The sequence below is a fragment of the Tachypleus tridentatus genome, chromosome 5 (genome assembly GCF_004210375.1).
Source record: "Tachypleus tridentatus isolate NWPU-2018 chromosome 5, ASM421037v1, whole genome shotgun sequence".
Classification (NCBI taxonomy): domain Eukaryota; kingdom Metazoa; phylum Arthropoda; class Merostomata; order Xiphosura; family Limulidae; genus Tachypleus; species Tachypleus tridentatus.
In genome coordinates, this window is record NC_134829.1 from 19,565,531 (window position 1) to 19,809,323 (window position 243,793).

Below are 243,793 nucleotides of genomic sequence, written 5' to 3' on the forward strand. Positions count from 1 at the left end.
GAGATAGGCCTGTAATATTCAAGTACACTGGTGTCCAAAAACTAAGTTATAAGCAATCCGCTATGAACGGTAAATTCGGAAATATTATTACAGACGAAAATAAACTAGGACAGTAAAGAACTGAAAGAAATACAAAATGATGAATTTCAGATAATATTATTTACTAATACTCTAATTATTACAAGAACTGAACTAGCCGGCGTTAGAGTTCTGACTTGTGACTTACTGATCTATAGGCTGCGACAGAACTGGTTTACTTGTGTACAGGACGGAGGCTATAATCAAAATAATGGCATATTGCACAGTTAAAATAGATCAAAAGTGCACTACCTTTTAATCATAGACTACTTATATCAAAGATTAGTGTTGTCATTTATAAACCAAACCTTGAAACGAGAACAGTTTTGTTTAAGTTAAGCAAAACACAGAAATATAGTAAATAAAGCGTAGCCTTAAAATCAATTACCTTTATCGGAATATAATAATACTACATTTTTAGCATGTGCGGCCAAGTGTTTAATGTACCACATTGTAAATCTTAAGTTGATTTTCCTTTACCACCAACAGAAGTAGAATAATCCATACTTTGGAGCCGTGTGTGTATCATAAAAGTGACGGTCAAAATCCCACTCTTTGGTTAAAATAGCTTTATTATTTTAAGTACTGAGTGTGCAAAAATTCCATGAACAAGTTATTTTATGTATTGTACTTTTAAACCATATTAAAACTATAATTTATTATTATCACGCTTCGCCAGAAAAAGGCGTTCACACCATAACACTTGTTAGTCCAATAAACGACTTATATAAATAACTTTACGACCATAACTGTGTTTATTCTATGACAGCCGGCCTGCTGAAATCTGGTATTGAGCGAAACGCTATTATATTAACATCTATCTACTCTTCTCGGGAGAAATTCTAAAGAACCAAAAAACGATTGAGCTACTTAAAAGTACAATAAACTAATATTATTGTCTTATGACAACTATAAACATTTAAGGCATTATCGCAGCTTTACAAACTTTCCAAATCCTCTTTAAGAAAAAGCCAACTGACTAAAGCAAAAAAAAAAAGAAAACCTACATGAAAATTTAGAAAATATTATCATAATACGTTTAAACAAAGATATATTATTTACCAACTATAAGGGGGTGAAACTGGAACGTCTTTCAACCGAAACAAATCCTCACTAACTTGATACCTGAATTGTTTTTCTAACCAGGAATTTAGTAGCTTCCACTTTGAATAAATTCTCAATGATTAGAACCGTAACATACTACATCCATATTATTGATTAGAACCGTAACATGCTACATCCATATTATTGATTAGAACCGTAACATGCCACATCCATATTATTGATTAGAACCGTAACATGCTACATCCATATTATTGATTAGAACCGTAACATACTACATCCATATTATTGATTAGAACCGTAACATGCCACATCCATATTATTGATTAGAACCGTAACATGCTACATCCATATTATTGATTAGAACCGTAATATACTACATCCATAATGCAAAAAGTTTTGAAGACTATGATGACAAAATTCAGGCTATCCTAAAACATATTTTTTGACCAAAACAAAAACTCGAAGAAGTAAGAGGGATATCAGGTCGAGTTGATCAATAACATTTGGCATATTTTTCCACAAAATCAAATTAAAACCATTTTAGAGATTAAAAGTGTATAGTATTGATTTCTCCAACTCTACTTTTCTAATTTTTTCACAAATATGCAAGACTCTTTTGTTCAAATGCATCAGTAGCAAACATTCAAAATAACAAATGATTACGTTTTTACGTTTTCTTAAAAATATATATTAAATCTAAGTCACAATTAATAGCAGTTATAATTAAATATTAACATAAAATATTTTAGATGTACAAGTACAATGGATTTCCTATGTTTATATATCAGATTTAGGTTTGAATGATTGTCATGCTTTTTGTAAAGTGTCTCAAATCTTGCACGAATAGAATTATCAAACGTACACGCAATCATATTAAACTCCTAATCATTCGTATTTTTGACCATATTTCGGGAATACAATAATCAAAGCCATAGGCACAAATAGTGTGAACGATTTGACGCTTTACATCAATATAAAATCCTCTTTCCATCTTCCATGAACTGTATTCTTAGCTAATAAAATACGTCCATGTCTTCGGGAATACTGTCACGAAAACAGTCTTTATTTATTTTAATACATTATTGACTTTACAAGAACCAGAAGAGTTAGCTTGTTCTTCTCTGACGACTTTATAATTTTCCTTGTAAGTTGTATGTAAAAATACCAAACAAGTACAATAAAGATATAAAGTATTGCAAATATGAGTCATTTTAGGATACACGTAAAAAATAGATTTTGTACAATTGTTATCTTTCAAATAAATTGCACATAATTAATTCAACTTTGCAATAAAATTAATAATTTTGTTTGAGTTTACTTATTGTTTAAGTATATTTTAGTACAAGTTGCAGCTCTTATAGTAAGAGTTTTGTATAGAACGGGTACGACGTTTCGAAACATTGTACCTGTTCTGAATACAAATATTTTTGTAAAAGCTGAAAGTTATAATAAAATATTTCTAATAAAATGTATAATCTGAAAACAAGTAATCATTCATATCTGTAATGCAAATTTTGTTTTTTTGGATTTTCGTAACATATGATTTTGCTCATGATATTTTAATCTATAACCTATATGATTAGAAATTTTATTATGAAATGTCAATAACATCGTTAGACACTGGCACACAGTGCCTGTGCCTCCAATTCATAGGTGATGTATAGAAACATCAGAATAGAAAACCATGATTGATATCACATTGAAACGTTGAAAATTTCCTTACCTAAGGTCCCAAGGCCGATTCTTCTCAGCACCTAGCGACGTCTCTGAACTTATCTAAAAATCCAACACTATTGATACACATGGATACAGTATTACACTAATGTAATCCTCTAACACTCTTAGTGTCAATAAGATCCATGACTGACATTGTACAAACTACTTTGTATCGTGCTATTTTAATGTCGACACAAAATGTTAAACTTATTTTTATGAAATCGTTCAGAAAAGCTTGTATTATTACAGTGCAGGTATTTTGTTCACCATTTTATAAGTAAAACTTCGTCTAAAACTTGTTACATGTACTGTGACTCTAAAAAGTAAGCTTATAGTCTATTTTGGTAGGAAAGATTTACTAGACTTTAATATAAAGTAAGCAGATGGTTTGTTCTTGATCTCCAATATTGAATGCAGAATTTTCACTTTAACTCAAAAACCTACTTATAAAAGTTACACTCAATATTTTTGTTATGCACAATACAAACAAATAATTCATTTTATTGAAAGCAGAGTACTAAACAAATTGCGATATTCGACTTCATCACCTCTAACAATAATATTATCTAGTTATATTACGTTATGTTGATGTATTTGTTTGGAATTTCACGCATAGCTACACAAGAGCTATATGCGATAGCCGTCCCTAATTTAGCAATGTAGGACTAGAGGGAAGGTGGCTAGTTATCAACCATGCACCACCAACTCTTGGGTTACTCTTTTACAAACAAATAGGGAGATTTATTGTCACATTACAACGTCCTCACGGCTGAATGGGCTAACATGTTTAGTGTGAGTGGAATTCGAACCTGCGACCCTCAGATTACGACTCGAGCATCTTAACCACGTGGCCATTTGTTGCTCGCTCCTTTTAGTTTCAATTAATCAGAATGTTTACACATATGTTTTTTAAACTCAAATAATACCAAATTTAGTCTATACCTGTTCTCTGTCTGATACTTCTTCAAATTACGTCAGTATAATGTATTATAATTATAGCTGTAGAACACCATACTTAAAAAAATTAAAGCCTATGTTTTTGTTCTGAAATTTTTCATTAAAGGTGTTGTAACTTAACAATTAACATATAAATCATTTACTATAAAATTTAGTTCAGATAACTAAGATTTACTGCCCATAACTTACGACTTAAATGTATTTTAGCACGTGAGCCCTACTGATGATAAAAAAATTTAAGGTGACACTAAAAAAATACTTTTTAATTTAAATTATGTAAGATAAAATACCCTAAAGTTGGACTAATCTCTATTAATTACAAAAAAAAAATCGATATCACACTCTGCAGTTACAACTTTACCTAGCAAGACATCACTTGAAGGTATCTTGAGCAACGCATTCCTAGTTAGAGCCATTTACGAAGACACAAAGTAAAACTCATCATATGACTGTGTTTCTCAAAGCTGCTGGTGTGGGTATTAACACTTTTACTAATAAAGCAGAGTCCTTCTTAGGTCATCTTCAGGTTAATACTCATACCAGCTGTCCTGAGATACATTTTTACTTCAAGTGGGTTTTTCGTCATCACGAATTACTTCATCATATCATTACTTACTTAATAATCTATCAGAAAATTACATGCTCGTCAAATAGAAAGAATATTTGCTCAAGTTATTCTATAATGTGGTTTCACTATACAACAATGTCCTTGTTCAAATCTACAGTTTTTGTTCTTCACTTGAAATCAAAGTAAAATTTTTTTTTCTGTTTTTTAATGAAGTCTCTATAAATTCAAGAAGTAATAAAATGTATGCCAGTTTTACAAAATTGCTTGCATGTAAGTGCTGTTATAATGGCTTTCTGGTTATTTCTGGATAAAGTGCTATTAAGGCAAACAATTTTGGAAGAACATTTTAATTTTTAGTTCTGTATGTGACACTTTAAACTTCAAAGCTTCGTGTTTTGAAATATTTTGTCAGATATCTTGAAACTAAGTTAATATATTAAAATAGCTAATCATAAAAGGTCGTTAATTTAGGCAACACCTCATTAAAGCATTAAAGATTAGATCTTTCTCACGGAGGATATTATAATGGGGCAAATAGTAGATCTGTCGAAGCTGATTCTAAAACTAAGCACATTGTTTTGTAACTGTAGCCAAATACATCAACAACAACATTGTAAGAAACACTAGTGTATACCAATTACTTGAAACTAACCAATATACAGATATGCCTGTTCATGCACAGTTAAATTGACTTAGAAAATATGATGCCACCTACATGAACTAGTTACTTGTCATTAGTTATTAAATATTAATTGCTTGATCGAGTACTAGTTAAATCGAATACAATCTGTATTTCTGATGTTTTCAACCACTAAACGTGTGGTTGAAATAGTATGAGCAATTATAACCAAAACTTCTGTACGTTAATTTCGTGACTATTTTGTAAATATAATTTGGGCATCACCACTATACGCTAGAAATGAAATATTTTCTGTGACGAAGCCAAATAAAAATATTTACCACGTATTTGTTACTTATCAATCACTCCTGTTTTAAATAATCAGTCTCAGTTATTGAAAATTATTTTTTTTAAGTTTCACATGATTTGGTGTTATTTTGAAAACGAATATCCAGAAAGGGTTATATGACATTGAGAAGAATGAGGTTGTATAAAATACGCAATTATATATTAAACATCCGAGTTCGATTACATTATCTTTCAAAATTTCAATAAGATTAATTCTGAGAATTTAATTTCACGAAAATTATGCATATCGAATAAATAGTGCTTAGTGGGTGTCATCAGAAGAAGCTGTATTTCTTTCACACATTGTGCACTCAAAGATTGCAAGTTAAAATCAACCAATAACTCAGAGATGTAGGCTTCATATAAGTTATAAAAAATTTAGAATAATCAAATTAATTCTTTAGAGCATTATTAAATGCTGGATAATGAGATTTTCTAGAGTTTAAGGTCTACGGTGACAGTAATTGTCCGTATCCTATTTACATTTTAGATGTATTTCTATTATACCTTATGAACGGCTTTATACTCAATATGATCTATCATCTTAAGAACTAGTAATTATCAGGTTGAAACTTATGTTGTTCATTAAACCTGAAAATCTGTGATAAATCGTAAACTCGTTTTGTTAAGAAAGCAAGTAGTGAGTAAATAATTCTGTATCATTTCCTGAGTATTCTTTTTTGTTAGTTGTATTGTAGTTTTTCCTGTAATTGCAAAAACACTTCTTAAAAATATATTTTATTTTATATTTTTGTATATGGATGAAATCGTAAAATGAATAAACAAATTGTTCTATATGTTTTTTACATTTAATTGTTACATTCTGGTAGACTTGACCAGCCCTAAAAATATGAACATTACCATAAAACAGTGGAAAAGTTTTAATAATTCATTTATTTGTTCAAATATCTTCATCAAGTTTCCTTGACCTTTGTAAGGCAAGAAAAACAAACAGAGCAAATGATCTTAAAAGTGCTAAGTTCAATTTGTTCTTTGTATCAAAAATATTAAGATACAGTAAGCGATTTTAAACTGATGTTAACTTGAATGATATCAAAGTTACTAATAAAAATTACATCATTGGCTCAGTGATAAGTTTACGATATCAGTGTTGGGCAGAAAATACGTAACCTTTTCTGTATTTTGTGCTTAACAAGAACCACACCAGTAAACTTATTTATAAGTTATTACAAATGTACAATATTTCTTATTCTCTTTCTGTTTATTAAATTAGAAACTTAATTTTATTCGCTTCCTCATTGTAAAATAAAAACTTTCGACATTTAGTACGTTAGCTAAATAGTGTCTTTTTATTTTATAGTAAGGATGAAAAGTAACAGTTGTGTCTTCTAAATTAATTCTAAACAGTTGTTCAGGCAAAGAAAATACGAACATTTATAAAGATAGAAAGCCTAAATTCTTATTGGCTTCTTTCACAATCAGTGTATTGTGGTCATTAAAAGTCAGCTTTGGCATAAAATGCATTCCTAAAACTTTAACTAGATTTATTTTGTAATATTATTATTTAACATGGAATAGGCCCAGCATGGCCAAGTGGTTAAGACGCTCAACTCGTAATCTAAGGGTCGTGGGTTCGAATTCCTATCACACAAAACATGCTCGCTGTTTCAGGCATGGTGGCGTTATAAAGTAACGTTCAATCCAACTATTCGTTGGTAAAAGAGTAACCCAAGAGTTGGCGGTGGGTGGTGATGACTAGCTGCTGTCCCTTTAGTCTGACACGGCTATATTATGAACGGCTAGGGCAGATAGCCCTCGTGTAGCTTTGCGCGAAATTCAAAGACAAACAAAACATGTAATGTATGTATAATATAAATACGAAAGACCACCAGTAATTATTAAACACTTGGAATTTAGCACAGAATCATACAAAAAAAAGTCTAAATTAGAACCTGGATGTACGTCCGATTTAACAATATATTTACAAGAGTGAGGACTGTAAAAAACATCAGTTTGTAACTTATGAGAAGGAATAAACTTAAGCAAAGCTGACGAAAACACAAAATTATATATACTTTTAGTTCTAATATAATGTCATGATCTACTTTTTAAAATAGTTTTTTTATAAATACATCTAAAAACAATACGTTGATATCCCTCATACCTGATAGCTGAAATACATTGTATAAAAGTCGTAGATTAAGTAGAAACCTCATCAATAGCAATTGAAACGTATGATGTAAAACTAGTTAACAGCAGGCCCCTCACTAGTAATGCTTGTTGATACGTTTTTGTGTAAAACTGGTTACAATAAAACCCTCATAAATAGTAAATGAAACACATTGTATAAAATAGGCATAATTTTCTGCTGAAAGTTTGAAATGAATCAATGAACACAACTAAAGATATGATGTATAATAAATGTTAAAATATTTTAATAGGACATAGCAATATTGCGATTAACCCATAATTATTAATGGTATTTTGTTAGCAGATTTATGAAATACCGTAATTTATGTGTGTTTTAAAATTTGGGGAAATATAGTGTAAAAAATATTTAACATACAGACATTTACTGTATATTAGAACACACCTTCAATATGTCTAGGGAAATACAATAAGGGCTTTCGTTGATCTTTAGGCCCGGCATGGCCGGGTGGTTAAGGCACTCGAATCGTAATCCCAGGGTTGCGGGTTCGAATCCCCGTTATAATGTTACGGTCACTCCCACTATTCGTTGGTAAAAGAGTAGCCTAAGAGTTGGCGGTGAGTGTTGATGACTAGCTGCCTTCCCTCTAGTATTACACTGCTATATTAGGAACGACTAGCGCAGATAGCCCTCGTGTAGCTTTGAGCGAAATTCAAAACAAATCATTGATCGCAATATTTGAAGATTAACATTTCGTTATGTCCAAGCTACTCGAATTATCAAACATTATTATCCGGCTCTTCTAAAAGAAATGGAATAAGAAAGTGGAGAAATTAATTGAAACTGACAAAAAAATGTGTAACAGTTAAGGTAGAGTGGAATAATATATTAACCTGAAGCAAAAGAACAGAAAAAGATGCAATTATATTGACAGCATAAAATAGTGCCTTATAAAACATGTTTGATACGTAATTGAAATCTGGATCTAATTCGTAAAAATGCACTGTAGTTGGGTTTGCTTGGTAACAATATAAAACATCTTATTAAACCATCTACTAAAACAAGGTACTCTTTGCAAGCGCTAACACAAAGATCGCCTAAATCAAAAGATTAAATGTCAACTATTGAACTTACCCTGATAGATACAAAAAAGCACAATTTTTCTAAAGAAACAAAACTTGTTTGTTTTCGAATTTTGCGCAAAACTACTCGAGGGCTATCTGCACTACCCGTCCCTAATTTAGCAGTGTAGGATTAGATGGAAGGCGGCTAGTCAGCACCATCCACAGTCAACTCTTGCACTACTCTTTTCCAGCTAATAGTGTTTTGGACTGTAACATTATAATGCCCCGACGGCTGGAAAGACAAGCACGTTTGGTGTGACGGGGATTCGAACTCGCGGCCTTCATATTACGAGGCAAGTGCCTTAACCACCTGTCTATGTCGGGCAGACACAAAACATCTCTTTAGTGAGAAACAAAATTTTAAACAATACCTTTCTTTACATGCTATTCTTAATATACTCACATCACAATATTAATGTGTATTTTGTTATTGCAAATTCACATTGGGTTATCTGCTGTGTCAATCGAGAGGGAACCGAATCCATGATTTTATCATCATATATCCGAAGATATATGAAACCAATTGAATGTATTATACTTAGAACTAAAGTGAATAGTTTTTAACTTTTATTCTTCACTTGGATGTGTCTTTGATAAATAACTAATAACATGAGTAACCTCATTATCAGTCTTTTCAGGAAGTTATTTTATAACCTTCTAAACACAGTACTGAATAGTAAGTACTTATTTACAAATAACGTGCTTCGGTTTTCTGTTTGTTTGTCGTTTAAGCATTATAAGACGACAGTCTTACTGCTTAGTTACCAGAAATCGCATAAATATATAATGACTTTTTTGAGAATATCGCAAAAAATGTGGTGCAAATTAACTCACATAAAACATATTTATCTTCGTTTTGTTTTCACTTTAACATGCTATCCTTACTCACCGTAAACGACCTCGCATGGTCAGGTGGTTAAGGCACTCCACTCGTAATTTGAGGGCCACTGGTTAGAATCCCCATCTCACCAAACATGCTCGCCCTTTCAGCCGTGGGGGTGTTATAAAGTGACGGTCAATCCCACTATTCCTTGGTAAAAGAGTAGCTCAAGAGATGGCGGTAGGTGGTGATGACTAGTTGCCTTCCCTCTAGTCTTATGCTGCTAAATTAGGGATAAACTGAACCAAAACTTGCAGACACATCAAGATTTCTGCCCCTTATTGTTAAGCTGTCAAACAAGACAAACTGGAATTCCATGACATGATAGCAACAAAGTTAAAAATACGTCCATTTGTTTTTTAATGTGTTTTTTTTTCAAATACAAACAGTTAGCTCATAGCTCCGTCATCTCTTGGCCAATTTGAAATCTAATTACAGAGTTGGTTTCAAAAGATCAAACCCGTATTTCACTACGCCTATGGTCTCATAGATTATCTCTCTCCAATCTAGCTTAAAAGAATTTCAATTTGTGGGTAGACTAGTAGAGATCATTCTGAGTAATAAAATCGAATCCAGGATACGCTCAACGCAGAAAAAGAAAAAATGGCCTCATATATTAATGTAATCCTACCCAAAAGAATTTCAAGTGCCGTAGCTGTTGAGGATTTCCTCCTATTATTACTTATATCAAATGACGAACGTTCTCTACAATGTTAGTTGCTTTTTTAGAAAGGGCAACATGTTTTAAAATACGCTGTTTGAAAAGTTTATTTTTTAATAAAAGGTACAAATACTGCAATTTATATACTAATAATAAAATATCCGAGGGAAAAGAACAACATATGTGATAGCGAATTTGCCAGCCTGCGGCTCAGCGGAAAGATTCAAGACTTACAACGCTACAAGTCAGTTTTCAATGCCCGTTGTGAGCACAGCACAATTTTCTGTCCATTGTGTAGCCTTGCACGTAAGGAGAAACAAAAAAATTGCGTATTTACGTCTTTCTTCAAAGGTTTGATGTTCTTTAAAGAAATAGTTTTACTCACTCTTACGTTTATTTTGTTTATACATTTCATATTTGTTTGCTTTCGATTTACAACAATGGCTGTGTAGTAAATCTCTGGATTCTGGAGTTGGCGAGGCAGGTTCAAATTCGTCAAATGCCACAAAACATTCTACGCATTTTAACCTGCAAATGCATCATATAAGTGACAGTTAATCTCCCATCGTGAGTGGTCTTTTTAAGTACTGCTGAATGGTTACCTTCCCTATAATCAGTAGCTCAAAATCAAGGACTACAACAGGTAGCGAGGGTAGTTTACCACCAATACAAATGACAAATTTCCAGTGTAATACGCGCAAAAGGTCCGTCATGAGGATGAAATCTCGAGCTCTAGTGTTACAAGTCCTCAAGGTCTGGCATGGTCAAGTGGTTGTAGCGCTCGACTGGTAATCTGAAGGCCGCGGGCTCGAATCCCCGTCACACCAAACATGCTCGCCCTTTCAGCCGTGGGGGCGTTATTACTTTATGGTCCCTCCCACTATTAGTTGGAAAAGAGTAGCCCAAGAGTTGGTAATGAGTGGTGATGACTAGCCGCCTTCCATCTAATGCTACACTGCTAAATTAGGGACGGTTAGCGCAGATAGCCCTCGTGTAGCTTTGCGCGAAAATTCAAAAACAAACAAATAAGTTCCCAGTTTACCAATGCTCCACCGAAAGTATTGCTATGCGCCAATACATCTCAGCCAGATCTAAAGTGTGTGAACGGATTGACAACTTGTTCAGAAATGTAAAATATTAGGTTGTAGCTTCAAAAGTCAGTAATATAAACATTTCATTTGCTAAGAACTCACAAGAAAACAAGAGAAATCCTTTTCTTTAACATACTGATCTAAATATGATTTAAATAGTAGTTAGAAGATTAAAAAATCACATTTCTTTGTTTACTTTTTAAATCAGTAACTTGTTTGTTTGTTTTTGAATTTCGCACAAAGCTACTTGAGGGCTATCTGTGTTCGCCATCCCTAATTTAGCAGTGTAACACTAGAGGGAAGACAGCTAGTCATCACCCCCCACAGCCAACTCTTGGGCTATTCTTTTACCAACGAATAGTGGGATTGACCGTCACATTATTTATAATGTCCCCACGGCTGAAAGGACGAGCATGTTTCGTGCGACCGGAATTTGAACCCACAACTCTCAGATTACGAGTCGAACGCTTTAACCCACCTGGCCATGCCGGGCCGAAATGAACAGATAGCCCGATATTCAAGTAAGGCAACGCAAGGGATTGTTTGCACCAAGATTCTTTAGTTTTGAGATAAGTGACGAGAACAAACACCTAGTCAACGCAGCTGACCACTTCTTTTAACAACTTTCATTATTTAGTGGGAATGTAACTGCGACTCTTATAACGCACCCACAGCCGTATAATGCAGAACGCGAATGGGATTTTGTTAACAGGGCGTGAACAATGGGCTCTTGATTTCACATTCTGTCACATTAATCATTTGGTTACAACTGTGTCATATCGATATGGAATAAAAATATTTTAATAAGTCCGATGTGGTCTTTAGTTGTGAATAATCCCACGTTTAGTTATCTAATTGAGCTCTAGGCACAGTTTTAGATTTCGTGTGGAAGTTAATGCCTTCATTAACAGCGCCTACTTTTTTAGTTAGTTAATTATCACCATTAGATTCCATTTAGGAACATAGGGCCGCAATCGCTTGCGAATTCTTTAACAGGTATTTAAGTGAGTAGGTTGTTAGCCCACTGCACCGAGCCGTTCCTAATTTAGCAGTGTAAGACTAGAGGGAAGGCAGCTAGTCATCACCACCCACCGCCAACTCTTGAGCTACTCTTTTACCAACGAATAGTGGGATTGATCGTAACATTATAATGCCCCCACGGCTGGGAGGACGATCATATTTGGCGCGACGCGGGCGCAAACACGAGACCCTCGAATTACGAGTCGCACGCCTTACGCGCTTGGCCATGCCAGGCCTACTTTTTTATTTAATGGGAACAAAAAATATACTGGAACGTTCTCTGAAGATACGGACTCATGTAATCAGTTTAAGATATTTGTAAAAATTACTTTTAAAAAAACAACATGGCGCACGACGTAGTTTAGAAAATCCGTGCAACTCAAGTGTTTTTCTTCAAATGAATAATTCTATTACGAAAAGAAAATAGCGGCAAACCTAAAGAGGCACATCAACAAATAAGCGTGCCCATTGGGTAGGAGCAAAGAAGTGTATTAAGTTCTGTTTACACTACTCTAGTATCTATCCATAGCTGGTATCCTATACAATTAGCATTTTATTACACTGTTATTGTGACAGTTTTCGCAGTAGTGTTCTCGAAGTTATTGCTTGCCACTTAAAGAAAGAATTCCTGTTCAATCTCAGTTATCACATTCTTGCTGTGTGCACGAACCAGGAAAAGAACGATTTCACGCGTTACGAGTTGTTAAGAGTTACGTATATTTAGCTAAGAAGATTGTGAGACTGGGATTTGGTAGCTCACGGTCTTCACGATTCTTCACCGTTTTTGTAAACTTAAAGTACTGTCAAAAAAATTGAGAAAAGCTATAGACGATAGGTAAAAATATAATTTCCCATCTACTGTAAGAAGAACATAAACGAAAATCCCAGATAAAGGTAAACTGTTATTAGATTCGTTTAAAAAAAGAAAACAATATCTAAGTTACAAAAGGTCTGTATGTGCGTGTGTTGTGCTATAGCAAGCCACTTGGGCTATCTGGTGAACCCCCCGAGGGGAATCGAACCCCTGATTTTAGCACTGTAAGTCCGTAGACGGTTACAAGAGGAAAAAAACAAATACAAGTGCTGTTATATAGAGACAGAACAATATTTTCTTATATATAATTAGAAGAAATGAAATAATTAAGAAAATAATTGTGTTTGCTCCATAAGGCATGTAATATTCCATATTTAAAAACACCATTGTTTAAACGTATTACACTGTCTATTTTGTACGTGCATGGTTATGTTAATTATAATTACACTGACACAAAAACAATAGCTTAAGAAATTAGGAAAAAATATCCACTTAGTTTGGCGTTAACTTAATGGAAGAGATAAAGTGGTCATATGTTTTATCGTAAAATTTCAAACAAGAAACCTAACAATAGCCTCAATTCATAATAGTTTCATAAATAAAATTAATCTTTACCTCTTTCAGTTGGATAACGATACACTCAATTGCTCTGTTATTGATGTCTGTAGACTATAAATGATAATTAAGCTAAACTTTTATTGCAAGAAAAGATATAAATCAGTAATTTATTTCATAACTATTTTCTTTTAGAATAGCTCATACACATTTCAATAACGTTTAAATATTTTTTTCATCGTAAAAAGTAATTTCAATATTTTGGTATTAAATTAAATTTCTGAACATATAAATAAAACTACTGACATAAAATATTATTTTTCTTTATTTTTCCTAGAAAGTAAATCATTCAAGTGTCTTTATTTCAGTTTATTATGTGTTTGTGTGTTTTCTTTTAGCAAAGCCACAAAGGTTATCTGCTCAGCCCACCGAGGGGAATCGAACCCCTGATTTTAGCGTTGTAAGTCCGGAGACATTCAGTTTATTATTACTATTATTTTATCTACTAAAATGTTACTTGTAGGACATGTGAAACACAGAAACTGTTTAGAAAAAGGTAAAAATGAGTAACATATTGAGGATTTATTAATAATATTTATAGTTTTGGGGCTCAAAATGCTGATTTCAACTAGAAACTGAATTATCTTCAATGGAACTCTAATTACACTATATTAATTTTTTGTAAGCTAATTAATTTCATTAGCAATCATTCCGTGTATAAATGCTTCCCTTTTTAGGTTTTCTTCCGCTAAAATCAGGGGTTCTATTCCCCTCGAGGGACTCAGCAGATTGCCTAATGTGGCTTTGCTATAAGAGAAACACACAATTCTTAATTTTTGTTACAAATCGAGGTGGCACAAACATGTTCAACAAAGGTTTTTCTCAATCTTCAGTTCTTGTTTACTGATTAGATAGATAAGACTGTTTACGTTTAAATATAGAACGAGTGTTAAATTTAATTATTTTTAGAAGCGATAGCTTAGATCACGTTTATTTAAGTCACTGTTTACAAATCATGTAATGTATAGTTTAATTTTTGTGAATTTGACGATTGTTGCATAATTGCGCCATATTACCAGAACCTTCTAAGTTTCTCTCCTGTTTTAATTATTATTGCCTCACAATATATTGTATTGTGTGAAACTTTCTAAGCCTATTAAGGATATAAATACGCTTCAAGAACATAGTTTGAGTTAGTTAGGTATATTGTTAAGTACATCTAGACCGCGTGATTATAAGATTAGCAATAAAAAGCGTATAGTGGTGATTTTAACGTGACGTCGCAGACTGTTTTGTAATAATAGAACTGGTTTGTTTGTTTGTTTTGAATTTCGCAAAAATCTACACGAGGGCTATCTGTGCTAGCCGTCCCTAATTTAGCAGTGTAAGACTAGAGGGAAGGCAGATAGTCATCACCACCCACAGCCAACTCTTGGGCTACTCTTTTACCAACGAATAGTGGAATTGACCGTACATTATAACGCCCCCACGGCTGAAAGGGCGAGTATGTTTAGCGCGACGGAAATGCGAACCCGCGACCCTCAGATTACGAGTCGCACGCCTTAACACGCTTGGCTATGCCGGGTCGGGCCTAATAAAACTGGAAGAATACCTCTTTTTTAGTTATATTCTGTTCTAAAGTACCTGAACCAACCTTTGTGAAGTTTGTAGGAAAAGAGGTAGTTATTTAAATCTCTGGATATAACCGTAATTACTAACAGTATAACAAACATTTGTACATAAGCTTTACTTGTATTGATACATTATTTTTTTAAAGTGAACTGTGTGTTGTATCTTTACTGTTGAAATTTATCGCCAATGAGGTTTGGAGACCTACTGTAAACAATCCGGCCCATGCGTAAAACCGTATTATTGTGGAATTTTGATGTTAATTTTGTTTTATATTTTTCAGAACACGGTTCTTAAATTTCAAAAGTAGTCAAAATTACGATTTGAGTATTAAGACATTTACCCATATATATACCGCTATCCATGTTCTACAAATAATTCATTTGTCCTTCCCTCTCTATATTTCGCCCTCCAGTGGCACAGCGGCATTTCTACTCACACCGCTAAAACCCGGGTTTCGATATCCGTGGTGGGGCAGAGCACAGATAGCTTATTGTGTAGCTTTCTTCTTAATTCTAAATAAACAAACAATCCTCTCTATATACCAAACAACTTAAAAAAATCACGCTTATCTTAATTTTTCTTTGCTTTTGCAAGCGCAATCAATTTATTATATCACGATCTTTGGATGTATAAAAATAGCATAATGTATATCTTCGTTTTAAATTATTTTGAGAAGATCTCAACTTTAATGTGATCTTTGTTCTGTCTGTAATAATTAGTTTGTATATATTAAATGTAATAATCGATTTATGAAGCGATGATTGTTTGTTTTTAATTTCGCACAAAGCTACTCGAGGGCTATCTATGCTAGCCGTCCCTAATTTAGTAGTGTAAGACTAGAGGGAAGGCAGCTAGTCATCACCACCCACCGCCAACTCTTGGGCTACTCTTTTATCAACGAATAGTGGGAACGCCCCCATGGCTGAGAGGGCGAGCATGTTTGGCGCGACGGGGATGCGAACCCGCGAGCTTCAGATAACGAGTCTCACGCCTTATGAAGCGAAAATCTTCACTTAATCAAGAAACATAAGATGATATGTATCATCTTAAATACCACTAAACTGTCTTACTCCCTTTATTTTTCATAGAATCAAAACAACAACTTACAAATGATAAATCAAGATTAATAGCTTTTTGAACTCCCTGTCGCTAACAAACACTTCATTGTTAACAAATGTTTATTCCGTAGACTTGATTTCATCTTGGTTAGCGCTCTGCTCTGTCATTATTGGCAATCTTGACTGGATAGCTGTCCTAACGAGTTCACTACACAATGTTTGTAGATTGAACTTTTTCGTGATATTTTACGGATCGTGTGTGAATTTCTCGGACACGTAACATATTTGACCTCGAAACAAAATTTATCCGTGGATTGAAAACGGATTTTGACTGTTTTCTAGATATTTTAATAGACAACATTTCTTGAGATGTTTAAATCACATAGGAAACTTCCAACTCGACAGTATACATGCTTTGAAAGTTTTGTCCAGTCATAAGCTAAACCCGCCTACTAAATAAAGCTCACACATTTTGTTTACTTAATTATCTTTAACTTCTTACACGATTTTTTGAAAATCAAAAGTCAATCGAAATGTATATCTTTATGCCAAAATTAGATTTGTTTTCATCCAAAAGGCGGCATTCCAACGTCACTTCTTTCATTAAACTATGTGTATTAAAGGATACATGGAAACTGCGCTCAGAAGTGGACAAAAACAAAATATATCATATACCACTACTACTATCCAAGTTTGTTTTGTTTGTTTTTTTGGAATTTCGCACAAAGCTACTCAAGGGCTATCTGTGCTAGCCGTCCCTAATTTAGCAGTGTAAGACTAGAGGGAAGGCAGCTAGTCATCACCACCCACCGCCAACTCTTGGGCTACTCTTTTACCAACGAAAAATTTGATTGACCGTCACATTATAACGCCCCCACGGCTGGGAGGGCGAGCATGTTTAGCGCGACGCGGGCGCGAATACTATCCAAGCCAATAATTTTTTTTTTTTATTGTACCATTAAGTTGTGACTACATAGAATTACTAATAAAAGAAAATATTATAGTTAATTAAACAGGATCTTTAGAACTTTTACAGATTTTTGTTCTAGTTTACTTTACTTTTGTTTATTACTTTTATAAATATTGTAACATCTCTCATGTTAATTTTGTTTCTAATCTTGATTTATTGCATATTTCAATCTTGAAAAAAATTATGAAGATAGAACATAAACACAAAACCATGCTTTTATAGCAGTGTTACTCTTGGTTATTTTTATTAGTAAGAACTTGGTTGCTAACTTACATTATCATAAAATAATTGAATTTCAACTAAATTTCGGAAACGAAATATATTGTTTACTGTTAAGTGGTGCTGAAAATACAATGAATTTCTTTAATTGTTCCAAAGTCAGCAACTAAAGGTTAAAGTTTACGGCATTTAAAGGTTTTCTTTTTTTTTAATTTCGCGCACAGCTACTCAAGAACTATCTGCGCCAGCCGTCCCTAATTTAGCAGTGTAAGACTAGAGGGAAAGTAGCTAGTCATCACCACCCACCGCCAACTCTTGGGCTACTCTTTTACCAACTAATAGTGGGATTGACCATTACATTATAACGCCCTTACGGCTAAAAGGGCGAGCATGTTTGGTACGACCGAGATTCGAACCCCGCAACCCTGGAATTACGAGTCGGGCCTAATGGTTTTTTACAAATATTTCGGTTCAACATTTTCAGAATTAAAAAAAAAAAACTCGTACTTTATGTTGGAAATCTATCGAAACAGTTTCTTCAACTTTGTTTCGGTTGCCTTTGTAGAACATCACGATTTATGAGAACATTGACACTTTCTGTACTAACTTTGTTCTTCTAGATATTGCTGCCCTTCGTGACTACAGCCAAGATCTCTTGAAATCAGTCCTAAAGTTTTGAATCATTGAGTAAGAAAGAAATGACTCATCCAAGGAGACATTAAACTCCTTTGTATTCTTTATAGGAGAAAAGAAAACTTCATGGTAGCCTTAAGGCAAATAATGTTTCTGATGTGCAGAGGGAAAAACCAGTCGGGCTGAGTTGATTATCTGCCCAAAAGAACAAACTCTGATAAACATTTACTTAATGGAAAACTGATGGCCTTGATGTGTGTACATTAGCAAGTACGTTTTGTTAAGAACAATGTATAAAAAAAATAACAAACTTTATTTTATAAAATGGTATTGAACAGCAAGAACATTTACCAAATTACTTGGCAACTATTTACATATTTCTTTTTTTTTTCGATTTTTGTCTTATGTCTCCATACCTTTGTTATCGTGAAAATACAACTTTAAAACCTGTAGGCTAGTTTTTTTATACAAATTCTTTTTTAAAGAACTTCATGTGTTAAAAAATATTTCGTAATGATACATAAACTCACTTTCTTAAATCTCTTATCATATCTTCTCAAGCACGACAGTGGAAACGAATTGGAATACTTAAGAAGGCAGCTGTTTAAACTGTATAAATGATAGAATTAAATCTTGTGATAAACAGAACTGTTGGTTTTCTTTTCAACTTATAAACTGATGAGAGTGAGAAGAAATTTGTGCACAAAGAGTAATGGAATTAAGAAACAGATATCACCAAAATTAGTTTGTAAAATGCTGGACACATAAAACGCCTGAGAAAGTTGCAATAAGAGCAAAGGTTCTAATAAAAACGTAAAGATGAACTGCGTGACACGTTATGTGTATATATATGAACTGCGTGACACGTTATGTGTATATATATGAACTGCGTGACACGTTATGTGTATATATAAATAAATTTGGTTTCTAGACAAAACTGGTTTGTATTAATTACAGTCTTTCCCTTCAATAGACAACATCAAACTAAAAAATTAAATAAAAGCGAATCACTGATTAAGGTATTACTTTTTATCTGCGTTCTTGGATTTTATAATTGTTTCTAATTGTTTGCAAATATACATAATTCCACACAGGAAGAGAAAGATGGCGAACTTTGTAGTTCCTTAACAGTACAAAAATTCAAGCAGATACAGCAGTGAAACAGTTTTATTATAACAAATTTACAAGATAATGCAATGTGCTGAACGACCACCACGTTACCATACTGATTATTTTACAATTATATTACAAAAAAGAACATCGTGTGACCAGAAACACCCAGGTGCAAGTTATTTCAACAAAAAACACGAACAAAGAAAAATAAAATATCACTGGTTGTTGAAGACCCGATGTTTTGATGATTTTCGTATTCTCCCTGTAACATACAAATTTTAGTAAAAAACCTGTTGGTTTATGTTGTAAAGGTACCTTTTTTTTAAAATAGCTAGCTCAAAAACAACTTTACTAAATACCTGAGTTGCCTTTTATTATCAAATTTGAGGAAATATGGTCACACACTCGAAACATTCCTGACCGTCTAAAAACACAGAAAACTTATGAACACTGGACCTTTGTACTGGTAAATGGTAATTAGAAATCAAATTACGAAGGTAACAATGACAACTGTTTATTCAATCCTTAGCTATTCACATATCTTTACTTTAAAACACCCCCATTTGTGTTACATCACAAAATACATTGAAATATTTTAATACTGTAATCGAGTTTAAACTCTCTTGTCACTTCAATTAGCGTAAAACACAATCACGTTTTAGATATAGCTATTGTATAGACTTTACTTTTATATTACTATTGGTTATCTACTTTGTTTTCCGATAAGACTTAGTTACAGTCATTAAATGTCATCTTAAACTATGAAGTGCATTAGTATTTTAAAATGTAATTCACTGACTGGTCACTTTAATCATCTTTCAGTAATCGTGACATTTGACTAAACTTGTACTTGTTCCCATGTTGTGTGAAAATGTACAATAATAACAAAAAGAAAGTTATATTACCGTGGAAATTACATTATCATGAAGACAATACATAGTTTGCAAAATGACTAATTATAATGTAAGCTCATGATAATGTTTCTTTTGTCATTTACTAAATTATAAATGTGAAACATTGACCTTTACGAAATATTTACTGACTGTTAACTAGTCATTCTTAATGCAAAGATGACTTTGGTATCCAGTGTACATACATTACGCCTACCTTTACAATTTCTGAAATTTGCTATGGATTACACGGTCAGATGCTGCAGTTAAAACCTAGTTTAAAGCTCCTATGTTTTCAAATTTTAGACACACAGTGATTCAGCAATACACCATCGAATTAAGTTTAAAAATAACTTCCTTTTGTTTTATACACTTAAAACCTTTACCACTGGCTATTTTACTGTGAATTTCTTTTAGAATGCAAATATAAACGTTTGATAGATCGCACCCATAAATTTACAAGGCAACGTTCATTACAACAGGTCGTTACACTGTCCATCAAAGTACTTTTATCATACGTGGCGCAAGTTTGACAAATTGACCATTGATTCTAGTGGATTATTTGCTGATACCTCTTATTTTACTATAGTACCCAGTGAAATGTCAACTCCACGGACAAAGAAGTCGCTCTTTTCTATCAATGAACCGAGTATTCACCAAAACATTTTTTAACATAACTCACACATGGACGTTTTGGTTTGAAACTTTGAACTGCGTAAAGGAATATATGGGTTAACAAATAACGCTGTACACTATAACTATACATAGAAAACGTATTTGTAGTAAGTTACATTTTCTACGAATAAATGTTGAGTTTTAAAATGTTATCCAACATATTCGTAACGACAAGTATGTTTTTCTTTTACATTCACAGGTAAAAGTAGCTAGAAATTTACACTGCTTCTCAATGGTGTTATCTTGTTAAAATGTAGTTGATGTTATCGCATAAAAAGGATCGCTCACACTTAGTAGCTACTGCTAATGCTTTTTAATAAATTAGCTGACAGACTTACAAGGCACTGTTTAGCCTCAGTATTGTAAAGTAACGATGATACCTAAGGTTATTAAATCCTCGAAAATGCAATTCATATGAGTTTTAAAGTACTGAACTTAGAAATTTCAACTATCGCTAAACTTACACCATAGTGATATCACCTCATATGTATGAAAACAAATATCGTTTTTTCAACTAGCCCATCCTAATGACTAGTCGACAGTGAGCAGATCTACTACCAACTGACCCCCGAAACGTTTGTTTACTAAAATACTATAATCAAAAAAACAAAATAATCATTAGATTCATTGATAGGAGTATTATTAACATTAATAGTATATATCCCCACTAGGTTCATTGTTATAAAATACAAATTAGCGAATACGAATTATTTTTATTTTCTTCTTTTAAACAATGGTTCATTGCTTGTACATGATTTTGTTGGATTTGGATTTCATACAATTTAAATGAATTCTGCATTATAAAAAAAACAGGTAAAACAACTGCAATGATCCATGAGAGTGAAATCTTTTTTGAAAAAAATAAAAACAGAAGAAAGGCCAGAGTAAAAATAATCAAATTTGGCTTTTTTTAATACGTATATCCAAATCAGCATTTTTAATTGCATGTTTGCATGTATTTATCTGTAACGAACTTGTTGCTTTTGGGTTTGTACGTTTAGTTTCAATGAACATAAATGTTTTCTCTCAAGTAAAAACTAGATTAAAAACAGACACTACACATGCGTACAGCTAATATATATTTGTTCGTAAAATAACTTATCTGGAAATTTTTCGTGCACTTTAACACTGAGAACACAGCACTCAAAAATCAACGTAAATGAGACTCGAGTGTTTGTAAACACTGATATTTGTTATTTTTAACCGAAATTAAAAGCAATCATTGCGATAACAGTTAAAAGACAAAAAAATCTACGGTTATCAAAGTCTATCGTTTGAATACATCTAAATAATTACTATATTTTTAGCTATATATATTACATTGTGTGGTAAATTTAAAAACATTCAGAATAAATTTACTAACCCAGAAAATCAAGATGTTTACTGATCAGGTGATATTCGTTAAAGTTTTATGTACATACGATATGGTAACCAACTTTATTAAATATGGTCCTTGACATGGTGTTCGGATAAACTTTACTCTCGCAACCATCATTGATTTCCATGCATTAAAGAACGTTCTTTGAGATATACTATAAAACTATAATGCGTGCGTAACTGAAATACGTAGTAACTTTGTATCGAGTATTAGGTCAATCTAAATAATAATGTAGTGCATACCGTTAAAACACTTTGACTTTTTACAACGCAAATGTATCGTATTAATCATTAGCAAATAATTCACTGTCGCAGTGTGAAGTTATGACTGTAATGTGTAGAGAGCATGATAACTATCTTTTTATGATATCATTATTTTGTCATGATTTGGTTTTTATGATATTATTTTGTTATTATTTTATTTTTATGATATTATTTTGTCATGATTTGGTTTTTATGATATTATTATTTTGTCGTGATTTTATTTTTATTATATATTATTTTGTCATGATTTTATTTTTATTATATTATTTTGTCATGATTTGCAAGTTTGATTTTGTTTAAATACGTCTACTTCTAATTAAAACTGCAGAAAGCATTTCAGGTCTTAGAGGTAACAAAATCTCAATAACATAACGGGTTATAAGCAAAATGGTCTAATAAATATATAAGTATAAATCATAACAGACTATTTAAAAAACGTTTTCTATTAATTGTTTAAAACATTCTGTAAATCAGTCTTCAGACAAAGCTTCGTTTTAAAACTTATAACGTATTTATCTGCACCAATAACTAAGAGGAAGAGCAGATTTTCATGGACTTCTTAGCAATATGGAAGTTAAGATTAAATAAATTTATAAATACACATATTAAGACTAATAAATTAATTATATATTTATATTCATGTCAGTCTCATTTAAAATGTATTTTAAAAACAAACATTTAACATTTTTCGAAGAGTTATTTCTTCCAAGAGTAACTAGATAAATCAGTTTTTAACTGTACGTGGGACATTTCAAAATTGGCCATCTTTTTATTTGAGGATCAATCTCATATAAAGCCAACTCTTTCCAAAAGTTATGCTTTCTAACTTCTGACGTCATCAGAGTTTTTAAATATTTTTCTAAAAGCCAGGACTATTAATGTTGATACTGAACGTCTCATCAGCGACGACCACGAGCGGATAATAAAAATGAAAATAACTTTTTCTCATTTCACTTGAACAACGTAGCTGTGGCAGTTCTGTCAATATGTTTTTATTCTTAAACAGAAAACAAGAAAACACCAACACCATGACAACTTAAACGCACCATCTACAGTACATCAGCACAGGCTGTCATGAGGAAACTTAGCATTACCGTTTCGTTTGACGCCACTTCCTTCATCAGCAGCATGTACGCTTACAGCATGTGAAATGGACACCACGGTCATGCCTTTAGTCCGTTCACTGTCCTCGATGTGTTCGAATCCAGGACTGTTTCTTGCTGAGCCAATAGAATTATAGGTATTTGTGCTACAAGGCGTTTGGTTAGCTAATTCCAAGTCGCCTTGTAATTCTGCGACAGAGATCTCTCGGTAATGAGCAGTTCCCATTGGCGTAGGTTGAAGAGAATAGACTAATACACCAGTAAGAAACAGGAAAAATGACAGCACGTATAACCAGTGAAACTAGACAAAAGGAATATATATATGTATTAATTTCTAATGCCAATTTAAACCTAAGTATATATAATTTTAAACTGATAATAAGTGCTTCAAAAGAAAAAGTACTTCGAAACTCCAGATTTGATGTTTCTTGATAAATTTTCAAAGTTACTAAATAACTTAAAATTATTATAACAGAATTGCAAGTATCTATTCTTAATGTTCGTTAAAGGAACAAAACGTCTAGTTCTTATAAATCAAATAATAAAAAACACAGCTTTTGTTCTCTGCTGAATGATACTAGCCAGAGTTATGTAAGAATTAAATAATATATACATTAAAAGGACACAAACACTTAAATACACTAATGTTGTTTAGAACATAAACGATTTACTTATTTTATGTAATTTTGATTAGAAAACAGACGAATGGTTGGTATTATAATGCAATCACAAAGACTTTGTTCAAACTTTAAAATAGTTGTTTCAAATTCTCAACACCAAAAGGAAGGTAGAATATAAACAGTAAATATAAAAAAATGTAACTTCAATTTTGACGTCACAGAGAACACCAATGCCTAACAATTAACAAACCATTTAGACTAAAGCAGTTTACAATGTTATCTCTAACACGTAATTGTCCAATGTATGACTACTCTTTGTCCTACAAATCAGTTACCTCATCATTGAACGCGAAAACCACTGTTGTTTGTTTGATTTTGAATTTCACACAAAGCTACACAAGGGCTATCTGCGTTGAAAAAAGTAAGTATACTACTTGACTACATTTTTCAATCTGAGATACAAGGAAATGTAACTTACACTTTTTGATTAGAAATCAAAAACATTTTATTTTCAGCATTTGTTCTGTATCTATATTTTCAATAATTTACGTTATAATTTCAATTTTCAGGTATATAAAGGTATATAACAGTTCATAAATTATATTCACATTTACGATAGTTTTCATGGGTTTTTAACCCAATTTTAGTAAAGAAGTTAATTCCATGTTACATTTGGGTCTAACGTAAAAATAATTACCTGGTCTAAGATATTTCCTGTCATAAAACTTCATTTATTATAAACTAGAATATTCAAAAAAATACCCGAACCTATTGATTTAGATATCTTTATGCTTGTCTAAAGCCGTAAGAAAATATGTTTTCTTCACGTTTTGTCACTTAAACAGAAAAGGACTGGCAACATTGCTCAAGGGATTTCTTATTGATCATAATTTATGTTCACAAAATCCACACAGGTACAAGAAATATTTACCAGGAGAAAGAATCGATACTCAACTAAATAAATTCAATAAAGAAAAGGTAGTAGAAGAAAAACTTATTGTTTTCCGCGGTGATCTATGATATATCAACAAATTCTTTATTCTTGGATGTCATGGATTCAATAACTTTGACGTATATAAATTGGATTGAATATTTTTCCTTGTGGTAATGAATTGATTTTCTACATTGAATCCAAATACAAAGTTAGATATTTGAAGATTTAAAGTACATTTCGTGAAAATTAGTTTTCTCATAAATTGATGTCAAACTCATTGAAGTGCTTATCACAAGAACTTGTTGTCAAAGGAATGATAAACAGTCACAGTCTTAAATCAATGTATAACATTGCTAATGTTACTTGATAGTATCGTGGAAGAATAACTTATTCTGATAAAGGATCCTTAATCTGATTATCAAGCCACACGAAAAACTAAGGTAAGGTAAAACTCGAGAAGGACTTTCTGCCTTTAAAAGAGAGGGGGACGGTGTATTAGTGATTTTCTTTCTGTTGGTGAAATTACTTTTGAAATATATTTCAAATTTTATTTTCTAAAAACGCAGATTAACTGAAAAAAACATTGATTGAAATATACTCTTTCCATAGAATGAATTTAAAAAGGGGAAAAATAATCAGAGAATAGTCAGTAAAGCAGGTATTTCACTTCGTACGAAATATCTTGAAATAATTCGTATTACATACTTTCAAAATTTTGAGGTTGCACAAAGCTTTGTAAGTACAATATTACTGTCTTTGACCTGATTATAAAATATATAATCCATCGAGAAACGTAACTCAAATCTAAGGCATTGTTTTCATAAATTTCTATTTTATGACATCATATTCCCTTTCATTCAAGAATTTCTGGAAATAACTTAAAACAAAAACAATTTAAAGGAGCTAAACAGAATTAATTGCAGTCAGCAAATTAACAATAAGAATAAATTTGTAGCAAAAATCAATTGTTTTATATTTGCATTTGGAAAGATAAATGCATCAGGGAATACGGAATTATTGACCAACGCAGACTGAAAATCAAGAGAAGTGTGAGACACCTTCTGGTATAATATCATATCTCCTCATAGAAGGAATACAACAAATCATTCTTTCTGCACGTGAGATCAAGTTTCATGTTTATAAATAACCTTTGTTGGAACAGGTTTCCAAAAAAACAATTTTTTCTTCTTTTTTTAAATCCAGAAAATAAATAAAAATGAATATAAAACAGGTCTTTAACATGTTAATAGTTCAAGTACAAAATTTATCTTATAGTAAAAATGGCAACAAGAACGGCAAAATATGAGTAATTCACGTTGTTGTTGTTGTTTTGAATTAAGCACAAAGCTACACAATGGGCTATCTGTGCTCTGCCCACCACAGGTTTCGATATCCGGTTTTTAGCGTTGTAAGTCCGCTGACATATACTGCTGAGCTACTGGGGTGTAATTCACGATAAATTACAAAAACATTTGAAAATTGTTTGGAATCTCGCGCAAAGCACGAGGGTTATCTAAATCAGCCTTCCTTAATTTAGCAGTGTAATATTAGAGGGAAGGCAGCTAGTCATCACCATCGAAAGCCAACTCTTCGGCTACTCTTTTACCAACGAACAGTGGGAGTGACCGTGACATATAATGCTCCCACAAGCACGTTTGGTGGAACGGGGATTCGAAACGGCAGCTATCAGATTGCCACTCAAGCGCCTTCGTCTTCTGGTCATGCCTGACATACTGGAAGTAGGACATATTTAAAAACTATTTTCATAGAAAATTGTTAGCAACACACCATGTAACTCATTTTAACTTCTAGTGTAGACGTACGTATTCCTGTATACTGATGTCTCACCTGATTATTAAAAATGTAGCTTCCTATGAGAAGGCTATAAAAATCAGCTGTTAGTATGGACAGATTGACAGCAGTGGCACTGGCGTTCTTCAACATTATCGGCAGGGCGACGTAGAGGAGAAATAGGCACATAGTATACCCCAACAGGAAGGAAACTGTAATAGAATTACAACATATGTAATATATTATTATTAGTTGTTTTTGGTTTATAATTAAGTGATATAATGGTCAGTTTTATAATCATTACTCCTGTATGATTGAAGTCAAGACAAATATAAATTTCATATACTCTGCAGGATATGTAGTTAGCTAAAAATTTCAGTAATTTTTTACATGCAACAGTGATTTTTTTTAACAATAGTTTAGCTCATGGTATTAACAGATTAGTAGGAATAGGCTATTATCTAAAAGAACGATTTTATAACAAGCAGTAATGTTTGGAATGTCTAGCATCCATAAACTCCTAAAGGCTATATCAGTGACGCACATTTTTACTAATAAAGCAGAGTGCAACGTTTTGACCTTCTAAGAAGGATGTTCTCTACTTTATTAATAAAGTAGTTTGATACCCATATCAGCCATCCTCAGATACATTTTTACTCGTCGTCACGAGTGACGTACATATAACTCAGTTATAACATTCATATATAGATTAAAAAAATCCCTTGTTCAACTTTGAAGTTAAATACATTTTCTTATAGTTAGAATGACGTACATACTTCCTAATCGGTCAGTTGTATAAAACAAGATCTGTTCAGAACAAAATAGAGTTACATTAACTAACACTGAAGGATTTTAAAAATATCATGTACGAAAGACGATATATATTCAAACATAGAAGAATAAAATGTGTGTTTGAACGTTGTCTACATAATGGTTATAATGCAATATTAGCATATTACGATCTATAACGCACTCCATTGTTCTGTTATATTCATTTTTAAGTGGGGACATTTCTTGTCTAGTTCTCTCACACAAGACAAGAGATGATCCGTTTCTGGAGGTTTAAATGCATTATAGAGCACAAATACAAATTGTCGTATAAGCTTTTGGCATACCAGTCATAAGGTATCCCAGTGTTATTTATTTGAAAACCGTAGGTTAATTTTTGTTTCGGATTATAAAGATTTATTATGAAACGTTAGTGATGGCCTGTTATGGCATAATGTTTGGATCAAAGAGGATGGCGGTAATTTATTGGATACAGACATGAAGTAACATTGTTGTGGTTTGGGGAAAATTCAGCCATAGAGAATTATGATGATTTGTTAAGGTGTCAGCATGAATCTTAAAAACGATTATTAATCCTTCGTGAATATTTGGTTTTAAATGATTTGGATTATTAAAATTACGACAAAAGATATTGCAGAGATTCACTTACAACGATACCGGTTTCTTACTGTAGTACAATCATTAAGTATAAAGATTCGGTGCTGGTTTTTAATCGGAATCCAGCAGGTTAAGAAAATGTCCTGAATACGTTACTGATGGAAAAAATAAATACATAAATGTTATTTCTCTTTATTATATTCTGGCATGTACAAATAGTAAGATGACGTAGTTGCAAATAAGCTTTGCAACATTTTTAAAATATTGATCAATTTTGTATAAATTATTGATGAATATTTTCTTAACGAAATATTTCTTATTTTCTCACATCTATTCAGTTTATTTAAATTTTATGAAGTGCAATGAAAGAGCGCCATCATCCAAATAATTTATAAGTTTCAGTCTAATGGAAGAAACGATAAGTATCTAAGTTTAAAAGCATCCAAACCCTTTTTTCTTCTGAAGGAGGAGTCGAACGAATAATAAAATATAGAAAAGCCTCAGGTAAACATCTACAAAGAAGGATGGTGAAATTCTAAGAATTTCAATACCAAATCGATCTAAAACATCGAAGTAGTGCAAAGTGTGTATGGAGTTCGAATAAGCAACAAAACTTTTCGAAGGCGGTTACAAGAAAGTGGTATTGATAGAAAAAGTTGTAGCTTGGAAGGTGGTTAACGTTTTACAGATTCAAAAACAGAAATGAAATTCAAAGAATGAGCGAGACAGTGTGCCATAATCTGAAGAAAATAGATTTATTTTTGGAAAACAGTATAGAGACGTGACAATGAGTACTGGAATCAAGGGTATGTATGTGAAACAGTATCACTGAAGCCAAACTTTAATGCTGTGGTAAAGTTCACGCACTGAAGGTATGAAAAAACATCGTAAGAATTACAAATATGAATGTGAAACTACTAAATACAACAACTTTGGGTCCGTTACACGATATTCGATAAACAGTAAGAACTGAGTTGATCTTGGCTTGGATTTTCATCATAATAACAACTCGAAAGCACAAAGTTTTGCTAAAAGAAGAAGAGGTATTAGGAGTAAAAATAAATATTTGGTGAAATAGAATAATTCAACAAAGAAAAGTCAATTATTTTGGCCAGCTTAAGACATAACTGTTAGATGGTAAGTCAAACATAATAGGAAATACTACGTGATGATATGAAAACACCAGCAGCAACACCCATATCTCATTAATTACTTTATATAGGGGAAGTTAGAAGAACACCTATTAAATACAATCTTGGCCCAGATGTTTGCATATGTTCTGTATTGATGCTAGTGTCTGCATTAGTGGAGTGGTTATTGTGGTGACAGAAAGATAAAGCATGATCAGACAAACATATAGAAGTTGTTATTCTGGTTTGCATGAGTCGTTTTAAGTATTTGTTTCTTAAAACACACACATCTGTTTTGTATAAAAAGTTTTGCTTTTAATATAATCATTTTTTAGAACAGATCAACGTTTTGATCAGACAATTTCTCTGTACTCGGTTTAGAGTCACAACTTGTCACGTACCAGAAGTTATAAGGCGTTAAATTGTTTGACTGTCCAGAAATGGTGTGAAATAAAGGGACATTGCTAGAACAGTAAGGTAACCAAAGTGTACTGTATTCAGAATCATAAAACGTATTAGGACTACAAAAACGTTATTTCGAAAATAAACTGCCAGATATGACCATGTTTTGATTAGATTCACACTTTAAAACTGAATGAAGTATTGCAAAATCTTACGACAGGAATAGCATAAACACATTCATTCCAGAGTATTCAGAATAACAATCAATAAGAGATGACCAAGCAAGGTTATTTTGCAAGAAGAACTTTCTGCAAACCAATATTAACCAGAATTCGCCATCATCACCATGTTACTTTGACAAGACGACATGCCAGCTTATAGTTAGGACACTTGTGACATGCCATCTTTTCATATGAATTCTGTTTGCGGCTTGTTAAACCTGATGATAGGATTCGTGTTTGTCGTTTACCGGGATAACAGATGAGACTAAGACTATATTTCCCAAAACGAACACACAGGAGATGGTGTTGTACATGTTCGGAGAGCTGTTCATTATGATGGACAAACTACCCCTTACATTCACCACAGAAAATTCAATGGCACCTCTTACAAACATCTCATTTAAACATCATTTCTGCTCTTGTATCTGAGTTTCAAGTTGGAATAAAATCACAGACGATTACATCCGTTACCTCATCGATAACATATCTTGTCACCTTGCAGAAGTTATTAGAGTACAAGAATGACCAACCAAGTATTAGGTTACAGATGCTATTTAAAATAATTCTATGTTAAATTTTGTAATTATATATATTTTGGTAAGGTTATATTGCGTTAGGTAAAATGGTGAAATACATATTTTTGTGCAGGTGCCTGATAAAATTGTTCATGATGACCCTAGAACACGTGTAATTATACAAATTTCATACGTATATGTTTAATATAACATGTATTTCTGAGTTTTACAACACAAAGTATATTTGTACGCTAACTTAATAATTACTATTTTATTAACAACAAAATTTGAAAACATTTAGGAAAAGATTGCATATGTTATGTTTGCGCAGATAGTCATGTTGCTTTGCGCTACAAAACTCCAATTAACCAATTATTTTTATGGTATTTTTTCAATGGAACTATTAAAAGTGAATAGTTCGTTCACTATTTACATACGACATTCAAATCAAAATTACACTTTTCTTTTTCAACATTTCTTAAAACCTTGATCGCTGAAACTTAAGACTTTTAACCAGTTTTCTAGTTTGTGAAGTATTAATTCTGTCAGCTTTGTGATGGCTTGCTGTAACATGTAGACTAACAATAATATATTTTACGCACGGAGTTCTGTTTTAGGAAATCATAGAAGATAATGATGGCTTATAGAAGAGCCCAGTAAAGATTGATTGTACTGTGGGGGCTCAGTCTGTAAGGTTCATGACGTGAAAATGCTTCGGCAGGTCCACAGGAATATAAAGTGAAATAAATTGCGAAAAACATACATCAAGATTCGGGTAGACAAGACTAAACATTGGAAAAGATATGAAATTAGTTGTCAAATTGTTCTGACTAACATTGAAACTAGAATGGAGAGATTTATAGCTTATAAACAGTCTCATTAGCCATATATCACATAAAATCCCCTCAGTAAGCTTCATGCAGACATAAATTTATGAATGTATAGTAAAGATAATTAAAAGTATGCAAAATTCTTTATTTAAAATCTTCTGAATTTATTTTTACAACGTGGTTTACACCTATCTACATGGTGTGTACTGTATCAAATACTGTATGAGACTATACATTCCTTCGTTAAAGTCCATACATTTTTACCGAGTTTGCCAGTCCGTGACGAATGCAAATACTGGTATGTTGACATATTATTATACGTTTTTATCCCTTGTTTTCACCAGGAAGTTCTATTAATTGTAGAGGATATGACAGTCCATTAGAGCATAAAATATTATGATAGTAACTGTTCAGGGATAATAGAGAGAACATTAGGATTTGTTTTAAGACGGTGACGAAATTTCGCGATGCTTCAGTAGGTTCATTACAGAACATTAAGATGTTTTTAGTTAATAAAGTATAGATAAAGAAACATTATATTTCGTGGCAATTCAGAAACAAGGAATTATTGAGGTTTGTTAAAATAATTACGTGAGGTTCAACCGCAGAGGGTTGAAAGATAAATTATACAAATATTGTCATTCTGGTTGAAGGAAAAATGTTTAGCTAATGTTTCAATTTCAATAAGTGTCAAGAGAAACCTACCTGTGGTAAAAATGTATCTCAATGGGGATATAAAATAAGTTAGTCTGGGGTACTGAATGTATATTAACGGAGGTTAAAAGAGGCCTATCTTGGGATACTGATTGAAAATTAATAGATATCATTTAAGACTTGACATGAGATACTGACTGTGCTTTAATGGTGATCAAGAGAGGCTTGACATAAGATAATAGTTGTACATTAATGGTATAAAGAGAAACCTATTATGGGATACTGACTATACATACATAAATGAAATTCGATAGAGACCTAACCTCAGGTAATGACTGTACATTAATGAGGGTCAAAAGAGACCTAAACCGGACTACTGACCACAAATTAATCAGGCCAAAAACACATAACATAAAGTAGTAATTGTACGCTATTGAGGTAAAGAGAAGCCTGACATGGAGTATTGACTGTACATAGATAGGGATCATAGAGAATCGTGAAAATAAATAAATGTGTATATAAAGATTTTACGTTTATTTTCAGCACAAAGCTACAAGAGCTGCCTCTTCTGTTCCTATTGTATATCGAACCTCACTACTTAGTGTTCTAAGCCCCCAAAATTATCACTGAGCCACCATGAAGCACGTTTAAAAAGAGTTATTGTGTTGCCTAAGGAACAGACATGGGACCTGTACATGACGACGCATAATGACCAGTTTCGGGAATGGTAAGAAAACACAAAGTTAACAAACTGTAAGAAGCTCGTATATAATGAACAATAACTTTCATAAAAAAAAAACAAGGAGGTAAAAGAGTCATGTAAAATAAAAAAAAAGTTTATCAACACATAAAACAAATCGAGGGAATATGATTTGAGACATAATATGAAATGAATGAGAAACCTGTCAACCTGCACGATGTAAGCATATCTCAACCATGAATGACTTACTGCAGTTTTGAGCAAATTCCGAACCTATCGGGACAGTTCATTCAATCACAGAAAAAGTAAAATATCTCTCTTAAAACAGATATATATTTCTCGATATCCAAATGGTAAATTTCTTATTCCAGCTCAAAGTTAAAAAGAACGCTACTTTTCGATAACTTAGAATTAGTGTCAGTGTAAAATATTTTCATAAATTTATAAATAATATTGTCATAAATCGACCTACCGATATAAAAAAAAAATCTATACTGAATAAATACACTTAGAATCTCTATAAGCATTAAGCAATCGCTGTACGATGAAAGTAAGTTTTAGGTTAACCAAAATGAAATTGTACGAAGGCTGTTCAAAAAATACGCGGACTGACGTCATAAAACAAAATGTACTTTATTTAGAAGTTACAGGTCTGGGACCCCTTCAAAGTACTCTCCTCCCCAACGCACACACTTATCCCAACGGTGTTTCCACTTGTTGAAACAGTCCTGGTACGCTTCTTTTGTAATGTCCTCCAGCTCCTTCGTCGCATTTGCCTTAATCTCGGGAATCGTCTCAAATCTTCTTCCTTTCAAGGGTCTTTTGAGTTTGGGGAACAAGAAAAAATCGCAAGGAGCAAGGTCAGGTGAGTAGGGGGGGTGGGGAAGAACAGTGATCGAGTGTTTGGCCAAAAACCCACGAGTACTGAGGCACACATTTCGCAGCAACGCGGTGCATCTTCAATTTTTCGGTCAAAATCTCGTAACAAGATCCAACTGATATCCCACACTCTTCAGCAAGCTTCTTGACAGTCAGACGTCGATTTGCTTGTACCAGGGTGTTGATTATGTCGACGTGTGGGTCGTCAGTTGACGTGGAAGGACGTCCAGGACGCTCATCATCTTCAATGGACTATCGACCATCCTTAAAACGTTCATGCCACTTGCAACATGCCGTACGCTTCATTGCTGTGTTAAGCATAGCAAAAATTTCAGTCGCAGATTTTCCAAGTTTAACACAAAATTTCACAGCAAGTCGTTGCTCCTTCAGGTCATTCATTCTGAAATCCGCCAAACGAAAAAATCGCACTTCACTTAAAACCGTGTAGCTAATACACAAATGAAGGTATCTGCAATCGGGAAATGGCGTCGTAATCAGCTGATCTGTTCAAACCTAGCGACACCAAGCGGATTCCCCTGGAACCAACTGGAGCCGCGCAATTCAAACAGTCCGCGTATTTTTTGAACAGTCCTCGTATGTTGCAAATGCAGCTATTTTAAGAGTGTTTGTATGTTTATTTGTTATTGAATTTCGCTACTTGAGGGCTGTTTGCGCTAACAGTCCCTAATTTTGAAGCCATAGATTAAAGGCCAGTTCGTGGACTATTTCTTAACTTTTAATAGTGGGATTGTCAGTTACCTGATAGTGCCCTTACTACTGAAAAGATAAGCATGTTTTTGGTGACGGGATTAGAACCCGCATTTCGCAGATTCCAATTCTAGTCTCCTGACCACCAGGACATGCCAAGTCATAATTGTTTGTCAATGAATATTGACTTGCACTTAGATCACAAACAACAGTTTGGAAGCCAAAATCACTCAGAAGTAATGAAGAGCTGTGGTAGTGATTTACAAATATAATGTGAAATGTGTGAAGAAACTGATTATACATCACGGTGACTGCAATGTAACAAGGACCGAACGAACAAATCGGTCACTAAAAGTGATTTACAAATATAATGTGAAATGTGTGAAGAAACTGATTATACATCACGGTGACTGCAATGTAACAAGGACCGAACGAACAAATCGGTCACTAAAAGTGATTTACAAATATAATGTGAAATGTGTGAAGAAACTGATTATACATCACGGTGACTGCAATGTAACAAGGACCGAACGAACAAATCGGTCACTAAAAGTGATTTACAAACAGACTGAAACTATAACTAAATAAATTAAGAGACAGAGGTGGTGTAACAAATAACATATCATACAACTTATGACGACAATTAATAATACCACAGTTAGAATGTTCAGTAGTAAAAGATAGTGAACATTTGTTTTTCACGTGTTAATTCTGAATTAACAAATGTTTAAAGGTGACTAAACGTTGGTCTACGGATTTTTTAAACTAAAATTAACTTTAAACCTTTGCATGATTTGTATATTGATGTGTAATATAATTTATTGATACTTGTTTTCACTGTCATACCTTTTACAGTGATAAAAGTAATATCTACAGTATTGTTTGTTTATTTTGTTCTTGAAATTTGCGCAAAGCTGCACGAGGACTATCTGCGCTAGCAGTCCCTAATTTAGCAGTATAAGAAAAAAGGGAAGACAGCTAGTTATCACCACCAATCGCTAACTCTTTGGCTACTCTTTTACCCACGAATGGTGGGATTGATTGTCACATTATAACGCCCCTACGGCTGAAAGGGTGAGCATGTTTGGTGTGAAGGGATTCGAACTCGCGACCCTCAGATTACGAGTCGAACGCTTTAACCCACCTGGCCATGCCGAATCTCTACAGTATTGAATATGTTCTTGAAGCTTCGTTTGCTGATGTATTTCACGTGTGGATTATACGTGGCTATCTATTTTTTTTCTGAGAACCACGCCTTCATTTGCGTAGTTAACTAGAAGTTTAACCAAAAAGTTGTGTTTAATTCACTGGAAGACATGATGAAAATTATGAGTTGCATTTGTTATCATGAGCCAAATATAAGTATCATCGACTGCACGATATGACAACTAGCAGCTGAAGAAAAACTGTAGTATCATCTATGCCAAAAGGGCCACAGTCATGCACGTGATCATATTCACGAGATCATTTGCGTTTAGTCGTTGCCTGGGAGACAATTACTTCAAGCATTTTCAAGATGCTTAAATTAAACCTGCTTTTTTATCACCCAAGTGAAGAATGAAAATATATATAATTTACATAGATAGTAAGTCACCAACTTGGCCAAAGACAAATCACAAACCACGAGCTTTGAATAACTCATTTGCATAGATAGTAGATAGTAACTCAGGTGCCTCGTTACTGATCAGAGGTTTCGTTACCTCGAATCAAGTTTAAACGATTTATTTAAGTTTATTGATTATATATTTTATTGCTTAGGAATTTCAATTATATCTTCAATAATTTCAAGTACAATAATTATGTGGTAAATATAGAAAAGAGTAATGCTATTTTCTTTGTAATAGAAATGTTATGTATGATGTAAGAGAAAGTCTACAAAACAAATATCACAGTTTGTTCATTGTTTCTTACCTTCTCTCCACTCTTCCCAGTTTATCACAGCTAATTCCGCTCTTTCTAAAATAGCTCTGTATTAATAAATAAATAAGATATAAAATTAATCGATATGCTCAAGCCCTCTTCAAAGATTTCCATACCAGCTAGAAATGTCAGTTACTAGCGGTTTAAACGTTACGAAATTTGTTACATACGATGAAACTTTAAGAAGGCTGCGTAAAAATTATAAACAAACAAAATTGAAGTTATATTTTATAAAACATTATTTTTAGTATTGTTTGTCGTAATTTTAACATTTTTGAAATATCTTGTAAGAAATAAACATCAGGTTATAATTAACCAACGCTACTTATTGGTTGTTCTTAAAATAAAAGAACTGCATTCATATTACATAGAAAAGTTGTTCTTGCCGTGTTTTTGTTATACCAGATGTGCTCGCAACCTGAAGATTGTATCGTGGCAAAAACAAAACAATAGCGTCTAACGTTTCGTACGTGTCACTTCCTTAAATTGGATAATGTGAAAACTGGGTGAGCTAAGACTGATCCTAAGCAAGAAACTGCGATAGCGTTTTTCACCTCAACTCATAATATTCACGCAATTGTTGAAAATGGGTTTTATAAAACACGCTTACAAGTAATCTTCGTTTCATCGCGGTTTTCATTTCTCAAAGAGCTGTCAAAGATATTTTGATTGCAGGAAAACAGGCATTTTTACACTGACGCAAATATTAATGACATTTATCAAAGGCGTTTTTTCTTGACATCTGTTTCAATTTAAATCACACTAAATTATAAAAAATAAAAGCACTGTTATTACAAGACTATTATTGTATGAATATGGTAAAGCAATAATAGTGGTATTTATTTTACGTACCCTCTAAGGTGCAATATTAAGTTTCCAGTTAATACAACTTGCTTGTGTAATAGAAAAAAAGTCATAATAAAAATCAAATTTACAAATGTTGAAATAAAACGTAAATAACAAAACAATATTTAATTTATTGAAACAGGATTTGGATTGAAATGTTGTTAAATGTTACAACCATACTTACAACTGTATTCCATTTAGAACACTACCAAAAAGTCCTAACATCCCAAGGAATTCTACCCTGTTATAAGTCTTGATGATGAATTCTTCTGCAACATTAGACACTCCATAGAGGGCAGCACCAGTAAGACATAGCATGTCTCCCAAAAATCTGTTATTAGCTGAAAGTTGAAAATAACAGAAATACACTATATAATGTTTTCCAAGTATAACGAAATTAAAGAATCTAGCAAAACTATTAATGTGAGTTAACCCACTCTTAAGCAATATAGCTGTTTAACTCGAGGCGTCACAGTTATGTAAGTGCTTCTTTCCTCAGTAATGATTCATGTATTCATTTAATATAATATTATATTTAGGGACAAGAAGGGACCTATTGGTTCACCTCGGCTGTACTATCCTCTAAACTAAACCAAACCAAATATATTAAATAAATTTAAAAAAAATCAAAACCTTATCATTCATACACTTACCAAGTTTTTTTTAATCTCGCTTAAATTTGCTACCTCTACAACATCGGAAGACAACCCATTGTAGTGACCAACCACCCTTTTTTAAAAGATAAACTGTCTTTGCCGAATATGACTCCTGTCTTGCCAAAATATATATTTTGTTCCCTAGTCTTACTATTCTTGCTGTTAAGTATGAAAAGAATGATGCATCAACTCCACCAATTTCATTTACAATATTCAACATATTAATCAGATCCCCTTTAACTATTATCTTTTTTTTTAAGAAAACAGTATGAGAGATATTACCCTCCATCTTACGCACCTTTCTAGTAACTATTCTCTAAACCCTTTCGAACAAATTAATGTCCTTCCTGTGGTAAAGAGCTCAAGACTGAATACAATATTCCAAATGTGACCTAACCAGTGGTCTATGCAATGAAAGTATAATATTTTTAGATTTGTATTCAATATTGTAGTAGGTACAAACTAAAATCCTATTTGTCATACCATTAGCAACACCACATTTCTTGAACGGATTGTTACATCAACACCCCTTGCTTTCATGACACTGTTAAGGTTATTCACTTTCATATTATAAATATAATTTAAATTATGGCTATTCACAAGTATTATTTTGCGTTTGTTATAATCAACACCCACCTCACTAAATGATCTAAATCCTTTTGTAAAGCAGTAGCATCCTATTCACAGCTGTAGAAACAACACCCAATACCTTAATATCATCAGTAGTTCTTCTATCCAATTTGCTAACTTATCCCCATTCCTATAATAATATTTTTTTACAAGTCCTTTATGTATTACTTTATTTATTGCTTTCTGAAAACCCAAATACACCACATTTACACCTTCACGACCTTCTTCATAAGCAGTAAACTTTTCATAAAATATCAAAAGATTTGTAAGGCTAGATTTTTCCTTAGTAAAATGATGTTGACAATCCAAAAAAATTAAAACTTTGTTGAATGACTTTCCAAAGAATATTTTACGAAATATTCCAAACCTTTTCCCAAAACTAATGTAAAATTAATAGGTCTTTTATTGCTGGGACAATTTTTATTACTTCCCTTCAAAAGAGAAATATTTTAGGTAACCTCCAATCCTTTAACACCTGCTTACTATATAAGAAGTTAAAAAATATAGTAACAAGTGAGTCATATACCCAATCCTCCTTCAAAACCTTTGATAAAATATTATCTGGCCCGGAGGACTTATCCTTATTTAACATTTCCATTCTTAACAGGATCAGAATTAATGAAATCATCTCGTTCGGTTTTGTTTCCATTGAACAATTTTTCAAGATGAATAATACTGTTAAAGTCTTCATTAGTAAAAACTGAAGAAAAATCAGAATTTAATAACCCAGTAACTTTATAATAATTATATACAAACCTCCCTTTGTCATTCTTCAAGGGTCCTACCCCATCGTAACCTTTTGTTTACCATTAATGTATTTAAAGAAATCTCCTTATACCCTTTTTACTTGCAGCTACCGTTTTATTTCTATAAGGTGTATAATCTGTATATTTTTGAACAAATGAAACTGCTGAATACTTAATATATAGTTCATTATTATATTACAACATAAGTGAAGTGATCAGTGAGATGGTAAAAGTGAGCAAACAGAACATTTAAACCAATATGATGCCGTTGTACTTTGTATATGATAGTTTTCATTGATTAATATTTCTGTTATTACGAGCTGTTTTATATGCGATAAATCGATAAAGACAACTTTTCCTTGAACCATTTTTGGTAAAGTTTGATCAATATTAACAATTAGTTTAACATCTTTTGTTTTAAAACACTTTAGGTACAAGTTTGCTAAAAGCTGTTTTGTTTAGGACAGCTTTAATTAAAGAAAAGTTGTTAACGTTTTATTATATTCAACTTAAATAACAACCTGTTAAAACATTTTATTCCAGCCTATTGTAAATAAAGCTTTATCAATGTCTTAACTTACATGTAGTCAACTTCAGATAAAGTTTTTTTTGACTTTTTGTTTAAATGAAGTTTATTAAATTATTTATTCTGTCTCACTTTAATTAACACTCGTGTGACAACACTTGTTTTGGTCCATTTCAAATAAAGTTTGTTGTGCGTATCCCCTCACTATCCCCCACAGTCAATAAACTTTTATTTGGGCCCACATTACATAAATCCAAATCGTTTTTCAAAATCGTTCTTTTGGTTTTTATTATCTATGTGTGTGTGTGTGTACAAGCTTCGATCAACGTCTCTTGTTTTCGATCATATCGGATAATGTTTAGTCAATACTTAAGTTTTTAAATTAGCAAAATATTACTAACAAGTGCAGGAATTTTTTAGAATCAGGCAAAACCAGAGTGTAGCTGAAACAACTGGCGGGGAAAGACATTTTGCATAACCACTCTATTACCAGGTACTGTTTTAGGAAGTATCACCTAAACTTAGAAATCCATATTCTACTTCCTGAATAAGTGAATGCATGATACTGGTATGGTACATGTCTTCTATGGTACGGTTACAGTCAATGTAACATTAGCTTTTCCAGATATCACTTTCTGTCACGAATCATGTAACAACTGAGTGGGCATTTGTTTACCTGGTGATAAGAAACGAAACTACTTTTACGAAATACGATGGTGTTCAAGAACGTTCAACTAAACATTGTCTAAACGCAATTTATACTTTACTTACATTTAAACTAAACCTAAATTGGAAGTCCCATTACGAAGTGGACCTAAAAATGATTGAATTTTTAGATGCTACTGGCTAGACGAGCGTACCTTCAACTACAGCTTTGGAAGAGTCCTCCAGAAGCACAGAGTGCGGATTTACAGTGCTAGAAACCAGGTTTCGATACCGTGGTAGGCAGAGCACTGAAAGCCCTTAATGTGTAACTTTGTATTTAATAGCAAACAACAACAGCTTTGGTACAATTTTAATTTATAGCAAAGTTACTGAAAACATTTTTAATGTTGAACTGTTGACCTGATGGAAAGCAATTGGACAGAAGCACGCACGGCTGGAAGAGTAAAAACGTTCGGGATCGAGTTTCGATCTTTGGACCTACAGATTACGAGAAGAGATCAATAACCACCACGCCCTGATAAACCAGTAACAATTACTACAGCATAATTTTGACAAGAAAATTTCTGAAAAATATATTTTCATTTCAATCGTTTTAAGCTTTGCATTGTAGAATGAAATATTAATAAGTTTTATTTTCACTTCATTAAAAATATCGTAATTCACGCAAAAGTTTAAAATTAAACAAGAACCATGTAAAATGTAACTATTATCACCATGAATCACCATGTGTTAAAGAGTTTCTTAACTTTTTGAAAATTTATTGAAATTGCGATCTTGAACTATACTTACAATGGTCATATTTTCACAGAAACAAGATGTTTGCGATTTCCTTTCAATAATTGCTTTTAATCAATGAGTAATACATATTCACAATTGTACATTGAACTACTAAAGAGGAGAACCCATGCACCAAAATAGGAGAGAGAGTAATTCATGAAATCCTTAACGTTTCCTCACAAGGTCGTATTTTATAAGAACGATCTTCGACGACAGAAAAGAGTGATGTGTAGCAGCGGTTGATAACCATCGTTTCACGGGCGAAATATTTAAAATATCTCTCTTTATACATGCACATCTATGAGGGTTAAGGTGGGTGATTGTGTATCGTAAAATTCCTGATCATTCAATTGCAAAATGGCATATAAGTAGTTTTCAACTGGAAAACTATGTCAGTTTTTCGAACAAGGAAATTTGCAGACGGTGTGTCCAGGAAAACAAAACACCTAAGAAAGGTACTGCACTTAACCAAATAAACTGAGCAAATGTCTTTACCTTGTAAAGAAACATTAACAAGGCTCTTTCCGCATACTGTTAAGCAAAAGACAAGTCACAGAAAACTGTACGAAAGATGCTTTGCCTGCGAAACAGAGAGGAACTCATGTAACAACGGACGGAGCTTGGTGTATTTAAAGGTCTGTGACACGGAACAATATATTTGTTGCCGTTAAGTACGTAAAGAAACATTGTCATCAAGGTTTATTATGTAATATCGGATTTAAATTTCATAAATTGCACAGTTATTGTATAGCAAAGGTGCAAAGAAGATATGGCTACATCTTGATATAACATAAAGTCTCATCGTTAATACATAACATCATTCCTACAAGGTATGTAAAATTAATTTCGTGATCGTGTTATCTCTCGTCGCCAGCGTGTACCGTATTTCCCGGCGTCGAATACGCTATATTTTGCCCACACAAAATCTAAAAAATTTACACTGCGTCTTCTAGCCCGAAGGTTACGCTGCTTCTAGACCTAAACCTAAGCCTAGTGGATGGGTTTTGATACCAGACAGTAATCCAAGCCCATCTACATGGCTCAGAATTAAATGTATAAGTTATTTAGTATTAAATAATAAAATAAATAAACAAGATAATCATAAATAATCACTAAATTCATTGGCACTTTTGCAATAGAGTTAGGTAAAAAAAGTCGATGGTCTCATTTGCCTGTTTTCCATCAAATAATGACATTTTTAATCACTTCAAACGATCTTGATAGTAAGAAAATATTACAAGAACATAAAAAAGTAAAAATTCGGAAACGCTACAGGATAACGGTAAAATATCGTAAGTTTGTTTTGGTACCGTTCAGACCATTCTGTTCCGTTGTTGTGTAACGATTTCAAACACAGACCTGTTCTCAGTGGTAGTTCTCTGTAACAGCTGAGATGAATCAATTTTTTTAACACAGCTCATATTATGCCTTCTACACAAAATAAAGGCACTCCGAGAATAGGCTTGCAATGACGTTATTAACGATAATAATATATTCCAGTGGTAATATAAGGAACACACTTTCAAAGGTAGATATGATAAGCACATAGCTCACAAAAAATGACAAGTGGGCAAGAGGATTTATGTGCAGTAACTCACTGAATAATCTGAAAAAAATGTTTATCTTTTGTCTTCAAAATTTAACTAATCAAAATGGGGTTACGTCTTCGACGCTAGTAAATACGGTATGTAAATCACCTGATTGCGCACCCATACACTCTGTGCAAAACTTCGATGTAGGTTGGAGACTATGACCATATTGTTAGCACTATGGTCTAAACTATACATCGCTCTGTGTCCCAGAAACATGGTATAATTAAAACTACAGTGTCAGTCAACAGTTCATCATTATGGCTACGTACTGAGCACATTATATCATGCAGAGAATATTTCCAAAGGCAGTATCGCCTTGTACTTCGTTCTTGAGAAGTGAGATTGACTTTTATAAAACATACAGTGTTGCAGGACATTCTAAAAGAATAACAAAATTAAACTAACAACGTAAAATCTGTTTTAAAAGTTTCAGGTCCAGATTTAAGATAAACCTAATGAAAACGCCTAAAGAAATATATGCGATCTTATTCCTTGAACTTATTAATCCTATTTAAATTGCTTCACAAAATATGCGACCTTATTCGTTAAATCTATCAACAGTTTCCTAAATGCTATTTAAAGTATTTAAGAAATAAATGTGACCTTTCTCCTTAAACCTGGCCAGTTAGTTAAGGCGCTCGACTCGTAATCCAAGGGTCGCGAGTTCGAATCCCCGTCACACCAAACATGCTCGCCCTTTCAGCCGTGGGAGCTTTATAATGTTACGGTCAATCTCACTATTTGTTAGTAAAAGAGTAGCCCAAGAGTTGGCGATGAATGGTGATGACTAGCTGCCTTTCTTCTAGTCTTACACTGTTAAATTAGGGACTGCTAGCGCAGATAACCCTCGTATAGCTTTAAGCGAAATTCAAAACAAACCAAATCTATCAACAGTTTCCTTAATGCTATTAAAAGTGTTTCAAGAAATATATGCGACTTTATTCCTTAAACCTATTAAAAATACGTTTTTCAAGCATATTTTTTAGAATACATGCTAATAAAATATTCTTCTTGATAACTGCTTAAAGGGTTGACGTTACATCTTAACTGCGTGTATTGCCCATCTCTTTGGAATTAGCCCACCCCCGCTAGTACAGCGATGAGTCTACGGATTTACAACGCTAAAATCAGGGGTTCGATTCCCCTCGGTGGGCTCAGCAGATAACCCGATGTAGCTTTGCTATAAGAAAACACACACACACGTTTGGATTTTTTTTTCTGTCAGATTGTCTTGAAGTTCATAATGCGCTAGCGATGCTTAATTAAATATTTTTATCGATTCCCAATTAAAGTTTATAACTTTTTCAAAGAGATTTGTTAGAGTTATAATACCAGTCGCTGTGTTAAGTTTTAAAAAAGTTAATTTTAATTAAAAATTAAAACCAAGTATATTAAATGAAAAACAGTATAAAATGACATATTTTTTACTAGTAAATAACTTGGAGCACATTTATAGATATTACTGTTAGTAAACCTTTTATTTCTGTATTCTTCGTCTTTAATTCTTAGATTATTAATTTACTGTAAATACTTTTTATGATATTAATGCTAGAATTACACAACACTTATATAATTGTTAAAACTATTTTGTGCTGTTTCTAAATTACTTTTGTACTCTGGAAAATAAAAAAATCTAATGTTCCATGAAGCCTTTAAATCTGCTGTTCGCGTATTCTGACAATGCATTCAAGTAAAAACACAGAACTAAAACTAAAAAAATAACATCATGTGAACAGAATATTTTTGTCTTTAATAAGAAATAAAATACTATAAAAAATCAAATATCTGTATATATACGTTCATGTTTAAATAACTTGTTTAACAAAAACACTGAAAATGTAAAACTTATGAAATGAGTACAAGTACTTCTATGAAAGGTTTTGTGACTAAGATCATAATCTAAATTGTAGATTATTTGAAATCTCTAACTACATTACTGCTTCATTTTTAGGTTTACAACAACTTTTTTTTTCTACTACACATATGTTTAAACAACTAAACTAAAACCTACCATACTGGGAATTTTTCTCTTCTTCCAGATCAGCCCAAACGAGACACCCTACTCCGAGTACAGCGACACCTACTCCTAAAATATGGACAATTTTATAACGGACCTTCAGAAATATCCATGACAGGGCCAACACCATGGGAATAGTAAAGCAGTCGAGAAGCTAAAAAAAGTCCCGGTCAAAGTTGAGCAATTTATTTTAAAACTATACATGTTTTCATACAAACGCAAGAAAACAATATATTACCTCATAAATACAATATAACAAAATGTATACATTTCAATATATCATAATGTGCCGAGAGAAGAGATAAACTCTCTAGTAGTAAGCCAATCTATTCTCCAATAATTTATATTTAAAGGATGACTTTTTTTTGGTGTATAGTAAAATATAATGGAGTTAAATAGTTTATACTTCTGCAATTTTGCTTGTGTTTACTGCGCAACATACTAGTCTAGTTTTTAGTTCTAACCCTTTTACTGTAGCTTGGTAGATTATTTCAATCCTGAACTAAATTCACCAAGGCATCTGTATCTTAAACATAAAATAAACATAAATCTACATCCTGGTATTTATATTATCTACTGTAGCGACGCTACATATTTACATCTAGAACTTCGTTTTTTCAATCATTTTAGTTTAATCTCAATTATTTACTTTAGAATCTTAGCTGTTGAAATTATTTGCTTTTAATTCTCTTCCTCTGATCTATTTGATAAAAGAGTAGTTCAACAGTTGGTGGTGGGTGATGATGACTATTTGCCTTCCCTCTAGTCTTTCACTGCTAAATTAGTGACGGGAAGCGCAGATAACCATCCTGTAGCTATGCGCGAAATTCAGACCAAACCTGACCTATTTGAATTTTAGCAGGTTTTATTCATGCGTATGTTAATCTTAGCTTAAGATTTACGCCTCAGTTCTAGCCTTTTAGATTTGTTGTACCTTAACCTCAGTCTGTGAAATTACCTGTTTTATTTCTGTAACGTACTAAATTATTCATAACCTTAACTTATCTACTATTTGTACATTTAACCACAGGATCAATACATTTCGCATAAAACAAGAAGTGTTTTGTTTTGTATTTATAATATGTTAAAAATATATAACAATGCACATTATCATAAAAAAAACTTACCCTTTTAATATGCTAGAACTAAAATGAATGTAGTTATAAATCCTAAAATCTCAATAGCTACATTTTTTTCCGTGTAAACGTTTGTGTCATTATATAAGTAATTTGAACGTTCTTGGAATTATATTTTGATTAGTAATTTCTCCGAGTTTAGATGAAAAATAAGACCTGACATGGCCAGGTAGTTAAAGCGCTCGACTTGTAGTCTGAGGGTCGCGGGTTCGAGTCCCCATCACACCAAACATCCCGCCCTTTCAGCCGTTGGGACGTTACAATGTTACGATCAATCCCACTATTCGTTGTTAAAGAGTAGCCCAAGAGTTGGCAGTGGGTGGTGATAACTACCTGCCTTCCCTTTAGTCTTACACTTTTAAATTAGGAACGGCTAGCACAGATAACCCTCGTGTAGCTCTGCACAGAATTCAAAAAACAAAACGTGTAAACTAAATAAATAAATATCACGGACTGAATCATAATGATAACAGAAGACATCGCGTCATAACACACAATCACATATCCCTAATGTCAACATTTTTATTTTTAATGAAACATATGTTGCAGATATGATTGTATAAATAATATATTATTCAGTCTCTTGACAAGAATGTTTCATCACAACAATAATTTTACCAGTTTTTTTAACCTTATTCCTTTAAATTCTGTCTATTTTCCAGTAACTGTTTTTCCATTGTTGCTTCAGGTGTAATTTCTCTTCCCGTTCCTTTACCAAATGTTTTCACCATTTGTTCTTCCGACAGGCAGTAAACGCATTCTGTCTAAGATGACGAACAGTTGTCGATAGCTAAAGAACATATTTGCAGTGCTGTTGTAACAAACTGGATTAATTTTCTATCACCGTCTGTTATGAAAATTAACTAAAAAGAACCAATCTAAGACGTCGTATCGATCTCATCTAGAATACACTCACTTTTCCATTTACAATAATTCAAAGCCTGGCCTCACTAATGTTACTGACAAATTTTATGTTATAATCTTTTTCTCAAGTTCTCCTTTATTACAGACCTCTGAATTGCAGAAAGAATTATAACTAATAAGTTACGCACAAAATTATTTGTGGAAAGCCATCAGAAATGTAGTTTGTAGTCATCTAATTATTTTTCAAATTTGCGTTTACTCATGTGAAAGTTGGTGCTTTTGGTTTTTCTCCACGAAAGTCGTTTTCAAAGTAAACCTTTCTTTTGCGATTTTGTTCATTAAAATTCATATTCCCATTACACATAAAAATATTCTGTGGTACAAGATTCCAAACCCATTTTGTTAATGAAAGTGAGTAATGAAGTGGTTTCCTACAAGATAATGACACTTCGACATTACCGTTTTGTTCTCTTGAGCACCTGCTGCCTTTTGAAGTGCTTAGATAATAAAAATTCCAGACAAATCTTATGAATATTACACTCACTCAATGGAAGATATGATTTTCTTCTGCTCAAATGTAATTTCCGATTTAAAAGCCAACGCTCGAGGCACTTGACAGCTTTTTTTTTATATATATAGAGAGAGAGAGTTAGTAGGGAGAATCTTTTCATCTACATCATTGTTATAAAATCATTGAGTTCCTGCTTAAACAGTCACTCTCAATGACAAATAAAAATTCACATATTACCCTATTAATACTCCAAGCACCCTTTCTTCAATGTTTTGCTTGAACAGCAGCAATAATTGAGAATTATTAGTAAGAGACTCGTACAGATTAGTAAATGTGACCTAATTACACCGTTTTAAACAAATAGTGTTAAAACAAAAGTTGCAAATAGAATAATGTTCATTTCAATGTAACTACTTAGAGCCTAAACGCATAAACTAGTAGCTTCTTTTGGAGTTATCACTACAGCACGAAGTGATACTGAATATCAAAATAAATATTGAACTGCCCAGTGTTTGTTTGTTTTTTTTAATTTCGCGCAAAGCTACAAGAAGGCATTCTGCGTTAATCATCTTAATTTAGCAGTGTAAGACTAGAGGGAAAGCTACTCTTTTACCAAGAAATACTGAGATTGACCGTCATGTTATAACGCCCCCACTGCTGAAATAACGAGCATGTTTGGTATGACGGGGATTCGAATCCTTCATTTCGAGTCGAGCGTCCTACCGAACTATGTCGGGCCAAATTGCCTAGTGAAAAATCAAGTAATGTTTCATGTAACTAATACATAACTAATAGTAGGTAACATCTGGCAGTTATAATATAAGATGTATCGTGTGGTAAGAATTAGACAATAGCACTAAATTAGTTTTTATTATCCTATGTGGCATAGGAATTGACGAGAAGTATGCATTAGTAATGTGAATGTTGTATATTCAAAACGAGTAAAATAAGCATAGTTAGTTTTAAAAATATGAAAATTCGATAAATCATGGTAACGTTGAAAACCTCATTGTTTAAATAATCATCTACTTTACATGCAAATCGATCCATATTATGTGCTAGTGACAATTTACGATTGTGTTCAGTCTCGTGCGACACCCTGTATCATGAATGAAGGCTGTCACTGATCTCTGAAAACTTTCGAATGCAATTGATCTAAAACCAATATCACGGTGGGTTGCTGGTGAGTTTCTTGGAAAATCCTTCAAACCTCCACTTTAGGTCACACTAAACGTGGACACTTTGTCGGTGTGACGTCTCTAAGATACCATAAAGCGTTTGTCACTGGAAGAACAGTAAAATACGTTTACTTTAAAGCTTTCTGAGACTTTCTGTATGATCTGCATGAGTCTCCAGTCATCCGTTCCAAAATGGTCAAAAGCATTCAGAAGGCTACGTCTAGCGTGCCAGAAAACTTTCCTCCACAGCCGAGAAGCTGAAGACTGGTATGAATCAGTTTCATCAAAATTCAACATAAGTGACAGTTTCAACCTTCATTTATTTTACTGTAAATACGTATGACAATCTTGTTACTTGATGGATTCGACGGAATTAGTAATGAAGAACAACACAGTTGAGAAAACACAAGTGTCAGCGTATATTTAGAAATGACAAGTGCCGGTGACAAATAAAAAGCACGCAAACTATTAATATTGTTTCGGTTGTCTATGTTAAATGTATTAATGATTTTCTTACTTCTATATTTTCAGATCTATTGTAATATTTAGGATATTAAACAAATTATATGTCATAAATGCATATATTCACTGTAAAATACCATGACTGTCACAGATATCTTTGTAAAACAGGTATCAAAATTGTTTTAGTTGTGTATGTTAAACCGTTAAAATTTGTTCTAGATATACAAGATACATGTAAGATACCGTATGATTGCTTTAGTTGTATATTTAATTTATCCTTAACCATATTTGTTTAAGTTGTACATGATAAACTGTCTAGAAGCTAGGAAAATGCATTGAGGAAAATCAAGTAAAACAAAATATCAGGTATCATGACTGTCCTAATCGAGGCAGTTCACATGGGGTACACGTTGCACATGCATAAACACTTATATATATATTATACCAGCACATGTAAGTACATCAGAGGAATAAAAATAAAAAGCATCATACCAAAATGACCGGGTCTGTATCCATACAGCCCTTATTTGTTACCCTTGACCCAGTTTTATATGTGTTTTCTTCTGGAGCTATGTTTCACCCTTTGTATATGTTCAATTTTGAGAAACTTCATTGTTATTCCACATGATTACGTTTTTATAAGTTACTCTTTGAAACCTCGACTTTTCCGTTGATACATTATTATACCAGTTGTTTATATTAACTGGTTTGGTACCAAAACTGTCAATTTCCGTGACTCTTTTCAATTGTAAATTTTAAACTAGTAAAAACATGATTATCCCAGTTGTGTTTCTCATCCGTCAGGTGGAAAGACCTAGCATAGAATCACGAGCAGTACGATTAAAATATATCGCCGAAAATGCTTGCCAGCCATTTCAGGTTGTTATAATCTCATTAAATCTTACAATTCGTTATATAAGTGCGGGCCAAGAGTTCGCAGTGTGCATTGTTCAGTAAATACCTTAATTCTAGTCTATCACTATAAAATAAGGAACAGCTAGCTCAGATAGCCCTCGAGTAGTTCGTCTGGAAGTTCAACAAAAGTAAACAATCGGATGTAAATATTGTCTATATGTGTAAAGGCTCAACTAGTTACTTATTTTGCCATGAATTTTTCATTAATATATCGATCTATCCACTGTTAAATACTATTATTTGCCTAATTATGCACGCTAAATCATCACAGGTAGTATCACTGTTACAGAGATATATAAACCGTGACGTATCACAACAGGTCTCACAAGTATATATAATAAACTGTATAAAGCTGTTATTGCTCAAATTACACATGTTCAACATTCTGAGTCCTGGATTGCCAATTAGGTATATCGTTTAGGTTAAAATATAAGCTATCACACATTATAATAATCTATATTATATTTACATCTTTAGTTACTAACTTGTATCATATCTGCATGTAATAAATTTACAGGTATAACATTGGTCGTAGTTCTATATTTTATTCTATATATAACTGTAATTTAATTGTTACAGACAGGATGTTACATTTTCAAGTTAAAATGTCATGTTGCATGATTATTCATTTTGCTTGTATTTGACTGTTAGAAGCCATGTAAGTTTAAATGTAAATCTCTATAATAATGATCGTTCCAGATTAGTATCTTCACATGTCTTCTACAAGTACTATCCCAGTTATTTAGATTAAACTGTTTGGTCTCATGGTTGTCCTGGTATGTATGCATAATTGTTGGTCACCATGACTGCTTCAGTTCTTTACACTAATCTTTCTACAGTACGTTTGACTTAGTATGATTTCGACTTCTAGTAGTCCTGATTACGCGAAGGTTCAGTACGTTACATTAAAATTATTTTGAATATGGACATTAACAAGACAAGAGACAACCAAAGCCGATATCAGTCGCGATGGAATGAATTGTATAACAACTATATTTCAGCATTACTTGTTGTGTTATGGGTAGTGTGACGCCATCAGAAAATGATCAGCTTTGGTAAATTATGTAACAGCCATTGCAGCTGCAAACTATTAATTCGTTTACAAATATTCAGGTGGGGGATTTAGAATTTCCAAGATGAGGATATTCTTTGCACGTAATGAGACTGGAAAAATAGCTTGGGATACTAGTACCATTCTAAAGAAACCTGATGCAAGTTGTATTCCAGCCGTGGTAAGTAAGTGTGACGATTCGTAACAGGTAAAAGAAAGTCTACAAACATAAAGATCTACACGTACTTCGAACAACAGTAAGAATATTCATCTGGAAATGTGGCATTAGTCATGCGTAACGCAATTTGCGTCCACTATATAACTGTTCAACGATTGCATACATGAATCAGTAACATATTAAAACAGGTATCCTTATTAGTTCGTACGAGGATATAATATTCAAATCATTCATTTCAGCGCCCACTAATTTCTGTAAGGTTGCTATGTTGAAATGAGCATCGTAAACCTTAGTCCTTCTTTCTATACTAGAAGAATTTTGGAAACCTTTCGTAATGGAAACTAACTGCAGAGCTGTCGAGAAAATCCACTTGTAGAGAAAAATATATATGTAGAAACGGTTCGTTTAGGTTGAGAATTTTTGTTGGTTTTTTTTTTACGTAGAGGAGCGAACAACGTTTCGGCCATTTTCGGTCATCGTCAGGTTCAGTTACCTCTTCCTTTCTTTGTGAACCTGACGATGACCGAAAATGGTCGAAACGTTGTTCACTCCTCTACGTAAAAAAAAAAAAAAAAATATCAACCCAAACGAGCTGTTTTTACATACATATTTAACTGCAGAGCTATAGTCAAAACGTATGGCCATCAGATACAATACGACCAGATGTGGTTACACTGAATTTAGCTACGTGGTGGGTCTTCAGTGTAGTTTTAATGTAACATATTAAACCCCGTGTGAGTTAAGCTGTCTGAAGCCATTATTAACTAAGTTATAATGTTTCAATCTTATTTTCCAATTTCTTACTCCTGAAACTGTCAGGTAACCATAATGGTCTCATTTGATTATGTTAGCGGAATCTATAATTTTCCAGCTATATATTTAAAAGTTATACTTTTTATATACACAAAGAGTTGTGTTAAAATATGTTGTGTCATAATATAGCTGATACAATTTATTGCTTTAATTTGTTTGATTTTTTGCGTAGGAAAAGTTTGGGACAGTATCAGGCTACATAAAACGTGATGTGTTTGCTAATTAGCCGAAATACAGGCAAGTTCCAAAGTTGTACAGTTTGACTTATATTTATATATCGCTACAATAGGAATCTTTATTTATTTCCCCGCTGGTACAGGGGTAAGTTTAAAGATTTACAACGCTAAAATCAGCGGTTCGATTCCCCTCGGTGGGCTCACATATAGCGAAGTATGGTTTTGCTTTAAGAAACACACACATACATAATCTATTTAAAGATGTTGAAGCAATAATTATCGAAATATTTCAGAATTCGTTCATTCTAATTTTTGGATTGATAACCAATTGTTTGGCATGAAAAACACAATTTTGTATTGTCAATGGCTGTTTGTTACTTTTAATTTTGAAAAATAGCCAAAGAGATTTTATCCTACAGAACAGTGCATTTCACGAAAATTGTCTTTAACTACAAAGTGTTTCTTTATATCTTTTGTTATCAGCTATATCTGAACAGAATAATAAAATCGTTGTCACTGAAATTGTTTACTTTTTCTCCAAAGTATGATTTTGATTTCTTTATTTAACCAGCTACTATAAACACTACTGAAAAAACATCTGTTTTAAACAATGATGTTCTTAAGTAGCAATAATTTTTCATTGAAACAGATAAGCAGTGAATTTATGTAAGATACTTATCATATGATCAATTTTGATGAGTTTGGACATCCTACACTATATAAAGGATTGTATATGAAAGAGATCGTAAACCAATTTGGAGCCCGGCATGGCCAGGTGGATTAAAGTGTTCGACTCACGAATCCGAGGGTCACGGGTTCGAATCCCCGTCGCACCAAATATGCTCGCCCTTTCAGCCGTGGGGGCGTTATAATGTGTAGGTCAATCCCACTATTCATTGGTAAAAGAGTAGCTCAAGAGTTGGCGATGGGTGGTGATGACTAGTTGCCTTTCTCTCTAGTCTTACACTGCGCAGATAGACCTCGAGTAGCTTTGATCGAAATTAAAAAACGAACAAACAAGCTAATTTGGCTTACTTAGTTGTATTTTAACTGAGACTACATTTCATTTCTTATGCCAACAAAAATATTATTTTTGTATTATTTTATGTAATAAATACATAAATCATAACTTTTCTTGAAGTAATCTCTTCAAACCAAAAATGTGGAACAAAAAAACATTCACTTTTAAACTTTGAAATTAAAACCATTTAAAGTAAAATAGCAAAAACCACTGTTTTGTTTTTTCATTTGTGAAAAAATACATTCTCTTAACTTGGACAACTTTAAAATACGAGCCCAGGATTAACAGTTGTCACTGGAAAATTAAGCATGCTACTTTGATTGTATGTTGGTTTGTCGTTTTTGCTTAATGCATACGAGTGAAAAGACACCATTCACTTAATGGGAAAGTTAAAATAAATTACCATTTTCCTCTTCAGAAAGCTTGTTATAACAGTGGATAATATATTTTAACATTTGTTTTGAAAGTCATACAGTTTGACTGTTTTTTAGAACTTTTAAAGCTCGGTGGCATACAGTATGATTGTGAAGTAAACTCAGGTTTAATTAATTTCAAAAACGTGATTCAACAACTGAAATTACGAAGCAGAAAGATATATTTTAAACTGTTTTAAAACCTGCTCTGAAAAAAATTGTGTGATGCGAACTACTATTAAAAACTGGTATTTAAAAATAACATTAAAATTCCAACAACCTTAAAAGTACAAAAACAAGGAACAGAAAATATAACAAAACATCATGTTCTTTTCAACACAATTCAGTTTTAAGTATTGAATATTGCTATTGTTTTAAATAGAAATCAGTTATTGATACTTACATAAGCAGAACATGAGTTTGATTAATAGAAACAAAAGTTAGATTAACTAACAATGAAATAAGCGATTATTAAAGATAGAATACAAGTATACTTAACAACTTAGAGTTGATGAGCCAATGAAACTCAGTTGCTATTGTGCTGTCGAACCTGTAATCTATTTCACTCAGCATATATCGATTATCCTAGACGTATAGTTACAAAGTATTATATTTTATTAATATTTTGCTACTTGTAAACGATTTCTCAGTTTTTATGAGTTAATTTTATTTTTATTTTATTGTACACTGAGTAAATTTATGTGAGATCAAAGCTAAAGCAGTGACTTCTCCTACTCAAAAACATCTAAAACAAAGTTTTTGTGGTGTAGTACCAAATACATTATAATATGCTAGTTATTTATGGAAAAATAAGTAGAAAGTTAAAAGAATGTTTTCGTGTAAACATTTCTTCCACAGGTCCATCGGTGCAGATATCAACTAACTTCTACTGTTTTTGTTACAATCTGAATGCTGTTTCGTATGGTACAACGTACACATATTTCAACAAAACACTGGAATAAAAATAAAACGCTTCTGGCTGTTAAATAGTTGTTTGAATAATTCTGGTGATAACTCTTTGTTTGTTTCGAAGGTTCTCGTGTGTTCTTGTAAAGCTACTCAAAGGTTATCTGCACTAGCAGTTTCTAGTTTTCAACTCGTAAACTAAAGGAAAACCAGCTAGTTAACAGCGCCCACCGTCAACTCTTCGAATAGTAGTATTTGCCCTTCACTCTTTTTTAGGGCACGCACAGCCACATGCCACGTTCTGTCCCGGTAAAATTTATTTCAAACAATAAAAATAGTATTCTTTTTCCTTTGAACTTTAACTTCCACAATAGAAACTGGAGATATTTAATACAGCTTTCATTAACATTTATGTAACAGCCTCAGGAAGAAAGTAAGGACTATAGAATTTAAAGAATATGTCTAGAATAATTTTTTCACTAAAATGTAATACGTTTAGTTTATTAGTAACGTCATACTGATCAGTTATCGCTATATCCAATTTTCTCTGTTTATATTACGACATTCTTATTATTATCATTATTATTACACACAAGACAAAATGTATTGTAACGGATTTAATATGATTTTAATATCTGTTTGTTTCAGTTTAATATGTATATATTTAGAATTGTATGTAACTTATATTGTTAAATATGTATTGTGCAAGTCCCGCCTGTTCTTTAAATTTGTAGAAAATTCTTGAGTTTAAGAATCAACAGTATGTGTTTTAGAAAAGCATTAGAGACTCTTTAAATATTGTTGTGCCAACTGAACTTTCTAGAACTTGGCCTAAAGATCACAAATCGACGTGCTAATAGACATTTTTATAATATTGTTTGGTCGCTACAGTCAATATACTATAAGCCTCGGTATCTATAATAATGACAAACGCTTATTAATCGCACAACTACACATTTGACCAGAAACGTTTATAGAATTCGAACATTACAAGTCGTTTAACTTCTGTGGAATAACTTCGGAAGTTAGTATTTCTACGAGGACATTAGATATATTCGGTGGCATAAAAACTTACGTGTGACAGTGAAGCAGCTAGCTATATAGCTGTCAAGTGAAGTGTGCCTGTGCGTGAACATAAAATAAATTCGTTATTCGTAAACGCCAATAAAAATTACAGTTATAGACTGGATATCAGATTCGGTATTGTTTGTACGTTTGTAAAACTCTTGTATATAAATTGTTATTTCTAGTAACTATTTGTAATAACCATAATTATAATTGTTTTGTTGTTTGTATATTAAAATATAGTTGTGTAAAAAAAGAAAATCTCGTTGGCAAATATCGCAAACTTAATGCATATTAACAAGTAACGACGTTTAATTAACTTATAAATTAAAATTAAAATTTCTGATGTTTAAAATTCTGATACGTAACATAATAGATAGGAGACGACTCGTCAGAGATAAATAATAATACGTAAGAATATATATTATTTACCACAAGCAATATTGTAATTTTCGTACGTACATTATGTTATATGTATATCGTTGAAATCTAGTGTAGATTAATATCTTATCGAAGAATGCGCTAGAACTACCATTATATTATTATTTTATGCAAGTCTAATAAAACTTTAAAATACCCTTTATAACCTAGTAACCCGTGTACGCCATCTTATAAAAAACTAAACAAACCAGTATTAGGTAAAACATTTGTCGCTAAATGAAAATGTTTTATATAACTGGCTACTGAACTTGAAAAAAGGAACCGAACAAGACAGGATTTGAAGTGAAAACATCACTTGATGGGCTAATGGTCATATAGCAGACTAAGCTGTCTGGATTTTATATGGAGAAAAACTATTAATGCAAATAATTTATGGTCATGCAAAATAAAAAACGCACAGTGTTATCTAATATAGCAAAGGATTAAATAAATAATTGAGAAAGGTGACAGAAAGAATCAAGTTACTGTGAAGTACATTAAGAATTAAGCGCGATGAATGTTGAAGATACCGTTATATCTATTAAGGAAAAATACGTTAAACCGTAGCATAGGATTTTTTAAAAATTTAGAGTACATTACGTGGATTGGATTATTTTAAAAATTAGTTTTGAAAGAAATCAGTGGCTTATTTTATTTATTAACTAATGTTTCGGTTTCACAGATTTATTCATTATTAGAGCTATGATAAAGCTTGACAGCTTGGTAGACATAATCCTTACGAAGGTGTAAAAACCTCAATTTTAGAAAGTAAATGTAAGAAGACTTTGATTTCCTTTAGAACTGCTCAGCGGTATGTCTGCGGACTTACAACGCTAAAAACCGGGTTTCGATACCCGTGATGGGCAGAGCACAGATAGCCCATTGTGTAGCTTTGTGCTTAATTCAAAACAACGACAACCTTTGGAATTAATGATACTCTGTACGGTTTTTAAAGATAGTGTTAACCATAATAAATAATATTTGAAAAGTAATAATATCTCAACGTGTTCTCAAATGCAAGATGTATGCGCATTATCTTCTAAGCAACTATTTCAGTATTATTATTTAACGATAACATTTAAAAAACAACAACATCTGTTATAGGTGAAATAGTTAAGGTGACGCACTTCACACTGCTTTTTTAAGGGAAAGGTATTCTTCTCTGCATTTTTAATAAAGATATTTTAAATTTAATCAAACAAAAAATCGAATTTGTTTGTAATTTAATCAGACGAAAAATATAATTTGTTTGTTTGCTTTGTTTCGGCACAAAACTCATTGAACTATTTTCGTGTGGATCGAGTTCTACATCAAACTTAGCGCTGACCCACTGGAAGCATCTAATTATAAGTACCTACATTAAATTTACATACATCATTCCAATCAACGTATTTAATTTCGAATTCGCAGCTTGTACTCTGTAGTTTTTGTCTGAACTAAACACTTACGCCATGATTCATAATATCTACAAACGTGCGAGTAAGTCATAATATTATTCTGAGCTTTATTTTATATTGTAAAACTTAAAAGTGCACTTCAAGCATTGTAACAAACAAATACAAAAACAGCTAAATGTATTGTACAGAAATATTTATAAAATATTTTTATAGAATGATAAGTAGACGCATAATAATACATAAAATCGGATCTAAAAATAATTAAATATAATAACAAATAGGCAAGGATGAAGACAGATGGTTTGGTTAGAAAATACACAAACAGATCTCCGTACGCAAATATATGTTTTAACACAGCTAGAGTTAAATGTATACACAGATAAAATGGAAATATAGACAAGCAAATGCGCAGACAGTACAACACAGTCAAGTACTGGATAAACATTCTAGCAGATACATACAGAAACTAATGTATGTTGATGATTTACATAAAAAACAAACTAATAATAGACAAATATCCGACTTATTTGTATCTTGTCTTCTTTAGTTACAAACTATTCGTCTTCCAACATCCAAATAAAATATATGTCTATTAGTAACGTCAAAAATAGTGTTTTCTGATTAGCAACTTAAATCTCCAAATATAATAAACAATTCTAGCACTTTTGTGTTGATTTTGTTCTTCTCTGCTGTTCGTCTCTCAGACTGATCTATTTGTTAATCAAGTAGCTTTCAACTGAAACCTTAAATAACCCTTATTAGCAACTGTTCGTAACCCAAACCTGGTCGTTAGAGAAAAAATAACGGTTGATTTTACACTTGTCTGATGATATCTTAATTTTTACGTCAAATCCGTGATTTGCTAGAAGTCTACTTACCTGGATACTTGTTAGAGTAGTGTACTGATAAGCTTTGACCAACAAAAAATTAGCTTCCACGTCGGCCACTGCTACCAATAAATATTTCCATCCTCGACTGCGTAAAACAGGAATAAGTCCTTGGTCTCCTGAACGGCATGCCAACCACGTGGTGAACACCGTACATAGAAGAACGTAGCTGAGGAAACTCTGAGCTTAGGGAAGACAGAAATACATTTACCATAATAAAGATAAGGCTTTATCAACTGTTTTTGCTTATCCAATTATTTTTTTGTTTAAGCCGTTAATTAGCATCGCTGACTACGTTTCAATATATAAAAACTACAAACGAAAGCAGAAAACAGATAAACACTCTCTTGAAACGTAGCAAACTTAAATTTAAGTTAAGATAAAACGTACAAAATCCATTTTTCAGTTATGTTCATCGTATTTTTAAGTTCTAAACTTTTTATTCCTTTAAAGACTCAACTTATAAAATAACGTATCTTATCAAATCTTAACCAATCTTTAAATTAACATAAATATTAAAATAGTTGTAAAGTTAACGATTTTTTATTTTCAATTTCTGCTTTGGCCATTCCTAATTTAGAGTTAAGTTTTAATCACCCTCTGCCAACTATTGGCTACTTAAGATTCAGTGTCACATTATAACGTCCTCACGGCTGAAATGGCGAACATGTTTGGTGTAAGGGGAATTCAAACCCTCAACCCTTAAAACGCGAATCGAGAGTCCTAACCATCTGATATGTTTAGCCTTAAAGGTAGCGATAAAATTACTATAGTAACTTACATACTTACTTCTACAGACTGTGGATAGTTTTGAAAAATACTGTAATAATTACTTACTTTGTCCTTAATAACCTTTAAGTTTTTTATCCCCAGTGTACTTAAGGTACATCTAAAATTCATGCCAAAATCTTTGGATTCCTACTTATTAAACATGTCGCCTCCTAACGGCTTTAAATTAATATTTAAAGAATTGGATAAACATTTAACATCAGCTTTCCACGTGGATCAATGGTTTCGCGTCATGTCTTTGCGGCCTTTGGCAAAAAAGACACTTTATCCCACTTGTTTTGGTCTAGCCAACTCTATGATAAGTATCTGGCTGTTAACTGCGAGATAGCCTGCTATGGACTGTTATTATAGGTCACTTTTCTTATACCGCTAGAAACCGAAACCGGGTTTCCATACAGATAGCCCTTTGTGCAGCTTTATACTTAATAACAATCAACATTAACTCATCTGGTTATACCACTAGAACTGGAACTCTACATTCCCAACGTTAAGTGCCTTTTAAAGGAACAAAGAGGACTTAACTCTTTAACTAACAAACTTCAAACTAACTGGCCCTTGTGTACCAATGGGAAGCTTGAGAAATCGTGATTCGATCCCTATATAAATAACCTTTTGCGCTTTGCGCTGAATCAAATGAGACATTTAGTTATTTAAATTTAAACAAGCATATATATTTGAAACATAAATCAAATAATACGTTTGTTTGTTGAGTTTCGCGCAAAGCGAAAACATTCTATTACAGAACTGACAAACAATAGTATTCATCTGTAGTACGCACTTCAAACGACATAAGATATTGGAAAAAAAATCACAGTGAGGCTAGCAAAGGTTCCTAAAAAATAATATAATATCGATTACACAGTTTGTTCAGAGAAACATTAAGAATCATCAGTTATATATAAGAAAGTGTTTTCTTTAAATAAAACACTTTAGTGTAGTCTCTTTCTTCAGTGTTTCTTTCTCCGACTGGCTAATCAGGAGAGATGGTTATTAGTTTTATCCTTCGTAGAAAGAGTATATTAAATTATATCGTAGTTTCCAGCTTGTTTCATCTTTTCTGTCTACCCAAGATATACTATTTACTTTCAAGATCACCTCAGAGACATAGTATTAACAAAGATTGTGTACTCTCGCCCCGCCGCTCCTTTTCGAGTTTAGTTGCGTTTATTTTAAATAACATCAAATTTCACTTTCGAAAACTGAGAAATTCCTTCTCAAAGCTAGAATTTTCAAAGATAGGATAATATATATTTGTTGTTTGATGAAAAGTTTAAACCTTAATGTGTCCATCAAATTGTTACATATCCCATTTTCCAGAGTTATTAAACCAAATTCGCTAAAACATCTTATCCGGATCCGGTTTCGCATTCTTACCAGTTTTGGGGAGATAGAAATGCGGAAACCCAGAGAGAAAGATACACATACAGATGAACCCGATTGCAATGAGGGACCGTGCAACTTATATCGGTAGAGGGCACTAGTAGCGATGCAGTCCTTGTCTATAGATGTTAATATTCTTCATGTTATTTGTCACGCTATGTTATTGTACTTTCTCTTTGCTTCTTAAATATAATAGCCCCAAAACAGTTCAGACGGAACCAGTAGAAACCGAAGAAAGGAGTTGTTGTTTGACATTCATGTATCTGAAGCTATCTATGATAGGCCTATGCATAGGCGAGGGTGTTAATAAAAGGAAATAGTTTCTGAAAGTTAAGGCTTAATACGAGATATTATGCTAAATTACAGTTAATAAAATATAAGGTTTATGTAGCAAATCTGTTGACCAGGCAGATTTACTTTTTTATTTGAGTAAGTTTCTGTGTTTGTATATTTTCTTTCCTATATTGGTTAAGCTGTTGGCAGAATAAAACAACTGCTAAGCGGTGATAAAAACAGATCACATGCTAAATAAATATAGTTATTAAATTCATTCAGTTAATTAATTCACAATTAAAGTATTCAAGAAAGTACAATAATTCTTTTATCCATTCACTTATATTGTTTTGCACAGCTGAGTTCGTCCTGCTTTATTGTACTTATGTTACTTTGCACAGCTGAGTTCGTCCTGCTTTATTGCCTTAAAATGGTCTCGTCACAAGATACTCTTTTTTTTTTTTGTGACCAGGTCAGAATTATTGTCCAGGTCAAATTATAATACCTGATTCGTTTTAGAAGCTTTGAATTATGTATTTAAGAATTAATCTTATACCCCAACTATATTCATTTGATCGATAATAAAAATGGTTAGCGTCACAAAAACGTAGCTGTTTATTTATTTATTTACATGTATTGCCTACATTGTAGAAACATATTAAACATAATGTCAAGTTGTTTGCTTGTTTTACTAAAATATAAAAATAACATTTAGTAGGTTTATTTGAAAGTTAATATCATATAACTTCAAGTTTATTGTTACACCGTAATTAAAGGCAATGACGTAGATTCTATTGTTTCATATTTTATTTTTTTGTATCTTAATGGAAAACAAATAAGCGATAACGACAGGGGCCTTACCATTCACCGTACGAGATATCAAAAAATGTCTATTTTAATAAAAGTAGTATTATATATATTATTTTGATGCAAATGGTGATAAATATAAAATCTAAATTTTAAATTTGCTTAGTCGGCAAAATTCAATATCATGATATTCTAAACAGTTTGCTTACATTACAATAATAGTTTATGTGGCTGGTATATTCTTCCACTTTCTTTCTTTTAAAACTCTAAATGCTTAACTCATCTTAATATATCCTATCTTTATACTTTGGATCTTCAATAAGAATCAATATATTAAAATATTTTTACTTTCATAAATATGTTCATTGATCCTTTGCTATTTTGTTTAAAACGAAAAGGGAGTTATGGTACATTATATTCCAATTTGCCAATACATTCATAACAGTAAAGAGATGTAGTGACAAGAAAATGGTGATGTTGGTATTTGTTAAATACTTTACTTAAGAACTCTTTAACTGTCTTCCCTAAAAGCAAATGCTTGTCACCATTATGTCAGAAAGTTGGTTCTAAGAAAATAACAAAGTCTTGAAAACGTTCAGGTGTGAGCCTGCTGTAGACTCGATCACTCAGTAAAGTCAGTTGTAAAATTACAAGAGTAGCTTTTCAGGCTGACTAGAAAGCACATCAGGGACTGAACATTTGTAATGAGGTTTGTCTGTTTCATGGCACTTGGAATCATGTCAGGCTTTCCTGGTTTACTTGCTCTTCGTTTTTATTTTTATTTTCTTTTTTTTAAGGCCCCTTATCTCATTCAGTCTTCTTAACAGGATTGGTCCGATGGAAGTTGCTCTAAAAGGAGGGACTAATACTGAGTTTCGAAATAGGCTTAACCAAAAAAAACCAAAAACCAATACACGTTTTCAACCAGAATAAGGGTTGAGGAAAATAAATCTCCCTAATAATTGAATTTAGGTCCTTTATCACGTGATACTAAACATGAAAAATGTATTTTTTGAAATACAGTGTGCTCCTTCAAAAAGTAACAGATAAATAACATAACCCAAAAGCATTTATTTTGCTGTTGGTGGAAAAAGTAAGTACAATAATTTTGACTTAAATTTTATTGACTTCCAAATATATAACTGATTCTATAGGTGTAACGGTAAAACAAGTCGTTCTGAAAATATTTTGTAAGGGTTAAAAAGAAGTAAAAAACATGCCACATTATTAAAATCTAGAGTTTTAACCTTATAACAAGCATTTATTAAGTCGTATGAAACGTCTACACAACTATATATAGGCCCGGCAAGGTGAGTTGGATAAGGCACCAAATTCGTAATCTAAGTGCGCGGATTCGAATCCCCGTCACACCAAACATGCTCCCCCTTTAAGCCGTGAGAGCATTATAATGTGACGGTTAACGGCACCAACTATTCGTTGGGAAAAGAGTAGCCCAACAGTTGGCGGTGGCTGGTGATGACTAGCTGCTTTCCCTCGCGAAATTCAAAACAAACCAAACATATATTATTTTTATTATTTAAATGAGCGTAATATAATCTAATTCGAGACACGAAACTTTAATTTTTAGCACCAATAGCAATTTCTGCCAATTAATAATAGCTCACAATGTTAACAACACGTGAACACATTAATAATTGTTTCACAAACTCAACAGATGTAGGTGACGTCATCGTAAAAAAGGTTCTATTTATATAAGTCATTATGAATGACCATACCAACCCAAAGTAACTGCAAATATTAAAAACTATAATTTAACTAGTGTTATATGGATTGTAGCTATATTATTTTCTTTCCACCTGAGAAAGTGTATTCAGTTCTGGAAATTAGATTTTGTTCAATTACGATACGTTCCATTTGTTAAAAATATTACTTTTTTATCTCGCATTCTGACTAAACATCATTAGAAATATAAGAAATACGATTAACCATCAGGAAAATATATTTATTCCGAACATTTCATTATCTTATCTTTATCAATAAGAAAGTCTCCTCGCGATTAGTAATAGTTCTTATACTTCTGTTACAATATCAAATATCCTCTACTTCCCTTTAAAATCGTTAAAAAATAACTGACTTAGCATTCTTCGGGCTTGTTTACAAAAGCCATTTTGTCTGTTTCTCTCAATTGTTGTCGATCATTTTGTTTTGACTTTGTAACGTTGTAAGTTTTTGCTAATCATAAGAACTGTGCTTTTGACTCATTTTCTTTTTTCAACTAATTATAACTCAAGACAAAAAACTTCAGTTCTTATGATCATTTGTAGTTATTTATTCGGTCGTAAAGATTTGGTTTGGTTTCTTTTGGATTTCGCACAAAGCGACTCGAGGGCTATCTGCACTAGCCGTCCCTAATTTAGCAGTGTAAGACAAGAGGGAAGGCAGTTAATCATTCGCACCCACCGCCAACTCTTGGGCTACTCTTTTACCAACAAATAGTGGGATTGATCGTAACATTATAACGCCCCCACGGCTGAAAGGGCGAGCATGTTTGGTGCGACGGGGATTTGAACCCGCGACCCTCAGATTACTAGTCGAACGCCTTAACCCACCTGGCCATGCCAGGCCCCATCAGAAGCACACACGCAGAAATATCAACGGACTTAGTCGATCACTTTACGAAAAACCTCATGAGTGAAGGAGCTACATTTTTTATCTTGAACGGCAGACACTGTGCAAGTGGACTAAGCAACCAGGCTAGAGTCTCTTACAGTTCGGATATAAATGCTGTCAGTTTTGAGCAGCTGACTATAGGGAAGGCAGCGAACAACATCAACCGTCACAAAGGCCTTGTCTAGCTTTTAACCGATTACTTAATGGATAATATCTATGATGCTCCCATAGCTAAAAGTGCTAAGTGTGATAAACGGTATATCAAGGTTCGAACCTTGACGTTCTGATCTGTAATTCGTCAAAACCAACCCATTACATAGAGCACATGCAAAAATTAATTTTGATGTCATTGAACCAATGATAAGTTTGCTTAAGATCTTTAGAAATATTATATTTAGGAGGAAGGCATGTTACATATGATGAATAATTATATGAGTGTTGCAACCAAATCCACGTGTAGCAAGGTTTTACACCTTAAATAAACACCGTTAGGTTTTATTACGAGAGAGTTATTATTTTATTTCAAGTTGTTGATTTTCTTATATTTTTATTTGAATGGATACCGGTGTTAGAAAAATCACGTAATATCAATGACTTTCATTGTCAACAGACGTATCTAACTACGTAAGATACAATATCTTAGTGAACAGGTTTTGATGGTCCATGTCGATTATACAATAAAAAACCGTTAATAAACTCACTGTATTAAATGACCCGAGTTCAGTATTAGTAGGTATCTGCTTACTTTATATAATGTATCTTTCTGTAAATGTATAGTTTTTAATATGATAAATTTCAGAAATAAAAATAAATCCAAACTGTGACAACACATGAGACTGAAAGTTCGATGTTTAAAGTTGTCCTACTTTAAGGATCTTTTTTCTTCATATGTAGGACTGGCTTGCTGATTTTCAATCCTTTCAGGCTTTATCAGATTGGTTTGTTTGTTTAATTTCGCGCAAAGCTACACAAGGTCTATCTGCGTTAGCCGTCCCTAATTTAGCGGTGTAAGACTAGAGGAAAGGCAGCTACTTATCATCATTCACCGCTAACTCTTGGACTACTCTCTTACCAACAAATAGTGGGATTGGTCGTCACCTTATAACGCCCCTACGGCTGAGAGAGCGAGCATATTTGGTGTGGCTGGGGTTCAAACCCGCGACCCTCAAATTACGAGTCAAGTGCCTTAACCACCTGACCATGCCGGGCTACCTTATCAGAGGAAAGCTTTGGTGAACATCAGAAAACTTTCAAAGACCGTGAAGTTTGAGACTCATTACAATTTCTTTTAGAAAACGGATACGATGAAAGAAATCGTGATTTATCTAAAATTACTCAACTTTGAATAATTCATTGTTTTATGAAAACTATAACACTTGTTTAATAAATTAACCCCTTTGGTAATTAAGTTAGCATCAAGTAGCTGGTGCTAAGCAAAGAAATTAATTCTTTTGAAAACTAGTAAATTAGGCATTTAAATTTTCGTTTTGAACTTATTTTATATTTTCTTCATGTGTTTGCTAACTTTTCACGTTATTATATGAAGTATATAAAACCTAGACCGCTCTGAGTATCACAGCATATATACATATATAATTTTAACCATAATGAAACTAGAAATATCTCTTCCTCTTATACTGTATTTATCAAATTATTTTTAATGATATAATTATTTATCCTTTTTAACTCTATATATATATTGTCACTTAAATATTTGAATACCGTTAACTTAGCACATCTTTATTAAATAATTGATGTCTGGGTTACTTAATAAAATATTTTCTGTAAATAAGTTATCCATAAGTGGTATGAAAATTAACATCTATTTAAGTATAAATTTAATAGAAATAACAAATTAGCTAAAAACAAATTCACGAAAACATACAGTTATTTAGCTAACTAATTTCTTTTTTAGTGAGGCGAGCTAGCGAAAAACCACAGAGAAAAGTGTGTTTTTCTTATAGCAAAGCCGCGTCGGGCTATCTGCTGTGTCCACCAAGGGGAATCGAACCATTAAATTTAGCGTTGTAAACCAGTAAAATTATTGCTGTCCTAGCGGAGGATCAAATAAAAAAGAAATTGTTACTTATTTTACAAATAGAAATTACAGACGGATAGACACGTACCTGTGTGCGTGCGCACATGCGTCTCTGTGTATGGATGATCGCCACAGATCCAAGATGAAAGAACCTAGAAACCTGAATTTTTGCTCCATACTGAGTAGACCCTAAAGGTGTACAACTGTGTATTATTAACAATACGCTCTGACAATGGCTTTTATGTAACGTCGATTAGCAACAAAATTATATAGATCCTATTGTTATGGTAAATGGGTTCAGAATACACATATCAACCTAATAACTCAGCAAAGCCGGATGCTTTCGCTAGTATATTGCAGTACAGATTTGCGCTAATAAGCAACAAGAATAATATTTGAGATAAACGACCAGAAGCATAGTCTAGCTCTGATGTTGCAATCTTATCATTAGTGTTTATAAGATGTGAAGTGCTGACCACTCATGGAATATAACTGTTTCTTTAGTGCCAATAGTGTGAAACGCCTCTCAAGGGTCTCCATTACATGCATTAATAGGCCTGCATGACGCTCCATCGAGTCACTCTTGTTGTTTTCAAAGAAAGTTTCAACCAGTATGATACGGTATAGGCAGGCGTTTCCACCCACTGAACTGAAGCTAGAGACAATTGCAATTGTACTGCAGCGCAAAGGGTCGTAGAATATGATGCTATAAATGAGGTCCTATTAATGTCGATCCTCAAGATGTAGAGGTAAAAACATCTACAGATGCTTATATCTCTTCATGTCATACTTCCAAAAGCACTGAATGTTTCATATTCTTGTATAAAAAATGTGATGCTTTTGTTTCCAGGTTATCATTTAATTAACACATACATATTTCTTCACTGCAAATAGAACGCTACTCATCTGTAAAAGAAAGTAAGTAGCATCTGTTGACCCCTGGTGTTTATAAGCGGAACTACCTCATCAGTATTCTCCCAGGCATATAGGCTTTGCGAAATTTGTTTTTCATCAGCCGTGCACTGGTTACGGCTGCAAATATCTGAGTCAGTCTTGAAGCAGGTAATGTAAGATTGCCACAAGACAGAACTGAGAGACAGTTTTAATGTGTCAGCTGGAATTAAAACAACTCGAACAATGATCAAAAGCCTACTTTGTAAACCACTGAATTCAGAAAGATGACTAATATTACATTATAACTGGTTTTGCTTTGTCATAACTGTACTTTACGATACCGTTATAGGATAAGTCATGGTAGTAATAAATTATATTTTGTGAAACGTACTTCTCTCTTTGTTTTCCTCAATTCTGTAATTACATTATTTGTTCAAACGATATTGCGTGCGTTTCAAACCATTTCCTATTACATTAGACAAATCCTTAGTTGTAGCTTTCTTAGTACTGGCAATCACCGTCTATTTGCAAGGTGTTTTATGTAGTTTTGGAAACCAAAATAATTTCGGTATTATAAGGTTTTCAGAATATACGCCAAAGTCTGATGTCACTGTAATTTGTTTTTATATACTTCCTTCAACGGCTTTAACTTATTTATGTGTCTCGTTATCTTAGTGTTTCTAACTTAAATTACGATTCTTTACAAGATGGCGTAACAAATATATCTTAGGAAACAATAATTGTGAATAAATAAAAAGTTGTCAAACATTTATGTTCTTTATACAGCAAGATACATGATCGCTCCTTTCGATAAAGCTGTCCAAAAGTGTGTTTCCAGATGTCTTCCAGTGGGATAACGGTAAGTTTATAAACTTAAAACACTAAATAAATCGAGCCTCTTATTCTAACTTTACCGGCAGAAGCGATCGTGTATCTTGTTGTGAAAGGAACATAAATATTTAATACCTTTTTATTTATTCACAATTATTCGTGGTTGTCACTGAAAAATTTCCCTCCCTAAATTTGTTATTCGTTTTTTGCTTATGTCTTCAGGACTTTGTGCTTATTTTCTAAATAAGTTTAATCTTAAGTTCTAGTTTTTACTCACTTTATGCAAATTTTATTGATTAATTGACTAATTACGTGATTTTTTACCAATACAATTAACTTTAATATACTCATGATAAAGGACTTTTTTTACCTTTTCTCGTTAAGAGCCGCAAATCATCATCAGTTATGTGTCGACAGTATAATTAAACAAAATAACCAAATTAAGTAACAGTCCTTATTAATCTGTGCGAGTTAAAAGGAAATCGCAGAATAAAAAAAACATTTTACATTTGTTTGCTATTTTTATCCATAAATAATTTCAATTTTGGAGCCAATTCGTATGTAAACTCTGAAGTATACAATCGATTTTCTAGTTAACAAAGAATACAGAAACTAAAAAACTGCTACAAACGCCATTTTCAGTCAGACATTTATCATCTAGAATATAGTGTTAATGTTAAACAGCTCTTTGTTACGTCCATTTATCTATAAACGTGTTTATTAAAAAAAAAAAGAGTAATTCGCTACAGACTTGAATTAACGTTTATTTCTTAAAGGGCGTGGCATGGTCATGCGTGTTAAGGCGTTCGACTCGTAATCCCGGTCGCACTAAATATGATCGCCCTCCCAGCTGTAAGGACGTTATAATGTTACGGTCAATCCCACTATTCGTTAGTAAAAGAGTAGCCCAAGAGTTGGCGGTAGATGGTGATGACTAGCTGCCTTTCCTCTGGTCTTACATTGCTAAATTAGGGACGGCTAGCGCAGATAGCTATCGTATAGCTTTGCGCAAAATTCAAAACAAACCAGATTTATACAATAATCACTTGTGAATTAGTTTTATCTTCTGAATTTTTGTGATATGAAGTTATATCACATATATATAATGCTTAAACGTCACATTATTCACTAGTTAATACAGTCAATAAAAGACAACTAGTTGGAAAAACGTAATTTCAAAAACAAAAAATAAGCACAGCAAGAATTTTTCAGAATTTTGAGTAAATCACCAGCAGCGTCACCTACCTGTAGGTGCTTGAATTTTGTGGACTGATTGCAGAAACATGCAGCTAACTCCAGTTCCAGACACTAATGCGGAGATTATCTGACCGACAAGTATTGATCGCCAGATTTGCCTGTAAAATTAAAGTGAGTAACATTAAAATACATATCAAGTTTTCTGGTAATATATAAACAAAAGTAGGTGTCGCGCGAGAAAACGTTAAAGAGCAATATTGATATTTATATTAACGAGTTTACCCCCTGCTAGTACAGCGGTATGTCTATGGATTTACAACGCAAAATCAGTGGTTCGATTTCCCTCACTGGGATCAGCAGATAACCTGATATGGCTTTACTATACGAAAAACACACACTCATTAACGGGTTACATGGAATTAAAATGCATAAACCCAATACTTCGAGACAAACATATTTTAAGTCAGTTTCTATAAATATTAAATATTTATCTTTATAAGACTTATTAAACAGGTAACTACAGGTGTGATATTGATACGTCATCAAGTCCAAAATCTCAATCCATAAGTAATTGCTCCAGCACGGCCAGGTGGTTAATGTACTCGACTCGTAATTCGACGGTCGTGAGTTCGAATCCCCATCACACGAAACATGCTCGCCCTTTCAGCGGTGGGGGCGTTACAATGCTTCGGTCAATTCCACTATTCGTCAGTAAAATAGTAGCCCAAGAGTTGGCGGTGGATGGTGATGATTAAGCTGTCTTCCTTCTCGTCTTACACTGCTAAATTAGGGATGGCTAGCGCAGATAGCCCTCGTGTAGCTTTGAGCGAAATTCAAACAAACAAGCATAAGTAATTGCAAATATCGTATATTTTGGGGCTCGTGTATAGAAGCTCTAAATATTATCTAAATTTTAACATAATCACAGTCACCTGCACATCTAGACGAATTATTGTATTCTCAAGCACATCGCACGGTAAAGCATTCATACAGTATGTTTTTATTATTTATACTTAAAAGTCATAGAAATTATACTGAAATGCTTGGTTTGATTTGTTTTGAATTTCGCACAAAGCTACTCGAGGGCTATCTGCATTAGCCGTCCATAATTTAGTAGTATAAGACTAGAGGGAGAGCAGCTAGTCATCACCACCCACCTCCAACTCTTGAGCTACTCTTTTATCAACGAATGGTGGGGTTGACCGAAACATTGTAACGCCCCCACGGATGAAAGGGTGAGCATGTTTCGTGTGACGAGGATTGGAACCTGCGACCCTCAGATTATGAGTCAAGTGCCTTAACCACCTGGCTATACCGGGCCTGTATTGAAATGCTAAGAATTTATCATGCTAAACTTAGAATTAATCTATATTTTAGTTTATTAATTTCACTTTACTTCAAGTTAAAACAAATATATTGCAAAAAATTCAGCAAACTCGATAATAACAGTTCCTGTTGTTATTGAGATGCCTGAAGAAATTTGTATGACTTAAAAATAAAATATATTAATACATAAAATGATAAAAAACAACAGGTTGCATTAAGAAAAAAAACTAAGTAAAAGACAGTCAAAAGTCAAACGCGATTATAAATAGGACAAAATTAAGATAAAAACTGACATTATTTACTTTGTTAAATCTATAACATTTTCATCACCAAGTAAGTTCCGATCTCCATATCCCCCCCTTGGAAGGATCGTTTATTTAGAAATACGTTAATTCCAATAAAATTCGACTTTAAATTTTTTTTTAAGTTAAATGAGGCGTAACAAAAAAATGTGAAAAATGTTTTATCTTCAAATTTACTTCTTATTCTGAGTATAAAAGTTCATACATTTTTTAAAAGATGTTCAACTTTATGTTAAAAGTATATTATAGATGAAACTGGCAAGCATACAATCTAACTAAATAACAAAATAATTGAAACTGATGTTAATCGTGATGACTCACTTACTTAATTTCCATTTCAAACACATTCCAAGAATCTACTATAAACTCTCTGTATTTACTAGCAAAATATGCTTTAAACCTTATAATTCGGTACAGACAATAAATCACACATACCTATATATCTAGATATGTATATATTGCATATATTTATTTCATTTCAGTATATTCGCGTATATCAATTTATATTTGCTTGTTTGTCGTATTTACCAACGTATATGGTATATACATATTTTTTATTTTATGACCGGCTTTAGCATGTAGGCTAGGTAAACAATTGCCTGAAACACGACTATAAATAAAAGTTTTGGTGGTAACTTATTCTTTCAGTAGAGTTGACTGTATCGCCCTCGCTTTACATTCTCTGCTCTCTCTCAGTAACATGGAAACAATGTTCATATTACAAACACTACAAGGCAAAGCACTTCGATTCAAACAAGCATCTACTAAATTATTGAAATTCAGTTTTAAACAAACACTTCACACCTTTACGAAGTAAAAAGAACTTGCCTCAAGCGCCAAAATATCTAATGTTGACCAAATTATATTGTTGAAACAGTATTTTTAAACTGGTTCTTCTGTTGACTGTAACAATAAAAAGCACTTCCTTACAAATAGGACATACAGTTTACCTCATCTGCTGATATAAACACTGAGGTGAGTACCAGATGATAATAACAAGAATGAGGCCGATAGGTGTTGACTCATCATGTAGAATCTGCCTGCTTCGCAAGAAGTAAAGATAGTTTATTTACAGATGTTACCTGTGGCCTTCTATAATCTGTCATTAAATCCCTATCTTTAGCGTTCCCTAGCTATATCAAATTGCATTTTGTTTTCCGATAGTTTCATTTCTTTTCAATATTGATGATGACTTGTCATGACTGTCACTTTTTACCTTAACAAGAGATGCAAATATTCAAACAGTAAAGTTGTGGCAGATCTTATATAGGGATTCTCTTACAAGCCTATATTTAGCACCACCCTTGTGTTAAACGGCACGTACATCCGAGCATTGGTCTTACCATGTAGTTTCTTTGTTTGTTGACATCCATTTTGAGACCAACTACTCGTAATTTGGCACAAAATAGCCTGGAAATCAGTTATAAGTGTAATGTTCCTTGCACTTTACATTTGAAATTTATTGTTCAAAGCAATACACGAAAAAACTTGCTTTAAGGCTGTAAGTTCCGTCATTGTATTACTATTGTAAGAGCGAATGCTCCACCAGCCTTGTGAAAGGTGTTTACTTCACGAAATGGCGAATGCCAAACCAAGTTACTATTTATTTATGGTTTAATAATTATATGTGGTTATGATAACAAGTGACAACACATTGTGGTTTTTAAATACGTGCATACAAGCTGTTTTTATTATTCGCTTTCTCCCCATCTAAACATTTTCTGTCTAGACTAATGTCCACAGATCCAAATAGCATCAGCTGTTTATTTCACATGGTGGAATATGAAATTTATTGAAGACTAATTATCTCCATAGTTATTGAATAACATATGTCCACCTATTACTCCTGAGAACTTTTTAGCTAATGCCCTGTGTGGCTGGTTTCTTTATGATTTTTGTATTATCTGCACACCAAGATAATAAATAGTTGCACTGCTTCAAAACTAGAGACTTCGCTACACACTTGAATGTTATCAGTAAAAGCCAGAAGGCAGCGTCTTTTAACAATTGGTGTAAATTTTGAAAAAACTGGCAATAGTGACATATAATCCTTGAAATAGACTAGTATGTGAGGCTATCTACTGTGATTTCCACTATCAATGTTTCATGATGCATCTTTGGTAGCTACTGCAGCTGCAACCTTGTTTATATATTATATCACTGATACATATTTTGGGAATTTTGTCAGAAAGAATGAAAACCTAGGCTATATTTCAAGCATATTCTAAACATAAAGCTACTAAACGTGTTTTTACCACTTAAAATATTTCCGTCTACCACCTGTAAATTCAACATCACTGGTTAAGGTTTTTCTTCCACCATTTTAATCACGTAATGATGAGCCAACATTGGTTCACTTTGATAAGAACCTTCTCCCGGTTTTTGCAATGTTGTTTTATAAGGTTAAGATTCGATGGCCTTTAAGACGAGAGTTATCCTTTCAGTATGTGAGCAAAAATTTTGTAATTACACCAGACCATATATCATGGATGCTATCTTTTGCTTAACTACGTTGATATTCTGACAATAACAGCAATAACCTGGATCCTGCAAGCCTCTTAAAGGTGGGTATTCCTACATCATCGCTGCTTTGGAGGTATTTAAATTATTTAAGGTTTTGTGTATTTCATTAAAGGTAAAGGTCGCTTCCATATATAAAAGCAATTATATCTCGAATAAGGAGTACTGTAGCTTGAACACCTCGTTCCTGTCCGAATGTTGTGTTTTATGTATTGTTGTTTGTAAACATCCTTTAACCATATGCTGTTCAGAATTTCTTTCCCTTGTTCTGTCTACCATAACAAACTAAACAATGGATCAGTAACCTGTTAGAGCTGGGTTTTCATTCTTAAGAGGGGTGCACATTGGTCAATAGAGTAGAAGTAGACTCACTGGTGCAAAACCTTACACTGGTCAGCGTCAGCCGTGATTATAACAAGTAACTAGACATCTCCATATTGGTTCCACTATCTAGTAACATAGTGCAGCGAAATATCCTCTACTAACTTATCTGGTAGTGCGGTACTATCTGATCCTTGTCTGATTTCTTCTTGTTTCAGGCTTCATTTACCATACATATACTAAAATTAAACTAAGTTTTCTGTTGATAAATGATCTCATATTTCGAAGATTCATTTACACATTTTATGTTGTATTCAACTAGGCTAAAAATGATTTAACATTGGGACTGACCTTGCGTAAATATTAGTATTTGTCTGAGACACCTACTACTATTATCAAACTAAAGATAACTCTAACATTATATCTGTAAATAATCATTCAAAGTCAGTAATGTACGTTTCATTATAATTCAATTCGCATTACCTCTAATTGTAATTAAAGCTAAATAATAGGTCTACAACATACAGTAGCACTGTACATGTACTTGTGCTAACAACTGAGCCTGTGGTACTACTTACTGTATGTAACAAAGCCTATGTTAGGACAATATTATATTTTGTTATTCTTACCATTTTATAACGCTAACTTTCCAATGTCAGTACATAATGTAAATTCAACACTATGATAATGCTTCACTGATCTCTATTGACAACCGAATGAGCTAGAGTGAGAAAACATATCATTCTTTAGAATTCCCATACTCTTATACCAAGGATATATCATGAGGGCTCTACTTGGGTTAATAATGTTCAAATTTAGAACCTGAAATAACTGTCACGGTACTCATAAAATGTGTTAACTATATAGAAAAAAAGCTACCATAAGGTAACTCTGTATAATGCAAGAAATCAATTTAATAGCACTTCACAAATAAACCTTGATAAAAAGAGTGTTTAACACTATATATTAAGTTTTGTTGTCATGCCACGGCCCGAAAACGTTAAGAACTGTCAGTAGACCAGAGAGTTGTGAACTCTCTCACAATTTGCTGCAAACATGAAATCTTCCCCAAACACTGTCCAGTATATCTAGATCGTGAAACTGAGACAGTTAAACTTGAAAATAGGGAAGGAGAAGGATAATACCTAGACTCAGTGATACTGATATTAAATATCCTCTGTTATGCCGTCTTCGTGGCAAAAGGAAGTCTGCCACTGATCTCAAGCAGAAATAAATAACCAAATGACAGAAAAGTGTCCAGATCTGCAGTGTCAAGAAGACTCAACGAGAATTTAATATTTGGTTGTATAGCAGTTAGAAACCTTTACTTTGAATTCCAAATATTGTCAAGGAACTGAAATTTGCTAAAATGTGCAAAAACTGCACTGTTGATGACTAGAAAAGGGTGTTCTGAATGGATGAGTCAAAAATTCAAATATATGGCTCAAGAAAGGTGAAAGATACCTAAATGCACAGCACCTACCATGAAGCATGGGAAAGGCAGTATGATAATTTGGGGTGTTTTTTTCTACTGAGGTGACAGGACATATTTGCAAAATAGATAAAATAATGAACCACCACAAGTGCCATTAGATGCTGATCCATCATGGTATGTACCCAGCGGTTTGTGTGTTATTGGAAAAGGATTCTTACTACCAAGAATATAATGATCCCAAAGTCTTATCCAACCTACGCAGAAACTAGTTAGTTAAGAAAGAAGTTACTGTAATTATTCAAATTATTCAATAGCGCCACAGTGCCTCGAATCAACCCAGTCGAGTTCATCTCGGACTTGATCAAAAACTTGACAAACCAAAAGGTATTTCCAAAAAAATTATGGAAGTGTATTATAAAAAATTACAAAAGACAATGTTTAAATATGTTGCAGCAACGCTTGAAAGACTGTCTGCAGTTATTGAAGCAAAAGGGGGACACAAAATATTAACTGTTTGCTGAACTCAAGCACTTGCAAGATAACTGAAATTTTGATGTTTCACCTTCCATTGTTTTTCAAAGCAGCGTGAAATCAAATTTTTGCTTTTGTCCTAACACTTTTTCACAGTACTGAATATAGTTGGTAACTACAAAATACCTAAACTAAACACATAGCACAATTTACTTATATCTTTAACTTTGTAGGTAATAAAAGTGTAATTAAATCTATACGTTATCGTATGGTAAATTAATACGTATTATTGAAACTATAAAAAGCGTCACAACTATTTGTACCCTATTTTCAATAAACTTACATATGTAATATAGAAGAAGCTAAGAATAATGAAGAAACCCATATAACCACCACCCTTCTTAACAATAGATATCTGGGACACATGATAAACTAGAATATAAACTCCAATAATAAACACGAACAAAATTACAGACTTATAACCATATTCCATTATGTCAGAAAATATGTTAACAGCATATCATGATACGAATACTTTACAACACAACATAATTACGGTTAGTATACATCAAACACCTGAAGAATAAATGGAGAAGAAGAGAACCGTTACAACATGCCCTACAAATATAGTCAAACAAAACAGCCAATAAAAGTTAGTATCCAGAAATATAATAAAAGTGCAAGAGTTCATTATGCTACAAAAAAATACCATGTGATAAACTAGAATTATATTAAAATAATAAAATATGAATCACACATGAATGATAAAAGAAGCCTTCTGCATCCTTCTTAAAGGCCTCCCAGTGGCACAGCGGGATGTCTGCTAACTTACAACGCTAGAAACTGTGTTTCTATACCCGTGTTGAGCAGAGCACAGACAGACTATTGTGAAGCTTTGTGCTTAATCACAAACAAACAAACAGATCCACCTTAATGATAATTCATTCAGTCAGCATAGCGCTGTAGTCAGTAACACCTAAATACCCCTCTTGTAAATATTCACACAGCTAATAATTAAACCCTTACGCAATAAATAAGCAATAAACATTATATAAATATAATAGTAGTGTCTGTTACATGTCCATGTAACAACGTCGCAGGATATGGATGGATCTTCACAAATATTGGTATGGAGGCTCATTAGGTCCATGCGAATTCGGAGATATATTTTCTCTATCTTGCATTTTGAGGTTATTATGGGCGTTTTTGGATTTTTTATCACTACCCCATTTCCTGTGAATGGTTTTTCACCAAATTTGATATGAAGGTTTTTAGGTCTATACTGAGATATACGCAAACTTGCGCTTTAACAACTTTGTTTTGCAGTTCTTACAGACGTTTGTTTTTACAAGTACATACAAGGGAAGCAACCTTTCATGTCTTAAGTTAATCTTTTATTTATCATGAACTTACATAACTTCCTGCCAGAGAATGGGTAGTCCATGTAATATACGTGTATATGCCCTTGGTAATTATTTTTTCCTACCAAACCAACAGTTCGTAGCAACATTCTTGGTGTAACGAAAGCGGATATAAAAAATTGGAATGAGTAGAAAAGTTCCTGGAATCTTAACAATTATGGTTCACTTTACTTTTGCTTTTGGAATGTAATGTTGTGTAAGAAACAGTTGCATGTGAGATTTATCGGTCTTCACCATCTAATGATCAGTTTTTAAGAAAGATCATTTTGAAGAGTAAGATTATAGAACTCATCTGGAAGGTCTAGGTTTTAAGACTTAGTCTAAATTTCTAGTTTTTATCTCTCGAACAAAAACAAAAAAAAGAAAATAACATAAAAAATGTCCAGGTCATTGTTCGTTTGGGAGCAGGACAACTGCCAACGGACAGTCGCCAATAAGACAATTACCGATGGACAACTGCTGCCTTTATTACGATTACCTTTCGACTGTGTAGCTCATGGGCACTAAACCAACTCTGATCAAAGAACGATTGTGTAGCTCATGGGCACCAAACCAGCTCTGATCAAAGAACGATTGTGTAGCTCATGGGCACTAAACTAACTCTGATCAAAGAACGATTGTGTAGCTCATGGGCACCAAACCAGCTCTGATCAAAGAACGATTGTGTAGCTCATGGGCACCAAACCAGCTCTGATCAAAGATCGATTGTGTAGCTCATGGGGACCAAACCAGTTCTGATCAAAGAACGATTGAGTAGCTCATTGGCACGAAACCAGTTCTAATCAAAGAACAATTGTGTAGCTCATGAGCACCAAACCAGTTCTAATAAAAGATTGTGTAGTTCAAAATATTTCTAAAATTTACGTATATGTTATTATGTAACATTGGCTATTACCAATTTAATTACTAAGTAGTTTTTAAATAGAAATGAAAATTGTAACGACCCTTTGGTTTTAAAACCTAAACAATCCTCCTTTAAAGTACATTTATTATTTTTTCTCTAGGAATTTGATTACTAGCATCTTTTCACCGGTAAATGTCCACCGGTAGTTTCTCTAGGTTTATTTGTTCTATGTCCTGCTCTTACAACCAATTCTTCGATATGTGCACCGCTGATGTCACGGTGCAAGGACATTCTTTCGCTTAGGCAATAACTATCGTTATGTATAACTTGCAGTATTAAGATTGCGTAGAATTATATAATTATTTGTTTTTCCTTTTCCTGATTACTTTGACATATGGGATACATAAAATATTTGATGTATCCACACCCCATACCCCAAAGAGAAAAACGTGTAATGATTTAAGGTAAAAAACCGTAAACAATATCCAGACAATAGGATCACTTCCACACGTCCAATATCCAGACGATATGATCACTTCCACACGTTCTACCAATATTAATCAAAACGAGAAAGTTCGTGAAATAAAAACATCATCTAGTGCGTGATTAAGAAATATTGTTAAATAATGTGATTTTTTATATTTCTTTACTTGCTAGTGTATTAGTGCATAAGAGCACAATCAGGCTTTCCTCTGCTTCATAAAAACATACAATTCTGATATTTTATTCTGACACTGTAATTGTTATTAATTTACAACGTTTCTGAGCTTTGAATGTTACACTTCCAAAATAGACATATATTTACTGTGTTTCAAGTTAAACAAGTCTTTCCTGGATACTGTACATATATTGGCTTACAGCATCCCTGACCTTACAACCTAAGTATGTTACGCTTTCAGAATATACAAACAATAAACTATGTATCCATTTAGTCTAAAAACTCTATGTATTGCGTAGCTCATAGTCTAAAACCATTCAATATTTAAAAGACATCCCGTTATGAACTAGACAAATCTATAAACTTATTTTTAACCGTCTTTCAGGGGCCCAGCAGGGCCAGGTGGTTAAAGCGCTCGACTTGTAATCTGAGGATCGCGGGTTCGAATCCCCGTTACAGCAAAGATGCTCGCCCTTTTAGTCGTGTAAGCGTTATAATGTGACGGTCAATCCCACTATTCGTTGGTGAAAGAGTAACCCAAGAGTTGGCGGTGGGTGGTGATGACTAGCTTTCTTCCCTCTAGTCTTACACTGCTAAATTAGGGACGGTAGGGCAGATAGCTCTCGTGTAGCTATGCACGAAATTCAAAAAACGAACAAACCGTTCCTCAGTTAAAGGGCGCATTTAAAAAAGGAGATTATAAGACATAATGTAAATAAATATAAAAACTGAATGACATTTAGGTTGTGGTGTCGGCTTAAAATCAAACTTTAACAGTTCAGTAAATTTTGAATATTTATAGTCAAGTACTGTGGCAAAACTCAGTATATATACATACACACACTATGCACATGTTATAAATTTTTACAGTCAACGGATGAGTAGCAATGGTTATCATAAATTCAAGAGAAGGTTTTTCCCTATTAACGTTTCATACTTGTTTCGCTACATCTTTGTACATCTAATACTAAAATAGCCATAAACTTAAAAGATACCGTAAATTTTCTTCAGCGCCTACACAGTATAAGTATGCAGATTGCATTAACGTGCACTAAATGTACTGTTATCAAATCACCAGAAGAATTCTTGCGATGGAGTTATCTTTCATATCTTAGTAGAAACATCACAAATAAATCTAATAAATATTACAATGTAAAAAGACCGAGAACACTAACACTTTGTTTCAAGTAGAGAATGAAGAATATTTTCATTAAGTGCAAGAACATATATCACACTGAAACGAGAGTCTTGAAAGAATGATTTATCTTTGACTTACAAATCATAAGCTGCATGTTACAGGATCGCTAATTACACACTAATCTATTCCAGTGAAATTTTAGTTGTTACAGACATACGAATTATCTGAGCTAAAATAAAATGTTTTGATTTGTTCAATTAATTCTTAAGTTCATATTTCTTTTACTTGTGACAGAAATCAAACTTGAAAACTAACTATTTTAGGTTTATAGAATCTGAAATAAATCTTAAAAAAGTATATATATTAGAATGCTTCAGGAATTACCAGACGAATATACGAAGCACAACAATCGGAAACCTTGCGTCTGTTTTTCGTAGTTCATAACAAAGATTAATGTCACTAATAATCGGCCCGCCATGGTCAGGTGGTTAAGGCACTCCACTCCTAACCTAAGGGTCGTGAGTTCGAATCCCTGTCACAACAAACATGCTCTCTCTTTTAGCCATGAAAGGATTATAATGTAACGGCCAATCCCACTATTCGTTGGTAAAAGAGTAGCCCAAGAGTTGGCGGTGGGTGGTAATGACTAGCTGCCTTCCCTCTAGTCTTACACTGCCAAATTAGGGACGGCTAGAGCAGATAGCCCTCATGTAGCTTTGCGCGAAATTCAAACCACTAACAATTAACTCTGCTTTTTTTTTCTCAGCCTGTGTAAAATTACGTAACAATCATATTACATGGTCGCGTCATATTCTTGTTAACACCAAACTTCATTTTCAATAGAATAACAATCGCAATTCTCTTACACTAGTTAGAAAACAATGTTTTCAAATACAGGGTGGGTGTTTCTAATTAACTGTCGACTCTCTTCCACCTAGTCTAACAGTTATAAATTATGGACACCAATCCTTGGAATATTTTGCGTCAATATCAAAACAAGCAACTAATTCAGGCGAAAATATTTTGATAATGAAGACACTAACATATGAAAATATATTATTGTTGGATTCAAATTAGTAATTCAGCGATTTATGACGTTATTTATTACGCAAAAGTATATAAGTAGGCGTTAGAAACAACATTCTTACTAAACAGCTCTTTCAAACTTCACGAAACTTCGGTGGATGGTATTACATGTTAGGTTGATGAAAAATGATGTTTCTTCAAAATAAAGGTTTTACTGATGATGTTGGAAATTTTGTTGTGTGAGGTTTAAAAATTAGAAAATCAAATTACGAAGTAACATTAACGCCCTTTCCCTCTAGTACAGCGGTATGTCTACGGAATTACAACGCTAAAATCAGGGGTTCGATTTCCCCTCTGTGGACTCAGGAAATAGCCCGATGTGGCTTTGCTATAAGTAAACACACAAACATTAATGTTTATATTGAGGAGTTATAAACTAAGTTAAGAGCTGTCGCACTAAAATATACGTATAACTCCCAGATATAACCTTACAAGACATCTTCAACTATGTCTCGTGAGTTGTATCAACTCTTCTAAAGTCTTCCGATGGTACAGCAATAAGTCTACGGATTTATGACGCTAAAAATAGGGGTTCTATTCCCCTCCATGGATTCAACAGATAGCCAAATGTGGCTTTGTTATAAGAAAAGACACACACACACACACATACTCTTCTAAAATTAATTAAAATTCAGAAATAAGCTCAAACTATAATTTCAGGAAGACTTTGATTTTCTCAAAAAATTTATATGATAATTGATAAATCTGTTATATAATATATTTCTCATTAATGTGACACCGAAATTCGAAAACTGGAGTAGTTGAAATCCTGATCCTTGTATTTCTTGTGCAGCTAGCATATATATATATACATAGACTTGTTTTAACTGTTTTTGAATACCCAGGACAGATAAAACAATTTTCATTCAGGTTGTTCATGTGTAAAAGTTGTAATCAAAAAGTGATTATTTCATTACAATATATGTTATACCACAGAAGTATACATATTTTAATTATGGACTATTTCATAATAATAATACTTTAATAATAATACTTTATAATAATAATACATTTTTATAAAACAAATTAGCTAAATCAATATACATATACGTCCTTCAGATATATATCGGTATATCTGGAAGTTTATTACTCTAAAAACCAAGTTTTTATATCCGTGCTGAACACAGCACAAATAGTTCACTGTGTAGTTTTGTGCACAAATAGAAACAAATACTGAATAGACATAGTCTATGTCATTCTACAAATAACGATTAAGCTTGAACGTATGTCACAACATATCTCGTAGATAAATCGTAGATTTATTTCTATGTTAAATATTCGAGTAATGTTTGCGTAAGGATTTTAACTCATTGTTATCGAGCGAATAAAGTAATTATTTATAAGAATTAGTGTTTCTCTGTCAGGAACAGTCTTTAGCGAGTTATAAGCTGTATAAATTGTTTTGGAATTAAGGTCAGTTATACATAATATCAAAAGATATAGTTTTAAATTATGTTTTTTGCTTTTTTAAAATTATCTGCCTTATTCCAAACAAACAACCCATTTGAAAACAAAAGGAAACTGACTTAACTAGGTTTGTTTCCTGTGTTATTTCAGCGCTTAACATCACAAACAAAAGTTTCTATTACAAAAAGTTTTGTAATAGATTTATCACAGGTCTCCGTTACACAAAAGCGTTACTTGATGTGGTAAATCCTGAATCAACGAATGAAGTTTGTATTATCGTATACCTTGAATGAACATAACGTTATTCAAACTTAAATGTTACTCATTTATTTGGAAGAAAGATCTAACATGGAATGGAAGAATTTTAAAAAGATTACAAACTAGCAGATTTGATCTAAATGTTTCTTTCATCTTGTTTTGTTATTTCTGTGTTTATAAAATAAAATAGTAGGCTCTATGTAAATATATCGTATGTATATCAGCATGCTCCTTAGAGATTCAAGATATTGGATTTCCAGTGTTTTGGATGGGTATTACAGTTCCTTTGAACGCCCTCTTTCGGTTTATATCAGCAGTTCATCTTGGTTATACATAACTCAAAGTAGAAGACTACAGAATCAATTTCGGACTGTCATCCTAGTTTTAGAAATTCCCGAGTGGATGTCATAGTCTTGGTCGACCGACGTGTTCAACATTTGTAATAGCCTGCTTTGTGAAAAAAAAGTTCCCTTTCTTTCTTTCTTTTGGTTGGCGGAAATACGGCGCCGTATTCAGAATGGTATACAAATTTGAAGCGTATAGAGACAAGAAATATCATCGGTTTGTAGTTTAGAATGCCACACATTTTGAATCAAAAACAGCTTGATTTGTGAGTAAGAACATATTTTCCGAGTTTCTGGATAAAAAAACATCACGATAAGAAGAAACTTATCACAAAGATATTTGTTCCGTATTTGTTGTTCAACGTGTGTATGTGATATGAATTATTTTGCAGACTTTTATTCGCAAATACACGTTAGGACCTGTATACGTATCGAGAAACGGTAGTTAGAAAAACAACACAAACTCAACATCTCATTCCGTCTGTATAATCTTGATGGATTGGAAAAGATTATAGAAGTATAACAATTGTGTTTTATCACAGAAAATGCAATAAATAATGTTACTACATTATTCACGAATTTCTATTAAATATCTGATGGGTTTAACAATTTCTTTCAGTTATCAGTATACGTTTCATATAATTTTACGTCAATGTAAATATTGTTTTATGCAATTTGAACGTGAATTCCTTAACTTCAGTACCGTTCTTAAGATATTATTTCACTAAGTTACGTATCATTACTAATTCTACGCAAACAATGACCAATAAAACTATAACATAATTGTTTTCATACCTATAAAGGAGTAAAGGTAAAATGGGTTATAGTTTTGTTTTTCTTGACTCTTATGCCCTCTTTGTATTCCTCCAGTCCAAAATGTTCCAAAAATGGTTGTACAAACAAAATTTTTCCATTTGCCAGCGTTGTTTTAAATTATCTCTTTCAATGAGGATGTGTTTAAAAACACCATATCACTACTGGCATCCACATCTCTTGTTTTTCAGAACATCTTAGCACGCGAATCTTTTACCTACTGTAATTCAAACCTTAAATTTCATGCCTCATTCTCCACATGTGATATCGATAGATTCATTTTGAAGTTTAAATAAGTATCTCTTTAAAAAATTGCCCATGCCTAAATACCTGTCACTGTAAATCTTTAAAATTAAAATACTGTAACAAATAAATAAAAATATCGTGAATCCTTTTTAAACAGATTCATGCAGTCTTAAAATATAAACATTCCTGTAAAAAATTGTTCTGTTTCGAAAGCAAATAAAACCAAAGTGATGAGTAATAAATATTTTTTCTTATTTTTGCTCTTGAAATTCATATGTCATGCTGAGTTGTAGCCTATAGAATGCATAGTTATATATCCTTGTGATTCAGAGCATACGCACGTTTTACTGACGTCACAACAGTACAAACTGCAACATTAAGCGTCCTTATGCGACGTCATTTTAGTTATTACTGACTAACTAACAGACAACACACTACTGTAGAATGGTGAAAGTGATCAAAACAATGACCTCTTCTGGATCAATGTTTAGCAAAAAAAAATGAATATAAATAAAAATGAATCTTCGACTGCCCTCATATGAAGCGAGTGCTGTGCCATATGAATCAAGCCCAAAGATTTTTTTTCACATATATAGCATTATTAAGTGGAATACGAATACCATATGGATATTTATATATGAGAAAAATGGAAGTTTAAATATAAAAAAAATATTTAAATAATGCTGTTGTTATATTATGTAGTTGGGTATAAAATTATACCCTCTTTCCGTTAGTACAGTGGTATGTCTCCGGATTTACAACGCTAAAATCAGGGGTTCGATTTTTCTCAGTGGACTCAATAGATAGCCCCATGTGGCTTTGCTATAAGAAAACGCACACACATAAAATTATACCAAGCTGAATGTGGAAATACGGAATGAATATAAACTAAATGTATCTCTGAACTCAACATTTGTTTATGTGAACATCTTGTATTTCTAAATAGTCGTCATATCTGACTAAACTACGGAAAAATGTTTTTATGAGTCCGTGTAAAAAGTAGTGATTTTTTTTAAATTATCGTATCAAAAAGCGTTAAAATAGCTGTCCATAATTGTAACTATTTCACTTATTATGGTAGCAAGTTTCCTTTTATTCTCCATTAATAACAAAAATGTGCAGACGAAACATGCCTAAAATTTAGGCCTAATTGTCGATTATTAGAAACCTGTATTAGGATAGTTGGAATCGTATAACAGATTTTTTTAAACTGTGATATCAATAAATGTAGAAATAAACAGTCGTAATGTTTTTGTTCTTTGTTTTTCTGTAAATTCCTTACATGTACGTGTTTAAATGGCATTAATATGCCATCGAAAATCGAAACCTGCAATTATTTTCTGTCGCATTAAGCGTTAGCTGTACAGCATAAAAAATATGCACGCGTTTGTGACTATCACGGCTAATTGTTGTAGATTATACAGCGAGTACTCTTAATTCGCGTACGAAACATATTTAAACTTTAGGCCTCGTTGTCGGTTGTTAGGAACTTCTTGGAATGCGTATTAAGATATTATGATATTGCGTTATTTATTAGTCATGTAAAGGTAAATAATGAACTTAATGTCTCTTCTTGCGTGTTTATTGTTACTAAAATAATTCTGTTTAAAGTTAGTGTTATAAACACCTTAATTTTGCACTCGTATAGAAGAACAATGCACACATATAATAGTAGAATCACTGTAAAATTAGCCAATAGGAATATTGGGCTTCGTGGTGATTATCATGCATATAGCAAGGACTGATTGAAATAACTTGTTCTTTTAAGTACTTAGGTTATATGCAAAGTAAACACAAGTCTTTGACTAATACATAACGTAAGTTTACCTGACATATCCATATGCATATGGTTTTTATGCCTTATATGCTTTACAACATATGTAGAATCATTTCAGTTCTTGTATTGTTACATTTGCTGTGAGATTTCTAGTCATCATTAGTAAATATATCAGAACTAGAAGTGGTCACGTTCTGTTAAGGTTGCAGTGTACAAATAACATTTTCGTTAACTGATTGAAGACAGAGAGTAAATAGCTGTTGTTTACACAAATAAATACTTACCGTAACGTTAATAACCCGAAGTAAACATGGTATTTGTCTTCTGAGTCCTTTGTTTTAGAGTATTTAGTAATAACGCTGACGTTTGTGTAAACGTTTAGGATTTTGCAGTAAGTCTTGTAGACAGATAAAAGCCAAGAGAATTGTTATTTTTCTTTAAACTCCAGTAGAATGAAATAAGCCTCGTACTTGTTTCTGCTCCATATAGTATAGCACCATGTATTTGAAGACAATAAAACGCAACTTAAGAGTATAGTTAGCCCTTACCCATTCGAAATGTTTCTCTTTTTTTCTTCTTGGAAGTATACTTTACAGTGATTGAAATAGCTTATGTTATTTAATCTAACAAAGTAGTTTAAGAGCTGGCTAGAAAATTACGATGTTTTCTTTTTTTATTTGCGTACTTTGTTTTACGCCTCATATACAGGTAATTGTTCATTGAAACATATGAGTAGCTGAAACTATTGTTTTTCTTGCTCTTCGATTCTTTAAAGTATAACACATCCATACAATTTATTTTTCGTCCCATAAATTTTTTAGCACGAGTTCAGTATTTTGAGTAGCCAATCATTTCCGAAGAAATAGAATTAAAAAAAAACGCCTAAAGCTATTCGTTAACTAAGTTTTTGTTAGGCCTTTGCTGGGCCATATCTGCTCTGCCCACTAACTTGCTAACTTCTTTGTTTCCAAAATTTTCGGCAAAGTACACTAAATGCTGTCTGCTTATAACTAACAAATGAATCTAATTACAGACACTTAACTTATCATTACACGTAATTATAAAACGAAATTCCTTTGGTCAAGAAGATGGGTTCCTATTTTCCTTAAAATAATTTGCATTTAAATATATTGTAATGTTGCATAAGGTCTAAATTTAAATGTAAATACATAACATCTAAGTTTATAATCAGCATTAATAATATCATTTAAACTCCCTTATAATTAAAATAGTTCTAACAACAATCGTTTATCAGTAAAATATTTATATTATTCGGTTGCTCAAAGGTAAATTTTAGGGTCCTCAATGCTAAAACTCGAAGATTAAATCTCTTCATGATCAAGCACAAATAGCACATTTGTATATTTGTAATGAAATAAAACAACAACTTGCCATTAGCTTAGAGTAAAAAAAAATCTTAAAACTAGCTAACAGTGTAGATATATGTTAACCGTAACCAGTCAAACTATTTTGTTAGCATAATATATAGGTCCAATTAATAAATAACAAACAACACTAAATGCTTTTAGAAACCTACTGTTCCAATAGTGGATAACGAAGAGTTTTAATTGCTGTCAGTAATGTGTTTTTTAAATAGTCGATATGAATCAGTGTTAACCAATTCTAAACAGCAAAGTAGAGATATCAGTGTAAATTGTAACCATATCATAACAATGAAAACCTAAGGGTTTTAACCATTTTTAATCACGTGCTCTTTAAACAGCGTATAACGAATGATGACAAGCGTCCATAATCGTGTGTTTTGTGAATACAAATATACTTACTACTTCACAAGACTCATTTTAACAACGAGTCATAAATGTAAAAAACATGATGTTTAAACTAAGAATTGAGAAGGCCTTAACCAATTTTGATTACCTGTTATTTCAAAGTAACTAACGAATAATATTTTACACGTTTAATCTTCAGATTTTTAATAATTTTTACTGATTATTTTGAACAGTAAAAAACAAATAATTTTAACCAATATTTGTTTAATTACGTGATGTTCAAATACGAGTCAAAATTATTCTTTCGTGTCTAATTCCTCGAAAAACAAATTGAAAGTTATAGGATCACCAATCAATACTTAGGCAAAATGTAGAAAAATGCGATGTCGCAAAATAATCGATAAAACATTTCCAAAACAGTCGTGTTCAAATACTGAAAAAAATAATAAGTGTAATCAGATTTTGTCACAGAAACTTTCATTAGCGTCAATAACAAAGCAAATTAATAACTTTTAATCGGGTACTTTGGATCCGTATTAGCTATTTTAAGCCTTTGTTCACATTGTCAACATTTCGTATAAATATCGATGTTGATTTCTTTCATTTAGCTATATAAGTAATTACACACGCCATAATACTTTTTCCACTTTTTTCCACGATTAAATGAATAACGTGTATTTTTGTGACAGTTGATTACTTACCTTTTTCTTTGTACATTGCGCGAATTACTTCAAAAGAGCCATTTCTAAGCAGCATCAGAGCAACATTCAATTAGTATGTAAAAGTATGAACAGCTTGTTTATTTGTAATAACACAGTATTTTCGAAAATTCTATGAGAGTAACAACACATTGCAAATGTTGAACACACTGAAACGCTCGGAAACTGGGCATGATTGGTTCGAAATGAATTTGTGTCAGTTCTAGGGTTAACTGTAAGTGTTTTAGTTACAGGAATTTACTAAGACTTTTTTCAATACAAATGTAACGTACAAAATCACCAGTACAACAATTGGCAACGAGAAGCTAACGTTGGTGCTGATGTTCAAGTTAATATTTTGTATACCAATTTAGTTCATTACAATACACACCCTGCTGACCAAAATTTTAAGGCCAATGAACATAAAGAAAAAATATGCATTTTGCGTTGCTAGACTCAACCACTTATTTGAGTAGAGCTTCGAAATATGAAAATAAGAAAAGAAGGAAAAAAAACTTCTTTAGAATTTAATAGGGAAAATGTAAATACTATGAAATAAGCCTAAATACTAGCTGGTCAAATGTTTAAGACTATACAAAATAGAAGTCCTAAACAGGATAGGAAATGTCCAACAAGAGGTCTCGGTAGTGAGTTCCACGGCCGTCATTGCGAATAACTTCAAACATTCGCTTTGGCATGGTCGATATAAACATTTGCAGAAGGCTGGCTGGAATGTTATTCCAAGTGGTGGAGATGGCTTCACGATGATCATTCACTGTTTGGAATTGACGTCCATATCTATAGACTTCCCTTGCCATCCACCCCAAACATTTTCAATAGAATTCAGTTTGGGCAAACACGCTGGATGGTCCAAAAGAATCACGTTATTCACCATGAAAAAGTCCTTTGTCCTGCGGGCATTGTGGATTGCAGCGTTGTCCTGCTGAAAGATCCAATCATTTCCACAAAAGCGAGGGCCTTCAGTCAATAAGGATGCCCCCTCCAACATGCCAATGTAGTCGTCCGCTGTTTGATGCCCCTGTATAACCTGAAGCTCCATTGTTCCATGAAAGGAGAAAGCACCCCAGATCATGATGGAACCTCCTCCACTGTGTCGTATAGAAAATGTCTCCGATAGGATATTGTTATCGTGCCAGTAACGATGGAAGCCATCTGAACCATCCAGGTTATTTTTTTTTCATCAGACAACAAAACATTCTTCCACTTTTCTACGTCCTATGTTTGGTGCTTCTCGGCAAAGTTTAATCGAGCTGTTTCGTTGTATAGAAGGAGGCGTGGCCTTTGAAAATGTTTACGGTTTTTAAGGCCTTTCTCTCGTGGATGCCGTCTTATTGTTCTTGAGCTGCATTCTGCGTCCGTAAGGGCCTTAATCTGATTCGATGATCGGCTGGTGTCTTACCGGACAACACGTCGAATCCTCCTGCTCAACGCCGGCGAAAATTTCTTGGGCCGACCACTTGAAATTCACGTTTCGTATCCTTCAGGGTTTTTAAAGAAATTTGCAACAGCAGTTTTAATACGCCTAATCTCACCAGCGATGGCACGTTGAGAGAGACTTTGCTTTTGCAGCTCGATAATTCTACCACGTTCAAACTCTGTCAACCTTTTAGCCTTTGCCATGTTTTTACCCAATGTAACAAAGAAGGTGTGAGTGGATATGTTGACAACGCTAATGCTTGAACACAAATGACTAAATTTCGTTACGTGTTTACCGATTAACGCTTCGTTTCAGTATGGTCTTAAACTTTTGACCAGCTAGTATTTATGCTAATTTCATAGTATTTACATTTTCTTTATTAAACGTTAAAAATGTTTTTTTATTTTTATTTTCCCTCTTCTTATTTTCATCTTTCGAAGTTCTACTCAAATAAGTGGTTGAGTCCAACAAGGCAAAATGCATATTTTTTCTATTTGTTCATTGGCCTTAAGATTTTGGCCAGCAGTGTATATATATATATATGTATGTGCATGCGTTTTGTTTTTGTTTGTTTTTTTTAAGTGAAAAGCTACACAATAGGGTATACGTGCTCTGCTCATCCTGTATATTGAAATCATATTTGTTGGCTTTATAACCCATCATACTCACTGCTGAGCCACCTGGAGAAATATATACATATATATATGTTTAGGTTATTTCACGCAAAACGTGGGAAGCAAAATCAGCAAAAACGTAACAAATGAAACAACCTTCTACGCTATTGCATCTAGGTCCTGGCTTAGCCTAATGGTTAAAGTACCCGAACTGTTAGTCCGAAAATTAGAGCACTTAGGATGACACACTAAACGTGCAATGGATTTCTAAAACAGATTAAATAACTCGAGAGTTTTCGAAGAGTTTGTTTTTATTATTCAAAAGAATAAAGGATGATGATTTGTGAGTGCAATGTAACATATAAAGTCTTGGTCAAAATATTTGCATATGTTCTATAATGATGTTACTGTCTGCATGCGTGAAGTAGTTATTAAGTAAATGCTAGAGTAGTTACACAACATGTGGTGTATGATCGGACAAACACGCATATAAGTCGTTTTCAGCATTTGTTCGTGATAAAACACATAACGTTTTCCATAAAATCATGTGCTTTTGGTATAATCTTTTTTTAAAAAACAGATCAACGCTTTGCTCAGACAGTTTCTCTGTACTTGATGTAGAGTCATGACTCGTCACGTACTAGAAGTTATAGGGCGTCAAACTGTTTGATTGTCCAGAAATGATATGAAGTAAACAAATATTACCAGAACCTCTGTGTATTATATCCAGAATCCTGAAACGTTGGCGGACTACAGAAAACGTTGTTCCAGAAAAGTATATTGGTAGATGCCAAAAAAAAATATACCACCCGAGATGACCATATTTTGATCAGATTAACACTCAAGGTCGAAAGACGTCTTGCATCATCTTACGACAGAAATGACACATTAATTCCAGGTTATACAGAAAAACAGCGAATATGAAACTGACCGAGGGAAGATTATTTTACGAGAAGGGCTAATCTGAAAACCGATGTTAGCTATAATTCATCGCCGTCATCGTGTTACTTGGGCAGGACAGTTTGTCAATTTATGGCTAGGACACCAGTGACATTCATATTTTTAGATTTCCGACTTGTTAAACCTCATGGTAGAATTTGTGTTTATCTTTTGCTTGGAGAACAGATAATGGAAGACTATCTTTCCTAAATAGAATGCAAAAAAAAAAAAAAAATGATGAGGTACATGTTCGAGCAGCTATTTATCACAATTGATAAACTGCTCAACGTATCTTTCAGGGAAATGTCAATGATACCTCCTACAGGCATCATATGGAGACATATTTCTGCCATATATTACAGCAAAATTTGGCAGTAACTTAGTATTCCTGAATGATAATACCACTGACAACATTGCGCATAGTGCACAGGTTTCTCTCGACCAGGAGGATCTTACAAGAGTGCCATGGCCAGCAAAGTTTTCATATTCTAATTCCACTGAGAACAGTTGGGCAGAACTAGTCAGAATAATTCCTAACTACGACCCTAAACTTGTTAACTAAGCTGAGCTGCGGCACCCTTCTCATGACAAACTGAGATGAAATCACGGTGGATTACATCAATATCTTCATCGTTAGCACGTAACGTCGCCTTCTACAAAGAGGACCATCCATTTACTGAGTGGTTAATATGAACTGATATGAGGTTAGACGCTATTTATAATAATCTGACATTATATTTTGTCATTATATATACTTTGGTAAGGTTTTGTTGTGATAGGTGAAATGTTGAATTACACATCTTTCTCCGATTATGTCATGAAGTTGTTTGCTGTTCTAATAAATTGTTCATGATGTCTGTAGAGCTTGTCTCATTATACAAATTAAATATGTAGATGTTTAATGTAACGTATTTCTTAGTTTCACAATGCTAATAAATTGTTCATGATGTCTGTAGAGCTTGTCTCATTATACAAATTAAATATGTAGATGGTTAATGTAACATGTATTTCTTAGTTTCACAATGCTAAGTGTATTTTTTATTTCGTCTTAATAACAAATGTAGGCCCTGGATGGCCAGGTGGATAATCTGAGGGTCAAGGGTTCGAATTCCCGTCACACCAAACATGCTCGCTCATACAGCCATGGGAATGCTAGCCCTCAAGTAGCTTTGCGCGAAATACAAAATAACCCAAACCAATAACAAGAGTACTCAAAGAGATTACACGCATTTATATTGGCTGATGTCAAATTTCACCCTCGAAAACTCAGAAAGTACTTCTCAGATATAAAATGATCAAGATCATATGTGTAGTGAAATGAAGAGTTTACACACACCTTAATGTGCCAATGAAATTTGGTATAAATCCGATCACACTTTACAAAGTTATTAAACGAAAACCGTGAGAAAGCCCAATCTCCATTTGAAAAAAAAAAAAAGCAGCTTTAAATTATATAGATTCTATATCCGGACCAAATATAGAGAAAACTGTTCCTTACTGTCTTCCCATCTTGTATAAACTTTTTGTATATATAACTCTATAAGTTTTTAAGATACACACACCTAAATACAGGCAACAGTCCTCCCTCCCCTTCCGAGGGCGAGGTTAAAATTACCTAACTCGTGATAAAATATGGAAAGATTTTGGCCAAGACTGCAGCTACGTTAAGATGGCGACGTCACGTAAGCCGAATGTTCCAGATGAGTTGACTTTGGAGATAAGCCAATCATAACTGGAGACGTTGGTGTCAAGCTTAGTTGGTACAAAAGTAATGTACACACTACATGATTTGTTTTGAATTTCACGCAAAGCTACTCGAGGGCTATCTGCGCTAACCGTCCCTAATTTAGCAGTATAAGACTAGAGGTAAGGCAGCTAGTCATAACCACCCACCGCCAAGTCTTGGGCTACTCTTTTACCAACGAATAGCGGGATTGACCATCACATTATAACGCCCCCACGCTGAAAGGACGACCATGTTTGGTTCGACCGAAATTCGAACCCGCGGCCCTCGGATTACGAGTCCAACGTCTTAAATCACCTGGTCATGCCGAGCCGATAGCAAGAGGAATATGAATAAGAGAAAATTATAATCTAAAAAATATATAGAAAACAATACTAATGTAAGAAAATAGAAATATGAACAATAGTAAGAGTTATATATATATATATATATATGTATGAAATAAAAAAAACACATTTAATTACAAAGCTGTTTTAGAGGATTTTTAGAGTCTTTTTTTTCCTGTTTAATTATAACAGTTATGTTCATTGAGTAGGTATTATTTCGTACTTTTAAGTCGGAGTTAATGGTTTGAATTACTTCATTCTCAATTGCTGTAATAAATCTTTCTAAGCTTGGTTCTCTGTGGGTTAGAGATGACCAGGATGTTTCTTTAATCTGTGAGTTGAAATTATTTGCTTTAGCGGTTTTATTGTGAAAAAAAGTCCAATGTCTTAATGTGTGTGAAAATTCTTGTAGTTCAGAAATAATTTTAAAAGCATCTATTTTTTTAGGGATAAGGAAAAAGCTCATGTTGAGACCTTTTCTAGAAGCTCATGTTGAGACTACGTTATTAACCTTTTCTAGAAGCTCATGTTGAGACTACGTTATTAACCTTTTCTAGAAGCTCATGTTGAGACTACGTTATTAACCTTTTCTAGAAGCTCATGTTGAGACTACGTTATTACTTTATGGGACAAATTTACAACATTGTAAGAGTTCTTGGGTTTGGATCACTTGAACCAGGAAATGAAGGAATTTGGTACATTGAGGAAAAAAAGAGTTTAGTTTATGAGAAAGCTCAATGTACATGTTTGATTATTAGATATATTAATTAATGTCTTGCAGATGGTATTAATATGGTTTACTTAAAGTATGGGTAATATTAGCATGAATTCACTCAAGGTATGGGTAATACTAATATGGATTTATTTAAAGTATGGGTAATATTAGCATGAGTTCACTTAAAGTATGGGTAGTACTAGTATGGATTTATTTAAAGTATGGGTAATATTAACATGAGTATGGGTAATATTAACATGAGTTCACTTAAAGTATGGGTAGTACTAGTATGGATTTATTTAAAGTATGGGTAATATTAACATGAGTTCACTTAAAGTATGGGTAGTACTAGCATGGATTTATTTAATGTATGGGTAATATTAGCATGAGTTCACTTAAAGTATGGGTAGTACTAGTATGGGTAATATTAGCATGAGTTAACTCAAGGTATGGGTAGTACTAGTATGGATTTATTTAAAGTATGGGTAATACGAGGGCTGTTCAAAAAATACGCGGACTGTTTTAATTGCGCGGCTCCAGTTAATTCAAGGGAAATTCGTTTGGTGTCGCTAGGTTCGCACAGATCAGCTGATTACGACGCCATTTCCCGATTGCAGATATCTTCACTTGTGTATTAGCTACGCGGTTTTAAGTGAAGTGCGATTTTTTCTTTTGGCGGATTTCAGAATGAATGACCTGAAGAAGCAACGACTTGCTGTGAAATTTTGTGTTAAACTTGGAAAATCTGCGACTAAAACTTTTGCTATGCTTAACACGGCTTACGGTGATGTTGCCATGAAGCGTACGGCATGTTTCAAGTGGCATGAACGCTTTAAGGATGGTCGACAGCCCATTGAAGATGATGAGCGTCCTGGACGTTCTTCCACGTCAACTGACGACCCACACGTCAACAAAATGAACACCCTGGTGCAGGCAAATCGACGTCTGACTGTCAGGGAGCTTGCTGAAGAGTGTGGGATATCAGTTGGATCTTGTTACGAGATTTTGACCGAAAAATTGAAGATGCACCACGTTGCTGCGAAATTCAGCCCTCAGAACTCGTGAGTTTTTGGCCAAACACTCGATCACTGTTCTTCCCCACCCCCCCTACTCACCTGACCTTGCTCCTTGCGATTTTTTCTTGTTTCCCAAACTCAAAAGACCCTTGTAAGGAAGAAGATTTGAGACGATTCCCGAGATTATGGCAAATACGACGAAGGGGCTGGAGGACATTACAAAAGAAGCGTACCAGGACTGTTTCAACAAGTGGAAACACCGTTGGGATAAGTGTGTGCGTTGGGGAGGAGAGTACTTTGAAGGGGTCCCAGACCTGTAACTTTTAAATAAAGTAAATTTTGTTTTATGACGTCAGTCCGCTTATTTTTTGAACAGACCTCGTATTAGCATGAGTTCATTTAAAGTATGGGTAGTACTAGTATGGTTTTATTTAAAGTATGGGTAATATTAGTATGGGTTTATTTAAAGTTGGTATTTTACATTCATGTCAAGACTAGCTATTGTGAATTTCCTCTAAAAACTTTCAAAGCAACTTTGCAATTAAGTTTGTTTTCATTTTATAAATATTACTCATATTTTTATTCATGTTTCTATTTCCACATATTATAATTATCTTTTATATATAATAACTTTCTCTAGTTCTTATCCTCCTTTGTTTTATCTTATTTTTATATTCTATGAAAACTGTTTTAACATATTTTTATCTATTATCGCTCTTACGTCTTTCATGTAATTTACACGTTTCTTTCATAGAAATTTAACCTGACACTAAGGTTCACAGGTGAAATCAACTAGAACGTCAACATGTGTACCTATGTATTGCCTTACACTCACTAAATATCGCCCTTTATTCTCCAAATGAAAAGCAATCAACTATTGGAAATCACTTGAATTTGGATACTTTTTTGTTTTCAATTCACTATTAATTCAATAATTGGTGGTTTGAGGCTGGATATAAAAATGACAGTCAAATTCCATTATTTGATCAACTCAAGACGTGATGACTGGTTCCGTTGACTGATTGCTTTTCCTCTAATCTATTGATTCAAAATTAGAGGCGGCTATGCATATATCTATACACACACACAGTTTTGTATCCTTTTGAAACAAACACAAATTTTCCTCTAAAACTAACGGGAACCTTAATTTATCTCTCTTTTTTCCGAAAGTTTATCACAAATCTTGGAAGACAATGTAACATAATGTTGTCTACAATTAAGTGCATATGCAATTAAATTACATAAGTAGCTTAAGTCTTTTTAAGTAAAGATAAAAAACAAGAACACAGTAATCAGAAACAAGATATTCTGACGCATGGTTTTTATCATCAAATGTTGTTAGTGTGATTAAATTTCTTGGCTCTTAAATTAATGTATAAGTAAGTTAAGTTACCCAATGTTTGAACACGAAGTTGTTTCTTTGGTTACCCAAACTAAGAAGTTTCACTGTTTAAACTAATAAACTAACTAGGTCGTCATTACAGAGTAATAATTTCAGTCTGGTGATACAGCGTCTAAGACTAAATACTGGTGTATCATTCACAATGAATGTCGTCTTGTACGGTATCCATTGCTGAAGCTAAAAATGTTAAGACGCATTCCTTAAATGGCTTCATAATAGCACTGGAAACAATAAATCTATAATATATTGATGTATTTCCTAGTTCTTATAACTTCAGTATTAGATACCATATAAGAGAACATTCATTGCGAAGGATGCGTCAGTATTTACTTTTAAATTCCTAGTTCTTATTAATTTGCATGATACATAATTGTCTTGTTTGCTTTAAAGTTTTGTATAATAGATTTAAACAGTTCCATTATTAATGATAATAATTATTAGCACTTGGTATCTGAAACAAACAAAGTTATTTAAGATCACAAAATAAAGATGATTTAAGGTAATCTCTATAAGATGGATAATCGTAGGTTTGTGTGTGTCTTTGTAGGTGTGATAATACCTACTCATATATAATCCAAAATTCTCTATATTTGCAGTTTATGAAGCAAGCAAGAAATGTGATAAAATTTGAACTCGTTTCTTTTTCTTTCCTATCATTATGAAAATTCAAGCTGATAAATATATAAAATCGAAAAGCAGTATCTTGAAATTCCGCTCGGGTAGCTCTGGTCGGGAGAGAGGCCGAAGACAGACGAGGGACGTAAGTCTGCAAACACTGGTACCTACACAGGATAAACTACCAAAATCTTAAAAACTAGAAATTTCAATCAACAAGGCTAGTTACTGTGTACATAATTTTAAATAAAGATGCACGAGCTGGGGGTAGGGGGATGAGGTATTTGTATTCGAAGCAAATGAGCCTCTAACTATTGTCCCAAAAACTGATTTTTCTCCGAACAACGGCCGTGTTCTTAATGTCCGTCTGTTCTCTGTAAGACTTTACCGGATTTTCTTTATCTATTCCAGAGACATCGTCTAAACAAAACTAACCTGAGAGACTTTAGAAAGCTTTTCTCCGTTGCTTGTTATTTGCTCTATGTTTTCGGCAAAGTATCACTGATATTTGCATTTGAAACGCTTATATGAAGAAAAGTGAAAATGTGTTTCTTCAAAAATTTCCCAAAGTGAAGTTGGAAAAACAGTGACCAGATTATATGCAATGTATTAATTAAACGCATGTAACTTCGTCTTTTTAATTTTTTCCTGCAGTAACGTTGAAAAACATTCGTTACTTCCTAACACATTCATCTTTATTGTAGGAAAATGTTATTTAGTCTATAGTATATAGTAAGTAGACCACAGAATACTTTATCACAACATAAAAAGAAATATTAAAACTTGCACTAGTTACATTAACAGGGACTTTAAACTTTACATTGTATGACTTTTATATTCAGAAAATTACAAGACGTATACATTTATTATAAATAGTATCTTTTCTAAACTGAGATATCTTGTCTCTAGTTTTACTCATTCGATCAGAGAAAGTCAGTTACTAGTTTAGCTTTCACCATGCACGTTTATTCTGATGTTTTCAATAGTTAATTACATTTCTGATCGCCACAACCTTCATTTTTTTCTTAATCGTTCTTTTCAACTAGGATCGACTTCACTCATCACAAAACATGACATTGGTTGAAAGGCGATAATTACCTGTCTGCATGCTTATCCAGTACTTTGAAATCAAAGTTGGTGGTTGTAGTTGCTAAATATATTTATTAGATAACATACTTTTAATAGTAAATGCCTCTTACGTGACAGCTCTTGTACTAAATAAATCCCTTTTGGGTGTTATTTTTCCCAAACGTTCATTAGCATGAGGTTTTCAGGCTATTTCTTCTGTGGAACAAAATCGTTATTGAGTAAGTATGCCTACGGACAACTGAAGAAATTTCAAGTAAAACAAACTTAATACAAGACTTTTGTTTTGGAAGACTAAATCAATTTAAAATATGTGAATATTACTTTTTACTTAAAGACAAAAATCAACTGAAATGTCTCACGACTTATTCATATCATTGTTGTAGATTACAAGCCTTATATACGATTTATATAACGTAAAAGAAGACTTAGTTGACGATTTTAGTTGATTTGAAAGGTTCTAATGATGGATTTATCCACTTGTGTTATGTATATAAAGACTGCTAACATCTTTCAGATTTAATTACTTTGGTATATAACATATATCATTTCTCTGTTATCGTCCCAGTAATATCTTTTACTGTAATTTGTTTTAAGCTAAATGAATCTAAAGTTTTTCGTTAATCACAATTTATCGTTTTTGCAATCAAATGATGTTTAAATTAGTTCTATAAGTATTTTTAAAACAATCCCTGTTAATGTTCCTTTGCTCAATCTAAAACCAATTGATCTGTATCTGTCACTTTTTAAAATAACTACTTTTAGCATAATCTGTCATATTTTTAAACTTTCCAATATTAGTATATCTTTATTTTCAAGCTAATCGATGTATGCATAGGTCACTTTACAAACTATCTAATAACTGCACCTGTCACTTTTCATTCAAATTTAAAGCTGATATTTTCATCTGTCATTTTTTCCTAAATAACCAGTATCACCATTTATCATATTTTCAAACTTACCAATATTTGTTTCGGTCATTTTTTCTTGCAATTTGATCATATGAATATCAAACAATAACAGTGTCATAACTGCTTAACTCCATTGTATTTAATAGTAAATTTTAAATTACATGTTCTAAAATTTTACTGCTTAACCATTGATGTAGTTTATAATTGAAAAGCTTCCATTTTAATGAGTTTTGGATAAAACTTTAATCAGTGGATAAACCTCGTCCATTGTTGCAAATAATTTTCTCAACTTGTTGTTTATCATAGGGGCGTGTTCGGCAAACCCTCTATATTTCTACTCCCAGGAATAACGTAACTAATCTTTGATGAATATTTCTTATGTTATTGATACACTCAAAATATTTCTATTTTCAGAAACCATAAAGTCGTAATTTTATAATGATTTCTCACGTTTATGGGATTCCTACTACATTTCTAGTTCCAGGAACACTATGACTATATTTTGTTAAGGATTTCTCATGTCATTCATATACTCACACTATTTGTATTCCCAGGAACCACGAGGCCATGCTTTGATAATGATTTATTACGTATCTGGGGAAACTATTACATTTCTACTCGCAGGAACCATATAAATGAATATTTCTCACAATGAATCAAATAATATATGGTTTGTAAAAAATTTTCTCAACAAAAGACACATTGTACTAAATTAAATATGAATATATATATATTTAAATTTGTTTTCAAATTTTTCCAATTTTACCTGGGTTCCTGAAGTAATTAATGACCGACCCTGGAAGATTAAAGTAATAAAGAATTCAATTAACAGTCTCATGTGAGTTAAAAATACAACAAAGATATGTTATTTTGAGCTAATAAACAACACCTACATTTTTTTCAAATTCTAGATGGTTTTTTTTTTATTTCAGCGTTTACATTTCTTTAGAACTGAAGTAAAGAGTTAAAACCAAAATTAAACAAATAAAGATCGGTCAGAGTAGCGACTGGCTATATTGGCTTTATATTTTTTTTGAAAATCTAAGAACAAAGTTGTTTCCAACAAATAGCCTTGGCTGCAACCAAAAACAGATAACTTCTTATCCCAGCTTGAATGATAGGCTTAGCTTTTAACGTTTGCGATTGGTCTTTCGCAGTGTGGTTTAGAGAACGGTGATAAAAACTCTAAAAGTGAGCTACTTGCCGATTGGAACCAAGATCCCCCATATCGTTTATTAAATTACAGTTCACAGAGTTACAATCCAAGCAAAATGCGAGATCAATATGACCTCTAATGGATCTCCGACCGTGAAAAATGACCGTGATAAGTAAAAGGGGAAAAAAAAACGCATATTCGACTGCCTGTTTCGTTAAAAGCAGGTTTAAAATATCGGTACGTATAAAAGAATGGATGCGCTCAATGCAATTTAAATGATGAATGTGAGACATTTTGATCAAATCAGACAAGTTATTAGTTAGCTATAATAAACTACTATCAAATTTCCGAATGTGTAAAAAAGAGAATATAATGTGAGCAATTTATTCATCTTTCATGAGTAAAATTATTCGTTTCGTATTAAAATGTCACAGTCTTTATGAATAATACTTAGATAACCCTTGCTAGGATTAAAACTATTTATTCAGGTGATTTTTGGCATTGTTATAACTTCTACTTGTCACAAATACTTTTAAATAGCTTAGTCCTAAATTAATTTTCTGTATGTTATATTAATATTTTAACTCGAAAAGTTGACTAAACTAATTAGCTAATATTTATTATTCCTTCGTATCAAGCACAACAACAATAATACATTAAATTTACTTCATAATATGAATGAATACATGTAACATTTCAAAAACAATAATTGAAACGAAATCCTGGTTAGAAGGCTTTAACCGAAACCTTCTGAAAAAAGGAATTGTTTGTTTTTAAATAAGCATAATGGTGTCATAATGTCTATCGCTGGTGTCCAAACTCAGTATTTAGCAAGTCCATAGACTTACTGCTGAGCTACTGAAAGAAGCGGAAGGCGGTGAAAATGAACAGTGACCTGTCAAAGGACGCAAGCTGTCCTTATTTTTCTTCATTCTTAAGGTCTGTTTGCTTGAAGTTGAGCACAAAGCCACACAATGAACTATACTATCCTGCTGATCACGGATATCGAAACCTGGCTGGTCTCTAAGGTTGTAAGTTTGCAGATATAACGATATATCACTAGGAGGGGGGTACTGTTAAGGCTTTTTAAGTATGAATATGGAACTTTAAGAATCCTGTGTTGAAGCTCCAGTCTAGAAGTTTCCTTTCACTTATCGGATTTTTTAATTGCAATAAAGCTTACTAAAACTTCGAGTTATTAAATTCAGGAGAAACTAGTAATAACATTTGTAAGTGAACAAAACTGTTCAATACACATGGTAAATTTATGAAGATTTATTTTGGTTTTAGCTAAAATTTCATTATACCATACAACTGAGCTACAATGTACTTTCTCAGCGTTAATACAATATTCATCCATTTCTTTATTCCATTATTCATAATCTTTCTCTCTGGATATTTTTAAACCAATATTTTTCCAGCTCCCCAGTGGCCCAGCGGCAAATCTGTTGCAGAGATGCCAACCATTACGATTTGAGCGTAATCATCACGATTTTGGCGTATACATTACGACTATACGCTCATACAGACAAATATTGCGACTTGTTGCAACTCCCAAGTTATTATATATTATATAGGCCTATACAATAAAGTGATAAATTGTTCCCCCAGGGCTTGAAATGGGTGAAAAGAAAATTTCTAGTGAGATTCAAATAAATTTTGATGATAAATAAAAGACGCAGTCCAAATGGCTACTTGCGATAATCATGTTTGTGCTTGAAATAATAAAAAATATTTGTATCTCCGACGTCTACCAATAGTTTGAGTGTGGTGCTTCTCCATACTGGGTACAAACAAACATTTTTTTCTGCTCACAGAAACTCGATTCCAACTAAGTGTCTGTGGTAAATGTTGACTTTGATGAACAGTGCAGAACAGTGGTAAGTGTCGACATTTCAGAAATTTTGAACACTTACAAAAAATTAAACGAAAGCGCTATTTTTAGCATTATAAAACCTACACAACTTCTTTACAATACTTGACCACTGCTAGATATCACTTTAAAGACAGAGATTGTATTACTAAACTATCATAGTTCTTTTTCTACCCGTTTATTCATTACTCATAAAGGATTATTTTAATGTTTCTTGTTCAAGAAATCATAATACATTATAGACACAAATAGGTCTGGAAGAGAGAAGGTCTAAGAATACAAAGTTTCTCGTACCATTAACTTTTCTTAATATCACATATTTTTACCACTCTTTCCAACAACGAATGAGAGCACAAGAATATTGTGAATATCAGTTTTAATAATCATAACAAAAGCCAGCTAATAATTATACAGTGTTTTTACTTTCGGTTCAGTTTTGTACCTCAACTGGATTCAGGTTTTTATGTTGTTGAAAATAAAAAGCAATTGAGAATTATTGAGGTGTGTTTTTCTTATAGCAATGCCACATCAGGCTATCTACTGTGTCCACCGAGGGTGATCGAACCACAGACTTTAGCGTTGTAAATCCGAAAACTTACTGCTGTCCCAGCAGGGGACGAATTATTGATACTTTTAAGCAAATTGAGTTTGCATTTAGTCACGCAAAAGATAATATTAACATTTAATGAAACATTAAACATTGTTAAACATAATTGTTTAAATTATGAAAATGAATTAATGTAATGCACTTATAACATTTTCCAGAATTTCTAGAAACTTTGAAGACTGTAAAAAAATTATCAAATAATGAGCAAATGGAACCAGTTATAAAGATGGTCATTTGCGAGGTTATTTTGAATACTTAGTTGTTGGACACAAAACTTGAGTATAAAAAATGAATAATAAAGACTTTTTAACAATAAAAACGTTAAGATGTTTTGTAAGAAAATGTGGCTGTATTAATAATATGTACAAAAACAATAACATCAGTTTTATTACTTTCGCGAACACACCATTAAACTACTTTTTTTTTCGACGATAATTAGACGACGTATAAAGATTGTTTAAAAACTTACTTCAATAAAAAGAATGTTGCTGGCAAATTGATCCCTGTGGTACTTAGGCTCACAGATTGTTTGAGATTTCGGAGAATTTCACTACTTTTTTCACTCGCACAGTCACATGTGACTAACTGCTTTACTTATCTTAAAATATATCATGCGAATTAAAGAAAACGTTTTTGGAAGATTTTCAAAACTAAGTCGAGAGTGAAACGAAGAATAAATTGTTACTTTTAGCATGTTCTTTTAAAATGAAACCTGCTGGTTTTAATAAAATAAATATGATAATTTACGTTATTATTATTTTTGTTTCAGATCTTCCATAAAATGTGTATGTCTCATGTTTGCTAAAAACATATTTATTAGGCCCGGCACAGCCAGGTGATTGAAGCGCTCGAGTCGTAATCTGATGGTCTCGAGTTCGAATCCCCGTCACACCAAACATGCTTGCACTTTTAGCCAAGCGGGCGCTATAATGTAACGGTTAATCCCACAATTCATTAGTAAAAAGAGTAGCTCAAGAGCTGGAGGTGAGTGGTGATGACTAGCTGCCCTCCCTCTAGTCTTACACTGCTAAATTAGGGACGGCTAGCGCAGATAGCCTCGTGTAGCTTTGCGCGAAATTTTGAAAACAAACAAACGTGTTATATATTTATTACTTATAAAGTCTATTTACAAATATAGTACGAGAAATAGGTTATTTTAGTAAATCTAAATACTTTAAATCACTTCTTGAAAATACTATGGTGTTTATGTGTAACAAAATTTATATATGTACATACATATACAAATTAAAAATATCAATGGAGTGCTTATACATTTTGTGAGAACCAAGAAAAGGGGTTTTAGGTAATGTTAAAATCTAACTTCTAGGAAAACTAAAACAATTTGGGTGTATTTATCAAAAAAAAATAATAATATGGTGAACCAACCTCAAACTCGCAATCACCATATTACGAATCCAAAGCAAGAAGCCACTACACTAAACTGCCTCAGTGTAAAGTTTAGTAATACTGAAATAATCGTATATAAATAAACATGTTTGTAATAAAAAACAACAATTAAATTATTAGAAAGACAATATTACATAGTAAATTAATCCATAATTCAGTCACTAGATAACCAATGTAAGATATTATGCTTTTAATGAAAATAGTGCATACGTAAAAGGTTGTTATTAAGAAGCCATCAGTTTGATAAATAAATGGCTTAATTATGCACACAGACCTTTTATGTTTAAATAATTAGAAATGATATATGACGAATGCTTTCTTTTAACAACAAAAGGAAATCCTCAATAGCCGTGGCACTTGAAATTCTTTTAGGCAGTATTAGAGTAATTTAATGGATGAGACCTTTGTTTCCTTTCTGTTTAGTTATACTTTTGTAAGCCAACAATACCACGCGTGGGCCTCGCGTATAACTCATCAGGATCTCTACTAGCTTACCCTCAAATTGAAATTCTTTTATGTAAGATTATAGTAAATTAATCTACGAGACATTTGAATTGATCAAATACGTTAATCAAAATGGTTTAACCTCTTGAGTCTAAAACTGTAATTAGATTTCAAAGATGACGAAGCTATAAGCTCAAAGTTTGTGCTTAAAAAAAACACAGAACAGTTTTATGAGCCACTAAGCCGCGGCTAAAAATTACATCAAAACCATTTTAAGTGTCTTTACCCTTTGGTTCATGTGAACGGTAAGGAAATATTCCGACGAACCTGGACACCTGTTTCAATAAAGTGTGCAAAAATTACATTTTTTTTGTTAAATTGACAAATGCACTTTAGCATATGCGTCACACAGTTTTGAACCACTTGAATCACTATGCTTTATTTCGCTTTTTTACATTTCATATGTATGATTTTAAGGCTGGAACAGATTCTTTAGCCAACCGTTCTCAGGTCTGATGTTAATGAGTGTTACCCATAACACTACATCTACATTTGTAACAAACTAATGTGAAAGACATCGGTAAGGTAAATCCTAGAAACTTTGAACTCTTCAATCTATAATGGGCTTTTAAGACCACTTTTAGATCCTAAACGGCCAGATGGTTAAGGTGTTATATTGTGATGGCCAACCTCACTATTCGTTAGTAAAATAGTAACATAAGAGTTGGTGGTGAGTGGTAATGACCACTTTCCTTCTCTCACTGTTGTCGTACACTGCTAAATTAGGGACAAGTTGCGCAGATAGCCCTCGTGTAGCTTTGTGCGAAATTCAAAACAAACAAACAATATTATCACATTTAAACAAACCAAAAGCATAAACATCAACCAGAATTACATCTCAAAATTTGACAGCCATGTAATGGTACGAGATTAGAGTAATTCAAGTTTCTTTGATCACCTTTTAAATGAAACACTCGTTGATTTCAAAGTGTGACCTAAAAAATTACGAACTTTTAACCCATTGATCCTTCATTACTAAACGATGTGATTGTTTTTAAGACTTAACACTAATGTATCTCAGAACGGCTGATGAACCGTTCAGGTTAACCTGAAGATGACCGAAGAAAGTCAAAACTTTGTTCTCTGCTTATCAATAAAAGTGTTAATACCCACACCAGCCGTTCTGAGATACATTTTCATTTCAAGTGGGATTCTCGTCATCAACAATTAACACATTAATGTTTTGAATATAAACAAATATAACTAACTGATTTCTTAATTTTTCGATAATCCGATATTTTATCGCCCAGTTTAAGTTGTATTTGAGGCTGTTTTACTTATTTCTTAATGTGTAACATAATTTTATTATTTTTCCTAAATGGGTGCTTCACTTACTTACATGATTCCTTTACTTCCTAGCCCTTAATTATTTTGTGTTTTCTACCCACTATTTATCAGTGACCAGTTACCTTCCAGGATGGTTTCTTTATGAATGTAGATTTGTGCTTAACATGAAAAACCTCGTTTGATTTTAGCCTTGTAATACTTGTTGTCATTATGTATTACTTAGTTATGTACGTTTCTTTATTCCTTATTTCATTTCTCTTCGATACTTATTATTCTGTAACCTACATTTCATCTCTGTTTACTTTTCAGTAGCCTATTTGTTTGTCACTCCTTACCACGTTAGCTTTACCGTCGTTATTTATTAACAGGTAAGTTGTTACTGTTATTTTAACATTTGTTATCCTTACTTGACGACCAGTCCCTTCTTCACTGCTTATTACTTTGCGTTTCATTTTATGTCGTTATTCGTTAATCGATTAGTACTTTCTGTTATTAACCTTGTAATCTATTTGCTGTTATTATTCATTACTTGCGAACTTGTGTTTCATTTTTATGACGGTTTACTTGTTTCTGTCTATCGTTGTAGTTCTTCTTCTTTTCTTCTTTTTAAGGAAAGCCAGCGTGTGTCATGCCACACTTGATTTCTCGAAATAGGAGGGCTCATAAAAGCCAAAATGCTTTTATCAAGATAGAATAGTTTAATCTCTATCTACCCATCACAATTTTAGTAACAGAGAAGCAGGGAGCCGTATTTGAGAGTGTCGTGAAACCTTATAAGTGTAGTAAGTATTTATATAATAATTCTAAAGTAAAGACGAAGTGGGGGACCACCTAGTCCAGTGGCAAATGCATAAAATTTATCATGAAAAAATATCAATTGAATTTTATATTTAAATCGTTTCTGAATTCATCTATTTTCTGTTAGATCACCAAAGCTTTTTAATAAAATCAAGAACCCTCAATGTAGACTCAAATTTAAGAACTCCAAAAATATTTTTCCCAGTTTTATTGTCTGTACATTTCATTTTATACTTTAAGTTCATAGACTAGGAACAATATAAAGTTATACTTTTGTTGCTAAACGACTAGACATAAGAGCCATTGTTTGAATGTAGTGTTACCAAAACGAACTAACTTTTCTATATATTAAAATATGTTAATCTAACTGATTTTTACCAATCATTATTATATTAATATCCACAAATTAATTTCATCAATAATTTTAATTTTGACTGGCTCACAAAGGAATGTATCGATGTTTGACTGCCTCGGCTGCACTTTTCTGCCTCATTTTTGTCAAAATTGATTTCACAAAATGTATTTATTTCAGTTGGCTATGAAATGTGATATTAGGTTATATTATGAGTTGGGGTGGTATTACTTGCCCCTTTATAGAGTATATTATGTATCTCAAGCCGTTTTCCTTACTCAGTAAACTATGTTTTGTTTTGTTTTCATTATTACCTTTGTTCAAATTTGATTACATTACTTCTAACATCACTCGTTATATTAATCTAATGTAAATATTCGGAGCCAATCTATGAGCCACTCAGCCGCGGTTAAAAATTACACCAAAACCATTTTATGTATAGTTTCCCATGATCAGGTCAACAGCAAGGAAGAATTCCAATGAAAGAGTGCAAAAATTACATTTTTTTTGTTAAATTGACAAATGCACTTTGGTCTTTATTGTTCTTAGCCTTGACGTTAGTGGAATTTCGAAGATATAAAAAACAGAACTTACGTGAAGTTCTTAACTTAATTTTTGATAAAAATTGAAGAAAATTTAACTTTAAATGTTTCGCGCACAGAAATGTCAAGAAAACAATAAACTGAAATCTACAAGCGAGAATTTTCTGTTGTCTGAACTCGGAAATCTGACCAGTTATAAATACAAACAAGAGTTAAATGCTGTTGTTTTTCCTGTCGCCTTAATGATTGGTGCAATTTTCAAAGAAAATTTAATATCTGATTAGGTGACGTTATAAATAAATAATTCAAGCGCGCTATACGAAGTGTGAAATAAGGAAACTCTTCTGTTACAATTAAAAACTCAATAGTAATAATACCTGGAAAATAATTTAAAACGAATTAGAAGTCTTGTTTAGGTAACGGACATAACAAATCATGTCTCTGTAACGACCAGAACACAAGTAACTGTGCTTTTGTGACTGTAAACAAGCTCGTGTAATTACACAGATGTAATTGTTTTTGTTACAATGAGTGATACAAAACAATCTCTTTCTCCAATGGACACAAGAATCATTAAAGCAAAGATGTTAATGGTCAACACGTTTCGAGATGTCTTCGATTTTATTCTATACTACTTTGGAAATAATTATGACAGCTCATTGAAACATTCAGTATCGAAAATAAACGTTGTTACTTAAAAATATTGTGAATCAACTGAAGTACTCGTCTCCTGGAAAGTAGTTATGTAAGTTCGTGGTTAATGTTATCTTAGGAATGAAAAGTTAATCCTCCTATATGCACATATATAATTATAAAAAAAACACACACGCTAAAACACCCATAGAAACTGCAAAATACAAGTTATTAAACCACAATTTTGCACGTACTTTTATATGGATCTAACTAACATTCATGCCAAATTTAGTGAAGATTCATTCTAAGGAACTGAGGTAGTGGTATAAAATGCAAAATCGCCAATAAAAACCACAAAAAGCGAAACGCAAAACTAAAAATGTGTATGTATTTCCCCATGTAACTCGTAAACCTCCCAATAATATTTAGTAAAGATCCATCTGAAATGACGAAATAGTGGTAAAAATTGCAAAAACAACATAGATTCCAAATATTGTCACATTTTTATAAAAATTAGTTGTAAGCATACTTTAAAGAGCGTCACAAGCGCAACTGTTTTTATAATGAATAATAAAAAACAAATCATCTTTATGTAATTAATACCTAGAATAAAAATAATAATAAAAACTTCCAAATGTTATTTTGGATTTTTGAATACAAACGAAACATAGTTAGGTTACAAATAATAGAGGAAAGTCGTGGTATTGTAATTATTGTGTACATTAACTGGAAATCACAACAGTAGTTGTATTTTTAGTAAAGGAAAACAAAGTACATGTAAATAATGGTTTGATTAGACTCATTTGTAAGACATAAAAGTATAAAACGAACACTACGTGTGTCAGTCACTTTAAGTAGTAAAAATGTCAATAGGCTAAAAGATTTATGATAAAAGTTGCGTAAACTGTGGATGTTATACATGTTCCTTTAGTTTCTCCATTTCGGATTTAAAATCACAGGAGAGTAACAATAGTATTTCAAAGTCATATTTTGCCTCCTTCAACTGACTGCCCAAAAGGTTTTCGTTCAATACCACGACTCGTCAGTTGGGCCAGACGAAATGTTATTTACATAGAAGTTATGGTTTAAATATCGAAAGCTGACAAAATATTAGAAACCAACAGACCTAAACCTAAATGAGAAAAATCACTCAAATGCAGACTTTTTGTCTCTTAGTTTATTCATTTCAGATTTCAAATGAGAGATGTGTGGAAACAGCCTTTAAGAACTACGTTTTGTCTTCCATACTACTTAAAATACCTTTTGTTCAGTATCAGAACTTGTCAGTTGGGCCGGATGACGAGAGCCAAAATAATGTCTGAAATCATATTGATATATGCACTATGACACATTTAAACTTAATGGTTTAAACACCGAAACTGGGGAAAGATTCGCCAGTCGATATTTGAAGCTTTTGTCAAATGAGGAAAACTGATCTAAAATCTTTGTTCGTTTTACGAGTCCTTTCAAGTCCAGTGAGGACCTCTGGTTCTGTCACATTGGTTGTTTCTTTACAAAGCCGTACCTGTTAAGCCCCATTGAAATGATCAAACAAATAACCACCATTGCACAAACTAATTCAGGAGAAGAAATTCATGCTATAGAAACAAAAATAAATAATTAATTACAACCCGTGAATTAAAATAAATACTATCGAAAATTAGTAACCTGGATTCCAGAATTCGAATAAAAGTTAGTTTATATTCTATATATTTGCTAATAGTTGTAATATGTTGCACATATGTATATTCCAACTATTTCTATTACTGGCATATCTTCGTTGTTTGGCTTGGCTTGGTTCTTGTTAAGCACATAACTACAGAATGGGCTATCTGTGTTCTGTCCATCAGGAGTATCAAAACCCATCGTTTTCCATCGTTAGTCTACAGACATACTGCTGAGCCATCGAGGTGCAGCTCTTGTGTTAAAAATAAATTACCAATATATGGAACCATGAAAACCTTCAGAAAGCTTATACTTTCTACACTTTCTTTCATCTTAAAAAGTAAGCTTACCTCCAAGTTGGGTAGCTCAACAGTAGGCTTGATGTCTTTCAATATTAACATTTCGGATCTGATTACTGGATTGGACACAATGAGGATCTGATTACTGGATTGGACACAATGAAAATTGACAAATCTTCACAAAGATTATAAACTTTTGACAGAGCATGACCCAGCGTTTATCGAACTTGATATGTTAATCTGAGCGTTCGTGGTCTATCGTTGTTGCAAAAATACACTTTGCGCTTTGGGACTGGGGATGTAATATAACAACTACACTGTTCAAATACCACTATTCGGTCAGACAAAAGCTAATAATGGGTGTTGTCAAGTGCCTGTTTTCTGTCTAGTTAATCAGTTTAGCTTTAAGGACGACTATGTGCAGATAATGCCTTGTGTATCACTACACAAAATTTCAGAAACAAACAAACCTCTGCTAAATGGAAAGAAAGTTAAAATGTAATTTAATGGACCGAATAACTTACTTTATTCACAAGGCGTTGTTTGTTACTAAAAACAAAGTATGAGCTTTCTTCCAAGCAACTAAATATGTTTGCTAAATCTTAGAGTTTCATGTATCTTTGTGAAAAGTCTCAATAAGGAGAGGAAACAATAATTTATTTATAGTAATTCGTGATAACATGAAACCTCCTTGAAGTTAAAATGTTTCTCAAGACAACTGGTATTGGTGTTAATACTTTAATTAAAATAAAGTACAGAACAGCGTTTCGACCTTCTTAAGTCATCTTCAGGTTTACAAAGAGAGAGTTTGCAAATTACATCTAAATTAAAAACATTCTGAAATACCACAAACAGATTACTGTGATTATAACATTTTACACCTTTTGCAATAACACGCTATTGTTAGAAGATTACATTAATAAAAGTTCAATACCAATATTTGGAACTGTTAATGCGTTAAAATATTTACGGTTTATAATATAGTAAGTTAAGTAAATACACCCTTGTTTAACCACTAAGTTGGCAAGAACCCTCAACCAGCATTGTTTATAAAAGCTGATATACTGTTGTTTATTTCCTGCTAATGAACAATTCGTAGATACTTAGATATTTTTTTAAACCCAGCATCCACTGTGGATTAGAAGTAAGCTTAAAGTCATGCAAAGCTAAAGTCCGAGGTTCGATTCTCGCAGCAAACACAACACAGATAGCATATTATGAAGCTTTGTGCTGAAATGACATTTAAACCCTAGCGGTTAGAATTTAAGCTAACGCTTAATTTAACGCACAAAACTGTTTCGATCACAGTGAAGTGCTCTCCCCTTGTGACACAGTAATGCTTTTTGTGGACTTACAATGCTAGAAACCGTGTTTCGATACCCGTGTTGGGCAGAGCAAATTGCATAGCTTTGTGCTTAATTCCAAAACAAATAAATAAACACACTGAAGTAATTTTAATACGTTTATAGTTTATTTCTCTTATATTTTGATATTATACCGGCACAATTACGGTACAATTAATTCACTTAACTTTTACAATAACTGTGAAACCTTCAAGGCATCGTCTTCAGCATTATTATTGAAGTAGAAAAAAATGGCAAATAAAAGTTCACTTTTTAAAAGTCGAAAATATTAGATGACAACATTCACATGTGTTACGAAGCTATTTATTAAGATGCAAGTTGAATGTATGTGTCAACCACCTATTATTATTAAAATTTGTCACTTCAAGCAGATGTTTCTTCATCATGTTTTGCATAACAACAAAAAGCCATTTCTTTTATTATAGAATTTTCTACAGAAAAGCAAAACGTAAATTAACAAAATAAAATTATGAGGTACTTGAAAGTGACAATCCTTAGTCAACCATTCACAGAATCTATACTTCAATCAAGATGCTTAAACTATTAAGATAAACATCCAATGTTTTTGTTTTACGAATATTTCAGTGTTTCGTAGATTTATATAAAATAGTCCTCATATATAGATATTAATAACTTCGAGAGTGATTTAACTTATCACAGTAACACTATTCCAGTCACTTTCTGATGTATTTTGTACTTTAAGTAGGATTCAGAAAAATATTAATCATCTGCTACGTGTCTTGTTTGATCTTTCTACAAACTGGAGAAGGCAAACGGTGACTCGCAGAAGTCTCGTTAAAGAAACAAAAGAAGTATACATATCTCTGACCTCATCAGAACACTGCCCAAAGCGTGAAACAAATGAGCCAGGTCGCAGAGTAACAAAGTGTAGTAAACGATGAAATAAAAGTAAGAGAAAAACGAAAGTCCAAGCTACCATCGCTGTTGAGTTTAAATAAAGTTGAACTTCAAAAAAACAAAACGGAGGTCTAAGAGTATTAATGACTGAAACTCTGGTCAAAACGTTTTTTACATAATTATTGTTTGTTTCTTTGTTTTTGAATTTCGCGTAAAGCTACACAAGGACTATCTGCGCTAGCCGTCCTTAATTTAGCAGTGTAAGACAAGAGGGAAGGCAGCTAGTCATCACCACTCACCGCCAATTCTTGGGCTACTCTTTTACCAAAAAATATGGGATTCACTGTCACATTATAACGCCCCCACGACTGAAAGGGCGAGCATGTTTGGTGTGACGGTGATTCGAACACGTAACCCTCATATTACGAGTCGAGCGTAAAGAATTTTAATGGGACATTAAAAATTTAATATGAAATGTAAAAGCTGTAAATAAATATTGTAAATTCCAATCAATGGTATATTTTCAACTTTCTTCTTAAAAAAATCATATAATAAAATTTCACCATAACTTAAGAAACGTAATGGGTTGTATCACTGAGAATATTGTACTTTCTAAACATAATGACAAAGAACTAATATTTTGGGGACGGCTTAAATGGGTGGCGAAAGGCACTTTATTATAATTGTTGTGCATTTATAATAGTTTCTTTTGCTGCCCATTCAAGCCCTCTATAAACTTTACTTCATAAATAGTTCCACTTCCCGATATTCAACTGAATACTTAGTCCTAACTCAGCGGATCAGGCTCAACCGTGGACTTAATCACATATTCATTCATGTTGTGTGTGAATTTTCTTGTTTGTATGCAAACTTTTTCTCACATATTTCGAGCTCGCAGAAACTAACTTGGCCTGAGGATTAAGGATGTAGAGGGGGGCTCTTATCTATACGGCATATTCCTCACACCAAACGCGCCCGGAAGGTCATCCAGGCTAGGTGATGCTATAATAGTAGATTTTAAAAGTATTTGAATCCGAATCTGTCACCGTATTTTATGTTTCTAATCATCTTCGTGATCCTGGGGTGCAATGTTTAAAACATTGTTCATGTCTCAACGTGCTAGCCAGCTGAACTATATTTGACACACGTTATCAAGTACTATCGTCAACTACTCCTTACGGGTTCTTTAATTATAATAAAGTGATGCCATGGTAGTATTGCTTTTGTTTGTTTGTTTTTGAATTTCGCATAAAGCTAGTCGAGGACTATCTGTGCTAGCCGTCCCTAATTTAGCAGTGTAAGACTAGAGGAAAGGCAGCTAGTCATCACCACCCACCGCCAACTCTTGGGCTACTCTTTTACCAACGAATAGTGGGATTGACCGTCACATTATAACGCCCCCACGGCTAGGAGGGCGAGCATGTTTGGCGCGACGGGGATTCGAACCCGCGACCCTCAGATTACGAGTCGCACGCCTTAACACGCTTAGCCATGCCGGGCCATAGTTGTAGATTTTAAAAGTATTTAAACCCGAATCTATCATCGTATTTTGTTTTTAATCATCTTCGTGATCCTGGGGAGCAATGTTTAAAACACTGTTCATATCTTCATTTGCTTGCCAGCTGAACCATATTTGACACACGTCATCAAGTACTATCGTCAACTACTCCTAATGGGTTCTTTAATTCTGGATGGACCCCTCCTTCAGAGCAGTCATAGAAGTGATTGGGATAACAAATGAGTTTGATCGTTAAATATGAATCTCTGTGAATCATAAGAGAACGCAGACACATTATTCTTGTACCTTTAAAACCTTTTAGAATCTAATATAATTTGCTTTTAAATTGCCTGTTCTATCAGAAAGAGCTAGAATTACTTATATTTTAAAAATTGTAAACCTGTAATAGACAATATATCCCCTTCCCTATGTCAGCCATATTTCCACAAAGCTCTCATCCTATTGTGTTTCTCGTAATGTTTGTCATTAGGCCTATCCATTACATTGATCATATTTTGGTGTTTTTGTGTTACGTTTTGCAGCAATAAATAAAGTAGATATATAAGAACAAGTATATTTTTTTACATAAAACTTCAGATGAAATATGATACTGATTGTGATACAGCTGTTTCTCCTAGGTGGGCAGATAGAGAAAGAAAACACAAACACACGCTACAGCTGTTTCTCCTAGGTGGGCTAGGCAGATAGAGAAAGAAAACACAAACACACGCTACAGCTGTTTCTCCTAGGTGGGCTAGGCAGATAGAGAAAGAAAACACAAACACACGCTACAGCTGTTTCTCCTAGGTGGGCTAGGCAGATAGAGAAAGAAAACACAAACACACACTACAGCTGTTTCTCCTAGGTGGGCTAGGCAGATAGAGAAAGAAAACACAAACACACGCTACAGCTGTTTCTCCTAGGTGGGCTAGGCAGATAGAGAAAGAAAACACAAACACACGCTACAGCTGTTTCTCCTAGGTGGGCTAGGCAGATAGAGAAAGAAAACACAAACACACGCTACAGCTGTTCCTCCTAGGTGGGCTAGGCAGATAGAGAAAGAAAACACAAACACACGCTACAACTGTTTCTCCTAGGTGGGCTAGGCAGATAGAGAAAGAAAACACAAACACACGCTACAGCTGTTTCTCCTAGGTGGGCTAGGCAGATAGAGAAAGAAAACACAAACACACGCTACAGCTGTTTCTCCTAGGTGGGCTAGGCAGATAGAGAAAGAAAACACAAACACACGCTACAGCTGTTTCTCCTAGGTGGGCTAGGCAGATAGAGAAAGAAAACACAAACACACGCTACAACTGTTTCTCCTAGGTGGGCTAGGCAGATAGAGAAAGAAAACACAAACACACGCTACAGCTGTTTCTCCTAGGTGGGCTAGGCAGATAGAGAAAGAAAACACAAACACACGCTACAGCTGTTTCTCCTAGGTGGGCTAGGCAGATAGAGAAAGAAAACACAAACACACGCTACAGCTGTTTCTCCCTAGGTGGGCTAGGCAGATAGAGAAAGAAAACACAAACACACACTACAGCTGTTTCTCCTAGGTGGGCTAGGCAGATAGAGAAAGAAAACACAAACACACGCTACAGCTGTTTCTCCTAGGTGGGCTAGGCAGATAGAGAAAGAAAACACAAACACACGCTACAGCTGTTTCTCCTAGGTGGGCAGATAGAGAAAGAAAACACAAACACACGCTACAGCTGTTTCTCCTAGGTGGGCTAGGCAGATAGAGAAAGAAAACACAAACACACGCTACAACTGTTTCTCCTAGGTGGGCTAGGCAGATAGAGAAAGAAAACACAAACACACGCTACAGCTGTTTCTCCTAGGTGGGCTAGGCAGATAGAGAAAGAAAACACAAACACACGCTACAGCTGTTTCTCCTAGGTGGGCTAGGCAGATAGAGAAAGAAAACACAAACACACGCTACAGCTGTTTTACATGAAATCTGACTTAATTTTCACACCCCTTTTATTCATCATATTGGGTATTATGGCACGTTTGTTAATTTACAAAATAAAAATTATAAAATGAAATTTGATGTCACTATTTACCTCAACCACATCAATGCAAAATATAGACTGAGTTATTTCAGAAGAACCTCTCCTAAATAAAAGTAAAAGTTACCATAAGAATATTCGTTAGTTTTAAATATTCCATATGAATTTCTTGAAGTGGAAGTGTTAAGATACTAACAAAGATTAAAATTATTGATTATTTAATAACAGCACAGTTGTAAACGTGAGAGCGTTCTTCCTTTTTCGTCCAATTATCATCTCGTAGCGAAAAACAAAAAACTCAAATTGTGTGTAACAAATGATCCATGGAATCACAAAAAAATTGTCACTAAGTGTTTTTTTTCTTCAAACAATTATTGTTATTAGCCGAATGGCTGATTGAATAACAGAACAACTGGAAAAACGTTTCATATTTCCAATTAGCACTACGTCAACTTTAGCACTTATTTGAAGGATATTGACGTAGGTTTGGTTTTGCTTTGTTTTTTTAGAATTTCGCACAAAGCTACTCGAGGGCTATCTGTGCTAGCCATCCCTAATTTAGCAGTGTAAGACTAGAGGGAAGGCAGCTAGTCATCACCACCCACCGCCAACTCTTGGGCTACTCTTTTACCAACGAATAGTGGGATTGACCGTAACATTATAACGCCCCCACGGCTGGGAGGGCGAGCATGTTTGGCGCGACTCGGGCGCGGACCCGCGACCCTCAGATTACGAAGCGCACGCCTTAACGCGCTAGGCCATGCCGGGCCCCTATTGGTTTTGCATATTGGCTAGTTACAAGAAATTGTATTAAATAATTAGAATTAGAAATTTTCAGTTCCAAAGGCCTTTTATTGAGCACATGAACTATACGGCTACATCAGAGGCCTCTATGATTCAACTCCTAATTTCAAAGTACTAACCAGAAACACGACAACAGTCAGTAAGCAGCATTCCGTCTAAAGAAAATAAATAATTGTTGTTGTATTTTTAATTAAGCACAAAGCTGCACAGTGGGCTATCTGTGCTCTGCTCACCACGAATATCGAAACCCGGATTTTAGCGTTGTTAGTCCTCAGACATGCCGCTGAGCCACTGTGGGGGCAAAATAAATAATATATTCGTGCGTAACTTCAACTTGAATTTACTCTTTAATACATATCGTCCATAGTTTAAAAACGTATTATATTTCAGAAATTAGTTCTTACTTTCTTAAACGCAAAGATCACGATGGATTTTCTCAATATGTGAACCAAATGTAAGGATAAATGTGGTTGGCGCCTTGAACAAATAATAGGCACTGCCTTGATTCATTTTGTTAAGTAACATTCAATTGGATGATTTTTAAAAATCGATGTATATTAAAACTTTATCAAAATTAGCATTAAGTGAAGATATGTTGCTAAGCTTTTTATTCTATTTTCTTATATTCAGTGAACATTTTATCTTTTGCTTAAATATTTCTTGAGATAATTGGTTTATAATTCAGCTAAGCTACTCTTTTGTAAAAGAGAATGAGTTATTCAGATGTAAATATGCTAATTAAGCCATTAAAAGCAAATGTAAAAAAAAATTAAAGGTAGACGTATCCATACATTTAGCCCACTATAAAGATAAAAAAAAATTATTGGAGTTTCGTAACGCTTAGCATAAATGTTTTACATGTAAACTCCGCTACATTAAGAGGGTTTATTGCCCTAAATTCAATATTTACGCATTGTAACGAATTTACCGTGTGTTTGATATATGTGACATATATTGTTGGGTGTGTATTGTGCAAGTCTCGTCTGTTATCTAAATTTGTAAAAGATTAATGAGAGTAAGAATCAACAATATTGCTTTTACGAAAAAGCTAACTTGTTTTCGAACAGTGTTGATCATTTGAGAATATCACCGTAAACTAGATAAACTAACGGACGAAAAAACAATAATTATTATTATCAGTGAGTGTGTTATAGGCTTCGGAAGCTATATTTGTGATTAACGATTATTAATCGAAAACTATAGAATTTGAACAAGAACGTTCATAGATTCCAAACATAACGAACCGTTTGGCTTCAGCGGATTACTTCGAACACTATTATTTTTATAAGAGTATTAAATATCTTCCTCGGTAAGAAGTGAGCTTGTAATCAGAGTGAGGTCAGCCAAAAAAAGACAGCGTTGGCTTAAAAGAGCTGTGACAATACCATCTCAGAAATAATTGCCAGTCGTAGACCTGGATCGTCGATATAATATTCAGTTCTATACTGAATATCAGACTCAGTTATATATAAATATATATATAAAACTGTTATATATAAATAATTGTTTATAAAAACTGTTACTATAAATTCTATTTTTTGTGTATTAAAATATATTTGTATTGAGAAAGAAAATTGTGTGTATCGATCTTGTTGGCGAATATCATGAATTTAATAATTATTAATATATAATTAAGTTCTAAAATAGAAAATTGTGTGTATCGATCTTGTTGGCGAATATCATGAATTTAATAATTATTAATATATAATTAAGTTCTAAAATAAAATTTTCGGTTATTTAAAATAGTAATACTTAACGTATGTAACATAATAAATCTGAAAGTCGTCCAAGATAAATCATAATACGTCACAATATTAAAAAAATATTTCACAAAATATAAGTTTTAGCACATATCCACAGATAAAACAATATTCCAAAACAATGTATAGGCGCATGACTTCATGAATTTTGACAGTAATATGAAAATAAGTCTCCAATGACGCTGATTTGCGAGGCCCGACATGGTCAAGCGTGTTAAACCGTGCGACTCCTCATTTGAGGGTCGCGGGTTCGCATTCCCGTCTCCCCAAACATGCTCGCCCTCCCAGCCATGGGGGTTTATAATGTGACTGTCAATCCCACTATTCGTTAGTAAAAGAGTAGCCAAAGAGTTGGCGGTGGGTGGTGATGAGAAGCTGCCTTCCCTCTAGTCTCACACTGCTAAATTAGGGACGGCTAGCACAGATAGCCCTCGAGCAGCTTTGTATGAAATTCAAAAGAAACAAACAAACTGATTTGTGTATGCTAGTTTTTTTTCTAATATTTCATTTTATTTTCATTAAATCACCTCATTTTTAGATGATAACATATTAAAATATTAAGCATAGTATTTATGATGAAAATCACACTTTGTTGTATTTTTAATATCAAAATAAATTATTAAAATATTTATTTTACATGAGAGAAACTAAAATATTAGAACCGAAACACAGTTTCAAAGCAACTGTCATTTCAAACCCCAAATGGACTTTTTAATCATTTATTACCAACATGGAACTATGTCTACCCATAGTTTAAAATTACTTTATATTTTTCTTTTAATTATATTGGTATATATATATATATATATTCTCTTCCAATACACTATGATTATTTAGATAAAACATTAATTAAAGTTATTTTAATATGTTCGCATATACTTGAAATAAACAAGTAAAATCTATATAAACTAGTTTAGTAAAACGTCTGTTTATTTTCACGGTAATATATCGGCTAAGAAGAACAAAAAGCTTCGTCAACTTCGATATTTTCTGCAGTAACTTTAAACTAAAATGATTTGATCAAACTTGACTGCTGTTTTATTCCTTTCAATTTAAATAAAACCACTGCGAATTAAATAAGTAAAATAGAATATAAGTAGTATCTGAAACAATTATGCTTTACTCAGATGGTACACATAAAGAAGTTACCCAAACAATGACTAATTACAATTAAATAATCAGTTTATTTCTAATATGATACATTTCTGTATATTATTAAAGAAAATATCATAAAAAGCGAAAGAAGTTGTACAATAAATTAGTATTGTTTGATTTAATTTAAATGGATAATTAAACCAATTTTATGCTACCAAAAGATTACCAATATAAATCGTGAATATTACTCCAAATGTCCTATATTATTCCCCACAAAATAGCCAAGTCGATTGCTTTCTATTCGACCTCTTCAGTTTCTATATAAGTCCATAAAAACTTAAGAATATTCATAGTGGAACTTTGCACAGGTCAAGTCATGGTTGTAAATGCTACATTAGCCTCAAGTATCGTCTCACCATATGTGCCTCATGCTTAGGACCTTTGTGTTATTTCAACAAGGTGAAATTTTACTTGTCCTTAGAAAACGGCACAATTTATAAACATCTACTTGTACCTCTGTCCAGTCAAGTTTTTATCAATATTGTTTAAATCTATAATACCATTAACTGAACTGCAATTCTATTGTTTCACAGAATGCTTCACTGTTGATATTGTACTTTAACAATAAAACCCTTATCTTCTCTGTTATCATACAAACTATCGTTGACTGTTGCCAAATGATTATAGGTTGATATGTAAATAGAATCTTATCTCTAGATTTCATCGCCTTATTCTTTTAAGTATTATTCCCATTAAAGTCTTTAGTTACTTAACATTACTTGTAAAAAACTTTGGACTTTCTAGTACTATCTCTATAACAACACTAATAAAGTTTACCGTATATCTGTGGCCTAGCATGACCAGGTTATTAGGACGCTCGACTCGCTATCTGAGGGTCGTGGTTTCAAATTCCCGTCACACCAAACATGTTCGCCGCTTCAGCCATGGGGGCGTTATAAGGTGACGGTCAATCTCAGTATTCGTTGATAAAAGAGTAACCCAAGAGTTGGCGGTAGGTGGTGATGACTAGCTGTCTTTCCTCTAGTCTTACACTGCTAAGTTAGGGATGGCTAGCGCAGATAGACCTCGTGTATCTTTGCGCGAAATCCAAACCTAACAAACCATATATCACCTGGTTAAACATTAAATTTCACATCAATTTTAAGTACCGAGCTCATTTCACCAACTAAAATTGTCATTTCTACAATATTTTCATGTGTCGTTTCTATACTGAAAGCTATGAATTCACTCCCAATAAAACTACTGGGGATAGTATGAGTGACTGCACCTGTGTAGACGTTACTACCACGTGATATTATGACTATACTTTAGTGCATTTCATTTTCATAACAGAGAATGAGTCGTTCCATAATATCTATATTTTATACCAGCATTATCCACTGGTCTCATAATAAATTTCACTGCTGTATATACATAAATTAATTTGCGTTTCAACATAAAAAAAAAAAAACATTATGTTATCCCCCAGTGAACAAACGAACAATATAGGTCTTACTGCGCACTGACTCCAATTTAAAGATAAATTTCAGCTGATGTACTGTAGCTGTTTACGGGCTGAACTCACGATACAAGAGCACTCTAACCAAAAGCTTACTTGAGACAAATGAGAGCGCAGAGTGAAACATGTGGTGAATATAAAATAATACATAATACTTTATATCTAGTTTGCTATCTGTGCACGTATTATTGCACCTTTCTCTCTTTCATGATTTCATTTCGAAAATTGTTTTTTCACTGTTGTATCATTGGTACATCTTAAAACGCATGCGCGACAGTTAATCAGTAGTTCTATAAAACGTCCTGAATTCGTAACATTAATTTCATAGTATTGCATACGATTAATTTATAATTTCTTGTTGCCTACGTAAATATTATTTAATGTTTTTGTAATAAAACATAGCAAACATGTTTGTTTGTTTTTAATTAAAATTGAGGTGCGAACAATATCTATTGTAACTAAGATAATGAGCTAGCGGACTTTTACACACAGGTCTTCCAGTCGGTCAGCGGTAAAGACATAATTTTGTCCCATGAAAACAACCTTTTAAACAGATGAATCTCCTGGACTGTAACAGCTTTATGGAGCTATTTAGGTAAAACTTATATGCGGTATGCTTTTTATCCTTTGTCTTCATCAGCCACTAAATACTCCTTTATATAGTCTGCTTTTAGAGGAAATATTATATTTTAACATTTTATTACCACTAAGAATTCAATGTTTTCGAAATGAAATCTCACCAGGATTACCCACTTTTATAGAGTTCTTAACGAATTACAAAAGAGCAAACACATTCACTCCTCAGGTGGCATGCGATTTTAGTAGTTGAATCATGTAATGCATGGGGTTACTAACGGAAATAGAAGAAACAGCTCACATACCAAACTAACACAATACACAAACTGTCGGATACACTATTAAGTCTCGTCGTAATCCTACGTGTTTCACATATTTGTTAAAACAAAATAACTACAAGTTATAGATATTTGCTTAATACGTTATTCTCTCAGATATATATGTGGGTGATAATATACAAGCATTTAATAGTCAAATAATATCATAATAGCAGCACAATCTCTACTGTTAGTTGTTGTTTTTAATTTCGTGCAAAGTTACACGAAGGCTATCTGTGCTAGCCGTCCCTAATTTAGCAGTGTAAGACTAGAGGGAAGGAAACTAGTCATCACCACCCACCACCAACTCTTGAGCTACTCTTTTACAAACGAATAGTGGGATTGACCGTTACATTATATCACCCCCACGGCTGAAAGAACAAGTATGTTTGGTGCCATGGGGACTAGTGTTAGTAATGCGCTTTGAAACGTTTGTTTTTGTATAACAAGTTTCATATTTACTCTCTCATCGGCAGACCTTGGCTATGTCTAATTAAATACGTATACATAAGGTTTCTTTTTCATTGAGTATATCTTGATCAATGTATTAAGAACGAAACTAGTAGTAATAACTCTGTTTGAACCTTACAGTTTTAGTAGGGAAACTAAGACAGACACGGACTCCGCTAAAATACCAAACACGACACATATAATGATATTTAGTGTATAAGATCCCTATAATTAAACTATTCGCTCTGTTTTCATATTGTGCTCGTTGAACACAATTTTCTAATGCCGGTCACTGCATCAGTTTAAACATTGTGAAAACGCAAGTTGGAGATTATAAAAAGGAACGGCGCTATAACGCCAGTTGAAAGGTAATATGTCTTTCCTCGCCCAGTTTCTCACATTTTAACGTATTAGTGAATTCTTTTCAGGAGAGTCTCCCGCTGGTACAGTGGGAAGTCTGTGGATTTACAACGCTAAAATCAGGGGTTGGATTCCCTTCGGTGAACTCAGCTTATAGCCCCCTGTAGCTTTGCTATAATAAAACACACACTTTTCAGAAGAAATAAGTATAACCCCAGCGTTATTAAAAAAAAAAGGTTCGTGACAAAAAGTATTGCAGAGTGCAAGTGAGTAAAAATATAAATTTAAAATTATTTTTCCTAGTGTAATAATAGACGGTAACTAAAACTGTAATAAAGAGGAAAAGACTGGAAACGTGCTTAATATGCCAAATTAGCAACCACGTCAAGTTACCAGGTCAGGCTTTGACAACTGAAATATGTTAGATTTGAAATGAACGAAAGTGTAAAATATTACAATTTATCTCTGACTAGTATCCGATTTATTATGTTACGTATTGCAATTTCATATAACCGAAAATTTCAATTTAGGAGTTATTTGAATGTCGATACGGTTGTTTGTTTGGAATTAAGCACAAAGCTATACAATGGGCTAGCTGTGATCAGCCCATTACGGGTATCGAAACTCGGTTTCTAGCAAGGTAAGTCCGCAGATTTACCGCTGTGCCACTGGGTCGGTATCCATACGTATATCATTTATTGTATTTGCTAACAAGATTAATATACACGGTTTCCTTTCTTAACGCAAACATATTTTAATATACGAACAATAATACAATTTATGATAATAATTATTACTAATAATAATTTATATATAAAAGTTTCACAAACTTACAAACAATACTAAGCCTTCTATGCAGTTTATCAACGGTTCGCGACGAGTGAATTAATTCTCATTTGATATCAGTACAAGTTATGTAACGGGTAGCTAGCTAGCTTTCTATTCTTGGCTGGTCTTGAAGTTTAAGGAAATCAAAAGGAAGGATTGGGGTGGATTTACTCTTATATATTTAATTTAGTATATGTTTTGTTCAGTTTAATATATATTTAGAAATTCGTGTAATTTATGTTTTTAAGTACGTACTGCGAAATTATCGCCTGTTCACTAAATTTCTAGAAGATTCTCGAGCATGAGAATGAACAATGTACGAAGTGTGTATGTACATACCAGTATTTTTTGCCAATTGAACATTAGAGAACCTCACGTAAAATTTACATATCGGCGCCCAAAAACACAGTTTAATATTGTTTGTTTGCTACAGTTAGTATATCATAAACCTCGGAAGCTATAACTGTGATAAACACTTATTAATCAGAAAAGTATAGATATTCACCAGGAACGTTTATAGATTTCTAACATTACAAAGCATTTAACTACACTGAATTAACATCGGACGTTAGTACTTCTATGAAGACATTATATATCTTCGTCTGAGAAAGGTCAGCTTATACAAAAAGGGCGTGAGGCCAGCCAAGCATGGAGCTGGCTAACTAGTCATAAAAGAAAGTGTGACAGTATCAACTCAGAATTAATCCGCTCTTTATAAATACTTTTTTTTTCTAAATGCAATTGCTATTTGTAGTGTTAATGCTTATTAAGCATTGTATCTGTGGTCTTTACTTTATTACTTGGATATATCTCACATCATTAAAAACTATTGACAAACTTAAAAGAACTAAAAGGTATTATTTGATGTTGAATTATAATATTCCTGGAGAACATCTTTACTGTAAAGCATTAAACTAGAAAATATTATGAAAATGCAGCTGCTCTTTCTTTCCACAAATTAAAGCCAGTTCATGTGCAGAATGTTCAAGTTATGAAACCTATGATTTCAGTTATGAAAACAATAGGCACAAACAGCACAAATACTGCTGTTATAAAGGTACTGAATGTGACCAAAGAAGACTTGTGAGAATAACAGCCAAATGAACTGGACCTAGGTTGGGCACTATGGCAAGCAACAAGGAGAAATGTGGCTCTAACATGTTGAGGAATATTGTATGGAACCGTGCAAGTATTTGACAGTAAGAGAGACGGCTAGCACAGATAGCCCTCGAGTAGCTGAAGAAGGATTTTTAAAAACCAAAAACAAACAAATCACTGGCTTTTCTCCAAAGATGTTAGTGTTTTTATGCAAACTGTAATTATTATTATATGTCATGTAAAATGAAAAACAGTTTTAATGAGGAGATTGTGAGTAACTCTTGTGTACTCCACATGCGCAGTCACAACTTAAATTAAGATAGACTGGCCATTAATTTGTTCCATCAATTATGATTTTAATTTTTCAAATGGCACATGAAAGCGCATGAAACATGTAACAGTCTTAAACTCCAACCCTCCAGTGGCACAGCGGAATGCCTGCGGACTCACTCTGCTAGAAACCGGGTCTCAATACCTGTGGTGGGCAAAGCACAGATAGTCCATTGTGTAACTTTGTGCTTAATTCCAAATAATCAATCAATCTTAAATACTCTGTTACCGTGAATTTCGGCAGTCCTTACTTGACCAGGAAACAGAGCGTAAAAATCTCATACTTTTGGAAAATAATGGAAGTGCAACTGAGTAGGGACTCTGGAGCTAACGACTGAACCACTGATTTTATTTCAAAGGCGATATGGTACGTGAATGGAACTTCGGAGCTTAAACCTTCAACATGAAGATCGATAGAAAGTTACACTTGGGCAATAGACGAACTTTGCCCGACTCAGGTTGTATCTACTAAATAAAATAAGTTGCCAGAGTCAAGAGTGTAATTCAACACATGGCAAAAGAGCCAAGATAATTACTGTCTGCCCTATAAGTCTTTCTCTCCAGCCTTTAATGATTCTATCAAAACCTCTGGCTCAAAATATATACACTTCTGTGTATATTTGGTTATATTTATAAATTTTCAATGGGTATATTTGTAAATATCTGCATACATATATATTTTTTGCATTTACTTACCTTATTTATTCACGTCCTGTAAGTACTTTATGCTACTTTCCTTCTTATCGATGCTATATATATTACCTAGTTTGTTTTTTAATTTTCGTATATTGCGACTAACATATTATGTTACATGATTTTTTAAATTCCTTTTTAAAGAATTATGTTCCGTTTATTTCCTTTCTTTGACGTGTTGTCTCTTTATTATGAGTGTTTATACCCTATTTTTCCCGTTATTGTACTATTCTATTCGTTTGTCACTCGTTGTTGTTGTTTCTTTGTACCCTTATTCTTAAATATTTGCTATGATTTGTTTAAAATAATTCATTTCACGTGTTATAGACTTTGTTTTAACACCCGGTTTATGAAGCATCAGACCAAATAGAAACGATAGGAAGAACTATACAGGGTCTTTCGGTTTCCATGATAAATTTGAAAACCAAAATATACACTCTGATGTGCTGAATCTCCTAACATAAAAACACTTTTATTGCAAAGAAACATCATCTTTTAACAGTGTTTGGCCATAAAATGCGGAACTAAGAGGTTTGGATAGATATTTTTACCCTTGCACAAAGAAAGAGTTGTTTTCGCATGATGTGTCATAATTAGACAAATATAAAATGTTTAAGAACTTTAAATATTCATTGGTCAAAACAGATATAAACCCATGCTACGGATGCTACTAACACACATACTGCTGCCTCTGTTATTGTTGTCAATATTACTGATACTACTGACACACATACTGCTGCCTCTGTTATTGTTGTCAATATTACTGATACTACTGACACACATACTGCTGCCTCTGTTATTGTTGTCAATATTACTGATACTACTGACACACATACTGCTGCCTCTGTTATTGTTGTCAATATTACTGATACTACTGACACACATACTGCTCCCTCTGTTATTGTTGTCAATATTACTGATACTACTGACACATATACTGCTGCCTCTGTTATTGTTGTCAATATTACTGATACTACTGACACACATTCTGCTGCCTTTGTTATTGTTGTCAATATTACTGATACTACTGACACACATACTGCTGCCTTTGTTATTGTTGTCAATATTACTGATACTACTGACACACATACTGCTGCCTCTGTTGTTGTTGTCAATATTACTGATACTACTGACACATATACCGCTGCCTCTGTTATTGTTGTCAATATTACTGATACTACTGACACACATACTGCTGCCTCTGTTATTGTTGTCAATATTACTGATACTACTGACACACATTCTGCTGCTTTTGTTATTGTTGTCAATATTACTGATACTACTGGTACTAACACTGCTGCCCCTGTTCCTGTTACCACTACTACTGATACTGATACTGCTGTTTCTGTTACTACTGTCATAACCACTGATACTGCTGCCTCTGTTACTGCTATCATTACTACTGATACTGATACTGCTGCCTCTGTTACTGCTATCACTACTACTGATACTACTGACACGGAAAGTGCTGTCTCTATTACTGATACTACTGACACTAACACTGCTGCCTCTGTTACTGCTGTCACTACTACTGATACTACTGACACAAACACTGCTGCCTCTGCTACTGCTACCACTACTATTGATACTACTGCCTCTGCTACTGCTACCACTACTATTGATACTACTGCCTCTGCTACTGCTACCACTACTATTGATACTACTGCCTCTGCTACTGCTACCACTACTACTCATACTACTGCCTTTCCTACTGTTATAACTACTATTAATACTGTTACTTCTATTGCTGTTACTTATACTGCTACGCTACTGCTACTACTGTTATCTCATTTTTGCAGACCAAATTATCCCCTGCAACCTTCCCCCCGCTAGTACAGCGGTAAGTCTACGGATTTACAACGCTACCATCAGGGGTTCGATTCCCGTCGGTAGACTCCTCAGATAGCCCCATGTGGCTTTGCTGTAAGAAAACCCACACACACGCACTCCTACAACCAACTAGGTGGGTATGTATTTCCAATTCTGAGAAGAAATTATAATAAAAAAGATAATGATTACTTGACTCAAAAGAGTATTTTTTGGACTCTGTTTGTCGACAAGGCTACTAAAATTGATAAAAATGACTGACGTAAACTGGATATGCTCAGACACTTACCTATTTTGGATAGCGATATGTGTTTCCTTCCTCATATCTTTGATACAAGTGTGACTTCAACCAAGGTGATTGGTAATTCAGCTTTCTATTCAAATTTATAAACAAAAGAGAGTGCCTGAAAGATTTGTGTGATAAATCAACATTAAGACATTTTTCCTGAGACCAAGTTTTAAAAATTATATTTAATATTTCAAATAATTTCTTTTTCTGTCATTTGTGTCGTTCATTTTACCTGACTTCAATGTCCTTTTTTTAATCTTATCCTTTCTTAACTTGACTCAGTCTAACCTTACTTAATTTTACTTAATAATTATCTTTTTTATTTCGTAACTCACGTCATAAGTAGTTACTATTCCATCTTCTTCGAAGCGTTGTATGTTTTTGTTATGTGTGTACGTTTATCTAAACTTCTCTCATTTTATGTTCATTTCTTGTATTTAATTTAATGCTATTTCACCTATTTTTTTTATTTAAAGAATAGTCGCAACTATTTGCTTTGCTTATTAATCATTTTATCATTAATATTTTATATTTTTATTATTGCATTTCGATTTTCAAAAGGTTGTAATTTTTATTTAAAGAACTTCTCTTCTTGCTTTGTAACACGTTGTTTGTTTAGTTAGATATATGTTAAGTCAAGAATTTCGTCACACTAGTGTCTTGTTTAAGGATAGTTTATTTAGTGCATTGCTAAGTTGTGATGTTAGTTCCAGTCTAACGGGGGGTGGGGTTAATTTTTATGCGAGATAAGAAGAGAAGTCAGCCTCTTGTTTTATGCATCTACCACATGTCTTACTTTGCCGTAATAAGTATTTTTCATCTAAAAATTATAATATATTTCCAAATTTCAAATTTGGAACACAGAAATTCCTGTTGAGGAAATGCTTAAAATTTCAGCTGAAGACATTGTTTTTGGAGCTCGTCCGGTTGAGAAACTCTTTCATAGGATAATCGCACTGTAGCCTTCTTTTATCTTGTGTTTGAGAGATACATTCATTGTGACCATTACATGAGACAGAGATGTCTCCTTATCTCAGTGACCCTTCTTCTCACCTGTCAGCTGCAAAGATGAAACGTAATTTTGGCGGTTTCAGAGAGATTCGTTTTCACCTGCAAGGAAGGCAGGTAGTCTTCGATCTGAGTGAGCCAGGACTCCATGGTTAAAGTCCTGTTGTCCGAGTATTCTACTTACGTTTCATTCACACTTTCTTACCACTTGTACAAGTGATATACTTACAAATCAATTCGTTTTATATCTGTATCTCAATGAATCAAGCAATTTACTTTTAACTTGCACTCTATCTATCACAGATTACTGTACATTATACCTACAAATGTCAAGTAGGTGTGCACAAATATAACGTTGAATTAGCCTAGTGCACATAGGAATGGTGCAGAAAAAATACCTACCAGGCTACCATATACTTTTACAAACACTTCGCTTTTTCTTCCTATGACAACCAGACTCATCAACCCTGAATTTTGGTCTAACAGTACTCATTAAAAATAACACTATTAATACAAATTATTTGTATAACGAAATAGGTTTTATCATATGCGGATTTTGTTTAATCAGTTAGAGCAACTTCAAACGTTGAATTTAAGAGGACATGTGAAATGTCGAATGTAATTTAATTTTAATTGGGTAGTGTTCTATTACGATAGATTTAAACGTTATTGTCAGCTCCAGTTGTTTCCTATCATTTAAAACTTTAATTTCACTATTTTATATTTATGGTTGCATAGAAGTAATAGAAGTACTTCACAGTGCCATCTAAAGTGTTCTGTTTCAAAAGCAAATAAAACAAAAACTGAAAGTATATAAATATATATTTAATTTCTTGCTTTTGAAGTTCATATTTCATGTTTTATTGTAGCCTAAAAGATGCATAATTATTCTCGTGATTCATGGCATGCACACGATTTAATGACTCACTACAGTACAAATTGCAACGTTAAGCGCCTCTCATGTGATATCATTTTAGTGTCTGCTGACTGACTGGCATACATTATAGATAGCTATGTAGCGCTATCTTCGCTAGTCGTCTCGAATTTAGCAGTGAAAGACTAGAGAGAAGACAGCCAACTCTTGGGGTACTCTTTTACCAACGAATAGTGGAATTGACCTTTATATTATAATGCTCCACGGCTGAAAGGGCAAACATGTTTCATATGACAGGGATTCAAACCCCCAACCCACAGATTACGAGTCAAGCGCCTTAATCACCTGTTCATGCTTGATCACAGATATACGGTAAACTTTGTTACTGTAGTTAAAGAGTTAATAGTAATAGAAAACCCAAGCTTTTTACAAGTAATGTTAAGTAACTAAAGATATGCTCTTGACGTTATACACGACATTCCAACAGAGGTCGTGATAATGGTTTAGCTGTAAAAATACATGTATTTACGTCATAGTGTTTCGGTCAATCCCACCATTCGTTGGTAAAAAATGTAGCCCAAGACTTGGCCGTGGATGGTGATAACTAGCTGCCTTCCCTGTAGTCTTACACAACTAAAGTGGGGACGACTAGCGCAGATAGGCCTCGTGTAGCTTTGCGCGAAATTATAAAACAAGCAACCAAATTGTTGTTTTCTCTCTGTCTCTGTAGACGAAATATATCACCCAGTACACTACTGATATTAACTGTTTATGACACGACGTTAGGCCGATAAAGAATAACATGATTTAGATTATTATTAATGTTATTACAACGTAATATCACACACACACGTTTTACTACTAAATGTGATACTTCTTCAGCTAATGTGTCTTTCAGACTAAGACTTGTCGTCTTATATAAGCTTGTACAAATGATGCTTAAACTAAGGCTTGTATGCTTAACTCACCATTTTTTATCAGTGTGACAGGTTCGTTCAAAAATATTTTCTCCTGTAAGTCATAATGTTAACTTAAAGCAATTACTACGATTATTTAAAATCCTGTATGCTTCGTCAACTGATCCCATTTCTGGAGCTTTACTGCTTGTGATGTCATACGTCTCCTCTGAATTATGATACGAGGTTTTCCATTGAATATTTTATTATTGTTTTATCTAATTTGTCGCACAGACAGGTATTATATATGTTACAAAATTCCTCCTAAAATCACCATTTTTTCTCCTGAGATGCAACATTTGCTGCCTAATACTCATACCAAATGTGTATGCTGTTTATTTAGAGATTTCAGAAATGGTTATGTATTACCAAGTACTTTTTTATGATCTTGGTTCAATAAATATGGAACTTTACAAAATAAAACTGTAATTTCCACCAGTCTGTGTTTTATACAATAGAAAAATAAGCAATTGATTTACTGTTTTTGAATGTAATTTTTTTTCTGAAATATGGCAACAATATTTTAAGCCAGTAAAATATATTTCTGGACAATTTTTAGCAATGCTCATATAATTTATTGATGTTCCTCATATCTTTAATATACAATGTGATGTCTGAGATGTTTAATGTTTAACTCCTTTAAGATGGAAAAAGATCATTTAATTAATTAATATTTCTTACGTTGAATTGAAACAGAGTATTATTAATTTATAATATAAATAATATCCTGTAAAATGGGATTTTTTCGAAATTTATGTAAAAGAAGCATAATTCGTCTATTCAACGTTCAGAGGTATTCTATCTCCATTGATATTTGGAAATTTATTTCCTTAATCCCATTGTTTGCTATATTTCTTTCAATTGGCATTCATATATAATGCCTTTATTTATGTACGTATTTTGTTCATACTCTTTCTTTTGCAAAGTGACTTAATAAAGATATATTAAATCTGATATTGGGTAAAAAATCTCAGGAAAAACACTGGGAAAAGTATAGTTGAACTGCTGATGTATTATCTTCTTACATAAAACCCTTTGGAGGTCTGTAAAGAATTATGTGATATAAATTATTTTCAGTATTATTGAAATGTAATACAACCCATGTATTAGGTTCAAAATCTGTCTCCTTCTGTGCTTTTATCTGGACAAATAATCGCCAAAACATTTTAAAAAAATCACATATGCTCGGAAAACATACAAAACTACTTCGTGTTTTACAAACTAATAATGTTACAAAAACAGAACGAAGAAAATCGATGCTGTATTTTTTCTTGTTTGACTCCAGATTTTGTGTGTGTTTGTCTTGTTGTTATTTGTTTTTGTTTTTTTTACAGTGTAATGATATTATACAAACGGAAGGCATTTATCCAGTTTACCAAGTAATGAAGTTACACGAGCAGAAGAAATCTCATGGGTTTTACCTTCCACTGAGGTAGCACAAACGAAAATAGTATCTCACGTTTTTTTTTAAATAGCGGGATTGCACAACCTCAACAAGAGTTTGTTATGAGCTTTTCAGGCCACACAAACGTTGTATAACTATTCTGTATCATAAAATAACGAAACATTACGAATTTCATCACGCCAAAAACTTATTTTAATAAACAATTAAATTGTAATAAAATTATATTAGAAAGAATAAAATGTTTCGTTCTACAAGATAGAACATTTATAAAAATGGAATGCATCTATTTAGCTATGCAGGAAAGACATCCATGAATCATTTCATAAAATTACTACAAAATAATGATGTTTTACAAGAAAAATAGTAATAATGTTTTCACCGGACAGAAAAAGTTAGATAAACAGTTAAAAATATTTCCTATTTCAACCAAATAAAGTTGCAAGATATTTATAAATGGAAAGCCAGTCTTGTTTTTACCTGATATTAGCACTAGATAATCAAAAATTAACTCTTATATTATCACAAACAATGCAAATGAAACCGTCTTCATCGTTTTTTTACGAAGTAACAAAATAATATAAAAGATAGAAAAAACTTCTGTTTTTGTCAGGTTATAAGTGTTCGCAGACGGAAGAACTCGATTTAACGGGTAACGAGCTCACTCAATGTAACTGTTTTGTTGTTTTTTTATGTTTTAAACAAGTATTGAGATTATACAAATGAAAGAAATCTTCCAAGGTTTTATAAAACAGAAATGTTACTAAAGCAGAATAAATGCCGATTTTCTTTATCGTTGAAGAAGTGTACAAAATCTTAAAGGTTCCGCTGGGTAATTCGATTTAACAAGCGGAAGAAGTTTCTTTTGTATTACTAAGTTGATTCAGCAAACTTACACACAATATTTTCTCAGTTTACCAGACAATGAGGCTAAGAAAATTTAGAAAAGCCTCTCTACTGCAATCAAACTTTTCGGATAGATAAATGTAAGAAAAATATTGAAATTGTATTATCTTTACCAGAAAATAAGGTTACCCAATGGAAAACATTTTTATTGTTTCTAACACGTAATATGTCTACGTTACATTTTTTTACTAGTCAATTGGATAAAATAAGTAAACAATATTTCTCTTACATTATAGAATAATGTGATTAGTCTTACCTAAAACACAAAATCTTGCCAACCTCTTTTATTATATACCGAAGTTAGACATATACCAAGGAAGATACATGTTAAGCAGTAAGTAGAGTAATAAAACAGAAAACAAATACATGTATAAATTAAACCGAGTATTAGCGTTACAGGTAGAAACTAATACCTTCTATATATAAATAAACAGTAAATACAGAACAGGTAGTTCGTTACATATATCCTACTTACCACTAAAGAGATCTTAAGAAATGAAGACATGCCTTACTTTTCACCAATTAATAAAGACATGTTTGTTTGGTTCTTGAAAGTAAGCCAATTAGCTATCTGCGATCTGCCATTATTGAAACCCGGTTTGTACCGTTGTTAGTTCGCAAACATACCGTTGTGCCGCTGGGGGGAAGGGTAATAAAGACATACAAACTGTTTTATTTTTCTTAAATTGTTTGTTGAATTTTGCGCAGAGCTACACGAGGATTACCTGCGCTAGCCGTCCCTAATTTAGCAGTGTAAGACTAGAGGGAAGACAGCTAGTCATCACCACCCACCGCCTATTCTTGGACTACTCTTTTATGAACGAATAGTAGGATTTATCGTAACATTATAACGCCCCCGCGGCTGAAAGGGCGAGCATGTTTGGTGCGACCGGAATTCGAACCCACGACCCTCAGGTTACTAGTCGAACGCCTTAACCCACCTGTCCATGCCGGACCTCATACAAAATGGAACACATTTCTGTTCAGCCAAAAAAAAAAACAACAGAACACAGTAACGTGGGATATATTTTTTCCTTTATTAGATAGTAATATAAATGTTTTTATGCAAATGGAAGAAATCGCTTTACTTTTATTCAACAATAGGACTGACCAACGTTATGAAATACCTTTCATTTTTACTACTTAAGATAAAAATAACATTGCGTATACCAAAGATATCTTCACGCTTTTTCACATTATATAAAGATAATTTTTGTTTCTGTTTTTGCAGGTACTCTGATTACACAAACAGAAAAAATTTTTTTCCATTCTATTAGGGAGTGAAGTTAAAAGTAATATTTGTTACTTCACCATATGGTTGTAATTGCGCAAAAAGAAGGAATAGCTTATGTCCCTCCAAATGCTTAGGTTATGAAAAACGAAGGAAATTTCTTTAAAATCACCAGACAATGAAGTAATAATATAAACATAATTATTTATTCTATTTTACCAGATGATAAGATTATACAATAGAAGGAATATCACTACGTTATGAGGATACAAAAATAGAACTAGTTTTTGTTTTTTTTATTCACAGGGTTAGTCATGTCATGAGGTTACAGAAAGAAAATGAATACCTTCTGCTTTATCAAGTGATTAGGGTATTAACAGGAAATGAGGTAGACAAACAAAGAATTATCTTGTTTTACGATGTGATAAGACTGCACGTGCAAAGACCCCTTTACTCAGCTGCCATGAATTGACACCATTAGAAGATATCCTTTTCGTTTCCTGTAGGTAATGAAGCTAAAATCTTAAATAAATTACCATAGATTTATCAACTAATGAAGCAACCAATAAGATAAAGTGTTGTTTACAATTTTATCTGAACGTTAGTCAACAGCAACACAAATAAATGATGTATATATCAAAACAACTTTTTATTTCAAGGTAGTTATATTACATTAATCATATAAGTTCCTTGTTTAGTATGGAAATACTGTACACAACTGATTTTATCTTTCCTTTTTAGATCAGTTGATACGGTTAGAGAAAGGAAGAGCTTCTGTTTCCTTCCTGTAATTCAGTACGGGAAAGTACATGCAGTTATATCGAGTTAATGAAGTTATTAAAACAGGTCGTTGACGTTAAAAATATCTCCACTAGTTAGTTACCATGTAATGAAGCTACACAGTTAGTAGTAATATATTTTTATATATCACCTGATGAGGTTCATCGAATAGAAAATAACATAAATCCTGTCTACATGGTGTAATAACATAAGAAACGGAAAATCATCTTTTTCTTTACTAGGTGATGTGATGGTACAACAGAAAAAAAGCCTTTTTTGTGTGTTTTTCAGAAAAAAAAACAGAACACACAAAAAACCTAATGAGGTTACATATGAGGAAGAAATTTCTTATATCGTACTAGGCTGTAAAGATACAAAAGTAAAATCTATCCTTAAGTCATTAGTTAATGAGGTTTCGCACAAAGCTACACGAGAGCTATCTGCGCTAGCCGTCCCTAACTTTACAGTGTAAGACTAGAGGGAAGGCAGCTAGTCATCAGCACCCACTATCAACTATTGGGCTACTCTTTTACCAACGAATAGTGGGATTGATCGTCACATTATAACGCCCCACGGCTGAAAGAGCGAGCATGTTTGGTGCGACGGGGATTCGAACCCGCGACCTTCAGATTACGAGTCGAAAGCCTTAACCCACCTGGCCTTGTTGTTGTTCTTTATTTGTTTGTAAATTACTCAAGTTAGCAGTTTGAAAAAGTTTATAACTTAATTATGCTGTGAAAAGGATAAAAGTAATCTTGATTTTAACAACTTTGGGGCTCAAGCAACGAAATTTGTTATTTTAGCTAACTGAGGGTACTCGTTAATAAACCAAACATTGCATGAAGGATAAGATTATATAATGTTCAATTGTCTTCTTTCTTTTGTTATTCAATTCCTGATGACATCATTGGATGTTAATGTCTTATCCTGCTTTGTGAAAGATCACAATTGACTCCTTTAGCTGATTAAGTGCTTCAGTATCGAAATTCAAAGCGCAAAGTCTATATAAAAGTAAAAACATATTCTATTTCAAGGAACTTTCTAGCTTCCTTCTCAAGCAAAAATCTTAAAATAATATACTCCATTCACTCTGTCGTGTAGTTTTTCTCGTTTACCATACTAAAAATTACGGTAACTGAATTGCTAACTCTTGGCGGTGGACGTTAGTATTCACAGATAAATACATAACTAATTATCTTTATAGTAAGATGAGTTTAAACGAAGTCTACAAATATCAGATTACTCCAACAAAAGCCTAAATGGCGTGTTTACCAGATTATCAATATTGAAAAACAAAATAAATGTTTTCTGCTTGCAGTGAAGTAATCCTTGTCGATCTTTGCTATTAAGTACTACTGTACTAAAATTAAATAATGAAGCCGAACAAACTGAGAAGAGTGAAACTTACAAATAGGAAATAATATGTTTCTACTTTTTGTTCATACGAATATTAAAGAGTGCAAGAAGAGTACGTCTTTTTCAAGTATTACGTTTGCAATATAAGAAACAATCTTTACGTGTTTTATTGGATTTGAGGTTACAATAAAAAGGTTATTTCGTTTTTACGCGTTAATGGTATTACATGAAATGAAAAAAAAACCTCTAGTTTATTTGTTATTGTTTTTCCAAGGAAACAGTCTATGTTTTTGCAACTTCAAATAAACCATTTGTTTTACAATATTATAAAGCTAAAAAGAAGAACATGATACTTTTGTTCTTACGAGATAGTGAACTGGCGAACAAAACTAAATAATTTTACCAATTATAAGGTTTCGCATCACATGAAAAGCTCCTTTTTGTGAGTATTAATAGCACACGAAAGAAAGAAAGTTCTACTGTTTTCACCACGTAATGAGATTACATAAATGGATAGTCCCTGCCGATATTTCTCGGCAGTAAAATTATAAAACTGGAAAACTTTCACTGCACTTCTTAGCAAAGTAATAGGATTACAAAGGGAAGAAACCTCAAATGAGTCTACCCAAACTGACCAATTCTTTTAAGTCTTTTCCAGATAAAAAACCCTTCTGTAAAAGCAAAATTCTCTTCTGTTTTGAGTATACTAGTGTTATTCAAAATATTTAAAATATAGTTTGTTTTTTAACAGTCAATAAGATTAAATAAATAAACGAATTTGTTCCTATTTTACCATGCAACTAAACTACACATAAGGGGATAATCTATCACTTTCTCGAAGCCATGACATTTTCTGTTATTTCAATGATAAGCTTGAATTTTTATAAAGCTAAAATACGTGATTTAATCCCTGCGACAATTTCTCATTTGCTTTAATATATGTTCATATAAAAATTGGCATGTAAGGTTATTTAAGGTGCATAAATATACTTTTTTATGCCAACTAATTCTATGAAAAGAATAAATCCATAATTCATTTGATGAGGTTACACCATCAAAACAATATTCTATTTCAAAGATAATGAATTTTAAAAAACGGCGTAAATATCTTCTACTGTTACTAATTAATAAGAATAAACATAATAAAGGCATTTCAATTTTTTTTCAGACATCCCAGTGAATATAAAGGGAAAAAATCACAGACCTTAAGAATATTTACCAACTACACCAGAACAATGCTTAACTGCACAATTACTAAGGATAGTAATATGAAAAGTACCCATCGGATTTCTAAACACTTTTTAAGTACGAAATTGCTTTTGGAATTTTAGCTCTAGTGGTCACCTGGTCATAAAAATGATTTAGACAAAATACCGTCAATATTTCACTTTACCCTCCAAATTATTTTTGGATTCCATAGACGTCTGAGCAGTGTACACACAAAATGAAATATTTTACTCAAATCTTTAGTCACTTTTTACACCGAGTATTATAATACGAAAACAAAAACAATTTCTCAGTATGATGCAAATATGTGAAACTAAAATTCACGTGAATTTAAAAACAGATGCCTCTTCATGTAATGCGTCCCAAGCAACTCAGAAAGTATGACATCAAAATTTCGGTTTGTTGTGATAGTGATTCATCTGATGCTTATAATATGAAAATTTATACAAGAAGATAATAAGGAAAGCCAAGAAAACGAAATCGAGAGAAAACAAGTTGTGTTGAATTTAAGGATTTATAAGGTAGTAAAAGTAATATAACTCGAGTAATTTCTCTATGAGGTTGAAGTTAGTCACAAAATTACTGGGCACGTGACTAACAATACTTGTTACAATAAGTAGAAACAGAGGTGAATGGCCATCTGAAATTAACTTAATTTACTTCCAGCTAGTTTTCTGTTTATTTATTCTGTTAAGTACTGTGTATGAACAGATAGGCAGTAACAACAATACAGCAGCCAAATGTAACAATACTATCAAATATGGAGTAGTTGCTGCCTTGTTAGATGCTACAAAGCAACACTTGTCAAATAAATGCAAATATGCTGTTTTATTTTACAATATGGTGTATGTATGTGATGTATAAATGCTCTTGCTAGATGGTTACATCCAAATACTAAGTGGAATAATTTGATTTGTTGTGAATTTCGCGTAAAGCTACATGAAGCTATATGATCTAGCCATTCCTAATTTAGCAGTAAAATATTAGATAAAAGGAAGCTAGTCATCACCACCCACTGCCAAAATGTGGACTATTCTTTTACCAAACTCACCCACGACTGGAAAAGCGAGTATGTTTGGTGAGACGGCAGTTCGAGCTCGCGACCCTCAAATTGCCACAAAAAATATCTTACTATATCTAATAACAATAAACGTAATTATAAGATTGTAAATGAAATTATTAAGGTAGACTTGGTTCACCCAATATCTTACAAATTGATAAAATTGGATAAAAACGAACCATTAATAGGATATTCCAATATTTAGAAACTTCTAAAATATCCAAATATAAACCTGAAAAGGAAAAAAAAAATTGCAATTTCTTGGAGTTGATTAAAGAACAAGTCGTAAAGCTAAAAACGAAAAAAATAATATTTCTCACCACCTAGGAACTTCTGAAATAAACAGAAACAAAACCCAGAAAGAGAGAACGCAATGCCTATATTCTCAAAATGATTAAATAGCCCGACATAAACAGGTTAAAAAGTTAAATTAAAAGGTATTCGAAAAAGAAATTAAATGTAGGGATGGCTAATATCAATCCTTCAAAAATAATGTGAACCAGGTATTAGATACAGCATTTGCATCATCCATACCTAATAACACAGATAATAATTAACATATAGCAACATGAATAATTATTAAATCACAATGTTTATTCTGTCCTGTTTTTACTGTTAATATTCTACTACACTACTATCTCGTTTGTATTGTTTTTTGAAGGATTAATATTACATTAACTTCCTTTTTATCAAAAGTTTTTCTTTATTTCTTGGCTTGTTCTCAATGTTTTAATAAACATAGGAGGATTGTACTTATAACAAAATTCTAAATACAAAGAGGGTTGAACTGCAATATTTACCTATTATTGGCTAGTTTCACCTTGCACTTAAGTTTTTAAGCATATTATTCCACAGTGAGATAAGCCGCAGTATGAAAAATTACTTTCGTACACAGAATAGGTTATTGAAAGCACAACAGAGATTTCCAAAGCAGAAACTATGCTGCATATATACACTATATGGCCAAAAGTATGTCGACACCCGACCATTACACCCATATGTCCTTGATGAACATCTCATTCCAAAACCATGGGTATTAATATGGAGTTGGTTCCCCCTTTGCTGCTATAACAACCTCCACTCTTCTGGGAAGGCTTTTCACTAGATTCTAGAATATGGCTGCGGGGATTCGCTTTTATTCAACTGCAAGAGCATTAGTGAGGTCGGGTGAGAAGGCCTGGCTGGCAGACGCCGTTCTAATGTATCCCAAAGATGTTCGATGGGATTGAGGTCAGGGCTCTGTGCAGGCCAGTCAGGTTCTTCCACACCAACCTCGACAAACCATATCTTTATGGACCTCGCTTTGTGCACGGGGGCATTGTCATGCTGATACAAAAAAAGGGCCTTCCCCCAAACTGTTGCCACAAAGATGGAAGCACACAATTCTCTAGAATAACATTGTATGCTGTAGCATTAAGATATCTCTTCCGGAACTAAATGGCCTAGCTAAAACCATAAGAAACAGCCCCAAACCATTATTCCTCCTCCACAAAACTTTGCAGTTGGCACTATGCATTCTGACAGGTAGCGTTCTCCTGGCATCCGCCAAACCCAGGTTCGTCCGTCAGACTACCAGATGGTGAAGCGTGATCCATCACTTCAGAGAACGCGTTTTCGCTGCTCCAGAGCTCAATGATGGTGTGCTTTATACCACTCCAGCCGAAGCTAATCATCGCACATGGTGATCTTAGGCTTGTGTGAGGCTGCTCAGCCATAAAAACCCATTTCTTGAAGTCTCCGACGAACAGTTCTTGTGCTGACGTTGCTTTCAGAGGAAGTTTGGAACTCTATAGTGAGTTTTGCAACTGCGGACAGACGATTTTTACGCACTACGCGTTTCAGCACAGAGCGATTTCGTTCTGTGAGCTTGTGTGGCCTACCGCTTCGTGGCTGAGCTGTTGTTGCTCTTAGACGTTTCTACTGCACAAGAGCAGCGCTTACAGTTAACCAACGCAGATCTAGCAGGACAGAAATTTTATACACTTTATTTTATACACCTGTTAGCAAGGAGTGTGGCTGAAATATCCAAACCCACTAATTAGAAGGGGTATCCACATACTTTTGATCATGTAGTGTATTATCAGGATGTACGTTCGTCAAATAGAACTTGACCGGACGTCGCGACATAAGGTGTAATAATATGGTGAGGCTCCAAGATAGTTTTAGTATAATATTTTCATCCTTTATGTTGTTGTTGTTGTTTATTTAAATTGATTTGTTTTGTTTCAAATACTTGAGCAAATCTACTCTGCATCATCTTTTATCATCTTGAACTGATAGATTTGAGGGAAGACACTGTTCAAAGTCAACGATTGGGTTACTCTTATTTGACCAAATTGTGGTATGTCATTGTGTCGGATTGTAGACCTTTGATTTCATTTTACATCTCGATATCGTAAAAAACAATAACTTTTGCGCACGATCTCTAAGTATGATCTAGCTTTCTTTGTTAAGTGGCTAAGCGGTACGTCTGCGAACTTACAACGCTAAAAACCGGGTTTCGATACTCGTGGTGGGCAGAGCACAGACAGCCCATTATGTAGCTCTGTGATTGATTTAAAAACAATAACAATCTTTATTAAGCCTTTATAGTCTTTGCTCTCAATTACTGCAGTTACAAATACCAATGGTTTTTGTCAATGAAAGTTTTAACTTCTCTGAGAATAGACATAGTTTTTGTATATTGCAGTCCTTCTTTGTTAAGCATTTTATAGCCATTGTTTTCAATTACCGTAGATTCAAATATCAATATTATTCGTAATTTTGTATAAATGCTTTAATTACCTTCATGTCATTTTTTTCTAATACCATAGGTAACTTAGAATAATCTGTTTAACTTGTGCAGTTGTTGTTATTGTTGTATCCTTAATGCAAAGCTACACAACGGAGTATCTGTAATACATCTATCGTGAGGAATCAAACCTCGGAATTTTGCGTTGTACAAATTATACAGTCATATGTATATTACCGGGTTGATGACATTCAGCTTAGCTTCGCTTCTTTGACCTATTGCTTTATACTAAAATCGAAATCCATTTTTACTTACGTTGGTAAATTGGTATAAGAATTCATATAATAATAATAATGCATTTAATCAATGAACTAGTTAATAAAAAAGTAATATATAAAAAGAGCAGTATGTTCCTCTCGATTGGCTACCTTCCGCAGTCAGTTTGAAATTAAGAAAGGTTTATCTCAGTTGTATATATATTTACTGAGAAACTTTTGTAACTGAGCTCCATAATTAACATTTCCATCAAACATCCTTCATTGAAACAAAATATTGGCTATTTGTTATTTTTAAGGTTAGTATTTATTCATGTCTTTAAATTCTCAGAATTTATGAGCTATAATTCCAATTGTTTATTATTTGTATTACTATTATGACCTATCATTAGCAGCCTCTAAACTATTTTTTATTATTAATTTAATACAAGGCACTTAATACAGAGCATAAATAATCTATTTATACTAAGTGTTGCTTAGCTTAAATCATGTTAAGTTCGCCTGGATATACTTGAAAGTAGACATGATTTTTTGTCAAAGTTTTAACTTTTCTGAGAGCAGACATAATTTTGGTTAATGCAAGTTTTAACTTCTCTGAAAGTAGACATCATTTTTGTATACTGCAGTCCTCCTTCGTGCAGTTACATTCTCTCCTACAAATTTTATAACCACCCTCAATCCAATATGCTCATTTTACGTTTTGCTTTATACGATTGCCAGCTCCTTTTATGTGATTTTTAGATATCCTGAATGGAAAACCCCCTGTCTCTTATTTATATTGATTTCACTGTTTTAATTCCTTGAACGTGGGTTTCCTTTCATTTTGTCAGAAATGAATGTCCCTTATAATGTGTACTCCCCTCTTGTAAGTATACGATCTCTGCACTAAAAGTCCTAGTTCTTCTGTACTCCCCTCTTGTAAGTATACGATCTCTGCACTAAAAGTTCTTCTGAATGAGAGTTTTACTCTTCTAAGTTCTTAATCGTAAGTTTTCTCAACAGTGCTTTACGATTTAATCAAAACTTTCTATATCGTGAGTTTAAAATATTTTCGTCTATGTTTACGAGATTGTTTCAAAGTGAATCTCAATCTATGAAATTTGGGCTTGATTTCTCCAAGTTCCAGTATTAATTATTTATATATTAAGTAGCTGTTAATAATTTAAATTTCAGTTCTGTGATGGCTGGCCAGATTTTTATATATTATTCATATCAGCGTTATAGAGTGCGAGTATCTTTTCTTTACCCTTTTCTGGAATGTAAATCCCAGCTTTTCAAAGTATCAGCTTCAGTGACATGTGATCATAAATTATGAAATTTTTGAATTTTTTATGAAAAATCTACAGATAATACAATACACTTTCATGTGTTTGGTAAGAGTTATATGAACTTATGCAAGTTCCACAGTATTGCACAATCATAATTTCACTTAATTTGTAATACTTTAACAACTTTATTAGATTCTTAGAAACCAACAACACTGTAAATATGAAAACCTATTTTAAACTGTTTCAAATAAACGTAAAAGAATTGGTTAATTTCATACTGAAAACTCGAATATTAGTTTTATAACTAAATTAACTATATCAAATTTATTTCTCTGGTTTAAGAGGTATTCCAACTTTCCAAAAATTAGAATAACACTTTCTATAGATAAAATATTTTCTGAGGTGTTCAGAAAACAGATTCAGTCATATGGTTTGAGCTTATAAGTGGGATAAAAATATTTATCTGTCTGTTTACAATTTCCACATGGACGTCATTCAGGCATTCTGATAGAAATTCTGGCAGTATCCAAGAATAATTTATTTTTCTTACGGTTGGTTTATTTCCTATCATGTAAGAGACACGTCATAGTTCGTGTGCTACGAAGTTTACCACAAAAGCTCCTAATCTATCTCCTTTTTCTATTTGTATTTCTTTAATACTAACCAAATATTCTCTGAAACTCCATAACAGAAAACGATTCAACAGAAATCAACGTTTCGGTAGGTGTGCATTGGGTGTATATATTTGCGAACAGAGATGAGATGGAGTGTACTTTAATACCTGTGATTCTGTGTACATCGATCCATTACATTAAGTTTTCCACCCATGTAATAAGTTTATACTTCTCAGAAAACCATTAAAGGAAAGCAACTTGCTGATCTGTATCCAGTTAGATATCATGTGAAGCAAGTCAAGTTTTTTAAAATGACGTAAAAATTATGTTTGCAAATACGCTTCAGTAAAATAATCTTAAATTTTGGGATAAACATGTCCAACCAACAAGCAGTTCCATATTATTACGTGTACTGGGTGTGGTTATTCCTTCCAGTAATGTCAAGCCAGAACAAGAGCCATGGTAGCAATGTCTCAAACCGGTTTTAAAATGAAAGTGAACTACCTCTAAATGTTTTGCTAAGAACAAAAAGAAATGGAATAATTTCAAGATTTAACTCTTCATGAAAATTGAATGTGGATAATGAGAATTACGAAGATGTCTTTTTTAATGTTTATAAAATTACAACATTAAATTCTCATTATTTTATATTTGTAGGTGTCGCAATAATATTGAAGAACGGCTAAATATTGTAAAAGAAAATATATTTATATTTTTCTTTGTAATCTTACTTTCCAACACGTTTTTATATAATGTGCTTTGTTAATAAAAAAATGAAATCAAATATAATTCCATTTATATGATTTTATCGATGTATCTACCTATCTAGATATCACTATATCTTTCAACCAACCTATTTATACATTTATTTATTTATATGGCTATCTCTTAGTTTATTAATCTGCCTACTTGTTAAACCATTCCGTTAACTATCTATTTCTTCATCCAAAGCTTGTTAGTGGAAAACTTTTCTTTATAGCTCCCCAGTGGCTCAGCGGTATGTCTGCGGACTTACAACGCTAAACAACGGGTTTCGATACCCGTGGTGAGCAGAGCACAGATAATTCATTGCGTCGCTTTGTGCTTATTTCAAATCAACAACAACTCTTCTTTACAAGTCTTCCAATCACCAATACTAACATCTTTGAGTAGAGAAGATGGAAGATTTTTTGGGAAACGTTATCCAAATCTCGTGTGAGAGAACAAGACACGTCATATTCAAACTTCTCGTGTGAGAGAACAAGGCACGTGTGATGTGTGAGAGAACAAGGCACGTGTGATGTGTGAGAGAACAAGACACGTCATATTCAAACTTCTCGTGTGAGAGAACATGGCACGTGTGATGTGTGAGAGAACAAGGCACGTGTGATGTGTGAGAGAACAAGGCTCGTGTGATGTGTGATAGAACAAGGCACGTGATATTCAAACTTCTTTGTAATGAAAAGCCTCGAAACATTTTTTCTTCACTGATAAATTTCAAATGAAGTTTTAAAACATTCAGTAGAAAGAGATTTTTGCTTAATCTGTTTCAAAGAGACTCCGAAATACACTAGAGACACTGTTACTTATACCATCGTTTAGCTTCGTTCGAAACAACTTAAATGGTGATCCTTTTCGAGAGTTTGTAACACATTAAAAAACATGAATTCTGTTTATTAAGAGAGTCTTATCGAATGAATGTTTCATGGTACAAAGATAGAACTATTATTTGTTATCCATCAACGTACTCCTTACGAGGTTGTCATTAGTTTTTATTACATTTCTAGACTGACTGAATGTTCTGCAGTACGAATTTAATTATACAAACTTTCAGGCTGACTTTAATATTTTTTTTTGTTGTTGTTGTTTATACATCAATATTTTGTATGCAATTAGGCACGAAGCTACACAATAGATCAAAACCCGGTTTCTAGCGTTATAAGTCCACAGACATTCCTCTGTGCCACGGGGGGGGGATAGATTTATATTTATTATTTTCAACATTGCCATTACTTTATTTCTTTTTCTTGGTTTATAGAGTAAACTAGTATTTTTTGTACTAAAATTTCACACGTCTTAGCTTTTCGATGTTATTATAATGAAGAAATTAAAGAAAGTAAGTGATTTTGAGAAAGTCTCTAGACTGATGAATATGAGAACGGCTGACGCAGATTTGCTCGAAATCCAAAAACAAACAAATCTTAAAGCAAACGATGTTATCCCTCCGCTTGAACACTTTCTTATTTAATTAATTTAATGTAACGATAAGTTTGGAATGTATGAAAATATTTGGATACTTTTGAGTTTTTAAAGTGTTTTCTTCACTCCAAAATAAAATAAACGAAAGAACTGAAATTATTCAATTTGTTGTAGAATATTAAAAAATATGTTCGAATTATTGTACGTGAATGTTAGAAGTTATCAACTGGTATTAAACATTAATTTATTAACTTACTACTATTTATCAGATACTCAAACGTGTGTGGATATTATATAAAAGTCCCACCTGGATCAATTTATCGTAATTATTGACACTTTAGTGCAGAGTTTAGTGTTAGTTTTTGATCTGTTATTTTATTTTAAATATTATTTAGTTTTGTAGGATAATGCAACAGTTAGTGTCAATAACTCATGAGAGATTCGGTTAAATTTGTAACTCGGGTTTCTTGGTTTCAATAAAATAGAATGATCTACATATCTTTATGTCTGTATTTATGTCTTACTGCATTGGAGTTTCCTTTTCGTTTCCTTTTATACCCAGATAGGTGAAGTATGTATAAACAATGAACGTGGTTCATTCCTGGTCTGTTTGAAGATATGTATTTGAGAGAGCGATTGGCCATGAAAAACGATAAGAGGCAGGTAATTCATCTTTCAAATGTTCTGTGTAACAGTAGTAACAATAATGAAGGAAGTGGGTGGAAACTGAAGATTTTGAAAGCTTTCTTTTTATCTCCAACGATGCAGGCAGGCGCAAATAAGGTTCGTGAAATTACTTTATATATATATCGACTATTAACGACCAGCAGAAGACATACAAAAAACACAATACTATTAGTTCATAATACGTCTCTCTCTTTCTCTTCCTTTTGAGATCGAAGTAAGTTTTCTGCTCATACTTCCATTTTAACTTCCGAAGTCATCATACCGGATGTTACAGACATCACATCAAAAAATGGATCTGCTTGTATTACAACTTTGTTGATCTTACCCTAACCTGAGTAAATAAATAATTAACATCGTAACACCTCCGACGACTGATTTGATTTTACTTTCTTCATCTTTCTCAGCATAATATTGCCAGTGGAAAAATGATCTCAGATCTTACGTAAACATATTCTTAACAATTGAGTTACACTCAAAAAATTAAAAGTGTACATTAAAGAGATGAATGTAATTTTTATCTCCTGCCTTATACTTAAGTTTATAAATCACTTGGATCTGTTATGTTACAAAATACAAGCTCTCTATGTATCTCAAGACGGCTGGTATGGGTGTTGAAACTTTTATTAAAGTAAAGCAGAAAACAACTTTTCGATCTTCTTAAATCATCTTCTATTAACGAAGATGTTAAATAGTGGGTTCGGCTATTTCAACCATACCCACTACCAACAGGTGCATTATATCAAGCATACAGCCATGCAAGCTCCATAGACAAACATTGGCAGTAGAGTTAGTCATTACTTTCAACATGGCACTGCAATACATGTAGAATCCCACCTTTCCAACAAGTCAGTTCGTCAAATTTCTGTCCTGCTAGAGCTGCCCTAGTCAACTGTAAGTGCTGTTGTTGTGAACAGGAAACGTCTAGGAGCAACAATAGCTCAGCCACGAAGCGGTAGGCCATACATACTTATAGAACGGGACCGCCGAGTGCTGAAGCGCGTAGCGCGTAAAATTCGTCTGTCCACAGTTGCAACACTCACAACCGAATTCCAAACTGCTTCTGAAAGCAACGTAGCACAAGAATTGTTTGTCGGGAGCTTCATGAAATGGGTTTTTATGACCAAGCAGTCGCACACACGCTTAAGATCATTATGCGCAATGCCAAGCGTCGGCTGCAGTACATACCACCATTGAACTCTGGAGCAGGGTAAACATGTTTTCTGAAGTGATGATTCACGCTTCATTATCTGGCAGTCTGACTAATGACTCTGGATTCTCGGCGGATGCCTGGAGAACGCTACCTGCTTGAATACATAGTGCCAACTGTAAAGTTTTGTGGAGTATGAATAATGGTCTGGGGCTGTGTTTTATGATTTTGGCTAAACCCTTTAGTTCCAGTGAAGGGAAATCATAATGCTACATTCTAGAGTATTGTGTGCACAATACTCCGTGCACAAAGCGAGGCCCATAAAGACATGGTTTGCAGAAGTTGGTGTGGAAGAACTTGACTGGCCTGCACAGATCCCTGACCTCAACCCCATCGAACTACTTTGGAGTGAATTGAAACGCCAACTGAAACGCCAGGCCTTCTCGCCCAACATCAGTGCCAGACCACCTTAATGCTCTTGTAGCTGAATAGGAGCGAATCCTCGTAACCATATTCCAGAATCTAGTGAAAAGCTTTTCCAGAAGAGTGGAGGTTGTTATAGCAGCAAAGGGGGAACCAGCTCCATATCAAAGCCTGGTTTTGGAATGAGATGTTCAACAAGCACACATCGGTGTGATGGTCGGGTGTCCACATACATGTAGCGTGTATGGTAACAGTATATAAGTGTAAATGTATGTTTGTACAGGTTATTGGATAAAGTTTATAAAATATTTGATTTATTCTGGAAAAGGTAAGAAGAAACGGCGATTAATAATCCATTACACTGTATTTCGACATCTGTAACTTTATAAAAAATAAGTTAGTTTTTAGTATACTAGTATAAAATTAAATAAGTAAAAACGGCTCGTGTGGGTTGAGAAAATTCTTATGTAAAGGAGAGAACAACGTTTCGACCTTCATCGGTCATCGTCAGGTTCATAAAGAAAGGAAGAGGTAACTGACCGACAGCTGACCACATGTTTAAAGGTGGTTGTGTAACTGAGTGTAGGAATATAGAAGGCGTTCATAGATGTTTGAATATATTTTTAATATAGGTATAAAGGTGTTCCTTTGTATTGGTTTATTTTGGGCTTGAGTTGATGTACAAGTAAGGCTTCTTTAAATTTGTGTTTGTTTATGTTTGTTTCTTTATTTAGTATTTGGGTGTTTTCTATGGTTATGTTGTGTTTATTTGATTTGCAGTGTTCGAAAACGTGTGAAGGTGACTTTTTATGTTTTTTTAATCTGGTTTCTATTTGTCTACTTGTTTCTCTAATACAGAAGTCGTGACAGTTATCACATTGTATTTTATAAATAATGTTGGTGTGGTGTTTGTCAGTGTAGTTTTTACATATAAATTTATTCAAAAACCAGGCACAAAATTAATGTCTATACTATGTAAAAATTACACTGACAAACACCACACCAACATTATTTATAAAATACAATGTTACCTCTTTCTTTGTGAACCTGACGATGACCGAAGAAGGTCGAAACATTGTTTGCTCCTATACATAAAAAATGTTCTCAACCCAAACGAGCCGTTTTTGCATATATATTTTTTATCAACAAGTGGGTTTTCTCGTCATCACTGAGTATACTAGTATCTTTGAAAGAGAAATAGCATTGTTTTTCAGAGTTTTCTGGTGTGAGAACGTGTGTATGTGTGTTTATTTTCCTTATATAAAAGTTAAGTCAGACTATCTGCTGCGTGAACCGAAGTTGAATGCATGTAATAAATATAATAATAATATAATAAATATCTTCAGCTTTGTGGTAATTGTTTATTAATTTGCTTATTTTTTCTTTCATTTTATTCTATATTTCAGGATTTATATTTATCAAATGCGAAGTAAGACACTCGTTTAAGATAGGAAACTTTTTTTTTCTCCAGTAAATAAATAAAATGTATTTTCCAATAACTTTATGCAATATGTCAGGATCTGCTGGGAGATTTCCCAACGAAACTGTTGAAGGAAAGGCGGAAAATAAAACTCAATATATAACCTCGTACGTGAAGTTTAAGAGCTCCTAGTGCACTCCTATAAGACACTGAGAGTTCGTTTCTCAGAAACTGATGACAACTTAGGCCTAGAGTGATACAAATTAGCGCTGTGGAATTTTGAGCAGTCGTGACATCTCATTAGGCAAACTTAATGAGCCATGGAATCAGGCGGATAAACTCTAAAAGAAAAGGTATTCCGAACTTTGCGTGCGTCACATGCAGTGCGCTAGAAAATTTGTCCTGAAAGATTATGTTCTCCTCAGCTGCATGATACGGGAAGCTCGAGAATTCTATTTTTAATCAGTGAAATGAATCCTCCGAAATGTTAATTAAACCAGTCTTGTCGCATCACACAGCGATCTTTACGAATAAAGAGTTCCAAGTTAATATGGCCCAGCAATTGTTTTCCATAATTTTTACACATTACATTATTCTAAAATCGAATCATTTATAATGAAATATTATGTCTCAAAAATCACTCTAAAATATAACTAGACATTTATTTTAAGTAACTGTCTCCAAAATGCCTGAGATAAAGTATTACAAGAAAACTTACATAATCAATGTTTATTGTAATTATTACGTTACGAAAAGAACAGTTAATCGTTTTTAATCTTGTTTTCCGGCCTTTTATTGCAAGTAGTAAATATTAATTTCGAAGTAACTCTCACTTCGAATAAGGTAAATATACCTTTGCGAAATACGAATATCTAGCTGACAGAAAGACATAAGTGTGGCTGTCAAAAACCCCTATCACGTTTGATAATAATAGCTCAAGAGTTGGCGGTGACTGATATTGTTTATCTTCCTACTATCTAGTCTATCACTTCAAATTTAGGTACCTTTAACACATATAGTTCTTGTATAGCATTTCGCAAAGTAGATCAAATTAACAAATTTAACTTTCCAGTTTTAAATCTCTTCGACATAGAAGGTATCAAACGGGGAATTTAAAGCATTCTCATCATCAAAGGTACTATCTTTATTGTGTGTTCACTGTAGTCAGTTTCTTATACACAACTAATTTAATTAATTTACAGACATCTGTTTAGTTTTGAAGTAAATTTACTTCTAATTATAAATAACAAATGATTTGCAACAAACCAATGAATATAGATTGAAAAAAATTACGAATTATTATAACAGAATAATTGAAATTTTTCACATGAAAGACAGTTAAAGTAACATGGCTGCAGTATTTCTATAGAATGACTCGCCTTACCATGTTTGTTCATCATCTGATGGCAATAAAACAATAACTGATTTGATATGTTTTTGTTGAATTTCTCACAAAGCTACAAAAGTTATTTGCGCTAGCCGTCCCTAATTTTGCAGTGTAAGACTAGAGGGAAGGCAGCTAGCCATCGACACTCACCGTCATCGTTTGGGCTACTCTTTTACCAACGAATAGAAGAATTGACCGTAAAATTATAACGCCCTCACGGCTGAAACGGCGAGCATGTTTGGTGTGATGGAGATTGGTATCTGCGACCTTCAGGTTACGAGTTGAGTGCCTTAGCCACCTGGCCATGCCAGGCCTGATTTGGTATGTTACTGAGTATCTTAAAACAAGTTTTGATACATTCGTAAACAACTTAATAGCTTACAAAGCTTTGACAGGACCCATGCTTTCTCAGTTTCATTGTCACTTTGAGAATCTCTATATGTTACTCAGAGAACATTTCTGTAGTGATCACAACGAACTAGAAATGGATTAGTTCTAAATTTAAACAAATTAAAACTCAAAATTCCTTTAATTTTTATATAATGTGTACACATAATGTGCTGTGAAAATGGCTTGAGAATACTTAATGGATCTATGGTTTATAATTTAAAAATCCACAGATATAAGATATTTCCTAAGGAAAGGGGGATTGACGGATAATTTTTACAACGCGTTAATGAAATTAAATTAGCTTCTTTCAGTGAGATTTCTATTAATGTGTTCTGCATATTTGCATTCTTTCAAAATTTCTTGAGATTGGACTTCGGTAAAATTTAATTTTTCATTATGAAGAAATATAAGACAGATTGCAAAATACCGTCGTGTAGTTTTATTTTAAACCTCAATTTCAACACAGATTGTTATAAATCCCCATAATAAATAGTTCCACGACTTTATTTTATTGTCAAAATGGATTAAGCATATTTGTATTGACTTATCACTGATGGGTATAATAAAGTCTGGAGAAGGATTCTCTTCATCTGACCCAGCATGTTCAAGTGGTGAAGGCACTCGATTTGTAATTGAGAGTCGCAGGTTCGAATCCTGTCGTACCAAACATATTCGCCCTTTCAACTGTGGGGGAGTTTAAATGTTACGGTCATTCCCACTATTCGTTGGTAAAAGAGTAGCCCAAGAGTTGGCGGTGGGTGGTGATGACTAGCTGCCTTTCCTCTAGTCTTACACTGCAAAATTAGGGATGGCTAGCACAGATAGCCCTCGAGTAGCTTTGTGCGAAATTCCAAACAACCCAACATAATGTAAATAACATGAAAAGAATTCGCAGATAAAGTCTGCCCAGCAGTATATCTGCTGACTTATGCTAGAAACGGGGTTTAGATATCAAGCTTAATATTGTTAAAAGTAATTATCGAAGAAGAAAAATTTCATAAACAAGAGTGGAAGTACAGTCAGAACACATACTAAAATACTTGTCAGGTGTTTAATCTCCATGTAATGAAACATTTCTTAGGAAGAAATTTCTGTTCGGTGGGCCTTTCTAAGGATGTTTTATAAAATTCTAAGATCTTTCTTTAACAAAAATAACAAACATAAGGTAATACATCACTAAACTAAAGCAAATTAAATAGTTTTATTTCATTTTACACATTTAGAAGTTTTTAAGTGGCGTCAAATTAATACATGTAGAGAAAAGTTTAGCATCTCTTGGAATTAAAGTGATTTAAAATTTATAAATGCCTTCTCTGTTCTTAGCCGTGTAGTTAGTTATTCGCCCTCGAAGCTCATGCGCTGTTTTTGTGCTTTCAGCTGTAGTGTAAATACGGGCATTTTCTTCACCATTGTCTTGAAAAAGAGTTATACAATAATGTATTTCTCGTTTCATTTCATTGCGTATAGTAATTAAATTTTAAATAGTAATTAAAGATTGGTTACAGCGTTGAATTGAACATCAAATGTATTCGACCAAGAAATCACTATTCTTCAATTTACAATTAATTATGGTTTTAGGCTTATCTGTTTGAATGAATTTATCATTACACGGTTCAAGATCTCGTATGTACTGGCTATGGAAACACCGAAGTCGTTAGACGGTGAGACGTCTCGTCAAGATATTGTTGAAACCTACAGTTCTTACCTTCTAGTTTTTGTCTCCAAACTTTATTATAAAATAAGTGATCCATCACTCATAAAAAAACTACGTTTTTATTTCTCATGGTTGAGCAGAAAGTGCACTTTTCAAAACTGAGAACACATTGTTTTTCTATAAGTCAAAGTTTAACAGTAAAGGGATGAAGTAAATAAATTAATTTGGATGAAATCATTAATGTACAATATCCGCAAGTTGACACCTTATCCATTCAGAAACCGATTTTTACATTGTTCATTCTCATTTAACTCTACAACTTATATCTTCTACACATTTCAGGGGGTGAGAGGGTGAGCTATAAAAAAGAAAAATATAAGCTGCCTTAAACAGCATGACCAGCTAGGATCTATAATTTCGAGCAGTTTCATCTCTTGACATACGTTTTGAAAAATAATAGCTGAACATTCAGTAGCTAAACTGTGTTTTGGAAGAAAACGTCTATAAAATACATCAATACGTCTTCCATACTTACAGAAAATAAAAGCTCAACTAGACGATAATCTATATCATATCGCTGATACCGAGCTAATTCTATCAGATCATCCCTTAAAGAATGTTCGATTTTAGGTTCAGAACAAGAGGAAGGATTTCAAACGCTTTTAATGTTATTTAATCAATAACGTATATTACATTATTATTAATTACTTTCTGCCAACGATTTACAAGCTTTTGAATGCCACTTCTATAAATTTCTTGGGGTTTGAAAGAAAATAATGTAGAGAGGGTAGTTTTGACATATTCATGTCTTCCAAGCTCTTTTCCATCAAGATAATTCTACAAAATGTGGAATGGATGATAATCGGATGGGACAAGGTCTGGAGAATAATGAGGATGTGGAAGTTTTCCCAGTCTAGCGCTTCAGTTTTTGCAGATATGATCCTTGCTGTATGGGGCCGTGCATTATCCTGGTTTAACACAACACCTTTACGATTCTTCAAAGCAGACGTCTTTTCTTTCAGTGCAACATTCAAGCCCTCTAACTGTTGACAGTATAAGTCTGATGTAATCGTTACATTGAGTGAGAGCAACTCAAAGTGGATCACACCAACAGTATCCCACCAAACGCTTAACAAGACTTTCCTAGAGTGGAGACCCATTTTGGGCTTGATTCAGCCAGTTAACCTGCACTGAGCCATTGTCTGCGGCGCTTGACATTTGTATAATATAGTAATGTTTCATCTCTAGTCACTAATCTGTCCAAAAAAGATGAGTTACGTTCATGAGAATGCAGAGAAGTGCAAACGTCCACTCTTACTCCAAGACTGGTTTCTGTCAAATCCAAGTTTTCACTCCTGTCCCAGCTGTTGCAGATGACGGTGAACTGTTTAATGGGTTCAATTAAGCTTTTGTTCTAGTTCTTCAACTGTTACAACAGTTTCAACAACAGCAAGTCATCATTAAACTCAACAGGACGAAATGAACGTGGCGCATCTCTTAACCTGTAGTCACTTGATATGAACTTCGGAAAGTACCTTCAACTTTTTTTTCATTGAGAGACCCCGCACCATAAACACCTTGAATGTTTCGTGTAGTTTCTGCTGTACTATTGCCTTATTTAAATTCATAAAGCATTATATGACTAATGTGTTCCTCAGACACATCCATCTTCACATGGGTTATTTGATTAATGATCTGAAAAAGTGGAGTTGGGTTAGTTTCTTTTATTTGTCTGAACATTTTCATACACGTTCTACTGCATATTTTAGTCATTAATTCCTTCTACGAAGACAGAAATGATGATGCACTCTCTGTATTAAATTTTCGGACATCACTTATGGGATGACCTGATACTTGAACTGGAGTTCCCTGCTAGTCATTACATGAGGTATGTTACTTAATGCGAATTTATATGTTTACATATTTCATGATACGGTTTATACTGCATTAAACACGCAGATGTGCGTAATTATGCGAGTGCACAAGCTACAAATTTTGTATTATTGTTCTAAAACGGATTCCTTTCGTGTACTTTGCGAGAAAAAAACAACTTACAAGCTAAGTTAAAGATACGTAAGTTGAATAATTTTTAACCTATATTAAAATGAAATATAGAGACTCCCATTCTTTAATCTATTAGAGTACATTATGTTTTTTTAATCATCAGCTAAATAAAAATAATAGAGTAAGAATTGCACCCCAGTGGCACAGCGATATGTCTGCGGATTTACAACGCTAAAAACTGGGTTTCGATACCGCAGTGGGCAGAGCACAGATAGCCCATTGTATAGCTTTGTGCTTGATTCCAAACCAACAACACTAGGTAGTTTTTTATTTGTAGTTAAACACAAAGCTACACAATGAGCTATCAGTGTTTTGCTCACGACGGATATCGAAACCTGTTTTTTAATGTTGGATGTATTCAGACCTGCCGCTGTGCCACTGAGTGGAAGGCTAAGAAGAAAACGTAAGATTCTGAAATAAGCCAGATACTTCTTCTACAATTTGATAAAACAAACCTATACAGGAAAGTTGTGAGCACTGAATAAAATGCGATATGCTTTTATTCAGTTTCATAAACGAAGTAAAACTATCATAAAATATTAGATAATGAAAACCAAAACGGAGCACAAAATATAATCACTAAAATAAGACTTAAGAAAGTATGAAAGCAAAATTTTATATTAATTAGTACATGAAAAACTAAAATAAGTTTTATAAAGCGAGAAAAAAAACAATTGAAGACGTTAGTAAAGTGTACAAATCGAATTTAAGCATTTGTAAAATGGATCTGTTCGGTCTAGAATTTTTGCACAAAGCTACAAACGGTTTCTAGGTTTCAGCGCTTGAAAATGGTTGGAATATAGCTAAACAACAACGCCTGCCTTCACTAGTGGCTCAGATGTAAGTTTGAAAGCTTATTACGTGAAACATTGGGTTTCGATACCCATGGTAAGGACAGCATAGATAACACATTGTGTAACATTGTGGTTCATAAAACCAAACAACAGTGCTCACCTCCAAATATGAGAGTACAATTATTTTACCAAAAACAGTAGTGGGGTTTGATATTCACTTTTATTACGTACCCAACAGTTTGGAACGAGTATTTGAGACAAAGGAACGTGAACCATGGATCTCTGGATCCCAGGCCGCTAACCACTGGACTATACATGTACTACTAATAAATTAAAAACTAAGAAGCATGATGAGGTAAATTATGAAAAATTGTATATGCAAAATTATGTCTGGGTTCTTTTATGAATCTGGATTTACAACACTAAAATCAGGGGTTCGTTTCCTCTTGGTGAACTGAGCAGATAACCCGATATGGCTTTACTGTAAGAAAACGCACACACTCTTTTATAAATCTGTGATATTTGGAGATCAAATCAGAACCAAAATTTAGTGTTAATCTTAACAAATCACAGTTTAAAATGAATTATATAGCAAAAAGAAAAAAAAAAAAAAAAAAATAAATCGGTGAACCTGTGGCTTAATTTACACTATTGTATGGCTCTGTGTTGTCAGAAATTAACTGCGTATTAAATCAAAAGATTCAAACGTTTATTTATCCTTTAACGAACATACTGAATTTGTACATAAAATCTTAAGAAACGCCAAAATTCAAGTGCGGCAACCCACAGTCCTAGATTATCTGTATCAAACTTCAATGCCATTACATATGTCAACTACTACTAACTTGTACTAATTTGTACAAATCTCAGTACCAGCACTTTACTTTTGTGTTATATATAGATGCATGGCCAAGCAAAAATAATATCTATCGAAATGGTCGCTTTTGTATTTAACTGTAGCCTAAGACGTGAATTAATGCAAGTTTGCAACTTTTTATATTCTGCTCACTGAGATGTTATCTATCTCGCTTAAAAACCTTACAGGAATATGTTTGAATAAATGTATGCTCTTTTCCAATCATAAAAAGATAAAACATAAGTTTTCAGCTGCTACACTTCTCCCTGTCCAGGGACTTCCTAGGACTGGACGTTTAATACTGAGGATTAAAAGGCGAAATTAAGTATCTACGTGTTGTATTTTAATTACCATTAATCTTCACCGACACTTACTCGCAAAATGAGAAATATTAAACAAACTCTAACAGTAAATTAAATTAAATATATAAAAAAGTAAAACAACCCCAAGTATAATGTAAAGTAAAATATTAACTCAATGCCATAAACTGACAAACCCAGGATTACAAGATTTGGAATAAAACAAAATATAAAAATTACAATTAGTTTCTTTATTTATTGTTAAGTACAAAGCTTTAAAATGCGTTATCTGTGCTGTCTCCAGCATGGGTAGAGAAACCCGTTTTTATGACTGACCCACTGGGAGAAAAAGAGTTACAGCACAACTAAAAGTGAAGACTCGAGTTAAACTCAAAGAGGATAAACTTTTTCTTACATACTTTAACATCGCAAAAAGTAAAATAACAAAAAACACAATACAATGAAATATACGTATAACTTGGGATTCTCATGAAGGAATAAAACGATAATCCAATATTTCATTGCACAGTTAAGCTTTTAAGTGCCTGTTATTGTATAAACTGTATAAACAATAACTACATTTCAAATTATATTACCAAAAGAAAAGTAATCGTGAATAGAAGTCAACATAAATAGCTAGAAAATTTCTTGTTTTTCTTGTGTGATTTTTTTTATGTTATCACACATAGCAACCAGTTTAAGGTGCTATAAGTTTTAAGTCTGAACACTGTCACCGACAATTCAAAATCTTACTTCAGATAAACACAAAACACTAAATTTATATTCAAAAACATTCTTTCGTAAAGTTTATACAGTCAAGGCCTTTTTCTATGGTGTTTCAGAACACACTTTATTTACTACTTCAGGAGTCTGCCACGAATCTGCCAAACCCAAAGATTTCATTTCACACCATGACACAACAAAATATTGTGTTGGATTAACATGCAAGGTAATTTAGGAAGTGAAGATACAAAGGTAAAATATACAGCAACTAACTATTTTAGAGTGGCACTTATAAATAAACAGCCAATAGCACCCAGTCTACCGTTCCTTGGGATTTTCATCAACAGAAAAATTGAGAAAAACCATATAAAGTAAACAAAATTCTACTGCCAAATACTTCCATTTTAAATCTTAGCATTCACCTTTTGTTAAATTCAATATTGTTGAGTGCTTGAACAACATAGCTAAAAACACCTGCGACGAAAACTCGATCAACGCCGAATGCCAATACAGCATAAGTTTTTCAAAGAGACTTCCTTCTAGTTTCATCACCAATAGCTTCAAGAACAATAAAATACCAATTCATACTATTTACCTCCTATACATATATGCAAAACCTGTGTGAGAAAATCAAAAGTATAAGCAAAACTGGAAATATTAGTGAACACTGAGGTCCATCCTTGTGAAAATTAAACTATAACAATTGAAAACAAACACAAAAATATCATTTATGAAATACCATGTTTTTGTAAATTCGCCGACAGTGGAGAAACTAAAAAACACTTTAAAGCGAGAAAAAAATGACATACAGTTTACACAAGACTGGTGAGAGCTCGTAATTCTGCTCTGACAGAAAATTCCACGTTGACGAGTCACACAAAACAAAAAAAACTAGGAAAATTACAAACACGTCAAATCAGGTAAAGTCGGCAAACCAAACACTTTTATAAATAGCTTTTCTACATCAACACGGTGAAACCATCAAGAAATAGTTACTTAGACCTATAAATCAGTAGTCTGTGGTGAACAGTGGTTATGCCATCACTAATTCCGCTAATTGTGTCACAAGAACCGTCAATGAGTCACGTTACATATCTTTCAAACCCCACCCCAAATACCATGTAAACTCCTGCAAAACAAGCGCAAACTAATCTGATGATGAATAATGGAAGACTTGAAAAACATTAGCCTTTCTACTTGAGCTATATACCTTAATAGATTAATCTACCGACATGGTTTTATACAAATGTTACTTTGAATTAGGTAGATACTGACCATTTCACCTTTGTTTGTTCATCACGACCTGGCCTAAATTATCTATGAAAGATCTATTAGGACTTGCTTTTAAGCAAACAATCAACAATATTAACAATAAAAATTAATTGGAGTTCTTCAGCCTGTTAGTATATTAACGTTTCCAGTAATCATGAACAATGAAGACTGATCCTCATTGTTTTTGGATCGTTTGTGTCCTAACTATATTTGTCTGGTTTTGTATGTGGCTTCCTCTGCAGAAGTGTTGTCACTTCTCACCAGATAGATTGAGTAACTATTACAATATGTCTCCATGCTGTACATTGCTCAATATCCCAGTGATTTATCAATCAACTGTAAATATTAAATAAATCAATTATTAACCTTAAATATTGCATAACTGTACAACTAAATAAAGTGCGATTATTGTGCTATGAATTGCAACTCAGTAGCTTCAACAGTAATAAATACTACTTCCTTTCAGCCATTAATTTCTCATTCAACTTATCATGATAAACGGTGGCAAAAAATTGATTACTAACCATAATAAAAAGAAGACCAACATCAGCATCCTGACTCATTAAATGGCTTCTTTACTTGCATTTGGTCATTTGATTCCTCATGGTCTGACAGATTTCTACCTTCAGTATTTTCCTTCTGAACATATGAGTTAAGATCAAGCACAGTAATATAATTATCAAAATCAAATTGTTTATCATTAAATTCAGTGACACTACATCTCACAATTCACTAGTTCCCTAGATGAATTCTTTATACACAATATATAGACCAGCTCAACCAAAATACAGACACAGACTCAAGCTTACTTTCTGCTACTGTAATTCCCTTGATGAATTCTTTACACACAATATATAGACCAGCTCAACCAAAATATAGACACAGACTCAAGCTCACTTACTTCCTGCTACTGTAATTCCCTAGATGAATTCTTTATACACAATATATAGACCAGCTCAACCAAAATACAGACACAGACTCAAGCTTACTTCCTGCTACTGTAATTCCCTTGATGAATTCTTTACACACAATATATAGACCAGCTCAACCAAAATACAGACACAGACTCAAGCTTACTTCCTGCTACTGTAATTCCCTTGATGAATTCTTTACACACAATATACAGACCAGCTCAACCAAAATAGAGACTCAGATTCAAGTTTACTTCCTGCTACTGTTTTTCTGACACAGTCACCTCTCATAGCTTTTCACGTGCAATATTGCACTGATATGTTAGCAATATATCCATGCTATTTGATCTCGGTTGTGTTGCTCAACAAAGTGTATTTCTGCAGCATTAATATTCAATGCACTAATACTTATAGAATAAAGAAAGTTTTTTCTGTGCAATTTAATATAAACTTTCACGATTTTGATTTTAAGTCTGAATTTTTATTATTTATTATTTGGTTCTCAATTACGAGTTGAAATTTTCAATGAAAACATAAAAATCATACTCATAAACAAGTGATGTTTTTCTTTGTGTTCACTTATGCGTAAACTCTGTCATTTTCTTAAAAGTAATAAGTGTATTACATTGACAATATAATATAATACGGAGTTCATAGATTCATTTTCGAATGCTAAAGGCAGCGATATGTGTACGTTTATCACACAGCTAAACTTTGCCAGTAGCCTGCAGCAAAACTTAGTTTATGGAACAGAAAGAAGCCTTCCAACACAACAATACAGTTATTCATTGACACTAAAATTTGAAGATGTTAAATCACTCTCTGAAGATTATACTATTTTGTCCACTACTTCTGCTTCATTTCAGATTTCGAAACATTTCTGGTGTTCTAATATAACAGATATTTTGAGTGATGTGAAGATGTGTTACTATTGCTTTTACGGAATACCATGTGACACTTCAGTGTGTAACATAAAAAGTATCACCTTATCATTATAGTCTAAATTAAAACGGCCAGTTGTGTTCTATTTGATGTCTGCAAATCATAACGATAGATTTGTCATGTAGTTACTGTTATAAAATGCTTCATTATAAGACTTTCATGTTTTGAACACAACTGTACTTCTTGTAGCTTTCACACTTCATCTGGTGCACTCATTTCAAAAAATTCAGTCACATAGAAATTTAAGAGTACCGCATCTAGCTAAGACAAATGGACAGCTTTTGCTGTTACACTTTATGTTAGTGTCGTCTCATCTACTACAAAATGCTGCACTTTGTTTATCCTGGTTTGAATATGACTATTGCAAATCTGTTTCTATCTGGATGGCCCTAATAGCTTTTACTGATGGACTCCCTTTGTTTTCGGGCCTGGCATGGCTAAGCGCGTGAGGCGTGCGACTCGTAATCCGAGGGTCGCGGGTTCGCGCCCCCGTCGCGCTAAACATGCTCGCCCTCTCAGCCGTGGGGGTGTATAATGTGACGGTCAATCCCACTATTCGTTGGTAAAAGAGTAGCCCAAGAGTTGGCGGTGGGTGGTGATGACTAGCTGCCTTCCCTCTAGTCTTACACTGCTAAATTAGGGACGGCTAGCACAGATAGCCCTCGAGTAGCTTTGTGCGAAATTCCCAAACAAACAAAAACCCTTTGTTATCCAATCCCATTAAGAACACGATATGAAACTCCCATAACCATTATGTAAACCAAATATGACTTACATATACATATAATATAAGAACAACAGTGGACTTATTAATCCATCTAGTCCACAACATCCACTAAACTTTGAAATGAAAATAAAATACTCAACACCAGCCTTTAACTTTCAAATATTTATTAATTTCTCCTTAAACCCCCTTAAATTGTTTGCATCTACTACGTTTGAGAAAATCCATTCCTTTGATAAAAATAAAGCCATATTATTTGAAGACTACCTGCCAAACTGTTTCATGTGTCTTTTATTTTACCTTTGCATGCTATTAAATATGGCCCGCATGGCCAGGTGGGTTAAGGCATTCGACTCGTAATCTGAAAGTCACGGGCTCGAATCCTCCTCATGCCAAACATGCTCGCCCTTTCAGTCGTAGGGGTGTTATAATGTTACGGCCAATCCTATTATTCTTTGATAAAAGAATAGCCCAAGAATTGGTGGTGGGCAGTGATGACTAGATGCTTTCCCTCTAGTCTTACACTGCTAAATTAAGGACGGCTAACGCAGATAGCCCTCGAGTAGCTTTGCGCGAAATTAAAAACAATTAACTATTAAATATATGAGAGATGATGCATCAACACTATCAATTCCCTTAACAATCTTAAACATCTCAATGATATCCCAAGTAACTCGTCTATTTTTGAAGAAAAAACAATTTCACAGCACTTATCCTGTGTTCAAATTACAACTTTTCTATTCAAGGTTACATCCAAGTACTCCAAATATAGCCTAATCAATAACTTGTACAATGAAATTATAATATTTTTAGATTTGTGTACAGCATTTCTGTAGAAGCAACCTAAAATCCTTTTGGTATTGCCACTAGCGAAAGTACATTTCATGAATGGTCTAAGAGACTGATATATCAGAAGTCCTTATTAATATTAAGGTTATTTCCATGAAACATACACTCATTATTCAGGTTATGTCACCCCACAAGTGTTATTTTGTATTTATTACACTTAAAAGCCATCTCTCGTTTGTTTGTCTAAATCATCAAATAACTCAAATCCTTTTGTAAACCAGTAGCACCCTTTTCATAGCCAGCAACATTCAAAACGTACTGACTTCTTGCTTTGGACTTACAGACAAATGTTTGCGAGTTAGAGGTTGACCCATATCACGCTGTTGTGTTCTTGATCAAGACATTTTAATTTACTTGTATAAGTCTACCCAGCTGCATGATAGGCGCTAGTTGTGAGGAGGGAATTAATTTTTGATACAGTGAAATTCAATCTAGGAAGAATGGGTCACAATTTTTATCGGTTTATGCCACCTGAGCTAAAGTTTTAAAGTTTCATTTCTACATTTTGTATAAAAGGGTGTGATTTTGGTATAATCGTTTCGAAAGAGATCAGTGCTTAATGTACAGCCATACCTCATCACATTCCAGTTATATTGCATCAAATTTTTCGACTGTCCAGAAACAGTAAAGAACAAATGGATATTAGACTACAAAAAATATAATTCCAGAAAAATCTACTGTTTGACACCGAAGAATTGTCCGAGATGATCGTGTTTTAATCAAGTTAACACGTCAATGTCGTAAGAAGTCTTGTAATACCTTATGATGGGGCATCCAGAAGAACTGTAAATCAGAGACTGGTCACGCTAGGTTATTTTGCAAGAAAGACTATCTGTAAACCAATATTAACTGTAATTTGTCACCGTGTTATTTGAAAGAAACAACATGTCAGTTTACAGTTAGGACATTGGTGACTTGTCAGCTTTCAAACTGATTCCTGTTTCCATCTTGCTAAAGCTGATCAAAGGATTCGTGTTCATTGTTTACCTGGAAAACAAGTGAGATAAGACTGACGTTCACACAGGGAAAGCACAGCGTGTGGTGCATTACATGTTTGGACAGCTATTTATCATGGTAAAAAATTGCTCTTCATGTCCTTCAGAGAAACGTCAATAGCGCCTCCTATAGGCTTTGTGGAAATTATTAAAGTACAAGGAGAACCAACCACGTAATGAATGTTTATTAGGAACTGATATAATGTCACAAACGCTATACAATTTGATATTATATTTTGTTATTATACATATTTTGGGAAGGTTTTATTCTGATAGGTGAAATGGTGAATTACACATATTCGTATGGGTGTCTGAAAAATTGTTTGCTGTCTTAATAAATATTTCATGATGTCTATATACCTTATTTGATTATACAAATTACCTACGTAGAAGTTTAATATAATACGCGTTTCTCAGTTTGACAGCGCTAAGGAGACTTTTATTCCATCTCAGTAAGAATGCTGAGTATATTTTGTCCAAAACTGTGTGTGTGTTTGTTTGTTAATTTCGCTCAATGCAACTTGAAGTCTATCTGCGTGTCATTGACCGCTCGACTGTAGCGTCCTCTGCCCTTGAGTAATAATTTTCGTTTTTGATAATAGAAAAATAAAACATGAGAATAATTCAATGCTTTACTGAACATAAATTAGATTTGTCGATATTTCTTCAAAATATTTAAACCATATGTCACGGTTGAAGTATTCCACCATTAAAAACACTCATATTTATAGCTTCTTAATCACGCTTTATCATTATAATAAACAAGTGTGAAAATGAAAACAGGTATTTATTTATTTAACCAGTAAACGTTTTCTGTGTTATATTTTTCGCCAATGTGGGTTGAAAATTAATTGTTAACATAAGGATTTCCTGGTCTCCTTCTTGTGTGCTTCACTTGAAATGTAGTCTTATTAAGCCATTAAATTATTTATAGTGCCTATGAAAGCTATCAAGCGAATTAGAGTTTATATATTAAGACAACTGCATAATCTTTGAAGAAAATCACGCTAAACCATTTTTTTACATATTAGTTTTCAGAATATTAAAGACACACCGACACGTTTGCTTCTCGTTATCACTTGTGTGGAAAGCCAAAAATTATTAAAAATTAAAAATTGCTATTAAAACAAGATAAATGCAGAACGTTATTTTTTTCCCACTTTCGTCGAAAGCTGCTAAAATTTTGAAAACCCAATGATTAGAGGATTTTCTTGTGGTTAACTAACGTTAAGCATAAATCTACACAATGGACTATCTGTGATCTGCTCTCTACAGGCATTGAAACCTGAAATTCAGTGTCGTAAGACTGCAGGCTTACTGTTGAGGTACTGAGAGAATAAACAGAGAAATTAATTGAACAAATATATTTTTCAAAATTCTTTATTTCTAATTTATTAGCTCAAATAAAATAATATTTTGTGACTAGTGCATAACACCAACAAATTAGAATTCCATAGTAAAATGAAACATTTAGGGTTGTAGTTTGCTTTACCAAACACCTTGTTTTTGTTTGTTTGTTTTTTGAATTTCGCGCAAAGCTACTCCAGGATAATCTGCGCTAGCCCTCCCTAATTGAGCAATGTAAAACAGCTAGTCATCACCACTCACCGCCAACTCTTGGGCTACTCTTTTACCAATGAATAGTGGGATTGATCGTACCATTATAACGCCCTCACAGCTGAAAGGGCGAGCATGTTTGATGCGACTAGGATTCGAAACCGCGACCCTCGGATTACGAGTCGAATGCTTTAACTTATCTGGCCATGACGGGCTTTATGAAGTAGCACCATTTAAATGCTTTAGTAAATTTGGCTTGTATGTGTTGAAGGGATGCCTGACGTATTAAAGACATCTAAGATTGAGTTCGATAAACTGTATATTGATTAATCTTGTTCTTCGTTCGGACAAGTGGTTAAAACAAGGATATTTTCGAGTATATTACGACACTTGAACAGAAGCAATGGAACCACAAGCCGCCAAGTTAGTCTGCGTCAGCTGTTACTTTTCGCAAGAGACTTTAGTGCGAGTTACTGTTATTGTCACAAAAACAAAGGAGACATTAAGTAAAAAAAAAAGTTCAGTCTACGCGCCTTCACTGTATTACCATGCGAATGGTGTCCTGGATGATAGCAACATCTGGTGGTTTTCTAATGCTTGTGATCATTTCTGTTGATCTTCATGTGAAATTGTCAATTTCTGAATCAAACTTGTGTTACAAGAAAACAGAAATAAACAAACAGGTAGAACAACAGACTAGCAACTATATAAACAAGCAGACACATGGATGGATGGATAAATATGTGTATTTCTTATAAGATATCTCATAGACTTGTTTTTATACTACGCTATTTTAAATAATTAAATATTTTTTCCTTTGTCAAATCTACTATTACTTTAACGTTAACTCATGGACTTGTTTTTATAATACGTTATTTTAAATAATTACATATTTTTTTCCTTTGTCAAATATACTATTACTTTAATCCAAAACAAATCGCACAAACAGGAATTTTTGGTCTTTTTTCCAACAAGAACTATAAAAGGTTTTTGGTTTTGTTTTCTCAAAATGAAAGTAGCAATGCAAAGAATGCCAAGAGGCGTTTATTGTTTATTGTTTCTCTTAAAAGAAAAACTGGAAATCCGTGACAAACGTATAAAGGAATTCAATCAACAACATGAAAGAATCTCTGTGATCTTTTCCTCAGAGCTTATTTCTGGCACGTGCATACATTCGACTCTCTGCGGTTCATTACAAGAGCCCAGGTGTGAGGCTGCCTGTTGGCCAACAAGATACGTCATAGATCGCTTATTCAGTATCTTCTCTTCCTAATGAAATCAGTAGAACGTATAGTTATATGATGTAGGAGAGAGCGCGTTTTCTGACACAATAGAAAAGGTATCACGCACGAGCCGAAATTTTATCAACACACATGAGACTATATGTATGCTTAGCGTCAACATTGATACTAGCAACAGCAAACGAAGCCCATAGCAGTACATTCTATATTAAAAACTGACTAGTATAAACAAACAAAATAAATTCCTTAGTGATTTAGAGGTATAAATTAACGAACTTTCCATGCTAAAATCTAGCGTTTACTTCCCTGTGGTGAACAGATAGTCCATTGTGTAGCTTTGCACTAAAATAAATAAACAGTGGTTCTAAGTTAAATATTCACTTAAATAAGTAAAAGTCAATACAGCCCCTAGGATATTAAAAACGCTCTTAAAAAAGAAAAAACAAATATCTCGGACGTGATACTCTCTACGTAAATTAAGTACAGCCTCGAGAGTGTTGAAACACTCACTTAAGTAAGAAATATGGATGATGACAGAAAATTAGACATTTTACATGAAAACAATATAGGACAACAATACTTTAAAGTGTCCTATTATTCTTTGTAATCATAGTTAAACAGAGAAGTTAAAATTAATCTGCATCTTGAGAATATAAAGTGGTACAACGGTCGAAAATGTACTTCAATTTGTGCTTCTTATAAACGAGATACCTGTAAAACTAGAGGTACATTTTCCGAGTAAAGTCACAATGGAAAACTTCTGTATACATTCCAACAGAAAACTGTACGTATTTCTACTTCGCAAGATTGGTGATTCACTATTCAAAAACGCTAGAATTCAGGGTTTTTTGTGGTGCTATACTTCTAAACGTCAAAAGAAATTAATCTTTCTACTGTTAATATTCGATATCAACTTAAAGTAGCGTTAATTAATAAAATTAATTGTAATCTGACTATCTTTAAGTAGATAATGTACACCCAAACAGACATCTCTTAGCAAATATTTATAGCCTAATAATCACCCTAAACGGTGGTTTAATTTCCCCATACAACACAGAATGTTTAAACATTTTTTAACTTCTCTTCATTTCAATTTTTTGCACGTGATCCAATGTTCTAAAAAAACACACTAAATCTACTGATGATATTTGTTTCTTGTGTTTCATTCCACTACACTTAGAAAGATGACTTTGCTTAACGCTTCCACTTCATGTTATTACACCTAGACACGCACTATCCATAGCAGATATTCGCTTATTGCACAAAGTGTGCAGCGTGAAATCTGTGATTCGGTTCATGAAGTGTGGTATCATCTAATGTAAAGTAAGCTTCACTTCTTTCCGGCTTAAAGAAACTACACGAACATACTCTTAATTCAGAAATTAATGTATTCTATATCTAGTGCATTTTACAAGGAATACCGAAGAAATTATGATACAGGTAGAAAATTAAGGTGAGACATTTTAGTATCGTTGTTGTTGTTCAATAAATCTAATCATTTTGTACTACTCTGTTCTGTTACAAACTGATGTCTATACAGTAAAAAATATATCACGATAATAAACATGACATGATATTGAATTTTCTAAGATAAATCCAATAAAAACAATTATGTCTACTGGAAAATGCATATTACATGAAAAGTGAGTTTCTTTTACAAACTCTGATAGTAAACATAAAAGCGTTGAAGTCAAGATAGATACACATAAATGAATATAGTAATAAATTCTGTCACGTGTAAATAATAAGATATTGCGTTCGTAAAAACTTAAATGTCATATCGTTGCTTAGAGGAACCTCAAAGAAAAAAATGTGGTCAGTATTTTTTTTAATGTGTGACGAAAAATATATCATTCTACTAATAATATCTGACAACACGTCAAAATTTGATTTAGGAAACAAAAAAAACCTTTAAATCGTCTCCTGTAGCTTACTTGTGTACAAATGTGAGGGAAGGTTGGCCAACAAGAACCATGATATCACCAGAGTCACGGCATGGCCAAGCGTGTTAAGGCGTTCGACTCGTAATCCGAGGGTCGCGGGTTCCAATCCCGGCCGCACCAAACACGCTCGCCCTTTCAGCCGTTGGTGCGTCATAATGTGACGGCCAATCCCACTATTTGTTGGTAAAAGAGTAGCCCAAGAGTTGGCGGTGGGTGGTAATGACTAGCTGCCTTCCCTCTAGTCTTACACTACTAAAGTAGGGACGCCTAGCGCAGATAGCCCTCGAGTAGCTTTGCGCGAAACTCAAAACAAAACAAAAACCATGATATCACCAGAGAATTTAATTGGTTGCCAGTGTACTGAGTAAGACATATTTGTTTATTTATGTGCTTATTTAAATTCGTGCAAATCTACTAAAAGGCTACCACCCCCACCAGTTCCTAATGTCCAAGATACCCCCCACACTCCCCAGCTCTTGAGCTAATCTAAAGGAATAGTGAGACTAACGTGACATTATAACGCCTCCACAGGTAAAAGGGTTAGCATATTCGATGATAGGATTTGAACCCGCGACTCACAGATCGTAAGTCGAGCTTCCTTACCACCAGGCTCCTACTGAGTAACTGACTGTCAAATGACTGTCAAAATGTAATTGAATAACTCGGAAAGTGAATAACGTGTATCGAAACAAGAGATAAAAGTTAAAGTTTACAAATAAATAGATCGGTATTTCATGTAATATTATATCAGAGTAAGACTAATAATAACTTATTATGTTGTTTTTTTCTTTACTAGTCCTATTCGATTTCCCAGTAAGAAGAATGTAATTGCATTTCAACCGCATCTTCTTTGCGCTGCACTCCGCTGCCTACGAAACCTTTCGCTCAATAACAGAGCTCACCAGGTCAGCCTGGCATACAACTAACAAAGTCCATGCCTTAACGCTATTTATAACAGTCATTATGAGATATCTACTTACTTGGTGTACAACACTCGTGCGTGTAAAAGCGTAATCTGTACACCTGTATAGGTCTTGCTTGATTAGCCCTGTTCTTTGCTTTACTTTAATAATAATAATAAACGACAACTTATTGTAATATTATTGTAAACATTGAACTTATACTTTATTTACAAGATTGACTAAGCCTTATTGTATGAAAATTGTTACAAGACTGACATGTACATATATACATATATATATACAAGCTTAAAACAATAATAAAAGTAGAATTAAAAACAGTTATTTCGTTAGTTTCTACAAGTCACGAAAATAATTGAAGTATAACCGGCATGGTTAAGGCGCTCAACCAGCAGTCAGAGGGTCGCGGGTTCGAATCACCCAAACATGTTCTCCCTTTCAGACGTAATGACATGATCATGTGACGGTCAATCCCAGTATTCGTTGGTGAAAGAGTAGCTCAAGAGTTGGCGATGGGTGGTGATGACTAGCTGCGCGAAATTCAAACACAAACAATACGCTGCTAACCCGATTACGAGTCGAGTGCTTTAACTACCTGGCCATGCCTAACCTCCGATACAAAGGACTATCACGTTTTGACTCTGCTTCGCATGGCATTGTGGTTAGAGTGCTTTACTCGTCATCTTCGGGTCGCAGAATCTAAAGCCAGCGCTACCAAGCTCGCTGGCTTACTCGTGGGAGCGTTGTAATATGACAGTCAGTACTATTATTTGTTGGTAAAAGTTTGTTTATTTGTTTTTGAATTTCGCGCAGAGCTACATAAGTGTTATATGCGATAAGCGTCCATAATTTAACGGTGTAAGACAGGAGGGAAGACAGTTAGTCATCACACCCACCGCCTGCTCTTGGATTACTCTTCCACTAATGAGTAATAGGACTAACCGTAACATCGTAACGCCTCCATGGCTAAAAGAGCGAGAATGTTTGGTGGGATTAGGAATTGAAGCAGTGACTCACTGATTGCGTGTCCTAACCAGGCCAGTTGATAAAAATAGTAGCCCAAAATCTGGCAATCAGTATTTCCGATCGGTTGCCTTTCCATTGGCCAATAGCTCGAAATTATTGACAGCAGTAATTATCCTTAAAAGCTCTTCCGTAAATAAAATCAGACAAAATGTCTTCCTCTTTTCTCCCAGTGGCTATGCGGTAAATCTGGAGATTTACAACACTAAGACTCGACGTTTGATACACGTGATGGGCAGAACACATACAGACCATTGAAAAGCTTTATGGTTCATATCAACAAGAACAGCTTTTCCCTTTTTCTTTTACGCTCGTGATTTTCAAGATAAAATTGTTATTAGTATTAAGTTTCAAAGTCAATCCATTATAGCTAATTAAACGAAAACTTTATGATGAGCCAAAGAGAATAGAAACAGATAAAAAAGTTAAAAACTTCTAATTAATTAACAATTAATTAAACTACAATCAAGCTGCAATAGTATTCAATAGTAAATAAATCCTTCAAAAGGTATCTTAAATAAATAAGAAATTGATGCCAAAGAGCAATTTAATGTTGTTTTTGTAAACATTTAAGACGAAAATAAATAATAAAACTGATATACTTTAAAACAACTATAAGCCACAGAAAATACAATGCACCCTACATTCGTAACAATCATAATAATGCGTAGAACAAAGCTTAATTTTATATATCGAACATAATCACATAATAATAGCTTCACTATAATCAAAAGCCACAGTTGAAATTAAATTTAAAGATAGCAGTTGTCGAATTAAAATCAACTTGGCACATAATCCCACTGTAGACTTTAATTAATAAAATGCAAATTCATCAAGAAACACACAAAACATTACTCAAAAGAAGGAGTCGAATCTAACATCATCCACATACTGAATTATGTACTTACACAATATAGACGAAACTAAAATATCGCAAGTTCGAATCTCCGTCACGTCAAACATGCTCGCTCTTTCAGCAGTTGGAGAATTAAAATGTTACGGTCAATCCCTAAATTCGTAGATAAAAGAGCAGCCCAAGAGTTGGCGGCAGGTGGTGATGACTAAGTACTTTCACTCTAGTCTTACACTGTCAAGTTAGGGACGTTTAGCGCAGATTGCCGTCATGTAGCTTTGCGTGACATTCAAAAATAAACACTAGGTAATTCTCTCATACTTACGAGACCAAACCTTTCGTGTTTAGAAGACGAAACTAAAATAATTGGAAATGCTAAATATACTTAGATCTCCACGTTATGTACCATAAGCTTGAATACAATAAACAGCATGATAGAAAAGTTAACATTTTGTAATTTTCGTTCCCATCTTCATCGAAGAAGAGAACAAAATCTGAATAAAAATTAATGAGACATTACTTTTCATAAGTCCCTTATCCCTTTTTGGTCCTCTGGCTATATCTCACAAGGCTACCGTTGACCAATATCTCTCACATAAGACATCAATTAAAACTTTCTAATCCTTTGAAAATGTATGTCACGTCTTTATGTTGTTTTAGTTTTCTTTGGTTGTGTGGTGGCATTGGAAAAACCCATTTTTCATACCATCGTATCTCAGAACGCTTTTTATCTTGTTACCTAGAACGGAAGTATTGTCACCAAATCATAATTGCTGTGATTCAAATATTGGTCAATATCTTTGTTGGTGTCATGACGTCCAAATCCAGCAAGAGAAATACTAGAATGTTGGCAGAAGTAAATCTGGTGGCTTTGATTAGTTTCTTCTCCAGAAGAAATTAATTTGTTAACTCATCTTCTCGTTTTTCAAATAATTAAATTTATCCTTAAAGCAATGAATATTGTGGCTCAGCCTATAAGTAGCATCATATATCTATGTTTAAGTGTTACTCAGTCTTGCATTCCTGAACAGAGCACTCCACTACACACTTGCGTAGCCCCATGTTCTTTATGATCACTATTATCATTGATGGTGGCTCTCAGAATCTGCTGGTGAATGATGGCTTGTTCTCAAAAATTCCAGAAAATGCTGGTGCAATGCAAGGAATTAAACGCTTTACAGCTAAGACTACTGAAGATTCATACACTGGTGAGTTTCATTAAGGTATCTTCATTTAATGAGACACACACAGAACATCATCTGTAATCAGACTCGGAACAGGCAACTTGAAAATCAAATTTAAATTCAGATCATTAGTCAAGTTCAAGAGCTCTCCTAAGATTTGTGGACACGATGTTGTTGGTAAACAATGTCTCTATTCACCTTCTCTGGTTGAGTGCTTTTCTTTCATTTTTATAGTTGTATGGATAGTGAATACATTATTTATGAGATATTGTTTGTATAACTATTCTCTTAGAAAAACAAAGTAATCAGACTAGCAACCCAACTGGTTGCGAGCTCATTTCACGACATCACAGTATGACTGGTATTGCCGAGAACAGCTAATTGTCACAGTAATCACACTAGGATATTGCAAGTACATTATTATTTTCCCTGCTAATTATTGAGTTTCGGTCAAGGGTTTTTGCCATTAACACTCATAAATGTTAAAATTATTTTTACAAACATAAAGTGAAAGTCCAAACTTTAACGAAGGATAGGTAAAACATGATAACACTCTTCTTTGATAGACTGTTTAGGCACAGTATTCGTGATGAAACTTTGTAGAATGGAAGGCAACTGCCTGTTGTGGAGACACAAGTATATAAAACGACTTTTCGAAATTCTTCTGCCTTTCGTCTTCTAGAAGACTTTTAAAACATCGTCCTCTACACTTGTTCCTCAACTACAGGGAGTTACCGTATAAAGTTTCATCAAAAAATCACTATATTTGAGCATTAACTTTAGCAGATTTGATGTTGGATTACGAAGAGATTTGAGCATTTAAATCCTTTAGCACTAATAGTGAAGATGTTTATCACTGCATTAACACCAATTTAAACTATATAACTCAACTCGTTAAACGTTTTAAACTTTGGAAATACATTATTCCAATTATTTTCTGCATACCATAAATGAACCAAATATTAGCCAATTTTATATTGCAGAAGTGAAAACTGAATATCATGGGCACTAGTAAATAAGTGTGTATATGTATACGAGGTCTGTTCAAAAAATACGCGGACTGTTTGAATTGCGCGGCTCCAGTTGGTTCCAGGGGAATCCGCTTGGTGTCGCTAGGTTCGCACAGATCAGCTGATTACGACGCCATTTCCCGATTGCAGATATCTTCATTTGTGTATTAGCTACGCGGTTTTAAGTGAAGTGCGATTTTTTCGTTTGGCGGATTTCAGAATGAATGACCTGAAGGAGCAACGACTTGCTGTGAAATTTTGTGTTAAACTTGGAAAATCTGCGACTGAAACTTTTGCTATGCTTAACACGGCTTACGGTGATGTTGCTATGAAGCGTACGGCATGTTTCAAGTGGCATGAACGTTTTAACGATGGTCGACAGTCCATTGAAGATGATGAGCGTCCTGGACGTCTTTCCACGTCAACTGACCCACACGTCGACAAAATCCACACCCTGGTGCGGGCAAATCGACGTCTGACTGTCAGGGAGCTTGCTGAAGAGTGTGGGATATCAGTTGGATCTTGTTACGAGATTTTGACCGAAAAATTGAATATGCACCGCGTTGCTGCGAAATTCAGCCCTCAGAACTCGTGAGTTTTTGGCCAAACACTCGATCACTGTTCTTCCCCACCCCCCTACTCACCTGACCTTGCTCCTTGTGATTTTTTCTTGTTCCCCAAACTCAAAAAACCCTTGAAAGGAAGAAGATTTGAGACGATTCCCGAGATTAAGGCAAATGCGACGAAGGAGCTGGAGGACATTACAAAAGAAGCGTAGCAGGACTGTTTCAACAAGTGGAAACACCGTTGGGATAAGTGTGTGTATTGGGGAGGAGAGTACTTTGAAGGAGTCCCAGACCTGTAACTTCTAAATAAAGTACATTTTGTTTTATGACGTTAGTCCGCGTATTTTTTGAACAGCCCTCGTATATATAATTTAACTCGACAAAAATTTAAAAAAATAATGGAAATTTATAACAGTTTAGCAATGACATCACATATTTTTACGCAATAATAACAATCACCCCTTAAGTTTATTTTTTAATAAATCAACCACTACTGGCAACCAATCACGAGATCTTAAATACGAATGAATGACTTAAATACGAATCATTATGTGCTTATAAATATATATATTTGGTAGAGCGACTTCACATGTTTACTGTCAAGAATATATAATTTCATTATGAAGTATGGTCAGCAGAAATAGGAATAGCAACCTGACAAAAGCAATGTACTTTTTAAATTCAGGGAATCCATAAAGTTCTCACATGTCTTGATTGCTCGTTTGAAACAGTTGTGTCTAGGACATCTTTAGTGTATTTAGTGTCTTTAGTCATTTAGTGGGATGTTACATGTATCCCAAGAATGTCATGCACCTCTGATGGGCATGAGTAAATATGCAAACAACTCCATTCAATCAGTTTGTTTCTTTGTCAGGGGTAACATCAACTAGTTCAGCATGGTAGAGTAAGTGTTATTATATATTAGTTATAAGTCAGAGTTAATTCTTAGAGCACAAAAGGCTATAATATTCTACGAGACTTAGAGATTGACATGTTTACTAAAGTTTTTCCTTGCCTGCTCCACATTTACAGCACCATTATGTGCGTCAAGCTCATGTATGAAAATGAGATTTGATCTGGTTCAAAATTTTGTCCAAATGAACGTAAGCCCAATGTGTGGCTGCTTGGTAAAATGGGACTCTCCTATAAAAACATTAAACATTACTCCACTAGGTGTGCCCTTGGCACCCTTGACATTATGAAAGGCAGACTTTTTTGCCTTTTTATGAGATAAATGCGTTTCGCTGAGAACTGACACACATAATGACCTTAGAGAATCTGTTTCTATAGCCTATACAATGACTAAAATCCAACTGAGGATTTAGTCTCAGAGCAAATGTTTTATGATTTTTATGAGACATGATCAACAGATAGAGGTAATTTATTCTGGTGATGATAGTAACTGAGGAACTGTGCTTTTCTGCTGTTTATTTAGAAGTAGTTAATGACAAATTGAGACATTTGTAGCATAATCTCATCAGCATGCTTGTAGATGAAGGCACTTTGAAATAAAAAGAACTTTAAAAAGTTATTTTTGAGGTATAGAGTACATTCATGAACAATCTTGGACACTTTGAGACCTACGACTGAGTTCAAATCAGTAAGACAAAAATATGTGAAACTAATTTATACGCAGGGAGAAGTGGTGTGTCTTCGCATAACAGTCTTACGATGGAGTCTGTTATCAGTAGAAACCACAATGCAGGGCTACTTTCGAGATGCACGGTCATCAGATAGAGCATGACGGGATGTAAGGACGAGATTGTAATGACATAACGAAGCTCATAAATCGTTTTATATATAATATACGAGTCCTCATTAGTTGCATAATATACCACAGTTTTATTCGAGCGCTGTGTGTAACATGTAAAGAAAATAGAAAATTTTTAAAATATGGTAATAAAACACATTAGATATTTCTACATCCAAGCTGCAGCGGTAACATTTCATCACGTTTTTATGTGCAGTTCCAAACTGTTTCGTTCTCCAACTATATTACGTTAGTGTATTTTTCATGTTTTTATGTACAGTTCCAAACTCTTCCGCTCTCCAACTATATTAAGTTAGTGTATTTTTCATGTTTGTATATACAGTTCCAAACTCTTCCGCTCTCCAACTATATTACGTTAGTGTATTTTTCATGTTTTTATGTACAGTTCCACACTGTTTCGTTCTCCAACTATATTACGTTAGTGTATTTTTCATGTGCATTCATTCTTCCAGACAGTTTTCAGCTAAATGTTTGGTGATAAAATGGGACACTTTTTGCTAGAACTTAGCAGATTCTGAGAGCACATCTGTACCACAACCATATTCAATCTCCATGGATGAACTTATATTCCCTAACTCTTTTATCATAGTCCCTTCTTTATGTCTGCTACATTGTAACTTCTCTCAATTACTATTTACAACTTTGTGTAGATCAGCCATGATCAATGTTAACCATTCACATTATCACTTTGTACACTGAGGACTTTACATACAAAGTATAAAACTACACATACGTGAAGTATCTCCTTTTCTGAAATACTAATATGTTCAATGCTCAACGAGTGGGCTAATTAACTGGCATGAGTTAACGAGAAGATTACTGTTTAGTTAGTTAATTAACTGGCATGAGTTAACGAGAAGATTACTGTTTAGTTAGTTAATTAACTGGCATGAGTTAACGAGAAGATTACTGTTTAGTTAGTTAATTAACTGGCATGAGTTAACGAGAAGATTACTGTTTAGTTAGTTAATTAACTGGCATGAGGTAAGAAAGACAACAAACTTATAAAGCGTATACTATAGTGTCTGTGTAGTTATTTTGGTGAAACCATCTAACTTTGAATGATGTGGTGAAGTCTGAGACGTACTTAGTTTAGTACTACAATCAAGTACCTGTTTCACGTTTACCCTTCATCAACAGGTATTCTCTTAGGTACTCTTGTATGCGTCATATTCACTGCTCTCACAGCACACACGTTAACTGATAAACAAATCATAATGTATCCTAATTCTTTTGTGTGCTGGATTTTTGTTTTTCAGACAAATGTTTTCTAATTACCACCCCACAGTGATAAGGACAATGTATGGTTTCAGCAGGAAAATCATAGAGGAATTAGTTGATCAAAATATTATTCTTATCTACTGCAGTTATATCTGGATAAGCTATAACAGGCAAATGCTTTATATTATTATCTTATCTCAGGTCTTCTGTACTCCTCTATGGTAGGCTTTTAATTTTGACAAGTAAATAAATGCTTAAGCTCTGAAACCACTGAACCTCAGTTACTTAGCGGGCTTTTCAAATGTTACCATATTGTATTTAAAGAGTATATGCTATGTATGTCATGGTGTCCTTTGATTATTCCTCTGATGGTGGACGGATTTGTTTTTCCATCTCTCGATCACGACATGAGGTAACTCAGATATTCATTCTCTTGACAATCGTGTGGTGCCGCCAGTAATTTTCATTAAATTTATTCCTTACCCTCTGGCTGAACTCAGTTATCCATAAACTCGGAGCTTATCGTTATCCTGTAATCCGTGGAAAATTCTCCGAGTTAGCACTGTGAAACTGGTGCCTAATATCACTGGATAGGCAAAGGCTGATCTGCGGGTTGAAGGGATATAGTCATATCTCTTCCCTACCTGTTGTAGCCTTCCTATCCGTAATTTCCAGTACATCATATGTTGTAGAATATAACATATATAATGTTGAAACAACACCTCCGGCTGAGTTCACCCAAACATATGTTCTTCGTCAACCCTTGTTCAATAAGGCTGATTATGGTAATAATATACCTATTGTTCGTAGAGTCCGTGAGGATCGTAATTGTTTAATAAATTCCGAAGATTCATAAGTGCTAAGTATAAAAAAAAATAAGTTATGAAATAAGTGTTTTGGTGGAATTCACGCTAATCAGAGCACCAAATATATCTTAGTAACTGGATGCTCGTATCTACAGAAATTCTCAATGGATAAAGCTATAACTACAATACCCTGAAGATCATGAGATTTTATTGACTAGAATTATACTAATTAGTTTTTAGTTTAATAGATATTTGTTTTAGTATGGAGATCATGTTTGATGAAGTACGCTAAATGTTCTTCTCATTGTATGATTATACCGATCGTAAAAGCCATATTATCTAGTGTCAAGTAGTTTGTATGAAGCCAATTGTCACTTAGCTAATGAAATGATGCAGGTTTTCATTAGACAAAGTGAGTCATCTTTACTTAAACTTAAGCATTCACAGCCACACATTTACTCAACGTACTTGGAAACATCTTTAACTTATTGTTACAAATTTAATCACGATTATTTACTAAATTCCTTATCTGTAATCATACTTGAACGAATTTGTGTTGTTGGTGTCGTTGTTTTGTTCACGAAAATTAATATTAATAAATATATGAAGAACAAAACTAAAGTAATAGCTTCATGTTGTTACTAGATATTAATGTTTTTTTCAAACTATAACAAGTCAGATGGTTAAGGCACTCGACACGTAATCTGAGGGGCGCGGGTTCGAATTTCTGTCGCACAAAACATGCTCGCCGTTTCAAAATTGCGGGCGTTATATGTGACTGTCAACCCCACTATTCTTTGGTAGCAAACTGATCCAAGAGTTTGCGGTGGGTGATGATAACTATTTGCCTTCTCTCTTGTCTTACGCTGCTAAATTAGAGACGGCTAGCGCTGATAGCCCTCGTGTAGATTTACGCGACAATTCAAAGTATAATGATTTTGCTTTAATTATTGAATGTTACATTCTTTTTACTTATAATAATACTATTGTAAACATTTTTCTTGTTATATGTTACATTACTCTACCACTCAGTTTTTACGTAAATTTTTATTCAACAAAACTATACAAATAGTGAAGTTTAATCGTGCGATTTTCATGTAAAGACTAACTTCTAGTTAAATAATTAAACACTAATCCTTATAAAACATGTGGACTTCCAGAGATATATTCTGAGAATCTGAGTAGATATATGTGTTTTTTATACAAATATATCAACTCAGATTCTCATGATATATCTATTTATTTTTCTACTTTTGTGTAAATACGTTTCAAATTCTTTTTAACGTAAGAAAGTATAAAGAACTAAAAGTATCGCTCCCAATAGTGGTAACACAAACCGGCTTGGTTATTTTAATCATTTATCATAGAAATAGTAATTGATTATTTCCTATATGGAGGAGTAGAAAACATAGATTATCAGCAGAATTTTTTTAAATACCATTTTATCTTTCTCTGTTGGCGTGTTTTAAATCATTAAGGTAAAAAATCTCAGGGCTGAAAGACAACATATTAAGGATAATAATTAATAAGTGTTCATTTACATACATATTTGTATAAAACACATATATCTACTCAGATTCTCAGTATATATCTCCAGAAGTCCACACGTTTTGTAAGGATTAGTGTTTAATTAATTAACTCGATGTTCTTTACAATAAAACTGCACAATTTAAATTCAGTATTTGTATAGTTTTGTTGAGCTATAATTGTATGTAAAAAACTAAATGATACAGTAATGTAGCATATAACAAACAAAATGTTTACAATATTATTATTATAAGTAAAAAAAGTAACATTCAATAATTAAAGCAAAATTATTATTGTTTGGTTTGTTTGTTTTTCATTGTTGCGCAAAGCTACACGAGGACTATCTGCGCTAGTCATCCCTAATTTAGCAGTGTAAGACTAGAGGAAAGGCAGCTAGACATCATCACCCACCGCCAACTCTTGAGCTACTTTTTACCAACGAATAGTGGGCTAGACCGTCACATTATAACGCCCCCCATAGCTGAAAGGGCGAGCATGTTTGGTGTGACGGGGATTCGAACTCTTAGCTTCCAAGTCAAGTACGTTAACTATCTGACCCTGTCGGGCCACGTATGAAAATAGGAATGACCAGCTAATAGTTATTAGACATTCAGAAAATAAAGACCCCTGCCGTGTACATTTTTGTAATTGTGTATTTCGTACCACTGTTTACAAATACGGGGAAATGTGCTTTCAAGAATTGGCGGTGGGTGGTGATGACTAGCTGCCTTCCATTTAGTCTCACACTGCTAAATTAGGGACGGCTAGCGCAGTTACTTCTTGTGTATCTTTGCGCGAAACTCAAAAACGAACTAAAATGTTATGGTTGATGTTATACCGAGTTACTGTAAGTTCATAGTTTCTTTTTTTTTACAACTTAAACGATTTAACAACAGGGAATTCTCAATGTACGCCGTAGTCATTAGATCTCATATTGGTCAAATTATGGAGCTATGAGCTAAATAACTTGTATTCGAAAAACTCAGCAATTCTTTGGACCACTATCCCGAGTTTAAAACCAAAAAAAAACTTTCCTTTATAAAAAAATAATCTTTATACCACCTAACTAACGTTTTATAATTAACTTCGAGAACGATCAAAATTATTATTGAACATAATAATAAGGCAATAAACTTCGATACTATAATATTATTGGAGTCAAACTATATTAGTATTTCTTATTGATTAGATGTTAGTGTCTAGAAAGGCGTCTCACTGAGGTCAACAATAAAAAAAAACACAATAGGCTTAGCAAGTTAAATTATCGTTACTGCTTTTTTTCCTGTTGGTGGTGGCGTTAATACTGGCTTCTTTGTTCTTGATGAGTTTAAAGTATTATCAATAATGAATTTATTTTATTTTATCTCAACCAGCTCTATAATCCATTCTTCTCCGAACGCTACAAGTGACTCTGTCTCTTATTGCATAGCGATAAAAACGCTGCTAGATCTCGCAGTACTAGATGTCCAAATAGGTTAGTTCCCTGTGAGTAATGGAAATGGGCTTGAAGTCTTATAATTCTAGGCCACTAAAAAAGAACAGTCTTGACTACAAGATCTGGCCTCTGACCGTCTTCAGAGTTCGAGGCTCCTCTTATACGAAAGGAGATTGTTAATTATTTTAATTGTTAATTAATTTTAACTTCCAATCAGAGCAAGAAGCTATCTAATTACATAAAACACAAAATTCAACCCGATAATGAGTGTAGCTAAGTAAATGTACCGTTCTCAAGCTTATGGTTGAAATTCTAACTGTACAATAGAAATTTTATCAATGTCTAGACGACACGATAAATTATTTTACCATCCTCGGCAAAAGTATAGTTCCACTTCTGCTTTCATGGTACAAATGTGTTTCTATTATCTTAATTACACGAGGTAAAATTTTGTTCAGTCAATTAAATAACATATTACCTCTATCTTTTCGATTACAACACATCACAAAGTATTATTCCACTGCTTTTCCCTATCACACAAATTATTTTGTCCTGTCAATTACATGGCATACTATATTATTCTAATGATTTTCCTTAGCACACAAATGATTTTGTTCTGTTAATAACGTAACATAATGTATTATTCTATTGCTTCTTCCCAGCATCCAAGGGCAATTTTTCTTTTAAATACATATTTATTTCATTTATTGGCTTGTTATAAGCACGTGTTTAGTGCCTTACTCAAACAATGACGAAAGAGTGAACAATTAAATCTAAATATTTGTTATTATGTCTCCGCAGAGAGAAATGCTGTTTTACTATTGTCACTTCTTTCATTTGTCTGCGGATTGATTTGAAACCTGGTAGAGATATACCTTAGTCCAACACACAAAGACACCTTTTATTTTACCTTTTTTTTCGTTAAGCCTTTTTAACGGTTTTATAGGGTCAAAAATCAAACAACCCCAACATGTATATCTTCTGCTGCTATGCTGTTATTAAGATGAAAATTGCCACAAATATAGATTTTCATGCGCTTAACACACACACACACAAAAATAGATTTGCTTATTTTGAAGCTTTTCGTGGAGGTCAGACTACAGAAACAAAATCAATTTGTGTGTGTGCGTTTTTTTTAGTCAAATAGTCGGTCACATTTTGACCAATTTACATGAGACTTGCTACAAAGATGCTCTTCTACAGTCACAAACAAAACGGTGGACTTACCCATTTTTAATAATTACAAAACAATTAAGATGCCAAAAAAGTATAATTTTGAGCGTTTTAATCATCACTCCGTCTTATTGCGCCACTTTACAGGGGATTTGATACAAAGATACTTTGTTACATATCCAATATATAAATCTGAATGTTGGGCCTCTTTATTTTTATACTGTCACAATTTTTTTATTTATCAAACTACCTTTTTAATATTTCATATCGCCAAAATGTACCTATCATTTTGTTTACCCTCACAAATACAGACAAACTGATATTAACAAGACCCTAAATACACAAGATGCACACAAGTCCATAAAAAGGGTTTCAAAGACTTCCAGCTTTTTCTTTCTGACCTGCAGCTTTAACTATTTCATTTAATTTTTATTTTATTTGAATTTTCACAGTTGCGATGCGTATCAGTTTTGTTTTTTTCTGTTGTCACTTTATCCATTACGATATAAAAATATTTATATGATATTCTTTAAACAGTACAACCTATCGCAGATAAACAAATAAACTAAAATAAGGTCAATAACAGACAAAAAAAGTTACTTGGATTATTTAAGTATATAGATCTGTTTACCACCTTGCAAGTTAATCCCAGTGTATTTAATAGGTATTTCGGGACATTGTCCATTAGAGGCCTAAAGACACATATAACCATTAGCTTTAATGTTCCAGTATCAATCAAAGATAAAAGAAAATGATTCCAACAAAGTTTGGTAGAAAAGACGCCATATCAGGTGTACCAGTTGTTTGGGATTTCCGTCAATAGATATGTCAATGTCTGATCGATCACCAATATTACTCGGGTATCATTGTATTAGGGGTGCTTTTCGTATAATGTTCAAGATCCACTCACGTGTATAATGACACCGCTAGCTTCAAGCTGATCCCGAAAAGATATTGTATATATACGTTTTAACCCTTTGTGGTACAAAAAATATATATACCATCTCTCTTCCAAGAATTTCCAGTTTTCAATGGCAATTTTAACATCGGTGTTATCTTTTTAAACTTGGTTTATCAGACAATAGGTGCTTAAAGCTCTGGTTTCTTCCGCACGAGCTAACGGAAGCTACTGGCTCTCGTGCATAATGTCTAATAACGACATAACAAGTTTATACCAATATAATATTCTTTATATAATCGTCAAATATGGCATGATAGACCACTGTTTAATATCCATGAAGATAGTATTCACGCAAAGGGGTTTCGAAAATTATAGTCTTTTTCTATGGCAATTAAGTTCATTCATTGAACACGTGAAAAGCTATCTTTTCATAGGCCGACGGAAAAATTTCACTTTGAATGAAATCATTCCAGCCAAAATATTTGAAAAAAAAAAGAAGTTATTTAGCTTGTCAGTTTTATTATCTTTGTCAAAACACAAGTACATATCATGGAAAGTTATGGTGTAAAATGAATGAAGGTGGTACAACTTTAAGTTAAGGTAATATACATAGAACTTTGTAACTTGTTCTGTCATAGCAACTGCGAAGTTACTAATTTGTTAGTATATACTGTTCAATACTGGAAAGATCTACATATTGCATTATACCAAATGATTGTGCGATTTACCTGTCATAACACTTAGCGTGAAGAACTAATAGGTATATTTGATGACGTCATTCATTTTCTACGTAAAATACGCAGTGGACTTCAAATGTAATTAGTAGAACTAACTGCAGTATTTCGGTTTTAATTTTTTGTGGTATCATACTTACTAACAGCTTTGTATATGAAAATTTGAATAAACATTTTTTAAAATGTCTATTAATCTGATTGGTAACTTCAGGAATAAAAAATAAATTCAACAAATAATACGGTATTGTTAAAGAGACTTCTTTATCTTATGGATTTAAAAGTTTTTGGATTAACTTGAACTTAAGCTTGAAAAAAGAAAATTATATGAACTAACATATCATATTTTATGGTGTGCGTGTTTTCTTTTATAGTAAAGCATTATGATGCTATCTGCTGTGTCGTCTGAGAGTAATTTAACCCATGATTTTACCATTGTAAATCCTTAGATTTACTGATATCCTACAGGGAGAACATATTTTATGGACTATCAGACTAATATAGGTTAGTAGAAATCGTATTTGGGACCATCTTTTTAACAAGATTATGTGACTTTACTAAGAAACACGCGTATTCAATCCTGTACGAAAATAAAAACTGATCAATACTAGGCTTTTTAACGTTTTAGCTCTCTATAATTTGGAATGTCAATAAACTTTAATTACGTTATTTTGCATCATTTGAGTTATACAACTGAATACAAGGCCTCAAATGGCATCTACTTGAGTTCATATAACTGCAAGAAACCCTTACAACGTTTCTTACAGAGTGTGCTTGTGCACAAATAAAGAGAATTCGAAATAATTGATAGTTTTAACGGGCTTGCTTTGGTTTCATTTCGCGCAAAGCTACAAGAGGGTTGTTTGCGCTAGCTGTCCCTAATTTAGCAGTGTAAGACTAGAGAAAAAGCAGCAAGTCATCGCTATTTACCGCCAACTCTTGGGCTACTCTTTTACCAAAAATATGGGCTTGACCGTCACATTATAACGCCATGACGGCTGAAAGGGCGAGCATATTTAGCATGACGGGGATTCGAACCCGCGAATTATAAGTCGACTGCTTTACCTATATGGCCACCAGGCCTTTTAATAGGTACTTTAACATTTGCTACAAATAAACATGCTTGAACATTGAACATCTGCAGCAATAATTCTATGTGTCAAGAAAGGTTAGCAATGCGTGGAATACTTTAATTCCAGACGTCATGTGTTCTAAGAAAATTCTATCATATTTTAAAGAGATAATAGTAGGGTATTGCTTGACAAATATATTTTGTTTTTTGCGAGTTCGTTCACTAATCTTAAAGAGTTATTTTTTATATTTATGAAACTATGGATTTTAAATGACAATTTATTATTCGTTTTAATTTTGGGGAAATGTTTTAAAATTTATGTCTTACTCTTGTGTGTCATCTTTAATTGTTTCATTAAAATGGTTCACTTGCTCAACCTCGTCCTTAGTGAATATATTTTACAGAAACTTTAATTTTGGTCAATCTAATCTTCATCCTACTTTAGTTTTAATAGTTACAATTAAACAAGAGAAACAAATCGAACGTTAAAATACGACATTTTACGCCACTGCACTGATCTGCTTGTACATCATATAAATGACATTCAAGTGTATTTTTCACTATCTCCTTCTCGTTGAAGGACTAGAGGAAACACAGATCTTGTTCAACCGAACAGTGAAATTTAACAGTTAATCTCATGACGTACCCATCGTCCAAAACTACGAAGTGTATTGTATTTTAAGTCAAGAGACGCGAACCATAAATCCTTAGATATTCATACTATACGAGCAAGCTAACCACTACGCCACGACAAACCCAATCAGGTAAGCACTTATAAATGTGTTTGATAAAAAGCGTAGGTGCTTTTTTAGAAGAATAATGAGACCTATACGGATATGTGTTATTATAATGAGACCTATACGGATATGTGTTATTAGACAAACACATATTCTACTGCATATCTTTATTTTTTTATTCTAATAAAGCCCCACAGTGGCAAGCAGAAAACCTCGGTTTCGATACCCATAGTGGGCAGAGCACAGACAATCTATTGTGTAGGTTTGTGCATAATTCAAAAACAACAAGAGCAACATGTCCCAATAAATAAAATCAATACACCTTCAAATATATATCACCAACTGTAGAAAACCGTTTATAGCTGTAGTAATGGTATTAAATAATTGACATATATATGTAAAAGTCTTATCACTAGCTTAATACGGAGCTGGTAACAACAGCAAAATTTCTATCCATAGTTATTGTGTAGAGGGTTCATAAAAGCAATCTGGAATTAAATCATGTTGTTTTCTCTGTAGCAATAACTGAAGATTCTGAAGTGTACGATATACGCTGGTATGTTTTTTACTTTTATGTGCATGATATATTTGAGCATGATATAAGTCGCACCTAAAGGTGCTGAGTTACCTGAACGATAGTAGATTATGTCAAATAAGCACTACATCACTGGTAAAATCAGCTACACGTAATGTCACACATTCCGTTTGAGCGATACAAATAATAAACAAAACGGATAAATATTCAAATCAACCTTGTTTCATCTACCCAGCATATATATAAACATACCGAATAATTTTAGCTTATTCAGTTGTTTTAGTTCACTAGATATGTTTTTCTGAACCTCAAAAAAGGGAAGATTGGTCTAAAAAGCTACGGTATTGCGCAGACTGCAAAAGCCTGAACTGACGCTCGTTGCCCTTATACCAAATAGTTTTAGCTCTAAATATCAGAGACGTCAAAATAATATTGATTTAAAACCTGTAAATTCCACATAAAAATATTCTGTTTCACATAAGTAACATTTGAAGAGAGATATCTTATCCGTTCATTTTAGAAACTGAAATCCTGTTAGCTTATTTTAAAATTTAACGTCCCATGAAAAATAACCGGTTTGTTCAAATTTAATAATCCCCTCACCAGCAGTGGCTTAACTGTAAATCTGTAGTCTTATAATGCTAAAAATCAGTAACCGTAATGAGCACGGCAGAGATAACTCTTCGTGTAGCTTTGTGTTTAACAACAAACAAATTGTTTTAAAAAAAAAAGTGACTCTCATGGGAAAACAACTTGTTTGTTCATTTTAAAGAGTAAAGTCCCAGAAGGATTAACTTATTTGTTCGTTTTTATTTTACATGACGGAAATAGGCTTACTACGAAACACAAATGTCATACGTCGGACTGTGTGATGTAGTCAAAGACTTTATAACTTTAAAATAGCATTTATGTTTTTGAGATGGATAGTATTAACTGAACGGTGTATTACTATTCATTTGTTCCTTACTCATGATGATCTAAAAACATGTATGTCCAAAATGTCTTGATAAAAATGAAATAGAAACACAATAGTCCGAGGGCTTTCGAAAAGTCCAACTTTCAAAAGCGTTCAAATCATAGGGTTTCTATTTCATATTTGTCCTTTATAGTATTCTTTTACATTATATCCTGAATTCATCTTACTGGTTTTAAGAGAATAATAATAATAAGTTATCGCCACCGTCATGTCTTCATTCAGCGACTGTTCAAAATATAGGTTAATTACGTAAAATGAAAAAAATAAATTAAATATTCTCATAATTTTGTGTTTAAAATTAAGCACAAAGGTACACAGTGGGCTATATGTGCTTTGTCCATAACAGATATCGAAACCTGGTTTCTAGTAATGGGAGTCGGCTGTGCCATTTGAGAGGGGGGGCTAAAAGTTTATGACAACAAGTACGTCTTAACAGATCCGTTAACCACCATTTTACTAACACGTGAGGTCCGGATTGGCTAAGTGGTTATTGTGTTCGATTCGTAACTTGAGAGTCGTGAGTTTGAATCCCTATCACACCAAACATGTTTTCCTTTTCAGCCGTGGGAGCGATATATGATACGATCAATCTCCCTATTCGTTGATAAAAGAGTTGGCAGTGGGTGGTGATGATTGGCTCCCTTCCTTCTAGTCTTATACTGCTAAATTAAGGAAGGTTAGCGCTGGTACCCCTCGTGCAGCTTTGTATAGAAAGTAATAAAAAAAAAACAACTTACACTTGTTTAAATTTGTTTCCTTAGCTATGTCTGAAATACCTTCATCACTGTTCATCTGAATCTACTTACTTCCATATACATGAATTTTAAGAATGTCTCGATTGACAGCGATTGCTAATAATCTAATAACAGTTTTAATCTTAACAGAGTAGAATTTCTATTGTAATGAAGAACATTACGCCTTCAACACCTGAAGGTTTTAATGTTTATCGAAAACTTATCACCACGTGAGAAAAAGATTAGACGTGGCGAAAGAGTTCTTTAGAATCCACAGTGTAATGATAAACTTAAGAAGTGGAATTTACAGAAAACTACAACAACTAATTTTAGTACAATAATTATGTATCATGTGTCAGCCATAATAATCACTTCAATTATCCTCTTGGTAACAACTAGGTGATTTTCCATACGCACGTAACATAGAACCGTTCGTGTTTATTATCATTACTGTACTACTTAGAAGAATAAGTTTTAATTTCACATTTAACGCTGTTCTATGTGTTATACCTTCAATGTATACAATAGTAATTTGAAGCGTTTCCACCAATACATTTGATTAAGTAGTTTCACTATCAAAATTACGTGTAACATTATCCTACGTGACGAAAAAACACTACATAACGTGAGTAAAAGGTGAAAATTATTTAAGGCACTTTATCACGTGTCATACGAGAATTTACGTATGGCATGATCATTTGTGTTAAGCAGAATCTTGCATGTTAAAAACTATTCAATAGAAAGCAATTCTTCATAGATCGTATGGGTTACTGTAATTAAAAGTAGTATTACTTAATAAGTAAATGATCTTACTATAGGCAGATAAAGTGCCATAGGTAAACGATGTTATTAAATTAGCAGAGGCAACTAAGGTGAGTGATAGGGTTAGCCAAATAGTATCACATGTTATTAATATTTTTATAGATATATTTAACGGGATCAGAGCTATTATTTTAACAGAATCAATTAAGTGACTATTGCCTCGTATTATATGTGTGAAAATGAAATATATATATATATTCGTTTCTAAGTATTTTGAATCCTAAACTCAACTCGTATTCTCCATACAAAAACGTACGTTTAAAGTATTAGACTCGTAGCTTGAAACAAACTTTCCTGCTATTTTCATGAGCTTAGTTTCGTAGTTTCGTAGTTTAGAGTCGATTCTGTTGTCATATGTACAAATTGTACGTTTCCTTCTGAGAGATTGAAAAATAAATAGTATTCACATGTTAGAACGTGACTAGAATAGTCTGCTAATAACTAAAATAACTTGGTATTCGAACGACGTAAAGGAAGCTCTCCAGTGACTTCCACAATACGTTAACTGCTGTTAATTGGACTGTGCATAAGTGTAAACCTATCTTAGAAAATTAAAAATTATATCAGCTTTTGTGTGTTTTTTTATTGAAGTAAATTTGTAAAACTAAATGAAAGAATAAATTTCTTTTCATAAAGTAGTTTAAAGCTATTCCGTTCTGTAAGGATATGAATTTCGAACAATCATATTTTATAATATTAGTCAAATTATTCAATATTCAAACTGCAAGAAAAGTTCTATTCATAAGTAGGCTACTCGTTAGTTATTGTATAACATATAAAATTACATACATCGTTTAATTTTAAATAACATATCAATTTTCATTTTGTGTTTAAACCATTAAGGTACACTGTTCTTTAATGAAAAATTATAAAGAATCTATTGATAAAATATGTTGTACAACCTTTTGGTCATTAAACGAGGTTAATTTTTTCATTATTTTTGAGCAGTTAGTTTCAACTGAAAAACATATTTGTTTTAGTGCAAGACAGCTGGATCGAACAACAAATTCTAATGTTATAGTTCTGTAACTTTATCGTTGCACTACTCAACACAGAACTTTACAAATAATACGGTATTTCAATGTGACGAATACGATATAAGTGCAATAAATATTTAATACATCTATCAGCGATAAGGTTTCGGATTTGCAACGCTAAAATCAGAAATTCGATTCCTCTCGGTGGACACAGTAGATAGCCAGATGTGGCTCGGATAAGAGAAAACATTGGACATCAATCTATCTTCAGGTTATAAATGTTAAAAAATATACTTAAATATCAAGTAACAGCTGTTTGTATAATTACAGATAAGTGAATGAAAATTTTAAGGCAGTTAAAGTTTTGAAAAATTGTGAACTAGAAACACCTAGCACGTTATTTTACTTTAGTGTTTGGCTGGCATGGCATTGTGATTAATGTGCAAGACTGTGGATCCGAAATTTACTTTCGTGTATACTCAAGGTAAATGAGAGACAAACATCACTGTTCGATCAGACACGGTTAGCCCAAGTTTTTGTTAACTTGCTGCCTTCCTTCTGGTCTATCAGTTCAAAATTTGCGACAACTGTGTGTAAACTGCCTTTATGTGACTAGGAAAGAAATTTCCGCTACAAACCAATTTTACTGTAACATTTAACAACAGAAAATAAATGACAAATTATCTGAACGTGTTGGTTTCCGGGACCAAAAATTAACTGATGTTTCGTAATTGATGTAACTCTGACATCTGACGCATAAATTTCGTCGCTATGCAACTCGCTAACGAGGTGTATTTGTCACTAACATTTGATATTGTTAACCGCAAGGTTACAACATCCACCATGTACGCTCACTCTCGGTACTAAAAAGAAAGCTGACACCAATAAAACGTCTCCTTGTTGTTAAGCAGTAGAAAGAGGAAGTACTGGCATCACGAAAGGCACGAGGAATCTTGCCAAATAGTTACTTCTTATATTACTCCTTATGAGAATAAGAGATAAAGGGAACACCACTATCGTCCCATTAAGAATCCAATAGCAATTTATTAGCTTCCACAAAACCAAACGAATGAAAACCAACATGAGCACATCCGGTTCTTTATAACTATTTCTGTCCGAATAATAAAATCACATTACTTGAAAGCAAAGTTTTCCTTATGGAAAGATGTTGTTGATTTTTTTTCATTCAGAATATCGTCACATTAAAATAGTTTTTTTCATGACGTAAATAATCTTCAACGTATCTATGCATCGTATCTATACGTAACGATTATTCTGTTTATCCACACCCATCACGCCCGGCATGGCCAGGTGGGATTAAGACGTTCGACTCGTAATCTGAGGGTCGCGGGTTTGAATGCCCCTCGCATCAGCCGTGGATGCATTATAATGTGACGGTCAATCCCACTATTCGATAGTAAAGAGTAGCTCAAGAGTTGGCGGTGTGTGGTAACGACTAGCTGCCTTCCCTCTAGCCTTACACCGCTGAATTAGGGACGGCTAGCGCAGATAGCCCTCGTATAGCTTTGTACTTATTTGAGTAGAGCTTCGAAAGATTAAAATAAGAAAAGGGAAAATAAAAATAAAAACTGTTTTAGCATTTAATAGGGAAAATGGGAACACTTTGAAATTAGCCTAAGTACTAGTCGTTCAAAAGTTTAAGACCATACTGAAACGAATCGTTAATCAGTAAACACGTAAAGAATTTTAGTCATTTGTGTTCAAGCATTAGAATTGTCAACATCTCCCACTGACATCTCCTGTGTTACATTGGGTAAAAACATGGCAAAGGCTAAAAAGTTGACAAAGTTTGAAAGTGGCAGAATTGTCGAGCTGTAAAAGCAAGGTCTCTCTCAACGTGCCATCGCTGGTGAGATTGGGCGTAGTAAAACTGCTGTTGCAAATTTTTTAAAAGACCCTGAGAGATACGGAACGAGAATTTCGTCGGGGTTGAACAGGAGGATTCGACGGGTTGTTCGGCAAGACACCAGCCGATCGTCGAACCAGATTAAGGTCCTCACGGACGCAGAATGCAGTCATCCGAGCTGTTTCTTGGATGAAACTTCCTGAAAAGCACCAAACATGGAGCGTATAAAATTGGATGAAGGTTTTGTTCTCTGATGAGAAAAATTTAACCTGGATGGTTCAAATGGCTTCCATCGCAACTGGCACGATAAGGATATCCCACCGGAGACATTTTCTACACGACACAGTGGAGAAAGATTCATCATGATCTGAGATGCTTTCTCCTTCCATGGAACAATGGAGCTTCAGGTTATACATGGGCGTCAAATAGTGGCTGGCTACATTGGCATGTTGGAAAGAGCATTCTTATTGACTGAAGGCCCTCGCCTGTATGGAAATGACTGGATCTTTCAGCAGGACAACGTTGCAATCCACAATGCCCGTAGGACAAAGGACTTTTTCATAGCGAATAACGTGATTCTTTTGGACCATCCAGCGTGTTCCCCCGAACTGAACCCCACTGAAAATGTTTGGAGATGGATGAAGTCTGTAGAAATGGACGTAAATTCCAAACAGTGCATGATCTTCGTGAAGCCATCTTTATCACTTGGAATAACATTCCAGTCACAGCCTTCTGCAAACAGAAGGCAGCAAACATATCGACCATGCCAAAGCGAATGTTTGAAGTTATTCGCAATGACGGCCGTGCAACTCACAACTGAGACCTCTTGTTGGGCATTTCCTACCATGTTTAAGACTTTTTTTTGGTATGGTCTTAAACTTTTGACCAGCTAGTATTTAGGCTAATTTCATAGTGTTCACATTTTCTTTATTAAATGCTAAAAAAGTTTTTAATTTTTATTTTCCCTTTTCTTCTTTTCATCTTTCGGAGCTCGACTCAAATAAGTGGTTGAGTCTAACAACGCAAAATGCATATTTTTTCTTTATGTTCATTGGCTTTAAGATTTTGGCCAGCAGTGTATAAATATTATACTGTGGTGTTGTTATATCTAACGGTTGATCTCTTTGTGACCAGTACGACAACATTTCCATCTTTGCTTTAAAAACACAGTCTACAGTTAATCTCTGACATTGCCTTTCCACCAATCCTCACATAAGACCAATTTCTTGGAACCACACTTCCAACAACAGTGATTCACGGTTAGTTTGGTTCTTGCCTTAAAATTCACTAATAATCTCTAATCTTAGATTTACTACACCTTTTATGTTGATATTCCATTTAAAAGTATCTGAAGAGCTGATTTTAGGATGGTATAAAACTATGCAGCACTGTAGCATATAACAAACCACTGGCTTCTGAGAGCATGCCGTCTTGAGTATTTGCACATTGCACTCATTATTTAGAGTCACGGTTGAGCCATTCTACTAATATTGCCACAGCTTGGAATACGCTTTCAATGATGTCATTTCCTCTTCTTCTCTCATAACTATACTCAGATCACTTGATTTACACTCGAATACTTAACTAAGTCTTCTTTTTCCGAGGGTTAATAATTCTAGCTTAAATATGATACCTTGTGACCGTAAAACACGATCTATTTCATAATGTTTCCTGTAAATGTTTCTCACTCTAAAACTTACTTTTTTAATTGTATGTCGAATTTTACATTTTTAACAGTACTGGGAATACCGATGGTTCACTAAGACATATTAAAAACTATTTCAACAAGATATGCTAATTCCCACGTCATATCACAACCATATCTATCATGTCATCCCTTAAATAATGTCCGAATTTTTGGTTCAGAAAAAGAGAAAGAACTTCAAACGCTTTTAATGTTATTTAATTAATAATGTATGTTCCATTATTATTAATTACTTTCTGCAAACGATTCACAAGCTTTTGAATGCCACTTCTATAATATTATTGGGTTTTTGAAGAAAATAATGTAGAGAGGGTAGTTTTGGCATCTTCCTGTGTTCCAAGCTCTTTTTCATCAAGATAGTTCTGCAAACTTCGGGATAAGAGATAATAATATTGGGAAAAACCTGAAAAATAAAGCGAATGTGGAAGTTTTTCCCTGTCTAGCTCTTCAATCTTTGCAGATATAATCCTTGCTCTATGGGGCCATGCAATATTTTGGTGTAACACAACACCTTTACGATCGTTACATATTTCGATACTGTTAGTATGGGTAGAGAAAGCACTAGTGGATAAGCGAAAAACGTCTCGACGTTCTCCGGTCACGAGAGTGCAGAGAAGTACAAATGTCCACTCTTGCTTCAAGGTTGGCTTTTGTCAAATCATAGGAGACCCATTTTTCAAGTTTTGTTACCTTTCCCAGATGTTGCAGATGACGGTGAATTGTTGAATGGGTTCAATTAAGCTTCTGTTCTAGTTCTTCAACTGTTACAGCACAATCTACATCAAGTGCAACCAGCAGCAAGTCATCATTAAGCTCATCAGGTGCATCACTTAAGCTGTAGTCACCGGATCTGAACTTCTGAAACCACCTTCAACATTTTCTTTCATTGAGAGACTCCGCACCATAAACACCTTGAATGATTCGTGTAGTTTCTGCTGCACTGTTACCTTTTTTAAACTCATAAAGCATTACATGCCTAATGTACTCCTCAGACACATCCATCTTCATAAGGGTTTATTTAAATAATAATCTGAAAAAGTGCAGTTCAGCTTGTTTCTTTTATTTGTCTGAACATTTTTATACACGTCCTACAACATATTTTAGTTATCAAAGCCTTCTACAAAGACAGAAATGATAATGCACTTTCTGTATTAAATTTTCGAACATTACTTAGGAGTCGAACGTCACATGCACACGAACTGCTTCCGCGACGTATCCGTTCTAAGTGAAGAAACTAAAGAACAAAACGGATATTTATGTCATGCCTTATGAAGGCGTATATTTCAACCTACTTACCGCAGTAACTATGGCTTTCTGTGGGAAAAAAACTGTAAAATGGCGCGGAAAAACTGTACTAATTACATTTAGTAGAATAAGGAAGCCATGAACGGAAGTGTAGCAAGGTCAGGAGATTATAGCCTTCCATTAGAACCTTTTGAAGTATAAACTACATTATAGAGCCATTGTCGAGTGTAAGTCGTTAGATAAAGCATGATCAGACGAGGCGACAAGAACTGTTACGACGTGGTGAGGCTCCAAAGTAGTTTTAATACAACGTTCTCAATGTTTGTATACTAATAACAGTAATAAGACAAAGTTATTTTGTTCGTTTAATTCTGGCGTAATTTTATTATTAATAAAACATTTAAAACTTTTTAAGACTAGAATAAAATGAAAAAACGTACCACACCACTGAATTACATTTTATTAATGTAGTGGTCATGTCTGGTTTGAGAAATATTTAAAGAAACCTGTGGGATAGTTTACAGGGTAAATGTAAACTACTTGCATAACAGTGAGGAGCTTGGAAAATTATGAATAAACAAATGAATAAGATCAATAGGACCCGAGGAGTTAATAGCCATAAAAATGCTAAATAATATATTTAGAGACGAAGCTGTCAGATTTAAAATAAATATAGAGAATTTCATTAATTATTATTACTCTAATGTTTAGAGTATTAGAAACAAAATAGAGGTTTCTCAGGCTCCAGACGAAATGAAATATTATGATATAATGGGAATTGATGGAATTAGCTGCTTTATAAAAACTTGATCACAGTTATTATTTTACACTCAATGTTGTAAATCATTTTATAGTGATATACGTTTTGTAAAAGAAGATGTTAGTTATATAAGAAACGAACAGGGGCTTCATAGGAAAAAGAAATAATAGTCAATATTTTGAATTTATATTGATTTCTGGAGAATTTCAGGAAATTCTACAGTAGTAAGTTTTTAATTGGCAACCGTTATAGGCCACTTGATAGAAATAATAAATGAAAGTGTTATATAATGAGATAAGCATTAATTCGAATAATGATTCTGATAAAATAATTATGGTAGACTAAGTTAAGATTAATTGGAATTGTGTAAAGTCAAATGGGGAGAAAAAGTTAATTCTTCAAACGATTCAGAAAGTTTTATAATAAATGATCAAAAAAGTAGCCCTGGAAGATTCGATTATATATTCTTTGTTAAATACTAAGAATCGGCCTGGCATGGCTAAGCGTGTTAAGGCGTGCGACTCGTACTCTGAGGGTCGCGGATTCGCATCCCCGTCGCGCCAAACACGCTCGCCCTTTCAGCCGTGGGGGCGTTATAATGTGACGGTCAATGTCACTATTCGTTGGTAAAAGAGTAGCCCAAGAGTTGGCGGTGGGTGGTGATGAGTAGTTGCCTTCCCTCTAGCCTTACACTGCTAAATTAGGGACGACTAGCACAGATAGCCCTCGAATAGCTTTGTGCGAAATTTAAAAAAAAACAAAACTAATAATATATGATATAAAATTTTGATGTTCCGAAACTTTGGGGAAGTATGGTCATAAAATAATTAAGTTCGATATTTTGTCAAATATTGAGTTTAAATAAAAGAAAATTCTATTGTTTTAATTTTCGGAAAACCAATTTTGAGGACATAAGAGAAGAATATTTGAACTGGCATAAAGTAGAAGCTGAGGAAGTGGGTTAGAATTATGAATTTTGTCAAAAGCAGTCGCTGGTTTTAACGACAGAAAATATGACTATCTTGATAGAATCGTTTGGTAACCCAGGTACGGAAATCCATATACTTAAAAATGCAGTATATGTCCGGGATTCGTTTGAAGTTACTACTTTCTTTAGTCGTTAAGGTGTTTTAGCGCTACTAAAAGTGAACCACCTGCACATTATTATCATGTTATTTCGCCATTATTTTACTATTTCTGTCTTCTCTTATCATTTGCCCCTAGCGGCTCAGCAGCATGTCTGCGAACTTAAAACGCTAGAAACCAAGGTTTTTTACAGCTGAGAAAAATAATGAAGTATCTAATTAAATATTTAGTGTACTGTATCATAAGCTAAACCAGCCAAATATTCACAAAATGGAAATCTTGCGTTTCTAATATGTTTTTAGGATGGTATTTGTTTTCTGGAGGAAGAACAGGGAGTGGACTGAGTCACTTAGATGTTCCAAACGTTGCTGACAAAGTTATCCACGGGTTCGAATCTCCGTCACACTAAACTATGCTCGCCCTTTCTGCCGTGGGGCCGTTATAACGTATGACTAATCGTTAGTGAAAGAGTAGCCCAAGAGTTGGCGGTGGGTGATGATGATTAGCTACTTTTCCTCCAGTCTTACAATGCTAAACTAGTGACGGCTAGCACAGATAGCCCTAGTATAGTTTTGCGCGAAATTCAAAACAAAAAATGATTATTCCTCTGATATCAAAGGATCTATATATATGTATATATAATATCTGTTGTATAACGCATTCAGTTTTCTTTTGCATTTTCTCTGATAGTACGTTTTTCACTAATAAATTCATTATCTAGTAACCACTTCTCAAAGTTTGAAACTGCTGTTTAAGTATTTCATAATTATTTCAAGTAAAGTATATTTTGATCATTTATCTGTTTTTCAACTTAATCGTCTAATAATTTGTTCACGTGTGTTTCTTGTGTTAATGATGTGGTTTTTCTTGTTATTGTTGTTGTTATCTTATAGCGCAAAATAAATTTATATTTTCATCATAAGCATTTCTACAAACATTCCATTAACACGTTTTTGTTTAATATGGTTTTAACTATAATATGTTTCTCTGTTACAAATAAGTTCCTTCTTCAGTAAATTTTGTTAGATATATTAAAAATTCGCGTAAAATGGAAGCTTTAAAGCCTTTTAAATAACCAAAAAAAGCTTTTCTGACCTACAGAAGTACACCTTAATATCTAGTAGAGAAAATGCGAATCCATACACTCACGAGTTTTCATGCGTTTCGATTCTGTTTACAACCCATCTTCCAGAAGGCCTCAGAGATTTGAAACGCCTCATTTCTCGTATGTATGATATGTTTTACCAAATGATGCACGAGAAAAAATGTTCTTTATACTTCAGAATCTAAATGTAAATAATAAATATATGTACAATGGCTGGAAAAACAAACCTGCTCAAAAGATCTTACCCAAATTTTATACGGACAGCTGAAGGCTTAATTTATTATTTAAATAAGGTCATTAAAAGGTGATCCGTATCTTTTCAACTTATCTAATCTATATTTCATGGGCTGTCACTTAATTGGAAAAGAAGTGTAACTGAACTGACTTTCAAAGAATACAGGTTACAAGAGCCCCTTTAATAGGTGCTTTAATATCCGACATTATATAAAAATATTTACTTTGTAAGTGGGACAATATCGGAGAATACCATTACGTGACAATTCCCTCACAAGTCTCAGAAGGTAAATGTAATTGTTGTTGATAAAAGATCACGAGTTAAGTAGTACCTGAGGAAATGAAACCTAATTTCTCTGCTTACCTTTCAGGAACTAGCAGTTGTTGAGTTATAAAGAACTGAAGAAGACCTAACAGCCAATAGCGGCACCAAACGTTACAAAGCCACTTTCACTAGAAGTTTCAATTTTGTCCAACCTCTTTATATGCTTACAAGATTTGTTCTACACAACTTCAATTAAAACACTTTCCTAGCCTTATATATATATGGGCTGTAAATATATATAACTTGTTATAACTTTTACCTAAAAATTTTAATTTAATATAAAAAATCTGGTTCATGTATCATCTGTAAAAATCTTTTTGTGGTCTGGATGAAACTTAAGCTTATGGTTTACTTCTGGACACAAAATAATTTGTGTTGACATCATCATTCTGAACATCATCAGTGACTTTGACTTCAGTGTGTGATAAGCACAACCAATGATATTTATACTACTGAAATATTATTTAAATTTATCTCTAACTGGCCCACTATTGCATGAAGAACTCTTTGAATGGCTTGAAACGCATGATACTATACATTTTGAACATACTAGTACCTGTAATGGCATTCACAATAACGGAAACAAAACTAAATCCTTCAAGTTAATCAGCCCATTAGCACTTCACATTCCACATCTGTGTTAACTCGGGCTTACACGGCAATATTAATAAATGTTTCAATGGAAAGTCGTTTACCAAGTTTGAATGTCAACACTCTTTGAATTTAAATTGTGTTTAACCAGACGCAGGTCTCTGTTTAATATGTTCAATTAGGTTATCATGTCATTACAATCTTAATAGCTTCTTCATCTATGAGAAAGAAAGCGTTATAGACTACGCGATGGGGATTTTTTTTTTTACTTGTGTTAGCGAAGTACAACGGCTGTTGAATAACTTGGAAAACTGTGCAACATTTTATTATGTGATAACGTCATTGAATTATAGCTTTTGACAGCTTTAGAAAAGCTACAAATTACGACAATGAAGTGGAAAAATGAACTCTAACAAGTATATATGTAATTCTGTTGCATTGACAAATTTGTAACTTTCTGAAATGCGAGTTTCTTATCTACACTGAATGCAGAAAACTTTAAAGTTTATAAGTAATGATAATTTGATAGATATGTGTTATACACAACATGAGTTTAACCATTTCAGTAACAAACGAGATAATGAGAGGCTTTGTGCTGCGAATCCAACACAAACAGAAAAGATAGAATTAAGTGTAAGTCTACATGTAACACCATTTCTAAAGAACGCATGCTATTTATTCACGCTTATCGTCCCCCACTAGTACAGCAGTAAGTCAATGGACTTACAATGCTAAACTCAGGGGTTCGAATCACTTCGGTGAACACAGCGGATAGCAGGGCGTGGCTTTTCTATAAGAAAACAAACAATCGAAGCTTATTATTAAAAATGGTTGCAAGGTAAGTGTCTCCAGATGTACACGAGGTCTGTTCAAAAAATACGTCATAAAACAAAATGTACTTTATTTAGAAGTTACAGGTCTGAGACTCCTTCAAAGTACTCTCCTCCCCAACGCACACACTTATCCCAACGGTGTTTCCACTTGTAGAAACAGTCCTGGTACGCTTCTTTTGTAATGTCCTCCAGCTCCTTCGTCGCATTTGTCTTAATCTCGGGAATCGTCTCAAATTTTCTTCCTTTCAAGGGTCTTTTGAGTTTGGGGAACAAGAAAAAATCACAAGGAGCAAGGTCAGGTGAGTAGGGGGTGGGGAAGAACAGTGATCGAGTGTTTGGCCAAAAACTCACGAGTTCTGAGGGCTGAATTTCGCAGCAACGCGGTGCATCTTCACTTCTTCGGTCAAAATCTCGTAACAAAATCCAACTGACATCCCACACTTTTCAGCAAGCTCCCTGACAGTCAGACGTCGATTTTCCCGCACCAGGGTGTTGATTTTGTCGACGTGTGGATCGTCAGTTGATGTGGAAGGACGTCCAGGACGCTCATCATCTTCAATGGACTGTCGACCTTCCTTAAAACGTTCATGCCACTTGAAACATGCCGTACGCTTCATAGCAACATCACCGTAAGCCGTGTTAAGCATAGCAGAAGTTTCAGTCGCAGATTTTCCAAGTTTAACACAAAATTTCACAGCAAGTCGTTGCTCCTTCAGGTCATTCATTCTGAAATCCGCCAAACGAAAAAATCGCACTTCACTTAAAACCGCGTAGCTAATACACAAACAAAGATATCTGCAATCGGGAAATGGCGTCGTAATCAGCTGATCCGTGCGAACCTAGCGACACCAAGCGGATTCCCCTGGAACCAACTGGAGCCGCGCAATTCAAACAGTCCGCGTATTTTTTAACAGCCCTCGTAGATTAGTTTTAAAGTACCTGAACTGGTTAGTTTGTTTAAGTTAATTTTAATCTTAAGTACTCGTATTGATAAGAACCTGCATTGCCTTCGCAATTTGTCTTATTATATTTTCTAGAAATTTTTATAATCTAAGTTAAGCAATAACACTTGAATATTGGTTATAGTTTGTTCATACCTCAATCATTCCTTAAATTTAAAACATCAAAAATGATGAGTCAGTTTGTGTTTTTCTTCCTTTATGTTGTATTGTTTTCAGATAAATAAAGTTTTCAGTATTTCTTTTCCAATGTTCTCTTCTGTTGTCCTCAAGTTTATTAAACCTCACTCTACTTGTCTTTCCTTTTTTTCACTAACCACTTTTACCAACAATGTTTCTTTTTTTCTTTACTTTTCGGCTTCATTAGAAGCACCCAAGTGACTGCTGACAATGGATGGTAGTTTCATAGGTTGGACGTTCAAGAATATGGGTATTCTTGAATACCCATATCAGATAATTATTTTTTGTTGTTAAAATTTTAATTACCGTTTAAGGCTTGAAGAAATAGCTTAAATCTGATAGACGAGGTATACCTATTGCTATGTGGATCCTTCCTTTGTACCTACCTCTTTTACCTTTTCTTATACCTGTATATAGTGGTGTAACCGTTCTACAACTTGATTTTATTATATTCTAAATTGTTTTAACGTTTCCAGACGTCAGCTGTCTTTGGAAGTTAATTTAAAGCCACATTAAACTATAACCTTATAGTTACGGCATTCTCCTTGTAATTCCCCCGCTGGTACAGCGATAAGTCTACGGATTTACAACGCTCAAATCATAGGTTCAATTCCCCGCGGTAAGCTCAACAGATAGTCTGATGAGGCTTTGCTATAACAAAAATACATACTTCTTGTAATACGTGTTCTCCGTGAATTATTTACCACAGCAAAACTTAAAGGTTGCCTATTTCACGTTGCTGATCTAAATTTTCCATTAAACTTCAGTGGCATTTTAGATTTAATGGAAATTATTCCCATTGTCACCTGAGTTTCTTCTACTTTTTATTGTTTTTGTTTAGTATCAGTTCAGTTTCTATCGTAAGAAAATCTATCTGTTCTATCTGTTCGTGTCCACAGTGGAAAGACTCATACGGTGTTTGTTCATTGTGGGAGTTAATCAGTGGTGTTGGCTCATGTCTTACCGAGTGTAAGTTTTATCTTTCTAACTTAAAACTTTAGTGTCCAGAAAGATTTTCTTCACCGTCTCTTCCCTCTACTTTATTCACCCATCCTAATGATCTTCACACGTTTCTTCAATAAAACCCGCTAGTCTCTTGTTATTGTAGGGTTAAGCTTCCTGTTTCAACGTCGTCATGCGTAGGTGTTCCTACCATAGTTCATCTGTCTGATCTTTAAGTGCGATACTTTATATTTCTGGCATGACTGTCTAGAGTTTATATAGAAAGATTAATTATATCATTTAATAGCATATTTTTCAGATTAATATGACTTAGTTTGTTTTGAATTTAGCGCAAAGCTACAAGAGGGCTGTCTGCGCTAGCCGTCCCTAATTTAGCAGTGTAAGACTAGAGGGAAGGCAGCTAGTACTCACCACCCACCGCCAACTCTAGGGCTACTCTTTTATCAACGAATAATGGGATTAACCGTGTCATTATAACGACCCCACGGCTGCAAGGGCGAATACGTTTGGTGTGACGGGGATTCGAACCCTCGACTCTTGGATTACGAGTCCAGCGCTTTAACCACCTGGCCATGCCGGAAAAGATTAATATGGACCTTTTGAAATTTTGTACGATATGATGAAAAACTGAGCGGATTGTACAGAGTAACATATGATATTTATAATCATATGAAGATACATGAAAATTAAAATAAAGCCCCCAGTGGCTCAGCTGTATGTCTGCGGATTTACAATGCTATAAACAGGGTTTCGATACCCGTGGTAGGCAGAGCACAGATAGCTCACTGTGTAGCTTTGTGCTTAATTCAAAACAACAACAACAATTAAAATAAAAACAACTTAATACTGTAGGATCCGCCATCTCCACGTTACAAGTTGTATTCTGTTTTTACTTCTGTGTAACTTACGTGTGGCTGTTGTCGCTTTTTGCTATGAAGTTCCAATGCACGAGTTTGGTTGCTGTTGACTATATAGTTAGAATGTGAGACTGCAGTTAATTTTGGCTATGTTGTTTGAATGTGCGACTGTTGTTGCTGTGGGCAATGTTATTAGAATGTGCGACTATTGTTGGTTTTGGTTGTGTTGTTTGAAAGTTGTCTTACTAAATGTAGTAGTTCAAGAGAAATAAGAAAAGTCCAATTTTAAAAATATAAAAGGTTTAATCACGAGCAAACCTAACGAAAGTAACTTTTATTTCTCAAGTTAAAAATTAAAGAAGATTTCAATACATCTTAAGAGTAAGAAGATAAATGATTGGAAAGAAAATACTGAAAACTTTAATCGAAAACAATATAACACAGAGAAAACAAATTCTTTGTTTTTTGTTGTTGTTCTTTTTATAAAAAAACTGATGATTTCGCTATATGCTATCAGTCACGGTATAACCTGTAGCGAACTATAGCATGAAAACAGAAAGCAACAAAACGTAGGTTATTCTACAAAGAACATTCTGAAAGTTTTGCAAAGAGACTGCGATGAATGAGAAGAGCATACAACCTTTACGATTAGCAAATGGCTACATTAAAGCAAACATCACTATTCAAGTATTTTCAACAATATGAATTTATATCGTAAAAGAATATTCAAAACCTAATAAGAAAAACACTCTGATCTGCACATTTCAGAAAACTGAGAAAAACACTCTGACCTGCACATTTCAGGAAACTGAGATAAACACTCTGACCTGCACATTTCAGGAAACTAAGAAAAATAATGTTCTTTTGTCAGCTGCCCGTAACTTTTATTACAGTAAATCTTGGAAAATAACATTAGTTCAAAAAATATATATATTTCTTAGTAATAACATCTACGGCCAATTTTCCCTCTAAAAATGTTGAGTGGTACCACTTAATAAAATAATTTTCTATTTCTGTTGGATTTAGATTATCAGATCCTTATTCAAGTATTTATTATTCAAATCTAAATTATCGGTAAAATTTTTGACAAATTTCCGTATATTTCCATAGTTAAGATATTGTATAATGAATAAGCTTCGAAAATCAAACAAACCTCGCAACCCAAAAAGTTAAAAAAATTACCAAAAATAATTATATTAAAATCATAAAAAAGAACTAGACAGGTAAGTTGAGTGCTTATTAGTTTTCACTACGCTTTTAAGACCCGAAATGGCCAATTTGGTTTTTGTTTGATTTGTTTTCAATTTTGCGAAAACTATACGAGGGCTATCTGTGCTAGACGTCCCTAATTTAACAGTGTAAGACTAGAGGGAAGGCAGCTAGTCATCACCACCCACCGCCAACTGTTGGGCTACTCTTTTACCAACGAATAGTGGGATTCACCGTTACATTATAACGCCCCCACGGCTGAAAGGGCGAGCATGTTTGCTGTGACAGGGGGTAATGGCCAAGTGATTAGGATGGTCGACTCGTAATCTGAGGATTGTGGGCTCGAACTTCCCTTACACCAAACATGCTCCCCTTTCAGCCATGGGTGCGTTATAACGTTGTGGTGAATCCCGCTATTCGTTAATAAAAGATTAGCTCAAGAGTTGGCGGTGGGTTGTGATGACTAGCTACCTTCCCTTTAGATTTACACAGATAGCCCTCGTGTAACTTTGCGCGAGATTCTCAAAACAAGCAAAACAATTACGTTTTAACGACGTCAATTCCGCAATTTTTCACGCTCGGCCCTGTCATTTGTAAATCAAGTTTCAGCTGCTGTAAGTGAAACGTTACGACACAATAAAATGTTTCATACTTACTTTCACATTAAGTATTTCGTTTTCAAATGCTTTTATGTACGTGGATCTCTATAATTTTTGTTCTTCTACGGAATTCTTAAAAACTCGCCATCTGGAATGATGACATCCAAAAATGTGTCATCATTATGCCCTAACTTAAAACTGAAATTTATTCGTCTATTTATCACTCATGTATTTCGATGGGAGAAGTAAAGAAAAAAAGCACTAACGATAATAAAATATGCCTGTTTCTTTAACCTATCACCTTTTTCCTTACAGAAGAGATTAAGATTGGATTGTAACGACGTGATAACATAATGTGAAATCATTAAATAAAGGCCTATTTTTATCTGAAAAAGTATGTTGTCTAAACTCCATCATATTGCAAAAAATGTAATAAAAAGTATGCCCATTAAATCATGTGTAAATATAGTTCTTCAAATGATTTGCAAATATTGTACAACTTGAGGATAAAGGTCAAAGAGTAAACCATGGAAGTTTTGTAAGCCCATTTTCTCTAATTTTTATTTTAATCTTACATCATAAACCATTTCGATAGTCCAAGCTTACAGCTTAATATATATATATATATGTACAGCTAATTTGACCCATAGTTAACGTTGTCAATCACGCTTGAGCAAACACTTATGTTTATAGTGAGGTACGAGTGGATCAGTTAACCTGATGGCTTTAGTTTTGTTTCTACTTTCGTAAATGATTTTAAAAATATTCTGTTTCATATGTCTTTAGCCGTTTATAGCACTATATATGGGAGTATGTTACTCATCAGTTATATAATATACCATTCATATATTACTAGCTGTGTAATGTTTTTATCACATTTTAAAGCAAACAAATCATGATGCATAAATTGATGAAGCCAACATAAACTATTTTGAATACAAATACGAGCCAATAGCTAAGCCTATATTTACTTTTAAAACCTCAGCAATAAATTAATTTCATGTTTATTTTGTTAATAGCAGTATATATTAAATCTAGTCTTCTTTTTTTTCCTGCTGTTCACCCAGATAGTTGATTGCTATGTGTGTGTGAGGGAAGGATACTAGTTTTAGGAGACGGGTTTTCTTTTCATTTCAGTGGTCTGTTTGTATCAACTTATTAATATACTCTTCAAAAAAAGAAACGCAAAAGGGATATTTTTGTTATTTTAAAAAGAAATTTATGTGATAACGTGACAAGCTCAGAGTATGTGATGTTACACGTGTTGCCAGACCAAAATGACAATAAAAGTTGTGCACTTTGAAAACGGGTACAACATTGGATTTTTCGCCAAAATGCATGCGTGTCCAATACATTTGTTTGAGAGATCTGCATGTTCTGCAAGTGCAACATGTGCAAAATCCCTATAAAAGTGACGGGTTCTCGGTTTTCATAGCTCAGTGTTAAGCCACCGACACCCAATACAGTTACGCCAAGACTGACTGAAGCACAACGCAACAACGCCATTGGTCGCTTGGAAGCAGGCGAATCGCGATCAGATGTTGCCAGAGCTGTGAATGTCCACCCAAGCACCATCACAAGGCTATGAAATCGTCACCAACAACATGGATCAACTTGTGACCGTCCACGATCTAGCAGACCTCGTGTGACCACGCCCGCACAAGATCGCTACATCCGGTTACGTCACCTTCGGGATAGGGCCACCACTGCAACGTCTACTGCCTCAACCATACCAGGGCTGCGTAGGATTTCCGATCAGACCGTACGCAACCGTTGACGAGATTCTTAGGCCCCATGTGCAACCCATCATGGTGAACGATAACGACGCGTTTCAACATGACAACGCTCATCCTCACACAGCCCGACTCACCACTGTCTTCTTGAGATACCACAACATCAACGTTCTTCCCTGGCCCTCCAGATCACAAGATTTAAACCCCATCGAGCATCTTTGGGACGAGTTGGACCGACGTCTGCGAGGGTGAGAACCTCAACCGTAGACTCTACCTCAGTTTGCACCAGCTTTGCAGGCTGAGTGGACAGCCATTCCACAGGATGTGATTCGTCATCTCATCGCTTCCATGGACAGGAGATGCCAAGCAGTTATTGATGCTCACGGGGCATACTCGTTATTGACGTTGAGTGACGTTAAACTTCAACTAGTGAGCGTGGACTTCGCCTTTGCAGACTTTGGATGTTCAGCAGTGAATGTGCAAAGTTTCACACATGTCATACAGAACTACCCGGAATAAACTTGTTAACAATATGTCTCAAAATTTGCCTTTTGCGTTTCTTTTTTTGAAGAGTAAATTTGGTCTATTTCTATGTTCTTTCCCGTTTCATCATAATCGTAAAAACCAGGTGTCGGTCGGTTACGCTCGATTTTTCCGAATTTCATGAATTATACCAGTCCAATTCTCGTTTCTGTCTCATGTACTTCCTCTTTTGATTATCCGTTCACATTTTAGTAAAATTCAATCGCTAATATAGGCGTAAATATATCCAAAATGTCGGCACGTTTTCTGCTATGTAAAAGCCGATCAAGAAGGAAGCTTTTATACCAAGAATTTATTTAGCACCGAGTGAAATTAATTTACCATTTGTTAGGAACAGAAGCTTTGAACTCTGATCGAGTATGTATTTAAAAAATGTGGTTTAGAGAGAACTAATGAAATAATGCAATTGATGTGATAAGAAAATAAACGTGATCAATGAATGTTGGGAGAAGGACCGAAGCTGCGAAGAGACACACTTTAGGTAAAGGAGATATTGCTCATGAAAAGCTTTGATTTCCTAAAGCTAGATGGCCCGGTATTTGTTTTACGTCTGTTTACGAGCTGCAAAGTTGAAAATACATATTAAAATATTCATATTTGGTAGGCTTTGGTTTCCCGTCATTTTTATTCTTTGTTTGTTTGTTTTTTTAAGTTAAACATAAAGCTTGTTGTGTTTTTTGTTTTTGTTTTTTAGGCTACTCTTTTACCAACGAATAGTGGGATTGACCGTCACTTATTATAAAGCTCCCAGGCTGAAAGGGTGAGCAGGTTTGGTGTGACTGGAATTCGAACCCGTGACCCTCGGATTACGAGTTGAGCGCCTTAACCGACCTGACCATGCCGGGCCTAAACATAAAGCTACACACGGGTATCGAGACCCAGTTTCTAGCGTTGTAAGTCTGCAGACATACCATTGTGTCACTGGAAGGGGGCGTTATTTTAAGCGGCATTTATACTGGTTCAAAATATCCTTCTTCTCACAAATGGATACAATAGTTTCAAATGTTGAACATTGGAGGGAGGAGCTTGAGCTCTCATGTCTTACATCATAATCTTTATGTTCATTTTTAAGTTTGAGTTATATTTCACACGCGTAGGTTCTTTATGTGCAGGTGCCTCTCCTGTTAGGATACATTTAACATTCCCACGTTGTTTTATTCGTTTGTACTTCACGCTGAATGCGACTTATTTATTTTTTTTATTGTTCTTTTAAATTTCGCACAAAGATACACGAGAGCTATCTGCGCTAGCGTCCCTAATTTAGCAGCGTAAGACTAGAGGGAAGGCAGCTAGTCATCACTACCCACCGCTAACTCTTGGGCTAATCTTTTACCAAAGAATAATGGAATTGCTGTGACATTATAACACTCTCAAGACTGAGAGCATTAGCATATCTGGAGTGACAGAGATTCGAACCCCCGACCCTCATATTACGAGTGGAGCGCCCTTACCACCTGTCCATGCCGGGTGCCTTATTTATCGACATAAAGATTACACAACGTATTTTTAACTCTGAAGGGAATGATTCCATGACAAACATTTCCTTAATTTGATGATACCTTAATACATCTCTTCGGAAAACAAGAAATAAATTAATTAACGCCGCACATAAAAAGCCTAGAAATAAAACTTTGTCACAAACTATCATGCGGAAATATAGGTATCTCCAAATATTAGATTCACACACTGTCTGGCAGGTGAGTTTATATGTACGTGAGATTACACGAAATGTTCAACATCAAATGTTCAGTCAAGCATTACTTTGTTTCACTCAGTCATGAAAATGAGCTAAGTCATGAATAACTAGCAAACAAAGTAAAGAAGATACTCCGTAAATGTGGTAAAAGTGTAAATTATTGTAATAAGTATACAATACAATTTCAATGTTTAAAAGAAAACAACAGAGAGCAAAACTGTTTGGATTGATTAGGAAAATTTGGGTGTAAAACGTATCATTAATATTTGTTACTTGAAAACTCTCTATTTTTGTAAAAGCATATTTTTAAGGTTCGTTAAAGAAATATATAGTATTAGTTTTAATAAAATCAAGTGAAAATTGAACTGCAAAAAAACACACTCAATAAACGAAAACAATATAAACTCAAGATCAAAACTTAAGTCTTCCATCAAAAATCAATGAATTTAATATCGACCATTGTGGCTAAAACTACAATATACATAAGCTTTCCCCATTTTAACATTTTTGTCCTTTTAATTTACAAACATTCCGATTTACTCGCTATTTTATTCTTTTGCGAAAGCCATGCAATGGGCTACCTGCGTTGTACCCACCATAGTGATCAAACTCAAATTTTAGCGTTATAAAACCTGGAGTTAGCAGTTTATATAAGGGAAAGAGGACTTTTTTTCTTCAACATATATTTAGCTTACCACTTAAATTAAGAAAATACATAAACACATGATTTGAATAAGGGTTTGTTTTATTGTTTTTGAGCAAAGCCACATTGGGATATCTTCCGTGTCCATCGTAGAGCATCGAATCCCAGATTTTACTGCTGTAAGTCTACAGACTTACCAGCGCCTCATGAGGGAACTAAACTCATCGATAAAGCGAGATCAAATTAAACAAAGGATTGTTGTGCAATCTTTAATATTCTATAAAGAAAATAATATAGCTTTAAGCTGTGATATTGAATAAAATCATATAATCAAATTATAGTCTTCTCTGACAAAATACAAATATTTTAACGTGTTGATGAGCAGTTTGCGTGACAACAACCACTTTCCTTTCCGAGTGCAGAAGCAGTTCAACTGGGATTCTTTAATGATCGTAGAAACATAAATGGTATACCTAGAAATATCCTACCTATTTTTGGAATACAAAACATATGTATGCCTCGACATGGGCTTTTCGTACAACCGTTCTATTTTAAACCGTATCAAACACTGATGTTTCTTTTTTTCTTAAATAACAACAAAACAATTATTAATGTAAAATAAAGTTCTTTTCTCAATAACATTTTTTTTAAATGCACGTTCTTTTCTTTCTCAGCAAGAAAGTATTTTCGAAATAGCCTGTAATTAAATTATAGTGGCATTACTACGGTCAACCTTTTACCGTATGACTACTTTTGTAGCTTAATTTTAATACATAAATCAGTGAACTAAACATATGTGATGTAAAAATAAAATTATATTGTGGTAATAAATATATGTAATATTTATATATTTAAATTAACACGTGAACCAAATTAGTCGTTCCCACTTTCTTTCTTAATATTTTTCATAATACTTCAACAATAATTTAAAACAATACTTATATGCATCTAATAAATGTCGTAGTTCTTAAATAATATATAAGATATTTCTTGAACTTTGGAAACAAATACTTTATGACAACGAAGAACACATTTAAAGTCATTCTTAACCTGACGATGACCTAATGAAATCGAAACGTTGCCACTAGTTTTGTATTTTAAATAAAGGTTTTTAATACCCATATTAGCCGTCTCTACTGTATATATAAGTAACGAATAATTCGTATTTCCCTAACATTTCCCTGCCTTCAATTTCCTCCATATTTCCTATCGTATTTCTTTTTATTTTAGAATCACTTCTATTTTAATTATTTTCACAACTCTTCATACTCAATATTCGGCCCTTAAAATCGTTCTTGTTTCTTTATTTAAAAAGGGAGTTTTTCTCAATTCCTTTTCTTTTGTGAGGGTACACTATGCTATTTGTAGTTTCCTTTAAACTAACATCATATCCCTTGTTGATTTTTGGTTATATTGATGGTATGTTTAAGTTTCCTAAAATTCTGGGCTATCCGTACTTCCTGTATATCTTGATCTTCCAAATTTCATAGTATTTCTTTCGTTCTTCCTGGCATTTAATGCTCTATATTTATCATGAAATATGGGTTTAACAGAAGATTTAGTATATTGAACCTGACGATGACCGAAGAAGGTCGAAACGTTGTTCGCTCTTCTATGTAAAATATTTTCTCAACCCAAACGAGCCGTTTTTGCATATACATTTTGGCATTGTTTTACGTAAAATATGCTGTAATGCCATAGAAAATTAATCGTTTTGGTGAAAGATATACAACAGCCTTTTATGAAGCAAAACATTTATACACTCGAATCTTAAACATGTTTTCACATCAAAAATTTAGAATTTCAATTCGGGGATTTCCCTTATATTTAATGGTATTGAAAGACGAACGTATATCAATCAGTTTGGGTTGCTAGAATCAGCCTGAAAGAAACCTGCAAAAGTTCGTACCTCAGTCGTGGTAAGCAAATTCCGACATCGTGTAATAGTTGAATATTCATCAACACAAAATTAAGTGGCAAAATGTTTTCATATTCCTCAGGCAGTAAAAAGCTGTTTCGTCAAAAAAACAAACGAGATAAAAGAGTTGTTTCACTAAGAAAAAAAAACTTCTACTCATACGTCCCGTTCAACCATCACATGCCTTATGAAGCTAAAGACTGAAATGTATATTATTTAAGAAGCCATAACGGTAAATTTCCGTATGCACTGCTGTTGAAGTGAACATTGCTAGGAAATAGTCGTCTTCATATAATTATGGAAATCAAGCAGGAAGAATTGTTGCACTTAGAACGTGGTAGCCTAAGAAAAGAGGTTTCTGCAATAGAAAATACACTTCAGGGATATTGTTAAGCTACAATTGTCATATAGATGATCAGACGTGACGACATGCACTGTAACGACATGGTAAGACTCCAAAATAATTTTGTGATGTACTCTATCTTCAAAATACAGCTTTTCAGTCTTACCAATTTTACGTCTTATTGCGTCGTAACATTTAAAATATTCATAATTTACTCTATTTATAAAATATTTCAAACTTCCTTTTTTTATGTTTACTGTATACCCTACCGTTTTCATCGTCTTCTTTACTGCTCATGATTTCTACAATACTCCATATTATCTTCGTTCTTAGACACCATTCCTCGAGTATCTTTTTTTCTAAATATTTCATATTTTCCACTACATTTTCTTCTTAGTTTGTTTATAATATTAGAACTTAAATCATTACTTTTCCTTGACCATTCAACAACATATCATGTTTACAGCTCAACATTTATAATGATAATTTACAAATTTTAACAGTATCAAATAATTTATTTTCATTTTTTCCTTTAATCACGTCCTAATGGATTTTGAATTTTAAACTTTGAAAATGAATTGTAAATGCATAAAGGTTAAAAATAAGGGAAGTAAATCAAAGCAAATATAAGAACCGATTGCTTTCTTGAATTCAAAAATATTATGAATCAACAATTGAAAAATAGAAAAGAATATTTTACTCAATCAGACAACATTACCTTATTATCTTTATCTTTACATTACCTTAAGTTGTTCCACTCCATAACAACTACATATTTAAAAAAAACGTAGTTTACACTTAACACCCTAGAAAATCTTCAAACATAAAAAGTACCGACAACAAAGGTTAATTTTTAACCTTTAAAATGCTTAATTAATCTATACGCGAGAAATCCAAATCTGACTTCTATAATAAACTATTAAAATAGACAAATTACAATATCGCTGATCAATTAAACAGTCTGTGTGTTATCTAATGGTATTTGAGCACAAATTATGAGAAGTAAAATACATGATTATATGTTAAATTCAAAATTAACTTGGATGATGTTATCATTTCAACAATAATGCACTATTTACCACAATAGAAATGGGGCAATTTAACACCTTATTTATTAACATGAGAGAGCTTGTGTATGTATAATTTGATTATATTAAAATAAAGGTGTTATTGGAATATATTAAAACAAATAAAGATACGAAGCTATGGATCATTTTAAGTTTAAAATGTATTAAAATACAAGACGCAAAAAAACATTTGTCTTTCAATCAGGATTTAAAAACAGTCGTTAATTTTTGGAGTTCTTTAATATACAACATCAGTAAATTAAAGAAGTGAATTCAACCCCATACTTGCTTCTCTTTCTATAAAACATACGAATGTACTACGCTAAAAATCTGGGTTAAGATTTAAGCACTGGGAACAGCAGATAGCCTAATATAACTTTATGTTAAAACAAACTTCTAACTAGTCTTCTTACATTATTTTCTCTGATCAAAATCACATTATGTGGTTTGAATAAGAAAATATATTACAGTTAACAACAAACAGAGCGACAGATGTGAAACACTTTGCTTTGAAACCTTTTCCCTCTGAGATGTTGGTATGGGGCTAAGCGCAGCCAGGTGGTTAGTTTTTCGGAGTAAGAGTCGATGGCTCGTGCCTTCTTACGGTAAAAAAAGAAACTATTTAATTAGTAAGAAACGAATAAAAATTATATGGAAGCAAGATATCTAACTTTTTTTTTTATTTCAACCTGAAGAAATTCTGTTCCCTTGCAGGACAGCGATAAGTCTTCGGATTTACAGCGCCAAAATTAAAGGTTTGATATCCCTTGCTGGACACATCTACCAGATAGTCTGATGTGGCTTTGCAAGAACAAAACAACCACACACGCTCAATAAACTTAATATTTAAATAAATTATTTTAATTAACATCTTTAATTTCCTGCGATTAAACATTTACTACGTTTTAGTGGCTATGTAAGGCGGCCCGGCATGGCCAGACGGTTACAGCATTTGACTCGCAATCTGAAGATCGTGGGCTAGAATCCCCGTCGCACCAAGCATGCTCGCCATTTCAGCCGTGAGGGTGTTATAATGCTTCGGCCAAACCCACTATTCGTTGGTAAGAGAGTAACCCAAGAGCTGGCGATGAGTGGTGATGACTAGCTGCCTTCCCTCTAGTCTTACACTACTAAATTAGGGACAGCTAGCGCAGGTAGCCCTACTGTGGCTTTGCGCGAAAATTCAAAACAAACAAACAAACAAACAAACGAGCTTTGCAAGGTGTTTAAAAATATGGAAAATGAACTCTCTGCTAATAAATAGTTAAAAAACGAAAAGTCTTATTAAAGCTCGTGTAAATTTATAAAAGTATGCGTATAGTATTTACAAATACAGCACTTTGTTGTTTTATTTACGGCACAACGGTATGTCTGCGGACTTAAAACGCTAGAAACCTGGTTTCAGTACCAGTGGTGATTTTTTTTTGTTTGTTTGGGAATTTCGCACAAAGCTACTCGAGGGCTATCTGTGCTAGCCGTCCCTAATTTAGCAGTGTAAGACTAGAGGGAAGGCAGCTAGTCATCACCACCCACCGCCAACTCTTGGGCTACTCTTTACCAACGAATAGTGGGATTGACCGTCACATTATACACCCCCACGGCTGGGAGGGCGAGCATGTTCAGCGCGACGCGGGCGCGAACCCGCGACCCTCGGATTACGAGTCGCACGCCTTACGCGCTAGGCCATGCCGGGCCACCAGTGGTGAGAAAGGCACAGATAGTAGCTTTGAGTGTAACTACAAACAAACAAAGAAAATATTAATTCAAGTAAAAAATAATGTATGTAGAAAAAGAAAACCCACTTGTAGAGAAAATTATACATGTAAAAACTGCTGGTATGGGTAGAGAAAACACTACGTAGAGAAGCGAACAACGTTTCGACCTTTTACGGTCGTCGCCAGGTTCACAAAGAAAGAAAGAGGTAACTGACAGATAGCTGACCACATGTTTCAAAGCGGTTGTGTAATTGAGTGTAGTAATGTAGAGGGCGTGCTTAAATGTTGGATATTTTTATTTTTATAAGTATGTATGTATGTTTTTGTAACTAAGTACGCAATAGGCTATCGCTGCTCTTCTCACCACAGGTATTAAAACCCGATTTTTAACATGGTAAGTCCTCAGACATGCCGCTGTCCACTGAGAACTGGGTTAAGAAATAAGTACTTCTAAAACAATGGAGAACTAAAAATCGAAGTTATTCTTTTACTCACTTGAGCTTTCACGAGAGTTTCCCGCTGGTGCATTCGTACGTCAATGGATTCACAATGCTAAAATCATGGATTCTATACCCCTCGATGGACTCATCAGATAGCCCAATGTGGCTTTGCTATAAGAAAACACACACACGCTTTCACGAGTAACGGCGACATGCACGCCATCTTTTTATATATTATAGGATTATACAGGCTGTAGTTTAATTTGCTGTATTAGCAAGCATTCTTGTTGGTTCAACTATTTTCAGTGAATTGTGAGCTCTACATAAATGCTATTCCCAGTAATTTGATAACAGTATGATTTATCAACATTTCAACGACCTAACTATCAAGCATCTTAACACTACAGGATGTCGCATTGCCTTTGTTCTCCGATTCTCAGGCTTCCAAGCTAATTGTACCAAGAAATCAATGCACTTTATAAAATGCGTGCATCCACAGACTGAAAACAACAATAAATAAATCAAATGAATTAAAAATAGTTTTCAACATACAATGTAGAATCCTTTTCCGTTAAAGCATTCTTGAGTCATTAATCAAATTCTTTGTCCCCGAAGAGAATTCATCACGTAGACTGTAAGATCATTGTCAACTCGTATCAATGAAAGCAGAAAAATTACAATGAAATACGCTTTCTATGCTGTATTCTTCTGCAACATAGTAGTATCACTCCAGTACCACTAGCAGTATTACAGAAAAACATACACTGAGGATATTAAAGGCATTGTTCAGTAACCAAATCAATCTGGCGTTAAACCGTCACTCTTTATTATCAACCGGGGCGATTTAGAAAGGTTTGTACTAATAGTGAATGTTTTCCAGCGCGCGTTGTATGTTTCGCTGAGTTTTAACAGGGTTCTTAAGGTAATATTTAATTAATTCTAGCTACACGGTGTTTGGTAACATTAATATATACTAAATTATGTTTAATCCAATAGCATTCAAGTACTTCACGTAAGGATGGAGGCACTTGTTAACATATCTTTGAATGTTTATTGATATTTGTGCATTAAATAATTATTTATTATATTTATTTTTAGTTTCAGTTCGATATCTTCGCTGCCCTACATGTCGTAACTCTAAAGATATCGAAAGTTTGACCATTTTATACTGTAACAGTATTAGTATTACGCAGTAATAAAACAATAATTATTATTGAGTTTATCTTGAGGTATTCACATTGATAAACATCCGAGTACACCCGTTTTTCTTAAGCGCCATCTACTTGGTGCAGTAATACATAATACATACAAAACAATATGATATGAGAGTCGGGAAACCCTACATATAATATCCCTGTTTTATGTACGAAATAACCGTATTTTTTTCCAGTACTCAGCCAAACGTGACAAAGTCCTGTTTAAATAACGAGACTAACTAGTATTTTTGTAACTCGTCCACAGATGAAAGTGTAGACTATGTTCGGTGACATTCTTCCTCGAACCTTGGGCCTATCGCCCTGCATGCTATCATGGAAATCATTAAGTCTGGCTCAGCCTGAGAAGTAAGGCTATACTTGTCTAAAGCAAACATTTGACATCTGGCGTGCTTGAAACTGGTAGTTGTAGATACATCAGAATGGTAAATATACCAGATTTTGTGACTGATAAAAAAGATGTGATTAATTTCAGTTTCAAATGAAATACATTCTGTGAATATTTTCATCCAATGAAAAACAAAACTTTGTTATTGTTCTTTACCATTTATTGTGTAATTCTTTTTTAATGCGCGTAGATGTATTTATTTACAAAGTTTGATTGCGTCTCATAAACGCGATATTCCATCGGTTGTGCTAGCAACTCATTAGTGCAACATCCTCTAGCATTTGTTTTGCTCCATCTAAGAGCCAATTACTATTGGAACAGGCTGATGTGTTTTACCACAGAAGCCCAGTTTCCGCCTTACTTTGCATAGAATAAGTTTATGATATGAATTTGGCCAACAAATCGTACGATAATGTAAAAAAGAAAAGCCAATAATCACAGAAAACATCATTTGTTTCACTTTTAACTTAATAATAAAAATACTATAGCAGTAGTCGCAACATTTTCACAAATTATCCGCTGTAGATAAATGTCAGCTTCCAAAAACACATTGAAGCATATCAAAGGTACACACGCCCATTGGAGCTGTTTCTTTGGCCTTAAAATCGGTGTATTCAAATTCGATTGCCGTAGCGTCAATTTCGTCGGCTATTACCATCTTGTTCATGAAAACAGCCGTTTTACTGGTAGCTTTTGGCTTGTAATGCTTGTTTCTTATCGTGTTAATAATACCAGGTAATATTCAAGGGCTTTATAAATGCAATAGTTCCTTGTCATAACCATGGCCTTCATTTTGTGGATGAAGATGCTATTTTAGATGCGGCGTCTAAATTCGTTGCTGTCCTGAACACTCTGCTACTTACGTGTGTTTTCATTTTCATGGAGAATACTGGAGGCTCTTTGCTTTGTAATTTTGTGTTCTTTGGTTGCACATCGTTTAACAATATTACTATGTGAATATCTTTCCTCAAAAAGACTGTGTCACATCCCTTAACTGAAATCATTCGCGCCAAATACTTCTCGGTAAAGCCAAGGCTTTTATCCGCAGAAACATATTAGCATATCTTTCACAGAAAATTTCATTATACATCTATATAAATCAAACTCCTGCATATTGCTGGATAACTTGACGTTGTTGTAGCATTGGAGTTCATACTTAAGTTACCTACAGTGTAAGCTCACATCAGACTTATTGAGCAAATTCCAGTTAAGGGTTCCTTGTAGGATTAATAAAGACCATACGAAAAGGAACGTATAAAAATTGTATCCGCTTAATCAATTTAAAGAACAAAATATATTGAAACTGAAAATGGAGAGAGGCAAATTAATTCTGTTGTGCTTTAGACTGAATCACGTGCAAACTACGATACATAAAAGTGATAAGTTCTTTTGCTCATACCACAAACATTGCAGGACACTCGGAAGCATTTCCTTGAACTGGAAGGGTTTCCTTGGTGTATCCTTCTGCAAGTATCACTACCATTCGCTTCAGTGATAAAATAATTGTTTATTACACGTATGTTGTGTAAATAATAACTTATATGAAAAATTCTGAACTTAGCTACTATTTCTGGTTACTTGTCAAACAAAAACTTTGTTTTAGTTGAATGATCTTTTTCATGTATAACAAATGATAATTGTTTTTTGGTTACTCTAATTTTTGCAAACCATGTTACTATAATTATAAATAAAAACGTCAAACCTTTTTAAATTAAATCTATATAATAATTTGATTGTGCAATTTCTGTTCCTACGTTGTTTTTAAGAGAACTTCATCTAAACTTGGAGTTAACTGGTTTGTTTTTGCTTTTGTTTTACTTTCGCTACCCATCCCTAAATTAGCACTGAAAGACTAGAAGGAAGGCAGCCACTTGTCACCCCCTCCGCCAACTCTTGAGCTACTATTTTATCAACTAATAGTGGAATTGAACGTTACATTATAACGCCCTCAAAGTTAAAATGGCAAACATGTTTGATAAGATTGGGATTCAAGCCCGCGACCCTCAGATTGCGAATCGAACGCCCTAACCATCTGGCCATGCCAAGCTAGCCTTACCTAATGACAGAACTATTACTGTTACGTGTAACATCTGATTATCTTAAATTCGTTATGATATTCAAAATAAATACATATTAATGGGTTAGATTGTTCAACAACAAATCTATAATACTTACTCTTTATTGTCATATTATGTTTGATTGAGATGTAAACAATGATTACAAAGGTGTTTTTGTGATGATACCAACAAGAAACACCATAAAAACAAGCCATTATATGAAAGTACATAACTATCTCGCTCTTGATGTTTAGTTTTGAGTCAATATCATACAAGCCGTACAACTCAGAATAACCATAACAATACATCAATTATAATTTCCACCCTTCCCTCTAGGACGGTGGTTCTCAAATATTGTTTGCCGACCCTATGTTTGTTTGTTTTTAACTCGAAGAACGACAAGGCTGATTCTTCTTTTCTATAAGAAAGGGCTCGTACAACAGATTAAAAACCGATGCTCTAAATTGCACCAGAATTTTACAACTGGTAAGACAGATGATAAGTTGTTCTTAATTCAAACCAAAGTAATTGTTTTTTTTATTTTTTACTTGTGGCTTCATATTAAATTTCGTGTTCAAACTAAAATGCGATTACTTTGTATGAAGTCTACAATTTATTTGCTGTCTTTCCATCATGATGTCATTTTCTAAAGCACTTGTATGACAACAAAAGAACCCTGTATTCACCAGAGAAAATGCTATTTCTCATTTCGTCTTATATCTCGCATCTTTACCAGGCTCGAAATAGCAAGTGTGAGAGATATAGAAAAATATATACTAGAAGTAGAAACATTGAGATGTCTAAATTCTGTTTGTTTTTCATTCTATGACATGGTGCTCTTATGTTTCAGTCACCAATAATTTCGTCAAATTTGGTGTAGCAATTTCATGTTGTCAAATAATATATTGTCAATATACAGGCTTGGATACACGTGTTGTTTGTTATTGTCATACATCAACCTGGATTTCTTAACTGTTACCTTATATATTTAAAAACGTTCTTTCTTTGTAAACCAACCGATGACCGAAGAAGGTCGAAACGTTGTTCGCTCCTCTTTTATTACTGTCTTCTCTATCAATACCAGCCGTTTTTAAATATACAGTTATCCTTGATTTGGATAATAATATCAATCTATTTTTAACGTTAGTAACCTTTATAAACATTAAATAATAAAAGGTGTAATGTTAACTTATATGTGATTAGGAAAACTATACTTAAGCCTAAAACTAGCCATAGAGTTTTAAAATTAAAGCAAATATAAATTTCAAGTATACTTTTGCAAACGAAAATACCATTAAAACAAAGCCAAATTTTACAAAAGTCGTACATATTATAACATATGAGCATCATTAACACTAGAGGGTCTTTTAATTTCTTTTACATTATGTCTGCAAGCGTTCAGTAACTCTCATAATTCTCAATTGGGTAGGGTGTGACTTAGTAATAAGCGTGCTAAGACTGAATTCGACAGTTCATTTTTGCTTCCGTGTGGCAATAAAGCCGCAATGTACTTCAAGACGTACGTGTACCATAAGACGGGCGGTCAAATCTTAATATTCGGTTACGCAAGACTAGTCCAAATTTTGACAATAGTTGTTATTGACTAGCTGTCTTTCATCATTTGAAAATTATGAACGGCTATTCACGAATGGCCCTTTGCGTAACTTTGAGTAAACATTCTGAAATAAACATGACATTTTCAAAGCTGAAGCAGTGACACCTAAGAATCACGTGTTTATGTATAGTTTTTTTTTATTTCGCGCATAGCTACTCGAGGGCTATCTCTGCTATCTGTGATAGCCCTCCCTAATTTAGCAGTGTAAGACTAGAGGGAAGGCAGCTACTCATCACCACCCACCGCCAACTCTTGGGCTACTCTTCTACCAACGAATAGTGGGATTGACCGTTACATTCTATTGCCCCCACGGCTGAAAGGGCGATCATGTTTAGTGCGGACGGGGATTCGAACCCGTGACCCTCAGATTACGTGTCGAACGCCTTAACCCACCTGGCCATGCCGGGCCTATATTATGTAGTTTCATTAAAAATATCTTTATTTAACTGTAATTGAATTATCTTTATTTTTAATTATTAGGTCAATTAAAGTTTAATAAATTGATTCTATAAATTTAGATCGTCCATTAAAAAAACAAAGACAACAAAATATCGACAAACCTATGTTTCACGTTGTTACTTACAACCATTGTTTTTAGTTGCAGTGGAAGCGACCCATTCCACGAGCGTGCAATCAAACATACTACTAAATAATTTCTCAATACGTTTGATATTTTATTTTTCAATTAAATTGACTACCTTACGTGAATTTCTTTTCCTAATAATTGTTCCCTAATTTCACTAATGTTCAAGTAAAAAATCTCAAATAACCTAGTCGGATGGAAGAGACTTAAGTTTTAGTTTAAATCTAACGTGCGAGAATTCATTGTGTATGGATCCAAGTATTAATTGGCAATTTCCAACTTAAATCTATTATTGATCCCAACTCTTGTGAGAGGTTTAAATAAATATCGACCAACACAGAAACACTATGTCATAAGATATTTAGTTTTCGGAAGGTTTGCCTTTACTATCGATTAAAGTTGTTTAAATAAATGCAAAGCGTTAATTAAATAAGCACAAATCACTGCACGTACAAAACTCGCGACAATAAGGTTTTTCTCGTTCTTCTCAGATTTTAAAATTTCGAACAAATACATTTTTTTTAAAGTGGCTGTTTCTAAAATAAGATTGTTCTTGATTGAGCATTTGCACAGTAATAAAAGGGCAACTCTCGCATATTTAATAAATATTAATATAATTTAAATATTAGTTCATATTTACATGCGATTTATTTAATTTAACATTTTGCCCCATTAAAGATGTATGTATATATAATCGTGTATGAAAGAACTTTATATGTAGTACAAGTCTGAAAACCTTTAATGCCAGCACGTATAATATATGAAATTACTGGATTCAATTATGGAGTTTTGTTTGAATGTTCGTATATAATAGGAAAAATATTAGCGAAGTCTTTGATTATTTTCGACACTCTGCCTAATTAACAACTAATCGATTTCTACCCTAAATTACAAAATAATAAGGTATTAAAGAAACGTTCTTCTATTGTGCGTCAACAAAAAATTGCTCTTACTTAGTTCAAATACGTTTATTTGTTTTGGAATTTTGCACAAAGCTACTCGAGGGCTATCTGTGCTAGCCGTTCCTAATTTAGCAGTGTAAGACTAGAGGGAAGGCAGCTAGTCATCACCACCCACCGCCAACTCTTTTACCAACGAATAGTGGGATTGACCGTCACATTATAACGCCCCCACGGCTGGGAGGGCGAGCATGTTTGACGCGACGCGTGCGCGAACCCGCGACCCTCGGATTAGGGAGTCGCACGCCTTACGCGTTTGGCCATGCCAGGCCTCAAATACGTTTATATTATAATAAATTTAAAGTAGAGATTCCATTGTATTAAATGTACGCGTAAAATCATAAAACTTGAACGTATTGCGCTCTCATGCAAAAAAAAATGCTTATATGATGCCAGACAAATAAATGTTCCATCAAATAAATAAGATTTATATATGTGTGTATTTACGTATGTATGTATATATATATATATACGTATGTACCTAATGAGAGTTTGCGTAAGTACTTCTGATAAAATGTTGTATTTGTGGTTGACTACTCGCCCTTATTTTGTGTTTTGTCTAGAATATTTATACATGATTGTGTTATAAATTTCTCAGTACACCTTAGAAACGGTCTCTGGTTAAAAATATCAGTAACACAATAACTACAGTTAAAGCTTAAGATTTTTAAAGATCACTGCTAGAATTGTATTCTGTTCCCATGGCAACGAGGTACAGGACCATCTAAAAAACACTGATGTAACCATTAATCATATTATATACCTTAATATTTTTTTCTTCTTTGGTCAGTATACTTGTATATGCTTTTCACGCTAGAGAAAGTCGTAAGAACATCAGAAAAAGGAAAGTAAAGCAAATACCTTGAGGAAAAGGTGGTCGCTTTGATGTCATATAGCTTGATCATTATCGAACTTAAGCAGTGGGAGTCAAACAGTCAAACACACGCAAACAATTGAGGAAATTTAAAAAGTTTACTTGCTCGTCCACGGATATTTCTATTTTTTAATATTCTTAATTCTGCCCAAATTTTGTTTAAGAGAGAAAAAGTTGTCAAAAAGAATGGGTTTCAAGATGAATGAACACTTAAACTAAAAAAAATAGATCCAATAAAGAGACAATCGCATTTTATAAGAACAACGTTTCAGAATCCATGCTGCTCTTTGATCTCAAGGCCATGGTTGAACATCTTCTATTGTAACAGACTTCCACCACATGTCTTGACAAACGTTCCACAGACCCTCCTTTGGGTCTAGATGTCAGCTATCAAAACCATATTTAAGGACATCAGAGGTACAAAACCATTTGAAATTATTTTGGGATAATTGACAGGTATGTGATTCAATGGAATTATTATGATTCAAGGTTCTCGTTTATCATCCTAATGGAGCGGTCATGTGTAACTATGTGTCATTGTATTAGTAAACAGAAATCTGTCAAATAAATAGCAGTTAATATTTATATCACGAACAGTGGGACAAAATATTACTTTACAACTTCAAAATGCTTGAAATCTGAGATATAATATACTTTTTAAATACTTTCCTGAAGAACTACACTAACCCCTTACAAAACGTTTCTTTCATTTAGAATTGTTTTGAATTTCGCTCAAAGATACATGAGGACTATCTGCACTAACCGTCCCTAATTTAGCACCGATAGACGATAGAGAAGGCAGCTAGTCATAACTATTCACCACCAACACTTGGCCTACTCTTTTACTGAAGAATAGTAGGACCGACCCGTAACACTGCAACGCTCCTACAGCTAAAAGGACAGACATGTTTGGTGGAACAGTAATCCGAATCTGCGACCTTCTGGTTGTGAGACAAGTGCTTAACCACCTGGCTATACCGGAATAATCCAAGCGTGGTCAAGTGATTGGCGTGCCTGCACTGTTACTCTGAGGGTTCATGGTTCATATCTAGTTGCCGTAAAAAAAATTTCTCTTGTGGATCACGGAAGAGCTACAAAAAGAACATTCAAATCCCTCTCTTCAAACAGACAAAACCATCACATATGTTGGTGATGAATGTTTTCTTCCATTTAGTTTATAAGACCATGTTAAAAACGCCTATGCTCAAGTAGGTCTTATAAAACTATGAAGAAAAAAGTCTAAAAACAAATAATAAATCATTTTTGAGAAAAAAATTCAAAACATTTTCTTTTTAATTTTCCCAAAAAGCTTGATATCAGAGCAATGGCCCGGCATGGCCAGTTGGTTAAGGCACTCGACTCGTAATCCAAAGGTTGTGGGTTCGAATCCCCATCGCACCAAAAATGCTCACCCTTTCAGCCGTGAGGGCGTTGTAATTTGAAGTTCAGTCCCACTATTCGTTGGTAAAAGAGTAGCCCAAGAATTGACGGTAGGTGGTGATGACTAGCTGTTTTCCCTCTAGTCTTACACTGCTAAATTATGGACAGCTAGCGCAGGTAGCCCTCGTGTAGCTTTGCGCAAAATCCAAAATAAAACAAAACAAATTAGATTGATTTTATTTAATACATCATGACTATCAACATTGTATTTGGCCCAGCCTGACCAGATGGTTAAGGCGATCGACTCGTAATCTGAGGGTCGCGGGTTCGAATCCCCGTCACACCAAACATACTCGCCCTTTCAGTTGGGGGGGCGTTATGAAGTGACGGTTAATACCACTATTCGTTTGTAAAAGAGTAGCTCAAGAGTTGGCGGTTGGTGATTATGACTAGCTGCCTTCCTTCTAGTCTTACATTACTAAATTAGGGACGACTAGCGCAGATAGCCCTCGTGTAGCTTTGCGCGAAATTCAAAAACAAATAAACACTTCTGTATTTCTATTTGTTACGTTCTTCTCAAATATTTCCTGGTTTTATTATTTTTTATCTTTTCCTCCCTATTTACTTTTATCCAATAGTTTCTATTTTTTCTACTTTCTTAACTTTCACTTTCTCAATAGTAGTTTGGTTTCGTCGCTTGAATGTTCTTGATCATTTCTTGTTCTGCTCAAGTCTAACAAGAAAATAAAATAAACGATTTATCTTTCGAAATACCAAGAAATATGTTTGATCTGATCTTTAACAATATTTTTGCCTTCTTTACAAATTGTCAGCTAGTAGTAGTAATGTTGAATACAGTGAGAAAATTAATGGAAGAGAATAATTTAGAAAGCAATGAAGAGCTTCGTCATGTTCTTTATTAATGAAAGAGAATAATTTAGAAATCAATGAAGAGCTTCGTCATGTTCTTTATTAATGAAAGAGAATAATTTAGAAATCAATGAAGAGCTTCGTCATGTTCTTTATTAATGAAAGATAATAATTTAGAAATCAATGAAGAGCTTCGTCATGTTCTTTATTAATGAAAGAGAATAATTTAGAAATCAATGAAGAGCTTCGTCATGTTCTTTATTAATGAAAGAGAATAATTTAGAAATCAATGAAGAGCTTCGTCATGTTCTTTTTTAATGAAAGAGAATAATTTAGAAATCAGTGAAGAGCTTCGTCATGTTCTTTATTAATGAAAGAGAATAATTTAGAAATCAGTGAAGAGCTTCGTCATGTTCTTTATTAATGAAAGAGAATAATTTAGAAATCAATGAAGAGCTTCGTCATGTTCTTTATTAATGAAAGAGAATAATTTAGAAATCAATGAAGAGCTTCGTCATGTTCTTTATTAATGAAAGAGAATAATTTAGAAATCAATGAAGAGCTTCGTCATGTTCTTTATTAATGAAAGAGAATAATTTAGAAATCAATGAAGAGCTTCGTCATGTTCTTTATTAATGAAAGAGAATAATTTAGAAATCAATGAAGAGCTTCGTCATGTTCTTTATTAATGAAAGAGAATAATTTAGAAATCAATGAAGAGCTTCGTCATGTTCTTTATTAATGAAAGAGAATAATTTAGAAATCAATGAAGAGCTTCGTCATGTTCTTTATTAATGAAAGAGAATAATTTAGAAATCAATGAAGAGCTTCGTCATGTTCTTTATTAATGAAAGAGAATAATTTAGAAATCAATGAAGAGCTTCGTCATGTTCTTTGTCATCCTTACTTAACCTACTTCCCACTTTAATCGACTTTTTGTAACATAATATTTTTGAGACTTTATAATACATTTTTTATTGTTTGAAAAGACGTATTTATTCACATTTATGTGGACGGCAATTCTAAAAGACTAAATAGGTGAGGATAAATAAACCGAACAAAACACTATTTCTCAATATCATGGTAAAATATTAAATACAACAAAATTTTGAATTTATTCGTACGTTATTTAGTATTTTATATTTTAATTTAAAATTATAAACCACCAAGATTGTTATATTTATTATCTCATAGAGATACCAGTTTTGTTTGTTTGTTTCAATTTCGTACAGAGCTACACGAGTGTTATCTGCGCTAGCTGTCCCTAATTTGGCTGTGTAAGACTAGAGGAAAGGCAACTAGACATCACCACCCACCACCAACTCTTGGGCTACTCTTTTACCAACGATTTGTGGGGTTGACCGTCACATTATAACGCCCCCACGGCTGAAAGAGCGAGCATGTTTAATGCGACTGGGATTCGAACTCGCGATCTTCAGATTACGAGTAGAACGCCTTAACCCACCTAACTATGCCAGGCCGAAACCTGTTTCAGAACAACAAACTTAATTCCAAAATTGAAACTTTAAATTATGCTAATCGACATAAAACTTCGCTTACATACTTGCGTTTCCGATTTAAAACACACGCTGATTTTCATATTTCTTTATAAACATCACAAGATCACCTAGACAGCTGAGTTACTCCGGTAATAATCAGGTGTGTTCATAGATCTCTTGACGAATTCCGTTTTCTCAGATATGTTTGTGCAAATCTAAATCAACTTGCATGGTTTATTTCCATGAATTTCCGAATGAATCCCATCCCAGTCTGTATGAAGTATTTTATAATTTTATGTAATACGCCATAGTTCTTGCAGTATGGTTCTAAATCTTCTATATTTTAACATTATAATCCAAAAGAATGTTTGAAATTCCAAGGTCCTCAAGCTGAATTCATCCTTCTTTTCTTTCCTTTAAACTGGATTTGAAATGTTCTATTTCAACATTATAAACATAAATATTTTTGTTAAACATATCATAGCCCATCTTGAATCTCATAACGTTATTTGGTTCTGTTTCATTTTAACAATCTTAAAATTATTTTGATGTTATGTTTACTATCATAACTTTTAGCATTATAATTATAACACATTACAGATATTAAATATGAATGTCGGTAGTTTACTGAATATCTATCAAAGTTTCATGGAATGAGGAAGATCCATCGCTTATTTTAAAGAGCAGTATTTGTAGCATCTGTAAATTTTAAATTTTAAATTTCTTTTATATGGTATGAATCACAGGGAAGATGTGGATTCGTGTTCGATTGGCTAAATAAGTAGATAGTGTATACTTATTAAAAAACAATGTTCCGATGATTGAGCTTGCGAGTAATACCTTCGTGTAGCATTAAAACAGAAAGAAGTTGTTAAAATCTCATGACAATTAATATGATTTCTACAATAGCTCGGAATGATTACATTCGCGTGTTATAAACCTCTATGAAGTCTTAAGAGAAAGATAAATCAATATACATAATATACTCCACTTACACTGTAAAGAGGTATTTTCGTGATTATATTTGTATGTAGTATAAACCCAAATTTTTAAACATACTTCATAGTGATTGAATATGTATTGGAGACTGCGCTACGCTCTCTATGTAGGAATTTTTCATTTTTTACAGATTATTAGAAGTTAAATATGAAGAGCCACCTGACAAAGTTACTTTATCTCCGATGTATACGCTGCTTTTCAGCTATCCAGAGCGTCCCAAAGTCGATTGGTTTGGTTTGTTTTATATTTCACCCAAAGCTACACGAGGGCCTCTGCGCTAACCGTCACTAATTTAGCAGTGTAAGACTAGAAGGAAGGCAGTTAGTCATCCCCACCCACCGCCAACTGTTGGGCTACTCTTTTACCAACAAATAGTGAGATTGAACGTAACATTATAACGCCCCCACGGCTGAAAGGGCGATCATGTTTGGTGCGGCAGGGATTTTAATCCGCGGCCTTAGGATTACAAATCGAGTACCTTAACCACCTGACCATGCCGGACCCCCAAAGTCGAAAACAGACGAAAAGCCAAAGCCAAGTTTCTTTATTTTTGTTCATTAGCATCTTTCTTGAACAAGCTTAGCGCCTACCTAGCTCTAGCAGTAACTACAGTGTTATCATCATTTAATACAGTAAAACAATTTTCACGATTCCTGACTAGCTATTTTACTATTATTCTGTGCAAAATGTAAAAGGCTTTAGAATATATTTCATAACCTAGTAACTCGCGTACGCCATCTTATAAAAAAAAAAGAGAAAAACATATATCACTAGATAAAAATGTTTTACAGAACTCGTTACTAAACTTGAAAAAAAGGAATCAAACAAAACAGGGATGGAAGTAAACATATCATTTAATAGCATAGCAGACTAAGCCGGCTTGACTTCACATGGAAAATAAAATTCCTATATTATTGGCTTCCTATCTGGCAAAACAAACAAACGCAAAATATCCAATCATAAAATGTTACTCTCTTGTAAAATAGTCACAAAAATACTATTCCAAATTTAACTAAGGAAAAAATATAATGATGAAAGCTGAGATTCTGTTCAAAAACCAAGCTTTCGATACACAAAATGAGAAAGTCAATAATGTGGGGATGTTTTCTCCATGTAAAGCTGAGACGGCTTACCCTCTATGTGATCATTAGCCGGATCAAGTGACAAGTCCACTTTCATCCTTATCTTGTTTGGTTTCTTATTGGTTTCAAAATCAGTGGCCAGCTCTACGCAGTTTTTTTTTTATTTAGCGATAATATTTTTTTGCCTAATACTTGTGAAATATAAACCCCAGTGAAGTTATAATGATACTACAAAGAGACTGAATCTGTTGGTAACATAATCCCTTATTAATATACGAAGTTAAGTATCCGAAGCATTCAACGTTTGTAATCAGTCTGCAATAGATTTTACTTCAGACAGAAAAAGAGGCCCGGCAAGGTGGTTTTGGCGTTCGACTCGTAATCTGAGGGTCGCGGGTTCGAATCCCCATTACACCAAACATGCTCGCACTTTCAGCCTTGGAAACGTTATAATCCCACTATATTTGGTAAAAGAGCAGTAGCCAAAGAGTAGGCAGTGGGTGGTGATGACTAGCTGCCTTCCCTCTAGTCTTACACTGCTACATTAGGAACGGCTAGCGCAGATAGCCCTCGAGTAGCTTTGTGCGAAATTCAAAAAACAAACAAACACACAGCAAAAGATGCATTTAATTGTGCTAGTTAAATATTTATTTGTACAGCACAGAGATGTGTGCTAGTTTACGTTGTAATTCGAGTTATATTAGAAACTTTAAGCGTACTAGTTTATATTTATATGGTACTAAAACCACTAGAAAAAATCAAGTATGTTTTTGCTAGCCGCAAATGTACTGTTTTAATAATTTGCCGACATCATAATCTTTAAATGCACTATCTATTTTAAGGTAATTCTTGCTACTTAAAGAACTAATTTCTGTTTTAAAAGGTGTTGTAGGTAATATTTCAGCCAGGTTCTTTATATATATATTTTTTAATTATTTCTTGTTTGTTTGTTCAAAGCTACCTGAGAGTTGTTTTCACCTAGCGTTCCTGGTTTTGTATTGATAGGTACAAACGAACGAAGCTGATCAATAGCATCGACCTTTAACTTTTGACCTCCTCTTATCGAATAGTTGAACTTGACTGTCACTCTTGTAATGCACCTGCAACACAAACGTTCGAAGAGCGATTTTGTTCTTACAGGATGCAAACTATTTACCTTCGGATTCATAGTCTATCACAAAAGCCATTAGGTTATACGTTTTACCACTGAAGTCTGACTGCAATGAACCAATGTTGTTATATTAATGTCCGATATGTTGTTCCTATTTATTTACCTTTCTTCTTTAAAAATCAGTATATTCAAGTATTCGTTTTCAGCCCCGCGATGTAAAAGGAATCTTTGCGACATCAAATCGGGTACTTTAATTAGTTAGTCGGATGCTGTGATCGAGTTTTAGGAAAATTTAAGTGCCTTAAAAGGAACAAACAGAAAACACCATTACTTTGACTTTCTAATATAAGCCCTTCAGCTAGCTAAATTTTCCACACTTCACTTCTGGTTGTTTTAACGAGAGGAAAAAGTTAATTAATTATATAGAAGTGTATCATATACCTTTTAGGTCTCAACAGAAATTAGAAAAACTAAACCCTTATAAACAGAACATGAAATGATGAATAGGAAAAATATACTACAAATGTTAAAAGTTCTCCCTTTGGTCTTTAGTTTTTATCCAAGCTTCAGTTGCAGCCAGATTGCTTCATAAAAACTAACTATAAGCAGTTGACGAAGTTATATTAGTTCGTGTTGTTTCTTTGTACTCTTACATTATTCAACTCAATTGGTCTTTTTAAGATAACCTAATAGAAATCCTTTGCGATTACTATTTCGACATTGTATATGCATAGTCTTGAGGTGTATATGTAATCTCACAAATATCTGAGTGGACACGAAGGCTTCCAACTGGCTGTGAATTCTAATCTATAATTATGAATAGCACTCCACTAGACCAAGTAAAGGAGCAAAGCTTTCAACATACGAGCCTATTATTAACTGTTAGACAAACTGTAGGATAAATAGAATATAAGTCTTACATGCTGCATTAACTGTAATAAATGAAAATTGTATATTGAACCTCATTCGTCACATATCCTCTTTACTCGTGAAAATAGAATCAGCACGTTTTGGAATATCTAAAAATTAATAAGAACTATTTTGAACTACGGAATCGGTCAACGAAAATCTATTTAGCTTACATATCTGTACTATATAAGCTTTTCTGCTTGCTTTCAACACTTAAACGCTTATTGTTAAAATTCTCTTAATGTATTCCATCAGAACTTATATGGAACATTTAAGGACTGAAAAAAAATACTTATTAAAATAAGGCCTACTAGAATAATCCGAATAGGGGATAAACTACAGTCTCTGAGAAAAACAAACATTTTTGTAATCGAATATTAAACTCCCTTTAATCTAACAATCAATTACTTTTCTTAAATTGTTATATTCTCGTCACGACTGATCAGGTTACCGTCATAACAACTAAAAAGTATTAGCTACATCACGGTAACACACACCAACTTATTACTGTCTAACAAACTCTAAGTAATGGTGACATTATTATAAACTTTTTGGTAAGTATTATGAATACAATCTGTGATTTTTATAAATGTATTAAAATACGCATGTATACAAACGAAATCTACGATTTATGTAAGAATAATAAAGTTAGTGACAGGTATAACTGATAAATGTGTGGTTTTATGTCGATGACGAAACTGTTCATCAGTATTGTTAAGAAAATAGTTGACTCAACTGTTCATCAGTATTGTTAAGGAAATAGTTGACTCAACTGTTCATCAGTATTGTTAAGGAAATAGTTGACTCAACTGTTCATCAGTATTGTTAAGGAAATAGTTGACTCACGAAGCAAGAATGAAATAAGGTTGGTTAACAAAACATAAGATTAATGCAACGACAACAACACTGGTGAAAAATCTCGGGAAAAGTAAGTCGATTATCAATATAATGATGTGTATTCCATACAATATAGTTTGTTTATGTTATATTAAGAAAGTAAAAACTTTCATGACATTTATGAAACTGAGAATAAATAATAAGTTCCAAAAATTGTTTTTCTATGCAGTAATGAAATAGGAGACGAGGTGTCATAAATTAAATATAGTATTTCGCTGGAGATAATAAAACCGGTTATGAGTAAGTGATTTATGTAAAGATAATAATTCTATAGAAGGTGATGGTGTAGAAAGTATTCAACACAGGTGACCTTATTCCCAACTAGTTTTGTGGATCGACTGGTATTTTTGTAAACCAAGAATACCTGGTTTGCAATTTATAAATCAATTTATACCTGGGTGGCTGGTCCAGTCAGCAATTATATACGACAAGATGTTCGGCTACTGGAATTCAGACTTAACCACCCTATATCGCGTGTCAAGCGTCCTAACCACCAGGCTATGTCAGACTCAAAAATGATAATAGCTATTGTCAGAAAAAATAGTTATGATATATTCAGACATAGTTGTTCACATTCTCACAGGATTTGTGGAGTCCCACGTCCAATGGCTGGAATCCCATTTTCCGATGACCTCTTATATTTTCGCACAGAGCGGATTCTTTCTATTAGTGTTAATAACAAAACTGATCATACATATCATGAATTAATTGTATACTAATAATAAAATACGCTGTACGTATCGTGAAGAAAGTATGTAATAATAATGAAATAAGTCATATGTATCGTGAAAAAATTGTGTAATAATAATGAAATAGGTCACACATATTGTAGAGAAAGTATGTAATGGTAGCAAAATTGTTAATGATTATCTAGAAGAAAACTTATGTTTGTAAATCAGTAAAGAACTTAATGACAGCTATGATAACAAAAATATTTAATTTACGTAGCGATAATTAAAGTGATAATAAATATTGTGTCTAAACTATATAATTATACGACGACAAATATTGTTGCTAGATACATTGAAGACGAAAGTTATTTACGTGATGACATTAAAATTCGTCTTAGCAATCGAGAAGAAAGTTTGTGATTTTATGTCAATTTTGAAATTGATGATAGGTATTCTGTAGAATATATTTTATTTATGCATTACTAAGAAAATAAATCAATTTCATGATACCAATGAAATTAGTGATATATTTTTCGCCAAGATAGTGCGTAGTTTATGTAGTTATAATAAACGTTGTCGTTATTATCCAGTAGAAAATATTCAGTTTCTTTACTAAGGGAATTATTTTGTTTGTTTCAAGTATTCGTTCAAAGTTAAACGAAGGCTATCGGCGATAGCCATGTCTACTTTTGACTAGAAGGAAAACATCAAGTCCACAACACCTACAAGCTACTTTTGGGCTACTTTAATTGAATAGAAGAATTTGGTTGTCACTTTTATAACCCACGGACATCCCCAAATTGCCAGGAGAGAATTTGTGACAATGAGAAATGAACAATGACCACGCCCGTCTCAAGAGAATTGACATTGACACTGGGAGTCGTGAAGAAAGAAGATGGCTTCATACGGTAACTACTGAAGAATATGATAGTGAAAAGCATAATTTATATGGTATTACAATTTGTAATAGACAACCTGAAGGAAGTAGGCCTGGCATGGCCGGGTGGTTAGAGCGCTCGACTTGATCTCTGCTGTTTTCTGAATCGAACCCCGAACATGCTCGCTCTTAGAACCGTAGCGGAGTTATTGTTAGAATGTCAATCCCATTATTCGATTAGAGTATCGCAAGAATTGGCGGTGAGTGGTGTTAACTAACTGTCTTCTCTGTAGTCCATCACTTTTAAATTAGGAAAGGCTAGCCCACGTAGTCTTCGAGCAGATGTGGACGAAATTCGACAGTAACTGAAGATAGTGTGCAATTTCTGTAAACATAACATTCGTGAAGTTTTAATCATACTAAAACGTAACCACATATTTATATTGAGAAGAAAACTGTATGATTTTTATAGCATTAACGAAAGCGATAATCGATACCCTGAAGAAAGAACGTGATTTATGTAACGATAATGAGATTAGTGATATATAGTGGGGCTTAGGTAAGGATAATTCAGTTTCAGATAAGTGTAGACAGTAAAGTATGTAAATTTTAAGTATATAATACACATATGGAGAGGCATAATAAAGTAACTAAGTGATTTATGTAACGAGAACGAAATTTGGTATCGATGGAAAATTGTACTCATATGACAATAATAAAGTTGGTGATACGAAACAGGAGTAAATCTGCTACTTAGACAAGTTTATTATAAGAAGGTTTGAGCAAAATGCTCAAGATTCTCACGAATGCAATTAAATAGATGTTGGTGTTAAATAGAAATTATTAACCTTTTGAATACAGCAAGGCCGGTGACAAATATCATGAAAAAACATGTGTTTTATGTAGGGATAATACAATTTGTTAGTAATATGCGCTTTTTTCCATTATATTCATATTTATGGTATCTATGTTGAAGAATACGTATGTATGGCTCAAGTAAAAACATTAAATGCGTTGATGGGCATCTTAAATAACTGTGTGATTTACATAGTAATATTACTAAAATCAGTGAATAGTGATTGTGAGGGAAATATGTGATGATGCTAAGGTTCATTACAGGTATTACTTTATAGAAGAAAACTTGGTTCTCAAATGCATAACGTCCTCAATAGACATAATATTGAACATCGGTGGGAGAGAGATGTAAAGATCAGAAGTGGTTCTTGCAAGTGTTCCACGTGTTTATTTTTAACCACTCTTTTATTTCAAGAACGTCTATCATACTAGCGTAAATACTTGAACGCTACAATCAAATTATGTCTAGTCGTTTCATGGGTTTTAATATCCATAGAAAGCATAACACAGATAGCCCATATATACGAGGTCTGTTCAAAAAATACGCGGACTGACGTCATAAAACAAAATGTACTTTATTTAGAAGTTACAGGTCTGGGACCCCTTCAAAGTACACTCCTCCCCAACGTACACACTTATCCCAACGGTGTTTCCACTTGTTGAAACAGTACGTTTCTTTTGTAATGTCCTCCAGCTCCTTCGTCGCATTTGCCTTAATCTCGGGAATCGTCTCAAATCTTCTTCCCTTCAAGGGTCTTTTGAGTTTGGGGAACAAGAAAAAACCGCAAGGAGCAAGAACAGTGATCGAGTGTTTGGCCAAAAACTCACGAGTTCTGAGGGCTGAATTTCGCAGCAACGCGGTGCATCTTCAATTTTTCAGTCAAAATCTCGTAACAAGATCCAACTGATATCCCACACTTCAGCAAGCTCCCTGACAGTCAGACATCGATTTGCCCGCACCAGGGTGTTGATTTTGTCGACGTGTGGGTCGTCAGTTGATGTGGAAGGACGTCCAGGACGCTCGTCATCTTCAATGGACTGTCGACCTTCCTTAAAACGTTCATGCCACTTGAAACATGCCTACGCTTCATAGCAACATCACCGTAAGCCGTGTTAAGCACAGCAAAAGTTTCAGTCGCAGATTTTCCAAGTTTAACACAAAATTTCACAGCAAGTCGTTGCTCCTTCAGGTCATTCATTCTGAAATCCGCCAAACAAAAAAATCGCACTTCACTTAAAACCGCGTAGCTAATACACAAACGAAAATATCTGCAATCGGGAATTGCGTCGTAATCAGCTGATCTGTGCGAACCTAGTGACACCAAGCGGATTCCCCTGGAACCAACTGGAGCCGCGCAATTTAAACAGTCCGCGTATTTTTTGAACAGCCCTCGTATATTACAACCACATTTTTTTTTTTTTAATATCCAAAACAAACAACATCAAAATTAAACAAATAAACAAAATACGCTGCATGTTTAATAAGGATCCCAGGGTACAAGCTGCAATGTGGGATTATAAAATGTACTACAGGAGTTGGAGGTGACTGTAGAAGTACGACACACATTGCGGTGAGGATACACCGTCTATCAATCTTAACATCCAATTCGCTAGTCTTTCATAAGAAACAGAAACAGTTAGACTAAAAATTAGGAGAGCAAGATGTGGGGGCTTGAGCACCCACATCTATATCACCCAAAACTGCCTGCAGAGAGTTGTGGGAAGATGACTGCTCTCCGAAGTTAAAATAAGAAAAAGATAAACATAAAAGAATGAAAATAAAAAATATTTATACAATTAATCAGATGTTGAGTTTGCTGTTTTTAACGCAGTTCTTCTTCACGATTTTGTTTACTTATTTAACTTCATTTAAAAGTACTTATTTAATTTTACTAAAATTTACTCATTGTATGTCGCACCTTCCACTGCACTGTTCAATCTTTATGAAGTTAAGTGTAATAGCTTCTTCTAGTGTCATGTTGTGAAACTATAATTTAGCCTAGCAAACTTGTTACAGAAATTATATTGCTGCTAATGTAATAAAATGTAATAGCAAAATATGTCTCTCATGTTTTACTCTAAAACTTTTCACCCTATTTCTTACTCTCACTCATTTTGTAAAATAAAAAATATAAATTTATTTATTAATATATACTAAATGTAATATGGAATATGTGGATCAAACAAGAAACCCATTGTATACAAATTTACAAAGACCTGAAGTTAAAAACAATGTAATGAATTGAAACATTTCAGGATTCATCGTTTTATCTCGGTTAAGATAACTATATTAGAAATAGTTAATGAAGACACCAATAGACTTCAACGAGAAAACTTTTACATTTTGAAACTGAAAACAGTGTACCATTATGGATTAAACAAAGATTTCAATCATTCTACTGCTTTGAATTTGAGCAATGATTATTGTATTGCTAATTTCATGTTTCTAAATAACTTTTTTCATAAAAATAAGAAAACTAGAGGTAATGGAAATAATAAAGTTTAAATGGGTTAATTTTTCAGAATTGTGTAGTTATTTAGATAATAGTTTTTGTACTAACATAAGTATACGTAAGCTTTTAAAAAGATTTATGATTGTTTGTTTGTTTTTCAATTTCGCACAAAGCTACTCGAGGGCTATCTGTGCTAACCGTCCCTAATTTAGCAGTGTAAGACTAGAGGGAAGGCAGCTAGTCATCACCACCCACCGCCAACTCTTGGGCTACTCTTTTACCAACGAATAGTGGGATTGACCGTCACATTATAACGCCCCCACGGCTGAGAGAACGAGCATGTTTGGCGTGACGGGAATGCGAACCCGCGGCCCTCAGATTACGAGTCGCACGCCTTAACACGCTTGGCCATGCCGGGCCAAGATTTATGACCTTAATCTTCCCAAAATAACAGTATTAATTACTGTAATAAAAAACATAACTTCTAAAATGATCATGTAAAACTCTTACTTGTAGACATTATAAAATATCGAGTAAAAGTTAATGATGGTTCAAGTTGTGAAAAAGAGAAACGGCAATTAAAACCTTCATATTTGATGATTAATTTTAGACATAAAATACTTAACGATTTAGAGATTTCTAAAATTATTCATCAATCTATAAAAAATAATATTATATTTTGCAAAATCGTGAGACATAACGTTAGTTATAAATATGAAGTTCCAATTAGTCCATTAATATATAATTATAAAAGTTTTTTTAGCTAATCTAAATGTAGATTAAGTTAATACTTTACCTTGTGAGTGTGAAAACAGTTTATTTGTTGATACTTCTCATAAACATATTATTACTGGTAATTTAGATATTATAAAAGATAAAATATTACGTGAAATAATCAAAAAAGGAACTAAATACAGAATAGCAAATAATGTAACAAAAATAATATTCTAAAATCTATTTAAAAATGTTGATAAACATATTTTAAAAGTTAAATATATTACAACTTATCCACCTAGAAACTTTTTACAATAGAAGTTATGTATACTTAGAAAAATAGAAATAAAATTATCCTACATAAGTGTAAATAATACCATACAGATTTATCATTTTATCGGCTAAAAAATAAGGTTCAAGAACTGCAAGAAAAATGTTATAGTTCCTTTTGATAAAGCTAACCTTGGTATAATTTGCAAAAAAATTCTAAGCAGTAATTATGATAAAAGAAATTAATAATACACTAACCTTTAAACTTGTCAACCGATCCAAAGATATAGTAATTAATAATTTCATTAAAGCTTATCATAAACTTTCTTCTAAACACAATTCTTCTGTAAATTTGCTGTTTCTTTATGCTATCCTAAAATTACATAAATCTCCATTTAAATTTAGATTTATTTCCATTTCGGTAAAAACAAGTATCAAACAGCCGGCTATATTATTGAATGAATTACTCAATATTTTACATGATAAAATAGAAAATGCATGTTTTGGATAATAAAAAATAACTAACCTATTTTAAGTGTGAGCAGGTGATTAGTATTCAAATATTTGATTTTCAAACATTATATACCACAATACCATTAAAAGACTTAATATTTGTTTTAAATTTGTTAATAAAACAATATTTTTATCCTTTTATAGAAAAGGAAAAAAGAAAATATAGTTACAAAAACATAAAAGATATATTAAGTTTCTGTATTTATAATAATTATTTGTTTTTCAATAAACTGTTTTTTAAACAAGTGATAGGAGTTCTAATGGGAACTAACTATTCAACTTGTACAGCGAATTTACATTTGTACTGTTATGAAAATATATTTATTGAAAATTACGCAAATTCATATATTTTTACTTTAATTTACAGATATGTAGATAATTTAATTAGCATAAGTAATCTTGAAATATATAATGCTATAAATACCATTTATCCAGCAAAATGTGAAATTGAAAATATTTCAATTTCTAATACAGATACACATTATTTACATTTAGAAGTTAAAGAATTTATATGGATATCAATATAAATTATTTTGACAAAGGAAAATAATTTCACTTTACAATTTATGGTTTACCCTCCTTAAATAGTAATGTACCATACCCATCTGTTATAAACATTATAACTTTGCAGTTATTCAGATATTGTAAAAATTTTAATACGTTACAGTATTTTATTAATAATGTTAAAATACTGATACAATAATTAGTAGTTAATGGAATTGATAAAGAAATTTTAGATAAAATTATTAAATTATTCTGTAATAAATACAAAAATGTACGAAATAAGTACAAAAATGAAAAGCAAAGACATTTTACTAAAAATTACTAATAATTATCTTCAGATAAAAATAAGGTAATTTAAAAACTTGGCACTATTTTACGAGGCTGTACACACTGAGCCTCATAAAAGCACGACAGTCACAGTAAACCTTGTATACTGATATGATTCAATTCTGTATTAATTAGTGCCTCTTTTGTAGTGGGGGCAAGAAGCTAACATCAAGAGTTTTATCTCACTTATCCCCAAATGGTAGTATCTTACTTTCCTTATTTTTATCTTGTTAACTTTATTTTTTCCTATTTTAACTTTGAAGAGCTATCACCTTCCAATATCTGTCTGCAGGCAGTAAAGGGTGATATAGAAGTTGGTGCTCAAGCCCCCACGTCTCGCTCTTCGAATTTTTAATCTAACTATGTCTGTTTCTTATGTGAGACTAGCGAATTGAAGGTTAAGACTGATAAGCGGTGCGTCCCCACAGCAATGTGGGTCCTACATCCTCAGTCACCTCCAAAACCTAGGATTCATTTTATAACCTACACTGTAGCTTGTACCCTACGCTCCTTTTTTGAAAATGTAGCGTATTTTGTTTAATTTTTTAATTTTAATGTGTTTTGTTTTGGCTTTTGAAAAATTAATATAATATAATTCCAGCCTCTGATTAATTATATTATAAAGATAATTTTTCAAAAGCAAAAACAGAACAAAAAATAAAATTAAAAAATAAACAAAATACGTTGCATTTTTAAAAAGGAGCCTAGGGTACAAGCTACAGTTGGAATTATAAGATAATCCTAGGTTTTGGAGGTGATTGAGGAAGTAGGACCCACATTGCGGTGGGGACACACCGCTTATCAGTCTTATATGTTTTTTGTAAAAGTTTGAGCATAAAGCTGATGTATTTGTTGTTAAACAGAAAGCTATACAATACGCTATCTCTGCAGTGTCCACCACAGCTATCAAAACTCTATTTTTGGCTTATAGGTATTGAAACTTAAGCTTGTGCCAGGAGGCTTGAATATAATGATACATTAACTACTAATAATTATTTTATTTTACTGCCATTAATTGTAAACGAAATAAAAGTTATATTACAATATTTTTCTTTATATTTTCATTAAAGTCTCAAGTTATGAGGTATTTGTAAAACACACACATGCTTCAAAACAACAACTTCTTTTTAAAATCTGTGATATTATTACCACCGTTAAATGGCTCCAAGTGAACCTTACCAATTCAGCGTGAAATGTTGTCAAAGTAAATTAATTAAACTCCTCTGTAAGTGATTTTTTTCAGAGGAAGTCTAATCTAGTAAAAACAAAATCTTCAAACATTGCAGAACCTTGTTCATTTTTTTATAATGTCGACATCAGACATCTGGCCACTAGAGGAATGCATCCCCATAAAGAGTAATAGCATTCCTGAACGATCTGATAAAAACAAAACATGCAATATAATGCAGGAAAATAATATTAGTAAATGCATCCAAGGAAATTAAAGAAAGCGCAGTAATTATTTGTAGACATAGTAATTATATTCTACATTTAAAATAATGCCTATCTTTCTTCTGGTTAAACCACTCATTCTTCCATTATTTTTACATACACAACAAATACATAGAGTTAGGTTACACAAACACTAGATTATCTGTCATCTAAAATCCAATTAAAAATCTAAAAAATAATTAGAGTGGAAAGATCTACCTTAATGCCTAAAATGTTTCGCATTTTCAGTTGTGCTGTTATAGTTGTGACAGTCAATCCCATTATTTCTTTAAGAGTAGCCATATAACTAGTAGGTACTACTGACTGGTTGTTTCTCTCTGGTCAATATTTTCAAATTATGTATGGCAATACCTGAATTTTAGCGTCTCTAATACGATCGTTTACGTTTCTCGAAAGGAGCTGTTAAGGTTGAAAGTGCCAATATTAATATTTCATATCGCTTTAACATGAAAGCTTGGGAAAAACAGTAAAGAAACTTTGTCAAAGGAATATCATAATGCGATAATTTGTACTGGTTATTGCTCAGTATTGATATCACATGAAGATCGAATCCAACAGTACAACACGGTAAATAAACAAGTATTTAACATGAAAGCTTAGGATAAACAGTAAAGAGAGTTGGTCAAAGGAAGATCATTATACGATAATTTGTACTGGTTATTGTTCAGTATTGATATCACATGAAGATCGAATCCAACAGTACAACACGGTAAATAAACAAGTATTCGGTTACCAAAGGAAATTTCAGATCAAACTTTGTGTGATTTGATGAATTCATAGGAATCATTTGATACCACATCCAACACGATATCTCATATCAGACAGTTCTTATCAGATATGTGCTTGTAGTTTTACAGTTTCCTAAAATTAAAAACAAAACTTCAGATAAGGTATAACATTTTTTTAGGTAGTTGTAGTTTCTTATTATATTCTGAGAGTGTAAAAGCACGAACTTCCAATTTAAATACTGTGAATACTGCTAAGCTGAAACAACTGTTTCATGTTGTGTTATTAGAACAATATATTTACAAATATAATATCATTGTAAATCTGTTCTGCTCTTCGCTAACCTGATATTGTACTCTGCAGACAGAACGTTAAATGGATTTAGCGACAGTGTGAATTCAAAAGATATTTCAAAAGTATGAGACAGTCGCATCGCAAAATTTATGTTCCTCTTGCATTGTTTAATGGCCAAGTGATTAAGGCGCTCAACTCGTAATCTGAGGATAAACATACCAAACATGCTCGCCCTGTCAGCCGTTGGAGCGTTATAACGTGACGGTCAATCCCACTATTCGTTAGTAAAATAGTACCATAAGAGTTGACAGTAAGTAGTAATATTTAACTGCCTTTCCTGCAGTCTTACACTGCTAAATTAGAGACGACTAGCGCAGATAGCCTTCTTGTAGCTTTGCGCGAAATTCAAAAACAAACACTGTTCGATTTACAATTACCAGCTGTTAACGGGCTTGTTCTCTTTCTTTTGGCCCTGATGTAATATATATGCTCGTCAGAGGGCAGTTATAAACACTGAAATATTTTGCATCTGTTGTCACGCATCACCAACTCGTACAACCCAAAGAGGCTGTCATGTTGCTACACATCTGAGGACAAACCATAACCTATAAAGAAAGAGACTGTGCAGATGTTTATTGGTAAAATATACAAGTAATTTATGATAAATACACCCCTAGTAACGTATTTCCTAGATTACTAGGAGCTCATGGAAATGTGCAACAGAGTTTATGAAGGAGGTCTGCTACATGATGAGTCTCGTATTACATAAGACACTTTAAGATAGTAATATCGTCGATCATTTTCGTAATCAAGGAACAATAAAGACACACATAAAAGACCTAGATCCAAAGATAATGATCTAATCCAAAAATTCTCTAAACCTAAATCGTTGTAGCAGAAGGCCTAAGGTAAAGTATGTACTGTAAAAAAAGTGAAAATAAAGTAGTTTAGCGTATGTTTTGCAGACTTTGAGACGATCTAACTTATAAATAACACTTGTTCTGTTAAATTGAAGACAGTTTGCAGACACTACTTCTAGAAAAATGCCTCGATGAATAAGGACATATGCCACTGCAATGCATTAGATAAAGTTCAAGCAGATTAGTCCAGCAGTAGATTTATCGCAGTTTCCTCGATTATAAGAAAGTTCGAAAATAGGTTAAAATGTCTAAAGCAACACTAGACATATCTGTGTACAATGAGGCAATTGATAATGGAGTACAACACATCAAATTATGCGGTCTGGTTAATTAATGATTTTCGCTAGAATGGTAGTGTGTACAAAAATGACTTGGAGGACTTTACTGCAGAAACTAATATCTATAGGAAAGTCTAGGCCGACGTTTAAGACATTTGACAATTCACCTCTTCAAAGAATTAAAGATATCATAAATTATAACTTGCTAATGTAGATCAGAGTAATTTCATTTGCAATTTTTACTCTTACTACGTTTTAATCTCAATAGTTCAGATCGCAAGATTTAAAATACTAAGGTAATTCCACTGCTAGAGAAAGTAACTGTAGTTATCAATGACATTTATACAACTAAAAAATCTTATAAGGAAATTAAAGAGCTACGTTGGGAAATATCAAGATGTGAGAAAACACACATCTTTCGTGATTCCATTCCCAAAGCAGACAAGGATATGATGTAAAGTTACGTCTGACATTGCCAGTTTTTACATGCCTGATTGAACTACGAAGAATAAACGTGGCAACAAGTGTGGAATAATTTGTCTCAACAGGTGACATTATGGACTCCATAAAGACTGTCCTTATGACAAAATGCAGCTGTTATTCTCAGACCAACAAGTGATTCATTCCCGCTTGTTCTTTCACATTCCTTATGCAAAAGTTGTTAGAACTATATTGTTGCTACAGATCATAAACATTGATTGCAAATGAATGGTAAAAAAGTGATGCAAACGTGAAGAAAATAAACCTGGTAATAGGTACCAAGAAGCCAGTTCTTCAGTTAACTAACGATAGTAAAGTTGATAATAGTTACTGACTAAAGAAAGTATGTATGCGGTACATATATATATCAATAATGAGTTTCTGTTAGTTATCGTTAAGAGTTTAATTTGTGTGACAATGATCAGTTAATTATTTTATTTTAAAAAACACCTTCACAATAATATGTAATCTTAGAGGAAAAAAACAATGAAAAATCTTCATTGCTAGATGGACTTTAAGAGCAAATTGCGTCAGTAACGTTCTAATGTAAATGTTCCTAGAAGATGCTAAATTGTAGTTTCAATGAGGGATAAGATTGCCCATTATTGTATAAAATTAAAAACTGAGTTTGAAATTCAGAAAAGTTCCTTTGAGCATTTGCTATCAAACAAACCTGAAAACGAGAAATAAAATACAAGCACGTTACGAAAAATTGTTTTTAGTGAAATGAATTTGTCGTTAAATAATTTCAAAATCATTTCTCACAATGAGTTTACGATATTTATATCTACATCAAAAATCATCTTTCCCATTTTGACTATCCAAACAAATTACTTTACAGCAAGATTACTTTAGAAACAGTAACAGTTATACTGAAGTTTCTAATCTATTTTGCAACTTCACACTATACGTACGACGGGCTACAACATTTTCAACCAATTGGAGGACCACAAAAAACCTCTAGTGAAGAACTGTGCATAAATTCATAACAGGAACACCCAGTAGGCCACAAGAACATCTGGTGCTGAATTTTTACCTATGTTTACAACGCATATTGACCTCTTATAAATGACATTCGTGTTTCACAACATCATAAATCATTGTAAAAGTGTGGAAATGCACATTTCATGGTAATACGTGACATAAGCCAATATTTATCTTCTAAGTCAAATTACTATTTCAAGTGAAAATCATGGGAAATGCTTTTTATTCTCTTGATGTTCTTCGTTGATAGAATTAAGAATTTATTTTCATACAAGACACAAAATGCTTCCAGTCCTCTACGAGAGATAGATTTTAACATCCATTAACTAGTTAATGGGTCACATAAGTCTGTTCAAATGCTTCAAAAATCCCTGTGAGAAGGTTTTACGATCGCTCACTTTGCAGATCGGCTGAACATTTCATTATGTCTACGTTGGTAATGAAAACAACAATGTATTAACTTTGATTAACCAATACGTATGCTATCACTTAAATTTTGCTGGAGAGTCAAATTCAAATCATATTATTATTGAGTTTTAATTTTCATTTCTAAAGATATGTATTTCTGTTAAGGATTGCACTTGGGAATGTATTGCAAATAACTGTTTCAATTCAAAGCATACAACCTATTAAGGTTTGTGATATACTTTTATTTCTTATCCTCCTACTTTCAACTTTTAGTTTCAATGGAAATCAAGAGTTTTAGGTTTAGTAGATTTTTTGCGTGTTTTTTATCCTCTCGGCTCAAAGTAGCTACGTATTTACAATTATGAGCAAATACCTCAGTTCATATGATATCATACAACTTCTAATTCTGTGAGTTATCATCTCCTACCCTGTATTACTATGCAAACATATACTTATGCAATTTATAACCTTGGGTAAAATGTTAATACAAAAATTTTGTTTTTAAATATGAAGCCCTAAGTTATCATAGAAACATCTACCTATGCGATCAATTATCTTAACATGTGTAGAAACAAACTAAACCGTGAAATATAACTGTCATAAGCAATGGGATCGTTTATCAATCCCAACACGATCCTGGTTTTAAACAATTAAAATTTGTTTGAGTCGTTCAAACTTGTGTTAGAAAAATGTTAAATAGATTCAAATAAAATAATAATGAGCTTACCAGCGCCCGAGTTCAGAAAAATATCCTCCAAGTTTCTGGCCTAATGTAGTAGACTCTTTCTGTGACGATACAGAGGGGTGATCCCCCTTTGAGGATAACGATGTACCATCGTAATCCTTTTGAATATCTCCATCCATGTAGTATTACTCACTCGTAGCTACACACATAGAAATAAAGTTTTGTCCTAGCTCACCAGTTTCCTAACCAAACTCCAGGCATATCGTCCGGCAAGAGTCTGTCTTTTCTATCTACAGCTGTGAATTCAATATGACTATGGTAGCGCCCTCTAGTGGGTTATTGTACCCCTAATCGATCTGCTGCATTTACCTCGTATCAAGTAGCCCTACTCTTTCTCTACCGCAGCGACCTTCTTTTACCGTCAAGAAATTGTGTTTTATTATTTTTTTTATATTTTAAGTACGGGATCCTTGGACTTTAATCGGTGACTTGTTTGTTCAGGAAAGCTCTGGTTTATCTGGCGGGATTGCTGAGTTATCACGTTCTTTGCTGCCTTTTCTTTTGTCAAGCTAAAAGTTTTCTCAGCAAGTGCAGAAATTTAAGTAACTTGAAGAAAACATGTTACGCTGTATTCTATAAAATACTTACTTTGATGTTATTAGTTTTGAATCAACATTTACTTAATTAAAAGAAATAAGTAAACTAAAACAGCAATGGTTGATTTTGAGACAGTTGGGTATATATATATATATACATATAATAAATTTATAAAGAAACAGACATACAAACCAACAAAGTCGTATAAACTAACAAAGAAAAATGTTCTTTCCTTGCATTGTCCATTATGTTTCTGATAATGTATTTTCTTTCATGCATTGTTTTCC

At 33.5% G+C, this 243,793-nt stretch overlaps 1 protein-coding gene across 1 annotated transcript; it reads right to left on the reverse strand.

The window, feature by feature from the left end:
* Window positions 1–19,334: 19,334 nt before the first annotated feature.
* LOC143250651 (solute carrier family 35 member F2-like) lies at window positions 19,335–243,189 on the reverse strand. Its single transcript, XM_076501514.1, has 8 exons — window positions 242,952–243,189; window positions 68,968–69,077; window positions 58,071–58,264; window positions 44,681–44,840; window positions 37,261–37,417; window positions 36,222–36,277; window positions 26,943–27,097; window positions 19,335–23,841 (listed from the first exon to the last, which is right to left on the reverse strand). Exons 1-8 carry the CDS (start codon window positions 243,086–243,088, stop codon window positions 23,497–23,499), a joined length of 1,314 nt encoding a protein of 437 aa, XP_076357629.1. The 5' UTR covers window positions 243,089–243,189; the 3' UTR covers window positions 19,335–23,496.
* Window positions 243,190–243,793: the final 604 nt, after the last annotated feature.

Bases quoted from the DNA above. Each gene is read 5' to 3' on its own strand.
- LOC143250651 (XM_076501514.1), bottom strand. From the start codon at position 243,088: ATGGATGGAGATATTCAAAAGGATTACGATGGTACATCGTTATCCTCA. The intron at 36,278-37,260 runs GTAAGTATGGTT...TTATTAATACAG, and splicing joins GTTCTAAATGGAATACAGTT to AGCTATTTTAGAAAGAGCGG. The intron at 27,098-36,221 runs GTAAGAAACAAT...ATTCTATTACAG, and splicing joins CTGGGAAGAGTGGAGAGAAG to TTTCCTTCCTGTTGGGGTAT.